The sequence below is a fragment of the Pelmatolapia mariae genome, linkage group LG7, assembly GCF_036321145.2.
Source record: "Pelmatolapia mariae isolate MD_Pm_ZW linkage group LG7, Pm_UMD_F_2, whole genome shotgun sequence".
Classification (NCBI taxonomy): domain Eukaryota; kingdom Metazoa; phylum Chordata; class Actinopteri; order Cichliformes; family Cichlidae; genus Pelmatolapia; species Pelmatolapia mariae.
In genome coordinates this window covers 46,955,492-47,198,773 of record NC_086233.1, presented here as the reverse complement: position 1 = coordinate 47,198,773, position 243,282 = coordinate 46,955,492, and the positions used below count along the sequence as shown (strand labels likewise).

At 40.5% G+C, this 243,282-nt stretch overlaps 9 protein-coding genes across 12 annotated transcripts; 4 read left to right on the top strand and 5 right to left on the bottom strand.

The window, feature by feature from the left end:
* Positions 1 to 32,638: 32,638 nt before the first annotated feature.
* On the top strand, positions 32,639 to 38,475 carry irak4 (interleukin-1 receptor-associated kinase 4). 2 transcript variants are annotated; one of them, XM_063479323.1, is made up of 11 exons: positions 32,639 to 32,971; positions 33,074 to 33,219; positions 33,560 to 33,712; positions 34,151 to 34,311; positions 34,391 to 34,455; positions 34,550 to 34,664; positions 34,762 to 34,871; positions 35,477 to 35,663; positions 36,122 to 36,184; positions 36,576 to 36,740; positions 38,142 to 38,475. In XM_063479323.1, exons 1-11 carry the CDS (start codon positions 32,811 to 32,813, stop codon positions 38,202 to 38,204), a joined length of 1,389 nt encoding a protein of 462 aa, XP_063335393.1. In that variant the 5' UTR covers positions 32,639 to 32,810; the 3' UTR covers positions 38,205 to 38,475. The 2 variants fall into 2 exon arrangements, with proteins under 2 accessions (XP_063335393.1, XP_063335394.1); XM_063479324.1 differs by lacking the exon at positions 38,142 to 38,475 and having other exon boundaries at positions 36,576 to 36,767.
* A 3-nt stretch (positions 38,476 to 38,478) lies between these two features.
* On the bottom strand, positions 38,479 to 46,659 carry twf1a (twinfilin actin-binding protein 1a). The gene is made up of 9 exons (XM_063479325.1): positions 46,550 to 46,659; positions 45,121 to 45,201; positions 44,797 to 44,975; positions 43,664 to 43,759; positions 43,394 to 43,498; positions 41,590 to 41,715; positions 40,767 to 40,917; positions 40,503 to 40,624; positions 38,479 to 39,747 (listed from the first exon to the last, which is right to left on the bottom strand). Exons 1-9 carry the CDS (start codon positions 46,572 to 46,574, stop codon positions 39,580 to 39,582), a joined length of 1,053 nt encoding a protein of 350 aa, XP_063335395.1. The 5' UTR covers positions 46,575 to 46,659; the 3' UTR covers positions 38,479 to 39,579.
* Positions 46,660 to 50,835: 4,176 nt separating this feature from the next.
* Positions 50,836 to 98,712, top strand: tmem117 (transmembrane protein 117). 3 transcript variants are annotated; one of them, XM_063479319.1, is made up of 8 exons: positions 50,836 to 51,240; positions 52,629 to 52,936; positions 71,244 to 71,376; positions 81,749 to 81,848; positions 87,198 to 87,295; positions 89,625 to 89,784; positions 94,756 to 94,885; positions 95,902 to 98,712. In XM_063479319.1, the coding sequence occupies exons 2-8, from the start codon at positions 52,657 to 52,659 to the stop codon at positions 96,561 to 96,563; spliced, it is 1,563 nt and encodes a 520-aa protein (XP_063335389.1). In that variant the 5' UTR covers positions 50,836 to 51,240; positions 52,629 to 52,656; the 3' UTR covers positions 96,564 to 98,712. The 3 variants fall into 3 exon arrangements, with proteins under 3 accessions (XP_063335389.1, XP_063335390.1, XP_063335391.1); XM_063479320.1 differs by lacking the exon at positions 50,836 to 51,240 and adding an exon at positions 51,981 to 52,262; XM_063479321.1 differs by lacking the exons at positions 50,836 to 51,240; positions 71,244 to 71,376 and having other exon boundaries at positions 52,844 to 52,936.
* On the bottom strand, positions 64,442 to 67,095 carry LOC134630264 (P2Y purinoceptor 1-like). Its single transcript, XM_063477420.1, has 2 exons — positions 67,050 to 67,095; positions 64,442 to 65,430 (listed from the first exon to the last, which is right to left on the bottom strand). Exons 1-2 carry the CDS (start codon positions 67,093 to 67,095, stop codon positions 64,442 to 64,444), a joined length of 1,035 nt encoding a protein of 344 aa, XP_063333490.1.
* Positions 98,713 to 107,227: 8,515 nt separating the features above from the next.
* nell2a (neural EGFL like 2a) lies at positions 107,228 to 188,872 on the bottom strand. The gene is made up of 20 exons (XM_063479318.1): positions 188,432 to 188,872; positions 188,033 to 188,161; positions 177,254 to 177,404; positions 175,859 to 176,032; positions 174,797 to 174,893; positions 172,605 to 172,677; positions 171,527 to 171,609; positions 171,014 to 171,142; positions 168,645 to 168,747; positions 163,359 to 163,450; positions 161,723 to 161,828; positions 161,039 to 161,167; positions 143,367 to 143,492; positions 134,358 to 134,480; positions 131,828 to 131,923; positions 119,562 to 119,702; positions 117,199 to 117,392; positions 113,173 to 113,349; positions 109,935 to 110,159; positions 107,228 to 108,014 (listed from the first exon to the last, which is right to left on the bottom strand). Exons 1-20 carry the CDS (start codon positions 188,481 to 188,483, stop codon positions 107,973 to 107,975), a joined length of 2,442 nt encoding a protein of 813 aa, XP_063335388.1. The 5' UTR covers positions 188,484 to 188,872; the 3' UTR covers positions 107,228 to 107,972.
* Positions 188,873 to 196,135: 7,263 nt separating this feature from the next.
* On the top strand, positions 196,136 to 199,867 carry dbx2 (developing brain homeobox 2). The gene is made up of 4 exons (XM_063480352.1): positions 196,136 to 196,412; positions 197,289 to 197,372; positions 199,269 to 199,453; positions 199,682 to 199,867. Exons 1-4 carry the CDS (start codon positions 196,136 to 196,138, stop codon positions 199,865 to 199,867), a joined length of 732 nt encoding a protein of 243 aa, XP_063336422.1.
* Positions 199,868 to 202,836: 2,969 nt separating this feature from the next.
* On the bottom strand, positions 202,837 to 204,060 carry szl (sizzled). The gene is made up of 4 exons (XM_063481007.1): positions 203,780 to 204,060; positions 203,496 to 203,662; positions 203,257 to 203,349; positions 202,837 to 203,147 (listed from the first exon to the last, which is right to left on the bottom strand). The coding sequence occupies exons 1-4, from the start codon at positions 204,058 to 204,060 to the stop codon at positions 202,837 to 202,839; spliced, it is 852 nt and encodes a 283-aa protein (XP_063337077.1).
* A 4,339-nt stretch (positions 204,061 to 208,399) lies between these two features.
* Positions 208,400 to 218,770, bottom strand: mov10l1 (Mov10 like RNA helicase 1). Its single transcript, XM_063480351.1, has 27 exons — positions 218,692 to 218,770; positions 218,212 to 218,334; positions 217,894 to 218,081; positions 217,594 to 217,753; positions 217,250 to 217,362; positions 216,917 to 217,104; positions 216,626 to 216,766; positions 214,832 to 215,131; positions 214,412 to 214,609; positions 214,149 to 214,263; positions 213,676 to 213,853; positions 213,516 to 213,586; positions 213,344 to 213,435; positions 213,140 to 213,195; positions 212,653 to 212,732; positions 212,489 to 212,561; positions 212,214 to 212,395; positions 211,486 to 211,632; positions 211,269 to 211,390; positions 211,084 to 211,183; positions 210,581 to 210,727; positions 210,206 to 210,379; positions 209,919 to 210,068; positions 209,640 to 209,747; positions 208,855 to 208,995; positions 208,667 to 208,758; positions 208,400 to 208,522 (listed from the first exon to the last, which is right to left on the bottom strand). The coding sequence occupies exons 2-27, from the start codon at positions 218,303 to 218,305 to the stop codon at positions 208,495 to 208,497; spliced, it is 3,438 nt and encodes a 1,145-aa protein (XP_063336421.1). The 5' UTR covers positions 218,306 to 218,334; positions 218,692 to 218,770; the 3' UTR covers positions 208,400 to 208,494.
* A 3,502-nt stretch (positions 218,771 to 222,272) lies between these two features.
* Positions 222,273 to 240,800, top strand: nuak1b (NUAK family, SNF1-like kinase, 1b). Its single transcript, XM_063479317.1, has 7 exons — positions 222,273 to 223,571; positions 228,458 to 228,578; positions 232,315 to 232,466; positions 233,782 to 233,847; positions 233,971 to 234,090; positions 235,590 to 235,722; positions 236,332 to 240,800. Exons 1-7 carry the CDS (start codon positions 223,272 to 223,274, stop codon positions 237,423 to 237,425), a joined length of 1,986 nt encoding a protein of 661 aa, XP_063335387.1. The 5' UTR covers positions 222,273 to 223,271; the 3' UTR covers positions 237,426 to 240,800.
* Positions 240,801 to 243,282: the final 2,482 nt, after the last annotated feature.

Sequence of the window (243,282 nt, the reverse complement as noted above, 5' to 3'; positions counted from 1 at the left end):
CAGTCCTCTTGTCCAGTGTCCCAGCTCTTTCACTGGGTATGTGCAAAAAAGAACAGAGTTTGAGACAAACCGGTTATGGCAAGAAAAGCAGATTTACATAGTGACAGAAGAAACAAATTCTCTTATGAAATATTTGAAATGTTCAGCTTTAAAGCCACATAAAAAAAGACTCATTTGGTGCTTAAATCTTCTATTTTTCCTAATTATATGTTTCAATTTTAGGGGGAAAGAAAAGACTGAGCTTAATTCTATGACGAGAACGATAAGTCCCAGATGTGCAGCTTTCTTATACTGCAACAACCGCTGTATGGCACACAGGTGCCAGTGCCTCTAGCTATCACTTTAACACCTCTTCATCCGCCCATCCACTAACCAGCTTTTATAATCTATGGTGCATTTTAGAGTTAGCCACATGCCTGCACTAAATAGCTTATTTAGGTTTAGTCTAGCTACTCATGTGCTTGTTATTCCAGACAGATGTTTTGGCTAAACATCTGCAATATCTGCGTAGTTTCCCAGATATTGCAGGGTCTGCTCAAAATCTGCACATGTCAGTTTTCTGTTGTAATCATCTATACATTTGTACATCTATACCATCTTTCTTATGTGAATTATTTATTGTGAAGAGTAATTTTCATAAAAATGCATCACACGAGGTTGGCTCTTGATACCCTGACTGTTGCTTGCAGTGTGAAAAAGTTCTGGTTAGGAGTTTGCTGGTTATTATTTATTGTTTATTATCAGGGTTTTTTAAACGTGAATCATTATTATTATTATTATATGTTTTTTATGGGTTGTATTGCTTGTTTGGTCTGTGGCCTCAGTCGACCTTTTGGAGGTTTATGCATACAGTTAAGTGAGTGATAATGACCAAGAATGACCTTGATTTAGGTTATAAAAAAATAAGATAAAAATTGTGTAAGATTCACTGCCATCTAAATATTTCACCCCCTTTGCAAGTGTCTACCCAGTAAAACAAATAGTCATTGAATGATTTGCCTCTTTATACATGTCAATCCTTCTTGTTTCTTCCCTTGGTCATTCATTTTCTGTACCAAGTATTTTGTTCTGACACTGATTTATGTCTTTAATTCTTTTGCCCTCAGAGGCCTAAACCTCGTTTCTCTTTTCTCATCTGATCAATTTCTGTAATTTCAGACCTGCCTTTAGAATAAAATGACTTGGTCTACATAATAATTCAGTGATCAGCTTAACAGTATAGGTTCAGGTTCTTGGAAAAACACTGGATCTATGCTAATGGTCATCAAACCAGGTCTTGATTGATATATTCTGAGGTGGCAAAATTCACCATTTGTTACAGGGGAAATTGTCAAATACTGTTTTTATGGGGAAATGAATGCAGCAGCTCTATCCTGTCTTTTTTTCTTCAAAGTAATCTAATTTTTATTCAAAGGTACATGTGGGTCAATATACATTGACAAAATAAATGAGTGACACATACAGATGAATACACAGCTAAAACAAAAACATAAAATCTTTCGGTAAACTGAATTAATAATGAAAAAATGACACTGGTGTATCCTCAGCACATTTGGAGCTCTGCAAGAATCCTTACACCGTACAAAGTACTTCTTAGTTAAAGTGTACACTAATCAAAGACAGCAGTGGAAGCTCACCAACATGTCAGGTGATTTATCAACCAGTCTGAACTTCCCTCCCCTCTCTGCTGTACCCCAAACTTAAGCAAAGCCTAAGCTCGAAAGCTCAAGCTGTTCCAGAGCCGCTCTGCCTCTCATGGGTCGCTGGTTTTGAACTCTGCAGTCATAACAGTGATCTATACCTCCTGATACACGTCGGGGCCTTGCCTTAACCAGCTTCTTCTCGTGGTGTTGCAAAATCTTCTTTATTTGACACATATTTGCACATGTACGCGGTGTCAAGTGCAAAGATTGTAACATGACAATAGAGAATCATTCCTCCCAGGAGGGTAATGGATTGTTGACCATAAGTTTCTCCATGACCGTCCACAGAATCCTTTATTGTTGTGCAGTGTTGCAATGTCTGCTGTTGCACTGCATGCGTATAATGCTCTCTTATCACTGTACTATAATTAACATGGCGATACTCAATCAGCTCAGAGGAAAATTCAATAAAAAAGTCACTGGGAGGTGGATAGGGGAGTTACTGTGTCCCTCAAAGAGTTAGCATAACACACTGACTACGCAATCCCCGGTCTGCGACCATTCAGGTGGTTCTCATGGTGCACTGATCAAGAAGCTCATCCACCTGAGCCCCCCCTCCCCCCCCAAACGCAGCTTCATAATATGCTGAATTCTTAGTTCCGTTTAAACACAGCAGTCTGTCAACCTTTTCCATATTCCCACTGAGTGAGGCATTGTCTGCCTCAGCTCTGTAGACAGCTGTAAAACAATGTTAAAGCACACTCTGTCACCCATCTCCTGAGGGCTGATGAATTATCTTATTATGCCCCCAAAAAGAATGCTTCGTTGCTGAAATAAATCAGACAGCAAAGGCTTTAATTTCACATTATAACAATGGTTGCAAAGCCAAATGAGTGAAAACATGGGGAATTCTTGCTGTTTTACAAGTACAAATTTTGTATTTTGATGTCCTCTTTTCATGGTTGGGACACTGTGTTTATAACTGTGCTGCTGAGCTCCTTACATGACAAGCAAAGGCCTAACAAGGAAGGCTTGGACTGCACTGTATAAGGAAACAATCAGCCTAATTCCAGTTCCAGTCTCTGACTTCTTAACACTCTTTTTCCATTAATAGAAAGTGTCTGCTTCCGCACTCTAGTTCCACTGACTAGTAAAGAGGTTAAGCAAACAGGAGTGAGACAAAGCATGTGTCTTTAAATTAGGAGAAGGGTGTTGTCAAGGTTAAGGTCTGCTGCCATAAAGGCCAAATTTAATTCCTCACATGATTGTATCAATTACGCTAAAATGAGAAGGCAAATCATACAGCTGAGTGAAGCGAGATCATGTTTAATGGCGAAATTGACTTTAAAAAGATCAGACACCAGGGACGTGTCACTAAACTGCAAAAAGACATCACACTAATAAATGTTATGGAGAGCAGATGATGATCTAAACAGAAGGCATTCGACCGTTTCACACCCGTGGTGTATCCGGTGTGGCCACGCTCACAACATGACACTTGCGACACGGGTCATGTGACTGTCTTTCTGATTAAATTTCACTGAGAAATGTGTTCCCTTTTTTGCACTTGTCAACAGGCAATCGTGCATCCACACCCCTCAATAAAAATAGTGGGTGTTGATTTCTTTTGACAGCTGGCCACACTAGTGTTGATTTATTTTATTTCTGAAAAATGTCTTTGTCCGCTGTGGCAAATGGAAATAGCATGAATGTGTTGATATGATACAGTCAATGAAATCAAACTCAGCTTTTTAACCCTTGTTGTTTGATTAGTGGGAAAGAACTAGCATTTTAGCATCAACCGCTAACGTTTACCGCAGCCATCAATCTGCCATCTGATACCATACCATGACCGAATGCCACACTGTTCACCAGTAACCATCGTGTTTTTCTTAAAATATGACTGGGATGCTAAATCCTGACCATTCCAATTGCAGAGGGTAATTTACAGAGTACAATCCCCATGAGCCACAGACAGGACAACTGCCCTACTATTTGTGACCAGCAACCAAAATAACAGTGAGGTTGGGGTGAAAATAGATAACATGCCGGGCCTGGAGGTTCTCCACTTCCATTATAAACAGCCAAAACTTGAACCTGCCTTTGGAGAAAAACTGTCATGTTAGACAAGAAAAAAAATTGGAGGATGAGAGAAGACTGACTGGCAAAATAAATACATTAACATACACTACATTAAGAAGATTGCAAGCTTGCTTCAGTGCTCTATTGTCTTAATGACAGGAAACTGGATACTTGCCAAGTCCAGTTTGGATTTGGGAGACAGACACCTTTTCAGCAAAGCTTATAGTCAAGGCCAGATCAAGGAAGCCTTAAACATCCCTTATTTATGCTGCTATAGGCTCAGGCTGCTGGGGGATTTCCCATGTAGTGAGCACATCTCCTCCTCTTTCCTGTGTGTACTTTTCTGTGTTTTTTTATGCCACTCTTGCATGACGTGAATTTATGTTTTCTGTCTCCTATATTTTATATTTGGCGTGATATAAATGAAATTTAAATGAATTTAATAACATTGAATTAACAGCACCAATGTTGCAAATAAACTGTTCAGACAGAGCAAAAACTGCTCAGCAACACCAAAAGGCCAAAAAAGATCAAAGAAGACACGAAAGGGTATGATGACAGAATTATTTCCGTGGTTAACATCCAAGTCAGGAACAAGCTTGAGAAGGTAGGCGTCATTTTCACAGTCTAGAATCAAGAAACACCTTCATGAAAATACATAGGATTACCACAAAGTGCAAGCATAGCACATCATCTGTCAAAGGGGGTGAAAGAAATGTCATGAAATGGGCATGTATGGCTGCCCGTGGACCTGGGCAACTAGTGTTTATTGATGATGTGACTGCTGACAGAATCAGCAGGTTGAGTTGTGAAGTGTATAGCGACTATGCTCTCTGTTCAGATTCACCAAAATGCTGCAAAACTGATCAGGCAGTCCTGCACGGTGCAAATGGATAATGACCCAAAGCACTGCAAAAACAACCCAAGAGTTTCTCAAGACAAAGAAATGGGATATTCTTCAATGACGACCAAACAGAGCATGCTTTCAGTTATTAAATACAAAAAATAATGTAAAAAGACCAAAAAATAAGCAGCAATGAAGTCTGATGTAGTAAAGAGAGAAAGCGGATATTCACAGTTGTGGCATTGATTGTCCATAAGTGGCGTTTTAGGGTTTGTCAATGTTAATGCAAAGAAAGCTTTGTTTTTGTCAGATTTGCCTCTGGTCTGCCTCACAATCCCAGTCGTCTTCATTTATGAACAGTAAATGTAATTAATGGGATTTATCATTTATTTATTCAGTGCAAACAAACAGATCTAATATTGTTGTGGTGGTGCTGGAGCTTATCCCAGATGACATGAAGCAAAATTCAGGTACTCCCTGAGAAGACCTACCTATAATACTTTATCATAAATCAAAGTTTTCATTAAATGTGTAATATAATTAAATATCTTCCAACCAGACAATTTTAGTATTAGGGGATTTGTTGTTAAGCTTTATAAAATGAGAAAATGGAAAAGAAGAATACTCGCGATTAAAATTTGATTTGTACTGTTGGTAAGTCCAATCATTGATTTCAAATCATTTTTTTTCAGAAATAATACCAGTATTACTGAAGGCCACGAGTTGTACGTGAGACATGGCAATCATTTGTAAGCTTTGACAGTATCAGTCTGTCTAAAGCAGGGCTCATCCTTTTACACACCCGCTGAGCTCACTGTTATTCGGCACTCACACAAAGAATCACTTTGCTTTTCGCCTCATTTCATTCCCTCACAGAAGGATTAGGGCCTGAAGCATAAAAGTGTTGCACAGACATAAACACACATGCACACATCTTTTTTTTTTCTTAAACCTTCTTTCTCAGAGACCAAAAACTTATTTTAGTTTAGAGTAAGATACTGTTTCATTTAGCTAAATTCTTAAAACAATAGTTGGATGAAAAGAAAGACTAAATAAAAAGCAACAGCCACCAATCCATTGGTTTAGTCCATCATGCAGACTGGAAACATAAGTAAACAACTCGCCAGGCTGTGTGCAAAAGACCCAAAATCCTACCGGCACCTCATTTATTTTGAAATTTAATCCCAATTTCTATAATCCCAGCTGAATTTCTGGCTCTGACTAAATCTCTAAGCTTAAAATGATATGGCATTAGCAAAGTTCAGAGCCAAACTGTTTATTATAAACATATCTTAACATCTTCTGTACTTCTCCTTATTTAGTTGTGAGGATCCTGTCCTTGAAACACACACATACACTGTCTGCCTGAGTCAAATCTGTCAAACCAGGCTTTCACTGAGCCAATGTGTCCGCTGATGAAGACCTGGTTCGTTCACAGTGAAAGATGGCAGCTTTTCGTGAGCCCAGGAACCTTACAGGCACAGATAGCCTGGTCTCTGAGATATTAGGAGGTCTAAAATTAGTGTTATCAAAATGCTTCATGATAAGAAAGCCTGAGAATTCACACTGCACACTGGTAGTCACTTTGCTCACAACCCTCTGCTGCTCTTTGAGTATCTTACACTGTGAGCGAGCAAGAGACAATGCGTTATTACAGACAGACTGTTTAAATCTCGCTGAGAGTTCTCCATCAAGGAAGGCACCATACAGCACACAGGTCAACCTTACAGTTATGCACAATATAAGGATGCTATCAAACTCAATAAAACTTTACCAGCACTAATAGCATTACAACCATGCACTAATATAACCTTGTGACTGCCAAGTGGTCAAGTGTTTTCAAGCATTCAACACTCCACAGAAGTGAGCTTGAAGTTAAAACCCTCTGCTACCAATGGAGCGCACATTCATCATGTGTATCCAGTGTCTGAGACATTTGGCTATGTACCGACTTTACTATCTTAAATATTAATAACATTAGATTCCCATTTTTCATTCATTTTATTGATATAAAGGAGAGGCCATGATAAGCATTAGGCTACAGGACTATAGCATATTACAGAACTTGCATTTATATTTATGTGTAGTACTTAAATGCCAGTACTGAATCCATATTGAACATTTTTAATCACTGACTAAACTAAAACAAGTAAATCCAGTGAGAAAACCTAATGAACTCAAGCCAAAATTCAGCAACAAAAAAGAAAGAACCCCAAAACATAATAACTCTGTCAATCACTTCCTCTCTTTTACACTGAGACTACCTATAGCCAAAAAAGAAAAAAAGGAAATGCGTTCAACACCTGGAAACTGTCCCCTTTTTGTACGTTATCTCGAAACACAAGTAGACAGCCAGTCTCCTTAGCTCATGGAATCATGTAATCTTAATGTGCATGTGCTTGCTTGTCTGTGTGCATGTTCGTGTGTGCGCTTTGTATGTGCCTCACTTCTCGCTACAACAAGGTTAAAATCTGATGTCAGATATTGTTTGCGACCTTCATCATATACACAACTTCAAAGCCCTTGAATCTGCAGATCGAATCTTGATTGTGCACAGTGCAGCGAAGCGCTCAATTCTCCATGCGTTCATTTTAACTTGCAATTGTGTCAAGTATTCCCACGATTTGATAACAGATACATTTGGGCAAAAAACAAAACAAAACCCAGATACAAACATGAAACTTTTGTAAATGCACAAAAGGACGTGGAACAATTGTTTCATAATGAGAAACTTTATTTTTCCTTTATTGAGCAAACTTAAGAGATCCAACATAATCCAAAACAGATAGCGGTGATTGAGCACATGAACACAAAACAATTTTTAATTACACATCAGTTACCTCCAACAGAACACAATATTCTGTCAGATGTGTGAGCGGTGACCTTTAGCTTGGTCGTGACATCAGAGACACAAAAGAAAAACGCTCTGCGCCCCCTTCTTTCCTTCTTTCCACCCTTATCCATACTTCAAGTGGAAGAGAAAAGGTGAAGGGGGGGCAAAAGGGACTGGTTCAAATTCAAAAACAGTGTAAATCCTATGGCATGAGTCCATGAAGCAGTCCTCTAGAGGAGGAGGATGGTGTTTGGGGGATTAGCCCCAGTACAGGTGGTCTTCATTTAGCCTTCTACCCCCATCAGGGGGCCTGTGAGCTGCTGTAAGAGCTCAGCACATGGTCATCACAGCTTCCATCCGTTTCTGATCTCCTCTCTACCCACTTCGACTATGTGCTTTATGGTGGTATCTACCTGAGCATTGCAGCTCATAAAACATGGCCGAATCTGTATTAAGCATGATAGGAACCATGATGGACTGCGTTTTTTGTCATGTAGTCTGTGGTTTTGCAGCTGTGGGGTTAGATTATTACTGCAGAAAAGCAAAAAAGGAAATATGAGTCGTACTTTTCATGTGTAGTGATATGTTTTAGTAGAAACCTACTGCGTTTTTTTTTTAATGAAACTATAGACAGTTTCACATAGATTAATAACAAATGAAGTGAAGGAGAAGATGAACATGACAGCAATCAGAATAACAGCAATGTTAACAATGAACTGAAAAAGAGGCCAAACCCAGGTCAGACTTCATTATGAGTTGCCCACTATACCAGGTCTTGAAACCAGCCTTCCAGGTATTATCCCTGTGTTTGTTAGAGCCTGGAGTTGTGTAAACAGGTCTAAATGGCAGGGAAGTTGCTGAAGATCTGAGAGTACCTCTGATCAAAGGAACCTTTACATGCAGCCTGTGTCAGTGTTGTGCATTTCCCAGAGTGAGATGACAGACATAGATGTGTCTGGTGTGGTTCTTTCAGAACCTTTCTGCATTTCAACAGCCTCTGTTTGCTCAACAAAAACCATGGAAAACCCACTCACCTGCACCTATAGCTCATACAATACCTCACGTGAACTCGAGGCCACTACTGTATATGTCCTTAAAGACGCACAAATGCTGATATTTCAAAGAAACACTGTACACAGTTCTATACAATCTGTGAATTTTGAAAATACTTCATGTCAGCTAACTGCACACATGATGTGTTGATGGACAAATTCTTTGTTATAAATTTTTATGAGTTAAGATGCCTTTTTCCTAGATGCCTCTTAAGCGAACAAAGAAATGGGTATAAAAAAAGAGGAAGGGTGAAAGAGACAGAGCTGATGGGGTTGGGAAGCTCAAGACAGCTTCCATGGTCAGCAAGAGCCGTCTTTTAAAATCCCCTTAACAAAAAAATGTCCTTCCAGGAAGTCCAAACTCTGGACTGATTTTGCAGATTATTGTTCGAGGTGACACTGCATGAGAGCTCTTTTGGATGGGCTGCTTGCACGCAGTCCAATCCTGAGGTAAAGGGACCACCCATTAGCTGTGTCTGAAGAAATGCCCATTCAATTTCTGCTCCTATTCACAGACCTGCCTGTCTCTCTGGGCTTGCTCCTACACAGGGATTGTGTGACTGTGGAGTTGGGGGAGTGACAGAGTTTCTAAAAGCAGTGGTCTAGGGAATGAAGTCTGGTTGCTGTGAGCTGCCGAATAGGCCAGAACAAGTCGGAGTTGAGGGGTTTCCTGCTGCGGGAGAGCACAGCTTTGATTCACCATTCAGCGCCGCAGTCGTGCCCCGAAACAACCGACAGCCGAAACCCCAGGGGCCGGGCTCGGTGAGAGGAAAGGTTAGCGCATGTTGCGCATGGTGATGACAGTGACATTGACAATGATGCGAGGACAATGTGGCAGCAAGCAGCTGTGTGGGAGGTGACAGAGGGGTGAGGAGAGAGGTTGAGTTTTGTTCTACTAACAAACTTGTTGGAGTGTTTGAGTGAAAAGAACAGACTTTCTTTAAGAAGTGTGCAAGCACAGAAGCTGTGTTTTTAAATTCTCTGTCTGTGTGTGCACACTGTGACTTTTTTGTAGGCAAAACATTATATCTGTAAGTTTATACCTGCCACTTGGTAATTAAAAAGTTCATTCAGTTCATTTGAAAAAGGTGTTTACGTCTGGCTTTGTCATTGTCCTAATAAGTGCTGTTGAGGTTAAAAGGCAGATCTGACACAGGCCTCATGGCTCCAGCAGATACAATCAAGCCCACCTGAGTTCAGCTTCACACGTCTGCTTCATATTACCGTTGACTGCATCTGACAATGTGGCTCACATTATGGGATGCTCCACGGCGCTGCGGTGAGATCGGAAATTGATTCAGATAATGCGTATTAAAGGGAATGACCTAATTACTTGGTAATTCATGAGCCACGCCAGCCTCTCAGAGATCACCTTTCGAATAGACCCCACTGGTTGTTAGTACATTTTACTGGGTGTCCCCTAAGAAAAATTAAATTTCCTTTGAGAGATTAACAAGCTTTTGTAAGGTTTCCTTCCCCTTCAACACTTGGCGTGAAGCCTAAATTACCCTGTAGGTTTGTGTTACAGCTCAAGCAGCTGAGCGCACAGCAGGCCAATCCGAACCCACTTTCACAATCGATAAGACATCAAGAACTGGTCTCAGGGAAAGAGAGAGGCTGAGTGGTTGTTTATTATGTTTTCCACCTACAGCACCAAGTATCCCGTTATAGGAAATCCTCAAATCCTGAGATCAGATCATAAAAGTATCATTGGATATTAAGCTTTCCATTGCTATCGGCTTTTTCTTACTTTGACTAAAGAAATTTAATTGATCCAGTTCTTTTCATATTCTGCCACACTGTAACTACATGTTTCCTGGACTGCCATTGTAGTTTAAAGTGATGCTTAAATGCCCTGTTGTTTAAACAAAAAAGTTCTCCCACAGGACATGGACACAGTGTTGACAGGGAGGGTGACTGAGATTTTATCAGCACTGGCAAACAAGTAGAAACAAGCCTCTACACACTGAGCTGACTTTTGCCATTAGAATAAAAAGATACAATACCTATAGTAGATGCACAAAAATGCGCAACTGCATGAGCAGTTTCTACATATACAGTGAATGCAGACAGACTGTTCTAGCACCGCAGTAACACACTACATGTAAACTGCATCAGAAAAGATGATCCGCAGCACCTCCACTTTAAGGATGACTTCAGTGAACTGGAGTACCGAAGGTCTGCGTCCAATTAAGTTGGAGGTTTTTTGTTGTTTTTTTAATGATACGTGCAAACTCAGCAGAAAAGCCTTGCCTTAATATTGCCAATCCCATCAGAGAAGAGGCTAAAAAACACAGAACGCCGCCCTTCTCCTTGAGGTTGATGGGGCCCAGAGAAGGAGCCCCCAGAATGCTGATAACTCCCCCCACTATTCACCAGGACTCTCGGTTCATATTTTTGTGGAGGTCCATTGACTTTCTCCTTTTCAGTCTCCCTTTAATCCCTGGGTCTGTATCCTCAGTGGCTTTCTACAGAGGGGCTATTATTCGGGGCCTTATTACTACGCCCCTCGCGGCTTATCTCCTTCCTGGTGACAGTCTTTTCAAGCCTCTCCCTAATGACCTGGGGAAGCTCACATGCTCAACTTCCCAGGGCTGCGGGGCCTCGCTGATGTCAGAGGGGGTGGCCCCCATGCAGGGGCTCCTGGTGCTGCTAAAGAAGAAAAGAGAGAGAGAGAGAGAGAGAGAGGCAGGAAACAGTACTGCCAAAGCCTCCATCACACATCTTTGCACCCACCTTATGTATAACCTTATGTCTCGTCACGCAGGTGGCCAAGGCAAACTTAATGTACAGGAGGATTCTCTGAAGTGACCCTCAGCTTCCCAATCATGGTGTCAGAGTCCATTCAGACTGTGAAGATGTGGTATCTGTGTTCATGATCCTTATCTACAGTGTCAGAATCGCTTCATCATGACATCAGAAAAAGTGCTCTGAGGTTAAAGGATCCAGTTTAAAGGATCCAATCCTCCTGTTAATATTCAAAAGTGGTCTGCTGGCACAGACTATGTTACGTTCTGTATTCTCGAGCCTTGATTAAAAGTCTGCTAAAGCCAACCATTCATCTTTGTCACAACAAGTGAGGGGGGTTGAACTGCATGTATATGAGTGAACGTTTTCCATTTTCCCAACATTTTCTTTTCCCAAGTAAATCGAGACTGGAACTCCAGCTGGGACCTCATGCTAAATTGGCTCGAACTCCATTCAGCATGTTCAAAACATTGCAGTAATATCACGCACGGAGGCTATTGAAGCACAGAAAGCTCCAGCCGTTTGTGGATCAGCTCGTTCATTCACATGTGATTTCAATTCACGCAAGTGCCACAGGAATCAGTGAGGAGGAATGATCCCTCTTTTAGGTGATTGTGAGCGAACATGGTATCCTACTGGTGTACCTTTTAATAATTATCCCCCCCCTGCCTTTTTCCTTGTTAAACCTCATGGTGTCTTTGGAAAGGTTCGAAAAGGACACGGCAGGCGATTAGGCCTTCCGCTGAGATTGGCCTTCCCATTAAACAATAAGCTGATTACAATTCGGTCATTGGGGCAGACACACTGTATGGTATAGAAAGAGATGATGGGGAATGTGGCACAGGTGTCTTCCTGCTTGCTCACATGGCAGGCAGGCCTGTCACCCTGAGGCAAAGAGGAAACAACAGTCTTTAGTGTTTGGTTTGCATCTCCGAATCATAAACTGTTTAAGAGTTTGGGAAACATGTTGAGCTGGTCCAATTAAGAAAGTAATGACTTTAGTGAAGCCATTTACAGTGCAAAGGGCTGGAGACATGCAGGGAGCCCTGGAGGAATTAACCGAGTCATCTGCTAAGCTTTGCCTGTGTTGCCCTTCTTTTTTTTCTTCTTTTTCTAATTCCCATCTGGCCCATATGAAAGGCTGTAAATAAACGTATCTTAGTACTTCTGCTATTCACTGAGTGTGCTAGCCGACATCTAAATACTAGTATGTAAACCTGGGTCCCATTTTGTTGTTGCTGTGTTTCTGTATGTCGACAGAAGCTAGTATATTATTCAGAATTTTGTCACACAGATAAAACATTACAAGCATGTAATGTACTTTAACCAAAATACACATTACCCACATGAAACTTTTCATCCACTAAAATGGTCCTCTCAAGGGAAGACTGTGGAAACCATTTGAAGCAGCCCATTGCTGCCCTTTAACCCTTTGCTTTGAGTTTTCTTTTAGCCACACCTAACTTACTTTTAATTACACCAAAACACTTACCCTCCCCCGTCTCCATCAGCAAGGTAACTGAGGAAACAGGAGAATGTCCAGACACTGAGGGAAAGAAAGAAAGCAAATGCATCAAGGTCTGTCTGAGTGAAAGTAGAGACCAGAATCCTACAACACACCCAGAATTTCAGTAAAGCATCTCTGTACTGGTGCCTGACTGGGATTAAGCTAAAAGATTAAAATCCATCAACGTGAAGCCTTTAAGAACAAAGTCCTCCATTTGTAAATTATGGTGAATGGATTGGTTCATATACAAGGTTTTTCTACTCTACTTGAGTACTCTAAGCATTTTATACAGACAGCATGTTTCATTTACCCATTCACACAAGCACTTTTTTTCTATGTCTAGCTGCTTTCTATCTAATATTTACCCATCAGGAGCAACTCAATGTTTAGGATTTTGTCCAAGGATATGGTGGCATTAAAACTGGAACAGACAAAAAATTGAACCCACCCTCCAGCTACTAGATGACCTGCACTACTTCCACAGTCACCCCATCAGTGTTGCTTAAATCCTGGCCATAGACAGGATATATGGAACAGAAGCACCAAGTCAGTCACTGTTTAAATTTCATTTTAGGTTTAATAAAAAAAAAAGTTCAGTGCTGTTATTTTCTTTAACAAAAACTAATGACGTGGGCATCTAAAGTGGCTATTAGCTGCCTTCAAATTTAGATTTACGTTAACAGCATCAAACATTTTGAAATGTGGTTTAATTACGTGAAAAGCAAAAACAGCACAAAAACACGATCTGTTTTCAGTAAACAGACACGATATCTTTAGACTAGTCCTAAATGAAAGTTACATACAGCATAGTGTTGTCTTAATCCCGACAAGTCATCAGCATATCCTGAGATCACACAGAGTGTTCCTGTCCCCTGGGACAGACTTCACTCTCTTGTTTATGCATCCTGACAACTCAGTTAAGCCAAAAAAGACCCAAGTACTCTGCTCCTGCATGGTAACAACTGGCATCAAAGGGAAAAGGGGGGTAAAAGGGGCTGTGATGATAATGGAAAGTGTTTTGACATCCAGGTTTAAGTAATTATTGGATTTAGATAAGAGGGGAATTCCATCTGATGTGAGGTAAAACAAACAAAACAGGAGATTGCAAATTATTCCACCAACAGCAGAAGTCCCATTGTAGCCTCAGGGTAGTGTTAAGCACTCACATTACATCATGGATGTAAACACAGGTGAAACAATGGAAAAATGCATGTAGCTACAGTGCTATAAAGCCCAGCGGCCTTCCTGCAGGGTCAGAATTGGGGCAGAAGGGTTTTACCGCAGCACAGAAGTATAATACTGCAGCGGATTGTCAGCGAATGAATATGTGGCTATGAAATGTTCCTGAAACCAAACCGACTGTGACTCAACTTGTTCCACATCCTCCACTTCTGTGTGTTCTCTAATTAGAAATGTAACAGCAAAATATAACATGTAATCATGGCCTGGGAGGCCCTGGTCTTTTTTTTTTTTTCCAGACGCAAGTGGAGACAAATGTAAATTCTCTTAAAGCAGTTTCTGAGTCTTAACATGTGGATGCACATTTTCTAAGTGCAACTAAGCAAAAAAACAAACACACAAAAATAAAATATATAAATATATTAAAATAAAATTACTCACAGTATTTGACTGCTTATGTCCAGGACTATTATGTATTATGTAAATGTGAAGCTAGATAGGAGATTTTCAAACAAGTCACTATTTCCTGCCGGTACTATCTAAACTGTTTCCATCTTTTCCCAGCTGATATTTGTTTGCTTTATCTTTTTGGCCTCTAGCAATGGATCAGTCTGGACCTCTAGTCTGCTGCAGAAGGAAACAAAGAGTTGTCCCAGGTCTCTGACCCAGAGTTTACAGCCTGAGAAAATATCAGAAAGTCTTTAGAAATCACAAGGAATGACTCCTGTTACCCACGGACATTACCAAGCAGCCCCCAAACTGATTCCGAGCATACATACTAACCCTCTTCTTCCATCACAGTTAAAATAAATGACCCATAAAAGCCCCAGTGAGTATCTTTTTGCATCAGTTAACTTTGGCATGTGTCCGAAACACCTCACTTTGTCTTCTTTATCCTCAAGGATCTCTGTTGTGGTTTAGCCTTTACAGACAGAATAGCTTTGCAACTGCTATTAAGCATTTCCAGGTTTTCGTGATGCACATTAATCACTTTTGCAAAATGTGTGGTACTGTGTGCTGCTGTAGCTCCACATTCTGGATGAGACGTACTTTTACAAACAGCATTAAAACGTCTTTCTCACTGACTGAAGTTTTCCCTTTAACAGTTCTTGGCAAAGGAATTCTAAAGGAGTTAAAGAACGTTTTTATTGCCTCTCCAAAACAGACAATATAGTCTCATATAGAAGTAACAAACTGTTTACTTAAAAAAGAAGTAAGATGCAAATGTTGATTTTGTTAACCTTAGCATCTTTGCCCTTTTTTTGCAGACAAACTCACAGGCCTATAGCAGTATTATAATGTGACAGTTTTTTATGGGAGTTTTTGAGACTTCTACGTCATCAGTGTGAATTTTTCCCCCTGAAAAACCCCAAAAAGTTGAAAATGCACTTTTAAGCAATAAATTGCAAAAAAAATAAATAAATTCTGAAGTAGTAAGTATTATACAAATTTAAACTCATATGCAAATTAAGATTTTTTTTAATTTCACCAGAAGTTTAACGAAACATCATTTTTTTTGGCAATTATTTAATGACTTTAAAGGGCTACATTTTTTCCACATTAGTCTGGTCTCACTGGTTTTTAAAATTGTTTTTTGCTACACAGCTGTTGTCAGTGAAATGAGTCCTGAAAAAGTATCAGTAGTGATGATTGCAGCAACTGGCTATAATGAAAAACGAGTTCCAAACTGGAAAATTCACATGGACACGTGAGAACAACTTGGAAAGTTGCTGAAAGATTTCTTGCTGATTAGTTGATGTCAAATATGTAGATGGTACAAAACTTTTATTTACAGTGCCAAATGTTTGTTTGTTTTACATTAAATTTATATAGTGTGTTATATGGTACAATCGCATAGTGGGCTATATTACTTAATAGTTTCCTGATGTGTGCTCAGTCACCCAGGTAAAGAAATCCCAGAAAGTTGATTGTAGGTCAAGTGTTCATCTGTAGGTCAGATGAACACTTGTGACCAAGTGACTTCTTCAGAGACTGAAGCAATGTAAACAGAGAGGAAAGGGTCAGTTACGTGAAATTACACAAGAAATAGACTGAAAATCAGTGGCAACACATCTGATGGAGTGATGAATCCAAATTTGAAATTTTTGGTTCAAATTGTCATCAGGGAGGTCGGGAGATGAAACAACAGTGGTCTCTAAAACACGGTGGAGTCCCTGTCATTGTTTGGGCTCCACTCCAGCCAGTGGTGTTGGAGATCTTGTCAAAAACACAGAAAAGTATCATCAGATTTTGATGCAAAACCATTTGGAAAGCCACTGATTGGCAACAGCTTCATGTTTCAGCATGACAATGGTGCATCCTTTACACACTGTCAATGCAGTAAAAGTCAGTCGCCTTGAGGCCACTGATGTTGTGATTTGGCGGTGTATAAGTAAAATTGAATTGAATTGAATAAAAGCCTACCTGGATAGAAAAAGACACTATGGAACACTGTCAGTCATTGACTGGCTTCCCCAGAGCTTCAAAATAATTGAACCAGCGTGAGATCACAGAGCGGCCAAACTCTAAAGAAAAGCTTTGGATGTCCTTTAAGAAACCTGGTTCAGACTGTGTTAAAGAATACAGATATTCATACCAAATATTGACATTTACTCCTAGAACTAGAGTTAGAATTGTAAAAAATTCTTTTGTTGCCTTATGTGCTGTATTTTTACGTATGTGCTGTATTTTCACGTGTTTGCACATGTTTTAATAATGTTTCAGTCAGCCAACATTTCTTACGATCTCAGTGAGTTAATACTAAAAAGCTGATTAAATTTGATCAAATAGTTGATAAAAAAAAAAGATATTTGGAAAATTTGTATGTCGATCTGCTTATCACTTTAGTTTACAAGTATTAGCACTTCAATGAAAACAAATCTGCAGAAGTATTAGCAGCAGTGCATATTGTGGCAATAATAAATGATGACAATTTGTTACCCTGGTGGTCCACGACATTTAATTAAAATATAGTTATCTAGAGCGTGACCTGTCTCTACTTCCCTGTTTTGCTCCTGCTCTGGTTGTATAACAGATGTGGAGAAAAGTAGGTGGCCAGTGTTTTAAAGAGAGCAAACACTGTTATCCAGCCTCCCCTAGGCCTAGCGGCATGCTGATAACATCTGTATTCCATCAATGACAGAGCGGGTGTGGCTGGTGGTTTCAAGGGTTTGAGATGTATGTAAGTGTTTGTACATATATGTATGCACGATGGGTGTGGGGTACTCACTGGTGGGCTTAAGGTAGACCTGCTGGACAAATACTGAGAGTGATCTGTCAAGAATGGAAAGGAAACAAGTTGGCACAACCTTAATTCACCTACACAGTGAACTTTTGTCCGTGGGATCACGTGACTCCTTTTAGTTTGCGAGCACATGTTGAAACAACGTATGCAAACAACCACAACATCCTGCACTATAACACGACTTTAAAGATTATTCAGTCACACATTTGGACTCTCACAAATCTTGTTGTAATGCAGTAATACGAGGGTCTATTGGTAAAAAAAATAAATGAAAGTTGCTCCAACGTTATAGCTAGCTATTTCAGTTGCCCCAGAATTCCAGATCATATCATAGAATAAAACGGATCTTGAGCTTCAATTTGTGCATTCTTTAAGTAATTTGGAAATCAGTCAACTATGGGCAGGGCTTGCTCCTTACCCAGCAACTATTGTAATGATAAGCTGAAGCCTGTAATCTGTGGGTCTGAGTTTCCACAGAGCGCTGCAGTCGGTATGGATGCACCCTTACACTTGTCTTCAGCGACCACTTCTGCCTTGGCTTTTGATCTACTCTTCAATTATACCATGTAGCAATCATCTCCCCATGGCAAAGATGGTGGGTGAAGTTAAAAGGATTCACACTGATAATTTGCAAACACACTTGGTTATGTTAGGTAACCACAATTTGCAAATGTGTATTTTAAGAGATTTTGCAACTTTTTTTTTTTTGTAATTTGTAGATATTCTTTTCCTGGTTAACACCCACCCTCTACAGTAGTAACCATGCCTGTAAAATCTAAAAAAAAAGATGATGTTGCTATGACTTGACAGTGGGTTACATGTTGAATACTGCACTCCAAAACATGCAGGTTTTTTACCCTTACTGGGTAGTAATGTTCAAGTATTACAGAAAGCTAAACTAATGCTTCAGAACATAGAAGAAGGATTTCTTAAATTATATTTGTTTAAACTTGTTTAAAGCTGTAACCAACATATTAAAGAAAACTGGTTTGAAATGACTAGAAAGAGAAAACACATTTCTCCCATATTGGCTTCTCCTCATTGGCTTCCTGTTAATCTTATGGCAATAGTACCATATGACCGGAATAGAGCTCTTCGATCTCAGGCTTACTTGTGATTCCTAGCCTCGTCTTCTCTGGAACCAGCTCCCAGTTTGGATTCAGGAGACAGACACCGTCTCTACTTTTAAGATTCGGCTAAAAACTTTCCTTTTGATAAACATATAATTATGGCTGGATCAGACGACCTTGAATCCTCCCGTAGTTATGCTGCAATAGGTCTAGGCTGCTTTTGAGTTCCCATGACGAGTGTTTATTCACCTATTTTCACTGTGTGTTTATACATGTGTTTATACACCAATTTGTATTTAATAATTTGTTATTATTAATTTATGACTCTCCTCCACACTGTGCCTCTTATCTTGTTTACCCCCCTGCCAAAGGTTTCTTCCTGTCAAAAGGGAGTTTTTCCTTCCCACTGTCACCAAGTGCTTGTTCATAGAGGATCATCTGATTGTTGGGGTTTTCTCTGTATTATTCGAGGGGCTTTACCTTACAATATAAGGCACCTTGAGGTGACTGTTCTTGTGATTTGGTCCTACATAAATAAGATTTAATTGAATTGGTTTGATTTTTGAAAGATCTAGTCTCTGAACTGAGTCACAGCTAAATGAAATTTTGAAAAGTACAAACCTGACTTAGCTTTAGCACACCAGACTTTAATGGATAGCCAGATTCATCAAAAGTTTTAGACAGATATTTAAGTTTGAAGGCTTTTTCTTAAACTAATTTAGAATAAGAGTTATACTACTGGTGCTTCATTAAATGTCAGGGGGAAAAGACTTACACAGCCCACGTGATCATGACAGGAGACTGCTTAATCCATAGACTGAGTCTGTGGTGGGTGTGCGCAGTCCACCATATCATCCACAGTTACCATTATTCTGAGCTGTTCTTATTTACAGTCCACTAAACATTGCCACCAACTGTTTTCACTGTGGATAAAAGATAAATCCATGGGATTAGCATGACTCAGCATTTTAGGTGTAGGTATAAGAGCTTGTGAGGCGTTAACCCCAAGTGTAGTCAATGCACAAGACAAAAAGCCTTTGGTTTTTCAGATCGAGAGGGATCAGTCGCATGAGGAACATGCACATCTCTCACTATAATGAATAGAAGCTCAACGTTTGAGCTTGTAAAGGTGATTATGAGATTTACGACTTCACCACAAGGAAAACACAATTGTGGGCTGCTGAGGAGTTGTGACCTGGATACTAATAGTTTTTTGTTGTATTTTTTTTAATATGATTATTTTTATACACCTATGGCTGATATTTATGGCCTATTTAGTAAATCATTGAGTCAATGTTCAGCATTGTAGCTGTATTATATATTATGTTATATATCATTATCATGCAACAAAGAGCACACGGGCAAACCAAACAGGAAAAAGTTACAGTGTGTGTCAGTGTATCCACCCTTTTATTGCTCTTCTTTGCTCTCCCCACAGCGCAGACCTTAACCTCATCCATCAGCAACAACAGGTTCCAACAGGTTTTTAAATAAGGAACAAATAAGGTGCAGCATTGTTTTATAGTTTAAAGAATAAACCACCTGTGGCAGTGTTCTGTCATTTTTTGAGCCGAGACTATTGTCAAGGCCTCAGAGCTGAGGTCTAGACCTGCTTTGAAATTTCAGAGAAGTTTATTGTGGGAGATCAGAGCAAACCGCCCTAGTTTGCCTTGGGTTATTTATTCAGCTACAGAATGGTATTTTCAAGCACATAGCTACGTGACAATACAAGGGAACAGTGTAGAAAAGAGGTCAGAAAACCTTGAACAAAGTAGGAGTTTGTAAACCTTTAAAAATTGGCTTTTTGTGCATGGAGACTAGAGTAGATTAGCATCTCAGGGCACCTGGGATTGAAAGCCTCCTCAAATCTCAAAGAAAGTTCTTCTCAAGTGTTTTTTCAGACTTTCTCATGCAAACTTGGATGGCACAAGTAAGAATGAAAGCAGACCAATTCAGTGAGTTGACCCTTGACTCCTTCGCAGCAGTCAATCAACCTGCCATTGTCAAAGAGGAAACTCATCATTTTTCTGTCAGAATCCAAAGACAATTAACCAATTTCCACCTCTGGTTATCTGCGCATTATGGTTGTTAGTAGAAACATTTGCAAGTCAAACGCATAAGATGCTGTTCGCTTTGTAGCTGCAAAGCTACAGAGATTAGCACTGACGAGCGTTGGATTACAGGGTCCCTGCTGGAATGTCAAAGGGCTTCGCGGACTCCTTTCACCTCCACCCTCACTGGAGCAAAGCATCAGTGGCTGGGGTTACCTACCATCAATGATTTGCTTCAAGAGGATCAGAATGCCTTTTCAGTATTCAGGGTTACTACTGACCTGCAGCAGCTCTCCCCCTCACCTTCCATTCCCATGAATTACGCCCCACTTATATCTTGGCAAACCAATACAAAAACATCCCTCACAGAAATCAGGATTCAAACAATGGAGGTTATAGGCTCAACAAGAGCCACTCCAGAGCTCAGACCACAGGGAAGTGAAGTGTACATACAAAACTATGTGGAAGCTATTATTATAAAACAGTTACTGTTAAGAATGAAGAATAGTAAATATCAGGAAAAAACTGTTGCATAGCAATATTAAAATGGTTTGAAATTGTAATAATTGTAATAATAAGTGGTTACTGAAGCCAGATACAGATACAATTTTTTTTTTTGCTTTAATTGGATCCAGATTTTCAATATACTCTTCAGATGGGCTGATGACTGAGTGGAAACAAACCATAGTACCTTTAGTCTATAGTCTTTAGTGACATTTTCAATTTTCAGACTTTGAGAGCAAATGTTAGCTGTGACGCAGTGGGTCAGCTTGATCAGACACTCTGACAGGTACAAATGTCACTTAGGACTAATAAGTGTTAGTCTGATGTTTCCTGTAAAGGAAAAATGGTTAGAAAATTGAAATATCGATGTCGCTTCAATTCAATGTTGTACAAAAAAATAAATAAAGCAACACTTTAAAAACACATCAGATGTCAGTAGGGAAAAATAATGTTGGATATGCACACTAATGTGGTTTGGGTAATGTGTTAGGAATGAAAAGATGCTGCATCATCTGATGGAAATGATGTTATTAACCTACAGAGGGCTGAATTCAAAGATATCCCAAAAATCAAAGTGAAAAAATGATGCAGCAGAAATGAATTCCTTATCCAGGAACTGTCTACATAGTCTCATTACAAGCGGCCAGGCATTGTGGAGGAATCCAGAACCCACTGGACAAGTATAGGGTCTGATAATACCTTCAAGGATGGGTCTTAACTGCTGTTGCCTAGCCTGTAGAAGTCTGTGTGTCCCTCCCCAGACCCTCACTGACGCGCCACCAAACCAGTCATGCAGAAGGATGTTATAGGCAGCATAACCTTCTCCACAGCTTCTCCAGACCATTTCATATCTCTCATGTGCTCAGAGTGAACCTGATCATCTGTGAAAAGCACAGAGCACCAGTAGTAGACCTGCTAAATCTACTCTTCTATTTTAAATGCCAATCGGGCTCCATAGTCCAGGGCAGAGTGCACAAGGCCCGCTAGAGGACATCGGGTGCTGAGGCTACCCTCACAAAGTCTGTTTTCTGATTGTTTGGTCAGAGACATTCACACCAATAGGCTGCTGGGGCTCATTTTGTAGCTCTGGCAGTCCTCATTCTGATCCTCCTTAAACAAAGGAGCAGATACCGCTCCAGCTGATGGGTTAAGAATCTCAACAGCCCTCTCCAGCTCTCCTAGACTAAATGCCTGGCTCCTGGAATCTTCTCCATGCTCTTTGCTGGGAGACACAGCAAACCTTCTAGCAATGATACAAATTCATGTGCCATCCTGGTGGAGCTGGACTACCTGTGCAACTTCTGCTGGCTCCAAGTATCTCCCCATCCTACCAGTAGTGACACTGACTAGGGATGCACCGATACCGATACCGGTATCTGGTATCGGCCTCGATACCACATTTTCTAAAGTACTCGTACTCGTTAAAAGTCCCCCGATACCGGGGACCGATACCACGGTCTGAGAAAGGTCTATGTTTGAGTTAATTTGAGGGGTTAATCACAGGCGCCGAGTGCCCGCGCCGAGTGCCCGCCCCCAGGCCCCGGCTGCAGCTCAGAGCGGGGAGAAGGCGAGGCGAGACATGTCAGCCGTGTGGAACTATTTCAAAGTGAATGAAGATGACAAAACAAAGGCGGACTGCAAATTGTGCTCAGCGAAATTGTCCAGAGGAGGCTCAAAAGGTAGCGCATTTAACACAAGCAATTTAATCAAGCACCTAAAATCCCAACACGACAAGGAGTACAAAGAGTTTACCCACGCTTCTAAACCAACACAACCCACGCTGCAGCAAACTCTTGCAGGACGAGAGAAAATGTCCAGAGACAATCCACGTGCTGTGAAAATAACACAGGCAATTATTGAGTACATTGCATTGAGTGACCCGCCACTCTCAGAGGTAGAAAATGTCCCAATATGATGTCCCAAGCCGCCACTACATGACTGACACGGAGCTGCCTAAACTACACGAGTCCGTGAAAAAACATATCCACAGCCTACTGCAAGCCTCCTCTGCGTTTAGTTTCACCACGGATATTTGGACAAGCAGTGTTAGCCCCATGTCGCTAATTAGCCTAACCTCCCAGTGGATAGACGAGTTTCACGCCGCAACGAGCCATATTACATGCCAAACAATTCCGCGGCTCGCACACCAGCCAGGCTATAGCGCATGTGTTTGAGGAAATGCTCCAGACATGGGGTATAGACATCAGTACATGTTGTGCTTCGTGACAATGCCAAAAACATGATTAAAGCCATGAATGACACAGGGCTCCCAAGTCTGCCGTGTGTCGCGCACACGCTCCAACTGGCTGTTCACGAGGGCTTATTAGCACAGAGGAGCATAGCTGATGCTATAGCAGTGGGGCGGAAAATAGTTGGGCATTTTAAACATTCCGCCTTAGCCTACTCCCGCCTTGAGGACATTCAGGGACAGCTCAACCAGCCAATAAAGAGACTGCAGCAGGATGTACAGACGCGCTGGAACAGCACGTATTACATGCTCCAGTCCCTCATAGAGCAAAAGCGAGTGCTGGGGGTGTATGTGTCCGAGCATGAACTCCCTGACTATCTCACCGCTCACCAATGGGCTCTTATGGAGAAGACTGTTGCCATCCTCGCCCCTTTTGAGGAACTAACTAAAAAAGTGAGCAGCTACTACGCACTAGCCTCTGATGTCATCCCAGCTATGACTGTGCTAGTGAGACTTCTAAACAGAGAAACAGACGAACAAATTTAAAATTAAATTTTGTTTTTTTATAATTATTTATTCTGTAATATGTTGCATACAACATGCTTTTCATTTTAAATAAATGTTCTTAATTCCAAACTAGTCCCTTGTTTGTTTGTTTTTTGTTAAATTATATGACTAAAGCTGTTACCTGTAAATTTAAATCATGTTGTTATTAAGTACTCGGTATCGGTATCGGCGAGTACTGAAATGCAAGTACTCGTACTCGTTTTCCAAAAAAGTGGTATCGGTGCATCCCTAACACTGACCATAGCAAAATACAAAACTAATGAAAAAACAGCCCAAAAAGATGAGGAGGGAAAAAATGTCAGTAGACCTATAAAACTATTCCTGTTTTAGGGGTTTTTGGAGTGCAACATATAGCATGTAACTAACTGTCAGAGTTTCCTCATACACAATTCACAACAATTTTCTAGCTTATTGCTACATTTTTACATCTTCAAGGCCAAAGTAGCTGCTGAGAGTACTGAATGAGTTAATCTGAGTGAAACTAGTGCACTGATACAGTGGGCAAAGCAAAAGTGTAAAAGTTTAAACCTACAGTATGTTAACTGCCACACAGTCTGTTATCTAGCAAAATGCTGTGGTGGTTAACACTATCGCTAATGTTGACTAAACAACGTCACAGCCAAAGATAAAAAAGTATTTACATCCAGAGACTTTTTTTAGATTTGCTTCCTTTGTCTTTATCGAGATAAAATAAAATTTGTGAACAAATTTCTATAAAAAAATCGTAGTATTTTTGATTTACACTCTTCAATTTAAAAAACAAAATAAAACAGGTATGCTTATATTAATAAATACACCTAATGGTCTGTTTCTATGTGTCATGCTGTATTAAATTCAGACATGGCATTGCATGACTCCTGGCATTTTGCCAGATACCCCAGAATACACCGTGCTAACAAGTAGCTTTGGAGTGGTGGTGGAGATGCCAGGGGAGGCTGCTCTTTTTGTTCTCATGCTGGTGTGCTTGGTTGGACAGAACATTTTGGGATCGCAGCCAGAGATTTTTAAGGAAATATGAGAAGGCAACCTCCTGCAATCACCCAATGTCGATGACCACTCGAGTGCAACGCAGTGGTGAGCTGCCACTCAAGATGCCGCCAGATCATTCCTTAGAAGTAAACTCCTGATGAGCTGTGGATGTGTGAGCGTATGCTTGTGTGTGTGTGTAGGCCAAGAGGAAATTGGACAGGCAAACAGCTGCTCTTTCCCTGCAAATTCTTCAGCCCACAAGGCAGAAATGAAAGGATACTTTGAAACACAAAAATTACTTTAATTTCTGGTTGACTTCAAGCCGTATTGCCTTAAATTATGTGAACTATTATACGCTGCAGAGGAAAAAAGACAGGGTTTCTTTGTGTATGTGCATGTGTGTGTGTGTGTGCTAGAGAGAGAGAGAGATTTCAACATTGCCCCATATTCTAGGTTTATGCATATTTAAGGACGTGCTAATATTTACCTTGCTAGTCATTAATTAGCAGTTGCAGGCTGCCCTCTATGTGTCTAATGGGCCATTACAGTATTGTTGTGTGCACACATCTGACCAAGATTAAACATGCAACACAGAGATGGGTCTCATCAACATTAAAGCTAGAAACATTTCAAATTCATAGCCATAAAACACCTTCTTACTCAAAAGGCTATTAAAATGTTGTTCAGTCCCTGGGGTTTTTCTCAGTGCGCACTAAATCGGATCAGTGGTGTTCCAGTTTGAGAGAAGACCTCCTGCAGTGAATTCTCAATGTCTATCAGTGGCACACTGCTAAACTCCTTGTATGCACAGGCAGTATACATTCATAGATACATTGAGGCTCTTCCATTTGACCCCGATGCTGTGCCCATACCCCCCGTTGCTCTTCTCTGGACTTCCCCATGCATTTGGCTCATTTGAATTCCACTATGGGAGACCTCCAACGAGTTGGGTGAACTGTTAAACTCCCCGACAAGACTGCTAATTAATTTCAACAGACTGTACACACTGCATCTTTGGTGCTGATTTATGAGCATAAATCAGTCTCTCTCTCTCTTTTATTTTAACTAAGAAGTGGGATGTATCAGTCTGAAGCCCATAATTTCTTAAAGCACTGCATGCACACATGCATCAGGGAGGGTTTTGTGTTGCTGTCTCTTTTTAGGTATAAACAGTTCAGCAAATGAAAAAGTGTTCAACCTGAAATGTGACATGCACAGGGCAGAGAGAATGACCAAGGTGTTGGATTCAGATTTTTGTCGTTCTTCTGTTCGATCATCTATTCTTGCTGCACTTGTTGTTTAATCTTTGCCTTTACTGGTACTAGTGTCTTTGTTTGCTAAACCTGCCATTTGGAGCAAGCATTCTGAATAAGCCGAGACATTTGCTCAAGAGACCAGTAATATTCCCCCTTCACATCTATGCATGGAAACATTTCTCATTTGGATTCAATATACTTCCTGACTGTGAACAGCAAACCATGGTGGAAGCTTCTAATTATTCAGCTATCTGATTTGAAGATGTGATCTCTTAAGAAGGTGTCAAAAAATGCCTTCACTGCTGTAATGTCAATTTCTCACATGTCATCATAGCATCATAGCATCTCCATTTTCTTCCAAAGTTGCCCTCTGGTTCTGTCAGTGTACATTCAATCATTGCCACAATCATGTTGCAGCTTTCCTTTGAGGTGCAAAAACTCCTCTTCTGCCACCAACATCAGCTAAACTATACCGCCAAAAGGATTCGTTCACTCTTCCAAATTATTCAGTTCAGGTGTTTCAATCACTTCCATGGCCACAGGTGTATATAGTCAAGCAGTCAGGCATGCAGACTGCTTCTACAAACATTTGTGAAAGAATGGGTCACTCTCAGGAGCTCTGGGAATTCCAGTATGGTACCATGATAGAATGCCAGTTGTGAAATTTCCTCACTATTAAACATTCCACAGTTATATGTTAGTGGTATTACAGTAAAGTGGAACTTAATGGTAACAGCAGCAACTCAGTCGTGAAGTGACAGGCCACATAAAATCCCAGAGCAGGATCAGCAGATGCTGAGGTACATAGTGTGCAGAGGTCACCAAATTTCTGCACAGTCAGTCGTTACAGACCTCCAAACTTCATGTGGCCTTCAGATTAGCTCAAGAACAGTGCATAGAGAGCTTAATGGAATGGGTTTCCATGGCCAATCAGCTGTTTCCAAGCTTTACATCACCAAGGACAGTGCAAAGCATCAGATGCTGTCGTGTAAAGCACCCTGAGACACTGGACTCTAGAGGAGTAGAAACATGTTCTCTGGAGTGACAAATCCCACTTTTCCATCTGGCAATCCGATGAATCAGTCTGAGTTCATAGGTTGCCAGGAGAACCATGCTTATCTGGCTACACTGTCCAAGTGTGAAGTGTGGTGAAGGGGACATTATGATGTGGGGGTGTTTTTCAGGAAATGGGTCGGCACCTTAGTTCCAGTTAAAGGAACTCTTAATGCTTCAGCATACCGAGGTATTTTGAACTATTTCATGCTCCCAACTTTGTGGGAACAGTTTGGGGACAGCCCCTTTCTGTTCCAACGTGTTCCATCATGTGTTCCAGACATGCATTAAAATTTAACTATACAACTGATTTTAATTTTTGTAAATTTGCAGATTTTATTCACGTTACTTGCAAAATTTTAAAAACACATTCCCTCTTAATAAAACACACATTTTCACTGTGATACAGTTGTGATGCATAATGCTGAACACATGTTTTAAAATGGTATATTTGTATATTGGATCATTTGCAACAGGCACCAAATGGTTTTAATGGTTTAAAAAAAAAATACTCATTATTATTTGAGAATTGTGCCTTTTATGTCCCCTGTTATTGTGTTTTATTGTTATTCCGTATCTGCTTTAGTTTTGAACTATATCGCAGTCTCCTTTGAAAATAATATTCTAATGGGATTTTTTTTTTATTATATAAAGGCTACATCTGCTATTCTGAGGGTGAAATTTCTCAAAATTTTTTCCAAAACATTTCAACAATTTTAACCACAGTTATTAAGTTGAACAGTTAATAAGAGTTTTCCAGACTCCTAAAAGCTATGAAACAATAACGTCTGCTGCAAAAAATATCCCACATGTAACCCCAACACCATGAAGGTAATTTGGGAAATAGACGTAATTCTCCCTGTTATGTAATCATAATGGACCATATAGCATCCGTGGCTAGCACAACTTCTCATTTCATGTGTCCTTGTTTACCACTAAAGTTTCCTAGATATCACATGACTTCCTCAGATCACTTCCTGCACCTGCAGCGTTTCCACCCGCTGATTTAAGCCACTTTGGCACGTCTCCCACCTCTGCCCTTGTTCCCAAACTACAGGGGACCTCGCTTTCTGCTCTCCCTCACATCTCCACCTCTCCTTCGCCTCTATCAGACCCTCTTCTCCACCTCTTTCCCTCTGCACTCTAATTATCGAGAGCCTTCTCCCCTGTGCTGGCTGTTAGTTTTCCTTTTTTTGTTGTTGTTGTTGTTTTTTGAACTTTTATACTTCTCCTCATCTTTAGCGTCAGACTCTCCCTTTCCAGCTCTCTTTATTTTCTTCTCCCTTCATCCCTCCACTCTCCACAGGAGAGCAGAGGCTCTGGCTTCACTCCCTGCCTCTGCGTGTGAAGTGTGCATGCAGTGTTTGGATCCTGTCAGTCGGGTTAGAGGAGGCACGAGATGATTAGGCACTTCAAAGATTCTCCTGCGCACAGGTGTGAGAGCTATCCTTCACCAGGAGCACACACACACACACACACACAGGTAATTTACCTCTGCTCTCGGCAGCTCGGGTCCTCGTCAAACAAGCGTCTTCTTTGATGGTCTCTTGGGCACCGCTGGCTTGTGTTCGCACCCCAGGTTAGCACACATACACAGAAAGAAGACAGGTACAGATACACTCCATCTCCTACTAACAACATACAATTGCTCTAATGAAGTCCCATGTCATTATGCAGAGGTACTCAAATGTCCTCACCTGTCATTTAATAATAAACAACTTCTAACAAGCTCCAGTTGGTCTCATGTATTATGTATTTGCAAAAGATGGCATCAAACCTCAAGCATAAAGAGAATACACACTTTCGGGCACCACAATTGCAGTAATGGCTCTCATTATGCTTTTCCCTCACAAAATAACTTAATTGCGTTTTGGTTATTTATGTGGTGAAGTCTCCTTTTCATGTAATGCAGACCATCTGCATGCATTGTCATAGAAGTTGTTTTTAAGTTTATGAGTCACTAACTTTTATTAAGAGTATCACTCATGGTGTCATCAGCCAAGCCTATAAAAATATAATCATAACAGGCCTGTGGGTTACAGTTGCCTCTCTCTGCTTAGATCATCTCTTGTATGCTCCTTTCACGGAGACAAAGTGAAATGACTCGCAACTGTGTAAAATCATGCAAATGTTGCTTGTCATCATCAGGCCTCATCAAGATCACATGCAGCATTAAAGAATTGTATTAGCATGTGTTGTGAGTTCAGTCTGTTGGTGCAGTGATGGCCATGTGCTCGGGGTCACTGGTTTCACAAGCTCCATGCTAAAAGTAATAGCCTTACATACAAACATTATATCTGGTGTGTGGGGCCTCCCTGCTGCTGCGGAGTCGGGGCAGTCTGCTTCTCCCCACTGCAGGGAAAAGGGTAACACCACCTGGGTCTGGGTGCAGTTTCCCCCTCCAGGGGCAAAGGTACCTAGACCCGGTTCTTAGAGTACGCTTGGGGAGTGTGATTGTGTGTACAGCGTCTCTTTATGTCTGTCTCCACGTTGGTTGAGTGTGGAGTAATTGCCCATGAGAGCATGAGGGTGGGAATGGATGTTTGTATTTGAGTGTGCCTGTATGTCTGTGTCTATATGTCAGGTTGGGTATCAGACGCCACCTCTCTGGGGACATCTCAGGCCCTCCAAGGTTTGGAGGCCTATCTCCCCCCACCACTTCCCCTGCCGGTGGCAGACGCCCTCAGACATCGGTGCGTTGGTGGTTCTTTGTGTCCGGGGGTGGGCGTCCGGGTACACACCGGCTCACTCCTTGGTGGCTGCTTATCCGGGCCTGGAACCTGGGGCTCGCTCGGGCCACTTCGGGGGTGGGGTGCCCTCGGCCTCTCGGCCTGGGGCTCGGTCACTCAGGCACAGCTGGCTGCCGGCGGCAACCCCCCCTGGCTTCTGCTCTGCGGCTGCTGAGTGATCTCTCATCTGGGACTCTCCTCAGCTCTTTCTGGGATAGTGGCGCGGCTGCCCCTCTGTTGGTCTTCCTTGGTCTCTTGTGTTCTGGGGGCCTCTGGATGTCTGGAGTTTTGATCTCCTCCATACCTACTTCATGCCCTGGAGGATGGGACTGTGGCCCCCCACACCCTCTAGCAGATCATTACATTAAGGAACCTTTTAAATACAAGCGCGCTCATGCTCACAGGTGTACACACAGGTGATCACACACACAAACTACACCCTTTTTGGCTCCTACCTCAAAGCACACTGTGCGCTGTCGATCTTACGTGCTGCACAATAATGTTTAATATTAAGTATTTAGTGTTATATTCCCATATATCATTGTGATGTTGTTTATTCTATTACTCTCGTTTTCTTCTGCTTGTTTTCTTTTTTCTTTCTCAACAGGTGATCCAGGTGATCGATATATGTATTTTTTGTCTGCTTATTTTGTTGGTTTTTGTTTTTTGCCCTTTATCCCCGTCCCTCTTCTCCGCTGTTTTTTTTTTGTTTTGTTTTGTTTTGTTTTTTCCCCCCTCTTTCTTTCTCCCTTTTCTTTTCCCCTGTCCCGTATTTAGCAAGTAAAAAAAATAAAATAAAATAAAATAAACAATAAAAGGTAAATCAAATGGACCATTACGGCAAGGCTGGGATGGTCCATTTGGTAAAGTAAATCCGTTGGGCATCTTTCTTCGCCTTTAGACAATAATTCTGATGGCAAAAGAACCAAACGGGACAGGTTTAAAAAAACAAAAAAAAAACAAAAAAAACAAAACAAAACAAACATTATTTATGTCTTACTTCAAAAAGGTTTTGGATGACTTTGGGCAGATTGAGATCACATTTTAAAGTTTAGTTTGTAATGTAATTTTCAATCTTATTTTTTTATGTGTTTGCCTGGAAACAAAAGTTGAACACAGTGTATATATATATATATACATATATATATATATATATATATATATATATATATATATATATATACATATATATTTATTTATTTTTTTTAATTAAGAACAAACATTCAAAAAAGGAGTGAGAATTGTGTCCCATTCATGACTGAAAGTTTAATATCAAATAAGTTCAAAACTCAAGCAAACCTGAATTTAACTTTTGCTTTGATGCAGTTTGGTGTGTGCACAGTGCTAGCAGCAGGTCTCTGTGGATGGTTTGTTTGATGGTTTGAGCTGATGTTAATAGCTCAATAAATATAAAATGGATTTTAATTTCACTTGTTTGTATTAGCATTCAAAACATGTTATTGTAAGACTTTTGTGATGCAAAAAAAGTTTTAATCTTGTGTGTGGGTTTTTTGTCTGAAATTTATGTCTCACACACACGCATCTTGCACTTCATCACTCCACCCAGTAATCCATCCCATCCAGTAATACAGCTAGGCCTTCCATTTGCACATGGAACTGATCACAGTTCATCAAATACAGTGCAAATAGCAACTAACACACTATAAACAGATCCAGCTTTTTTGTAACACAGAAACAAAAAAAGGTACTCCAAGCAGTTTAGACCAAATGCCTCCAGCTGTTTGCCAAATTTGTTTGACATGAGATGGCTCGATTGAGGTCACCTCCTTGATGTAGTTTTAAAGTTTCCAAGAAAAAAAATCAGTTAAAGAAGTTTTTGTCCTGCAACACATTTGGGGAGTTTATTTGGGTGGGTTCTGTGCTGGACTGTGACTGTGATTTAAACACCAGTGAAAAAAAAGTGCCTTATGCGTGATGGATAGGCTGATCGATACCTAACATCCTGCAAAAATGGCACCCTTTGGTTTACGTTGTTTACGTTGTGTATATAACGTAAACTCCTATGTTGATGTAGCAACATAGGAGTTCATAAATGTCCAGTTGAGTGTTTAAATCATGTATTCAGCATACACAAATAGGTACAAAAAAGATGTTTGTTTGTTTTTTCATAACACTTACTTATATAGCTATTTGATCACATTTCCAAACGAATGCATGTGTGAAACCTAGAGTTCAATAACAGAAGATGAAGATCGAGATTGAGAAGATGTTAAGGGAACTATTTTGGTTGTTGCACTCTACTTATTGCATTATTTATCGTATTTATTTTATTACTTGTTATTCTGTTTGTTTAAAAAACAACAACAACTATTGTTTATTACTTTTAAAAAAATTCTGTATCTTTATTATCTGTATTATTTTGTTTCTTTTCGCTCCGGGACCGTGTGTACATAATTTCGTTCCACGTCATGTTAACATGTGATGCGAATGACAATAAAGCTCCTTGAATCCTTGACTCCTTGAATTTAATTTTCTATTTTCTTCTGTTTTTGTGCATTTAAATGATATGCATACAAGTATTATAATATTTGACATACGCAGCAATTATTATGAATTCAATCACAGTTCTAAGGTCTCTCTGTTATTCATTCCATCCATCCTTTTCCGCCTATCCCAGATATCATTTGGGACTAACACAGCAAAACAGGCAACCATTCACACCAAGGGGCACCACTAACTGCATGTCTTTGGAAGGCAGAGCACCCACGCAGACACCATGCAAACTCAACACAGGAAAGGCCCAGCAGAGTGGTGGACTCAAAACCAGGATCTTGATGCTGGAAGGCAACAGCACTAGCCACTACACAAACAGCCCCCAATGGAAGATTTGCTTTATTTCCATTATCCACTAGAGGGCACTGTGACACTGTAAACCACCATCACACGACAGCTGTCTCCCTTTCTGCTCTTGTGTTACCAAAAAGATAATTATATAAATAAACACACGCAGGTTTATTGTTAGTTTGTTGTGCCCGTTTACAGGTAAGAACAGCCAGCACAGACTGTATTATACCATAGCACTCAATCTTTGCGTTTCCGCTTTGTAGGTGGAGACATTTGTAGGACAGCCCTGCTGTTTACGTTTGGGGAAGTTGCTCAATATCGGAAAACACTTTTTTAGGTATGTGAGCAAAACATAACTGTTTGCGATTTTTCTGGGTTAAAGAATCCACTCGATGGAGTATAATTAACGTCTTCAGGTCTAAGATCATGACAACATGACTGTTAGATAAAACCCAATCTCGGGTTTGGTCACAAATTCCCCGCAGAATGGATAATCCAGTAACTTCCGCTACTTATATTCGCAACATCGGTTTTCGTTTACGTCGCAAATTGTCTGATTTTTTGGATCCTCAGGACAGGTGGAAAGAAGTTCTTGTAGATATACAGAAACCGAGCGGGGAGCCGAGGTATTCCCAGCTTCATGTGAGGTAAGATGGGGGCAAACTTTCTGACGTGCTTGCTTTTCATTGAATGAAATCACACTGATTGTTTATTTATTGTTTACTGAATTTGTGCCGCTGTCTTTTAAGGAGATTTGAGGGTCTTGTTGCACAGGGTCGCAGTCCCACAGTGGAGCTGCTCAATGACTGGGGGACCACCAACAGCACAGTGGGTGAACTTGTGGACATTTTGAAGAGTCACGAGTTACTGGCTGCTGCCAGTGTTCTGCTACCTGGTATGACTTTTAAAAGCCATTAAATAATAACCACACGCAACAGGTAGAATAAACCTTTGAATCTTAACTTAGCCCCAATCTTTTTCCCAGTATCCCCCTTTTAAAAAAAAATTCATGTAAGAAAATAAGATGTTAGCCACGAGTTATGAAATTGCAATAAGAGATATAGCAAAAAAACTTCTGAACTTTTTGGGTAGAGGATGAGTAAACATCTGTTATGTTATATTAAAGGTGTGATGCCTGGAGCATGAGGGGAAACAGTCAAACCGCACTGATACAGGATGTAAAACCCAGTCATTTATTCTGATCATTTTTTGTTTTTGTCCTCATTCATTTGAAGAGTCCAGTCCATTGGAGACACAGCTGACTCCTTTAAAAACCCGAAGCACTGCTTCAACCAGACTGCTGGAAGAGAGAGATGCGCTGCAGCAGCCTGTCACCACTGTGCTGCAGCTTCGAATGCCACAGGAGAACACCGAACCAATACACACAGGTCTTTCACTTTTTGATTATGTATTAATTTTATGTTCATATCTTGATTGAACACATGACATTGAACGTATGACATTTATTAACACAGTCATTTATGAGTCATATTCATGTGATGTTTTAAGTATATAATGTTCATCTTTCATTATCTGCTGAAAAGCCTGGTTTCAGTGAATTAAAATGTCATATCTTTCTCAGCACCATGTAAATCTGCCACTGCAGTACTAAAGTAGTGCAATAAATCTACTTGATTACATTAGAGCACTGTAAACAAAGCTGCTCTATAGTGGTGTAGTGTAGTCAACAAAGATGATATTTTGATTTCAATAAGTGATGCTGCTTCTTTGTAAAGATGTGATTTTACTTCATCGACAGCAGGTGGCAGCGTCGGGCTCTTGATCAGAGAAGTTAATGAGGCAGTTTACTGTGTCTCCCTCTTTAGGCTTCTCCAGTTTCTATTATAGTGACCTGATGAGGATCACAGGCAACTTTGATGACCGGTCCACGTCAGCTGGTGGCAGTCGAATTGGAGAGGGAGGCTTTGGGACGGTATACAAAGGTCTCCTGAATGACAAACCAGTTGCAGTGAAAAAACTCAATCCAGTAAGTGAAAATAGTTTTAACAGAACCACATGCCTCTGTGTACTGTTGTTAATTGCATCTGAGATATTGTATTATTTAGGTGGACGACATGCCACTGGACAAGTTGCAAGATCAGTTCAACCAAGAGATCCAGACTCTGAAAGTGTAAGTTTCCCTCAGGAAGAAGGTGAAGAAGCATATTTAACATGCATGTATTTACAAATGCAGGTGTGGTTTAATAACAGCATTTGTTCCACAGGTTGAAACACGAGAACTTGGTTGACATGGTTGGATTTTCCTGTGACGAACAGCACCTATGTTTAGTGTACGCTTTCATGGCCAATGGATCTTTATTAGACCGACTGGCTTGCTTTGTAAGCATTATTTACTCTTCTACACAAACAGTCTGCTTTTCAGTCCCAGTGCTTTCAGAAAGGGATTTAATTACATACTTTTTTTTTGTTCATTTAGGAAGGAAGTCCTCCACTTTCCTGGCACCACAGGTGCTTGATAGCAGAAGGAACAGCCAAAGGTTTGGAGTATCTGCACTCCAACCATCACGTCCACAGAGATGTTAAAAGGTTCATAGTGCGAAAGCTTTCATTGTTATTGGTTTAGAGATATCCCACAAAGAAGAGAGAAAATGTCCCGTTTTTGATGTCCCGTACCTTTATAGAACACTATGCAAATTACATCACATTACTGTTTTAGACAAAGAACCAAAAAAAGACTTTGGGGATGTAGAAAAAGCTTTCCCATATGGTTCTCTGCAGATCATTTGACAAGGTTCTCTTTAGAGCTAAATAAAAAGTCGAAAAAGGTTTCATTTACACTTTTATTCACTTCCCTGTTCAGAGGCACATGAAAAAACTGATGCCACACCTAGATTTATTTATTTTTTTAAATCTGATGACACAACTAGTAGCTAGTGGTTTAACTTAACATGAAGATCATGAACAGGTTTATTAGTAATGCAACAGTACAGTTTAGGCACGAAAGGTACAGTTTGGTAATTTAGTGAGTTTTATAGAGGCTCATAAGCAAAATCATGCAAGCGGTATTAATGTTTTAATTTAACTCTTGGCAAGGAAACCAGTAAAATCACATTTCCCTAAATGTAGAAATATACATGACACATGACTGGATGTTTTGTTGCTCACTCTGGCTCGTATTTCTTCCCTGTTAGTGCGAACATCCTGTTAGATGAACACTTTGTGGCCAAAATCTCAGACTTTGGTCTGACGAGAGCATCGGCCAAGCGAACATCGACGACCATGATGACTGAGAGGATCGTGGGTACCCGTGCATACATGGCACCGGAGGCGCTAAGAGGAGAGATCACACCAAAATCCGATGTCTTCAGTTTTGGAGTGGTAGACTTTCTTCAGGCACACACACACACACTGATACACACAGATAGCGCTGGAGAAACTGCAGCTGTAATGTAAAATGTAGAGCAGTACTCAGCACTTTCCTTGACTCCAAGGTTCTCCCAAACTACTGACACATATATAACTGCAGGACACAAACGTTGCAGTATACTTTTTTCCCTATTTGTGAAAAAAGAGCTCTATATTGTTTATCATCTGTCATTATCCCAAATCTGCTGTGGGACACAGCTATACGTATTAGTAGCTATAATTGTCAAACATATTAACCATTAGGTGATTTCTGGGATCAGTACTTTAGTAGAATCTCTGACCTTGCCACGAAGCATATGCATTCCTACATGCTGTGGGAATACTGCAGTGTTGGCGATGTTACCCGCCACATGTAAGTTTTCCTGTTGCCCAGAGCCGTGCGATTAACCCCGTCTCTCTGCCATTTACAGGTGTTGTTAGAAATATTGTCTGGACTCCCGCCAGTTGATGAAAACCGGGAGCCACAGTTCTTGGTAAGTTACACAAAAGAGGACTTTCATTGTGTTATCTGCCAAGCTACAATTTGTGCTTACAGCTTATTAAAAGCTTTGCATTTAATAAGTCAGGGAACATTATCGGTTAACAGTCAATATGTTAAGAATTTAAACAAAAAAGTTCAAACCGTCCACCTTTAAAAGTTTCATCTGTGCTCATCATGTGCTGATACTGCATTTGATGTTTAATATACAAGTCAGCATCTATGGAACATGCTTAGAGAAGATGATTGTTACATTACTCTGTGTCTGTGTGTGTGTGTGTGTGTGTGTGTGTGTGTGTGTGTGTGTGTGTGTGTGTGTGTGTGTGTGTGTGTGTGTGTGTGTGTGTGTGTGTGTGTGTGTACGTGTTCCCTACTTCACTTCCTAGATGGAGATGAGGTATGACATAGATGATGAAGATGAGGAGCTGACTCTGGAGGATTTTGTGGACAAAAAAATGAAAGACTGGGAGCTGAGCCAGGTGGAGAGTATTTACTCCTTGGCATGCAACTGCCTCCATGAGAGGAAAAACAGACGGCCTGTCATCAGACAGGTACAGGAAAGATCCCAGCAGATTTAATGTATAGGTCAAGCTACTGTGTTGGCATCTGCACAGCTTTTCACCTTGAGCTATTTGCCCGTGTTATGTGCCTCAGCTGGACCAGGCTGAATGAAGAAATCCCATAAAGGGATTTTTATTTTTTTGTTTTAGTTTTTGAAAAGAAAAGAGGATCATTAACAACTGAGTCGGGTCATTGTTTGGTTTTTTTTTATGGCATTTATTAGCAAAAATACATTCACCAGACACTTCATTAAATACACCTGTTTAACTGCTTATTAACACTAATATCTAAACAGCCAATCACATGGCAGCAACTGACTGCCATGTAGGCATGGTTGTGGTCATTTAAGCACCTCGAGGTGACTTTTGTTGCAATTTGGTGCTGTGTAAATAGCACATAACCATATCCAGTGAGCGGCAGTTTTGAGGGTGAAAATGCCAGAGATCAAAGGAAAATGGGCAGATGTTTCAAGCTGGTAGGAAGGCAACAGTACTCGTTATCTTAACAAGGTATGCAGCAGAGCATCTCTGAATGCACAGCATGTTGAACCTTAAAGCAGATGGGATGAGCAGCAGAAATCCGAGGCCACAGTTCACTCAGACAACCGAACATTGGAAAAACATTGCCCAGGCCAATAAGTCTTGATTTCTGCTATGACATTTAGATGATAGGATCAGAATTTGGCAAAAACAGCATGAAAGTCCAGCAATGTACCAAAACCTCAGGCTGCTGGTGGTGTCATGGTGTGGGGGACATTGTCTTATCACACTTTGGACCCCTTAATACAAACTGAGCATTGCTTAACCACCACAGCCCACCTGAGTGTTGTTGTTGACCATGACCACAGTAAACCGACGTTTTTATGACTGCTTCCAGCAAGGTAACACACCATGTCACAAAGCTCAGATCGTCTCAAACTGGTTTCCTGAACATGACGAGTTCACTGTAATTGAATGGCCTCCACAGTCACCAGATCTTAGCCTTAATAGAGCATCTTTGGGACGTGATCGAAAGGGAGATTTGCATCATGAATGCATGATGCAAATGTCCCTTTCCACCACATCCTGACAAATCTGTGTGACGCTATATTAACCAAAATCTCTGAGGAATGTTTCCAACACTGTGTTCAATCTGTGCTACAATGAATCAAAGCAGTTCTAAAGGCAAAAGGGGGCCCAACTTAATACCAGCAAGGTGTACCTAATAAAGTGTATGGGGAGTTTATGTAATAACAAACATATTATTTAGGGGATTTAGGGAGCAAATGCAAGCAGTAAGAGAATAGAGACTGCACTCTTGTCTTGCTGAACTAAAGGAAAATGTCATATTGTTGCTACGATATATATTTGCTAACTTCATGATGTAGTCATGATTGTTGTGTGTCTGAACAGGTTTACGCAGAGATTCACGGAGTCGTCAAAAACATTGCACTGGATCTTGATAGAAAGGCGTGAAGCAAAGCATCGTGGGAATTGTGAGCCTGCTTCAAATCACACTGCAGACTGACAGGAGAATTACTGCACTGCAAAGCTTACCTTTTTTTTTTTTTTTTAAAAAGGCATGTAGCTTACATGTGTAATTGCTGTAAAAATACTGCTGAATACATTTCTGTGAGGCCTTTAAACAAATCTAATGGCCGAACTCTTTCAGAATGCTGACTGCGGTTGTTCTTGCCAGTGTTAAATGTATTTATTACGAACAATTAAAGAAATAAAGTGAAAGAAAACGTGATTTAAATATTTTATTTTTCTTCTTTAAAAGAATTATAAGAAAACATAAGACCAAACATGATTTTTCTATAATGACACTGTATGAACATAAAGGGATATTCCCTTCAAACATGAGGTGAGCGAAGTAGTTTGCCTAATATTAATCAGTACATCAGTGGATGTGGCAACATTTTGATCAAGGTAATTATATTATTCCCTTTCCCATCCAGTAGCGTGGCATTCCCTGTCATTATGGGAACCAGAAAAGCTGGAAAAGCTTCCTTCCTTGTGAAATCTGAAATGTGTGGATGTAATATTTCTGGAAGCCCCAGTTCTTTCACTGTGATCCTTACCGACGTGGACATCTACCTCAACAGACCAGACTGTTTCTTAATCAAAGAGCATCACACAGCTACAATATGTACATTTACAGCACTTGCATAGAAAAATAAGTATCTCAGCAGATGATTTTTTTTTTTCATGTAAACCACAGTTATATCAAAAAAGAAGTCAATTTTTTTCCCCCAATATAAAATGGACCATTAAAATGAATCGTCAGACAAGTTTGAGAATTATTTTTTTTCTGCTTTGGAGCACCTCATTGTGCAAACAGTAGGAGACAAATAATCAACACATTAGACACAGAAACATTAATTGACACGAGGAATGGAAGTTAGGAATTTGAGCACGTGAACACAAAATGGGGTCTTTTCATCATATTGGCGCAAGTTCACATTAATTACACTAACATTTTTGAAGTCTCAGAGCTGGCAACGATGTGAAAATTAAAAAAAACAACCTCATCTTTGACTTGGTTTGGGCCTCTCTGAATTATAGTAAAAGGATTTTTATGAATGTACTAACCTACATGAATGTACTTCCATTTGGCAAGCTACAAATGGAAATTCTGAAGTGTGTCATTGCTCAGTTGTCCTTGGCGTGCATAGCTGGGTCTGTGGGTGAACTCTGTGGGAATTTGAGGTTTTTGTCTTATTATTTTAAACAAGCGTGTCAAAAATGATTAACCCCCCCTCCCTCCTGCCTTCCCCTCCCCAAAGCAGGAATGTTCCTCTGTGGACCGTGCTCGGGGTAGAGGTGGTGGTCGGGCGGTGAGGTCTGTTTAATCTTCCTCCTCTCTCTCCCCCGGTGGTCGGGTGATGCGGCGGCCGCCCTTCTTACCAGCGGGGCCTTTGGGCTTGGCAAAGCGCTGCTTGTGTGCGTGCTGCTTGGGATGCACCTCCTCGTACAAGAAATCACTTGTCAGTTCTTCTCCGTTTTCTATTTCCAACTGGGAAACAGAAATATTTAAAAAGTGCATTAAAAAGATGAGCTGGACCACTGGTGCATTGTGTGACAGATTAAAGGAAAAACATTAACCCCTCTTGCCCAACATTGAGCATGCTGTTTGAGGCCCATTAGAAAGGGTCACTACAAATGAGTTCTAAGATGACAACATGGCTTTTATTTGCATGACAGATGTTTAATCTGAACAGACAGTAAATTCTGGAAGTGTTCCTGAGCCTGTGCAGTGTTTTCCATGACATGTGTGCTGTTTTAAATACAGCACATGTGCTCGAATCGATCCAAATATCGATAGTATCAATGCCAACGCTGGTATTGGTGTCAGATCAATATTAGTGCCATATTATTAATGCTTTGTCTCCATCCTTTCCTCTCAGTTCAGTATGTAGCCCACTAAATTGTGTTAAAAATTTTTTTGAGAAAAAGTCAATTTAAATGGAAAAAAAAAAACTATGAAAAATGTCTGAACTTTTTTGTTGACTGTCACGTTCAGAATTTGAAAATTGATGCCGATTCATCTCATAAATCATGACACACTTCTCAGTCTTGTTTAAGGAATACATGTAGAATAAGGTTTACATTTGTAATCAGTCATATCAGCCACCAAAACCATTTCAAACTCTGTATGGAAGACAGTACACAAATACTTTCATCATCAGGAAATCTCTTATGTAAAATAAATTAGATTTATTTTACATAAGAGATTTGATTATTATAGTATATCACATCACAGTGTCTTACTTTTTTCTCAATCTCAATCTGGAGATTGTTTTCCACCATGTCGACCAAGGGATTTTTGCAGCTGGAATACAGCATCCTCTCTTTGATGCTACACTTGTACCCTGGCATAGAATAAATGAAGACTACAAAGAAAGAAGGAAAGGACAGTGAGATGGGAATCACATGAAGCACCATTCCGAGCAGAACAACACAGAAACCTGTACAAAATACAGTGTTTGTTTGTTTTTTCCTGCTGTTCATAATAACCCGTGGGAAATCATTTACCTGTGGACTCTAAGTAGTCGCCCTCATGGGAATGTTTGTAGAGGAAGAAGTGGTAACGTGGAGTATCTTTAGGGATTCTCATTGGGAGATCTTTCAGCTCCGTTGGCTCAGTGCCGCACAACCGAATGAGCTCCTGTTCAGCATCTAATTTCTTTTTTGACAAAAGAAGCAAAAAGTTACCCTTTAAGTAAGCAGAGTGCTCCTGTAACCACAAGCTCCCTGCTTTGGTTACCAGACAATGTGAAAAATCTAGGTGGTGCCAGTAAATACCAAACACCTCCCTTTACTCTACATGCTAATGTGATCCTCAGCAGCCAGGAGTAAAACTAGTAAGGATGAATTGAACAATAAAGGGGGGAAAGAAATGCAATTCAACTAAGCTTTCAGACTCACGAAAAGGAAATCTGATGCACAACCACAACAGTGCCACAATTATTCCTTTGTACTGGACTCATCTGATCTTGTGACACAAACCGTCAGAATTTCAATGAGCAGAATTTAAACAAAGGCTTTTTGGACAAACTGAGTAACTCATTGTCCCAAACTAGAAAGTTCTCCTCACCAAAACAATCTGCTTACCAAATATAAGGTAAAAACTCCAACTACACATTCAAATTATTGACCTTGAATACGTCACTGCTGAGCTAATTACTGTCATTTAGACCAGGATACAGCCTTGCAGACACCTATGTAGAAAGCTGCAGACACCAGGAGTATGTGGCTGGTCTTACAATACTCTGTAATCCCAGTTCATGTAAAACTGCCCAGATGTAGTGCCGATACTTGGCCATGTAGAGGCTAATAACCGCAGCTAATAACTCGCCAGTTGTACGTAGTTGAGTTTCTTGTCCCTGAAACGTTCAAGTGCTGCGACGGCATCTTTATGAATAGGGAAAGCCACTCCCTGCAGAGTCTGCTGCTTGGTGTCCACACTGATGTCAGTCTGCACCTAAACACACCACAAACAAAGACACAGAAACAAGACACACTTTGAGTTCTACAGTCCCATTATCGTCATTAAAACACTATAATTGACAAAAACACTGAAACATGATATCAAAGCCTTTAAAGTAGGCTGATCAGAGCATTACTTAGCAAGCATCAAATGTCTTCAAAATCAAAACATAAGCCACAATAATTCAATAAGTGTTATCATGTGAGGGCACACCGTTAAAAAAGAACAGGAAAAAACAATCTTTTTAGGCTTACAAGTGCTTTGCACATCTTCAGAGCTAGACCTGATGATTACAGATGAGGTGCTTGTATCGAAGTGACAAGGCGCCTCCGAGAAATTGCACTGAAAACTGGAAATTCTGGAAGGATTACACTGATGGATTGCATCTATTTTTAGAGGCTTGTTCCCACAAAATGAAATGCCATGCAAACATGATTGAGCCTCCCATGTAGCTATCGCGCATACCAAACAGGATTGCAGGTCTTTTATCCATCTGCTTGGAAAAAAGCGCGCAGTCTCCGAGGCAAAGCAACGATAAATATTTCAAAGGCTTTTTGAGCTAGGCAGTACAGATTAACAGTATATCATCTTCCTTCAACAGCTGGGCAAGTGGGAAGACCAAAAAAACCTCACTTCCCATTTGCTCTGCTGCTTTTAATTGACCGTACTTTTGGAGACAGCCTGCACTCTACTCAGAGCACTTCCATATATGGTAAGAAAGACAGTTCTTGTTCATGTGGCGGAGCTGGGAGAGCAGCAATTAGAAACAGGTTGTTTCTTAATACTGAAGAAATTCTTGGCAAAATTCTAGGAATACTCTCCAGAAGTTTAAAGAGTGAAACTTCAAATGTTCCCATTTTCATTTATCTGTTGGAGTCTATGTGGCACATCCCCGGAGACCTTGATATCAGCACTGTAAACACTGCTGACGACACTAGCAGCCTGCAACAAGTATCACATTACAGCACTTCTTTATCTGATCACAACAAAGGCACAAGCCACTGATGCAGCTCACCTGTACTCTTGTGACCAATCACTGCCAAATACTAAGAGCTACAGAACCCTCTCATTTGCATTTAGCTCCCAACATGTAAATGTTAGATTAGAACAATCAAAGAGCTCTTCTTTTAGTCCCTTTGCTGATTAGGCTAACCAATGTTTACAACTCTAAACAGCACGTTTTGTGGAGCTATGGATATACACACGGCTAATAGCTTTATCTCTTCCCGATGCATTAGAACATCCTGCTGTTCTAATGCATCAGCATCTCTGCACTGCACTGATACTGCCAGGCAAGCATATGCACACTTGCGTTGCTGCTGACCTTGTGCTGTTTGGAAGGCTTCAGCGCCAGCTTTCATTGATACCCTACACTGTACTGGTTTGGATTTACCTACCACACCCAGGATATGCAATGAGCAGGGATACCGCTGAGCTAAAGCAAGCCAGTGCTTTCTCCCTCCAATGTGATAATGACGTAATGCCAAAAGAGAAAAGAGAAGCCTAATCCACACCCACTTTAGAACACTTCAAGCCAGAGAACTTGTCAACAACTGGCCGCATGTGTGCAGCAAGCACTGCACAGAACATCCTTTCCTCCAAGATGATGACAACTCTAAGTGGTGACCAAATGATAAAATCCAAATCACTTGTCTGAGTGTGTGTGTGTTACCTCATTCAGTTTGATCTGCCTCAGTTCCTCTTCTGCAGCAGTAAGAGGCAAGGGAGCAGCTTGAGAGGTCAGATGTTTCTTGTAACCACTGAGGCTCAAATCATCCTGCAGGTAAAGAACAGCCCAATCACACGGCATGCAGAAACACACACTGACTCACTGTTACTGATATAGTAATCACAGTTCCTATCAGGTGCTAAAATTGTCTAACACTGACACTTAACTTGGCACTGTTAAGCTACGGAGTAACAAGCCTTTCACTTGACCAACCTTGCTGGTACCAAAAATCTCATCCTTGATGTGCCCGCCTCCAAACTCCTTCTTCAGTGTTGCTCTGGTAGCAGCATATAACATTTTGTGTCGCACCTGTTATGAATATCAAAACAAAAAAAAAAGTTTTTTTTACTTTTTTAACTTTACACAGGACATAAGGCAATGAGAGCTTTATCTTAAAAAAAAAAAAACATTTTATTGTTGCTTGCCTTAAAAAAAGTGAGAAATATTATAATACATATTACAGCTGGTGCTTCTGTCAAGACATTCTTTCATGTGTTTGCTGGTTTATTGCTGCATTTCCTGTCATTAAAAATAGGGAACTGCTCAAATGCGTAGTTACACTAGTGGTAACCAAAACTTTACAAGATACCTTTAAATATCAAACGTGTGATTTTAGGCTACGTAAATCCAGCTTCAGTTCTAACGAAGTGAAAAAAATGCACATGATAAAAACGAGTGCATGCATGCATCGGAAAACTGTTTTGCAACTTCCAGGCAAGCCTAAACCTGAAGGCTTGTGCTTTAAGCTAGAGGTCAGGAATGCTGAGCTCAGCTACCTCCTTCAGAAAGTGACTCTAAAGTCCACCGTGCTAAAAGTGCAACAAATAAACCTCCACTGCACTTTATCTGGGCACCGGTCGCTTCTCCTCGTAACATTTCCCATTTCACTGCTACAGAAACACACTTGTGTGTTATTTGTTATGGCTATTCTTACTCACAGCAACTCCAGGCTGCAAGTGGTTCATCAAGTTTCAGTGAGACCAAACAACAATGACTTAAATGACACTGTGCGAGACAAGAACGCATAAATTGCAAGCACACACATTTGCATTACAACAAAACACCAATGCATGAAAGGAATATGCCACCTAAAAGCAATGAGGGTAAATTTTAAGTCAAGAAGGAGAGGCTGAGGCTATACACCGTGTTATTTGGAAAAACATAATTTACCCATTTTTAGCTTTCAAGAGGTCTGTTAGGAAATAATGAATGCATATAAAAGAACGGCTGCCTTGATGTGGTAAACCCCACCCGTCTGATACCCATAGCAGAGAAGGACAAATGCCATGCAGAATGGAAAGCTATTCATTAAAGCCGGGATAGTTTGGGGTTTTTTTTTTTCTTACAGCAGAGTGGTCTGGTGACCAGGCCAGGAAGATCCACTCGTAGCCCTGGTTGTTACTGGAGTCTAGCCGGTATAGAACGTAGCAGGGCACGTCATCGTCGAGGAGGGGCAGCACTAAAGAATCGTATTCCTGGTCCCATTTTTTTGATGCTTTCCTGCTGGCACCTAGAGTCAGCTGCTCTGGAGAGCAGATGTGGACAAAAAGAGAGAGAGAAAAAAATCAGCAGTGCAGAGTTTTGTTTTTTTATAAAGAAATGCTAATGTCAGCCTTGGCAGACATTTAGGTAGAAGTAAACAAACTCCAGGACGCTAGAGCGCTGCTTACCATCCTTGATGACGATCTTTAGGGCACGATACTGATCCCCGCTCTTCGCACTGGCAAAGATATCCTTCACATCATTCCCCGCTGAGAAAAAAAAGACATAAGAGGTCAGGGTTTTTTCCCCCTCCTTTAAACAATGCAGGCTCAACAACACCACGCTCATCTTAACATGGCCATCATGAGTCATATGATTATGAGTCTACACCTAAAGGTTTAATGACTCATAATAGCCTGTGAACCATCTGATGTCAGCCATTAGACAAAGGCCACAAAAATGATCTTCTCATTAAGCATTCAGCACCTGCAGACCTTTGTAAAGTTAGCATTTTATCCCGTATTGCACAGGCTTTGAGTCAGCAGGCCATCAAGAAAACTTGTCAGTCCTATTATTTTAGTTTAACCTTTGATCTCAAACCCAGTCACAATAAATACATTTTCTTTTAATAAATTAAAAAAGGGTGATAATTCAGATTCAAACCAACCTCTTAATAGCTGTAACACAAACCCCAAGGGCACCTTAATGGCACAAGTCCAACAAACTATTTAGACATTTTTAAAATCACTTTTGCAGGAAGGCACTAAAGCAAAAATCTTCCATGTAACACAACAACACACAGGAATGCATGCTAGTAAATGAACTGGGTCATATTCCCTGAATTACTAGGATTCACTTTTGTTTTTCACCACCACCAAATTCTGGTGAGCTACAAACAACCACAAAAAGGGTTTAGCTTAGAGGAGCCCCTGTATTAAGCTTTACGTTTAACATATATATATTTAAAAGATAAAACAGGAAAAAAAAACACTATTCGGACACAGCAGTAACAAGTACGTTTGTACTTCTATTTTAAGGTTGCCTGATTTGTAAGTTTAACCTCGGGGGTTGTTTTTATTTTTGCTGCGATGCCATCGTGTATAACAAGTGGTCACGCCCTGCCTAAATCCCTTTTTCTTTTTTTAAATAACAACACGGCTTAGGCAATGCCAGTACCATCCACGGATTATTGCAAACACCGACAGGTACCAGGCCAGCAGTTTGTCAAAATGAAGGCGTCGTCTGTCCATTCAAAATCTACTCAAAATCTAAACACAACCGGATTTATGCTTGATGCTAAAAGGCTGGGGCATTATAGGCTTTTCGAGCACTGCGAGGGGGAAAAAAGTATGAGTAGTCGTGTTTTAGGTCGCTCGTAAACTGATTAGAGACTCAGGATTAGATTTCCTGGTCATAAGTGTCCAAACAGGGCGCGCACACACACATATGCACACATCAGGATAGCTCAAAGCTAGCTAGGAGTGGCTAGCTAACTTGACGCTAGCTTCCCCTTGCAATGAATTGTTGCAGGCGCTTAAAGCTCGCCGGGCAATCAGACACGCAGCAAAACAAAACACGTAAAGGCCGAAAGCTGTAAATCAGAAAGAAAGCATCTACCTTGAATGCCCGTTTGATGTGACATTGTGGCTTTCGTCGGATAAAAGGCTGATGCGGCTGATCAGGCGAAACCAGGGCAGAGAAGCAGGAAGTGGACTACATCGGCGAGACCCGCCCCGAGTCTGTCGTCACTAAAATCACAACAGGAAGGTAATCGTGTTTTATTTTAATATGTGTGCTTTTTCAGTCTTTTCTTTAAACGGAGACGATACTTCAGGTGGGTCACGCTTTATTAGATTGTCGCTGCTTTCTTTTTGTCAAATATGAAAACTGTGTTCTAGCTTTTTTTAAATTTTTACTTTCCTGTGGAAAAATGAACCATACAGTTTGAGGGGCGTGTCCAAGGGTTGCTCGTGCATACCTGTACTGTGAATTAAATGAAATTCACAATGGAAATAATAATGGACTCAACAGACCAAGAAATTCTATAACTTTCTTTCTTTTTTGCTTCTTTTGGTTATGTAGTGCATGCTCGGTATATTCTAGTATATTTAGCAGTACTTTCTGCACAAACTACGTACTTGTTTTTATTGCTGTTCTGTGTGAAGTCTCTTTTTTTTTTCATTCACCTTTCATGTGCAGGTGCATGTGCACTGTATGGTAGCAGTGAGGTGAAGAGGTGGAAGACAGCGTTCTTAGTCTGAACTCTGGTGTTGATTGCCTACCAGCCAGGAAACCAGTGGCTCTTTGCGTGGCTTCCTGCTTTCAGAGGTCACAGTCACACCTTAAAACTTGCAGTGATGATTATTTTCATGATAGAATAAAATACAATACAATAGCCTTTTATCCGTTTTTCTGAAAACAGGCTTTGTTTTGCTTTCTTTTTCATTTTGACAACTTCTGCTTCTTCTTCCTGATAAAGAACTCAATTAATAGAATAGAACGGAACAGAATAGCCTTTTATTGTCATTGTACATGCAAACAAACTTATGGAATTAAGTAATGATTTCAGCTCTATAAATTTCGAAGTAGTATTTTTCAGCTTTGATTTTTTTGTTACTACAAATACAACAGTACAAATCCTTCTACTACATCTCTTCCAGAAGATGAATTTAGAGATTCTTTAAAAACAAAGGAGAAAGTGCAAGTGTTTGAATGTAAAAGTAAAAGCACTAGCAGCAAACCTCTGTAAAATGTGTGTAGCTCTTATTAGTATCATTGCTTTAAATCATTTTTTTGCAATTACTTTGATATATACACTATTGTTGAATCCCAGCACACTATTGGTGAGATGTTTTCATATTCATAATGGAAATAATAATGAAAAATAATAGTGACATTAAGTTAATGTGCTACCTTGCTGCACTTGTCCCTCTTATCTAGTAAAAACAGAGCTTCCTCCCTGACTCTTTTTTTTATGAGAAATATCTTTGGTGGTATAAAAAAGTCAAAATATATCTTGTATTTCACATTTTCACATGTGTTCATATGAGCATGGATGAAACAAGACATTTGCTTACACAGGGAACTAAAAGGCTTTGGGCAAGCACAGTAGCAGTACTCATATGCACACACCATATTAAAATAAGACAGTTACTTAGTCTCTTAGAAAAGTCAAAGTACAAAAGTTTAGAATTGCCAATTAACCTAAAACCAAGCCTTTGGACTGTCAAAGGAAGCCAGAGTATTGTGTAAGAATTCAAACAAGCACAGGGACAACATGCAAGCTTTACACAGACAAGCCAACACAAAGAAACAGACATTCATGGCACCAGGCACCAGCCACTGAAAAGAGTCAAGAGAGTCCTGGGTTTGAATCAACCAGCTGGCTGGCACCCTTCTGTGTGGAAAATTCATGGTCTCCCCGTGCTGCTTGTGTTTTCTCGAGGTACTCCAGCTTTGTCTCTCATACAAAACACATTCATGTTCGGTTGACTGGCGATTTAAATTGACTGTAGGTGTGAATATAAGTGTGAATGGTTGTCTGTGTAAATGTCGTAGCCCTGGTGACCTGACTGGGGGAAAACTCACCTCTCACTCTGACTCTACAATAGACTGGTGGGTTTTCAGCCTATCCCCACCCCCACCCCTGTGGCTTTCTTCATTTCTTGTTTATATGTGTTCTTTGGTGATTACATTTAAGTCTGTTTTTTCAGTGTTTGAAAACAGACTAAAAAATTCTGTACAAGGTAATAGATCTTAAAAGAACCTCACATTGGGACTCTGGACAAGGAAAACTGAAAACACTGTGGGTTTATTCCCATGGCTTGTGTGATGCTAAAAGTCTATCCAGTTTACCACTTTCTGCCCAGCAGCATGATTATTGTGTGAGACCTGTCCCAAATTTGATGACATCAGATTCACAACACAGAAGGCAATCATATCTACAGCTTACAATGCTATTTTTACAGTTTAAGGGTTAGTCCTTAAGTTTCTTATTGCTTGTGTTTCTTAAAGGTGATATTTGGCTATTGAAGAAGCAGCTGTGCTTTCAGTTTCAATTTCTAGAAAGACTGCATGAGATTTGTTGGAATCAGTTTTTCCTCTCTGAAAGCATAGTATTTTCACCAACATGCTGTTTTCTGTGCTAAATATACCTTTGGCTGTAGTGGCAAAGGAGCTCAAATTCCACTGCATTGGAGTCCAAAACAACTTTGGCTTATCCAGATGTGGCTTTGCATACTATTTTTATTTTCATCAAAACTGCACACTGGTAGAGTACATCGCTAATCCTGCGTAACATTTGAAGATTTGCTGCTTCTTTTCACTTATTAAAAACAAAGGATTCTGTAATACATAGAGTGCCTAAAGTTTTATATGTGAATTCATAGACTATACTATGCTCACAAGGGACACATTTCTACACAAGTTTATGTTAAATGAAAAAGCATGAGTACTGGTTCCTGGTCTTGGTATGTAGAGATGCTAGAAACCCACGAAGAAAAGCATCATATATATGCATATTCATGCTAACAGTTCTGGTTTATTTATGGGATATTTTAATGATATTTTATTATTGGGTATTTAAATTAAAGGGATAATAAAATAATAATGAATGCTTTACTCCACTATATGTGTATGGTATCTGCTTTTATAATATAATGAGTTCAAAGAAATAAAGTCAACTTGTTATCTGGTTTAAAGTCAGCTATATTCTTCAAGAAAAGAAAAAAATAAAGCACTGATTGTATTTAATTATGGCTTAAGATCAATATTAATATAAAGATCAATATTCATTCATCTTTCATTTTTTACATTTTATTCAGTTTTTCCACATCTCTGATCTGTCGTACCAGATTTCCGCCTCTCAAAGCAGCAGATCCTATTTGGCATGAAATCCAGCAACATCTGGAAGCCACGGGCTTCCTGCCTCTGGTCTCTTCTTTAAATAAATAAATAAATGAGCCCCATGGCAGCAAAATCATTCCCTTCTCAGCTTTGCGTCAAGTATGACACACAGTCGCACAGGAAGTGATTTGAAACTTTTCCCCCCCTTTTTTTCTTTTTACAAAATAAACTGATTCTAGTGTGGCTGATGAAACCTGTGCTCTGTTACTAGTACATTTACGTGAAACAAAATAATTTACCAATGGTATCAAGTAAATTGTTTACTGAGCTCTGGTCCACTGATTGAGGTGGGCTCATCTTCAACGATTCTTCGATGTGATGTAGATTTCAGAACATATAAACGAGTGTAAGTGTCTGATTTGCCATTATTGTGACTAAACAAATGAATGATCACTGGCAAATTGTACCTCGTTCCAGTGTCCTGGTAGGATAGACTTTTTCCCTGATATGATGAGCTTAGATAATGTGGATAATTTTATCGGATATTCTGGTTGAAGACGAAAGACCGATGACACCCACAACTTCAACATAAACCAGGACGATTACAGTCACTGTGGAAGTTTGTTTCTGGCACTGAAAAAAAAAAAGCTGGGATCTCAAAGTTTTGAATTAATAATTCCAAATTTAGAGGAAATAACTCCAAATCTCGAGTTAGGTATCCCAAAGTTTTGAGTTAATAAGTTAAAGATTTGCGTTATTATCGAGTTATGGGTGGCAGGTTTTTTTTCAGAAGCAGAAAAAATCTTCCTCAGAAAAATCCTCATAGAAATCTGTTAGTTTCTAATGATGTTTAATGGGTTAAGTTCAAATAACTTGAAAAATAAAGGAAAACAACATCTAATCCGTTAATATTAGAGGTTCGTCCTTGACCTGTTGTGATACATATATTTGTATACTTATAGATTCCTCAAGTCTTACTTATGTTATGGATGTCGATCTTATTTTATTTTGAAACACGTGAGCGGAAGTCGTGTATTTGTACTGGCTCAGACTTTGGCGCTAGTGAATCAACGTGTTGGCTACATTGCGTTGCACTGATGCTGCGCTTGCTGTGTGGATCCAGTCTCCTCCATCCTTGCTACAGCGGCGGTAGAAGCGTCCTACTTACTACCCAGAAACCGCACCTCACGGCGGGGACCCAGTGACGAAGCACCGCCCGCTTAATAGCCGCCCCGCCCGCCGTATGGACGGACAGTCCGGCACAATGACAGAGGATTTGTGGGTGCCTCTGTCGTATACCAACAACAACAGGTCGCATGGATAATCCCACTTCAGCCCTGTCGTATCATCTCCTGTTTAGGATGATTAGAGCGCCGCTGCCGGCTTGATGTGGCCGGAGAGCAGAGCGGGAGCGGGGCTTCTCGTCCTGGACATCGACTGAGAGATAAAACGGCGTGGAGCAGGTGCGTAAAATCGTGTTGACTTTACCCACTGCACATGCACAAATGAGAAAAAGCGACGTGCATGCAGGTAACTTGCACGGATTTTGGCTGTCCCACATCTCACTCGGTGTACCCTACATTCAGTTAAGGAGCCAAAATGGTCAAGCTTGTTGTGATATCTCATAATTATATAAGGTCAGTGATGTGACATTTGGCGTCATTAGAAGGGAGATTGGTGTGATCACGCACTAATGCCCTGAACACGATAGTCCATTCAGAAATTGCCAGAAGTGCCCCAAATAGAGAGGCCATTTGGAGTATTTCCTGCAGCACTTAGACTGCTCTGATCAGTGCAAATCTAATCTTTATGGTTTAGAGGGAGTTCAGGTCCCGAAACATCAGTTGAGCTCTTCATTACTCATCGTGATTATCTAGGGTATAGCCCACCCACCCACCTTCAGATAAACTTATCCCGGCCCAATTTGTTCTTTTTTGGGTGCTAAGTCCCACTTAACTCATGTTTTGGGACTCTCTGGTCGCAAGTTGCTAGCCACAGAATGGGAGCAGGTCCCCGGTCACACTAAAAGTCTGAAAACTAAATCTGCATTTTACCTCATCAGCCTACTATCACCCAAGGTGGCAGCATCATGACAAGACAAACATGATGCTGGTGAAATTTAATAGCCAGCTCTATTTTTGAAGCCATTACATAATTCCTTCTTCCCCCTCCATGCCCTGTTTTAGGGAAGGTATGAAAGCAGGCAGAAGTTCAGCCCAGCAAAGTCAGACTGTTCAAAGAGGTAGAGAGCGATGGAGTAAAGAAAGAGTGGAGTTCATGGGTGAATAATGATTAAAAATACAGGAGGGACGGGGTGTCTGCAGGTTACTCATGCACTGCTTGGCTGGTGTTGCCGGGGAAAGCCTCACTGTAATGCTGGAACAGTTTCTTTTAAGAAGAGCGCAGAGCAGACAGGCTGAAAGGAGACGAGCCAGCGATTTATAGCTGAGAGATATATAGTACTTCAAGAGTCCACCACTTCCAGGTATGACACGTGATTCACCGACACAAGATGACACTTGAGTGGATTGATCGTCCACATTATGTTATTTTTCTCTCCTTTAAATTGATTACAGGATATAGGCTGTTTGCTAATTTACAGCTGTGTGATAATCTTAGGACTGATTGGAAACTCTGGTTTTGTGTTAAGAAATCTGTGTGCGTTATTGGAGGTGCTGCTCTGCTATCTGAGCCGGGTCTGAATTGAGCGTGATCCTAATCCATTATCTTTAGTGATATTCCAACCACTAATCTGTGTCTGAGGGGTGCGTTTGCTCTAATCTGCCTGGCTGGTAATGTAATCTGACTAAAAGAAGCACTTTCTCTCTCTCTCTCTCTCTCTGACTCCCAGGTGTAGTGTGGCTGGAGGGCTTAGCAAGATGGAAATAGATGCCCTTTTTCGCTACTATTTCCAGCACCCGTGGTCCCGTCTCATTGTGGCGTACCTCGTCACCTTTTTTAACTTCCTAATTTTCGCCGAGGACCCCGTCTCTCACAGTCAGACAGAGGCCCATATGATTGTGGTGGGGAACTGTTTCTCTTTCCTCTTCAACAAGTACCCAGGCCTCGGGTGGAACATCCTGAAAGTAATTTGCTGGATACTGGCCATTATCACTGGCCTGTTAGCCGGGAAGTTTATATTTCACCGCCAGCTCTTTGGTAAGTCATGCACACAATAATGCAGTGGAATGTGCAGAGTAATGGCTTTTCTGTCTGAGGGAACTCCCCCCACCACCCCCCACTGATGTTCTTGTTGTTGCTATTCATCGGGGAGAAGCACGTTTATACTCCTGCTCTGCTTTTTTTTTGTCAATGGGAACGTAATTAAATAGATTGTTTAATTATTTTCTTTGTTGAAATTGCTGCTGATTCATCTTTTCATTGCGGTAACTAGATGTACACTGAAATTCTATATGAGGACTTGCATTCCTTCAACAAATTTGTGACTAGAGGTGTTTAGAAATGTCTCAGTAGAAAAAGTGCAGATGAAAATAATATTAGAAGATTACCTCAGAGACTTAACGTTGGACTCACAAGCACACTCCTGTATTCATGGCAGACACCCAAGCAATAAACAAAATTTCCCTTATTTCTTCCTCTAATTATTCCCAAATATAAAAATATAAAATGTAGAGTCTCTGCTAAAGGTTGTGTATGCAGTGCACTTTTTGTAAGTTTTATGTATGTGTTTCTTTATGCATTGATGTGCAATAGTCTTGAGCTTTCTCTCATTTTTATGTATTTTTGCTGTTGAGGAGCCAGATGTTTTTGTAATGTTTTTTTTTTTTTAATCTGCTCTTGAGAAATATTTCTCCAGGCTTTCTGAAGGTCTGTAAAAGTTTTTCTTTGGACATTCGTTTGCTTTTTTATTTTAATTTTCAGTCCTCATAACAGACAATGTAGCAACTTCTACATTTTAAACTGTATTTATTATGTGTTTTTACTTTTATATTTATTTACACAGCTTGATAGGCATACAATTTATGTCCCAATAAGGTGATTCACAAAGAGATACTAGTCAAAAACCTGGTATAAGCCAGCATGGTGTGCAATGTGCCCTTAAACGTCTACAGTAGATCAACAGTATCTGAAGGTAATGTCCTTAAGAAATATAATAAAATACCAGCAAAGACCTGACACAGAACCCGAGTGAAGCATCTCACTGTTCAGTTGATCCGTCTGCTGTTCACTGAAGCCTCATCAGAAATGGTCTCAATGGTTGTGAAGAAGTCTTTCTTAAGGAAGGGAAACGGGGAGAAAAAGTCTGAGGTGTGCCAGGTTACACAAGAACTGAACTGTGAAAAAAGTGGCAATAGGTCTTAAAAAGTGATGAACTTAAAACTTTGAGATTTTAAAGCCTCAAGTATTTGGTTAAAATTGGCATCAATATGCATGGAAAAGATCAAGAGGGAGGTACAACAGTGAGTGTTCAGAGCCATCTGTAAAGCACGGTGGAGGCTCTGTCATGGTCTGGGACTGCATTTAAGGCGGTGGTGTTGGGGACATTGTGAATACAGAAGAGTATGATCTTGCTGATACATCTGAAAAGCATCTGATTGGTATCAGTTTTGTTTTTCAGGACACCAATGATCTCAAACACACTACCAAAGCAGTAATGTCATACGTGGACAGAAAAAAACACAGTGCAACACCATCAGTCATCGACTGGCCTTCCCACAGCCTGGGCCTCAGCATTATTGACGCAGTATGAGAACAGAACAGAAAGCAGCCAACACCCAAAGAACAGCTTTGACTGATCTTCAAAAATCCTGGAGAACTTTTCCTAAAGACTACTTAAAGAAATGGCAAGAAAACTTGCCTAAGAGAGTTTACACTGTGTTGAAGAATAAAGGTGGTCATATACTAAAGACTTTCAATCATTTTACAATTTTACAAACAGCTTTTTCCTTTTATATATCATAGTTGTATGTATGTTTATATGTTTCAATAAATCACTTCTCTGGGATAATACAATGAATTGAGGGGTGGATAGAGACTTTTGCACAGTGCTTTAGCACTTCGCTTTTAACATTCTTGCTAACAAGAGATGGTTGTAGTGAAATAATATTAATTGCAGCATGTCATATTAACAAAAGTGCAATGAAAGCTTCCCAAAAAATGTTACACCAAACAGAACAATGGTGAGAGTGCGAGAGACAGCAGAAAGAGTAAGAACCTGACAGGAAAGCATCATCATCAGAGCTTTTTAGCTAAGTTTACAGTCAACTAAAAATGTATTGTAAGCAACCAAAGAGAAGCTGTTGGAGTAATCAGTGTGAAATGCCTCCAAACTGCTGGCGTTCAGCTGTTAGCCTCCTCCATGCTGTATTAGCTTTCCCAGTAGCAGCTGGTGCGCTGCTGTGTGGTATAGTAAACAGAGAGCAACATAGAAGTGAATTCAGTAGATTGGCTTTATATATATCAGCAAATTGTCACAATATCCGATCCAGCCTTTTGAGTCAGGATATGACCGATAACTGACCCAAATCGATCCCCCACACACACACACACACACACACACACACACACACACAGATGCAGTGGTTGTTCTCAAAATGTGTATTCAGATTTTGATGTGTGATATCAGTAAAGTTCCCTGTTTAATAGAGCTGTTTTACTAGAACAGGGCTGTAGTTTTTCATGCCAGTCAAACTGTGTCAAGTGAAAGACTAAGGGTTTGTCACTGCAAGAAAGTTCAGGTGGTGTTGGCATACTAATGCATTAACACTAATGAAGGCTTTGTTCAAATATGATAGACTATAATAGCAGAACTCTTTATGTTGTTAATTCGAGCTGTGTTTTTCCTGCTGTGACAGGTTGAGAAGCTCTGCAGCGGAACATGTTAGTCAGCTCTCACACCTCTTTGATACATTTCCTCTTCTTTTTCACCAACCTGGCTTTTTTTTTCATCTGTTCTTATGACCCTTATATCACTCTGTTGCTCGCTCGGCTTCCTCCTAGTCACTCTCCTTTATAAAGGCTGTGACTCCATTGTCATCCTCCCTTCACTTTTATGAACTGCACATTGCTTCCAGTTGAACTCGCGCGTTTCATTTCCTGCTCACTTCACAAGTCACTTAGTGCCGGATATTATTGGGCACCCTGGTTTATCTTCTTGGATGAACCGTTACCGACTATAATTAGACGACACAGAGTGGTGGCGGGTGCTCGAAGTGATCATCTTCTCTGAACATAAATAGAAAACTGAGAGTCCATGATGACATGACAGTTTCAGCAAATGCAGAGTCCTTCCTATAAGACGGGAAGTGGAGCAAGTGGAGAGTTATTAGATCTAGTAATAGCAAAATTGTCTCTTCACTTGTAATCACTGAATAAATTGGAGGGTTTTTATACTTAGAGTCTAATGTTTTTTTTCTTTCTTTTGAGTCAGGACTCCATTACTGGACTGAGAAAATAAAAAGGTAATTTGATATGATTTAAATAAATGTTTGTCTGAAATAGAACATGTAATATTTATTCATTGCAAAATATTGAATATCATATATAGTATATAATACATATAATAATTGCATTTTTAAAGCCTTAACAAAAGGCCTTAACATGATGCGTAAATTTACATATTTTGGATTTTCTGGGCTCATCTATCATTGGTGGGAATAAATCCCCATATCTAAATAAATGTAAGTTTTTGTTATAGGAAGTTTGGTTGCTGCAACTACTTCTTGATCAGCCACAGTGATGTGTTCATGGTGAAAAGGTAACAGAATGGATTATTGATAGGTTTGTAGCTTAAACCTATTCGCTGGAACATTGAAGACAATTTAATTACACAGCAAAGCAAGACACGAGTAGGCAAAGTTCTTTATGTTTTTCGTGCACGGGAGAGAACTGGACAAACACCGTTCCTTCGCTTGACCCCAGTTGCTCTCGTCTGCTCCCCCATAACACTGCTCTTTTATTGAGGTTACATGAATATACATAGGTTCATTAACATATGACGTCTACATATACACAAAGAGTACCTTGCCTGTGCGTTGTGTAAGTGTGTGTGTGTGTGTGTGTGTGTGTGTGTGTGTGTGTGTGTGTGTGTGTGTGTGTGTGTGTGTGTGTGTGTGTGTGTGTGTGTGTGTTTGTTTGTGTGACCCCATAAATGACTTCCCTAAACCTGCTGGTCTGGAAGTCCAGCAGTACATCTAAACAAAAGGCACTTAGAGTAAAACAGATATAGATGTGTTTGCTATACCATATATCAGCAAGAAAAGATACAACCTCTTCCCATGACCCTGAGATTGTGAGTGTGCATGCCAGAACACTCTGGAATGCACACAAAGTCTTTGCAGACTCCTAAGGATCACACATCCTATCACTACACAATCAATTATACACCTCTAAGCATATATGGTTAAATATTACTAAGCATAAATGACAATCAACAATATAAACCTGACAATTATCATTTGGTTTAAGATGATAAAACTAGCTAGCTTATTGCTCAGAGGTTCTAAAGTATAGCTTAGTGTCACTGTGCGCTTGCGTGTATAGACCATCAACAATGTGGCAAATTAAACCCCTTTCAGACATGTGTACTCACTAGGCTGTGAAATGAACACTGATCACTACAACCTCATACACACTTTCATTACAACAAGTCTGAACTGCATGGAGTTGCATTAATGAATAGACACCCATCAAGAGTATTGACTAATTGACTCACATAGGCAATGCTTACATGTGTGAGACATGAGAATGTAGAGCACCTACCCAATAAGTGGCACTTTAGTCCCTACTCTGATCATCACATTAAGGTTAAGATGAAATATTTCTTTCTTTGTTTTGTTTTTTTCACGATTTCATTTTCATCTTCTGGGGTATTGCTTGTTGTTGTCTATCTCTCTCTCTATCTATATCTATTGTACCAGTATCCAGTATCGGTTGCCTCAAGGTGTTTTATGTTGTAAGGTAAAGACCCTGCAGTATTACATATCACAAACCCTATGAGCAAGCACTTGGTGACAGTGGGAAGGAAAAACTCCCTTTTAACAGGAAGAACACTCAGGCAGAACCAGGGGCTGCCATCTGCTGCGATCTGTGACAAAAGACATGCTGTGAGAGAGAGCCAGAGTTTAAAAATAACTAATGATTAAATGCAGAGTGGTGTATAAACACACAGACAGTACAAAGAGATGAGTGAAGAAGAAACCCCCCAACAGCCTAATCCTATTGCAGCATAACTAAGAAAAGGGTCCAGTGTCACCTGATGCAACCCTAACTATAAGCTTTATCAAAAAGGGAAAATTTAAGCCTAATCTTAAAAGTAGAGAGGGCGTCTGTCTCTGGAATCCAAACTGGGAGCTGGTCCCATAGTAGAGAGGCCTGATAGCTGAAGAGTCTTCCAGCCATTCACTTCTGTATGCAAAATCTCATTGCTTTATTTTCTTCCTTGTTTAATTTTTATTAATCTAAATATCAGTACAACAATTTCAATTTCAAAACATTGTAAAAAGGAGGTTTTAAAATTAATTGTAAATGTGTTCTTTAGGTCCACCTGCAGTACTTATATTGTCCACCAGATTAATAAAGGAAAAAATATAAAGGGTCTATTCATCCTTCTATCTAACCACATGACCAGTTTGGTCGGGATTAGGAATGGAGGATAAAGTAAATTGTCCTGATTTTTGTTCATCTGCTTGGATGTAATAAGACAATCCTTGTGAGTTAGGGAAATACCCACTGGCTCTCATCACCAGAGAGTGCCTTCATTTTAACAGACTGGCAAAGCCAGCGTGTTACATATACTGGATGTAACGGAGGTTAAGTGTATTATCCAAAATGTCAGACTGCTCCCCAAAACAGCAGATTTTAAAATGCCCGCTGCCATTTCATTACAGTCGGGTTAATCAAATTTCATTCATTGTGCATTTGGCACTCCGAAAGCATTTTCAAAGTTATTACAAGACTTCAGTCAGAAAATGTTTAGCAGGTCTAACTTCTTCATCGGAACGAAGTTGCTTTTTAAAAAGTAAGTTTTGTGATATTTTGTTCCCAAACTATTACATGTCCATGCTACAGTATTTTCTTGGTCTGTGATTTTAGTTTGTTATTGGACGATTGCTAAGCAGCATGATGGCGTCACAATATGTCATGCACAATCAGGTGGCTACAGGCAACATAATGATGGAAAAGAACCTACAGGGGACTCAGGTGTATCTGTTTGCATACAAATAAATCCACTATATAACTATTTTCATAATTCACATAGTGCTCAAACTGAGATTTGTACATCATTTTAAAATCACATTGACACAAAATATTTTTCCAGTTCTGGAGTGTTGTGGAAGCTCCAGAACCTTGGTGTGTTACACCACCAGCATTTTGTCAGTTGCATGATTCATAATGGTAATGTACAGTAGGTGTGCATGTAGTTCAGTCAGTTTTATGTCAGGTTTTACACTAGGGTCCGGTGGATCTGTATCAGGGTCAATGCAATTGGATTAGCTCTAAGGTATGTAGGAGAGGAGTGCAGCTCATTCATAGCCAGGTGCAACTAATGCACTTCAACAAGCTTCTGAACAGATGGTTTGGACTTCTGTGTGCGGGCGTGTGTGTCTGTAAGTGTGAGAGAGCGGCGATATTTTGCAAGCACATGCACGGATGTGTGTTTGTGCGTGTGTCTGAGTGAGGCTGAGAGTTGGAGAGGCGAGATATGCCATGCACAACATTTCAGTGGAGCGGTTATGCAATCACAAACACAGGTAGAGCATAAGAGAAGCACTACAGAAGCAGGCCCACAATAAAATCTATCATCCATTATAAGTCTGCTACACAGGCCCACATGGCCCACTTACTGCTCATCGTGACATCCCCCACTAACATTGTGCAGATATCAATCTACTATCTCTTCTATCCTCTGATATGTAGGGAGCCAGTGGGAATGCTACTGGGTAGGAACACAATCCATGCAAAGGTTTGAGCATCTTAAAAAAAAAAAAAAAGCACTTTGGAGTGGCAGATTGAAAGTTTTTTTGGTTTTGGTTTTTTTGGTTTTTCCTGTATCCACATTTAGAAGAGGGTGTCTTCTTGTTCCCTTGAACCAGAGCTAAAGTTCTGACACTGTTTGCAGTTTCAGGCCTGGAAGCTGACATCGGTTTTGAAAGGTGACACATCCCCTGCATCATTTATAATTTATCATGGCCTAGAAAATGTTTTGCTGTAAATTGCACCCACAGCCTTCCTCTTTTTGTGCGGTATTTGTCACAATAGATATATATTATGTCCCCTCTCAGAAACCCACACAGTTTTTAATCCAGTTGCTGCATAACACTTTATTTGAACTAGTTTTCATTCGTGTTGCTATATGGGTTAGGCATGGGTGCACCGCATTGTTTCCACAGTGAATAAACTCTCTTTGATGAGTGACTTGTGTGATTTTTAAGTTGACATTTGAGGCTCAAGGAACAACCTATCCTGCTCCATTCAGCCTCTCAAGGCTATGTTTGCTCTCTAATCGAGTGGGTGCTAGCCAATGACTTCTGGTCATTCAAGGCAAGACTGGCTGTCATTACACATTTGTATGAAATCTTGGGTCATACTGGGTTCTCTGGGTTTCATGTCAATGAGTTCCTAATGAAATAATTGTTAGAGCCAGACCCAGTGTTCCAAGTCTCAGTCACGCAAAGCCACGTAACTATATGGGTATAATTATTATAAATGCCGATACCGATATATGGCTAAATTGCTAATATTAGCCTGTCAGTCGGGCTCTAATAAGTGTGTTACAGGTGAAATAATGTGAAGAAGGAAGATTGTTTTAAAAAGTACAGCAAAAATTTAACATTAGAACACAATTAGTTTAGGTTAGTATAAATGCAGCCGTCTATTTTGTCAATTTTGACTTTGCAGAAAATGACACTGCCCATCTCTTTAATGCTGCCTCAGTGACCATATTAGCATAAAATATTCACCTATTTCTCTCTGAGGCTTTGTGAATTCCAAAACGCAAAGTGAAGGGTAATGTTAATTCATGTGGAGCACTGTCCTAACTGGATTAGATCCTACTTTGCATGTTATTACAGACACTTACATTCAATCAAGCTATGACTTCTCTTATCCACCTGAAGGAGTCATTTAAGGCTCCAGATATTGTGAACAGCTCTTAAAAAATAGTAAGTAATGTGAGAGTTGGCCTCCAATGGTCACAGACCTCTGTGTGTGTTTGTGTGTGTGTGTGTGTGTGTGTGTGTGTGTGTGTGTGTGTGTGTGTGTGTGTGTGTGTGTGAGAGAGAGAGAGATGTGATGTTGGCTGCTCTGTTGCTGGAGTGCCTCTCATCCCCTTTTCCCTAGTCTTGATGATTGTAGCCTGCAGGATGCCATCTGGGTTCTGTCATGAGTTATTACTGTGGCAAGCAAAGGCTGACATGGCTTATGTACAGCAGTATGTGGCCGCAGGTCAAAGTGAACTGAGTCTGTGTAGGAGTCAATGTGTGGGTGGCAGGATAGGAGGCTCTGTGTGTTATATTTATATGTATGTAGCTATGTGATATTTTATTGCCTGTGCATTTGTCTCTGAGATGATGTGCTACAGTCGTGAGCAGGAAGTCTTTCCGAAATAATGAATTGTTGAAGTGAATTTTTGTTGAAGTCAGTTTCCCTGACTTCCCTGTCATTGTAAATTTAGGTGTGAACAAAACTTAATGTGCTACCTTAGGCTCCAGGAAAGGTTAAATGAACACAGGTTATAAAGCTTGATCACCATCAGCACTTCTCTACGGAATGTTTTTTAGAATCATTACTTTGGTTCAGTCTCACCATTTTCATTAGAAATTCAGTTAGTGTTTTCCTAGCTCTTGGACATAGCTAAGCGTGTGTCAGCTAAAAACGTAACACAAGTTATTTCCCCAGGATTCTGGCTCTTGCACCTCCTACTACATGATAAGCAGCAGGCGTAGTGGAGAAAAGGAAATCGGATTTGGAAGCGTACCTTTCCTTTATGAGATAATAACATAACCTTTTTGTTGGTTGTGAAGGGAAATTTGCCTTTTATCTTGTGTTGATATACAAACCTCAAAAATTCTCTGGAATATCACACGAAACTACAGATCAAGAATTAAAAAACCAAAACCAAAAACTGACAAGTAATTGAACAGCAGAGGGAGACAAACACACAAAGCAATAATAACGAGAGCAAGCAAACAAAGGAAACCAGCCAAGAGGAAAGTGCTTATTTACCTGAAATGTATGACTTCAGAGCCAAGCCATAAATAACAAAACTAGACTTCCACACTGCTTACTGGAACAGGTACAGTGGTACAGTGGCCTAGTTGCCAGCTCTCTATGTCTCGGCTCTATTTGCTGCAGTCTCCCAGTGGAGGGAGTTCTTTTGTCACTTTCCCACCTCTGATTTATTATCCATATGCTTAGTTACAGAGGTGCTCAGCTCTGGGGACATTAGTAGCTGTAGCTGCTTCAACAAACACCCCCACCCCCCACCCTGCCTCACAGTGATGCCACAGCTTGGCAAATAAGCAATGTGATGAATGGGTTTGGTCCTGTTCACATGCTCAACTGCAGATAGAGAGGAAACTCAGGGTTTCTGTTCTGTTTTTTTTACTTTTAGGGAAAATGCTCATTAAGATCCCTAAGGGGGCAGGATTGTTCTGAGGTTTGGAATCAAAACACGATGTAATACTGCTCCATACTGAAACCTAAAATAGATGAAAGTGCATACGCATTATATGCAAACCCTCACAGTATGCAGTATAATGTGTACGAATAGATGACTGAACTACAGAGCACTGTTTGAAATACAAAGACTGTGCAATGTGTAGTTCAGGTCTCAGTATGGATGGTACATTGTTAATGATGATCACATTTTCCATGGTAGCATCCACTTCTCTGCACTACAGTCAAAATATTTGAACAGGTACAGGCACCATAACTAACAAATAACAAGTGTCTAACAGGATTATATTTAATTCACCTGAGCCTTTCTGTTTTGATGCAGGCATGAAGGCAAGCTGAAGTCAGAACCTGAACTTCATATAGGGATTGTTAAAATCTTAAGGGTTTGACAACCACAAGCTGTCAGATCAGCTTTGATGCTCCCCTTTAATAGACTCTGATAGTCAGTGTGGGGTGAACATTTGATAAAGAACACAATTCACATGATTGTCATGCTATGAAAAGCATAGCAGGCTAAACATCCATTCAAAAATGAGTAAAGTTCTGATAAGCAGACATTTAAGGTCTTTGAACTTGACTGGTCTGATGTTTTAAATTAGTAGTGTACTATGCAGTGTTGACTCACAGACACTAATTTGTGCTTTGAGGTGTGAACGTACAGAGAAAAGCTTAATGGAGACTGGATTTTTAAGATTGATACCAAGATTTAGCTGATATACAAGTGCTTGCTCATAGGGGGTCATATGACTGTATTATTGTAGGGTCTACCTTACAATATAAAGCGCCTGTTGTTGTGATTTGGCGCTATATATATTAAATTGAATTAATTGAATTGAAAAACAGATTTCGGCATCTCTCGTTATGCACAGTTATTTATGAGTCCTTACTAACATAATGTAATATGACAATGCAGTTTAAAAATAATCTTGTTTTATTGTCACAGCAAGTCGTGGATTACTTGTTTACACTCTGCCCACCTCTGCTCGGATCAGCTGGTCATTGTTTTTGTGGTAATGTGGAAAACTTCCACATTGGTGAATTTGTTATATGAGTAAAAGACTCACTGCCACCAAAACAAGGAAACTGAAATACTTTGGTCATATGATGTGAAGCAACAAATAAAATCTGCTTAAAGTAATGGAAAATCGAAAGACTTGGTCATGGTATAATATCCTTAAGCCAGTGATTTGGACTTAGCACACTAGTAATATTAAGAAATTCTGTGGACACAAAATAGATCATGCTATTGATTGCCAACGGTCTTGGAGGATGAGGTACTTAAAGAACCTTTTATTCAGGTCTTTGGAAAATAATTTGTCACCTGTATGACTCTCATACATTATATAAGCAAAACTCAAGCTTGTGTTATGCCTTTTGACATCAGTGAGTGTGAAGTTAGCTGTGCACAGATTTTAATAGGCACAGCTTCAATGCACAAACAAGGATAAGACCACAGAAGATTTATTGATTAATCTGATTTATTTTCATCATAACCAAATGTTTATGTAATACAGAATAGACAATAACGCAGTCCTGCTGTGTCGTTGCATTGATCCCAGATGGTCAGTCACAGCACTATATTTTTTCATTCCTCTTACACAGTAGTACTATTCAGTAGCAGACAGGCCAGGATAATTATACTATTGTATCATATCTGCCACTGGCACTGTAGCAGCAGTGAAGCTGGATTCTTGCTCTAGCACTTTTGTCCATTTGTGGAGGCGCTTATGATGCGATGTAAAATGCTGATTGTTTAAACTGGGAATAGTGTGTTGACTATACATTGTTTTTAACACTTAGTGCTACTACAGACCTGTGTGTTATGCCTTATATCCTCTTCATGGCGAGCATTAGGCCATACTTGCCACTAAGGTTGTTCTATATATATAATAGTTTTTGCCACTGGCTCTAAATGACAGGGTCTGCAAAGGTCTGCATAGCGCCAACATTATCTTAGTACCATGCCAGGACCTTATTTGAACCAAGGCAAGTTAAGGTAACTAGCCATAAATTGTCTCCAGCAAATCACTCAATTACCCCAATCCTCCTGCTGGCTCTGCAGCAGAACCTCCTGTATTGGCCTCTTCTCCATGCCAGGAACTTCCTCTGGAATTGTTCACCTGCCAGAATATACAGCACTGGGTCCAGGCAGCTGCTTACACTGCACATGGCTTCAGAAAACTCATAGCAAGCATAGAGTACATTGGTGTTGGAGGGGGTCACCAGGTTAGAAATCCTCATGAATACCATGGTGGTGGCCATAATGTGGTAGGGCAGAAAGGAGACAACAAAGACGAGTATGGCGGCAGTAAGGAGATGTAGGGGCTTTCCTCTCGCTCGGTTGCTTTGACCTCTTGGGAGACGCCTCAAAACGCGAACCGTCATAGTGTAAAAAGCAAGCATGACAGTGAACGGCAGCAGGAAGCCTATTGTTGTTCTGATAATGATGGTTGTTCTGACATAGTAAAAAGGATCCTGGATCTGGTCCACACACACAGTGACATTTTCTGTGGGCTGAATAGCAAAAGTTAGAAATAAGTCAGGAATGGAGCTAAGGACGACCAGCACCCACACGCAGAAGGAGCACAGTTTGGCTTTGCCCGCATTCCACCAACGAAGAGAACTGATCGGGTGCACTGTGCCAACGAAGCGGTCGAAACTGATTAGAGTCAGGAAGAGGATGCTGCCATATATGTTGATGTTGAAGGAGGACTTCTTGAACTGACAGAAGATCTGTATGTTTGTGATGTGGGGCCTCCTCAAGGTAACGTAGAGGGAGAAGGGCAGTGTGAGGATCCACGCTGAGTCGCACAGAGTCAGGTTAAGCAGGAAAATGTTGCTGGAGCTTGAGGTTTTCCTAAAGCAGGTGTGGTTGATGAGCACTGCTAGGTTTCCCAGGAGTCCCACTGGAACAGTGAAAGCAAAGAGCACCAGCACGATGTAGCAATACCAATAGCTGTCCTCAAAATGGTTGCAGAATTCTGTTGACTGGTTCAGGAACACGAGAAGCTCGTCTGGGATTTAAGGACAGGAAGTTGTTAGTTTTTACTACAGTAGTTTTGAATATGTGATTATGTGTTTAAAGGTTGGCTTAAACTAATGTGAGTGGTCAACATTACCATGAGGATAGTTGGATATCTAATTTACTGAGTGTAGCCTTGCAGCTGTTTTGTCTGTCATATGAACGTTTGGACATTTGAAGAGTAATTTGCTCTATTGCTGAGAAGTTGGTGACAAACTGGAGACAGCTCACACATCTGTTTGATGTGAAACTAGATCCAACCAAAGTCTGATAAGCCTACATTTGCAATAGGCTGTTTGGGTCTTACCATGATGCACTGTTCTTTACTTCTTTTCACTGTATTTATAGACAACTTTGCATTTAAAAATGAGTTATTATTAATATCCGGCTCTATTTTACAGTGTGCTTTTTTAAACCCCCCCCCCCCCCCCCAAACCAGTGGTTTGTCAGAGGTTTCTTCCTATTAAAATTGAGTTTTACCTTCCCACTGTCGCCAAGTGCTTGCTCATAAGGGGTCGTCTCATTGTTGCAGCTTTCTCTGTATTATTCCAGGGTCTTTACCTTACAATATAAAGCGCCTTGAGTTGACTGCTGTTGTGATTTGGTGATATATAATTAAAACTGAATCAAACTGAATCTCATCTCATGAAATCGCATTTTGTGTGTTCACAAATGTAAAATTGTGGTTTTCCAAGTACAGCAGTGGGGTTCTTGAAATCTTCTTGTAGCCTTTGAAATCAATGTTAATGGTCAAGAAATGGTGTTACCCCTCTTGGCTCATTCTGGCACTATATTTACACGGACACACGTAAACGTTAAACCATCCTCCCCACAGATCTTAAAAAAGCTCTAACTCAAAATTCGAATTTCCCAAATGATTATGTCATTCTTATTCTGTATTTTAAGACTGCATTCAAAATACTGCATTTTTGTATTCAATAGTTTTTTTTTTCCCAAGTCAGATGTTTTAATTTGTTTCACTGCTCTGCTGAGTACTTAAAGTAAGATGTTTCCCCACTCTCTCTCAGGGCTCTCTGTATTTACACTACTGTCTCTATAATCTCTGAGCATCACCAGTGTGTCCAGGAAGTGAGTGCTTGATTGTCTGCTGTGAGCAATGAAACCTGAGGGGACTGTTGATCTGTTCCCTCCACCATGTCAGCCGATGTTTGCACTTAATCAGAGATCAAACATTCATTTTGCTCAGGTGAGCAGACCTTTAATAATTCACATCTTAGCACCCTCTGAAAGGGAGAACAGAAAAATGTCTGTTTTGGTTATTTAAAATGTGTAAATGACAGTGAAACATTCGTCACACTGGTATACTGTACATGTAAGTAATAAATTGTTTTCACAGCAGGAAGCTTTGCATGTTTAATTTGAAAAACCAAAAAAAGGATTTGTTTCCCCTTCCACAATCAAACTGGGAATCTTCTTTTGCTCCTGAGTGCTTGAATTAAATTGCAGGGCACTATATAAGTACTGCTCCATTTACCATTTACTAATTATGTCAACAACTACTTTTGACTCAGAAGCTTAATGTTAAGTTTTATAGGTTCATTTACAATAAACTAACTAATTAAAGTATTTAAAATTGAGATTTGATCTTACCTTCTTTACTTGGTGCTGTACTGTCACTTTTTAAGAGCTGTATCATGATGGAGGGATCACATCTCAAGCTGGCTTCAATGCTTCACCACCAATTGTTTGTTTCCCATGTGACTGGAGCTATCAGCGCGCTGCTTTATCTGTGCTGTGTGTGTGTGTCTGTGTATCTGTACATCTGCACAATACAACAAAAAGAGGATTAAACAGAAGTACTGTTTAAATATCAGGCGTAATTGCTTGTCCACGTGCGCCAGTGGATGATTGATTGCTGACTTCTGTTAGTTTTTACTGTCTGTGTGACCCGTGAGTGGATTATGATTTTGTTACCCGAGCACTTCCCCGAAATATCAAATAGAGGTGGAGACTGGTGACCATAAAGACAGAGAGGACCCTGCAGACACAGATTTAGCATTTAATAGAAATGACTTAGGAAGGAAACTGTCAAATGATGGCTAATAGTAGATGATACAGCCTATTTGTAATGAAAAATAAAGCACAAAATACTGGTGTAATGTTTTATGTCCCAAAGATTCTGCCATATTTTACGCTTTATTAAATATACCTTGGTAAACGTGCTATGAAGACGGTTATGTGCAGTGTCAAATTGTCGCCAGTAGATGGAGACAGAGCTGCATCATTGATTTAGATAGAAACGACTTGAGGGAATTTGGGCATGATGTCATCCCAAACAGAACTTTAGTAACAGTTTCAGAAGAACGACACTATAAACGTAAATCGGGGATCAGAATGTAAAGTCTGTGTGTTTGCACTGTGATTTAAAGACATGCAAAGTGTCCCCCTTTATCTCTGTCTATCTTTTTTTTTTCTTTAGTTAATCTTGTGTTTATGTGTGTGGCTTTCTTGTCCATGTGTGGTGTTGTCGTTGTTGTTGTTGTCCCCAGCCGGGCCGAGCCTTGCAGTAGACATTGCTCATGAATCACGCCTTATCGGGATCCTCCACGGTGGGGAGTTGCAGTGACTCAAAAGGCTTGGCTGAATAGCCTTGAATCACCCCCGAGTTAAATCCTGCCCATACAGGCAATGAGAGGACCCCGTGTTCGATGGCACAGCGTGCTGCTTTAAAAGTCAGATGTGCCGATGCGCACTGTGCATCTACATCTAAGCGAGGACTCAGTGGCACCGGAGGCAATTAAGTTCACCCATGCAAGTCAATTCAATTATGCAACTGTGATGAGCCCTGAAATACCACAGACAAAAAGACGTATGGTGTGGCCTCACACCAGGCCACTTTGCTTTTGCTTCAACCGCTCCCTCCCACCCCTCAAAAATTGAGGAGGAATAATGTTATCAGGAGAACTTTCAGCTTTCTATTCTCTACAGTACTTGCAATCAATAATCAAAGCTTTCACTAATCCAGCAAGATAATTATAAATATGTATATATATTTTTTTACATATCAAGTTCATTTTCTGCAGGATTTTCATTAACCTCACTTTTTTTTTCTTTTTTTTCTTTTTTTCTTTTTTATCTCAGCGCCCCTTCCACTCCTTAGGAATGTCAACCTCTTGGTTTTTTTATGCGCACAGTGGAAAAAACTGACAGTGAGCAAGCAGAGATCGAACAGCATGTAAAACTATTCAAGAGTAAACCAGCCAGGCTGTAATGGGAAAATAAATGGAGCATTCTGCTTTGCTGTCTCTCTCTGGCTGTGTTTGTGTGTGCGCGCTTGTGAACACAAACACAATGAGCTCTTCGGGGAGCTGTAACTCAAAGGGACGCTGACTGAGCTCGAGGAGAGGAAAACAAAGAGTTGTTCCTGGGAAGATGGCCGATTCTGGCACTGGATCACAGCTCACAGAGATGAAGCAGAGACTGCGTGTGTGTGTGTGTGTGTGTGTGTGTGTGTGTGTGCACATGCTGTTATAAACAGTGGAAATGGACTATTATAGCCAAGTTTACTCATCCAGGATTCCTTAATTAACACTCAGCAGAGTTACCTTGAAGCAGCTGATGGTTGGGGACACTGACTATCAGATGCTTTGAAGTTTTCTTGGAATTGCTGTTTAATTTAAAGGGGCACTTCACAGTTTTTTAAATATTTAATTCAGCTTCCTCGTGATGGCAGCTGCTACTTAGTTTGGTTGTATAAGAGCTCCTGCAGCTTTGGGTGGAGCTCAGAAAGTTAATTAGATGACGGTCTAGTGATGTCATCAGTATGTCACAACTTGGCTCGGTGTAAAAGATGGACACAGCTGCTGTGACGTCACCCATTGGTTTCTGAAGTCCCATTTTTCAATCTGGAAGCATGTCTACTGTCGCCATCTTGGTCGCAAAAAAGATCTATGTGATGGGATGTGAGCAGGTCTGACTTTGAAACCACAATCGTTGGCTTGTGGCTTGCTAATGACAATCACAAGTTGTTAGCCTTTAGAGGATGATTTCACACCAGTGATAATCCTCCACTTTGAAACATAGCAGGGACAGATTTATAAAATAGACTTAATTTTTTTTTCAGCGTGACCCAAAACTAGTGACTGAGCACTGAACTCATTAGAAAAGTGTTTACAGTGTTCAAATCAGAAAGCTGTTTCCTCAGAGGCTTGTATAGGACTGCAAGTCTTTTTGCAACCACAGGTATCGCCATCTAGTGGCCTGCAGATGAAGTGCAGATGTAAGGCACTTTTGCATTGACCTGAAAGCTCGATCTATGTTTTATATGCCTGTGGTCTAACTGTTTGTAACAGAAAATCAATGTTCAGTCAGTGTGCTAAACTGTGTTTTGTTTTGGTTTTTTTTTTTTTAATAAAGACATTCTTCACGGATCTCTCACATCACCTGCATTGTAACACAGTTATTTGTTAACGGGATTTATTTAACTTGCATTGTAAATGAAATGGACAGAAGTAACAGGATATGTCTACTTTTCTGTCAAATAAGGCAACACACACTGATGTATTTGACTTTGTAGGGATTAATAGTGTTTTTGTGCTCAGTCACCCATGCCCCCCCCCCCCCCCCCAAACTTGGAAATGCCCATTCTGAGCCAGGAAAAAGCCCTTAATGAGCACATTTCAGTTGGAATTGATTATTGAAAATGAGATTTTCAATACTGCTAATTGCAATGGCACGGAGGTATGTCCTCTCTATTAGCTAATATTTCTATGGATGTTCCAAGCAGAGCTGCCAAAAACAAAATTGCTTGCATTTTCCTAGCACTTTTATCCAAAGTGCTTTGTAATTGGCCTCTCACTCATCCATTCCATTCTCAGTCAGACGCTAAAGGCAGCAAGCCACCTTGTAAGGTGTCGTTCTCCAAGGACACTTCAAGCCATCAGCGCTGCGATTAGAAGATGACACACTCTCCCGAGCTAGCCTACTAATACCTTTGTTGAGATCGTCAAGAGTCAAACAAAATGATACTTTTGGTGAAAAAGAATGAATTTTCTGATCCTTTTCATGAATTTCTTCTGTGCTTATTCTGATTTTATAAATCTGCAATGTAAAATCTTTTGGGAATCTCTTTGTATATTTAAGTGTCATCAATTTAGTTTAACAGTCGTTTTGACCCAATTGGTAGGAAGAAGCACACTAAATGTCCAAAACAGATTGCTTCTGTTGTGTGGACACTTTTGGGTTGTAGTTCGAGGACTTTGACAGGTGTTGTGCAGTTAAGTTATGCGTGTCTTTGCTTCACACTTGCTATTTTCCCATCCTCTTACTTACAAAATAAATGCCTTTTCATCCCACTCTAACCACCAAGTTGAGTCCTGCCACCAGCTTTCTTTGATTATGTGTTCTGTGCAGAAGGCTGTGTATCTGAATCAATCTTATACTCTGCCAGAAAGGTATTTCACCATAATTTGATTCAAAGCCAGGACTGTATTTAAAACAAAACACCACGGGTCACAAATGTCTGAATAATTTCTCTAAACTGTAAGCGTCATGAAACACAAGCAGACATCCATCGTTGGCATCCGTCAGCAGATATAACGACATCCTGCTGACGAAACCGGGCAGGAAAAGGCCCTTACTTCAGGGCGCTAGAAGTGACGCCTCTAACTGGTCTTTAATCTTAATTTCACCGTGTAAAGGGCACGTGTCTGGCAGCGGAGGACATTATTGATCTCCGACTAATTAATTTACTTTCATCCCCATTTTCGCGGCCATACGTGTTAGCAGGTTGACATGCTGTTTGAAGCGCCACTGACGGCAGTGTCCTTGTCGTGCTCCCTTTAGGTCGATACCTGCGCCTGAAAATGTTCCGCGAGGATCATGGCTCCTGGATGACCATGTTCTTCAGCACCATCCTCTTCCTCTTCATCTTCTCACACATCTACAACCTTTTCCTGCTGATGGCTGGGAGCATGGAGTAAGACGTTCAATCTCTCTCTTTCTCTCTCTCTGCTCCTTCCTACCCCCACCCTCCTTACCTCCTCATTCTGTGCTTCCCATTTGTTAGGGCCATTGTATGCTCCCCTTTGGCTGGTGTGATTGATCTAAACGTCTTGCCTGAATAGAGACTCGATACCGGTCTGATTAATCAGCCCTGACTTTAAATCTCAGGTGAGGGCAGGCAAAGTGGAGGGTGGTTAATCCTGAAAGATCACCTTTAGCACCTGCACTTATTCTTCCATGATCTTGACTTTTATTTTTTTTATTTTTTTAATGTGTTCTTGACATCTCTCTGGCTTAAAACCAAAATATTTTCTTGTTTTTTTTTTTCCTGTGTCACTCAGTCTGGGGTCTCGTGGTTTTTTTTAGCCACCGCTGCGCCAGCTTTCCTGCTGAGAAACCACAGCAGAGCTCCCACACCCACACATCAAGCCAGTGACAGAAATCAGTTTATTGCATTTGCAATGTGGCCGTCTAGATGAAGGAAAACACGCCCTTGAAGCGGGCCAGCCAGCCAGACACGAGGTCGCAGCAAGGTGATTTACCATTTTATCTGTTTGGCCAGTTAAAAAAAAAGAAAGAAAGTGTGGCAGCTGTCTTTTCAGGTACAGGCTGTCACGAAGGGAAGGCCAGGGCTGTCGTGTGTCCATACAGCACTGCTTTTCCATATTAACAAGGAGCTTGAGCTATCCATGAGGTGCAGGCAGATGAAGGCTATTAGCTATAGGCAAGGTGTGGTGTTTTTCTATGGCCAGAGGGATGAGTTTGTATAATCGGCCCATCTGTCACACCGGCCGGCACGGTGGCACCGGCATCCATCTTGTCCTGTGTCTCGCTGTCCGAGAGACGGGAAGTGGACGGCCTAGCAAAGGGGCCAGAGGAGGTCTGGGAGGGGGAGGTCTGCTGAGACGTCGAATGCTGCTTGCTCAGGGAAAAGTTCCCCTCGCAGTTCTGCCGAGTCCATCTGTTACAGAGATGACCCTTGTTTTCACATCTCAGTCTTGAATCATGAGCTTGGAATCATAGAGGAGGGGGGGGGCTTTATTTTTTCACTCTGTCACTGCATTTTTGAACAGTCTTAAAATGACATCTGGATAATAGTGATGGGGGAGAAATAATGACATGTTCTTTGAGAGGCGTAACTTATCATTTACATTTAACATATGCAAGTTACACATTCTGTTCATGCATCAAATCCATCAGTTGTCTACGTATGAAAAATAAATAGATAAATAAAAATGGCAGCTGTAACGGCCAATTAAGCAATTACACTAAAACCCATCCCTGTTTGTTTTGGATGTGTGGAGAGTTACAGCAGTTAGTGGGGGGCTGTAAAGCTCTACTCGTGAAGACAGATGGTGCTGTTGTAAAGCGAGTTAGGCCGCTGCTGCCAAGACACCTGCTCAGTTTTTTTTCCTTTCATTTTTTATTATTAATTTATTTATTTTCTGCACTTGCTCCAACCCACCCCCCTCCTGTCCCTCTATCCCTTGCTTGTTTTCTTTCGGCTCCAACAGTGTGTCCACCAAGGACCTGGGCCCTGCCAAAAACCATTAGTGTTCACATCTCTGTTCAAGACCGACATGTAAGAGCAATGTTCACACTCCGCCAGGACGCTCCCTCAGAAAACCGGGCTCTGGGCTGTGATAGCAATGTATGCAGCAACGTGAGCGAAAAAAGGTGACGGAGGGAGGGAGGGAAGAAGCGTGGCGGACAGTGGGAGAAGTGCTTCAGCCCTGATGATGCAGTGAAACTTAAGTCTTTTGATCTGTGTCCAAAACCCTATTTGCATCGCCTCCTTTCACTCCTCAAAGCGCTCCCTCCTCCTGCAGCGAGACCGTTGTAGTTTTTTCTCTCTTGCCACAGCCCAGAGGAAAAGTACAATATCCCTTTGTGGCTGCAGCTGCCCCTCCTGTGAGGACGAACGCTGCTTTACCTTATTTATTTATACTGAAAGAAGAAGCTCCTGTGAGGGATTATTACCTCTATGAGTCTTTAAAGAGAAGGTGGTGCAGGCACGGGGTTTTCCAGCTTTGACATCTTGCCATGTTGCTGCACTGCAGGGGATGCTTTTCTGGTGGCCAGACAGGGGTTTGGCCCACACTCACACACGCACACACACCCCATATTGTTCACGTCTTGCACCTCGCTCAAGTTAGCAGGGGTATGTGTGTGTTTGTGTGTGTTGATTTGGGTGTCTGAGTATGTGCGTGTATGTGTGGAGGGGTGTTGGCTCGCTGACCTGATGCTGTATGCTGGCCATGCCCTGCGCTCATTAATATGCTTTAATTTTCTTTGACCTTTCAGTTGGTCTTGAGCTTGATTTAATTAAATCCAGTTATACATCTGCAAGGAAAAAAATAAATAAATAAAAAGATAAACTGTGCCATCAGGACGCCAAACAATCGCTGATAAGAGATGGCATATCATATTTTCTTTTTCTTTTTTTTGGCTGACAAGTATTTAGTCATGATTAGTCATGTACAATGGATTCATCAGTGCTGTTATCACTCAGCTGAAAGAGGTTTCCAGACTGTGTAATCTTGCACGTCCAATTGCATGTTAGCCAATATTTAAACAGCCACTTGTAGGTCAACAGTGATCAACCTGTTACCTGGCTTATGTCACATCAGGAAAAGGCTTCATCCACCGTGGCTCCCTGGGAGCTGTAATCTACACTTGTTACCGAACCCCTCACATCTGGGCTATTTGCATTTTAATGTAACTGTCAGATTAGGGGAGGGTGGAGGCGGGGGGGCTGTTTGTGCGAAACCAGGGGAGTGTGACCGCCCAGGGAGTTTGACGGGCTTCATGAATGTTCTGTCACGCCGCGCAATCCCATTCGCCATCTTACGGCACCATTACCAGCCGAAATCAGTCCCTAATTAGATGGTGTTATTTAATTAAGACGGCCCAATGCGTGGCGCACACATTAATCATGACTAATTTAGAGGAAGGGGGGAGGTAAAGTATGCAGAGGTGGAAGAAAAGCGGGGAAGCCTGGAAGTTTGATCTGAAACAGAGTTAGAGTGGGACGGGGGGTGGGGGAGGCTATAGCTGAAAAATGACATCTATATTTCTTTTCTTCCTTATCCAAGACAGAGGTAGATGGATGAATGTCGGGCTGTCAGGGCAGGAGGGGGTGTAAGCTAAGCAACTGAATTGTGGAGCAATGGATAGAGGGAGGTTTGCAGTGGACGGATATCTTCAGCGAGGAGCGGAGAGGGTTGGATGTGACATTTGACTACAGTGAGATTAGACGCCACTATAAGTTTATTTGTTTGGTTTACCATGATCCTTTGTGTCGCATGCATGCAAGTCCCCCTCGACCGTCTGTTTGCTTGTCTGGCACTAAGCTGGGGTAATACCATAGACAAAAGGCTAAATAAACAGCATGTTCTGGTACGCGGATACCTCCTGTTGCTTGCAGTGCGGGACTTTGTGCTGCCTATGATACAGCGGGTTCAATGAACTGCCCTATACTTAATCATGCGCTAGAAAGAGGTTTATATTTTCTCACTTTGTAGTATTTTTTTTTTTAATAATTCCTGAACTCGTGTTATGAAAGGGGTTAAGATGCTTCATTTCTTTCTCTTTTCTGAATTTATTTCCCTGCAAATATTAACACTATATTGTTACTTCATGCTGTTGTTATAGAGCTGGTTGATTTGGAACCATTGATTTGAATTGTTTCCTTGTGATTTGGGGATTTAGGGCATATATGGAGCATAAAATCAAAGCAGAAAGACTTTACAAAGGCACAAAAACATTGAAAATGTGATCATCACTTTTTTTTGGTGCCTTTTGCAGATCCTTTCGTTCAGTGGGAAAATAATTGGCAGATTAAAGTGTGATGAAAATAACAATTTGTTAGTCTTAGATCGGCATGCTGATTAATATTCGGTATGGCTCCGTGTTTTAGACGTTGTCCAAAATACTTTACTCTTACGTCTTAATATTGAAACTCATTTACAGTTTGCAAATCACAGTGAATATCTTTGGATTGATTGCCTTTACCTACACCTACATGCACATTCTAAGAGCTCCTCCTGTTTTCTTTCACACTCCTACACACGCGTTTCACGTTGCTCTCTGAAAATGTGAGTCATTACTGTGTATTTATGAAGTGTTTAGTTATTGTAAAGCTTTTCCCTTCAGAGTTATTTTATCTTTGCTCAGAATATCTCTAAACACAGCCTGGGTGCTATATGAAACTGTAAGGGTCAGTCGTTTTCTCTCTGACTATATTAACGTGCGGTTTTCCTGGAGCGTCAGCGGTGGCTGAGGTTGTCGTCATACTTTGTCATAAAGACAGTTGTAAAGAAGTGTGTGCCAGCTGGGAACTATAGTTGTATTCTTTATATTATAGTACAGACATGTACTGTAATATGTAGATGATTTAGATATGTAGATATCTAGAAATGTAATATGTAGATATGCATAAATGAAAGGTGGGTAAGAAAATTGTACTAAGACATGAGGTCCACTGATTATGAATGAAACAGCCACTGCACACCTCAACAGTACAAGACTCAGCTGCACCCTTGCATTTAAAGGAGAAAGGACTCTTTTTAGAGGATGCCAATGTTCTCATTTTGGACCTAGAAGACAGATCAAGACTTAGAGGTCATCTGCATCCACTGCGAACGACCATTGTTGAACAGAGGTGGTGCTTTACAACATCAGCTGTCAGCCACCTACAATGCAGTCTTGAGATCCCTTCCCAGGTGTCTTAACCCCCCACTCTCACCTTGCCTCAGGCGATCTCAATAGCTCACGTGATGGGGTGTCAGGGGGGATGTCTTGCAGAGGTTCCACACCTTGGGCCTGGTGACAGTAATGATCACGACTTTATTCATACCTTGGGTCATGTAGCGATTCACACGATCAATAGTGGGTTGACAACCGTCAGGACCGCCACCACCAAGGGGGCAGTCCCCACTAGGGCTCAAATATCTGAGGCTCTGTCAGTTGTTTTAGAACTAAAGAAGCCTTTTTGATGACAACATCTTTACTAACTTAAAGAAGTCCAGTTGCTTTCTTTTATGTACTCAAGGCTGATATGGATATGTGGTCATTTTTTCGAGACCCACAAAACAGGGTGACACTGAATAGATTTCCCAAACATTTGTTATGTTTAGGTATTTATGAGTCCTTACTGAGATAATATAACAACGCTGCTTAAAAATAATCTTGTTTTATTGTCACAAAAACAATACGCTCTGGCAGACTCTGCTATGATCAGATGGTTGCTTTGTTTGTGGTGATCCAAACACGTGTCGTTTTCTGGTAAACAAACTGTGCCACATCATTACTCATAACGCAATAAAAGGGTGTTTCTCTTGTCTGTTCTTTACTTTTAAAATTTATTTATTTCAGTACCAATATATTGGCAAATAGCTAAAACCAGCCATTGTATCAGCCCCACTGAATTATCAGGCTCTGTTGTGCATTCATGAAATGAACTGGGGCATAATCGGACATATGTGAGAGTGACTGGCCGGTCACCATTATGGGCTGGGAATACTGGAAATCGGCAGATTCCTTTGCCTGGCCGGTCGATTGGTGCAAAAAAAAACCCAAAAAACCCAACAACAACAACAAGAACATAAAACTTTACGTGCTGTGTTGCTATTACATTTTTGGTCAATTTTTCAATAAAAGCAATTCATAAAACATTCCCTGGCATTTCCAAATGCCACACATAGCACAGAATAAAACAATACTAAGCAAAATCTTTAGGTTTACATCTACACAGGATTTTCTGAATGTTTTTCACTACCTTTGTTGATTTCAGATGTGCCCTTAAGTTGAACTAAGATGGATCTACTTTTGATCTATGAACATTTATGAACTTAAAAATCTAAATATTGTCACTGATGAAGGACAAAAAAAAGGTTGTCCAAACACAGAATATCAACTTTATGACTGCACAGTGCAATCAGCCTGAAAATCTTAAGTTTAAAAATAAACTGGGATTCCTGCTCTTGTATTTGTTATGGTACTGTGAATAAGGCCACTTTGTTTGTATCGACGTTAGTGGCAAAGGCTTGGGATTAGTGACAAATCCACAAAGAGCTGTCGGTGTCACCGGGAAATCATCACACGAGAAATAAAGAAGTTAAAGAAAGAACCCTGCGTAAAGTCTGTAGCACCTTTTGTCATTTGCTTTTAACCAAATGTCCCCTCATTAACATTAAATGTTTAAATGTGTCGTTTAAAAATTTTATGTTTTATTGTTAAGACTTTGAAGTGCCTGTAAATGCATTTGGTGGTAAAGTACAAATGCACCTAGTTGTGGACCCTTCTGTCCTAATAGAAAACTGATGAGTAGAAGAGCCAGATACTGTCTATCATATTGCTCAATGATATTTACTCCCAATCTTGAGCCAAGGGAATGGCAAAGACTATAGGACTCAATCCTCAGCCAGTTTAATACAATGGGTGAGTGACAAATTGAGATTGAGATTTTAAGTTGCCTTGGGAGACGGTGTAGTGATAGTGAAGAGAGTCAATATTGACAGCTTTATGCTTCCTGGTAACCACTGCTGCTCACTGTTGTATACTGTAAATACAGCCTTGTGTACTGTAGTGCAGAAGGAGGAGACAGGCAATGCATTTTAATGTGAAGCCAGCCAAGGTCGCAATTTAATGTTCTGAGGGAGTCCAGTCTTTACGGGGCAGAAGAGGTCACTCGGTTGTTACAGTCACTAAATCACTGCCTGTCCAAAAGAGAAAACAAGTTTATAAAAGCCAGTGTGAGGGCTTATGTATACGTCCAAGTGGACATTGAAAAAATTAATAGAAATTGAGGGCATGTGATGACTCAGAGTAGTGAAAGCTCTCTCAGCATGCTGTTTTATACCCTTAACCATCATAGCTGCTCTCACTTGGCATATTTGATTAAAATAAAATTAAATCATAAACCTTTTTTTTTTAATTGAATATATAAAGGAAGACGGTGCACAGTGTAAGGTTTCGGCACAATGCTGCATTGCAGATTGCTGATGAAATGGAAAAGCCATAACAGTAGAGGAAAGACTTTTATTGGTATACATTTTTAAAACCCCTGCACAGAGCCACACTATTCCTGAGAGTCTCGTTACGTGGCACATTCGTGTGGTTTTATGTGGCCACAGTTCTAAAAGGAGGTTCCGATGCATTATCTTGGGAAAACACGTACCTCTGGCTTGGGCGATACATAAAGATTTTAATAATATTCGTGTGCTAATATAATGAAATGGCAAATAACCGAAGGCCCTGGAAAATCCTAACTGGACATTATAATTCAAAAAACTGCACTATGACTTGCTATAGATGTTATCACTCCCTGGATGAGGCCACAGCATCTAAACTGAAAGTAAAAATTTAAATATTTGCTTAGCAGTCTTTAATTGAAATGTAAATAAACAAATTAGCACAGGCTAATGGCAAAGAAAAATCTGGCTGCCAGCATTACTTTGACAAAAGTCAATATTATTTAACCCAAAAGATGATAAATTGATGCTCTTACCCCAAACCCATAAAGCCTTGATCTCCTGGAGCAGCGGTCCCCAACCCCAACCTTATGCCCGACAATATTTTCACGGACCAGCCTTTAAGGTGTCGCGGATAAATACAACAAAATAAAACCAGAACCGGTACCAAAAAAAGAAGAAGATTTATTCATCACACACGGGAAAAGACCCAGGGAAACCCAGTTAACGATAAAAACGATAAAAAAATAAAGCTAAAACCCCTGAAAACCATGAATTTCACACCCGAGCCTCAACTCTCGCAGCCCGGTACCAAATTACAACGACCGGTCCGGGGGTTGGGGACCGCTGTCCTGGAGGATTCTTCCTGTTAAAAGGTAGTTTTTCCTTCCCACAGTTGCCAAGTCTTTGATCATAGGGGGTCATGTGATTGTTGTGGTTTCTAATATTCTTATCTACTATTGTGGGGTCTTTAACTTGCAATAGAAAGCACTTTGATGTGTCTGTTGATACGAAATGGTGCTATATAAATCAAATTGATTTGAATTATCAGTGTAAAAAAAAATAAAATAAAAAGGAAAGTAAGTAAAAATCTAAGCACGTAATAGAACATAAATAATGTGATGTGAACTTGAGTGACAGTGACAGCTAAACCCAGAAAGGTATCTCTAGAGACTTGAAGAAGTAAAAAAAGAGAGATTTCTTGGCATAAAGGGGGGAAACAAAATATTTTGCAGATGGCAGCACTAGTGCAACAGTTGAAATGGTCTGGTTAAAGTCAAACAGGGGTAACACCCAAACTCCTCAAACTTTGTAAGTCTTTACCCTCTGTAGCGCAAAATTGTAATTTCTTGCATGCGATGGGACAAGACAAGATAGAAAGGCATTGAAATGTCCTTGAATATTATGTCTGAACAAGTGTGGGAAACCTGATAACATTCCTCAGAGGGTCAAAGCTGGCTGAGCCGGCCGTGCTGGCACTGACATTGCAACTGGCTCTGCGATTAAGCCACGGGAGCCATTTTAGGGCTGATTATTCATGGTGCTACTGTACTGATGTTCCACTACACTGAATTCTCTCATTAGGTCATCCGGCTCTAAAGGCCATTAAATTTTCAGTCAGCATGAATAAGTCAGAGAGTTCTGCCTCTGATCATGCAGTGCGAAGAGTCCCCAAACTCATCATAGGTGCTCTGCAAGAAAAGGAAAAAAAACCTACTTCAGTGCAGGGGTAACATTTGCTCAATTAAATATGTGAGAAGGGCAGGGGTTGGCAGCAGGGTAGTTTTTTAGATTTAAAACCTAGCATGTGGTGCCAGACAGCATTTCCAGAAGTATCGATTAGAATTTCGCTGCGGGTAAATGACTCCCAATGGGATCTCCTTGGCAACTGGAGCCGCGCCAAGCCACTGAATGTCTAACCGACTTAATGCAGATATAAATCGCCATTCCAATCAAGGCCGTTTTATTTGCGGCCTTAAGTGAAGCAATACGTCACCTGCAATGCTGCACATTTTCGTCAATAAAATCCTGTCAAATCCGTTAAATGCATGCTGCATTGATGACATATGATTTATGCTGCTTCGTTCCAGGGAAGGATATGTCATGCATAGTTGGAGTAAGCAGGTAGTTAAGAATGGTTGGCATTTGGGTCCCTAGTGCACTACAATTAATCATAATTGCTTTGTATTGCCTATGAGCCTGTATTGTGCTTTAGATCTGCATTCCCATAGCATGAAAAGCATGAGCAATTAGCTTTAATTAAAACTAATTCCTACCCGTAATATCTTGAATAGCTTGCCTTCCGCGGCTTTTCGTCAGATTGTTTCGACTTGTGTGACAACAGCTCATTTACAAAGTGAACATGAAAATGAAGCATTATGGCGAAACATGCACTGAAATAAACTACTAGATTTTTTTCTTTTTCCGAAGCTTCAGCGCTATAGAAAATATTTTCATTGGTGTTTTCATGTGGCCAGAAAATAACTGGAGAAAACAAAGACAAATTGAACCATTGACTTCAAATACGACCCCTTGAAAGCACAGCCAGAGCCCTATCCACTGCCATCTATTATATTCATGAGTGTGACCTGTCGGGGGTGAGAGGAGGCTGGAGGGGGAGGTGATGGGCGCCCACCTGCTCCACTCAGCTTCTAAGACAACTGCCTGCCAGGAGATCAAACAGGCCTCCTCGCTCCCCTCTGTTCTCCTCCTCCTCTCCCTTGCAAGTCCCATATACGAGGCGACTGACCCACTTTTCCTACCTCCCTGAGCCATTACCTGGAGAAAATGTAGTGATGTGATGTGCGAGCGTGTTGGGTTGGTGGGTGGGTTTGCAGCACTGAACAAAAGCTTCTCATCTTCTCCTACTGTACAGAAATGAAGGTGTAACAAGGACTCCAAAGAAAGCATGTCATTTCTTATCAGATGCTATTGCATGTGAGATTGCTTCTCTAATGGCGTGTCTCGGCCTAGTATGTGTTTTGCTTCTGTGCTGCCACACATGTTAACTGAGCTCACTCAGGTAGACATGAGGCAAATTTGCCAGACAAATGGATAATTTGCCAAACACTGCGGGACCAAATGAAAGCAGTGATACTGCATAAATTCCATTGCGCTGGTGTAAATTGTTTACAATCCTAAGGGCTTTATGGAAGGTAGAGCCATCACTCATTGTTTTCACAGCATTAGATTGATATTGATTGACTCTGACAGCTAGCATCATGATACTTAGGCCCAGTGACCATTTTCTCTCTTTCCCCCTCTTGGCTCATTTTTGTCAGTCCTCTTGCCACCTTCCTTTGTGCTTGCCTTTATTACCCTTATGCTACTTTTTTAATGTTCTTTTCACTCTGGCGCTCTCTTTCCTTACAGGCCTCACATGGTGACAGAATACATGGGCATCAGGAATGAGAGTTTTATGAAGATTGCTGCTGTGGGGACATGGATGGGAGATTTTGTCACTGCCTGGATGGTGAGATTCGAACTCATCCGTGTCCACATTAAATAAGTCAGCTTTTATGAAAAGAAAGACAGACCTTCAAATTTTAACCCTGCATTATGAAAAGCACAATGACTGAAATGATTGAAAATAAACCTCTTATTCATGCTAACACCATAATTTGTTAAATGAAATTGTGTTAAGCTTTATTTTTTTCAACACATAGTAGATCAGTTTAATAAAGAATAGCAGCTTTATTTGAGAAAAATGTGCAAATATAATTGGAAATGCTGAATAACTTGCATGCTAAAATGCTAATACTTTTTGATAATTTTATGACTCTTTTTTTCTCTCATACCTGATACAAAAAAAGATTTAACCATTTTCATATAAGAAGAGAAAACCAATTTGTTCAGCCTGCTTCATTAAAGTGCAATATACAGTTAGCAAAATAATAGTAAAAATCTAATAGACGAATGCGTAAGCAAGTCAGTATTAAAAAAAAGTGAAATAAAAACTCAGTCTTGCTAAACTTGGGATTCTTATGAAAACATCTGTATTATATTGTGAAATGTTTTCCTGGTAACATTTTAGAACTTTTTCATTAGAGTAGCTGCACTTTATAGCTAGCTTGCTAACTCTGCGCATGCTATGATGGCAGTTTTAGCACTTAATTTCACATTAGCATGTACTTAAGCTAATGACCTTTAGCCTGTATCGTGGGCATCATAAACTGAAGAAATAATAATTGTTTGGGGGTTGGGTTTTTTTCTCCATTTTTTTAATTTTATCCACTCCACACAGTGTATCTCAGACAACTGCCTGACGGTACAGAGCTAAGAATAAAAAGAGCCCTAACTTCATAAATTAGCTGAGCAGCAACAATGAGCATCAAGTATTCAGTATAATATAGACTGTCATGCACAGCTCAAATACACTATGCTGAATCACTAACCCACTAAACATGCTTATAGGTTTTGATAATTTTATAAAAGTGGAATTTTTTTCTCTCATGTCTGATATGAAACATTTAATCATTTTCACATCATAGAAGAAGGCAAACAAAATTCTGGTAACATATATCTGATAGACCTTCCCAGACTATAAGTTTGGTCAATATAAAAAAACAAAATTGTGAGCCTAAATACCCAGCCTTCCTAAAACTTTGTACAAATCTGTCACAAATGACAGACGGTGCAGAGCTAAGAACAAAAGGTTAACGGCAGCAACCTCTAAGCAGCAACGAAGACCAAGTATTTTACCCAATGAGTGTTTAAAAAAAAATTATTTATTTGATAAGCCTTGCATGGCTGCAAGCATGGTTACTTTTAGCTGTGTTCATATCATAATAATTTAATAAATCATGTTTACAACCAGGTCAAGATACAAATGAAGCCATTCTTCACGTACCAAAATCTAATTTCTAGGTCAGGTGTATCCTCTCAGCCATATCAAGGCACACACTTACAATGCAGCTTTCCACACTAATCCAGTTCAGTCTGCTATCAAACCCTCAGAGGAACAAGCGACTGATGTAAGGAGGGTCAGAGGAAACAATAGGTGCACAGGGAGGGACAGAGTGTGTTGTAGAAGAAACCTACCTCTGTTCATTTATCAAAATAAAAAGAGGAGGAGAGCTCCAGCGGGACAGGACTACCTGTGGTGGGAGGAGTGCGGGCTTTGACACCGGCATGCACACAGCTGAGACAACTTGACAAGCTCTCTCACCGGTCACATTAGTATTCTACAGTACATACTGCAGAGAAAGAGAGCGGGTGGAAGGAGAGACAGAGGAGGAGGGAGGTAGTCGGTAAGAAACAGAGGTGAAGGGGAAAGGGAAATGTAAAAGTGTGGTCGGAAGGGAGCCGGGGGAGGAAGCGAGTGAGAAGGTGAATCAGGGAGGCAGAGGTAGGCCAAGACAAAGTGCTGATTCCAAAATCCCTCCCAAGTTTTTCGTTTTTTTTTTTTCTTTTTTACATTTGATTAATTCAATGAGGCACTTTGAAGATGACCTCTGTGTCTCCTCTGCATAGCAGATTTACAGTATAGCTTTACTGGTTGAGTGAACAGGAAGTGTCTGTTTTTGAAATGCTGCAAAGCCAGAAACATCTCATCGATTCCCTGATTCACATTCTTTCTCCAACACACTATCTGCAGTGAGGTGCTTTATTGACGAATTGACCTTGCCTCTGCAGCAGCTCCACATAAAGAATATAGAGGAATTTTTTTAGATGCTATGCTTTCTGACACAAGTCTGCAGCCGTGCAAAGAAGATCTCCCGTAATTGACTTTTAATGACATTAAGGATGACAGCGTAAAAACATTTCCCTAGCTGTTGGAAGCACAACATTAATACTGAAAGAAGCGAGTATGTTTCAAGGTAATCACATAGTCATTAGTGGTAAATCAACAATGGAGTGCTATTGAGTATGAATCATTCAGTATTCACAACTTTATACCTGTTCAGTATTCAAAACTGTATACCTGTAGAGTAGACTGTCATACAGTTTGGGGAAATAAGCATTTGATCAGCTGCCAAATTTGTAAGTTTGCACAGTTAGAGACTTATTATTTCTTTTTAATTTTTATGATACTTTCATTTTAATTGAGAGAGAATATTAACCAAAAGTCCAGGAAAAAAAATCCATTACAGAAAAGTTACAGACTGATTTGCTCGTCACTGAGTGAAATAAGTGTGTGATCCCTTCCATGACTTAGTTGAGAAACCCTTGTTGGCAAGCAGAGGAGTAAGATACTTTCTGTAGTTGGTCACAAGGTTGACACTCATCTTAGGAGGAATTTGGACCCACTCCTTTTTGCAGAAACTCTCTAAATCCTTTCGGTTTCTTGGCTGCTGCTTGGCAACTCAAATCTCCCTCCATAGATTTTCTATTGAGGTCCTGAGAATGGCTAGGCCACTCAATGACTTTAATGTGGTTCTTCTTTAGTCTCATTTGTTGCCCTGGTGGTATGTTTTAGGTCATTGTCATGCTGGAAGAGACATTGACATCCTCAGTGTTCTGGCTGAGGGAAGGAGGTTCTTATCCAAGTTTTTATGGTACATGGCTGCATCCGTTGGCCCCTGAATGCTGTGAAGTCAGCCCAAAGCAAAGTGGTCCTCCCCTGTGTTTGATGTCATACTTGGCATTTCTCTTTCTCCAAATACAGTAGGTCGAGTTGATAGAGCAAATTAGGTTTCATCTGACCATAGGACTTTCTCCCAAACCTTCTCTGCATTGTTTAGATGTTCTGCAAACTTAAGACAGGCCTGCACATGTGCCTTCTTGAACAGGGGGACCCTTCAGGCACTGCAAGATGTCAATCCATCACACTGTTGTGTTAGCAACAGTGTTCTTGGTGACTGTGTAACCGCTAACTGCCTTCAAATCATTAACAAGCTCCTCCTGTGTGGTTTTGAGATGATCCACCACCTTTTTTTAGGATCATTCTCACCCCATGATGCAAGATCTTGCATGGAACTCCAGACTGAGGGCGATTGATGGTGTTCCATCAATCACTATCTTTCATTTCTAAGTAATCACACCAACCGTTGTCACCTTCTCACAAAACTTCATGCTGATGGTCTTGTAGCTCATTCCAGCCTTGTGCAGGTCTACAGTCTTGTCCCTGATGTCCTTTGACAGCTCTTTGTTCTTGCCCGTGGTGGTGGAAAGGTTGGAAAGGAACAAATTGATCCTCTGGACAGGTATCCTTTATACACATGACGAGTTGAGTTAAGGAGTGTCTGCAAATAAATGATAGATTTATTGTACTATGTGTGCCACATGGGCACAGAGTCACGTACACACATACATGTATATTTAGGAGGCAGAATTATGTCTTTCACTATATGTTTGTAACTCTGGAGCAGCATGCAGCATTGTTATTTGTTTAGCATATACAGTAGTTAACATATGTATAATTGAAATGTCCTGATAAACCAGATGGTTTGATTATGATTTCCACTAGATGAAAACTGTTAAGTAAGAAATGCTAATACATTGTTTCTTATTGTTTGTTGAAAATGTTTGCACACGTAATATGGCAGCACTTGAACATTATCTAAATGGACTGGCATTTATATAGCACACTTTTCGAGTCATATTGACCCCGACGTGTACACATCTATGATTGCTAAAGAAATATTTATCAAAAACACTAATAAGATATAAGAGATTTATGTACCACCCAAAAATTTAGATGACATAGTCAAAGTTTCCCTTTGACTTTGAAATGATTCATATTACTTTTATGGCTATCTAGTACATTACATATGTAGCTACATCTAGAAGGTGGTTAGCCCAAATCATTAGGGAAACAGGTAGCTTGACTTCATCAGCAAAAAAATATAAAAATCTTTACGATCCTCCTCTGAAATTTTCAATTAACACTTTGGTTTCATTTGCTGTATCTATTCATACTCCTCTGAAGAGAACTTATGGGAAATGACTACCCTGCCTGGGGCAGGGTTACCAGGGCCCAACCATGGAGCCAGGCCTAGGGAGGGGGCACAATTAGAGCACCTGGTGGTTGGGTCTTAGTCGACAGGGCTCAGCCAGATCTAGTCTGAAGAAGCAACATGGGCCTGCCCTACTGTAGACCTGGCTTTGGGAATGCCCCAGTGTCCCTCTGGATGAGCTGGAATAGGTGGCTGTGGAGAGGGAGGTGTGGGCTTCTTTGCTTAGACGGAGGCCCCCATGATGCAGTCCCAGATAAGCGGAAGAAGATGGATGGATGCAGTAACTTTTTTGACAGTTTGCTCACTAATTCCATTCAGACATTTTCTTTTGCTTATCAGAATTTGGGATGCAGTGGCAGAAGCCTAAGTATAGTAATCCTGACATCATTGTGTTTGCCATTTTAATCCTAGCGGACCCAGAGGCACTCAAAGGCTAGATGAGACACACGGTTCTGTCCTGGCATCTCCTCCAAAGGGAGGCATTCAGGAGTGATCCTGATGAGATGCCCACACTTCAGCTGCTTCCTTTTGATGCAAAGGAGCAGTGATTCTGCTCTGATATTCTCACTGTAAACCTGAGCTGAGGCATTTTACAGCGGAAATTTATGTCACTTTTATCCGTGACCTTGTTCCTCCGGTCACCATCCAGAGTTGGTGTGAGGGTAGGAATGTAGATGGACTGGTGAATCAAAAGCTTCTGGCTCAGCCCTGTTTTCACTACAGTGGTGAAAAGAGGGCCGAGTGCCTGCCTTACTGCGGGCAATGCGCCAATCCACTGGTCAATCTCATGCATCACCTGCCCGTAACTTGTGAACTAGATTTGAAGACACTTGAACTTCCTCAGTTAGGGTAACAACTCTCCCCCAGCCCACACAGAGAAGTCCAAGTTACAAGTATTTTATACATTATTTTACTTTCTACAGGTGACAGACATGATGCTCCAGGATCAGCACTACCCAGACTGGGGCAAAGCTGCCAGAAGGTTCTGGAAACAAGGCAACAACAGGATCGTCCTGTTCTGGTATGTCATTTTCTTACACTGAAATAGAATGTCTGTTAGACTGTGCTTTTCTTTACCTGCATGCACATAAGATATCAGTATTTCCTCAAGCTTTGAATTATACTACGTCTTCCTGCAATAGAATATAGAATAGAATAGAATAGAATAGCCTTTATTGTCATTGTACAGGGTACAACGAAATTGGAGTGCCACTCCCTTGGTGCAAAAATACAATAATAAATATAAATGTAAAATATAAAAGGTGCAATAAAACAAACAATAGTAGGTACAATATATACAGGATAGCAGCATTAATATAATGACAGTAAGAATAGCAGCATAATAATTGACGGTGACAGTATGGAGTAGCTAAGCAGTTTCAATTGTTTTTGTGATTATTTACTATGGTGATAGCTCTGGGAAAGAAGCTATCCCTGAATCTGTTTGTCCTGGTTTTATGTGACCTGTACCGTCGGCCTGATGGTAATAGTTCAAACACTTGGTTGCTGGGGTGAGAATGGTCCTTGATGATATTGCCAGCTCTGCTGAGGTACCGAGAGTTTGCAATGACCTCCAGGCTGGGCAGAGAGCAGCCGGTGATCTTCTGGGCTGTGTTGATGACCCTCTGCAGTGCTTTCCTGCATACCATGTTGTTATGCTGTACGTTAGGATGCTCTCTATGGTGGCTCTGTAGAATGTCACCAGCAGCCTCTCCTCCAGGTTGTTCCTCCTGAGCACTCTCAGAAAGTGGAGACGCTGCTGGGCCTTTTTTACCACCGCCGTGGTATTTGCAGACCAGGAGAGATCATCAGAGATCTGCACGCCCAGAAACCTCATGGAGTGCAATGCTCTGTAGGAGTGTGTACATGCATGTGTGCATGTTATGTGATCTGTTCAGCGCGTTGCAGGGTTACACACAGTCAATAGCCATGTTAATCATTCCTCACTCAGTGTCAGCACCTTTAATTAGAAGAACAGGCTGAAAATCAATGGACACAGCGAGGTCTCCAGGCAAACCATAGCCCTGGCTTTTACTTACTCATACCACAAGCTGTGACCCTGAAATAAGTGCTAAACAAATGCTGCAAACCATGTCTGATGCGCACATTACTCAACAGACAAGTAGAACCACTCCCTGTTTAGATGCACTACACCACCGCTGCATGGTCCCAGCGGCGTTCATTCACAAAAGTCCTTTGGTGCTGTCAGATAGTTTGACATGGCGTGTCATTCAGATATGGCACGTAAAAGCTTCTGCAGTGGTTCATCTCGGGGTCATTGTAAAAAAGTGAAAAAAACTGAAACAGGTCTGACATCTAGTTAATAGGAACACAGAGAGCTCGAGACATCTCAAACTTCAAAGCGAATTTGGCCGCAGCGTTTTAACAATTCCTTTTCGCCGAATTGATTCACCTGCGATTAGAATGCAGGCGGACGAACTGTTCGGCGACTTTTCTGCAGCCCTTCATTATATTGATGGATGCCTCAGCTCTCTGTGTCACAATCAATGCCAGATTTGATGAGCTATCGTTTGAAATTCAGCGCTTGAAATGTGATTGATAAATGCGTCGTTGGATATGTCTTGTCAATATGTGCTGAAGGGCCGTTGCAAATTGTAAAGGACAGTGCCAAAAGTCGTCCGTGCTGAGGGAAGGGAATGCCGCTTGTGGAATAATAAAACCCCTCAAAATTTATCTCTCAAACAGCTGAAATGGGATATGAGCTGGCAGTCACTATCTGCAATGCAGCCAACTGATGTGTGGTGTGAGAATGCACACAACTGCACAATAATCGCTGGGTGACATTGAGACAAAATACACAGTGGAGAATAATACTAAGTCACATTGCCTCTCTTCACATGGCTGAGAAATTTTTCAGTAAACACTGAATGCAGAGTAATCCCAGTGTGACATGAACGAAATGCGGGAAGTGTTAAAGAATGCAAAAAAACCCAAAAAGCCCTCTCTAGGTAAGTGATATTTTGGCTCATGTTAAATATGTAAATGCATGGAAATATGTATGCAGTAGAGTTTTGAATTACTTTGTCTCTGCATCCACAAACAGACACAGTTATTGTCTATGCACATTCATCTTCCTGGAAACTCACGCTATTTGTCAAATCTTGGTAAAAGAGTGTGGTTCAATGCATTATTGAGTCCATGAAGAGAGACCGAACAGTGCGAGATTTATCTTCTCTTGTAGCTGTCGTACCTGTTGTTTGTCTTCTGAGATATGTGATGCTAACTGTGCACCTTATCTAGGCTGGAATTTAGAAATAATATTTAAATGTTCTTTTTTTTTCTCAAGTTTAATGCTTGTTATCCTGCTCCTCTCCTCTCCTGTGCTGCAGGACAGTACTCATCTCTCTGACATCAGTAGTGGTTCTGGTCATCAGTACCGACTGGATCAGCTGGGACAACTTGAACCGAGGCTTCCTGCCCAGTGATGAGGTCTCCAGAGCCTTCCTAGCTTCCTTCATCTTGGTCTTTGACCTTCTCATTGTCATGCAGGTAGATCACCCCCATGGGGCCAATTTAAGGGGGGGAAAAAGAAAGAAAGAAAGAAAAAGAAGCAAGCTGGGATGTCTCTTGGCTTACTCTATTACCTACCTTGCCAGATCCTCTGCCTCCCCCTTTTTCCTTCCTATTCATCAATGGGGCACTGCGGCACAAAGCAGTGCGAGGGCGCTTGATCCCTCAGCTGGCACGGACACAAACTTACACACACACACAAACACACGTATATCTGTTTATATACAAAGATACAAATGAGTTAACTATATAGATGTATGTGTATATTCATGTTTTATGCAGAGAGATGTGGTGTTAAATATAAATTATTGACTTTTTAAAAAAATCTCTTTTACCGTCTTCATCATGTTTCCCAGACCTCCCTATGAGCCTAGAGACCAGTTTATTTTGTTTAATGATGACTCACAAGATTGGAGTCCCCACCGCCCCCACCTCCCCCACCGCCCCCCAACCCAATGTCTTCTCTCTCTCACAGGAGAGTGAACATCAATAAAGCCTGTGTCAGTCACTCATGAATATGCAAATGTGTTTGTCTGGGGAAAAAAAACCCCAAAAACACATACTGTGTGCTTAGGAGAAAGACTGTGAGATTTTTGTTTTCCCCCACACTGCTAACCATGCGCCTGAACCACAGGCCAATCATCTATTTGCTCAGAGCTTCTTGAGCCTAATTCAGCAAAGTGCCTCCCAATGTTTAATGAACATATTTCACTGTAGCTCGTTAGCAGGTATTAGAGAACTTGCTACAATACCAATATCTGGTATCCCCTAAACATATATTTCTACTCTGTTTATTATGGTAATTATAAGGAGCCAGCAAATGTATGGGAGGACATCTTTCAGTGTTATAAATACCTCACTCCACAGAATCCTGGCACCGACGCCATTATTATTCCCTTGGTATTGTGTATTAGAACAACTGTAACACTAAAAGTGATTTCTAGAGTTATTTATTGAAACAGTTCATTATTTTAAGAAGGGCTTTTTGCTGCTCAAGCCAGTAATTACTTCACGCTGTGGTCTTTTCCTCACAATTATTGTGATTATGCAGATTTAAAGCAGTAGCTGATTTTACACTGTGCAAGCGTTTCCTCCCAAACATCTTCGCGTCTCGCTGAGGCCAGCTTTTTCGCCTTCCTTGACCGACTCCTGGACGATGTGTTTGACATCTCCGTTTCTGGGCCCTCGACTCTCTCGCTCACGCTCACTCACTGTAACTTGGCTGTTTATCATTCCCGGCTCGCAGTGATTTGTTTACGACAGGCCTCCGCTCATTTTCTGCGTGGTGTACAGCAAGCACATTTACTGCAATTATTTATGAGTCAAGTTAGGTTGTGCCGTTACAGGGCTCTCGCACCAGCGGCCGTCACTACATTCCTTCGGTCAATAAAAATTCATCCGCCGCAGCCCTCCCAACAGCTTCATTCGCCTCTATCCTGGATCTGTGCCATAGTTAATCTCACGCCTCCATGAGAAAAGATGGGTGATTTTGTTCTCAAACTAATTAATGCTCCAATTAATGACCTGTCTGGATTTGCCTCCGAGCAGGGTTTTATCTTCTTTTTTATTATTATTATTTTTTATATAATTGTGGCTTTTTGCTGTTTTGGGTTTTCTTTGGCAGCCAAATGTCAGATTTCTGTATATACATATTTACATATGTGAAAGATGTTGATACACCCTGCCAGTTTACTCTCCCTGTATTTGTTGTAGAGACTCATTATTTTGTGGTAGGAATGTTTAAATGCCATGCCTGCAAGTGCTACGGCAACAGATACAGCAGCTACGGAAGCAAAGTGGAGGACTTAATTAATATCCAAGGGGCTCTCGTCAAATTGTTTTGCTGTTCTGTTCATAGATATTGGCACAGGAGACCTTGGATCACATGAGGATGTAGTGAATTCAGATGTGTTAATTTCGCGCAGAGCAAGAAGCTCTGTGCAAATAACAGAATCAAATGGAAATGGAGCTAATCTGAAATTATGTGTGCCTTGTTTTTTTCCCCTCTAATAGTGATGACAAAAGCTAATTTGCAAAATGATTAAGTCAGCTCAGCAGAAAGAAACTGTTTCATAACATTTTCATCTCTCTGTCTCTCTGTGTGACTTTCATTAGTTTCATCTGTGTTTATAATCATTTTAATTCCATGCTTTTCATAATCGTAAGTAACTCATTACAGAAATATTTAAATACATTTTAAAATGGTGTCGCAACACGGACATACAGTATGCTGTAGGAATCGTCTCCAGCACCAGAGAAGCAGACAGTAACAATTTAAGGCTCTGTATTCGCTGTTAAGTTAGATTTTACTTTAAAAAAATCACTTGATCTTGAATTTTTTGATAACAAAAGCAAATTTTTGCTCACTGCCCACTTTATTAGGGACACTTGTTCAATGGTTGGCAGAAGCCTACTGCGTTCATGTATGTAGACATGGTCAAGATGAAGTTTAAATCGAGAATCAAAATGGGGAAGAAAGGGGATTTTAAAAGACTTTGAATGTTGTGTGGCTGTTTGTGCCAGATGGTGGTGGCCTGCAAATTGGTGATCTACTAGGATTTTCCCACAATCATCTCTAGGGTTTACATGGAATGATCCAAAATACAGAAACTATCCACTGAGCGACAAATGCTTTGTTGATGCCAGAGGAGAATGGCCAGACTGCTCTGAGCTGTCAGGAAGGCAACAGTAATTCAAATAACCACTAGTTATGACCAAGATGAGCAGAAGAGCCTCTTTGAATGCACAATATGTTCTTCAAGCAGACGGTCTCTAGCAGCAGAAGACCAGATCAGGAGCCAATCCTGTCAGCTAAGAACAGGAAACTGAGGCTGCAGTTCACACAGGCTCACTAAAATTGGAAAAATATTGCCTGGTCCTGATTCTTCAGCATTAGGATAGATTGATCAGAAGGCGATCCTAAATGTCTTCTTGCCTTGTATCTAGGAGACCTTAGCAGGGAAAAATTTCCTCTGACAAAAAAGCTCCTGGGATCACTGAAACATACAAACCCCCTCCTTGAATTATCAAGGAGTTTTAGAACTCCTTGATAATTCAAGGAGGGAAAGGAGCCAGCTGAGGGGGTTTGGGCATCTGATGCCTCCTGGACACCTCAAAGGCAAGGTGTTTCAGGCTCCGACTGGGAGGAGGCCTCTGGATTTGCTGGAGAGATTATGTCTTGGCTGGTTTGGGAACAACCTGGTGTCCACCCAGGTGAGCTGGAAGAGGTAGGAAGTCTGGGCTTGCCCCCTTGACCTTAACCTAGATGAGTGGCAGAAGATGGATGGATGGATGGATGGACTGAGCCCCTTAGTTCCAGTTGAGCATCATTTATATGCCAAAGCCTAGCTGTATTATTGCTGACCATGTCCACCCCTTCATGATCACAGTGTACCCATCTGATGGCTGCTTCCACCAGGGTAACACATGAATCATTTCAAACTGGTTTCTTAGGCTACGTTCACACTGCAGGCGAAAGCGCATCAAATCCGACTTTTTTGATCCTATGCGACCCATATCCGATCATGGTATGACAGTGTGAACAGCACAAATCCGACATCGGGAACGCTTCCTGGCCATCCCGTGTAGATGTTAGTGAAACTGGTGGGAAGACAACGTTGGAGAAACGTGAACATTTTATTTGTACTGTATAATCTGCAGATTCTGACAGAAATCTGTAACTTTCCTTTGAAGCACTGCTCCTCTCTAAAACAGCAATAAGGATAATTATTAGGCCATATGTAAATAACAAAATAGCTTTACAACTTAAAGCAAAATTGGAAAACGTAAAGTCCAAAAAGAGTCTTTATATTAAGGGCCATCAGTGAAACAATACTGTTTGGTCTGGGTCTAAACAGAGCACGTTGTGTGAGACTTCTCCTTTTGCTCATGCGGGCCGCTTTGAGGGTTCACAATAGAGCGCGTTTGCTGACACATTTTATCTGTAGTGTGAACAACTAGACAAAAAAATCGGATTTGATCCAAAAATCGGAATTGAGCATTAAGACCTGCAGTGTGAACGTAGCCTTAAACATGACGGTGAGTTCAGTGCACTTAAATGGCCTCCACAATCGCCAGATCTCAATCCAACTGAATACCTTTGGGATAGGAATGGGAGATTTGCATCACCGATGTGCGGTTGTCAAATCCGCAGGTGTAACAGATTTGACAGCTGCTCAAGTTGTCATGTTAATACGGACCAAAATCTCTGAGGAGTCTTTCCAGCACCTTGTTAAATCTATGCCATGAAGAACTAATGAAGTTCTAAAGGCAAAAGAGGTCTAACCCAGCTCTAGCATGTGCACCTAATAAAGTGGCTGATGAGTGTGTATTGTTTATTAATTAGAATTCAGTTAAATTTTGAATAATTTAAAAAAAAATCTAATCTAAAAAAATTCTTCAGTACTTCACTGGTTTAAAAATGCAAAGCTGTAGGACTCTGTAGAACTGACAATTTTCCATTTTCAAAAAAAATAAGAAATAATTTTTTTTCACTTAATAAATGAATTATGTTTTGTATATGAATAGTGAATAGTTTCACTAAAAACCTACTAGCCACCCAATAAAACTACATATTTGCAAAAAAGAAAAGTGACACCACGGGGGCAGAGGAAGATGCTGATGTTGAGCTGCCTGCTGATATTTTTATTTTTTTTTAATCTGTTGAAATCCCACGTGCACAGGCACATGAGTACACACCACATGCGTGTAAACACACAGGCTCGTCTGCCGTCTCCAGAGGCTGGCACCACGTTTAACCTCCAGTCAGTTTATGAAGAGACTCCACTGAGTCTTAATATTAGCTAATATTGAAGCCTTCGGTGAAGTGTTCAGCATCCAATAAACTACGATGCAGAGTTGACATTAGTCACGTCAGTGTATTCAGATGGGTGGCAGCATCACAATTGCGAGCTAAATTTTCAAAACCTGTTGTATTTGTGCGTGTTTTAGGACTGGGAGTTCCCTCACTTCATGGGTGACCTGGATATGAATCTACCAGGAATGTCTACAACACATGTGAAGGTTAAGCTTCCTGTCTGCAAGCGCATCTTTAAAGAGGAGTACCACATTCATATCACAGGTACACTCAGACACAGGTCCTCCGGACAAAGAACGGGGTTATTTCATTGTTTTTTTATGAGAACCTCAGTTTTTTTTTCTTTTTTCTATTTTTTTTTTTACAGCTGTTGGAAATGGATTAGGCAGCAGAAAGAAATAAAAATGTCCATGAGGGAGACATAACTTTGCCCTATTTTTGAATTGTGAATACTTGAAAAAAAAAAAGTGCTGTGGCTGCTCTACTTTTCCACTCCTTTCTTTCTTTGGGGAAGTGTTTGTTGGTTAAACCACAAGCAACCATTTATAATACATGTGTAGTTTCTGTGGAAAGCAGGTGCCAGCGCCGCTTCGATTGTGTTTCCTGTTCCTCGCTTTCCTCCCTGATGTGCGAGATGCTTCCCTCATCATCTCTCGCATCTCGGCCTCTGTAATGTTCTCTGCAAATGAGTGTATTTCCCATTTAAAACCGTCCTACTGGTTTCTCCATTTGGTTCTGCCACATGAACACGGCCTGTCATGACTATCAAGGGGAGGCGAACCAGTGTTCCTGAGCTAAATGTTAAACTGTTCAAAGGCTCAGTGGTTCGCAGAAGGTTGTTAACCTTAATGCATTGCATATCCATTAAGCATTATGGAAATGGCTCCGGTGCGACGTGATTGGTTTAACTGAAAGCTTATTAGCATCATATCTCGGGGAAAGGTAGGGAGTAGTGTCACATATACCAGGGGCGACATCTGCCTGCTATCAGACAACCTGGGCAATGGTAGTGTGGGCTGTCTCATGGTAATATAGTGATCTTGTTAGGAGATACCGTGGAGGAGCTACCACTTCTATCTGCATGCAAAATGAGAGGAATTTCTGATAAATGAATGTGACAGCATATCCATCTATGGGACTCTGCCCTCTTAACCATGTTTGGAGGAGGCTTGTGTGGTACATCGTTGAGGATATGCTTTAAATCATCTTTACAGTGCGTGCATGCTACTTAGCTTTCAAAGACAAGCCTGGTCTAATCCAAGTTGCAATTCTCATTGCAGGTAAGTGGTTCAACTATGGTATCATCTTCCTCGTGCTGATTTTGGACCTTAACATGTGGAAGAACCAGATCTTCTATAAGCCCTATGAATATGGGCAGTATGTTGGGCCTGGTGAGAAGATCTTCACAGTGGAGGAGCCAGAAACCCTCAAGGACTTCAATCACAGCACACTCACCTATGAGTGGCGCTCCACCAACGTTGACCCTAGGACCAACTTAACCTACGTGGAGCGGGACATGTTCCTCCACAGCCGCTACATTGGAGCCAGCTTGGATGTGAAATGCCTGGCCTTTATTCCGAGCCTAGTGGCGTTCGTACTCTTTGGGTTTTTCATCTGGCTGTTTGGTCGATTTCAGGACAGCGAGACCTTCACAGAAAATCCAGACAAGACTTACGAGAGGATAAAGAGGAAGTCGCCATCCGAGTACAGCAAGGAGATGGGCGCGACGCCAGAGGAGACACATGTCACTATGAGCGATAGCCTCAAACGATCAGGAATGCCGATGCTTCTGTCGGTGGATGGGCCTCACTTTGGAGCGACACCCTCTACGAACTCTACGATTTCCATGGAAACCCAAGAGACACATCCGAGCATTGTGATCGACAGCACGGAGCAGGATGAACCAGCAGTCTCTTTCGATGTTCACAAATTCTCCCCATGACTTGACGAACCTCTGAAACTTTGTACCTGCAGACAAGTTGGAACCAACATGATCAATGGTAAACAACTCGAGCATGTTTATTCAGGACAGCACGAGGTGTCAGAGGAGGATCTTTAACACAATTCTCCAAGTGAAGGACAGAGTGTTATTTACCTAGCCTAACCTTGATGGCTGTTCCAGTCATATTAATATATTTTTGTACCAAAAGCATTTTAAAAGTCTTTAAATGGCACCAATTCTGATACATAGCAGATCCATTGCAAAACCTCAACTGACCAGGTGCTACCTTGGATTATACATTTTCCTAATTCAATTTTGTCAAGGTACACTAACAGGTGCCTGTAACAGAGAACTATTTCTACAGATGTGACCTTGGGTTAGTGGAGTTTTATTGTTTCAAAACAGTGTTATAACTACAGCAGTGCCTTGATATTTCATATATTCAGATACGCAAAGCATATTCTAAACAGCCTGTGTGACTATAAGGATCTGCTTTACTAATGTCTGACATACTGTATGCTCTTATCATATCGACATCATGTTACCTCATGTGATCCTAAAACTTTATCATTTTAATTTATTCTCATGCGATGTCACTCTTACTACGTTTTAATTGTGTTTATGACCATCGGTGTACGGTGACGACCTCCTCATTTACCCTCACTTGATTTTAGTTGCAAAGATAATAAATGCAATCAGCAGAGATCAAATAGCTAAGCAGCAAGCCACCTCATGAGTGCTTATGCGGCTGCTGCACCTTTACTGAATACCAACAGAGGGAGAAAAGGTGGTTTTTGCCCTTGGCATAAACATAAACGTAAACCATTGAAGTGCAGCGGTGACTTCTCCAAAGCTCAGGGCTTCTTTATGTATAGCTAAAAGTTGTAAAAACAGATTTTTTTTTCTGTTTTATTACATGAAAGAAAAGGTGCATTATCCTACTGTAAAAGAAACCCTCATTCCAAACATAACTAAAAGCTGCAGCAGTTAAGCTTAAACTGGCTTTAATGTGTAAAAGTGTTTGTACACCTAAGTTTAGGGGGTGTTTGGTCCAAAAAAATGTTGTTATTTTGTTTTTTGTTTTTTTATACAATAAAAAAACGTCTAAATTAAGTTTGTTGTTAATTATATAATGAACTTGCTCATGCTTTTGACCAAAGATGCTCAATCATGCAGTATTTTGAACATATTTGCAAGAAAATGTGATGATTTGGGACAAAGATATGTACACACTGAGACAACGCGAGATAGCATGTGCTCTTGTTGTACTCCACATTGATGTATAATGCACAATATTACACTGTGGCTGCAGAAATAAGAAACTATGACATGTATCTATATGATATTTCTCAAATAGTCTGCTTTGTTTGGCAATGAAAGGTACAGCAGTCATCATGTAACAGAATATGACCAGATTTCTTACAGTTTGTAAACTGTTATCTACAGTACAAATTAATATAATTACATTCGCATTAATGGATTATCGTTTTTTTTATCTTTAATTTTTGAAATCACAAAAACAATTAAAATGTCTTTTACTTAAGGTTGAAGTCCTATTCTGGTAGAACATTATACAGTGGAGTTTCCTGCGTTTGTGTTTTTGTGTGTGTGAACTGGAAGCAGAGCGAGAGAGAGATGTCCACTTGTGTCTGTACATGATGTTTTATACTTAACAGTCCGTGTGTGTGTGTGTGTGTGTGTGTGTGTGTGTGTGTGTGTGTGTGTGTGTGTGTGTGTGTGTGTGTGCGTGCAGACGCTTGTGAAGTGTGTAGGTGTTTGCTGCTACACTTCTTTTCAACAAAGGCCATTCTGTGAAGAGGTCAATTTATTCAGCATAATTGGTTTGCAGCTCTTGGTTTAGTAATTATCCTTTTATACATTAAAGCTCTGTGAAGACATTAGATATTAGTGTTTTACCAAAGGGCAGAACCTCTTTGGACATGAAGGGGCTCTAATATGTTTGGAATGCAGCTGTAATTGTTTGGGTTAAAAGTGAGGCCTTTGTCTTGTTCGGACTGTTTTCATTGTGTCGTGCTGCATAACTGACAATTCCTACAAGTTCCTCTCTGTTTTTTGAAGCAGAGGAGATTGTTCAGTGTTTGCGCAGTGTACTGTACTACTGTTGAACCTCGTGCTACCAATAAATTAATAAATTTTTTACATTCTGTATCGCTTGACCACTTTTCAACTCCTTAATTCTTTTTGAACAAGGTTGCTGATCTCGATAAGTAACTCGCAAGGGTGAAATAAGTTCTGCTTTTCGGTTTTTCTATATGCTTGGGAAGTATAGTTGCCAAGCAACAGCGCAGGTCAAGCTTCTTGCATCTGCTGACCCAATTAATGTGGGCAACAGGAGAAATAATGATACTATCTCTTCACAAGGACACTCGAATACGTAGCCTGCATACACATAGCACCCAGCTCAGATTAGCATGAGTTCTCCTCTGAGCCTGTCCGTTGTTTGATTTATGCCAGTGGGAAACAATTTGAATTTGTTACTTGTTTTGTTCCCCGGCGGGATTTGTTTATAGAACATGTCTACGTGTAAATGAGTTATAGATTGGATCGAAAATGTCTAAGGGATGAAAACTGAACTCACTGCCGACAGAATTGGTTCCCAGTGTGGTGTTGGGACTCCTCCAATGAGGTTGAGAGAAAAATCTGAAGGGCCTTGAGATGATTGATAATATATTAAAGAAGAAAAAAAAACGTGCTTTGTTACAGAGAATTATGGCACAGTACGGCTTTTCATCTTTGCTGTTTTGCCATGCACGCCGCTTGGCTCTGGATGGCAGTGCCGGATGATCAGAGCCACACTGGATTCAAGTGAAATTTTGAAAGGAATGTTGTGAAATTTTCTAAAGACACTGAAAGAATCCTACAAATGTTAGGGATCACATTTATAGAGTGAACGAGAGCCAGTCGCTCACTGTGCGTTTAGTGTTAATCGGCAAATGTTACTGTGCGAATTTGCTAAATTTGTATGACATGCATGGTAGACATAAACACCAGGATATAGTTATTGTGAATGCTCTTCAACTTTTACCTTTTATCTCAAAGTGCAGCTGTGTCTAAATAAGAGATGCCGATTATGAGAAAGGGCTGAAATCCAGCAAGTGGTTAAAGAGAAAATACCACACAGAGGAGTGCGTTATGAAAGATCTGTGATGTAACAGTTATTCACTTTCACTAGGAAATATTCAACCATTCTTCTAAGACTCTTGGATGTGCTGATCGCAAATTTAACTACAAAACAATCTAATTTAAATTGTTTGTTCTATTAAAAATGCTCCAAAAGCACCAACACCACAAACACGGTCATGTGGTCCAGTTTGGCGACTCAAATGAGCTGGGAGCTATTCTGTGTCGACATCCATGTATTATATGTACATATTCTTGCTTATAATATAGGATTTCACTCTCTTTTAGGGACTACCAGATGTTACCCTTCAGATCAAGTCCCATACACGCATCTTGGCCTTGCAGTTTTTTTTGTCTTGTAAGCTCTTCTGTTTTGACATATATGCAAAAGTTCTATTAAAAAGGGTTGCATGTAAGCCTAGATCTAACCCATTCTTAAAGCATGTGGTTGTTAATAGATAAAAGAGACTGCAGGGGTTGCTGGTGATATAAAGTGGTTGATTGTTTTAGGTCAAATCATGTTAAACGGTGACTGTTTTATCCATCAGTTGGAGAAAGCTGCTTCACGGGCCTGGAATCCAACCACCCGTTTAACACAACAGAGGAGTGAGTTATGAAAGATCTGTATGTTGGGTCTGTGTTTCCACATGCCCCGCTAGTTTAGAGACTTATTCCTCATGAAGAACACAAGACATAACAGAACATCTTTAACCGGTCTTTAACTCGCTAACGAGGGAAGCCTTGGTCAGAACCAGGCGGTGGAGCATAATGCTCATCACCTGTCTCTAGCCCAAATCCTTCAAAGAGTAGCTTCCCTCGCAGCTATTTATTCCCATGATAGTTACAGTTTACACAATACAACACAACACAAGCACCTCCCAACGTAAAACCCTCCAATGGTTCTAAGACAAGGCACTATGTGTGTGTATGTGTGTGCACGTGTAAGCACGTGTGCAAGAATGTGTGTGTGGGTGTGGGTGTGTGTGTGTGTTTGAGTGAGTGTGTGAGAATGTGTGTGTGTGTGTCATGGGGGTGCGTTTGTGTGACCTCCTGCTCACCAAAAGGATCATAAAAGCAGGAAGCAACATCAAACAGAATCTTCACAAGGGATGTGCTTGTGATAAAACACTACAGCCTCCTCCCAGACCCTCGAGAGGCTGGGGAGGGGGACAAAGGAATGTCTTGATCTTATAGTTTGAACTAAGACTTTAAGAAACACAATGACAATATTCAACAATTTGACTTAACACTGTAATGTGACAGAAGCAGTTAAACAAACTGATGTGAGACTATGCTATCACAGGTGTCATCCAATCCAGCACTCCATTGTCAGTAACCATGTATCCCGGGATGTGTAATTGCACCCACAACACTTGAATCCTGCTGTGCCATTCACTGTAAATTAGCTTTAATAAGAGCCTCAGCTAGATTGCTTCAGTAGTAAATATTAAAACACCTGCGGTGTGAAAACCAAGCAGATTTGTGAATACCTGAGGTCTCACTGATGCTTGTTGTTTGTCTGTGAAATAAATCTCATTGCCAGAGTGTATTAGCTGTTTTTACTGAGGCCTCTTCCAAGTCTGCCATTGGGCTGAGAAATTAGATATTGATTTTTTTTTTTTTTTTTTTTTCTTATTGAGGACCATGCAGAAAGTGAGAGAGCACATCAAAACGGGCATTTCAAAAAATGTTTATGGGGTGTTGGAGCCTGATACCCACGTTGTCTTAAAAGTGTATCGACTTCTCCCTCAGTGCCGTGGATGCATTCGTGTTGGAAACGTTCATGATCAATTGCTTTCTGTCTGGTAATCAAATTTTTAGCTTGCTTCTTTTTTTCATGACAGAGAAGCTTTCTTTCAAACTGACTTCAGGCACCTTTGAAATGTTCCCCATTATTTACTATTTGTTCCAATAGCATGTCTACAAATCCAAAAAGACATAAGAACTGCTTTTTGAGGGAGGATATGAAGCACTATTGTTGGACCTAAAGCTAAATATAAGCCAGAAAAATTCTCTAGAGGGAATGAGCCATAGCTACAGATCAACTGGAATCTTCTCTACTGTCTTTGAGCTATCCTCCAATTAGATCAGTGTATCATGTCCTGGCATGGCCCATCACTCTGTGCTGGCAGCTCCGTGACTCTTAGAGACCTTGTGAAATTTATCAGTACTGTCAGTCCCAGCCAGCTACAAGGTTTCCCTTCAGTCTTTTCACCAAGTCTGAGATGGTTTCTGTCCCCAGTGGCCACAAGGGAAAGAGAATTCATCAGCAATTCCTTCTGCGGGTTTCTGATACCTAACAGAGGAACATGTGGCTCGGATAAATCTCTCAGAACCTCCAACAAATCACTCAGAGGACTGAAACCCCAGGGGTGGGTTTGTGATAATGATGTCTGCCATACTCTTCCTGTGTCGAGGAAGAGGATCAAATTTTATTCAAATTGTTCGTAAGTTATATAAAATGAAGAGCTGCTTGGTGAATATTAAGAAAAAAAATTCAGTTGCAATGTCCTTCAGTGGTGCAGCAGGTAAATGACGATAAAATCCAGTGTTGGGGAAAAATGTCTCCTGTTTTTTTTTTTTACCAACATTGGACCCACAAAACTGAAAATATCAAACAGAAAAATATATAATAGAAAGATATCTGTCACTGTGCAGCATATTTCTTTGTGAACAGTGAAAAAGTTGATCTTGACATTGTAAGCCTTGCTGCAAAACTCACACACTGCACTGTTTTAAATAGTTTTATATAATATGTTAAAGTTGACATGCATCGTTGAGCTCCATCTCCTGACCTAAGCACACTGAGATTTAAATCAGCTGATATTTTCAGGTGACTGAAATGCCAGAAAATGCTAGTAAGTCATAGCAACTGACCAACAGACAGGGGTGTAATTTCCAGGAGGGTTAGGGGGGTTGTTGGCTGATATGTTGAGACTTGATTTCTGCTGTGACATTAAGGTGGTAGGGTCAGAATTTGGTGTAACCATCATGAACGCGTGTATCCACCAAATTTGCTATCGGTGGTGTGTGGGATATTTTCTTGGCTCACTTTGTGCCCCAATTCAGAATTGTGTAAACACCACAGCTTACCTGAGCATTGTTGCCGACCATGTCCATCCCTTTGTGACCACAGCGTTCCCTGCTTTCCGACTGCTGCTTCCAGCAGGATAGCACACCTCCTGGTTTCCAGCAACTTGTTGAGTCAATGCCACAAAGAATTAAGACAGTTCTGAAACCAGAATGGGGGTCTGTATACTAAACTGTATAATACAGTTTTGTTTACCTCCTGAGGAGGTTCTTCGTCGATAAAAACAAGTTCATATGAAATAATCAGTACTAAATATCCTGATTGTAGCACCTTTGGCTGTACCCACAGTTGAAGCTGGAACCAAAAGCTATAGGCGCTGTGGGCACAGTGAGCACTTGTGTGGATGTTTGCTGTAACACAGACAATTCAAAGTGGCTTCCATTCTTGCTTTGGCTCATGCTCTACATGCTTATGCATTAAGTCAATCCCGCACAAGCTGTGACAAATAAGCAGAATGAACAGAGTTTACCCTGCAGCGATAAGAGGTACGAATACACACAAATGCTTTAAACTGCACATGTCCATGTAATTCCCTACACATAGTACATGGATGAGACTGCCAAGTCCAAAAAAGATGATTTTCAGGTGATTGTATTATTGCATGCTCCTGGTATCTTTTTGTCAGATAAAGACCCTTCTCATTTTTCAGAGCGCAGTGGATTTTGCAGACCAATTAGAGCAATTTGAAGGCTAGAAGATCACTGAAAACGACCTGTCAGCCCAAATGTATTACTAATGCGTTTTTTTTTCTCTCGATTTAAACTCCGCACTTAAAGTAAAACTGACTTTTCACTGTTGCCTTGCTTCACCAGCTACAATCACAATGATATGTGTGGTCATTAACAGTGAATATAGGACAGGCAGTGAAGTGGACTCCCTGTGGGTACAGGCATCTGTTGCAGAGGGTTCAGCGCTGCCATGGAAAATTGGACATTTAGGAGCCAGCTGGAGGACCAGTCTGCCCTGCTGTGCCACCACTACTCAGGTGCCCACTGGCTTCATGCCACCACCAGCTAGAAGCCACTGGACCAAAGCAGGCCAGATGGTGCCCTTGCCAACCAACGAGCAGCCGCTGTGAACTGTCCACTGCACACTGTCCACTGCCCTATCATTCAACTCAGGGATGAGTTTGGAATCATGATAACCTGAGTTAAAAAAGTTTTTGGAGCGAGAGCGATGCAGAAACAAAAAAAAAAGGCTCAAGTGAGCAGAGTGTGTGTTGGAATATAAATGGGCCCCCATTACGTTGCGTGTTTGTTAATGTAAGCAGCTGCGAGGTAGAATCAGTTCGTGGAGAGAGACTGTTCCACAGGGAAATAAAGCCATCTCCGGGCTGAACTCATTTGTCTGTGGCTGTGAAGGGATAGATAATTATATTAGGAGCTTTAAGTGCTCTTCTGCGATACAAGTATTACTACCATCTCCAAAGGCACAGGACAAAGTCGGGAGGAGAGAGGAATCCATGTGCTACAATTGCGGCAGTCGTCGCTCTGCATCCAAATATGCAGACCTGAAAGTGTATCCACCGCACGGGGCTTTGTATAAAATCCAATCACTGATAGAACACTGTTAGATCTATAAATCACACAAATTTACTTATCTAGTGTACAATATCTGCGGGGGACAAAATCTCTGACTTTCCTCAGAACAAATTAGTTTTGATCAGTGTTTGTGCTCTTAATTGTTTGAGCTTCACTGTGCAGAATAATGTACGTTCACAGCGTGACACTAATTCCTTTTTTTTTTTTTTTTTTTTTTTTTTCTTTTTAACCTGTCCCGTTTGGTTCTTTTGCCATCAGAATTATTGTCTAAAGGCGAAGAAAGATGCCCAACGGATTTACTTTACCAAATGGACCATCCCAGCCTTGCCGTAATGGTCCATTTGATTCAAGTTTTTATTGTTTATTTTATTTTCACTTGCTGAATACGGGACAGACTTGACTGGAGGAGAGAATGTGGAGAAAGAAAGAGGGAAAGAAAAAAACCTGAGAAGAGGGACGGGGAAAAAGGGCAAAAAACAAAAACCAACAGAATAAGCAGACAAAAAAATACATATATCGATCACCTGGATCACCTGTTGAGAAAGAAAAAAGAAAGCAAGCAGAAGAAAACGAGAGTAATAAACAAGATCACAATGATATATGAGAATATGACAGTAAATACTAAATATTAAACATTATTGTGCAGCACGTGAGATCGACAGCGCACAGTGTGCTTTGAGGTAGGAGCCAAAAAGGGTGTAATTTGTGTGTGTGATCACCCGTGTGTACACCTGTGAGCATGAACGCGCTTGTTTTTAAAAGGTTCCTTCATGTAATGATCTGCTAGAGGGTGTGGGGGGCCACTGCCCCGACCTCCAGGGCATGAAGCAGGTATGGAGGAGATCAAGACTCCAGACATCCAGAGGCCCCCAGAACACAAGAGACCAAGGAAGACCAACAGAGGGGCAGCCGCGTGACACTAATTCCAATTCATCAGCCAAAAGCGTAAAGTTCCTCCAACCTGAGTGTAAGGTGTGTACCATCACAGCTAGTTTAGAAGTGAATCACAAGCAGCTTAAACTTAAGCCAAGCTTGCGTGGCACAAACACTGAGAACAAGGCCTTTCAGTGTGGTAAGACGCATTTTGTGTCCGGTTAATCATTTTTTCACAGAACTAGGAGTAGATGTTACATTAATAATTTATATAAAGTTAATAGATTTTTTTTTAAATGGAAACACATATTATTCAAAGCAGATCATTTTTATATATAATCTTAAAACAAGCCTGGCGGTGGTTCTAAAAGGGCATGTTTACAAACCATCTTTTATATGCAAGGCATCAAATATACACCAGCATTCATAATTAGTCAATCTATCAGTGTTTATTTCATTTTTAACGTGTGACTGCAATAATATGACAGATGCATTCACATTAAAATGTTTTACTGCTGCAACCAGTGGAAGGGAAATTCGTATTATTTATGTATTTTTTTTATGTACACATGGCTAGCTGAATCGACTAATATTTTATAAACTGGATAATCTTTCTGTAAAATGTAACTACATAAGTAGTGTGTTTGTTTCATGGTCAGGTCACTTCCTGTCTGTTTAGTTTCCATAGCCATTTCTTGCCTCACCTGTAGCCAATCTGCCAGTTAACATAGTCTATATAGTCCTCCACTGCCCTTTTGCTCTTTGTCCGATCGACTTCACGATCTCAAGCTGTCCGGACATTTTTGTGTTTTCTCTCTGCTTGTGGGTTTTTTTCCTTTGTTTCCTCTGTTTTTCTTATGTGTAGGGTTCCTCACCTCCTCTTTTCCACATCCTCCTGCCTGGGACCCGGAAATCAATCTCAGTATCCCATGTTGAAGGATTTCTGAATTGCTAAAATGGATCAGAAAGGAGAAGGCGGGCTTGCAGAGGAGCTATGATCGAGGATGCGCAGGTGTATCCTGTGCATCAGCATATAAAAGAGGCGTGGCACACAGCCAGAATACACAAACCGTGGTGGGTGATTCTTCAAACAAGCAGTGATTTGTATTGTTTCGGTTTTTAAGATGATTGTGAGGCGTGTGATTCAGGGTTTGGTTTTTTTTTTCAGTATTTGTATGTGTGTGAGACAGAGGGTGTGATATCTTGCCACATTGCATGTTGTAACTTTAATTAAAACAGCCATGAATATTTAAAAAAATGCAAACAGTGTTACCTCTGACTTCACAAAACACAGGTGTAGTTGGGCTTTCAATTGAGATTGCTTTAAAATAAGGCTCTGGAGCAATGCTACAGCATGTTAAATGCTCAATGGCTCAGCTCACATCTCTGATTGGAGTGACTAGGATTGAAGGAGAGGAAAGGAGGGGATGTGCAATGAGAAAGGGGTGAGGTTTTTAACTTTTTGTCCACACCTTTGTTTGCATATTTTCAATCTCCTAGAAATTATTAGAAAATGGATTTAAGACTTTAATCTGCCTGATTTCCTTTTTGGGGGTCTTCTCCTCTGAACAGTCACAGTGTCTTACACTCTGAGACTTCAGCAAAGTTTACTGCATGTCATGCTGTGCCACACGGATCTAATAAATCCAGTTTTATGTATGCAGACTGTAAGATGATATAGTCTAATCTGCTCAGGCGCTGCAACACATGGTTACAATCCCTTCTCCATTTGTTTCCACGGTATACATTCATCAGTGCAGTCATGCTGGAGGATGAGTACAGACAAACGCGTCTGCTACCTAAAGTTAATCAGATTTTCTTCTTTGTTGGAATGATCGCAAACATTTTGTAATGCATGTTTGTGTTTTACAAACTAACAGTGAACCCAGAAACCTAAAAATCTAACTGAAGCCACTGTATGGCCAATAAAATCTCATATCTGTTAAATCGTGATAAATCCAAACTGTTTACATAAGAAAAAGACAAGCAATTAATGTAAATGGAAATACTTTATTTCACTATTACACAATAACAAGCTGGAAAAAAAATTACAAAAAAGAGAAATGGAACAAAATGCTGCAAAGCACCACATAATTTAGACGACTCAAATGTGGCAACGGAACCTTATGCTAACTGCCTTTGCTCTAGCTAATGTATCATCATCATCATCATCATCATCGAGAATTTAGAAATCAGCAAAAATATTTGGACATCAAGCAGAGTCATGCCAGTAATAGTAATATTTTACAGTTTCATGTAGCAATGATTCGGAGTGGGGAATGGTGATCCTTAAAGGTTCACTCTAAGTGGTGAGACATAACAAAGTGGTGGGTTTCAGGAAACCGTAGTCCATCATCTGTTTGGTATGATATACATTTGCATTTGGTATAAAGGAGTTGAGGAAGCAGGCGCTGGTCATAGAGTATTTGCTCTACGAGTTAAAGCTTAGCACCAGATGGGTGGAGTTTACTGTACAGAACATACAATCAACTGTGGCTAATCAGAAGGGAAAGAAAAATACCTGAAAGGTTACATTTTTTACAATTGTCTGTATTTGACAATGTGACACTGGGTGTGTTATTCTGAACTTCCACCCATCTGATTCAGCAGGCCAAAACAAATCCTTACAATGCAAACACTATGTGACCCACGTCTGTGAGGAGGACAGTGAAGAGACACAGGAATGGTGTTATTTTTTTATGTATTTTTTTTGTATTTTTTTACATGGAGAACACTGTACAGGTGCCTTCAGATCTGCCAGGACTAAAGGCACATGGGATCCACTGAGCAACAGATGTGTCCATTCTGGAAACACAAAGAAAGAGAAAGAAGAGAGGCACAAGTTTGTTACAATTTGACCTCAGGGCAGCTCTTTTTTTCACCCAGATAATATTTTTGGGTAACAGCAGTGCTGCAGCACACAGACTCGGTTTGGCATTTAGAGTTTGTCTGGGCGCTAACTGATACAAGGTGGCGATGCTGTAACTAAAAGGATGAAAAATTGCTGTGCTTCATTTCTGTTGAATCAAAAAACTGACTCTTTATAATTACTTTCAAATGTACACTTTTGATATTTCCACAAAGCAATGTCAAAAATCTCTAGCTGGCCTGGTGATGAGGGTGAGGATGCTGCATTTCAAGTATCCAAGAGGCCAAGGTTTTTAATTTTAGGCTTGCATTTTAAAGCTGCTACTCCAAGGACTGTTTTTAGGTGAATTTAAAAACTGCGTGCTTAAATAAAATTTGACCCCCCCAAAAAAGATGCATAACCTAAAGATGCCTCCCCTCCCCCGTGACCCTGACTCGGACAGAAGAAGAAAATGGCTGAATAGATGAACGGATGATAGAGATTCCAAAAATTATGATGTTTATTGAAAGTCCTCTGAGAATAGCTGTTATTTTCTGTCTGAGATGCGGACATCATTGCAGGCACGCGCGACGAGAATATTTAATAGTAGAAATTCAAGTGAGGGAGTCAGCCTTGGTGGATTAAGTCCAAAAGCTCAGGCAAACAATTTACGCTCACATTTGGTAATGAAGAGGATATTGCCTGCATAGTTTACTCTCTCCGTGACTGCTCAGCGCTGCAAAATAAAAACTCACGAAGAGCAGCTTTCTCCATCTGATTTACTTGAGCTGCTGATGTGAGTGTGTCTCCAGACATTTTCAGCACTTCATCCTCAAATCTGTGTGCTCCTTTAGCAGAGGAAAGAATACATCCATGATTTCCTGCTGCAGCCGAGCCAGAGGCCAGGAAAAATGACGCTGCCAGAATTTCAGTTCATTTTCATTTAAAAGAACAGTCCGACATTAAAAAAAAGAAAAAATTGCTCATTATAACTCAGGTTACAGACCTGAAACAGGAGTCTTGTCATCACTCTGAGAGGTTGCGAGGCAACCAGTGGATTTACAGCAAGTTACCGTTTCGAACCAAGAAGCAGGCCAGCACGTTACACTGTAAACCTATAACTTATTTTTACACCCTAATTAACAACTAATTAAAAATGTTAATTAGTGACCTTTAAAGGAGCTGGTAGGTTTATTACCACTCGACAGAGCCTGTTTCTAGCTTTAATCTAACCGACTGCAGCTTCATATTTAGCAGAAATACAGTGCAGTGCATCCAAGGAAGACATTCTCATCTAATCCTAAACAAGAAAAAAAAGCACATTTCCCGAAAGTATCAAACTTCTGCTTCACAGAAAACTGCATTCTTGTTAATAAATATAAATAAAACATGTAATCTATGATCTAATAAACTCAAAATTAGAAAGGGAATAATTGCGGAACAGAACATCATATCTTATTTATTTGAAGAGATACAGCAGCCGTCTTGTTCTTAGAATGAATATTAGATTCATTTTTTTTCCAAAGCAATTACTGTGTGCATCTTGGTTTAACTAATAAGCTCCCAATAACTGCCCTTTTACAACAACTGGTAAATTCAACTTCTGCAGCTTTATGCACGAATCCGAGCTGATGCAAAAACAGCTGTATCAACACCTGCAGTATATTTACCACCACATGTAATAAAAACTGCTGTGAGGTGTTAAAGATGCACAAATTGCCTTTCTGTTGCAAATACTAGTACTCTGTTTTTCCCCCCCTGAAAAAGCACAAAGGGTTCTCACTTTTCAAGCCATTTTTCTTTTGTGTCTTGCCTGCCACGAACTAGAGAAACTGTAATTTGCTGTTTCCATGCTGCCGGCAGGACTAGCAGCTTACCTTGCACTGGCACAGAGTGCACTCTGTGCCATGTTTAATCCAGGAGGAGCCGCTGAAGCGTGAGATGTTGTGCTCGTCCGTACATGTCTTGGTGATGTCGTTGCGGATGGTGTCGGCCTGGCAGGGGTCGGTGACACAGCGGGGACAGCACTCGCCCTCGGGCACCACAGTAAACTCGCAGTCCACAGGCGGGCACGGCAGAGGCCAGCAATCCACCTGCCCCTGCTGCGAAGGTGGAGATGGAATTTGAAAAGGATAACCGAGCAGAGAGAGAGAAAAAGAAAAATAATCACTGCAAATGCACTTTGCATTTCCCGTGTCTAAACAAGTTATTCTCTCAAATGCACATTTCTCCTGACGTAGTGTATTTGTATGCTAGAGGGACCGTCTCGACTTGTAAGGAAGCTAGAAAAATAAAGATGAGCGGCACAGTCTTCCGACAGCGTCAGCAGTTTTTCCAGACTGTGGAGGTAAATGTTCCACCTTTCTAATTGACTTGTTCTAGTCTCGTTGTTCTCCTATTAATCTTACAGCAAACTTTCGGCGCAGAAAGCCTTCTTGGATTTTTCCCGCTGCCGTTTTCACTGGCCTGAGAAAACGGGTCATATATTTTGTCCATCCTTGCAACTCTTAACCGAACTGTACTCTACATCATTCTGTCCTGACCCACTTCTGCTCGTGCTGTCATACATGCGCATATCTGCCGCGCGCCTTATTGAAATGAAATATGAGTTCAGACTGTTTATGTTTAAGCACAACAGCAGATATAAAAGGGGTGCGCACGCATACATAAAGTTACAAGAGGTTTGATGCAAGTGTCCCACCGGGGATATTTAATATCTCTCAAAATCATCTGGCTCAGCGTTTCAAAAATGTTGTAGTAAATTAGGCTGGCTATAAAGCGCGCTCTCACACAGAGCTAATGCCCACTCCCTGCTTCTGTGCTGTGTGTAAACATTCGAAGTGGGAAATCCCCCCGAGTGGCACTTTCTACTCGCTGCCAGAGGGAGGGATTGAGTGTAGCCTCAGGTATCTGTTCCACACTGTGATAGGGGACGATGTCATCTTTGTCTGTTTATGCAGATGTGGTCTGTTATCCCGCAGGAGAGGCCGATGTCGGGCACAGCTTTTCGCAAACAACAGCGTGGCACGAAAATGTAATCAAACTAAAACTGACGCTGGACTTTGATATCTTTGTGATACTTCAGATGAAATCATTTTTTAATATGTCTCCATTCACGATATCTCACTGCTATTTAATCTCTAGATGTAAAGATTTGCTGTTTTTAAGACTGAATGTTACAAAATGCCTCTGGGAAATTAGAACTGGTGACATTTATCTTTGCTTGGGAATTAGCCTGCAATAATTATGCCATTTTTTTCCTCAAAAATTAAACTACTATCTACATGTATGGTTGTGAAAATCAATGCTTTCTTTGATATTTTGGTGATTTAACAAGATGGCAAAGTGCCCCATGTGTGCGCGGTCTGCAAAGGCCACACTCTTGATTTCAAATGATTGCACGGTTCATACAAAAGGATTCACATCTTGGACTTGAGAGAATGTTTTGCCCATCTCCCTGCTGTCACTGTGTATTTTAAGGCCCCCGCTGAGTCTGGACAGCCATGCCTCTGCTAAGTGTAGCAGCATTCAAGGTTCATTTCACGTCCCTGTCACGCTACTGGAGCCCCAGTACGGTATCACGGGAGCAGCCTTCTCCCTTTCAAGTGCTGCTCTTTGTACTGCGTGTGCTGGTGGCCCTTTGCTTTGCGTGCGCCTCTGTGCATCTTAAACTGAGCATGTTTTATGTGTATCTGTGTGTACATGTGGACATATGTAGGATGTGTGCAGATTTTCTAGCACACGTATACTATGTATACTATGTATACTATGTTTACATTGTGTGTGTGTGTGTGTGTTGTTACAGGCGTGCCTGCAATCTCAAATGTGCTCGTGTCAACACGAGTGCCTACACTGAGTACTGTTTCAGCGAGAGCGACGCTGAAGCAAACCCATTTTCAGCCAACTGCGCTTCCCCGCTGCCCCTCTGCTGAGCGGTGATTTTCAAGCTCTTCTATAATGGCTCGCTGTAAGAAATCCAAAAAGCAGCTCTCAGGTCCAGGCATCAGGACGGCATTACAATAGAGGGAGGGAGGGGTGCGAGAGGAAATGACATTGCTATTGCTACTCAGACCATAAATCTGTCAGAGTGGAGCCAACTTATGGTATCTTAGCTGCAAGTACGGCTGATCTTTAAAGGCAACAAAGACAGGATGAAATAAATAGAAAAATAAGAGTTGTAAAGTGCTGCTCTGAGATCCAAAGCGAAGACGGTTTGTGAGTCATTCAACAGAGGAACTGACACTGGTGTGGGTGAGTGTTACCGCATGTTAGAGGAGGGGGTGGGGTTAGGAGAAGACAGTGGGGTAGAATCGTAAGCGTTCCATTTGCATGTGATATGCATATGGAAATATGGTAAGAGGGGCAACACAGGTGGGAAGATTTATTGTTTTTGTCAGGTTTGTTGGGAAACACAAAACGCCTCCCTGTTGCTTCAACATAAACACTGTTAAAACCTTGAAAAGGTCAACGCAGCAGAAGATATGAACACAAAGAAACCGGTGCATACGTCTAACTGAGAAAGACCTGTGTAGTGAATGAAATGCTGTTTTGTTTCAAATGGGAAATGGGATTAGATGTAGAGGACACCAGAGACTAGCACCTCAGACATACACGCTGCAGAACTTCAACAAAGCACAGGAATAACACTCCCTGTTTCACCCTCCCACCTTATGGGCGACACTGTTCCCCTAACCTTGAATGTCTTCTCCAGTAAAACGTGTAATTCCAGCACAGCAGACAGCAGCGTGTACAGTTCTTTGAATTCTTTAAAATTTCAGTAATCACTCGCTTTTCTTTCTTCTGCACAAGTGGAAAACCAATCTTCATTTTCTCCTCTCTGCAACCTCCCTATTCACCTCTTAATCACTCCCCCTCTCTTGCCACAAAACATCTTTCCTTGACTTTTTTCACAGAGCACATCTCTCATTCATGAGCATTTCCATGGAGACTGGAGTATTTGTTACGTCTCTCGTGTGGGCACTGCGGCACGGCAACGAATGCCTATGTTGTCTTCGCTATCACCTTAAACGACACCGCACGAAAGCGTTAAATACCTGCGCTCTTTGAAATATTATCAACGTGCAGGAGGGTGTGGTACAAGCGCCCTTTACTCACCAGGCACTGACACTGCTGGCAGTTCTCCACCCACGTGTCCCCGCTGCCGTAGGTGAGCAGGCCGTTTTGATGCAGACACTGGCTGCTCAGTCGAGGGTCGCACTCGGGGCAGCAGAACAGGTCGGCGCTGGGATTGTCGCAGTCGCACACCATCCTGCGGCACATCACTTGGCCGGCCTGCGTGGGGAGCACAACTGAGCACTGAGCACAGGATGACACACAGGCCAAAACAGCTGCACGCACAGACAAAGGCCTCTGCTTTGATGTGATCATTAAACATACATGTTGATGATTAATAATGTAATGAAGGCAGCCTAGCTCATGCCAAGAAAACTGTTCTGAAGCAGCAATTTACGACACGCTAGATTAAAATGTGTACTTTATGCGTACTGATGCATAGTTTCTATTCATCAGCGTGGCGCTTTGGGCATATCAGTGTTTTCAGACTCCTTCCAAACTCATCAGAGTACAGGAAATAATCGGCGGCTTTGAGAAAGCGTGGTAGGAGTTTTAAGCTTTTTAGGATTTTCTAAGATTTTAAGAATTAACTATGAATTGGTTGAGAGAGAAAAAAAAGAATTGCATGATAATTGATAATGAAAATAATCAGAACGGCCCTGCAGTAGCCAGAAGGTGGTGAAAGGAACAGGTACTTCTTTTGATTGTTTCTCATCAATATAAGGCAGGGCCGACATTCCACAGAATCTTTATATGTGCATTAATCACAGTGTGTCAAACGCGTGTCTAGTATCCCGAGCCCAACTACACCCATTCATAATAGCGTGCAAATTTTCCATCCAATCCCATTTGAATCGCCGTTTTGCCTTCTCGTTACTGTTTAATTCTAATATTTGGATATTCTTCTGTGGATATTCATACGGTTAGATATTGCCGGCTCAGGTTGGATACAGACGATTGTAAAAATAGGAAGTCTGAATTAACTATAGAGCACAAAATTAAATTTGAGTATTTTAAAGGTCCCCTACATTTTGCACGACGACAGCTCGGATAGGCTTGAGCGCCCAGCCCTTAGCTGAAGAAGCAGTTAATAGAATGGATTGAAAATTGATTTCAAAGAGCATGAGTATGATTTTTTTTTTTGTAACAAAACTGACAATAAAGTCTACCTTTCATTCCTTTACATTTTTTGTAAAGAATTGTCAGGAATGCATTGAATGTTGCCAGTTAACGTGGTATTTTGATATTTTTTTCTGAACATGTTTTTGAAATTGGTACAGATGCATCGATGGGTTACACTCCACCCATCAGCACTGCAATCAGAGCAAAACAATGAACTATTTGTGTACTGCTTGACCTCGGGCTGGACGCTCTTTGTCTTTTCTCTGGGGTTTGACTTTGGTTTCCCCTCTTCAGTTAATCGCAGCTCTCCATGTAATATCCAGCTGTGTCCACCCACTTCCAAAACAATAACATGTTTACTCCTCTGCTCACTGAACTGCTCAATACGACTAATTTTGACAGGCAGCTCTTCAATTTCTCAAATCAATTAATATGACTCATTTAATTAGGGAGCCATTTCTGCCCTGGACCTTTGTAATCAAATGAATAATTTGCTGCTTGATCATTCACTACCGACACTAATCCACTATAATCACCTTCCACTACCGCCAGACACTTGGCATTAGGTTGAGTGAAATGCTGAAATGCAAAGTATGACTGCTCTGTGACCTGATAATCATGGAGGAAAAAATTGTGTTTAAGATGATGGAATGAGTTTTCTGGACCAACTGTTCCCAGATGCCTTGTCACTTTGATGTCAGGAATCAATCAAAACAAGTACATCAAGAGCCCCGATCACTCTGATAGACCTTTAAAAAGGACTATATATAGAGAGTAGCTCATGCGCTTTAATTAAGTTGCTCACCACTACTGCATCATCTCCATCCATCCACCCATCCATACATCCTGATTTTAGGACTTTAGTCATGCAAAAAGCACCAGATCAAAATTCATTCACATTTTCATGCATTTTCAGTTACCGTTATTGCTACATTACTAGCTAGAGAATTAGCCTAGCAGACTGCATATCTAAAACGAAAAGCACTCAGAGAGCACAAACCTACGCCAAGACAACTCCCTATCTGAGCTGTATTTACTTTTAAGGGAAGACTATTGTATTTTGTATATAAACGTTATGTAGGAGGCGACCTGTTTAGAGTATACCCTACCCCTCACCCTATGGAAGCTGGAATAGGCTCCAGCCTCCTCACGATCCTAAATTGGACAAGCGGAAAAGAATTGATGAATGGATGATTCATTTGTAAATAACTGAGCATGAATAAACTTATTATATAATATAATAAGATACGGGACATTTTATGAAGGTTGGCTTTATTTGACCTTAAAGAAGTGGCCAGAGGTTCAAACTAACATGATATTTACAATCCCCATATATCATTCCCTATATGCCTATATGTTCTCAATACAAACAACGGCAGGAACAAACATAGTTGTAATAAATAGCACTAAAAAGTATTATTATTGTTTTGACCTTTAGGAGAGGAAGGAGAGGTTGGGGGTCAAATGTAAAATTGTAAGTATAATTTCTAAAATAGCTTTCTGAAATCATTACATTAACCTTGGAGACCTTGGTGGATGTAAGTTTGATCAGAATTCATTCAAATCTTTTCAAGCTATCGTGTTAATGGACAGAACGCCATGCATGCACCAAAAACATAACCTCCCAGACAGAGGTAATAAAGACTGAAAGTTACATGTGTGGTAAATTGTCTGATCTTCTGCCGGTAATAAATGTTTAGCTGAACACACATTATTAAATTAATATTGAGGGAGGAGTCATTTAGGAAGCTGGCAGGCCAAAAGACTAAAAAAAGAAAAAGGAGATGTGAGACTGGAACCAGGAGCCTTCTGGTTATTACTGAAATACATTTGCTTTACTGCCCTTAGCCACTGGTTACAGTCAGTGTTGGTGACTTTGAATGATCTCTTTACAAAGACAGCCAAACTGAAATATCCTCACCTGTGGCTTGTTATATGTAAAAGTCAATCATTAATAAAGAATCAAGCTATTTCTGTACAATACTGCAAAGATTTAAAACTGTTCTGTCATTAAGAAAATAGCAAAAACTGGGAAAAATAATAAATACAATGCATATTACGGTCAATTTTGAGCCTTTCTATCTCTGTTTTAATCTCCAACAGCTTTTTGAGAGTTGTACCTCTTTCTTTAGCTGCTAAGAAATCAACAGCAATCACTGTAGCATGACGAAAATCTGTAGTTGCACTTCTTGCCATCTGTTTACCATGACTGGGTGAATGCTACAATTTCCAATTTCCACAAAGGCAGTAATTGAAATGCAATTTGCTAAGACGATTTTACATTTTTAGACTTTTTGAATTTCGAAAGGTCACTCAGGAGCTAATTCGCACTTCAAAGTTGCCAAAGCTGGGTGCAAATGTTTGCTGTTGATGGGGTGTGACAGTGCCCAAAGGTGGTCCCCCATTTGTCCTACATCAATTATCACATGTCATGTCTAATTAAAAATTAAAAAGGGAAAGAATCATTTGTTGCACTGCTGTGCTTTAGTTTTTGTTTTAATAAAATGTCACTGCTTGTTTAAAGAGAAGCACTCTGACTACAGGATAAAACAAAGTGACACTTGCTGCTGATTGGTCCTGTGGGGAACAACATCATTCCGAAAGAAAACCAGGTTTACATTTGCTTTGTTATATTATTGTATTTCTGGTTTAAACACTTGGAAAGCAGAGTGAAAAATAACAGCGCTGAAAACGTTTCACGCCTAGATCAGCTGAACGCACATACTGTAAAAGCGTGCACGCGTAAGAGACAGGGGAAATCATTACTCAGCTATATACAGCCGTGGACACGTTTCCTCGTCTTTTCACTTGTCTGCCTCTTTCTGTTTCAGCGGATCCATTTACCTCTGCTTTGTTACTCTGTTCTTGGTGTGTTTGTTTTTTTGCTTTTCCTCTCAGCTTTCCTTGTCTCTGTATTCTCTGCGTATGTCTCAGCCTGTTCATTACCTGGCAGGAGCACACCGAGCACCTATCGCTGTCCAGCACCCAGATTTGCCCGCTGTGCTTGACCTTGTTGTCATGGATACAGTCGCCGGTGCAGTTGTGCCCGTGGGGGCACCGACAGTCATAGCCTCCTTCCAGGTTGAAGCACACTGTGTCGTTGGCACAGGTGTTCCTTCCTGTCTTGCATTCATTAATATCTGCAGGGAATACAAAAAGCATGACATCATACATATGCTCTGTGCAGATAACAGTTTCTTCTTTTTTTTTTTATTACAAGACCAGTAATGTTGCGTTAATAGCAGGACGATAAGGTAAAAGCAGTTTTCCCTGTAAACGTTGATGCTCTTATATGTCGGCGAGCAGCCATGCTTTTATCTCTTTCAGGACAACAGTGCCCTGCCTCTCTGTATGTGAAAATCGCTGAATAGAGGATTTGAAATGCAATTGTAACGTGCAGCAATAGAACATTTTTCAAATCTTGCTGGGAACACGCAGTATACAGCTGTAATGTAACCCAGAAACCCACTTTTGGCAAAATTATAACTTTGCTTTGTGACGAACACACAAGCTATTTTTTTTTAGAGTGGTATTAGTGCACTTTTTTCTCCCCTCCTTTTCCTCTCACAACTCAAACTGACAGCTAAGATTGGGTCAACGAGTGGAGCAGCGCTAGCACTATTGTTACAGGCAATGCTTCAGTGTTACTGTAGATTGAGGGTTTCCGTTTTGACAGCTGACACTTTTTTCTGACAGGCTGGATCAGAGAGAATGTTTCCGAAAATGAACAGGCTGCAAAAGGAAATGTGATATTTTTAGGAAGGAAAACGCAACTCCTAACAACATATATATGCAATCATAAAGGCACACAAACGTTTCAAAAATAAAACAACACCGAAAAAAAAAACATCTCAAAAGTTAAGTGAGTTTTTCAAAGTGGATCACTTTTTTTTCTTAAAGTTCAGATTTCAGAAGCACTATTTTCATTGTCTGCCTTTGTAATTTGAAGCCCTTAATCCTGATACTGGGACTCAAAGAGAGGGACTTAATGATGTGATAAAACTGAGGCATAAAAAGCCTGTCAATGGAAAATGGGGGTCTGTGGCACTTAATGATGCAAACAGTCATATTCTTGCATTGCTGAAATGTATGAACTGGAATTTAATCCTCAATTAATGCAAGGACTTGAAAAAATTAAGGTCAAATATTGATAAAGTAAGTGCCGTATCCTCTTGAGCAGGCTTTACTCTAATTAAGTCAAATAACTTGAAAACTGAGTTGCTACAGTAAAGTTTGGCATTTGTGCTCTGAGATCACTCTGCAACTATGCTTCATAAAAAAAACAGGGGAGTGATATCTCCCCAGAGCCTACAGGTTGGATGCTGGGTTGATGGAGGGGTTGAAATAGCAGACAGATGAGAAATGCAACTATACAGTCCCGATCAAAATTTTAAGACCATGGCAAAAAATCATATTTTGCATGGTTGGATCTTAACAAGGTTCCAAGTAAGCTTCAAAATGCACCAAGAAGAAATGGGAGAGAGACAAAATATTTTTTGAGCATGCAATTCATTGAAAACAATGCTTTAACTGAAACAGGCAGTTTTACAGCTGATGAAAAGTTTAGGACCACATGCCTTTAAAAGGCCAAATCTGTGCAAAATTTCACCAGCATTGAGCCAGAGAATCCAATTGGCTGTCCATCAAGACACTGGACGATCCTCGACCCAGATTAAGGCCGTTACTAGCACCGACTGCAGCCTCATAACCATCAGACGGCATCTGAGACTGAAGGGCTTCAAAAACAAAAAAGGTCTTCAAAGGCCTCGTCTGCTTGAATGCCACAGCACTGAGCGTTTGGACTTTGCAAGAGACCACCAAACATGGGACACTGAAAGGTGGAAGAAAGTTTTATTCTCTGATGAGAAAAATGTAACCTTGCTGGTCCTGTTGATTTCCAATGTTACTGGCATGATGAGCAGATCCCACCTTAGATGTTTTTTACACGCCACGGTGGAGGGGGCGCCATAATGGTCTTTTCCCTTCGGTGGAACAATGGAGCATCAGGAGGCGTCAAACAGCCGCTGGCTATGTCCAGATGTTGCAGAGAGCATCCCTCATGATTGAGGGCCCTCGTCTGTGTGGTAACCAGTGGGTTTATCAGCAGGACAACGCTACAGTACACAATGTTCGCAGGACAAGGGACTTCTTCCAGGTCCAAAAGAGTGATTTCCCAATCACTCTTTTGGACCATCCTGTGTGTTCCCCTGATCTAAATCCAGTTGAGAAGCTTTGGGGATGGACGTAATTAACCTGAATAAACTTTATCGCCAATATTTGTGTTGTGTACGTGAAGGCGGGCTACTCACCTACACATGATTCCCCATTGGCGGAAAACAGGCCGTTGTCATGGTACCCATCCCGGCACTCACAGTGATACCAGCCGGGCAAGTTGACACAAGTGGATTTACTGTCGCACTCGACAAAGCCGTCCGCACACTCATCAATATCTGGAGACGGAGAGAAGATAAGAAAAGAAATGAAGAAAAAAAAAAGTCACCTCGGATTTAGTCAACATATCATGTTGGGTTCAAAATAGTTTTTTACAGTGAATGAGGGTACTGAGCTGCATTCTTGCCTGGCAGGCATTTTCAACACCGACTGATTCATAATTGATAAAACAACATGTCTAGCATATCAGTAAATCTGGTCCGAAGGCTTTATTGATCAAGCATAGTTTCACAGCCAGAGAAGGACATCTGTATCAATAAAAGATAGCAGGGAATGAATGAATCTAACATAACAAGCTTATTCTAGGAAGACAGCAGCGGGGAGCGGCTCCGCAGTATGGTGGCTTATGCGAGCGAAGGATCCCCGGTTCGATCCTGAGTGGAGACACAAATCCCTTTGGGTTGTGTCAGAAAGGGCATCTGGCATAAAGAAAATCTGCCAAATCAAACATGTGGAGCTACCTTCCATGGCAACCCCCTTGTGAGTAAAGAAGCAGCTAAAAATAGTTTATTGTAGGAAGACAGAGATGTTACTGGCTTGTATCTGAAGAGGCCGTAAAGCTCCTTTGCAGTCTCATCTTCTCATCAAAATATGCAGTAAAACAAATAAATTCCACAGTGCGTGCACAGTTTTCTACAACTCTGCTCGGACAAAAGGAGTTTCTATAATGCCTTTGGCACAGCTTCTAACAACCTGTGGGTGGCTGTCAATAGATGGAGCTGATGTTTGTTTTCACAGAGGTCCACTTAGAAATATCCTTGACGCTGCCTCCTTCAGCTCTTCTGTTTAATACAAGACTTTAGATTACACGCTCTGACTTTCTTCTCGGGTGCATTTTTCTTTTGCTTTTATCTCTTTTATTCTGTTTAATTCTCATTTCTCTCTTTCAGTCTTTCTGCCTACAGCTGGCCAACCTTCAACCCTTTCATTACAACGAGTGGCCTTGCAAGCAGCAACCAAGAACAAATCCAATACAGGTTTCAACAATGAGCCTAATACACACAGAGAGAAAGATTACTCTGATATTTTAGCTCGCATTTAATTAAACTAAGGACCGGGCCCACACGAGAGAGGAAATAAAGCCTGTTATTACGCAGTGGGGCTAAATATGTTAGGTCCAGACATGCACCGTGATTAAATGTGTCTGCATAGCCAGTGATGGCTTTTTTATGATTGTGCATGATGCATGATGCTCTGCTCTCATTATGAAAATGGCAGTGTGCCGTGTATGACCTTCTCTGCGACTGCCTGCAACAGTATCCCCCACAGAGCTACAGGCAGACGGGCTCATGGTTGAGCCCCCCCCTTCCACCGCCCAGGCAGTAATGGGATTAAGATCTATTGGCTAATGAGCCCTCAGCCTTTTAATAGAATTCTGCAGCAGATTAATCGTTGATCAAATGTCCCACAGATTAGGGTTTTATCTATTTAAAAATCACCCGCATTTGTCTGCATGAACTGCAGGTTTTCTAAAATAAAATAAAAAAGTTTCCACATCTCGCTCTTACAAGCTGGCAGACTTTAAAAGTGAAACACACTTCACCAATTATATCAGTTTGGTGAGAAAGGAGCACCTTATTTCCCCCCCCTAAGGACAGCAATGTTGGCTTTAAAGGACGCTGTTTAAATCGCGAGTCTGCAGCAAATAGCATAACCAGCCGATCTTTGAAAATGAATATGAATTCACCCCACTCCTGAAGAGAAATATCCAATGCTCTTTGTTGCCTGTGAATTCCAGGGGCGATAAAAGCGCTGGGAGGTTTTAAAGGGAGGAGCTGCGTGAGGTGGTGTTGCCAGTATATGAAAAAGAAATCATGCTGAATTTGTTGGAATGATTCTCTTCTCTCCAATACGGCTGTGTGAAGTAGTTCAAAGTACAACTGAGTAGTCAGATTCTATTTATAACAAACACCGAGGGCGAAGTCAGTCTAAAAATATGCTAATGGGTTATTTTCAGCCAGTTTCATTCAGGTGTGTTTAAAACGCTCGACTGTCTGGTTGTAACAACAGCGGGTTACACCTTCAGCAAAAGGTTTGTCTTTCTTCCCCTTTTTATCTTCGCAAACCTTGTCAGCTACAATTATGGCGCAGCGCTTTTCAGCCTTCTGTCAAATCAACCTTTAAAGTGCTGCAATGTTTTAGGACAATGCAACTCATTGTTGTCGCACCTTGGATCCGACAAGGCTCGGTGTGCGAGGTGCGGCGGAGATGCGGCACGCTTGCACAAAAAAAAAAAGTCTTGCCTTCTCTTTTATCATCTGGAGGATCGTTGTAATTAAACCATCAACAGCGACAGTCAGACAAGGGCGCTGCCGAGGAGCGCCGTCTCTACTGAATCATGACGCTTTCGCTTTTGTTGAATCACAGAAATGGATGGCTGTATTTTTACTTGTTAAATCATGTCGTGTTTTTTTTTTTTTTTTTTACCTCTCTGCACTGGAAAAATAAAACCCAGTCCAAAAAAACCCCATCACCATCACAAATAAATAAAAAAATGCTTCTCTCTCCTGGAGAGGTCAAGGCAGCGGTACAGTAGTTATTTTGGACTTACCTCACTGCATAAAAGACTAGAAAAACAACACAGAAATACCTACGGAGGGGAAGAGGATGGGCCGGATGAGGAGGAGAACAAAGATAAACGAAAGAAGGTGGAGGACAGAAAGAGGAGTAGGAAGAAGAATTAGAAAGACGAGGAGATGGAGGAGGAATCGTTGAAGAGACACTGCAGTTATTCTACTCGTTATCCTGAGTGGCAGCCTGGAAACAAGGGCTCTATTAAGGCAGCTCTCAGAGGACAAAGTGAGAAACAAGAGGACCATCTTTTCTCTGCCCTCCTCCTGGGCTTGTTATGCCACTCTGCCACGAACCACCCTTCCTCCCTTTATATTCATTCTCTGCCTTCACCTGTCCGTGTGTTACCTTTTTCCTCCAGCCGCCTGTCTCAAATCTAACGCAAAAATAGAGGTGCTCTAATTGTCACCGCTGCTAATCCCTGTGGTTTTCTCCCCCTCTGAGCAGAAAAAGCCAGAGTTTAGAGATGAGTTTAGCCTACCTCTTCTCTTCATGTCTACCTTTCATTGTTTCTGCTCCTGAACACCACTTCACATCATTCTCACTGGCTATTCTGATGCATAAAAGGTGCAATTCTTTGACTTCCCCTTCCAGGTTTCCTTGCCTTCACTATTCTTCCTCCCCTGTTTTTTTTCTTCCCTTCTTTGACTGACAGATAGCCCTAGGGGTTAGGATGCAATTCTGCTGCCTTGCATCACTCATTGCAAAGCCTGTCACTGCTGCCACGTGTACATCTCGCGTACAGTAACCTAATTCAAAAGGATTTCCATTTCCCTGCAAGTCCACCTGATAATCCTGATTGGCACAGGGAAGAATTATTCACACCAACATCTCACCCTGCCATTTGTCAAGTCAAATGCCAGTGGAATATAAGTGGATTTTAAAATAGGCTGAATTTGTCATGTCAGATCAGGTTTAAAATAAAGGCTGAGAAAAGACCGGAGAGTCGATAATAATATTTGCGGAGGCGATAACGTAAGAAATGGATCGCTGATCGTTGTTCTTTTATGTATAGTGAAGTGTAATTGAGTGATTGTCACTGATCCTCAGTCTTCATTAAGAGAAAGAGTGAACTCACATAAATCAATCGCTGTGAAACCTAAGGCAAACTGAGTTACACACTGACTTCCTGAAGATGAAACAGACACTGAAAAGCAAATCCATATCTGCAAGCACTTGAGTAGGAGAGTGGATGAGTAATCACGGCAAATTGGAAACAAGTCTTGTGAACAATCGGTAGCTGCAAGAGCATACAGAATGCAATCAGTCTGCATGCAAGTCTCCCCCACCCTTTAAAGCAGGCCTACAGCTGAGACTACAAACTGCTTTGGGATGGTTGTTTTAGTTATAAAAATAGCAGGAAAAAAACCCAGAGAGGTCCTTTAATCTCCAAACGTCTGCCTGAGAGTATGGATGTGTTTGATAGATGAGCTAACAAGAGCAATGAGACACAAAATAAACATGTGCTGGAAACTTCTAATTTGAAGTTTATAATACCAGAAGTCATGCTAGAAGTGACTTTTAAATCTGCAATAACAGTATTTATTTGTATTAACAATTAAAAGTCAACCCATGTACATGACTGGTTCACTGTATCGCAGACAGGACTTTAAAAAAAGAATGAACATAACCTTCACAAGTTGTAATTGTCCACATTTTCTGCTATAAAGGTTAAGGCACTCAAGAACTGAAAACTGTCAATATGAAAAGGCTGTCTACTTTCAAACGTCAACTTTCAACATAAATAAAATTAAAAATGTCCATCAAGATAAGTGCAGCAATTTATAATTACCTCAAACTAAGCATTAAGGCCAGCACAGTAATTTCAGTACTTTAAAAATTGCACAATGTACTGCTGCTCTCTCATTTTATAACAAACAGGACACAGTCATTTTTATTTTATTTTTTTTTTAAAGTTCAGTGGTCAAAGCGGCCAGAGGCTCGGTGTGCCCCAGCTTGTGATTGACATTTGCAGGTCGTAGATCCAGGTCAAAAGAGAAGGCCGATTAAAGAGTTTACATTTACATGTAGTGTAAGTTATCACATGGTATTGTACATGTACATGTACTGTATTTAATAAAACTGCCATGTGTCTGCACGCATTTCAGCACTTCAAGATTAGCATGCTGTGGTGGATAGACAGCAAATGGTGCACAGTAAAATGTTCTTCTTCACAGAAATGCATGCATGTCTGCATAAAAATGCTTCTTACAATACTATGACTCAAAGTTTGAACCGAACAAAGGAAATTTGAATGAATTGAACAGGTTATACCGAAGGTCAAATATTTGAGCTTTAATACTAATAACATAAAAAATGCAATGTGTAGAGTGGAATGTGCAATTTCCCATGATGATGACGAACCCACAGATTGATTGACGATTGCAAATAGATTACTGGAATATTTAAGAAGCTTTAATCCTGTTGTTCTGGCTTTAAGGTTTGTTTCATTCTCACTGTTAAAGTGAGGGTTTTCATCCATGCAGTGTAGCTGTGTTCAGTGAATAAAAATCAGTGTAAATCATAGTGATTTCATGCCAGACTGATATAAACACCAAAAGGATGCTTACATTGCTCCACATATGCGTTTTTCAAAATAATGACTATTTCTTCCTCTCTCAAAGAAGAGCACAAGACGTATCATTTACAGATCTAGTGTATACTAGCCTGCAGAGGAAAAGCAAGCCTTTTAATTTGTTTTGGACTTAAATGTACTCTAGCTGTTCTGTGGCCAGTGCAGATCGCTGCATTGCAGCAGGTACAGTGGTCGCCTATCCCTGTGAGATGTGTAATTTAGGTAGAAGCAGCAGGTTGCGCGCAGCTAAACGACAACTCCGGCCATTAGCGAGGCCTAATTAAGACACACTAATTACAGGTGATGGAGAGAGTGCTTTGAAAGGCCGACGCTAAATAAATAATGAATACATAATCATTGTGCTTAAACAAGCCGCTTGAGCGGGCCCCGAGGCCTTGTGGGTAAATTGTGGAGGGAAGGAGGGAGCGTTGCAGTGATGCATCATGGGAGCTGTCAGAGATGCATCACGGGAGCTGTCAAGAGGGTGGAAAAAAATGAATGTGGATTTAAATATTCATTAGTGGTGGGTGGGAGGTGCCTAGGGAAGATTTCAAAGATGCAGACTGTTGTAGGGACACACACCGTTGCCCTCGCTGTTTCAAATTATAACAATCAGCAGCTCTGATAACTGTTGGCAGTGTTATAAAATTTACCCTGGAGTGGTCCGCTTTCATACACATGCAACCCATCTCTCTGTATATAATAATAAAACACTTAGTGCTGGCCCTATCATCTGAATGTGTTTTTATTTGATATTTATCTTCCGGCCTGCGTGACTGGGGTTGTCGGATATCTGGTTTATCTGCTGTTTAGTCCGTCTTTCAAGCCGCTCTTCTTTTTTCTCTGTCTAATCTGTCATGTTGTCTAAAACTCTGACAACCCTCCTCGAGTTCAACATCAATGTAAATGAGGTCTGAGGGAACAAATTGTTTGTCTGGCCCCGTTCTACTCTCTGTCCCAGTCAATATGCCAGCATGACTTCAGCACTCAGCACTCTCTCACTGCCTTCAAGGTTTCCTCATGAACTCACTGGCCATCCCCACGTTTCCTCCTATCCTCCTCCTCTTCTTCACTGCTTCCCCCCCCCCCCCCCCCGCCCCTTCCATTTCTTATATCCTGTTATAATTCCCTTTCTTTATTCTCCAAATTTTTGTCTCTTCTATTCTACTCTTATGCCCTCTTATCTGCTATCACCCAGTAATTAAATATCTTTTCTTCCCCGCTCAACTATCCACCCATTGCCTCCTCAAACAAATGATTTCTTCACTTCCCATCCTTCTTCTTTTCCCTTTTCTCACAACAGGAAGAAATATTTGAGCAAAGGTTGCTAAAACTCATAGAATATTTCTTTGGTAAAGCAAACAATTTAGCAACACTGATGAAAAGACACAGTCTCTTTAGATTAAGTCTCTTCATGAGAACAAGACTTTGAAGGAAGACGTGTGCTGCCAAATGATTGTGACTTTAGTAACCAAGTGTGTTTTTTTTTCCTTCAATAAAACATCATTTTACAGTGTAGGTGTGCTGCACCAGCGCTCCTTGATCGTGCTCTTGAACATTAGCCTCCAGGAGTGTGTAGGAGTGACAAATCTAAATTGTATCATTAACGCCAAACATAAAAATCTTTTATCTCTTTCTCCTTGTCCTCAAAGAACTTTGTCAATGCTAAAATAGCCTTGGCGTAATTTGAACCTGCTGATTAAAACTGCTCACAAGGATTCGAGACTGCGGATGAATTGGGAGATGAAAGGCAGAGGTGTCCATCCCGAGCATCTGATCAAATGCTGCTCTCCCTTCAGCATCCCACAGTGTCCTTTTGAGAAACTAGCAAGAGGCCAGCCGAGGACAGCAGAGATGGCCATTAGTTACAGATCTGACAGCACAGTGACAGAAAATTTTAACTGGTGGCCAAGCATCCTAATAAGCTTAGAGAGGCTTGAAAGGAAAAGCTAATGAGCTGAAAATAAAGGAAATGCAGACACTACCTCCCCATTCATCTTATAGGAACAGATCAGCAACTGAGTCAGCAAACACAAATCTAAAACCTAAACAAGGAGTGGATTTCCATTATTATTTCATAGAGGTATTGCAAGTCCTTGGTTAGCTAAAAGATCATCAGAGCTAAGATATTTATAAAAGCCTTACAAAATCTTCTTACATGTACGAGGTGCTTTCCTAAAGGTTTCATATCTAGAGATGCTTTAGGACGCATAGATTAATAGTTCCTCCTGCCCACTTATCTTAATAAGGCTAAGTACCTTTAGATGGGACTGGATAGAGAAAAAAATGTAATTATACAAATGAAAAGAATTTCTTTCACTTTGTTTTTACAGGGAATTACTGGATTTGCATCACATGGCCATGAGCAGGCATCATCATATCTACCAATTTACTAGTTATGCAAAGGCATCCAATTTAATTTACTTTACTCATACACAACAGTGGTTATGTGATTTTATATTGCAAGGTAAATATGAAGCCATATTTTACTGAAACATATCAAATATTTAGAAAATGTGCAATTTTAAGAAATTATACATTTTTATTGTAGCAACAATCTCATAAAAGTTGAGATGGCAGCACCACAAGACTGGAAGAGTAAATAATACTAAAAAGAAAGAGCTAGAAGAACATTATCCAACTATCGAGGCTAATTGGCAACACATCAGTAACAATATTTGGTATAAAAACAGAGGAGGCAGAATTTCTCAGAAGTAAATATGAAACAACTGGAAGGCTTTATTTAAGGTAATAATATCCTTTAGCGGTCTAAAATGATGCGTCACAATGATTTCTTTACTTTTGACATCTATCTATCTATCTATCTATCTATCTATCTATCTATCTATCTATCTATCTATCTATCTATCTATCTATCTATCTATCTATCTATCTATCTATCTATCTATCTATCTATCTATCTATCTATCTATCTATCTATCTATCTATCTATCTATCTATGTGTGTGTGTACATAACTTATATTTCATCTTCAACCTTGAAAGGCAAGTTGTTGTCAATGCCCAAATAGACCTATGTTTTCAATATTACATTAATCTCATCAGAAATGCCACTTTCTTTCCTTTTTTATATTGCTCTTTTTTTTTTCATTTTACTGCACTATTCTACCTATGTTGTGTTTTTTTTTAATAATTCACATAAATTGAAGCTCCAATCTGGCTTAAGTGCAACATTAAGCAGCCAATTTACTAAAGTAGACTGGGTTTACTTTCTTACACTTTCACCTAGCAACATGGATCATATAAGATGCTGAAAGCTTGAAGCTCTGATAACTTCAAGTTAAGCTACATTTTATGATGCTTTCAGTGCCACTGGGTTCTTTCTTTTTTTCTTTATTCATTTACTTTTTTTGATGTATGCTTTGCATTTATGCTTGTTTACAGCAGGATGCATTATGGTTTTCATAAAAGTATTAAACTGTACCACATAGCACAGCCAGCCAGAGTTAAGAAGCTGTGTATACTTGTTTGGTTTTGAGTGGGGTATTAAGAAAAGTGTGTTAAGAATTAACCACCGTTCATAAAATAAAAACACTTTTAGACGATTATATCGACGATGTTTTCGTTTGGTGAGCAAACGACTAGTGTGCTATACTACATCACACACATAAGTAATAAGAATACAAAGCACTGAAAAAGATAACCTCGACATTCTTTAATACGATTTGTTTCACTTCTGTAGGTAAAAAACATCTTAGCATAGTACTGAAAAAACAAGCAGAGGCATTACTGAAAAATAAACATAATATTTCTGCATGTGCGCATCTCTCCCAAGCCATACAACATACACAGCTCCAGCCTGGGGCTACCATGTTGACTATGCGGCATGTTCAGGGCACATATTACATGGCTGGCCCCGCGTACATTTATATCCATGACTGAAGTGAATGTGCCCAGCCGCAGCTGTACCCTGCATAATTCATGATGTGTCAGAGTTCTCCACTAGCTGGTGTCTGTCTGTCAGCACTGCGTGTCCCCTGTCCCTCCCCATCTATTCCCCCTGAATGGCAATGACAAAGCAGCGAGTGCACCGCACACAGTTACAAGAACGCACGAGCAAAAATAGACAACAACACATTCACATGCATACACAGACGTGGAATATTCGACTTATGCATACCACAAAACACTGAAACCTGAAATAAGGGGGCCAGCTGACAATTTGCAAACTGTTGGCATCCTCTCATACGTTAATGCATGCTTATAGGTGTGCATGTGAATCTTGAAGAGCTCCTGTTCGGTGTCTTATGACAGGCCGTCAGTCTGCCGCTGCAGCAGCAGAAGCGGTGGAGTCCCTGGGGAGACCTCTAAAAGCTCACAGGGTTCTTGTGGGGGGGGGGGGGGGGGGGGGTGAGGAGCCCAGACTTAGTGAAAGCTTTTCCATGTTCATTCACCAGCTCTGCCTCTCCTCCTCTGGCAGCCCTAACTCTAGCAGCCTCATTCCGCATCCAAATGCAGAGAAAACTTGCTAACCCCTACCCTCTAACCACCCATCTATCCCCTCGCTTCATCCATTCCATCTCTGCATCAGTCAGTTTTCCCCAACATGTCTGTATCTTCCTTTCCACTTCACCTCCTCTCATCCCCCTCCTGCCCACAACCTCTCTTCTCTTTCCCTCCTTGAATGTTGCATCTGTCACTCTCCCCGTACATCTCCATCTCTTCTTCCCAAACCCAGTTTCCCCTCTCCCTCCTCCTACCCATCCCTTCTCCACCTCCTTACCACCAGTAGAGCAGAATATCCAACAGTACATTAACCCCCATACATCTTTGTGAGCTTCTGCAGCAGACGCGTCCGTCACTGGGAGTTCCTGTCACGCTGAGGAGACAGTAAGAAAGACCTTCGTCTTTTCACTCTGAATGACTGGTGGAGTCACTAAACAATGCCAGAGGCTTTCGCCCTATAGAATAGGGCCCTGATGGTGGTCCCAGATGGAAAAAAACAAAACATCAATATGGTAGCTGTCACAAGGCTGACTTGGATAAGACTGAGAGGGAGTCAGATTGTGGGAGGGAGGCGTGCAAACGACAGCAGCGGCATCTGTGGTGACAAAAAAAAAATCCCACTGCCTGAGGCTTGAGGAGCATGATTGGGTGTACATGTGAGATCCCGTTTGTTTGAACCTCAGATTCTAATCAGACGCAATAAGGAGGCGATTGATCCCTTAGCTACCAGTCATTCAGCCCCAGTGGCCTCATTATTAAGAAGAACTGTTTTCTCTTTTCAGAGAAAAAATTGCAGAGAAAACAAAAAATGGAAGGTTTAAACATTTTGGGAATGACACATGCTGTATTTGCTCATTCCCAGGGTTACAATAAGAAGATTAAGATCATTCCTTTATGTTCTTTAAATATAAATCATAAGTGAACGACCACTTTAGCTTAGCACAAAGGAAGCAAACAAAGGGAAACAGGTAGACCAGCTTTAAAACAAAAGCACATAAAAAGGAAGAAAAAAAATCCTTGTCATATCTTTTTCATTTGGTATTAAAAATCTTTTGGGATATCTATTTTCTATCATGACATTGTGTTTCTTCCTTGTATACTGAGCCGATGTAATGCAGGATCAAGTCGCTAGGATGAAAAGTCTCAAGTGTGATTGAGTAACCCAGAAAATAATAGCACAGTATGGGAAGAAGAAAGTTGTGCTACAACAAAGGAGTGTCCTCTATTTATGTCTTGGTCTCTGTTTTTACAATATTCAGTAAAATGTGCAATATGCTCCATATTTTTTTACATTTTGGCTAGTTTTCTGGGTTTTTTTTGTAAGATATGGGAGAATGAATAAAGGCAAATAGAAGAGGAGACAAGGAGCAAGGAGAGAAAGTGGGGATCTAAAACACTTAAGAAAGTAATGAAATGTGTGATTGCTTGGAACGTGCAATTACTAAGGGACGAGGTTCTCAGCACCTTCTCTGCTGCAAAATGAGGAGAAGCATAAGGCATTATGGCTGGCTAGGTGTGTTAACACAAGCTCTCTCTCTCTCTTTCTCACTCTCAAACACACACACACACACATGCACACGCACACACAAACACACACACACACACACTCCTTCCTCAGCATCTCGGGAAATTCATTTACTTTAAGACGGGCAGTAAAAAGGGCGCCTCGTAAAAAAAGGTCCTTTATGTGCAATCAATACCTGAACCAATGAGAAAGCAAAGGGGCTCAGCTTGCCTCATTCAAACACGAGCACGCACAGTGAGAGAGCTGTCATGGCTTTCTATTGCTTTGGCTACATGTCTCCTGAAGGACACTCCATGAAAGGTTGAAATGGGTTATGAGAAAGGTGCTGCTGCTGTAGATTAGACATATAATGCATCAAATACAAGTACAAGAATTACAGTGTTTCTTGGTTACCTTAAATCAGCAACACTGTAGGGAAAAAACACACATAGAACGCCCTGAGTCTTATCACAATGTTTCACACATCTCAATGGCTGCTAGCTGACTTAACACTCAGTTCATCTATTATGTCCTATTTGATATGGTGCATCAGGAGTTTGCACAGCTGTAATGTGCATGTAGCATGAAGCCTATGAGGAGAATGCCATGCTGATTAATATGGGCTGTGATATGTATGGGCTAATGCCCATTATTGTTGCAGCTGCAGTTCAAATCCTCCACTGGGCCACTTGGAAGAGGCACAAGCTCATCGCTCACCACGGAGGCCCGACCCACACAGTCAGACACGTTCACGGACATGCACACCACCACAAACACAATCAAATGCACACAGGGGCAGTTAATATAGCTTAGTGAGAACACTGCAAAAAAAAAAGCATTTACAGTACAGTCTCCCATTTTCCTTCCTTCGTTTAGTCTCAAGAGTGTAAAACACCTCCTCGTCCTGCAACGTGTTCTTTCTTACACATTCAATCAAAAGTTCCTTTTTTGTTTGTTTGTTTGTTTTATGGGAAAAAAATGTAAGAGCGTAACGAAAACAAATGTTTACCTGTTTCACATCTCTTCCCAGTAAATCCTTGCTGGCAAACACAGTTGTTAGGTGAAACGCAGGTTCCCCCATTCTGGCACAATCCGTCACACATTGCTGGAGATACACCAGAGGAGAGGAGCCATTACTCACTAAGATTAACGAGCATTAACTATGTAATTAGACCAGCAGCAGCATATGTATTTGCATACAGAATAAGAGCTAATTTGGTGATGTGATTCATTATAGGCTTGCACAATATTATTTTGCGTGATTAATGCATCTCACCAAGGTTAATTCAAAAATGTTCATTATCCGTGGGTAGGCTGTTAGTTAATGTGTCCCCAAAACACAGAGAAGTCACTGAAGTTGACACAAATGGAAATGGAAATAAATGTAATATATGCACAAATCATACCATGCTTCCTCAGAATAAAGAGTGAAAAGTACTGAAAGCAAAAGAAAGCCTGTTTAGTAAGACGTGTAAAAACAGTGCTTACAAAGAGCACTCCAAAAATGAAGAATTGCACTTTCATTAAGTTGAGGGATCCAAAAAAAAAAACAAAAGACAGATGCAAGAGTCTGTCTAAACTATAATATATTATTATAGCACAGTTTTGGGTGAAGGGTTCCAGCTTCTATCATGTATTTGTATGTGCATGTTTGTGTAGTGTACCTAGTGCTCATCATGACCAAGCAAAGTTATCTTAATGTGCAGCTCCACCATAAATAGATTTCTACTCAAGGAATAGATTAACCAGCTGAGGTCAGGTCAATTTTCTAGAAAGCACAGAGATCACATATAGAACTGCAAACATGACAGAGGCACTCATTAAATCTGGGTCACAGAGGGCTTTTCAGTGGGTGGTGGAGAGAGTAGAATCACCATCATATACTTTATGATATGATATGCTTAACAGAACAATGGCTAAAACTAATGATCTTTGACAGAAATTTGATGATGAAGTTGATGTTGATAAAGATGGTAGCAATGTTTATTTTACATCATTAATTTACCTGTTGATAATTTTTCTTTGACCTGGTTTTGTACAAAAGACTGTATTATTGTAGGGTCTTTAAATTGCAATAGAATGTGCCTTGAGGTTACTGTTGCTGGATTCGCAAAGGAGACAAACTGTGTAATCACATGCACTGCACAGATGTAATATAGCCTTCTCTATGGGGAGGCAAAAACTCAGAAGCTCAAAATCCATAGAGCTATATGCCTGAGGAATATTCTCACATAAATACCCTGCATTCGGCCCTAATATAACCTTGAGGCCATCAGAAGAGAACAGTGTGCAAGAAGGATGCACAGTCAAAGCATGAAAGTAAACCAAAGACTTTGCAGATGCCAGAGTGAGAAGCAATGCAGTCTTACATGAAAGAAACGTCATATCTACAGACTGGATGAGTTCAAAAGTTGGGGGGCGACAAAAGGTCTCTGGCACCAAAGTCAAATCCCATGAGGGGATGTCAGACTCAGGACAGCCTTTCAAAAAAAAAAAAACCCACCCAAAAAACCCAAAAAACCACACATGGCAAGATGCTGTGCACCTGGCATCACCACATCAAAGCCAATATAACAAGCAGGTATACCTGCCAAATAAATCTTAATTGTAGAAAAGGGAAGACTCTCTAGTGATTCCAGCCCTTTGGATCGTCGACGCTTGGGGGCAGACCTTTAGCTATCAAATCTGACCTCTCAACAGGTAAGCATGCATATGTCACAGTTCTGGGTGTGAGTGAATCATCAGGGGGTATATGTTTGCAGGTGGGACTCTGCATATGTCATCACAGGTCATCTGCCTTAAAGGCATGAATAGAGGTGACCTCAGCGAGGACTGAAAGGGAATAATTTTCTATCTTTCCACAGTCATATATGTGGACATCACATTTTGGGTTATTTAGACTAAAATACTCAATTTTGCTCTACAAGGGCCTGATATCCACTTACGAGGACATTATACTGTTACTGTTCTATCAAAATTTTAAACGAATATCCTCATTTGTGGCTCTCATTTTTCTTAGAAACAAAAATCAGGTAAAAAAAAAAATCTGGTAATTCTTTGTTTTTACATGCATCGGGCCCCAATCAGCCCAAATATCAAAGAGAAATTAAAAATGCATGCTGTGGAAGAGTTCGGGTCTTAGGAGGTTAAATTAAATTTGGCCCACAGAAAAAGGATGGAACGTTTAGTATTTGTTTCCAGGGTGTCATTAAAACCAGCATAAAAAATAAAATAAATTAATAAAACTAGAAATTATTCTGTTTTTGTTTACATTTCTTGGCTGTGCATTGTGTGACACAATACACTGACATTCTTCAAGACTTCATTACACTCCGACTTATTTTTTCATATTACACGGTCACTGGAAACAATGCAGTTTCCCCTGAAAGTGAAGACTATTTGAATGTTTTATCATATATATATAGTATGTGATACAACATCTAAATTAGAAAAATACTGTTTGTTGAAACAAGGGGAAAAAACAACAGTGGTCAAGTGAAGCAGAACTTAACAAAACAAAATGAACCTGGTGAGATTACCTTTGCAGACTGTCCCATTGCCCGTGTAGCCTGGCTTACAGGAGCAGCTGTGGCCTCCGACCATGTTGAAGCACAAGGCATTCTCATCGCAGTTGTGGAGTCCGCTGAGGCACTCGTCATGTTCTGAAAACAACACAATAATAAAACGTATCAATCCGAGCAGGTTCCTCACTAGTACACAGTATACTTTTCGTATTATGCAGCATCTTCCCAAACAAGCAGAGGAAAACACTCTAGCAACAGTTCAGAAATCGTCTTCACATCTGCAAAGAACTACAGCCATCAAGAAAATAACACTTGATTAAAGAAAAGTGAGTGTTTATCCTCCTTGTAAATATCAGAAATGATCGCAGCCAGCTGGTAATTTGTTTTACTTTCCATTAACAAAAAAAAAACAAGGACAAGATTTCAAACTGTGCCTTGTTTTAAACGACTTGATAGTTAGACAGCTGCAAGTCTAGTAATAAGACATCAGTGACAAACAGCCAACTGGAGGATGAGTCACTTTTCTCTCTTCCATCAAGACTTGTCGTGAAAAAAATTGTCTCAGATGTTTTGCTGCAATTTGCCGTTTTTGTTTTTGCACATCACGAGGGACGGAAACGTCTCAGTGTCTGCTTCGTAATAGCAGAAAATACACACTTTAATTTCCGCGCACACACCAATACGGTTCATCCTTGTGTAGCAGTTTACATACAGTACATAAGCCATTAGCCTTTAGTTTGAGCGTTGCAATTGGCACAATTGGCGTGTTAAGTACCCACAGGAAATGTTTTATACAAGCATTAACAAAATGTCCCCGTAGAACTGGAACTCCCAGGCTCCCATCACTGTGGAGTTAGTGATATGCTGTGTTATGAATCACTGACAAGCTTGACTAATGGCTACAGCCCGTGACAACATACTGTATCCAACTGGCAAACAAATCTCTTTCCCTGTGAGGAGAACTTCGGGAAGACTGAAGTGGCAAAACAGAAACAAATGAAAACCTGGAGTGAAGGCTAATAAAAAAACAGTCCAGTTGCAACTATGTAATGATACCACATAAAGAAGAAAACAATTAAGCCATTAGGGCTAGTGGTTACAAATTTAAAATTAAAAAAAATTAATTTTAAAGTAGCTGTTTACAAAAGACAATGTCTTATGACAGCTGACAAGAAATCTCAATTAATTGTCATATTTTTACTTGAGGGATCCGAACTTATAAATAGGCCTCTTTAAAAAAAAGAGTGCTGTGAATGAAACCATTTGAAGCAGCAGGGGAGACATTATCCTGATGATATCACTCTCTGTGTGTCTGCTTTTTTGTTTGTCACAAGAAGATGTGTTCTCAAACAAATGTGATTTCATTTGCTTGTGGCTGGTGGATCTTAACACTTCCCTGAAACAATATCATGCTCAAGTGTCACAAAAGTACCCAGTTTTACACCAAACACCAGTTCGGTCTCTTCCTCACAAGCACTTCATTCTATCGATTACTCGTATTAATAAAGTGAGAAACTACCATTGCTGAGTTATCGGTATTTTAAATTTGTTTACACCGGTAGAAATGTGAAGCTTTGTTATACTATTTGATTCAAACGGGTCATTAAAAATACAGTGGCAGAAGTTTTTAGCCTGTGCTCACTTATTGACTTCTTTTGTTTTATCCTCGGAGGCCTCTGTGATTGTTTACACAGTAAATAAACATAGAAGCAATAATGCAATGACGAGTTATTGGAAAAAATCTTATTTGAAGCTGACCTACACTAAACAGTTAAAGAACTATAAAGCATTTAAGTCAGTTCCCTTGCGACGGGAAGATGGATCTTGATGCAAGTCCTTCATCTGCCCCTGAACATAAAAGCAGATCTTTATCCCTCTGAGAATCATACAAAAGAAGAATGCTCATCCATAGTATTTGGGAGATTCACATAAATATTGCATTCTGATATGTACTTGCTTACCAAGCACAGAATAAGTCTCAAAAACCTTCTAGACTTTATCCTTTTGAAATCTTCTTTTCCATACTTAACATCTCTGTATCCCATCATAGCCCGAGAGGCTGCAGAGCACAAGCCGTTCATTAAAGGTCCATACAGTACAGTATTCACTCTCTCAGCTGGAGAATCTTGTTTTTCAATTCATATCATCATGTTGTTTGTGGTGAAAACTTTTACAGGCTGCTAAATGGATAAGCAGTCAACTAAATCTCTCCAAAAGGGTTAAGACTCTTGAAAAACACAAATACAAAGCATTTAGTGCTAATCTGGAGTAAACCGTTTGGACCGTTTCTTGTTATTTTAAGGATTTGGGGGTAGCTTCAAGCTTGCCAGGGGACAGAAATAAACAAACTTCTCTGAGCTGGTTTCTCAAATATATTTTCTTCAGACATGAAGTAAACTTTTGGAGCGTTCTTTTTTATTTATTTATTTTGCTCAACTTTTGTGCTTTTTTTATGCATGCACTTCGTAAAGACAGTCAAGACTTAAAGACGGCAACTGAAAGGTGAAAGGATCAGAAACCCGAATGCTTGTCGCGGTAGACCTGAGCCGCATCATCCATTTCCCTGCCATCATCCAATCCATTATATCTCCTGAGCAGACCGTGGGCTCTTCCAAATTGAAAGTGACATTGTGATGAGCTCCTCCATCGAGAGTATGATGTATGCGTGCAAGTGTGTGTGAGATGGATTGAAGGGCACTTAGTAGGGCCCACTGCACTGCTCCTGTAACACACACACAAACTTTCCTGCTGTTGGGCAGAATTAAAGTCTGCTCATGGGCATATAAAAACAGTAATAGGAGCACAGGAGAGAGGAAAGAGAATTAGGTGCTTTTCTTTTTCTTTTTTTTCTTGCCAAGGTCACATCTGCCAGAGCAGCAAACACCAAGCTGTCTCTTTGAACACACACACAGGCCAGCAGAGCCACCGGGTGCTCCGTGTGTGTGTGTGCGTGTTTGAGGGAATCCAGAGTGTGCATCATCACTATGACCCTTGAGTTTTAGTATTGGTTCCTGGTAATTTGGGTTATTTAGGAATTTAGGCTTATTACACTCCTGCACTCAGTGTAAGCGACTCCTAATTTAATCACCAACTAAATCCCTAAAATGCGTACGTGTGTGGTAGCGTGAGAGAAGCATTTCCTCGCTGGCTGCTGCTGCTCAGGCTGTAGACAGATAAACAATCAATTATGTACAGCCTGTCACCAGGGATCTCTCTCTAGCTGTCTGTTTCTCCTCCCGCTTGACTCCATCCACCTTCTGCCAAAACAACACCAGTTTCATTGATGTCTGACCTTCCAGCTGCTTTCCCCAAAACAATGTAACCTCCAATTTAATTTTACAATCCCAAGCTTGAAAAGACTACGATCTTATAATGTTTTACAACAAGAAAAACTTCTGTTCCTTTCTCAGTTTGCCTATTTTGGTGACCAAGACGATAAAAAAAAGAAAACTAAATGATGAAAAGCCAATATTTATTTGTTCCTCTAATAACTTAAAGCCAGGATTAGAGCACAGTTTTGGGGACTTTTGTACAATATGTTTCCCATTTTGTTTTAACATCTGCACCTGGATGATGTGATGCACAGTCCAGTCAATGATTTTGTACTATTTCTTTACCAGGAAATTTAACAAGATGCAAAAAAAAAGAAAAAAAGACTGCAAGCAAAAACAAAATTAAATTGTAATGTAAATCCTTTACTGTGTTTTGAAACTGATTAGGAGAATATTTAAAGACGAGAGGAATTTAACTAGAAGTGTTTTTATGTTTTTTGTACTTCTTTGCAACAAAAACTCTCTAGGGCACCTTTAAAATGCCAAAGACATAACACTGTTCAGACCAGCAGAAATTGAAAACTTTTAAGTCTAAGTGCCCATGGGATCCTGTTGTTCATCCAGAATACAGATGTCCTTTAAAAAGAGGGGAAAAAAACCCTCCATGTCAGCTGCAAGACCTTTTGAGTCATCAGATTAAAAGTCATCTTTTCTGATCTCTGCTGTTGACAAACCTCCTGCTCCACCTGTGGCCTTCTTCTATGCCTTACTCCTTGTCTCCCACCATCCCAGCCCTCAGCCAGTTCCTCAGCCTCAGGGGCCCAGGTCTGGTTATCAGGGGATTAGAACCGGGACACACACTAACTACATAGGCACCTTAGGAACAAGGGGAGGCATCCACATATACACCTAGCAAAAACACACACCTCAGGACAGCCTTCTTTAATAACGTTTAAACGGAGAGCACAACCAATCCCCTACCTTTCATGGATTAGCTGCTAATCTCACAGAGCCGGGAGCACCTCAGGCACTTTGGGGAAAAGATGAAGAATGGGTGGAGGGGGAGAAAGGAGGCGGTATCTTGACCTTCAAGATGAAGGATACAGTAGCAAAAGAAAGTTGCACATGCTTCTCTCACTGTACCCTCAACCATATAGAGCCTCAGCTTTTGGTTGGACATGTTTCATTTAAACAAGTACATGAAGTCCACATGTTCCAGTCTACCCCCAGCTGGGGGCTGAGCCCATCCACCTCCCTCACCGCAGGTGGTTTTCATGTAAAATATGGTCTTCTGTCTGAGCTTGCTGACCCCCTGATAAGCTGAGGATAAATAAAACCACAGTTCCATGCTGGTTCTCTCAGGCCTAAATCTGCAGATCAGCCCTTTAATACACTATCGCGCATATAAACACTGAGCCATGAAATGAGCTAGGGTCAATTTAATCCTCTTTACTAAGGCAGACTGGTTAACATGCAACACTGTAATGCGTGCAGAAATTCGTCCATCAATGCTGGAACCATTGTTTCTGCTGAGGTTGCAATTTGTTAATTGGTGAAAGGCGCCATAGATGATGTAGTCACACATACATCATGCGACAGGTAGTGCGGGGGGGGGGGCTTTAATCTTTCCTTCCGCAGCTATAATATTTTATGTGTGAGCAACTTAGAGGAATCAGCATTCCCTTTGGACTATTTTCAAACACAAGCAGATGTTCAATTACTAAGAAGCGGTAGATTCCTGCAGCTAGTAACTTAGCATCTTCCTGTTGTTACTGTCAGTTACTGCCACTGCGACTACCAAGGTGGTACTGATCTCAGCACACAGGTATGCATTAGGAGAAGTGTGTTTTCTGGCACATATATACTTTCCATTAAGGAATAAAGGCACCTAATTTGACTATAATTTGGCTTACTAATTAGTCTAAGAGGTAAGATGATACCATACCACTGACTGCACACTGTATCAGACAGTGATAGTAGCTGTGTGGAAGAACACAGTCCAATAAAACTGCAGGGAGATCATGACGGTAATTTGACTGAAGCAAGGGGGAAAAGTCATTACATCAAGCCTTTGCATAAGCCTAGGTTTAATCACACAAATTGACTTTTATAAGGAGGCGCATAGCTGTGTGTTCCACTACAGTGGCTTGAAGGCATTTTAATAGGAGACTACATAAAATATAGTGACACAATTTAATCCATTGGGTTTGTGGAATTAATCTTCATTGTGAATCTGGGGCCTGAGCACACAGTGGAAGAAAGACAAATGGGTAAAACAATATAACTTGCCCACAGCTCAGAAGACTAGAGAAAACACAGTGATTGAAATCACACGAGGTACAGTGGCTGTCTAAAGGTAATGTGGAAAAACGACTGAGTAAGCGAGGATGTTTCTTTCTCTAAATAAATCACAAGCGCACAAGACAAAAAAGATGAATGTGCTTTTGTTGCGGCCGTAAAAATGCTATTCTTCATTCTCAACTTTAACTTGTTTATGCCTGTTTTTAAAAACACTTGGGAAAAAAAACCTTAACTTTGCTCTGTCATTCCCTGATTTCCATTAATAAAGTAAGAGAGAAACTACAGCTAGGAATGGAACAGGAAATGGGAGGTTTCAAAGTCATCATGTTGCTGATTCTCACAGCTTTAATTCAAACTCCAATGGCACAGCAGGAAGTCTGCGAGCCTAAATCTGCCAGCTCCTTTGCTGTGCTGCCACTGAGTTCGTTTGCATTGGTGCAAATTGCTTTTTTAATTACAGGCACAGAGGAAATGCAGCATGTTGCCTCCTCTTCGGAAATGATGCGCAGAGGGAGCTACTTAGCATCGTGTATCACAAGCTGCAAACAACTGCTGAGGAATGAGGCAGATCTGCTGCTCATCCCTGATGAATGACATTGTGTCAGTCACGTAGAAAGACAGGGACATTACATCATAAAAGGATTACTGATTTTTTTCCCCTTTATATTCTATTCTTAAGTGTGGATTTGCACACGGTATTTTAAAAGTGACACATAGAGGTGAACTTTTACATAATCCATTTAAAATATGACTTCCGATATTCCTGCAGCATTCTTCACATTAAAGTAAATCTCTGACACTGGAGAATCTTTTCACCTCTTTGTCCACTGATTTTTGTTGTTTAATTTTCTTTCAAAGGCTACTGGATACTACATAATATTAATAATAATATATCAGTTGTGCCAAGTGAAATTCATATATATCCAGACATAGTCTGGATATAAATATTTCATTTGGCTTTCATTATTATGTTATTTTTTGACTGAGTGCAAAAAAAATAATGTACAAATTTGCAAATCTTGATCACATTTGGGAAATTTGCCCCCTTCAGGGTTAAAATACAGAACATTCATTAGATTTAGAAACTGAAAAATTACCAATAATTTCATGATCTTCAACTGAGTGTACACAGTGCATATCTAGGGAACATCCATGGCTTCGGGGCTAAGACAGTGAGAGCATAAATATCAATAATAATAATATTGCAAACACTACAAGGCAAATGGCGGGGTTAGCAAACCGAACGGTCTCCTAGTCAGAGCTCCTTCTCTAAAGCACTGCCTTAAGATTCCATTGTCTGGACCATGAATCCATAAATGTTGTGTTTTCTCTTGGCTAAGTACATGTGCAAGTGTGGCTTTTTAAAAAATATATATAAATTACTCCTTTGTTGTGCTTTTGCACGATGGAATGTCAAAATAAAATGATGTGACATGGCTCTATTTCTCTTACATACAACAGTGCATCCATCTAGTAGAAAATGACCAGCTGGTATGACCAGCAGTGCTACACAAAGACATTCTTTCTACATATAATACGGACATATAAGAAAGAATGCAAATCATCCACGCAATGTTTTGAAAATGACTTTGGTTCCAACTTCATGAACAAACGGATCTGCCGCCTCCACGTACAGGTTTGCTGTTTCTCAGGTTCTCTTTGGCGTTTTTCTCCTCACACATATACACATACACAGAGTACATTCACACACCATATGAAGACTGCACACACACATACACACAAAGAAGACAGTCTTCTTCTTTTTTTTGCTTAGTGTGAGGATAAAGTCTGAGCCAACTATTGGAATCCTTTAGAAAAAGTTTGGAGTTGTAAATATGTTATATAACAAACAACTGACAGTATAATAGGGTTGAAAGATGGAAAGTTTTTCTATATAATAAATATATGTAATTACTTTTGCAGTTTGACAAAGCTGAAGTTTTAACAAAGACAGAATTTGTAATCTCTATTAATTCAAGGCAACTGAAAATTGATTTAACACTTCATCTCAGCTGTCAGTGTTTTCTTTGCTATCAGCTTGTGCTGAGTTATAGTATCAAGCAGTCAGACTAATACTAAGTGGTTCATGGTTGTGTTCTCTATCACTGTGGGATATAGCTCAGCTAAACTAAAGCAATAACAGGATGCTAACCTCCTTGCGACTAAGTTGGAATTTTCTTCACATCTAGTGACTGTTGTGGCAACGAGCTGGTCTCCCAGAGGATGAGGGTGTTGCATGCCCGACCTCTGAGAGACTACTTTCAATTACAAGGCAATTGCTCAGGTTGCTTTGTGGGAGGCAACCGGTCTCCAAACCAGTTTGACTTGGATTGACTCAGTCATTCTCAGACAGATTAGCCAGCGTTTGTTAATTGCAAATAATTTCTACTTCATTTGTAAATGTAGACAGATTGCCAACATGTTGCAATCAATCAAAGTCAGTCTGCACTGATAAGTGCAACTCATCTACAATGCATCTGTGGTTGCATGTGGTTGTGGTTGCAACTGGTTGCCAGCTGGTTAAATTCTTATACAGTGCATAGGTCATTTTGCTGCAACTATGTCACTATCTTTAGAGGAATTTCAGAATTTTTCAGAACTGACTCTGAATGCAAGTAATCTAAATTTCTGTATATTTAGGTAGACACAACATGTCTGTGATTTTTGTTGATTTATCACAGTAAAATGCTTCATCATCACAAACACATTGCATGTAATAGGTAACTTCAGTTCACTCATAGCAAACTCGTAGCACCAAACTTGATTCAAAGATGGCAGTTGACTGCATGCTGTCTCAACCCTGGTCATGCCGCGGTCTCCAGCCACTGTTTACCATAGTTTGACTGTAAATGTTAAGTGACCAAGGAGTACAAATGAAATTCTGACATTTATCCTTCCACATGCACATCAAGTGGCAGATTTGCAGACACGTGTCTAACCAGCCACCGTCTGGGATGTGACAGAAAAAGTTAGAGGTGGTGTAGCGCATGGCAAAGGTTTACAACATGTTTTGCAGGTATTGCTTGATACCTATGTCTTCCTGTCATCACATGATTTTTTTATATTACACAGCTTCCTCATTCTGTCTCACCTTGCTGATAACTCACAATGTTTATGTCTGAACTGACTCTTGCTGACACTGGCTGACTCTTGCTCTTCTATATCTCCAGACTTCTGTGCAGCTTTCGGCTGAAGTACTTGTTACGACATAAAATACCATAATACCATCCTCCAGTGCATGACTAAAGATGTTAATGAAATCATTTCTAGCTGGCAGTAACTTGCTGTAAGTATGCAGACAGATTGTTCACGCCCATGCAAAGGCATTATCCTTGTGCATATGATTTGAAGGTCTCATAAATGTCTTCACAAAATGAAACAGAAACAGAGAAGTAGAATAAAACCAGAACTTTGTGTACTTGACTGTCAAAAGGCTAGCATACGAACTCACCTGTGCAGGAATAGTCATCGATCCTGATGTAGCCCGTATGGCAGATACACATAAAGGAACCGGGGGTGTTAACGCACATGGTGTTCTCCCTGCAGTAGTGCTTCCCTTCAGCACACTCATCAATATCTGAAGAGAGGGGGAGAGAGAAAAGCAGAGAAGGGGTGAGAACAAAGCTAAATGAGATGTGGGTTGCTCACTGAGAATTCTGTCAATTGAAAACACAACTAATGAAATTACTGGCCAGATAAAAAACAAGCAGTTATGTCCCATGCTGAAGGCTGATGGTCTATTGATTACTATTATCTGGGGTGTTTTATATTACTATTACTTGTCACTTGAACATAATCATATGTTTTTTCTGGACACTTGCTGAAAGAAATCAATTGTTGTTTTTCTTAGGTTTTTCTTAGGTTTGATTTTCAGCATAAAGAAAATTCATCTACATCACTGTTAAACTTAGCCTCCTTGCTGTATTTAGGCCTTTAGTAGGTCTAAATACTTTGCACATGTAGAGCCACTGGGAAACGAATTTGAATTCATTAATGGGAGACAGAGGTCAAGATGCAGAGGGTCTATAAGAGGTGGGGATTGAAACACTTAAGGCTGCAATGCTCGATTTTCAATCAGTCAAAGTGAATCATTGCACATAGTGGCTTGTCTGCATTTTTCCCGCTCACTCAGATGATCTCAGTGCTTTGACCACTTTTTACACAGAACCACTCCGCTGGAGAAGTTCATTTAAAAGGTGTGCACACAAACAAAGACATTTTTACTCATCCTGCGTGATTAAGCCTCTGCTAAGCTGAGCAAAGATCGTCAAATAACACTGTGTACAAAAAAACAATGATAATAACAGTGGGATAACAGCTGCAACGGGAGTGATGTCAATAAAGGGCTGTGTATGCAGAGGCTCCACAGAGGTCTAATTGAGCAAAATGAGCAGCACCTGTTAGGGCATAACTTGGCTGTCTAAGCGTTTTAGTTATTTTCTTACAATACGACCGTATTGCACTGGATTTACATTTCTTATTTGCAATATCGAACCTCTTCACACCAACGGTGAATAAGAATCTTTCTCATAAATTTGAATGAAACATGTTTCCGTGCTTTGAGGACAGGGACATGATCGCACAGACGAGCATCGTGTCCGTGCTTGACTCATTCTCATGCTACTCACTCTACCTCGAACACCTTGATACAGTTTATCATTGTGCTGTGCATTTCATTACAGGGGATAAATTTCACACTCATCACTGTGCAGCCTATGAAAAAAGCAGGCTGGCAACAAGAACAGAACCCACACTCTGTCATTTTTATTTATAAAGATCTCCTCCACAAGCTACCTCGGTATATCAGCACTCCTCAAATTTTAAACAAACTGCCATCTAGAAAATAATTTAAGACTGTTTAAAAATATATTACAGAGAATTGTACAACTTGAATGATCCATCTCAATGGCTGACATTTAACTTCAAATATCTGCTCTGCCATCAACTCTTGGGCTCTGTGTGGCTTTGTTATGTCTGACTATACATATTATTTGCATTTATGTTTGTCTTGTTTATTTAGTGAATATATATTTGCCATTTTGCTATGTCTCTCTATTTTCTAGTCTCAAAAAAAGGTTAGAGTTACGCTTTTTCACTGCAACTCATGACTGCATGATTTTTATTACCTATGCAATTATAAAATTAAATGAACTCTTTAAAATACAGCATGTCTCAATGGGGGGTGGGTCATGCTGGATATGTACTGATCCACTGATATGGAGGGGTAATGTGTTAGTGTTAAATATCAACTTTGTACTTGTATGAATGCTCTTAATGAGACAGCGGATTGTGTTCTGGGGGATCTCCTCCAAAATGTAGACCAGGGCATCATTGAGCTCCTGGACAGCCTGAGGTGCAACTTCATAATGTCCCAGATGTGAACAATTGGATTTAGGTCAGGCAAGCATGGGAACCAGTAATTCAGGGATGGGGAACTCCAGGCCTCGAGGGCCAGTGTCCTACAGATTTTAGATGTGTCCTTGATCCAACACAGCTGATTCAAATGGCTAAATGACCTCCTTAATATGTCTTGAAGTTCTCCAGAGGCCTGGTAAACAACTAATCATTTGATTCAGGTGTGCTGTACCAGGGTGAGATCTAAAACCTGCAGGACACCTGCCCTCAAGGCCTGGAGTTGCCCACCGCTGCAGTAATGGGTATCAGTTCCTGCCTTCTGTATATACTCCCGTGAGCAGCGTTGGGTCCAAGGATTACATCCCAATACCTAATGGCAGTCAGGTGCTTTTGCCTAGACTTTTAAGGTCTTGGCTATGCCTCCCCAGATCATCTTAGACCCACAACCCAACTGGTCATGCTAAATGATGTTACAGGCAGCATAACATGGCTCCATGGTATGTCACACGTGCTCAGGGTGAACCTGCTTTCACCTGTGATAAGCACAGGGCACCAGTGGTGGACCTGCCAATTGTGGTATTCTATGGACCCTCTACAGCCCTGTCCAGCTCTCCTAGAGTAATAGCTTGTCTCCTGAAATCTCCTGTATCCTCCTGAGACTGTGCTGGATGACACAGCAAACCTTCTGACAATGGCATGTACTGATATGCCATCCTGGAGGATACTCTGGACTACCTGTGCAAATCTGTAGGCTCCAGGCATCACTTCATGCAGCCAGAAGTGACACTGACCCTAGCCAACTCCAAAAACGAGTTAAAAAAAAAAAAAACAGTCAGAAAAGATGAGGAGGGGAAAAATGTCAGTGGTCTCCACCTGTAAACCATTCCCGTTTTGGGGGGTATCTCATTATTGCACCTCTGGTGCACCTTTTGTTCATCTCATTAATACAAAAGCAGCTGAAACTGATTAACACCCCCTGGCCAGATCAGTATTATGTAATTCATCATAACCAGTGCAACAGGATTATTAGGTGGTTTTTTTTTTTCAAAACTGAAATGCAACAGTAGACATAGACGTTTAATAGTGCATGTGTCTAAGACTACCCCTGGGTGGAGGAGATTCCTTTAAAAAGCTGCTCAGAAGTATCACTGTGGGATTAGGACATCCAAGTCTTACTCTATCATATGGTCAGTAACACAAAGACCACTTTAGCCTTGGGGATCTGTTATTCCAAGAAGAAAAAGCTTTTTAGCGTTTGGAAGATATTTTCTCATGAGAGCAATAGCATATACTGACATAATTTAAGAAGATAAATTTTTCCATAAGGAATTAAAAACAATCATTCCACTGATCATCATTTACACACAAATGTTTGTGTGTATGGGGTAGAGTATGACAACTTGAGAGCTAGTTTTGATTTAGGTTGACTTAAAGCTGTTGTTATTTTTTATGACCGCAGTCAGCTGGCTATCTTGGAAGATGACGTCCAAGCTTTTATTTGTCAGCCATTTATCTAAATAGAAAGCACTGATTCATCCATTCAGCTCTCTGGAACTCTAGCTACTCTGTCTTAGTTGGATGTGTAAACAATTATTCCCTAACATGTTACCATGACAACTTCATTAACCAATGCCGTGGCTTTGTTTTTGGCGGCTTTATGCTTCATGATAATTAATAGAAGAAACTTTGCTAGTGCAGCTTCAAGATCATAATTTATTAGATTGTCCTTTGTTTTTCCTTCTCACTCTCATGATTCCAATTTTGGATCCATATTAGCTGTTGCTAAGGCAACAGCTATTCCTGGGTTCTAAACTGCATGCCAAACCTTCAGACAGAAGATGCAAAATACTGCCAGGGTAAACAAAATAATCTAGATAATGTGATGCAATCAAATGCAATTCAGTCAAACTGAACAAACTCAGCCATGTTACATCCATCAGGGCTTTATTTCTACTGACAATACAGGTCAATTGAAAACAATTTATGAGAGACAAGTTCTATAGTTCTTGACATTACCAATTTATTACTAATTCTGTGTATTCAGTGTCTATAAGTGAGCAAAAGGATACAAAACCGCTGAATATGTTCTGTGCCAGATGCTGTAGCGAAGAGCACTTCAAATTGAATTTCAATAGATTTGCATTGGCATTCACTCAGCTTGCGTGTCCTTGGGTAGCGCACCGCCCACCACCCACCACCCAGCAAAATAAGAGCTCAACACCTGCCTACAACTGTCGCATTCACATTTACTTGGTGTTCTTCCTTTCACAGTTCCATCAATACTTGCTGCCTTAAGCTATTCAGAGGCTTCACGGATAAATAAAGCAAGAAGACAATCACAAACCACCTATGAAGGTGCATGCGTCCTTCACTATATGGATGGAGGCCAAACCTTTACTAGCTCTGAAAGAAAAAGGAAAACAAAGGGAAGTGATGAAGGCAGGAAGAAAATGGAAAGCAAAAGAGAAGGTGCAGATAAAAGGGCAGGTTAGTAGAAGAACTGGATTAGAAACAAAGGTACAAGAAGCTATAATGCAGAGCCGATGAGATGAGACAGATAGGGACAAAGAGCGAACAACTGAGATTGAGAAGTGAGAGAGATAAAGAAGATGGTTGGAAAAAAAGGGCAGGTAAACCTGTAGAATAAGCATACAGAGTGAGAAGGTTTTAAAAAAAAAGTTGTGAAATGGTGTAGTGTGTCTTAGAGAGTGAACAATTGAGACTTTAGATGGCAGAGAAACAGAACTGGAGAGAAGGCACCAAAAGGTATTAACTGAAGAGGCAGTGGGAGAAAAATTCAGTGTGTTCACTATTGCAGCAGTAACCTTGAGCACGGATCTGGTGACAGCTTCCCACTTTCTGATTGGCCATCCATAGTGCAGCTTTGATTTAGAGCCTATTAAGTATAACCATCCATCCTGCCCCTGGTGACAGCAGTTACGTATGTTAAAACAATATGTTAGGGGGTGAGATGATGAGGGGCACAGTGTGACTGCGTGGGGGAGAGAAACCATCTCCATCTCCATTAATGCACTCCATTTTCTTGATTGGCTTGTCACATGGACATACGTGATGCACTAGGCAAAGAAGGTTGGCCAGGAGTCAGCTGCAGCCTTTATCACTGAACGGAGTGCTCGGGGTCAATCTGTTGCCACACAGCGACTGATGGCTCGAAAGTGGCTGTGCTTTCTTTCTTTTTTTTTCATCTTTGTATATTCATGCATAACAACTGAATCAATCATAGTCATATCTGAGGAGAAGGAATAGCTTTGCATTATCTAGACAAGAAACATATCTCCCATGCTTAGAGAAGGATGTGTCTTTTACTTCCTGCTGCCACACAATGAGATAATGTACAAGTCACTTCATTTATTTAGGAAAATATGAACATTAAAAAGATACAAAATGTTTTTTGAGTAATATTTGTGCCAGCAAAAAGCAGCAAAATCACCCTGATTGAAGGGTATGTATATATACTGTTACAATATTTATTATATATATTATGCATCACCAAAATTCAAAATAATGACTTAAGGATGTAAGTAACGGCTGTAAGCTGAAGCTGCAGACATGTGTAAGCATTTGGTTTCAGAGAGCTTCTTCTTTACTGTTCGATCGACAATATATGATGGCTTAAAGAGAAGATGTGTTTTATACAGTCACCACAGACACAGCACTCTGGGTCTGCTGCTCAAACTTTTTGTTTGTGAGAGGCAGCCAATTAGGAAAAAAAGATGGCTTAAAAGGAGCTAAAAAAAAAAGCTTGTTTCAGATGATCAATAAACTAAGGGGCTGCACCAAAGCTCACTATAAGATAAATGTAGATTATTTTTGAACTGTGAATCATGCAAAGCTACTCTAGTAGAGTCTAATGTCATGATGTGAAGGTGTGTGTGAAGGGGGTGTGACTAAAGTGCACGTGGTTGATGAGAAATGCTGGGATGAGTGATTGACTTTTCAAAATGCAACTACTATCTCATAAAAGATGATGCCTGTGTACCCAAACTTTATATATGTTTATATAAATATAAATGCATTCCAATGCAACTTTCATTTGCATAATGATACCACAAACCTGCTTACTAAGTGCTGTTGTGTTGACATTTAAATATTCCCTCTACTGCTAAGTGATAGCACAACCACAGTTTGTAAATAGGAAATAGCAACTTATCCCTGCTCACTTGCATAGCATGTAGTTTTTAATAGGGATTACCGTCACTATCTGTGCTTCAAACTGCAGTATAATCAAGATGTAGGAATAGGGAGATAACAATGCTATTTCCTTTGGACATCCAACAAAGGAACCCCATTTCTGTCCCACTCCACTAGGAACTCTTTTCCTCTCCCACTCTTTCTCTTTCTTTTTTGTGTTTTTCATCTGTTCATTCCTTCCTCTAACCAGCTCACTTACTCACGCAGATGGTTTCCAATAAGAGGAGCCAGGCTTGCCAAGATGTTGTCTGATATTTCTCAGTAGCCAGTTCCTTTCAAATGTACTACAGTGAAAAGAAAGACCGCTATAGACAACAAGCTGTCCCTGCTGGCCAATCTGTGTTCCACTCAGCAGATTACCTCCACTGTTGGCCTCGGTTCCTCGTGGACGGATGAATGCGTTGGAGAATGTTATAAAAGGCCCGTTTTAGTGTGGGGGGAGTCTCTGTGCATTGTGATGCTGCAAGTTGTATTGGAAGGTGAGCCTGGGAAAAACTACTCAAGAAACTAATTTACTCGAAATAAAGTACTTTTTTGAAACACTGAAGTGAGGTGCTTATAAATCTGTCTGGTTTTTAACTTTTCCAATCTTTAGGGACAATTACTTGCTTTCATTTCCACCCGTAGGGAAATCAGAGTGAGAAAGAACAACAGTCAAATGCATTTCTTGGAAATGGAACAAAGATGATTCGTTTCTGAGCCGGTACCTAAAGATGAACTACAGATCAGCAGAAAACTGTTTTCAGCACATTTTCAACTTGCCAATTTGGACAATCACTCCTAAACAAGCAGGCCTGAAAACACCCAAAACAAATATGCAAAACGTCACTGTCAATTTGGGTAGGAGCGGGAGCCAATTAAGAAGACTGAGTGGAGAGAATACCATTAGGAGGCAACAAGAGTATAAATCATTCTGAGAGTGCAGTCGTCTAAATATCAGACACACTGTAATCAATCACTGTAAACACTTAGAAGCCTACCTGTTTGGGAAGAGCCTCGTAGAGCTGCCAGAAGGTGTGTGTGTTAGACCATGTGTTTTTGTTCTCTTGTCAGTTTATGGACACAGTCTACATCATTCAACAGCAACTTAGAATTTCCACCTGGGAATAAAGATTCATCCAATTTTGCAACAGTCCTCGAACCTGCAAGCATCTAACAGGCTTGAAGTGCACGTAGGTGTGTGTCTATAAAGTTGTTTTAAACACGCACGTTACTCACTTCAATTTGGAATGACTCAAGTGAATGTCATGGACAAAACTGCCCTGTTTATGTGCGGCAAGCCTGAATGGGGCTTTGGTCTCCATCAGGGCTGTCATTAATCTGGGAAGTGTTTTCAACCATGCGTAAATCGATCGAGCATCATCATCCATCACGCGTCAGTCTGTGACTATTTGTAGCCTGCAGGCTAGAGGTCTAAACAATCACTAACAAAGGAGCATTAACAGCTATCAGAGCTCTCTGGAAGGCTGATCGGAAGATCATGCTTAGTCTTGAAACATGTGTTGCTGCATACTGAGTTTTGCTTTTTTCCTGGGTTTTGCATTTCAATGCAGAGCTTAGGTTGCCTTTTGGTTGTATCGAGAGCTACATGAGGATCTTTGTAGAATAGTTTTGATTTTATCTGGAATAGGGAACTCTAAAGTTATTCTAAGATGTGGCAGTTTATTGACTTACTTTTAAAATATGCATACAGTACCTAGTAATTACTTAGTGGGATGCATGAAAATAGCTTGGAGTGGTTACTCAGCTTTAAAAGTGTTCCCTCTACTCTAACAGCCCCAATTTTAAATATTTTGACTCTTCACTGAAATCAAAGTAACCGTAACGCACTGATAAAAAGTAGAGCTGAGTGTGATCCCATCTGGAAAAGAACCACAGAGGAGTGATCTCCCATGTGACATTTAAAGGGTAGTGGGTGAGTTTGTTGAGATACTGTTATTTACACAGGAGGGAACTATCTCAGTGATGGTGGTACCGTCTGTTGTGGGTGACATTTCGGCAGGGTCACAGAGGTAAACACACATGACCAGTCAGGGTGTGTATATGTTTCCCTGCGTGTGCATGTGTGCCATTCATCAAAGTGTGTGGGGGTCAGGGCCCTAGCAGGTGGGGAGCCCAAAGGCTCAGGGCTCATCCCAGCAGTGATTGGGTTTTGGAGCGGGCTGTGCTCTTCAGTCAGTGCCAATTAGCCTGCTGCCACCTTGTGACATTTAAAAGACAGCTGCAGCAATGGGATTGGTCTGCGCACAAACACAAGGTGTACTTCGACTTTGCGCACACATACACACACACAATCATGGCTTATGGGTGATAACACATTCTGTGTGCAAGTGGTCCAGTCCTTTTTAATCATTTATTAAAATTCTTGCTTTTGTTCTCTGCCCAACAGTCTCATTATCCTGTCGTTGCTTCATCATTTTTAAAAAATATGCATTAGGACATGTTATGTGCAATTTTGTTTTCCTTGCTGATTTTAATATTCTTAACAAAAAAATATAAAATTATCACGAGCTAAATGGTAACATCAACGCTTTGCTTGTCGACAGCAAACCGACTGCTGCCATCTTTGAAATGGTGAATCTGACTGAGAAACGGAGGACAATCAATCACAGGCTAGCCATGCACTAAATCATACCCTGCTTTATCATCTTTATTGTTTTGAAACAATGGAGAGCATCATTTACAAAACAAACATCATATTGTACTACATCAGATTTCAAATTATTGATGGAGACCATAAACTCATCGGGGAAATGTTTACTGCGCTCATAAATCAGTTTAGAAGTAGGTTCCTTCTCTCATAGACTTCGATACAGTTGGACTTCTTTTTGCAACCATTGTTGTGGGGTGGCAATTAGAGAGAGTGCGCGATTAAGGTGCTTCCACAGTAACTTCACTTTGTCATTTACAGTGGGGGGAAATAGTTATACGATTCTCTGCTGAATTTGTAAGACTGCTCGCTCGCAAATAAACGAGATGTGTTGAATTTTCATTTGTGGTTTCATTATGGAGAGAGACAGAATATCAACCAGAAATCCAGAAAAAAAGCACATCACATAAAAGTTATCAATTGATTTGCATGTCATTGAGTGGAATAATTAGGTGATTAATAAACAAAACGTGACTTAGTAATTAAACCTTTGTTGTCAAGTACAGCGGTTTCTTGTAGTTGATCACCAGGTTTGTACACAGTGGTTCTCGTCTAAAATTTTATGGTACGTGGCCCAAACCGTTATCACCTCAATGTGGTGAAGTCATCCTGTACCATTAGCAGAAAAACAGCCCGAAAGCATAATGTTTCCACCTCTGTGCTTGACTGTGGGGTTGATGTTTCTTGGCTCCAAATGAGCATTTCTCTTCCTCCAAACACGGCGGGTCGAGTTGACGCCAAAGGGCTTGATTGCGGTCTCATCTGCCCACAGGACTTTCTCCAAAGTCTTCTCTGTACTTGTGGAGTATAAGGAGTATGAGGACCGTGTGGGTGCTGAAAGATTTCATTCCATTACAATATAGTGTTGTTATTAACGGTGTTCTTGGTGACTGATGTCTCAACTGGCTTCAGATCATTACCCAGCTCCTCCCGAGTAGTTTTGGGCACATCCCCCACCTTTCTCATGATCATCCTCACTCCATGAGGCAAGTTCTTACACGGCACTCCAGACTGAGTGCGATTGTTGTTCACTTTATATTTCTTTCATTTCCAAGTAATTGCAAATGAATGGGAGAAATTGGTTCTGTGGATGGGTGTTCTCTATACGTATGAGTTGAGATCCGGATTATCTGTAATTGATTGAGTACTTGTAGACAGTCTGTGGGAGTCCGAATTCTGTGGTTGTAGGGGATAAAATACTTTTTGACAGTCAATGAAATTTAGAACCTTTATGTAATGTGTTTTTTCTGGATTTTTGTTTGTCTCTTTGCATTAAAATTAAATTACCATGAAATTTAGAAACTGTTAATTTTCCTCTCGGTATGTCCATCTTTTATATACAGTTGTTATATTTCCCCGTTTATGTGTTTATGTTTATGTGTTGACATGCTTGTTTTCATATATGCTGTATCCTGTGTGCATTTAAGGACCAATTCACCCAAATATCACATATAATGTATTCAAATGTTATCTTCCAGGCTATTGTTTCTCTTGTTTTTTTTTCCTCTAGCTGTAAAGTTGTATTGTACTTAGTGTCCAAAATATCACAAGAACAAACAAACAGATAGCTAGGGGAACAACTCCACACCTATTGCCTGTGAACCTAAATCCTGGCTTATATATCTATATTATTACTATTATTACTGCTCTAATTCCACATCAGTAGTCAACATGTCCCACTCTTACAATGCATCATCCTTTTGCTCTACATCATCCTTCTAAGATAAACAATCATTATCACAGCAAATATGTAATAATGCACAGATTATAGGAGTCCCAAGCAAGTGCACTCCAGATTGAGTTTACTTCAATGCACAGCTGTTTTAGGAATTTGCCTCTATTTTAAATATCCGTTACATTTATCTAAAGAACAAATTCAGGCTCAAAAAACAGACAAGCCAGACACTCAGAAGCATTGAGGCAAACACGTCACTAGTTTTGTTGATTTGTTTATAATGAAACACAGACTACTGCTATTCCGATACTTCTGTAGGTTTTCCGTGTCGTAAGCATTCCCAGTTAAATTCCATTCTCCAGCACCGTGCTGCAGTAGAGACAGAAATCTTAGAGGCTGATATCTTCATGGTTAGATACCTTTCATGTTGGGTGTTTTACTTTTAATTTGGATCAAATGACCCCATAACGCTTATATAGTTACCTCACTTCTTGTTGTACTATTTAACACTGGAGGTGCTTTTGTCTTAATGCGGTTCATTAAATCATGATTAATTCAATAATGAGGCTGTGTCTGCACGTAAAGCGAGTAAAGTGAGTTAATAAAACGCCACAATCTGTGATATTGTATGCATCAAAGGCCCGTTGCATACTCCACTTCTTCATTTCACACAATATCATTCCGTGTTTCACATTTCCCATATGATTGCAACAAAAAAAATCAAACAGCTCTTATTTTTGCACAATTCTGACAGTGAATTTCTAAAGTAGGGCATTTCAAAAAGCAGACAACAATAGGAGATGTCTCTCTGCCTGCAGTCCTCTACAATGCTGAGATGAATAATGGTATTATCTCAACACGTTGAACTATACTGATTGTTCAATTTAGAGACAATCACACAGTCTGTCACTTCTCCACTGCTCGCCCCTCTGTCTAATTCTGTCCTAAACACATGCACGCATGTAGCAAAATAGGCCTTCAGCCTGACTGCTCTGTGAGAATAGGATGGAGAGAAAACTGGGCTCTTTTTCTGTTGGGGAACTCAGCACTCAAACACACAGAGAAACACACACACATACATGCAACTTCACACACACCCACACAGACTTACACAAAGGCAGGGCTAGTATCCCCCTGAGTTTTCCCTACTGCTGTTTCTATGAAAAATTTACACAGAAGTGATCTCATCGGCTATTTTGAGCGCATCTCTGACCTAGGAATGTTTTAAAGAGCTAGTATCTGCCTCTGCTTTTAGTGATCTTTGGCGTTATGTTTGACATAACCAAAAAATATGCGTATGTGTACATATACATAAAGTCTTGTATGCTGTGTACCCATGCTTTTCCTTCTTTTATGTTTTTTAATCTCCCAACTTTGTTCAATACAATAATTGCCTTAAAGTTTGAATTATAATCCCCCCTACAAGTGTTGCTGCATTGAAGCTCATTAAGAATTGAAAGCAGGTGGTTTCATTCATCTTTCTTTACATCTCATTGCAGCCACAAAATGGTGCATGAACACTAACATTCTTTTGTTGAACTGAGCATCACACACACACACACACACACACACACACACACACACACACACACACACACACACACACACACACACACACAATCATATACTGTGTACAGAGACAGATGAAGAAAAAATCAATTGCTTTTGAGAGAACTCCATCATCAAATGCTGCATGATGCATGATGCAAAAACTAACCACAATCACGGCCATCCAATTTCATAGCAAGAGTCAGCCTGCTCTCGAGATGAATGGAGATGAATACTTGGGGCCTGAAGTGTTGATGTTGGAGGCACAGGTCTGTCTGCTTGCACTCACTTTTACACTGGTAATGACATGGGTGGCTACATCCTTATTTCTACAAGAATGAACTGCTGAAAACGTTCAAGGAGCTTGTGTGATAAACTTGCGATCACTAAAGAGCAAAAGGAATCAAGCTGCAAACTTTTAACATGTTTTTTGAGTCTTTCAATTCACACTACTACAATACTGCAGCTGTTTCAGCTTAAGTGACACTGTTACGCTGGTTATCTTGTTGGATATATTTTTAGGAAAATGGGATATTTCTTGTATTTCCTTCCTAAAAACAATCACTAATTATAAATATCTGTAACTACATCTGTTGTGTAGCGAGCTAGCAGCTGTACTCTTGAATTAAGGTAAAACACCTTAAGGTAACTGTTGTTGTGATTTAGCACTACATAAATAAAATTCAATTGAATTGAAATGAATTAAAGACCTGCTGGGATATTTACACTGCATGTGTATACTTCCCAGATTTATTTATGTATAGTAATGTATTGTGCATCGTATAAGAACTTAATGTTGTGCTTTTATAGGTGATACTTTGTTGTTACATTGAATACTCTGTATAAAAGATGCACTGATCAGTTATTCGGATGGGACATCGATCTGATCCGAACTTGAAATGCTAGGCCGAGTATCAGTGACAGCAGACATGATCGATCCAATTCAATTTTATTTTGGTCTGTGTTTACAACTCACTACATTACCTGTGGTGGACTGTTTGCTAGCAGGAGACCTAACATACCATGAAGAAAGCTAACAGCAAATGGTCAGTAAATATCACAGTCAGTCAGCCACGTTATGGTAGTCTTAAATGCTTGAACTGAAGCCAACTGAGCTTCGTTTTAGGATCATAAACTCTTATCCGTAGAGTTTTTTCCGTATATTCTCTCTTATCCGTGAGGGTTCTTCAGTTCTAAAAGCTGATTCTAAAAGCTGATGGGGAATAGCAGGTATTTAACCTCCAGTGGAGGGTTGTCACTTGAGGTGGCCCTGAGAGCGGTTGACCCACCCTGTTATCATGTGAGTCGTAAGGGTCGCATGATCTGAGGGGCTTCTTAGAACTGAAGAAGTCCCTCAGATGAGAGGTGAAACCCGTTCATGGACCTAAAAGGAAGCCCAGTTTCCTTCAATTCAAAGTCTTAAGATGGTCAGCGCAGATATTCTATGCCTATAACACTAACACCTCTGTATGCTTACAAGAATTTTCCTGCTTTTATAATATTGTTTCTTCACATATTTCTTGTGTGCACAATAGTCAGTTTTATAAATTATGGTCCCATTTGGAGTAAATTAGCCAATAAAGAAGGCTATGCTTTACAGCACAGCTACCTGGTAAATGGCATTTCACTACCATGCTGCTGTGCAGTGTCTATCAACCAGATCCACTCCTCACTTGGAACGTCTACTTAAAAAATACAAATATGAAGGCAACCAAAAAGCTCAACATGAGCCTTCAAAACGGGGGTTTAGATAAGTTTAATGTAACTAATTCAACAGAAAGTTTAAATTCAGTCTACTTGTTATTATACAAAATCCTTTGCTTCAGTCTGACTCATACTCACAATCTTGCTGGTGTACTGCGTACAATATAAGCAATATTTTCAAGGTAATGGTTTAGGTATAGCATTTTAAAATTTTCTCCTGTTGAGAAGTTGTACAATGTTTCATATTCTATAACTAATGTTTAGTAAGTAACAAGTACCTCCACCACTGTGGGATTTATTACTGGGTAAGTGTAAACAAACACACAACAGCAATAATGTTTAAGAAAACAAATTATTTAGCACTGTGCTAAATTATTCCTGTTGCACATTTGTTTACACTTACCTTTTGTGACACCGGTTCCAGCTCAGCAACAGCGCTGCCGTTAATGTTCGTTATTGTCCACCATTGCCTGAATGTTGTTTTCAAGGACATCATGGAGATACACTGCTATGGTGGATGAGGGTTGCATTTACTATTTGATTACAACCTGCAACCCACAGCATTACTCCTCATTAACTTAAGTCAGATAGTATCTGTAATTATGCAGATTCCCTCTGACTAATTACCTGGACAACTGCTCATACCACTAAATTAATGTGCGATCCACTGAAGCTGTGAAGTACTACTACTCAATCATTTAACACCCTGGTTACAATTAAAAAAAATAAAATAATATAAGAAGCCTGTCTTCTTATGTGACACTTGAGCCACATCTTGATTACATTAGAGAGAGAGCGATGACTGTAGGCATGAACTCACGGACTGAGGGTCTAAAACTGCACAGACACAATAAAAAAAAGAAAGATCAAGAAGGCTGAATATTGACAGGGCAGCTGTCGGGGTCAAAAGCAGATGAATCTAAATAACTTTGATACCCTGTTTGCTCATTAATGCCAGAGATACACAGGGGTAGCAGTTATTACATGATGTTTGCTACATTTTTTAGTACAGGATAGCATTGGAGATGATAAAGTTATCATTTTTTAATGACGCATCTGGTAAGATTCCACCAAGATGGCAGATGAGAAATTCATCTGAAGCGCCATCAATTTCTAGGGTGAACGTTTGAACTCTGTGAGCAGGTTTTTCATAGCTTCCCCATCAACATAAAATGACCTGCTCAATGAGGTGGAGACAATGTTTTTCAATCGGGCAATTTAAAAGTGTGGGGCGTTCAAAAGGCAATAAAGGAAAACAGTGTCTCTTTGTGTAAAGGAAGAGCGCTGATATAATTAATCCCATTGTGTCTGACTTAAAAGCGCAGAAAGGCAGCAGACTTGTGAACCATTGCAGGCATTTAGTAATACATGACCTCAGTGATGAGCGATCTGATGGCCAACAGAGAGACCAATAACATATGCACACATACAAACTCTGAGCTTGTTTTTATATCAGAAATTAATCTACTGACTAAGACGACAAACACAAGGGTCTCAAATTGTATTATGAAAAGCAGTTATTGTTGATGTGGACACAGATAATGAGAGGATTACATTTCCCATCACAACAGGATTATGTGAAAAAAAAGACCATGAATTCAACTAAGGGGTTTATGGGAAAATATTTTGAAAATGCTCCCATGTGTTTCCATTTTTTAGGTAAAAATTATAAAAAGCTGACTCTGATGAAAGCCAGGCTGTATGAGAGAAAAGAACAGAATAGAATAGAAGAGCCCTTTATTGTCATTGTACATGAAATTGTGGAAATCTACCTTCTGTTAACAATGACAACAAACACTACGAATCAGGCACTGCTGGGATTTGAACCCAGGATCTCCTGTTTACAAGACAGACACTTTAACCAACTAAGCATAAAACCAGCAAAGTATAACATTTAAATAGAATGCAGTCATTTGCAAATTATTTAACTCTCCTAGGTTTCGTTACAAAAACTAATTTGTAGTTTTTGTTGTTGTTTCTTCATAATGTGCTTTTGTCTGCTGAGGCACCTTTATCTGATTTACAATATGCATGACCTGTAGATTATTTATCAACTGTTTGTCCTATACAAGGCACGGTTCGGTTCTGATGAGATGTTATTGCTATCAATCATGGTCAATCATGTGACCTGTCACAGGTGATAAGATGCCGCTGCCCTGTGTTTCACAGTCTGATGAAGAGCAGGTGTGCTTGAAACATCACACATTAAATAAAAAAATTGGAGTTTTAGAATGAGAACCATTAATTCTTTTCTATTTTTCATAACAAGCTGAATATTTTCAAAGAGTCTTTGATTACAAGGCCAAAAAGTTTAAAGAAATGCAGGATGTGGTTTAGCAAAGCTGTCCTTGAATAAGACATCATCTTGATGGCAACATACAGTATGTTGCTCCAAAACCTGCCTCATCATTTGCATCAATGGGAAGTTACTCATATTTATGGACCTCACACTATCATCAATACTGTACAGAGTGCTTTCTCTGCCATTTATGCATCAAAACGCAGGCAGAGTCCATGATTTTGATTTTGCAAGCAACTATTAGCTGTAGCTGTTTGATGGCAATGTTTTTTTGCTCCTGAAGGCAGTGCAGTGACTTCAGCTAGAGAATCAGTCTGTTTTTAATGCGGTGCTACCTGAGGGCACAAAGATTATGGCCATTTAGAACTGGTTTCTACTTGTCCCTTGTACAGCACTTTCTCCAGATTCCCTGAATTCTTTAATAACATCATGCAACCTGAGGATGAAAAACCCAAATTCTCTTATTTTAAGACTGAGAAACATTATTTTTAAGTTATTCTATGTTCACCTATTTTCCCAATTAGTCGTTCACAGTGCTGAAGCCTTCTTCATCTTTTTAGTCTTTTGTTCTCTCAGTCTGACATATGTTGTCAGCATCAAAACAATTTTACATGCGACAAGTATTTGTGGTTTTAATGATTTGCATAAATAGTTGCATTCTCTTTTTATTTACAGCTTCCAAACATTTTTGGGTACAGAGTGGGGGGTAACCTTTTGAATGAGATTCAGTCAAACTAGGAAACTAATAACCTGCTGCTTAGTAAAATAAAAACTATAAACATTTAGAAATGGTGACCTAATGTTTTGGATTCTTTGTGCTGGATTATCTACCAAAGGCCTGAGGCAAATTTCTTACAGTTAGTTTTATAATTCTCCAGACTCAAAAGCATAAACATTCTTTTGGAAGCTGGAAAATAATCTGTCACACTGACTGTAAGATGACCTCTGCAGAAGTAAAAGAAAAATCTTGGCTATTATTATGTTGGCATGTCTAAAGGAAGGAAAATGATTCATATAAAACATTATAAAAATGCTGTATTACTTTTGGAACACTGAACAAGTGAATGAATACATCAAAAATAAGAAAAGTAAGAGAGAATAAAGAGACTTATATCCAGTATATCCTTTGATCAACACGTCCTCATTTTCCACCTCGCTGCAAATGTCATCTCTAAAGCGCTTTGTCCCAAGACTTTTCCGTCTCTTGTTAGTCTGTTGGTCCTGTTGTGTACACATATCTGTGTGCACAGCTATTCCTCTCCAGCCTTAAACCCCTGTGGTTGGCACAACAACATAATATTGTCTCACCACGTATATCAAACTGTCTCTCCTCTCAGTCCCTGCCAGATCCCACCATCACCTCCAGAGTTAGCTGCTCCATTACTTCCAGGTCCAGTTTCTCATGTTCTTTCTGTTGCCAATGTTAACTTTCCATTCTGCAGATCATTCTTAATTTGACAGTCTACAGTGTACTTACCTCCTCATCATGCTTTTCACCTGACATACACTGCTAACCCCGACCACCCTTTCTTCACTCCTCTGTCTCTAAACCCTCTCCCACTCAAGTTTTCTGCTTTTCAGTAAATCTATAAAACCTTCGCCTTTGTCTGGGCACTGCTTTTGGGAGCAGCTAGTTGCTAAATTTTAACACAGAGATTGTTATTCAGAACCATACTATACCTTCACAGTAGGCATTATCATCTCGCAGTGGGCGGAAGCCATCCTTACAAACACAGCAGTCTCCTGCCTCCAGGTTCACACAGTCAGAGTTCTCCATGCAGCCGTTGCCCTCTGAGCAGAAGTCATGACCTGCGGGAGGCAGGGAGAGGAAAAGGGTGAGACTCAGAGGATAGAAAAGGAGAGGAGTGACAGAGGCATACAGAGGCAGTCGAAAGGTTATATCATAGCTCCACACCTTTTTTTTCCCTCCGCAGTATCTTAACTGTGGTGTTTTTACTAGTATATCAGGGCAATACACTCAAATATGCTCTCTACATCTAGTTTTCACAGAAAACTATGCTGCACTATGAATGAGTAGGTAAAAATTTAAAGACCATACTTGTTATTTTACAACTTTGAATTCAATTTTCTAGAAGTCACATGCACTTTTTAACTGCTGCAATTTATTTTAAAATAAAGGAGATCTTTCTTACAGAAAAGAACAGAAAAACTACCCAATCACCTTGTAGAGAGAATTCATTTGAAAAAAAAAATGTGTAAATGTCATGCTGAATGACCTGAAATCAAATGTCAAAATCAAACAGTTAGCATATAAACATGCTCCAAAGGTGTGGAGGTTTCGTGCATTAACAGGTCTGAATTCTTGCATGTTTTCTGAAGTATAAGATCATGCTTCTTCAATACCTCTGCAGACTTTACAGCATCTGCCACTCAAAGCAATCTGCTCCGACTCCGGACAGTTGAGTTCGGGACAAGGCTCACTGGGGACCACTCGATGCATGGTCCTGTCCTGTGAAGAGAGGAGGCAAAATCCTTGTCAGCAACTTCTTAGGTGAACTCTGCCCCCTTCATTTCCTAAGGGCCCAGAGGTAATTATGGAGGTAATTATTCATCCATTGTGTTTCCTCTTTCATGGCCCCACTCTCCCTGCTCCCTCTGTGTTCATTATAAGCCAATTACTCATTGGTCAATCACAGTTTTTCCCCCCAAAAAAAACTACCTGTGGAAAGGGAAAGAAGAAGGGGAAAGCACGCTCTTCTTCTCTTGTTATCCTCAGCAATTTACATCAGGATTTATGATGCATGTTTATTACACTAACAGTGAATCAATCTTCTAGATTATCCCTGCATGTGCGTTTAGTCAGAGTGTAAAACCTGATTATGAGGTTCTGTTTCCCTGCATGCCTTTGGCAGGCCAATGTGATGAGCTCATCCTTGTACCTCCAACTGATGCCCTTTTAGATTCCAGATTGCCACAGATAGTTTGACAAAAACAACAGACCTCTTCTGTTGATTCCTAGTGGACAAATGTTTTCCTAAGGATAACCTTAAATCAGGAGGTTAAAAAGTCGTCCTTATAATATGCCATGATCTCGGCTCACGCACAGGTAAAGTTCTGAAACGAACTTCCCCCAAAAGTCCCCAAACAACTTTCCAAACAAGCCTTGCCATCTACTTCTGGCCACCCACCACCCAAAACTTGCACCCCCAACCCAACCCACCTCCCTCGCAGCCAGCAGGCAGACAGAAGATCAGAGACGTGACAAGCAGCTGTCAGGGGATGCCTGCAGAAGTCTGCAGCAGTGGGCTGACTGACAGCACTTCTTTGATCTGCCTGTGACTGCCAGTCAGTTAACTGGGACTACAGATGGGCCAGGTGTGGGCAAGCAAGCCAGGCAGCTGTCTGAAACCGCAGATTCTAATGGAGCTTTGCAGAATTCATGGAGGAGCTGGATGATATGATAGAGCTGGGTGATTAAAAACTTCAAATCATTTTTCTGTGATTGATTGGGCCTGCCTGGAATAATGTCATCAAGCGAATTACTCCCAAAAGTGAGCAACCCACCCATCTGGTGCACCAGGCAGACAAAAGCAAATACTTTGAATAATTGGGGAATGAATCTAATTTGGGACCACTGTGGTATCTGATGATTGGTACTGAAGAATAGATGTGGCATTCTCTGACTGACAGGTACACCTCCTTTTGGCCTTCAAATGTAAAATTGAGCAGTGGGATTCGGTCTTCTTTTTTTTTCCTTCTTCTTTTTTTTTTTTGTAGGACAGCGACAAGACAGATGAATGAAATTGAGCTAAAGTGGACAAACTCACAAGATGGGGCATTGTATCCTGCCACAGTGGGTCACACAGCGTAAGTATTTAGTAAGCTGTCATGCAGAGCAACATGGAAATTAGGAGACTTGAAGTGTTTAGCTCCATAAGTTAATGTGGGGTCTCTTTCTAAAAGACGTTCTAAAGAGCCTTCTAAATGAAAATGGTTGCGTGTGTGTGTGTGTGTGTGTGTGTGTGCTGATATGACTTACCCTGCATTCAAACAGCAGGCACCTGCCAGCAGAGTCACGTACAGCTTTCTGATCTCCTTCCACCAGTTCTCTTCCACCAAATAAGCAGACAGCTGTTAGCAGACACATAAATGCACACAAATAAATAATTAAATAAATAAATGGCACAATGAACAAATATTAAACAAATATGCACATAAAAACACATTGCTTTTTAAAATCTGCATTGGTTTATCATCTGCACAAGATAATAACTCTACATCTCCCTTTTTTAGATGGCTGTGACCTATTTTTAATTAATTAATGCAGGTCCAAAAAAATGTGCTGGCGTAAGACATTTAGACAATATTTAATGATCACCAAAGAGTAGCAGAAATGTTAGCTGAACTGTGTGAAAACCATAGAATTACATGTGAGTAAAAAAATACAAATGAAGGACGCAACAAAGCACTTGCATTTGCCGGGTTTGGAGATGGGAGGATGCGAACAATGATACCTTTCATTTCCAAACAGATAACAGCTCAGTACTTATGATGCTTGAGTTTGAACAGCTGTTGAATACATTTTCATTATTTATTTTTTTATTTTTTTGCATATAAGTATTCATATTCTATTGATAAGGTAGAGCGGCTAGGCTCATGCTACATGCAGATAAATAATCTCCATAGAGAGCAAAGCAGGGAGGGCACTTTCTTAAATATGGTGTTATTGTAATCTATTGTAGTTAAAACAAAAATATTTTTTATTAGCTTTTTAAAAATGTATCTGCTTTTGTAAACAAGGACCACAGAATAGAATAGTAAGTCTTTGCCTGGATATCTACTGGACATGGTCCCTTTAAAAAATATTATCCATAGGTTAAGCCAGCACACATGCCTTTGGTTTCCCAGATTGGCCCTTAATAAGTTAATAATGTCTTCAGCTACCAATCAGATGCAAAGAAAAACAAGATGCCCATAATTCATTTTGAATTCATAACCTCATTAATTGGAAAATAATGACTTTCTATTTGAATTTTCTTTATTGTTCTTTATTTGTAAATTAATTCATCGGTAAAACCTTAGATCGAACCTAATGATCAAAACTCTCTCTTCAGATATATACTGATAAAAAAAATAAAAATAAAGGGACAAACTGAAAGTAACACTCAATATGAAAAAGAAAATCATGCTGTATACATGTATCTATAGTCATATGGACTGGGTAATGTGTTTGGAAGGAGGGGATGCCACATCACTTGATGGAAATGAAAATCATCAACCTACAGAGGGCTGAATTCAAAGATACTCTGAAAATCAAATTGAAAAAATGATGCAGCAGGCTAGTCCATTTTGCTGAAATTTCAACCCAGAATAACTCAGAATAGTACTGAGTGATTCGTGTGGCCCCTAAGTGCATGTGTGTCTTCTATGTCTGACAATGTTCATCCTCCAGGAACTCCCTGCATATTCTCAGCACATGAGGCCGGGTATTGTTGTGCACCAGGAACGTCTGACATCGGTCCAAGGATTTCGTGCTGATATTAATGGTGGTCAGCCTGCCTAGCAAAGGTCTGTGCATACCTCCATGGATATGCCTCCCCAGATCATTACGGGCCCACCAGGAAACCAGTCATGCTGAACTGTATTACAGGCAGCATAATGTTCTCCATGGCTTCTCCAGACCCTTTTATTTCCGGCACATGTGTTCATCTGTGAAAAGCACAGAGCGCCAGTAGTGGACCTGCAAATTCTGATATTCTATGTCAAATGCCAATTGGACTCCATCATGCCAGGCAGCGAGCACAGGGCCCACTAGTGGACGTTGGGCACTCAGGCCACACTCATGAAGTCAGTTTCTGATTGTTTGGTCAGAGACATTCACACCGGTGTTCTGCTGGAGCTCATTTTGTAGCTCTGGCAGTGCTCATCCTGTTCCTACAGGAGCAGATACCAGTCCGGCTAATGGTTTAAGGATCTTTTACGGCCCTGTCCAGCTCTCCTCGAGTAACTACACATCTCCTGAAATCTACTCCATGCTCTTGTAACTCTGCCGGGAGACACAGCAAACCTTCTGGCAATGGCACGTATTAATGTGTAATTAGAATTTGTAGGATCCAGAACTGCAAAAACTAGCAAAAACAACAGAGTGGCATCTAACAGTAAACCCATTCCTGTTTTGTGGGTTGTCTAATTGTTGTACCTCTGGTGCACCTGTTGTTAATTTCATTAACACCAAAGCAGCTGAAACTAATTAATAACCCCCCCCACACCCTGCTGCTACTTAACTAGCCAGTTTAATATCCCAGAGGTTTAACTGACCTGATGCTATACTCTGATGATAAAGTGTTCTTTTAATGTTTTGAGCAGTGTATATATTCTCTGACATCATACAAATGATTTAGTATGATGTGGGAAAATAATTAAAAGAGCCAAACAATCTGTCACAATATCATCCAAATTAGGGGTAACCACTTTTTCACCCCAGGAAGAACAGATGCTTCATTCTGGTTTGGAGCTTCTTAAACGGCTTGAAAAGATTTGGGATCTGCATGTTCTCTGAAGAATTCCGATACAAATTTAATCTGAATTGTAAAATCGCATCATCATAACTAATTTACTAGACCCCACAACCAGCAGCTGAAATAATGAGGACAAAAGGCTCTTTAAAAAAAGGCCCATCAGAATTTTATAATCTGCTTACATCCTATCATGAGAGAGCTCACAGTTTAAGCTACACGCAAGGAACAACAATTTGGTTGCTGAAAACTAAGCAGAGGAAATCGGCATGTGTTGCAGGTGGTGAATACACTAAGAACTAGTCAGTGCAAACATGCGTAACTCCCACCAAGTTAAATCAATATAATTTAAAAAAAAAATGCACCACACCCGTAAGCTAAATACACAGTTGATAAAGAAACACTATATTTCTCCAGGCTGGCAGAGCAGAAAGATTCAAATATTTTGGAAAGAGGTCAGAGTGACATGTGAGAAAATTATCTCAAACAGAAACTGCACAAGCCCCGAGCTCATTTCTACTTGGTTTATATCCAGACAAACAAAATTACTTCAAAAAAAGGAAGCAAACATTATGACCCTTGTTTTTTAAATGCCACAAAGCTAACAGCATTGTTTTAGAAAATGACCAAATGTTACACACTAAAAAAGACAAATGATGTCAGAGCTTCCATTTGAAATAATCATTTAAAGGGCAAGTAAGGAGTGTTAGAAATTGTTTAGGGGACCTTTCTTGAAATTCGTAGATGATGTGGATCTAACAGGAAGTTGATCTGAATTGCTGTTGTTTGTAAAGAATAGAGGCTCTTGTTCAGATTGTGAGGTTTTTTCTTGTTTCATCTGAAAAAGATTTCATTATGTACATTTGAGTCATACTGTTCTCTTTTTGTAACTGCTGAACCCAAATCTGTGCGTCTCCGCTCAGCTGTGACCGCAAACACTAGTTAGATGTCAAGAGTTATTTAACAGTGCTGTTTAACGTGCATCACGTACTCTGTCCTTATTATTTACACTTTTTTTGTGAGACCTTTTTTTAAAGCCCTCAGGTGAATAGAGCTGAACCAAATCAAGCGTGTCAAACTCAATTAAGTAACAACAGAAGAAGTGATGGCATAATTAATATTCAGAGGGAGAAAGCACTCCTGAGTGCGGCACTGAGGAGAAGCCATTTCATGTAACTGGGGGTTCTTGGGTTGGTGGAGGTTAAAATAATCACATGGGCAGAAAGCGTGTGTTTGATGAGCAGTTGGGGTCAGACAGATTTAGTCTGATACGAGGGGGAGAAATGATTGACACTGGAGGTCAGGCCCTATCACAAAGCAGCGTATCATAAAAGCGAAGGACTTCTGAAACAGCCATTTGGCGCTCTACTTGACAGACAATCACACACAAAAAAATAGAGACTCAGAACTCCTCCCTGGAAGGCCCGGCGCTGTGAGATAAGCCTTTAATTTGGAGAGCAAATCATGTCTTTGTACCAAGGAAACTTGCGGTACACTTCTCTCCAAAGCGAGAGTACGTGTAATTAGCTGTGTGTTTGTCTACCTCATTGACACAAGGGAGAATAGGGATATTGAGTTTAAGGGCATTACTTGCTACGTGTTTGTATTTGGGTAACACGGCAGCAGATTTACAGCCCCTGCGTATCGGCCCAGGCCTATGGTTCCGTGGAAAAAGATGCTGACACGAGATGATTGGCATCCCAGACTAATTGTTTCTTCCTGATAGAGAGTAAATCTTGTCTATTATTTGCTTTTGCAGCATTTTCACTGTGTCATTCGCTTACAAGCAAAGCAGAAGAGGGATGGCAGAAGTGCGTGGGTGTTTGTGATGAAGAAGCTCTCAAATGAAGTCAGCCTGCACAAGACGTGGAGTCAAATCTGCTAAGAAATACTATACACACACACGCACAAAGTCTGGTACATTTTTCTATCGCTCATATGGTGTGTAACCTTCAACACATCTCAGGTGAGAACACCAGTTATTGAAAACACTCAGACGTACGGTAATAAATTCCTCTGCTTAATGCATGTGCTAGATTGTGTTCTATAAGTTGGCAGGCAGTTCTTTTTGCCTCTCAAAAGAAAATATATCACATCTGTTAAAGTTTCATTTGGGATACTATCAGCTGAATGTAAAAAAAAAAAAGATAATACGATAATACCCACTGAAATCCATTTTTATTGAGAGGGGAATTGAGAGAATATGAGATGTAGAGTGCTGCGGTGAAGAGGCTAATAAGAGTTCATTGCTTAGCTCAAAGTCTTTCGGAAAAAGAAAAAAAAAACAGACCCTCTATGTAGCAATGTGATGAAATGGAATTATTTATCCAGCTAGAACATATCAGTGTTCAAAAGTTAATAAATGGACATTTATGGAGAGACTATTGCCAGTGTGATTATGAGCATCATTTTAGACCCTTAACATTCCCTTCCTCTTCACTTTTCTCACAGCCTCAACATGCCATGCCATAAATAGGAACTAGTTTACATCACATGCAGCGATCCCAGATTTACTGGCTCACGTCTGTGTGACTGGTGGCCATCTGTGTTTTGAAAGCCAGCTAGTGAATAATTGATTGGTCCATGTATATGCAAAAAGGATGGACTCATCTCAAGAGACATGTTAGGAGGTAGCTTAGCAACACAGCAGAGCCCTGGTCAATTGTCAGGCAGCCCTTGTGGAGGCGTTATATGTGCTCTAAATCTGGTGATGGAGGTTGTTTTGCTGTTATGTGTGCGCGTTTGTGCGCAATTGTGTCCATGATTGTATGAGTGTAGGAGGGTGCTGAGGTTAAGGGTACTTCACTCACGCTGGCACTCCTTGCAGCAGGCACCCTTTACGTAGGCAGGCGCTGTGCCCGCCGGGCACTGAGGGGGAGGGCAGGAGATGGCCTCACATTGCACCGTGCCATTCTGGTAGAGAGAAACACAACACTTTGTTTAAAGAGTGGCTAGTAGAACTCAAGTGACACTGGGCGTTTGGTGCTTGAACTGATACATATTAGTTCAGTATCAACAATTCTAAAAATCTGACTATATTTATATTGATTTTCTTTTTTGAAAATAATCACCTAAATTGGGCAAATACTGCATTTTGAACAAGATATATAATAATTAGGATTTAACATTAAAAATAAGACTGGAAAACCTGGAAAACAACTAATATCAGATTTTACCGATACCCACACTGATAATTGGTGATTTAAAAATCTGATATGTTGGCCAATATTTTTTTTCTTTCAAACGCAAATAGATTTCCCCAATAATTGTCCTTATTAACATAATATAACAATGCTAATTAAATATAATCTTGTCTTGGAATACTGGAGTACTCCTCAGATCATCTGATCCTCAGATTGGCTGGTGGTAATTGGTGGGGTACTGCAGGAAAGTTACAGAGCGCCCTCTGGTGGGCAATCTATGCAGTGTCGACACTCATAAGATAGTTGAAGGGTGTTTCTTACATGTTTTCCTTTTTAATTTATGTATTGGCTTTTATAAATGATGAAGAAACAGCTAATATCAACGGCTGATATTGGCTAATAACATTGTTTCTGAACCTCAAACATACATTGGAATTTCTATCAGGCATTTTTTAAATCCTTACTGTCCAACATACCATTGAAGCTAAACACAGTGGTCCATCAATAAATTATACTTTTATGAAGCTAGTATTTGTTGATTTTTTTTCGTAATTATGAACTACTACATTATGTTGATGTTTCTATTATATTGTTCACCCCATTTGTATAATTGGGATAGACTAAATGCATGCAAGGCTGCTATTGAAATTAATGCATTTTAGACTGTAATTATGCCATTATAAATACATTATAAATCACAGGATGCACAGATGTTTGCAGCTTACTCAACCCCCTGAATCCTATGTTGCATCTTCTAAATATTCAGAGGGTTCTGGCCAAGCCGAGGACTATGAATACTGTGCTGCGAATCCACTAAACTGAAGATTCCTACAGTAATCTGTATATTGAACATATTTAAATACTATCTCCTTTTCTCCGGCTGTTACTGTAATTAACATAGTTTCCACGGATGAAAGCTCTGTGACAGCAACATCTATGAACCTGATCCACATAATTGATAACATCTTAATGCATGACCTTTGAATTTTAAAGGTCACAGCTAATTACCACACATAAGGTAAGAACATATCCCATTTAATGCCTTAATTGCAGCCCAGGAGTGGCAAAACATCGTTCCCGACGAATGAAGCGATTTCATTGGATGAGTGGGTAGAACAAATCCCTGATGATAATTATCATCTGTCAAGTGCAATTAGGTGCGGTGCACTGACAGATATGTGATTTCCTATCTTTTGCATGTTGGGCAGTGGTGCGCAAAGTCATCTCATTGGCTGGTTGGAGCAGTTCAGTAGCAGTGAATGAGTTTCATGTTCCGAAGCTGAGTAGACTGAAAGGGAGTGAAATCTGTTTGCCGATGTAGTACAAGAACAAGATCTCCAGCCGCTTATAATTCTTCTTTTGGCAATTATTCACACTTTGTGCAGCACAAAGTAGACCCTTGAGAGAATAGCGTATTATTAAGCACTGCTGTTGATGCGTCTAATCCTGAGTACTGTGGAGGTTTTTAATACAGTATCTTTTCTTGGGTAACTAGGGCAACCCTCAAGCTAGTGCATGAAAATAATGATACTACAAGCTGTCAACAAAGGTGCCCCTGCACTTTGCACCTCTACCCCACCCAAACCCACACCCCCATCTTCACACACTTGATCAACAGGGGTTCAAGACAAAAAGGCAGCTTACGATAAGAGCAGAGAATGTATGTGTACACACAGACGCTCGCATACACAGTCGCACACCAACTGAGGAAAGCACACGATACAATAAATACAACAATGCATGATTAAAAATGCATGTTGTCAGACACAAATGCATATACCATTCATACAAATGCCCGCACACACTCATATTGGCCTGCACACTCACACGTATATTTGTTTATGACCCGCTCACATGCCTGCAAACATATAATCACACACAGTGAGACAAGTACATAATTTCAGACCCAGTATGTTCAAATGCACACAATCACAAAACCGAATGTCCCCTCCCCTTTCCTTTTAATGGTCAGACACACACACACACACACTAGCATGCACGCACACGCAGTCGAGCACCCTTGTGAGAAGCCACACCGTGCATGTGCAATTCCTGCAGCCATCTGTCCAGCTTTCATCCTCCCTGTAGACGACCCCCTTGACGCTGCAGGTTCTCTCACAATAGCAGCCATCCAGCCCATTCATCTTCTCCTCCGCCCTGGACAGCTGCACCACCAACACCCCCCCAACACACCGGAAAGACAAAAAACATGTAGAAAAGAAGACATGAGTCAGCCTCATTCGATGTCTATATTCACATGAAAAAAGCAGCTTCAAAAGCAAACCAGCAGCATCACAAAACTCATTCATGAGATACTATTAACACCTCATACACTCTCAGTCTCTCCATCAGAAGAGAAAAGAGTTCATTAATAGGCAGAGCCAAATGTTAATACGGCTCTGAATGCCTGTTGCAATGAATGTTAATAACAGAACCGTACTGACAAGGGGATATATTTTACTCATTTAATTCAAAGGAGCAATTACCGTTCCTCTCTCTGTTTTGGATTAAATGTCAAATCAGCACAAATAACACACACATTACATTACCTTGCTGGATGTTTTTGCAAGTATATCCTGTAGCTCCATGATTTTCTGCACTAGTCCATGGAAATCATTGCAGGTTGGACATGCTGACAAACAAGGAACAATACAAAGTAACTTAGGTACGTGCAATAACGTGGTCATCCATTCAAATAATCTATGTTAACTGCATCATAACTATAGCAGATAAAAACCTGTCTAACCATATAACAGTTTTTAAACACTTTTAATAGTAGAAACAGTTCAGTAGTTTAACAGTAATAGTTAATAATTAATAATAACATTAATAATACTTGCTAATATGTTTTCCATTGAAGGAGGAAATTTCACTTGTTATTTTATATTACTAAAAAATGTCCCCTCTGTAAAAGGGCCTAATTTACTGGAAAACGCATTAAGCAAACTTTTTGAGGGACAGGAACATATAATCCATGTGAAAAATCATTTTAAAGCATGAGGTGTGGGTGTGTGGTTTTCACTCTCTGCAAAAATAGTGTTTGTCTGTCTCTAACAATGAGATGGAATATAAAAAAGGTTCCTAGTGAAAACACATCATCATAAGCGCACAATAAAAACATTTCACTATACAACCAGTGATTGAATGGGGAAAAAAACATTGCATCAAAACATTTCTAAATCAAATAGTCTCACAGATTGCCACTTAAAAGTAATGCTAAACCGATTTCTGAAATATGCCTGATACAGTTTATTTCATCTAGCATATTTGCTCAGATAAAATTTCACAGCTTTTTGCACTGATGTAAACAGCTGGTTTCTTTGTCCTCGCAAAACTGAATAAAACAGAACCATCAAAATCGTGGCAATAATGAGGATAACGATCACACAAGAAAACCCACTTTTTGCTGATTGACTAACTGCAAAACACCCCACAACTGTTAAACTCCTTAGCACTACTCAGGATTTGAAAATAATAATAATAAATAATAATATCAAATAAATACAAAATGTACGTTTTATCTATACTGTAATCTAAAAGTGGGGTTGCAGATAAATAAGTTAAAATCAGTGTAAACTAAGTTTGAGGGTTATTCAGAATCAACAGTAATGGGATTACTGCACTCACTTCTGTTAAGGTCTGGACACTGTGAGATGTAACCCTGTGGCATCACCAGGATCTCCACGTCCTGCATCACTCCCTACATACACAGACATAACAACCTTTTGATCATAGGGAGTAACACCTCATGCTAAAAAAGAAGAAAAATATAGAAGAAACATCAAGCAGGTGTAGTAAATAGATGAGGATTTTGAGAGTTGGGAGTGTGGGTTAGGGTGGTAATATTTCTCTAAGTTGTCTAAGTAATTAATATTTGAGATAACGTGGGACCCAAGCATATGTTTCCTCACAAAAATAAACAGGTAGAATTGTGTTTTTCACTGTGAAGTATGACAGACAGGTTGTTGGGCGATTGTTGGATAATATGCGTCCCAGACTGTCGCTCTGATCAATCATCTCATATCTGCAAACCTACAGGAGGTTAATTATGTGGCCAATTTAGCTCGAACATGGATTTTTTTTTTCAATCTCCTCTGATAAGCATAAACAGGAGATAGAGATTCAATCATTTCATAAGTCCAAATTGTCCTACGTCCGAATCCCAAACACATACCTGTGTTCAGACACTCTGTTGCCATGGTAACCAGGTCCATTTCACTCCATGAGTGCATTTATTACCTTTACAGAAGTGGAACAGTGCAACTTAGGAGAAATTGTTTTTTTAAATTGTCTCGCCACTTCAATTTACCAACCATAAATTTAAAATCCTGGGGAAATTATTTGCTGATTTTTCACGGTAACGTCTAGAAATGGCAGAAGATAGGAGCTGTGTCGATCAAATTTGAAATAACACTATTTACTTACCGGCACAGTACAAATTCTGCAAAATACAACTGCTACAAACTATAAATAGAAACTGTGTTATAATGTGTATTGCATATTACTTGCACATTATTATTTTGTTTAAACTAAGATGCCAAATTGCAGTTATTTACTTGCATCCCTGAATAGGAAATTTTTAGTGGTTGAATATTGTTGTGTTTGTGTGAAAGAAGGGAGCTATTATTTAATAAATGTGCCCAACAATATTTTAGAAAGTAAAGAAGGATTTTTTTAATGGGCAGTGAGAAAATACTTAATATTAACACATAGAAAAAATTAATCCAGTTTTTCATCTGCAAAAATTAGATACCCTACCAGGCCAAGAAAAAAGTGAACTACTGAAAAATTCTGACTTGATAGAATTCACAACTTCAGTTACTAGATAAGACATGTATAGTGTCTGAATGTAAAAAAAAAAAAAAAAAAACTAAGTAAAGAAGCAACATTGCATGTGCTCTGTCTAAAGTCTTAACTATTACCGCTAAGGCTGTGATTTTCTCATTTTTAGCTAACACATACAGACATTGACCATTTCTCTATGTGTGTGGGCGTGCATGTGTCCTAATGAAGTAGTGTTTAAAAAAGACGAAAGAAAAAGAAAAAAAGGAGATGTCTTCCCAGCAACTAATCAAGGATTCACAGAGTGGCGAGGAAAGATGCTGCTGTGTGACAAGATTAGTGGGTGACCTCCAGAGCTTCTTTCATCAACCAATTAACACAGAGGAAATTCAAATGCCAGGACACAGTGTATAAAGTATTAACAGGTACACATACACACAGCCATCACCGCACCATCAAACACAGACCTAGTCACCAGCAGATTGATTAAAATAGTTAGAATTGCTAGTAAGCTGACATTTTGCCCCAGCAAGTCTCCCCAGGTGGGAAATTCGGGAGTGCGGTCCAGTCTGAAAGAGGCGATATAAGTCTCTCTGTCTGAAAAACAATACTATAGACTAAGCTTAATGAGCATAGTCCAGAGGCTATTTAATGATTTCTCCCAAATAAGCACTGTGGGGGTTGCTGAGATAATTGCACTGGGCTTAGCTGCAGACTAAGGCACAGGGAACAAACAATGACAAAAAAACGTCAATTCCTAGGGTAGGCAGAGCAGCCCTCAAATTAAAATGGTAAGCCTTGAGAAATGCATGCAATTAAATCCAACAGCTATAATAAATAAAAACAAACAAGCCAAACAAAGAGGGAGAGGATACAATATAAACCAAGACTGAGTACGGGGTGAAAAGATGGTGCCGCAGCTGAGATGAATTACTTGTTTGTGCTATTCTGAATCATTTATGGCTTAGTAATGACAGATCAGGAGAGGCATCAGCATGCATATATTCTGGAAAAGAGGTTTTTATTGCAGCATTAACCTTGAAGAAGCCATGAGCAGCGTTTCTTTGTCCGAGCCAAAAGGAAGTATCCTCGGGTATATCCATGTAGGGAGGTTCCACCACCCGCTCATAGATCCTGAAAAAACACGATCACAAATTGGTCAATGGCTAAAATCACAAAAAAGTCAGTTATGCTACCTGTTTGGCTCATGTGATGAAAAGATGCCCCCCCACCCCCACCCACACTGCAGGTCCTGCCCTTTTAAATCCTTCTGTTAACTCTTTCCCTATGCAGGGTATAGATAGCCACATGCTTTCTTGGATGCACATGGCGTTGCCGTCTGTTCTCTTATCGTGCCAAGAAGGATCATCACACACAAACAGTGACTCCCATGTCATAGTGAGCAGCAGAGGCATGTAAAAACGCCGGTTTCCTCAAGGTGAGTTCAACCTGCGCCGGACCCATGAGACATATGGCCGATGTCGATACATGCATGCCAGAGTCAGCAAGTGAACACAATCCATACACAACGCAGCACGTCATGGCCTAAAAACACAAACCGTAGTTTAAAGCGTCATATTGTTACCTAACAGGTTTTAGTTTCACTATTGTCTTTCAGTGAGTTTCTGCTTTTGAAGAGATATTACACATTGTATTTTTCTATGCAAAGACACAGACAAAAAAAACCCTGAAAGATGATACAGAATAAATTTGATCACTTAGTTTAAAGTAATTTAAAGTCCTATTTAAATTAAATCACCACATGCCAATTCAGTATGAGAAATCTCTTTTTTCCCCAAATTTAAAATCGGTATCTCTCTAAGCCTGGAGTCATTGCAATAATTTTTACATGATTTAACATAGCAGTATCTATTGCTGTATGAGTTGGAGGCTTACAAATGCAACTCATTGCAGAAAATCAGAAAACAGATTTTATGTGAATTAATTATATTATGGCAGATCAGATCATTCAGATAATAGGTCCTTGCACGGTACGTTACATGAGATTAGTACATGCAAAGTTTGAAGCTGATACACAAGCGACATTTAAATCTGTATTTTTCCTTTTGAAAGTGAAGACCCTCAATCCAGGATCTTACCTGTTACAGTCCACATGTAGTATGACGTGAGATGCGCTGACGGCGACAGAGACCTTGTGCCACTGGTCGTCAGCCAGGCTGTAAGGGAACACCTCTGTGTGATCCTGCTGCCCTTTGGTGCGATAATGAAGGCGTACTTCACTCCGTTGGCCGCTGCTCTCAAGCTCCAGGAACCTGCAACACAAAAGATCCAGCAACTTAAGTAAAAACCATGGTAAGTTCTGTGACACCTTCCTGCGTCTTACAGTGTTACAAAGTCGTGTTGCTTAAAAAAAACGTATTTGTCACACAAAGAAATGCAAAACTGTCAGAACTCCTCTATTAAGAATTTGATCACATTAAAAGTTAAACATAGGGGCGCTGTATTGCTGTCTAATACAACATCAGCAGCACACAGCAATGGCCCGCATGTAGCGATTCAACTCTTTATGTTAGAGCATTAGTATTCCAGGAGAATCCTCTTCTCCACACCACCGAGATTCACCCAGCACAGTGACACTAATGGAAAGAGCTGCCGATACACACTCATCACCTCAGCGTTTTAAAGACAGACTTATTTGAACAAGAGTCATTTTCAAGAAACATTATTCAAAAGAAAAATAGACAGTGTAGCAATGGAATTGATTTATCTGCAAACCACATCTAATAGATTTACTCTCCCCTAGCCATGCATGCACATTCATCTTGACTCCATAAACGCACTAGCTAACACTTTGGATGCTGAATTATTTCTGCCATGTTTTAAATGAAACCATGCAGTGCTGCTTTGTTGCATATGAATGGCTGGGAAGGCTAATCATCAGTGGGAGAAAGTCATTAACATCCCTGTGAGCTCTCTTCTCAGGACCGACTTTAATGTACAAACTGTTCAATCAACGCATTATGTGGAATTTAGATTGCTGTTCTGATCATCCAACGGCTCAGCTACCACAAAGTAATGGAAAACATTAGCATGCTAACTGCAGATAGTGTCTCATCAGTTTTCGATTCACAATTACAGACTCGACGCTTGCATCGTTGATGGACTGTGAATAATACTCTGGCATACAGGGTGATTTTCTTTGTTTATTTGACTAGTGTGTAAAACATCTAAATGCTTATCAAATACAAATATCCAGTCTGCTCATATGACAGAACAGAGAGTTACTAAATTTAGAGCACAACTGGAATCATAGGGCAGGGAGATTTCTTCTGACAGGCTTCACTGTACTAAATGAGCTATACTTTAGTTTCCCAGTGATACACATGCATCACTGAACTTTCTTAAAATGTATTTTTATGTAGTGTATTCCATTCATGTATCTGCAAATATATCCAAAATGAGCTAATGCTCCACTTTACCTGTGTACGACAAAAGCCGTTTTACACACGTGATGAAACGAGAAGTGATCTTACCTGTGTTCAGAATGATGGATGGAGAGGATCACCCCAGAGTTCAGGTGATCCTGTTTGAGGGTCACCAACACAGTAAACTCATTCTTGCCTCTTAGCTTCTGGACCATTTGCTCTGAGACCTCCACGGGAGCTTTTACTTCCCTGGAGGACCCTGGATTAAAGACAGGGATTAGAAGAAATTATTAACACCATCAATAAGTACGTCCTCAGAAAGACTGTCTATTTATCTGACCAAAACATCAACACTGGAAAAAATAAACTCCAGAACTAACAATGTGTCTTTAGCTAGAGCTGGATCAGGAGACCCTGAGTCTTTCCTGGGGTTTCCCATAAGTTTTTCTTTTTCATTCACTGCATTTCACTCTTTGTGCTTACATACCACTTTGCATTTAATCATTAATTATTATTAATTACTGGCTTTCTTCCATACTTTGTTTCCTGTTGTGTCTCCCTCTTCCCTTCTCTCCCAAACCAGTCACCACAGATGGAAGAAACATGAGGAATCTTCTCATTAAAAAGGGAGCTGCTTGCTTGTAATGGCGTAATCTGATCTTCGTCTTTAAATTACAATACCTTGAGGTGACTGCTGTTGTGCTTTGGTGCTATATAAATAAAAATGAAATGAGTTATCTGTTCTTTTTCAGCTCCTTTATGGATGTATGAAAAACAGAAGCAGTGAATCGACACAACATTTCCTTTTCCTTTTGTTGTTAATTCTATTGCCACTATTGATATATAATATTAACAATTTAGTAAGAATAACAAATTAGTTATTGTGAAAGTTATGAGTAAAATGTGCTCTAGTGAATCTGCTGTATTGTGGAAAACTAGACAACATTCTGCTGGGATTTTATAAATATTTCATGTAGTGACATAAGACAAGCCTGATAAATTTAAATTCATGAAATAAAAATCAACACTAAACATTCAGAGCATACTTACTGGCACAAATTTCAGTTTATTTCTTAAAGTGAGAGCAAAATGCTAAAGAACAACAAAAAAGTGCCAAGCTTAAAAGCTTTACTAAGCTGTAAGTCAAATACTTTTTTTCCCAATAAAACTTTGACATTTACTGCATTCATTTGGAAAATGGCTTGAGCACTGTTTTTGGTCTAAGAATTTTTCATATATATAGTTTATTGTAAACTCATGACTTCCTAATAAAGGCCAGCTACTGTAAATCTCACCTCAAGCAAAACTTCTGAAGTTGTCCGCCTGCAAAAAATAATAGGCAACAACCCTTTGCTGCCAAATACTGTACCAGCTGGACAGTGATGACGACCTCTGTCTAATATGCTGTTTGTCCTTTGTATTGTAGGATAACTGACCCACATAAACACAAAGAGACCTGAGAATGCTCTGTGGTATCTGATACAAACATTTTTTTAGCTCCAGCATCTTCAAAGAGCTGTGAATTACATCAAAGTTGATCCCGCACATCCTGTGTTTTGTCAGAAACACTCATCTCATCAAGTCTTCAAAATGGGACTTCAGAAAACAGCGGGTAATGTCACGGTAGCTACATCCATTTTTTTAAACTGTCTTCGACAGCTATTCACCACTTCTAGTCAAAGGCGCCCCACAAGCCCTGTCATTTTGGAGTTGCTCTAACCTAGTCATCTACCATAATGATTTGGACCTTGTTGTTCTGGCCTTTACACCCACCTACAACACTAGGCTGCATCAGTGGATGATGATAAACAACGGTCAGAGTGCGTGACAACAGCTTGCCAATCAAGGTGTTCTTTTTTTTTCCTTTTGACTTGTTTTCCTGTGTGAACACACAAGTTCACGCTCCCACATTTGCTCTCTTTCAAATTACCATTGTGAACCACTCTCATCTCAAAATAAGAGAAAACAGAACAGGAACATTTCTGTCTATTTTTAAAATTAGAGCTTAATGTAGCCGTGTGTTTGCAGAGATGCTAGTTTATCTCACTTCTTTAACCTTATTTATGTCACCAGGTGTTGTGCGAGTTTCTGGTAAAAGACCCTGCTGTGTGTGAGGTGAGCACAGCCAGAGCAGGAAGAGATAGGTGAGCCACCTTTATGCATCAAACAGACTGATCAAGTTAGCAGAGCTATGATAAAAAGAACTATAATCCTAAAGCAAACTTTTAAGTGTAAATCATTTATGGCTGTGTGTGAACGTCTCTCTCCAGCTGGTTCTTTCTCTTTATGCTGGAAATGGGGCATAACCTCTTCTCTGTCTTTGTCTCTCTGACCAGCAGCTACAGTGCAGTTGTGCTCTTTATGTCTGGACCACATACTATGCACAATGTACAGAGGATACCTCAATCTTAATGGCTGCATGGCAGCTATGGTATTGGTTATTGGCATAAGATAATTAGACTATGGAGAAAACTGCTCAACCCTAATGTTTACTATAACTTAACTGCTGCTAATATGTCTTAGAAAATAACAAGTGCTCTTGCTAAAAAATATCAACATTATTCATCATCTGTCATCATTTGCCAAAGGGGATAATGATTTCTCTCACCGGTGCAGGCTAACTTAAAAATCAGGTCAAGTTACTTACTCCTAGGTGTAGTATTGGAATAGCCATATTAAGCTGAGGACTAGAGGAAAAATAAGTTAAAGTGTAATGCTGGTGCTGGTGGTGATGGGAGGGTATTTTCTGTGTGTAGTTAGCTGGTAAACTCCTGTTCCACCAGCGTGCCCCCTTTCCCTCCCCTCCAAGTCTACATAGACGTCTATGTTACTTTAATGGAAGCATCAATAAAAGATGACGTTTCTCAGAAGCAATCACATCAAAGAGCTCACTTCCAGCTACGGGATGCATGCACGATGCCCTGGCACACTTAAGCGCTCCAGGAAGCTAGCATGGTGGCTTTTCCTCAGTGTATTAGCATTACTTCCAGCTGGTGGGAGTAGCCAATTAACACAATGCAATGTGAAACTTCAAGCCACGCTGTGATGATGACTGAATACGGATACTCATCACTTACATAAGACACAATGACAGCATGCTTTAAAAAAAAGGCCTGTTTCAATTCAGTTGTGGTACTTGCAGTGTACACTTTTAGCACAAGCATTAGCTTTTTTTTCTTCTTCTGATGCAGGCTTTTAAGCCCATTAGGTGCATATTTTGAGTCATTTCTCTTTAAACAAAAGCGTACACTAGATTTGTCTCTCACCAAAGGAAATGCACAGTGCAGGGATTCATGCATTTTGCATCACCAGTGGAGTATCATCCCAGTGACATTGGCTGGGGTGGGACAGATGGTCCAATGACTGCAACAGGGGTTCTGCTGTGCAATAATCTGCTGCTATCAACAGATCCTACTTAGTAACCAATTCCAAATGGCACTGCTGACAATAATCTCAGAATGATTTTTTTTGGTTTGTTTTCATCCAAATTATTAAATGGTAATTTAATCTGTAGTCAGATTTAATTGCTTTTATTAAGAAAATCTCCTTTACACTGTTACAGTCATGTATTAATAGTCTTTGATATTATGCACCGGTCAATCTACTGCCATGCCATGAGTTGAACAGAAAGTAAAAATGACATCTCAATCACGAGGAAAATAAGCACAGCAGGAGCAGGTGTCAGGGCGGGGCCCAGGGTTGATGAGGCAGGGGGGATGGTAAGGATCGAGGAACCTCTACTACTGGTCTGCTCTACAACTTGGCAGCTATGAGCCATTGGCTATATGTGGACAACTCTCATCACCCATCTTATTACTTTAAGAGAAGGGGCATCTTTATATGGGTCTTTAAGGGCTTGTCGAGTGGAGGCTTCATTGGCATGGAGCGGTAAAATCTGTCTACACCGAATGAATTCAGTCAGAGAAACATTAAGTTAGCATATGTATTAGGAGAATCTCTGCATTCCTTTAAACATATACGTGAAAGACGAGTAGATGAGTTTGTGCTGTGATGAGTAGGACAACTTTCCCGTGTGCCAAATCAATAAGACCCTGCTGAGGGGAGCCTTTGGTCGATTATATATTGGCAAGTGCCTGGATGGGGCAGCCACCTGCTCCTAATGACCACTCTGATGTGAGTTACTGACACAAAATAGCTAGAAAATGATGACACGGTGCATAAAATTCTAATCAGCGTATTTTCGGTGCAATAACACATCTCACGTCATCTGTTGTCGATGTTTACAGGCTATAAGGAGCAGCTGATAGTGAAGAAGCGGCTTTTGAGACACACAGAGTTTTATCAGCTGACTAAAGATCTCCAAAAGCCTCAGGCTCAATAGCATCCCTCGGAAGCGCAGCTTAGGGCTACAGCCTAATCTTATCTCCTGGGTACATTCTGCTTTATTAGTTATACTCAGGCCACGATTTCCATCCCTCAGCTTCACGTCTAATCTTTAACTGTCTAACGGTCTTATTTTGTCTGACCCATGGTACACAAGCCGAGCACACCCATTCACCCATCCACCCCCACCCCCACCCACGCACTCTATTCTCATAGAAAAATATTGGCAGAACCGCACCAATCATCAGCTGACACATTTAGCATTTCGAACAGGTGCCCCCACAGCACAGCGTGAGAGGCCAGATACGCCCAGCTTTGCCACAATCCTTTTCTCACACACTGCTTTCATGTCGACTTGCGCTCACAGAATGGGAGTTTTTCTAGTGAACAGACGCCGAGTTTCTGTCTTCCCACCACGCAAAAGGCATTGGTTAGCGATTTATAAATTTCTCGGAGTGAAATTGCTACTAAAAGCAGCATCACTGATATTAAGTATGAAGATTACAGCCTCGTTTTTATGCGAATAATGAAGAGTTTCGTTCTCCGGTCTCTAGTGGATTGCCAGAACAAGATAACACCTCCTACATCTTTTGCAACAACTCTTCAACAACATTTTCCAAATAAGCGATGTTCCTATCAGTTAAGAGGGACTGAGCCATGAGCTGCAGAGAATGCATAAAGCCAAGAAGGGTCCAAATAACACACTGATGCAATCAGAGGAGGGAAGGCCCAACACTGCCATAAACCATGTAAACTTGTCATATTGTCATATTACACAATGTTTTGTGTTTGAAAAAAAAAATGACACCACACTTTTACACAAGACATTTTATCTGCTGGCCTGAGTGTAGAGGGATGTGCGTGGGAGGGACAGGCAAGAGAATATCTCTCTTGGAGGATTAGAATAATGATAAACTCTCCGCCAGAAGCAAACTCAAAACCCTTCATTACTATCAATGCACACGCACAATCGCCTGTGAACGCATGCACGTAGATGAACAGGTGTAGACAGCAACACATACGCAGACACTGTAATGCCAACATTTTGCCTAGCCTGCACAACTCTAAACAAACATTGCGTCAGCACAGAGAGAGAAACGGATGCAGAGGTGTGCGGTAAGGTACCCCTTACATACACTAGACACATATACAAAGACCAGCCCCCTAAAAGTTGGTCGTTACAGCTCCTAAATATTCCGCCACACTCAGGCAATCTGCATTCGGCGGACCATCTCCCCCCCTGCTGTGTCTCCACTCTCCTGGAACAAATACTAAACTGAGCCAAGGGCACCTCCAGGAGTGCCTTGGCCAGCAATTTTTTCCCAATTCTCAGATCGCCTCCTCGGTGACCGCCTGTCTGACATTCACACATACACAGAGCTAATGACAGCCTTCCAGCCACCCAACTGTATAACAACCCTGGGGGGATAGAAATATCTCCCCCTCCATGGTCACTGGAGCTCCTGTGTGGAACAGAGGATCAGGTTTGCCTCAGAAGGCAGCAAGCAAAAATGACTGACCACAGGGAGTTGTGGATAATGTCAGTCATCAGGAAAGATTGGACAACTTTTCTTTGAAATACAGCACAATATACAACGACTGCTGTATATCGAAGGAAATGGGATTATTTTATATGGATATAAAATGCAGGTGGAATGGATAAAGCAAGCTGGTCTGACCTCAGGTAAATTTTGCTTTTGGCTTCAGCTTCACCGACAATTCTGTTTGGTTCATTTTTAAGCAGAACAAAATGTTATGGTGTTAAAGATTGCAAAGAATAAAGTTCATGTCTAACATTTATGTTAACATCTAATGTCTAACATTAGCCCCTGAGTCTTAAAAATGTTTTTATTCTGAAACCTGCTTAAAAAAATTGTCCACACTGCACAATTTTTCAAAATGTTTTTTGGAAAATTGGCTTCAGGCAGAATAAAGCAGACCTTTGTTACCTTACACTTTCAAGAAAAATTACTCTTGGCCCTGGAAAATTCTTGAAAGAATGAGTTTCTGTACATATTATAGTCTCCTTGTTAGGTTTGTATTCATCCTAACTGAATGCAATCATGCCTGTATGCATATTTTAAGGCTGGGATTACACTATATTACCTTAGAGTCCATTTGGCAGTTGCATGCACAGTTTGCACCCTTAAAGTGTAGTATCTGCACTGACAATCGTACCAGATCACAACAAATTAGAGGCTACATCTACTCAGAGCTTCAAGCACGCCCGCTGAAGATAAAATACACACCACTTGGTCACTTACAGCACATATGCAATATGCAATAAACCTGTATTACTAGTCGCTGTAATCCAGCCCATATTGCCACAAAGCGATGCCTTCTGCATGCTGTTAGAATATGAGTGATGAGGATAAAATCGCTAATCTTTGTTCCACACAGAAATTCAGAACTTCAGCTTAATGTGAGGCTACGGCAGTGTGAGACAGTCAGCTAGGGATTTTCCAGACTCAATCTCTTTTAGTACCAAATTATCACTTTCTTTTCCCATCCCTCTACGTTGGCTCAGCAAGGAAACACTCTGTGAATCCACAAAGAAGGAATTTCATAATAAGGACTCTTTGACTTCAGGAAAACCCAACTGATTTGTCTGAGGCTGTAAAAGCTTCATGTTAGCTTCAGATTCACTTCGGAGAGCATTTTCACACGGAGCACGTAGGAATGTGGATTCTGTTCCTCTATTGCTTTGGAAATAGATTTTTTTTGTAGTCCATACGATCAACAAATTAACATGTAACTGATTTTAATTTACACATGTGTCAGTGATGCTTTTAGCAAAAAAGAAAGTGAACCTTTTTAACTATTCAGCATCAGAGTGTGAAAAAAGGCTGAGGAACTTTACCCAAGGTTTCTCAGAGCTTAGTGATTATGGTTTTGTTTGGATTCATATTTTCTGTTATTAACTAGATGGTTTTATTGAAGGTAAAATGGTTTTAAGCCTCTAGCTGAACTCTGCATATTTGTATTGATATGAAAGTAAAAAGCTTCAATCTCAGTGAAAGTGAATGCAGCTGTCATGGACAGTGTGACAAAGGAAATCTGAGTGATGTCAGCCTTTTTATTATCTTAGAAAAGATTTGTAGAATATTCATTTTAACTGAAAGCTTCTGCAAGCACAGAGAGTTTAACAATACGCCAATAATAGTGTTTTTTTTTTAATGGATCTTTCTCCATATTAAGGTCTAAACCTCAAATTTCATTCTGTTTTGCAGAATACCAAATTAGTTGTGTTGATTCTTAGTTATTTTAAGGACTCCTGCAGAGCTAGATTGGTATGCTAGTTTTACCCCATTAGCACATTTTTCTATTTAAATATTTATGGATTCTTTTGGCACATTTTCCTACATTAAATAACATTTTTCTTCTCTATTTCAGGAGGTTTTTTTCCTTTTAATTGAATCTATTTGCATCGTGAAACTTCAATAAAAGAAGAGAAGCAGCAAATGTAGCACTTGCAGTGAGAAAAAAAGAAGCGCGCAGAAGTTCAGCATGATGTGTTACGCTAACCACTTTTTGCCAGTGTTAATTGCATTATTATTTCCTGAAGCCACTTTCCCATTTCGCTTTATTGTCCTTCCTTTAAGTGTGAGGTTTGCAGAACAGCACCCGGTGAACCTGCTGAATACGATTCAGCAGAGTGCAGCTTTCCTGTACGCAAGCTTTCTCCAGAGCTCTGCCGCTGAAGGACTGAATTGCCCTCTGAACCTCTACATCTTTCTATAGCACAGTACTCCACTGCATCATAGTTACTAACAGCTGGTAAGTGTAGCCTCTGCACTGGAAGCACATCTGTGACGTACATAGAAATGCCGGACAACAAACCGACATTTCCTCCCTGTTTCATACAGATGTACAAAAAAGCACACGCACTAACAAGGCATTACAAACGAGCCTCTTCCATCCTGTTACACTTTAGTGTCACAGGAGCCAGGGGCGTCGTCACCACAACATACAAAGAAACACCTCTCTGGCAGTGTTTAAACAGCCTCAGCAGAAACATGCTTCTGAGACAGGCAGGATTCAAATAAACACACACCAACACAATTACAAGAGAGCCTTGTGCTGCAGCTGAAACAATGCTTCTAGCAACTGTGTTGTTTGCACTTTGAATGAGTTCGGTCCATACACTTGTAGGCATAGAGGGAGAGAGCGTGGGTGTATGTGTGTTGGGGGAAGGGAGTGCTTCTGGGTGTGGTCACCCCCTCCCTGCTTGTATATACAGATAGATATACGGATGTCTAGATATTAAAAACTGTGGGGGAAGTGCTAATGATGTGATGGTTTTGTGGCGAGCCTGAGTATCACCTTGGCACGAGAGGAGCGTAGCCTGGGGCAGGGAGGGGGCCTTTTTTTCTGCCTTTATTATGCCCGTCCCTGAGGTCCACCTCTCCTAATATCATGCAATGTAGCTCTGACAGCTACCTTCAAAAGCATCAGCAGGGGTTCGCTGAACAAAAATTCCCCCACTGCTCATTCCTTTCCTATTTCCTTTTTTTCAAAACAAACACATTCAGCAGACAGAGATGCATAGAAACAGCATACAGCAAACTAACAGCACACAACACAACAGCCGCTTATCTGCACGTGGACATACACATATTTCTATACTGTGAATTACACTCTTCCACTTCTCTCTTAGCTCTCAGCAGCTACACCCCCTCCCTCCCACTTCCATCCAGCACCCAGAGATAACAGCCTTCCCTTTGGGCAGGCAGGCAAGCAGCGGAGGGGACAGCCATGGATATGTTCTGCCTGCTATCTAATGAGCGTCGGAATGTCACTGTGGGCCTGTCTGCTGGTCCCAGCTAGCCAAGCCTCCATACATGTGGAATCAGCACAGTCTATCAAACAGCTGGCAGACAGCTCTACTCTGCATTTCTATCTCTCTCTCTCTCTCTCTCTTTCTCCTTCCCATCCCAGCTTCTTTCTCTCGAGCTCCCGCACTCATTTTCTCTTTTACAGAACGTGCCTCCTCCTTTCTGTTCCTGATTGCAAACAAGCAGATGCCCAGGTCCGTTCTGCCGTTGCAGCTCTGCCCGCCTCCCCCTCACCCAGCATCATCGACTTAACATAGACATCCCAAATGAAGGATGGAGGCAAGCTACCATAAATAACACACTGCTGTCTCCGCCTGGATAACTGTATGTACTTAGCAAAAGGTATCGCAGGAAAATAAGATAGCGCAATGACAAAGGGGTACCAGTCACAGAATAGTTGTTCTTTTTCTCCTTTTATTTTGTGGAAAGAAAGAAACCTGCAGGTAGCTTCTTTCACTAACTGTCTTTGTTTGTCTCTCTCTAACTCTCCCTTTGCTACCTGCCTGTGTAGAGCACTTCTGAGTGTTGTCTACACAGAGGACATCAAATGGCCTGCCTTCACAAAGATACTGGAGTTGCTGCTCCATGCAGAAGTGCCGCTGTCTCAGCGGTTGTGCAGGGAGATTAGAAGATATCAGCAAGGAGGGGGGCGAGTCGACAAATGATTGTGGTGTTTCTCTGTTCCAAAACAATGCCGTCACTTTGGTACATTACGTGATCCGTGATGAGAACCTTCTCGTGGAGATGTGTTACATCGCCATATCTTTTGTTTTGCCACTGATCTGGGAGCAAAAAGCAATTTCCTCTTTTGCTACTTTTGCCTGGGTTATGATAGACATCTCCATCCCTGTGATGGAGCTGTTAACAGTTTCATTTGGATTGTAATGAGCGTCTGACATCAAGTAACAAAGACGTAACACTGGCAGAAATTTAAAAAAAAATGTGAAAAAGCATTAAAAAAGTCAAGCACGACCTCATCTTTGACAACACTGTTTTGCACGCTACCGTTTACTAAATGGCATGAAAGTCTACACACACTGCCTTGCAGCTGACAACATGATCACCCTGCGGCCCATTCATATTTTTAGCGACGCAAACTGTTCAAACTCACACACTCCAGAAGATCACCAAATGGGTGAATTCTTGCAGGGGGCCCATTCACTCTCCAGACTCACTTCATATATCAACTGTGACTGTGGGATTTTTGTCTCGGCCTAATCTGATTAAGCTCAGTCATTCTATGATTCTTTGTATGATCCTCCCATCTCTCCCCCTCCGCCTGCCCTCAACACAACACTTTTTCATGAAAACCGAACATGCCTATTGTTCAGGCAGGTGGTAGTCTGAGGCCACCCCCCAGCTAAATCCAAATAGAGAGGAAAAACTGTAAATAATGCACCGTATGTTGCAGTTTACAGTCTGTTACACAGGTGCCATTACAAACACAAGAATCACATAAAGGAATCTGGTGCACAGCATTATTCGATTATCTAACATTAGACATATACGGGCATCTCAGCTAGGGATCTGTGGATTACTGGGCTGCATCATGTTGGCCTTTCTAGTTGTGTAAACAAAACATGCAAAGGAAATAAACACAATGAAATGAGTAGTTATCATAGGAAAATGTGTTCTTTGCGTGGACATCATCTCATCCGGTTTACATTTTAACTTCAGATAGAGACAGAGTGAATGTGTGTTATGGTACCTTGGAAGTGGAAAGCTCTAGACTCGCTGTGGAAGCCCTGGACCTGAGTAACTCCATCAAAGCCTTCTCCAAGCGTTAGTTCATCAAATACGCTGATGCGCAGGGCAGGGTCAACCCCAAAACCTATAACTAATTTACAAACAGAAAACATTTTATTCATTTATTTATTTATTTATTTTAAACCACTGTTATTAAAAAAAAGAGTCTTGTGATGCTAGGAAAAAAGATCATGTTTGTTTCAGGCGGAGACGTGTCAGGTCAGGTTAACATTAAGTGCTGATAATTTCTGAGAAGTTAAGCAAAACAGCACATCATTTAATGAAGCTGATCTCATCTTAAAAAGCAAGATGTTGCGACATAACGGTTCATTTAAAAATCAGTGACAGCCTTTTGTCCTACCTGAGGAGACGAAAAATACACCGGAAATCAGAAACAGCTGTAATAATCTCATGGTGAATGTATAAAAAAAAAAACAAAAGCAAAATTAGTCCATGTTTTGTCCACTTCCGAGAGATAGCGTTCTTCAATCACATGCGAATGATGTATCACCCTCGCACGGGAGGCTGTTACCAATCCCAAATGCTGAGCGGAGGCATCATCACAACTTTAGATGCCCAGCGATGCGAAATTTTAAAAAAAGGGGGGAGAGAGAAGCAAATCCGGAAGAGGGGGAGGAAAAAACACAGCAATGATGCTGAAATTATTCCATGTAACACAGGGTCTGCTCCATCCGCATCATCCGCGGCACAGGTGGCTGACAGAGGACGGACAAAGCGAGCTGCTCTACCTCGGCAGCTCAACAGACGCTCCTACAGCAGTGCGAACGAGCTGTGTGCGCTGAAGGAGTGCAGACGGAGAGAGGAAGGGAGAGGAGAAACCTGTCAAGGAGCGAGAGACAGGGGGGAAAAGAGGGGCAATAAAGCCCCCTGGTGGCCTAAGATGGGAAAAGCTTTTATATCCATTACATGCATCTCGATTGCAACCACGCCTCATCCTGGCCCATGTCTACTGTAATCTCTCTTAAAAAAAAAAAAAAAAAAGGAATTTTTGTCAGTGCCTTAGCTTACATAAAAATCCAGGGTTTGGGTTAGGGTCAATGTTTAAATGTTTAAGAAAGCAAGAAGTAACGACGATAAAGACAAAAATCTAATTATTCAGTTTTATTCTATATAAAGCAAAATAAATAAATAAAAACAGGCTTTGTGTGTGCGTGTGTTATTATATTGTTATTACTACGGGATAATCTTGGGTTTTTAGCTCATCTTATTAAAACACTGGGTAATAACCTTGATCTTTGACTCAAATTTCAAATTTGACAGACAAATGAATTCTGTGGTCTGGAAGCAGTTTCTTCCATCTCCGGACTAAAAACTCCTTGACTTTGTTAAGTTAAAACTGGACTACTTAGAGCACTGCATGCTGTAGTTAGTCCATCATCTCTCGTCCACTTACAATTAGTCCAAAAAGCTGCAGCCAGATTATAGAGTGGGACAACGAAAAAGAGAGAGAGTGATCACATTACTCCAGTTTTGGCAGCCTTACGATGGCTCCCTGTATATTACAGAATCCACCATGCAGTGGCACTGTTTGTGTTTAAAGCCTTAAGGTGTCTTGCACCTGTGCAAGTGGCAGATAAGCTCCATATGCTACTGACATACAATTTATTTACTTAATTATTATTTAGATTTGTCCATTTGGAAGTCTACTTGGTGTGACGTGCTTGGATACTCATGTTAAACGTAATCAAAGTTTCAAATGAAGAGGTCAGCATATCAACAAATAACTCAGGTGAGTCAAAAGCTTAGACTTTAGGCTGCTCTAAACATTTTTTATTTACTTTACTTCTTCATTTGTGTTTCCATAGAGAGGTTGACACAGCTTGTTTCAAACAGCTGATGAAGTGAGGGGTTGCATCAAGTCTCAACATGAGATAAATAAAGATTATTTTGAACCATGAGTCAAACAAAACAACTTTAGAGTCCAAGAATGAAAATATAGAGTTGAAAAGACCGTAATAGGTCTAGTATAAATAGATACACATGTTTGAAACTAAATTTTAATGAGTTACTGCTGCAAAGTCAGCCCAACCAAATGAGAAAATGCACTTGCTCTCTATCATTCAGAATTAGATAATTACTAGCTAACCGAGCAATATATTTCAGTTTTTATATATAAACTAAGTCATGGGATATCTAAAAAGTATAAAAGGGAAAAAGGAAACAATAAATGAGATAAGCATTGCTAGTATAAGTGTATTGCTTTTCAATTTGCTGAGACAAAGGTACATAATTGTTTTTATTTTCCATCTTAAGTATATTGCACCACTTATCCAAAAGGCCTAACTACTTCTATTGAAAGATGGAAGGCCAGCAAGCACTAAAAGCTATTTCATGAGTTATACCTGTTCATTGAAGTTGTCAAGGTTGTGTACCAACTTTGGAGGTTAAAAGTCCCAGTGATTATAGTGGTAAATGGTAGGAACCTACCATGATAAACAATCCTTCAGGCATTGTCAAGGCTCGCCCTCTTTTCCTTTTCTTTTTAGCAGTGTTTGGGTTTTCTTTTCAGTTGATGTTGATAACCTCCTTTACGTCTCTTCCAAACCATCTGCCTTCCCTGTCCTTGTGAAGAAGTCAATGGAGAAAAAGCCACCTGTCACAAAAGCACAACAGTTTACTGGATTATCATATATGCTAAAACTGCTTTTTGATTAGAGTTGTGACCTGCTGCAAGCACACGTTCTCAATCCTTCTGTAAAGGTGACGTCTGTTTTTTTCAGCAGGTGCCAAAAAAGCAAATTAAAATTGAGTCCTTGGCTGACTGTGTGCCACTTTAAAGCAAAGACGCTCTGTGGGTTGAAAATTTATTTATTTATCTCGCATCTTCTTTATCATGGCACATACTACCATTCTGAAACCTCACTGTTTAATCAGCATCCATGTTATTCCAGTGATGTTGATTTTGAAATTATTACATTTTCATTGAATCCTGATCAATTTTCTGCCAGAGGGACATAAATTGAAGACTTTTCCAATAGGCCTTCTCAGAGGCAATCGATCATAAGTCCTTAACAAACTCAGGCCAATCCCTGGATGACAAGAAAAATCTTTTGCTGGTTATGCTGGTTTCTGAAGTTGAGCTGACAAGTGGGCATCAGCAGATATGATTCTGGGGCCGCTGTGGTGCTCAGATCCATCCCAAGGACCTCAGATTAACACCAGCAGATTTGCCATTTAAATGTGCCTCTCCTTCAATATAGCCTTCGTCAATGCCAATAACATGTTTTGTTTTAATTATAATTCATGCAAAACAGATGTTTTTTGACAAACAGGCTATTATCTGTACCAACTGAGATTGTTCGCGCATCTACAGCGTGCAGCTAATGGGTGGCTATTGTGACCAAAACAAAGACAAGCAATGGCTCTTCATGCAGTGTCACATCTGTTGTCTGAGAGGGCGACCAACCCACTATTCATTATTAATAATTCCATTTCTTCTGGGTCCAGACACAGGAAATGTAATTACTTTGTATTGCCCACAACTTGTCATTTCCTAAAGTGCCATCAGGAAAATAAGAGTCATTAAAGCATGCGCCCAGCAAAGAATCAAAAGTAATAAGCACGCGCACTGCCAACACACACCTGCGCTTGCACGTCAAATCTCTCAAGGCAAAGACAGAAGAACAGCGGTACTTTCATTTATCTAAAAAAAAAAAAAAAAAAAAAAAAAAATGAAAACTGTATGGATGATGCTTTGCAAAGCTCTCAGGGGCTTGTTCACTTAGGAAATAAATACACCATATAGACATACTAATGCAAGATCTACAAAATTAAAATCACTTAAAGTAGCAGTGACAGAATACGAATGAACTGCTGGGAAAAAAGAAAGAAAAAAACTTTGCATATTGTTCCCACAGGGGTCTCCTGGGATTCATTTGGTGCATATTTCTATGTTATAATGTCCTTTTCTGAGTTTCTAATTTGAATTATATTCTATTAAACCTGTAACGTTTTATTGCATCATCCTACCCAGTAATGTATTCTAATACCTTTGCTTTGACATGTTCTTGTTTTTAATTATTACGAATATTATTTTTAATATAAATGGAAAAATATTTAAATTAAGCTGCAGTGGACTGATGGAAGTCATCTGCTATTTGTTGCAAAGCTGCATTTTTAAATATTTGATGCTGATGCAAAAACCAGACAGAGTTTTAGGAATCACACTGTTAAAATATTGATGGTCCCCATTCTCTCAGCGCCATCGTGTGTACATGACAGAGCATTGCAGGCACTCCATCACAGTGGAGCAGTACTGAGGCCAAACAGACAGTGTCACTCTTGGACCATGCCAAAGGGTAAATGCTCAACTACCTGAAAAATGGGCAACATACACTCGCGGGACACTTACTTGGTACAACTGTTGCTCGTTAATACCTAATTAACCAATCACATGGCGACTTGTATCCTGACTTGTGATGTCATGGTGTGGAGGATATTTTCTTAGCACACAACTACTTAGACTACTTACAACAGAGCATTATTTAAAAAACAGCCTACTTGAGTATGGTTGACGATCTAGCCATCACGATCTAACCACTGTGTTTCTGTCCTCAGAGGGAAGTCACAAAGCTCAAATGAGCTCAGACTGATTTCTTGAACATGACAGTGAGTTCACTTTGCTCACCTCCACAGTCACCAGATCTCAATCTAATAGAGCACCTTTGGGATGTGGTAAAAACAGGATCTGCATCATTTATGTGCAGCTGATGAAACAATTGTGTGATGCTAGCATGTGAATATAGACTAAAAGCTCTAAGGAATGTTTGCAGCACCTGTTTGAATCCATGCCACAAATAATTAAGGCAGTTAGCCAAACCTGGTACTTGCAGGATTCAAGTGGCTTATGAGTGCAGTGAGTTCAGGGGTGAGGCATAAATGAAGATAAATGACATAAATGAACGAAACAAACTATGTACTACAAGATCTCTGTGAGCAGAGTCACCCTGTATTAAGGGCCCTATTTTTTCTGTAGAAATTGACTGCTTAATAAAACACTTTTGCACACTATATTTGAATATTACAGATTCTATGAGTCAAAATCACTTACATTAAATTATATATAGATATTTCATATCCAACCTCAGATGGTAAAGTGAAAAAATAATTTTAAATCTATATCAATGGGGCTGCATTGTTGCCCTTTTATTAGCAATATGTACACGTTGAAAACTCAGAAAAGTTCGATCACAGCTTTGACAGCCTTTTGAAAATTATGTGTTTTTCTCATGCCTAAGTGCCGCACAGCTCTACAAATATGATCCGACAGGCATGAAGTTGTTTTGTGAAAGGTACACAATAAGACACCATAGTGGCACTTTATTTCATTTAATACATTTATTCACTCTCATTACTTTTTTTTCAACACTCTCTTTTGATAATAGAGACTCATGTATCGTACATGCAAAGCTTTAAAGTGGAGATAAAAACAAAAGCTTTTCATTGCAATCAGCTTAATGTGGCGTACTCTTAATGAAAATGTGGTCTTAGGTATGTTGAAGCCTTTATAGACTGTCCATGCAGAGCAGTTGCTCCACACAGCCACTCCCATTCCCCCAGGATCCTATTGTGAACATGTGCAGTGAGCTGCCTCATTGGGCCCTCATGGTGAATGGCCCGCAGCCATTCACTCAGCATACAGAAGCTCATTAGAACTCTATAGGCACACAATTGAGAGGCTCACATTAGAAACTTCCTGTTCTGGGGCATAGACACTGCACACAAAGTGCCAGTTTGCTGCTAAACTAAGCGCATTGTCCTCCTGATTCATAGAACCTGGCCCTCCATTCACGATATTAAGTTCGAGTGGTGGAATATCAATTGCGTGTGCAATGGGCCAGTATCTTTTTAAGAGCTTTAGTGGGGTTAAAAAAGAGAGAAAAGGGATCTCAGTCGGTCTGCAGAGTGCTAGTTTTCAACAGACCCATTGTGAGGATTCTGAATGAAGGGACCCCTGTTTTTTCCCTCCACTTCTAAAAAGAGATGGGCATCAAATAAATTCACATGAACTTGCTTCAGGGTGTTTCTAAGACCTACCCGTCAAGAAAAGCCTAATTATACCTCCCTCTCCTGGAGAGCTCTATTGGAATCTGGCTAATTACACAGTGGTGAATTTTAATAATGATACGTGCTTACTGATGCCTTTTAAAATGTGCACAAAGTTGAATGAGATTTGTTCTACCTAAAAAAAAAAGTCACTGAACACAGTGAAATATATGATGTCAATAGACACGCATAATGTTTTGATGAGTGTCATCATGTTTCTAGCCTCTTTTAAACTTACTACACTGACATTTTTTGCTCAAATGCTAATTTAAGAACAGAGAACGTGACTCAGTGAAAGTCCTCAGTGTTATCACATAAAACATGCCTTGATACACAATAAGCTATTTAAGAAACAAAAATAGTTAAAAATAGCACTAAACAAGAGTCTAGGCTTCCCTCCTGCTTTCTCTCTGTCATGTAAACAAATGACTCTCCGGCAAACAAAAAGCTTCAGGGGGCTATCACAGCCACTGGTCTATGTGAAGCATGTTAACATGAACTCGCTTAACAACAGTGGAAAGTGCACGCAGACGCGCTAACACTCATCATGTGACAGAGCACTATGCGTTCTCCACCAGCCTGAGGAATAAAACCTCAAATTTGATTACAAGCAACCTTTGGCTCCCTGGCCATCACACAATAGCCTGAGCTGTCTGGGCCAATTTCCATGCTCAGCATGAGGCATCTACACGCGCAGCCTGGCGCTCCCAGTCGGCCCCACAAACACACAAACACACTCCCAGATGAGTGTGGATATGCCTGTTTACTGTGCCTAAACTACGGGTCTGTCGCCCCTCTTGTTGGACTTTCTATGACAATGTTGAGGATCATTAGCTGCAGTGTGAAAGGTTACACAAGCCTCTTATTGGATGTGTTTATGCCAAAACACTAACACACGTGTGTATTTGGGTGGCCACCTATGTCTCAAAGCTGCAACACACTAATATGCAACACATACAATCCATATAGTGAAAACTGAATATTTAAGTGCTTGATTTTTCTGCCTGAGGAGCTTTATGGATCTCTGTAAAATCATTTGTACATGTAAAATTTTTAAAGCTGACAAATACAGTTCTGCAACAATTACCAAAACTGAACAAGTCATAGTTCTGAGGGTTTGTCTTCTAACATAAACAAATGTTGCTCATTGCACTGTTTATTGCATATAATATGCTACAGAAAAAAATACCCTGAATTGCAACTAATATCAGTTGCAACCAGAGGGAAAAAAATATGATGAAAAAATGTAAATGTCATTCGAAAGGTTTATTTTAACTAAAAAAAATGAAGGGTTTTTCCATTATTTATTAAGAAATTAAACTGCATGCTTAAATAAGCCCAGTTTTCTTGTAAACAGTGCAAGGTGTCTTGTGCAAGTGATTTAGAAAAACAACTGGATACTTTCTTTTTATGACCCTACTGAAATTTGCTTATAAGTGAGGCAAAAACATTGCAAACAGATTAATTTGCCAACTGATATTCCAGAAAAACGCAAAATGTTCTTTTTAAACATTCAGCAATGAACAAAACTCTTACAGAGCACAAATGAACGACGGAGGTGCTTGCATGGTGCACAATAGAGCTCTGAAGGAGGCTGGAGAAAAGAGAGAACTATTTACTACTGGAGAAGAGTGTTTGGTGCATGCTAAACTTTGGCCAGCACTTCATTGTCTCTGGTGTCTATCATTTAATAGGCTAGTTGACATAATGAATGAGCCAGACCCACCTTCTGCCACTCCAGAAAGGCCCCAGCCTTATCTGAATTGAGAAGCACATTAGAGCCCCTCGGCCAATCGTGACACAGTCCTGTAGCATAGTGCAGGCCCAAAGGAGGAAGAGCAGACAACTTTTGTTTTTTGTTTTTTTTTTTGTGGTTGTTTTTTCAGAGTTTAATGAAGTTGGCCTAGTCACTCAAAAAGGGATTAAAGGAGAATTTAGTGTCACTGGGCTGTGACTGCTGAAGAGGAAACTCTAGTGTTCAGGTCACCGTGTGATCAGGATGGTCTCAGTTCAGAGCTGTACCAGGAAGAATATGGCTGGCTGTCCTCCTGCTGTACCGGGATATGGGAGCTCAGGAAAGAGTTTTCTTATCGACAATCTGCTGCAGTCTCAGACACCTTCAGCCGCTTCAAAATGGACAACCAGTGGACACCTGAGACAAGCAGCGTGTGAATGCCCAAGGAGAACCTGGGGCCCTGAGGATGGAGCCTTCGAAAGTCGGACCCAAAGTCTTCGTCCAGTGAAAGACTTAGGAGGGCCACATCTGCCACGTTCTGGTAAAGAGATTATTTTTATGCAAGCGAACATTTAAACAAAATGTAAACTGTTTTCCTTGTAATGTAATTTTAATTTGATTGTAATGTAATGTAGTTGTTTTTTTATGAATGTAAAGCAACAACTTTACATTCAAATCACATTAAATTTTTTTCCCTAGTCTTGCACCATCTGTCAAACCCAGATATGTAGAGGAAAAACATTGTTCAATTAATAATGTAATACTGCTACTTTTGACGCTGGAAATTGCTTAGAGATTTTATAAAACATGAAAGTAGGTAAGTATATCCATCTATGCTAATAGTGTCATGTTTAACCACGATGGTGTGAGTCCAAGACATGAAAAAATGAACAGATAATTAACAGATTTACAACCTTGCATGAAAGAAATAATAATCACTTATTACTGAGTAATAACAACATTTTGTAAAAAAAAAAAAAAAAAAAAGTAATAGTTTTTTAACATCAATTTGTAAATGCTAAAAAATGTCATTACATGTAGTCTAAATATTTAACAGAACAGTCTCTAAATTCTATGCAGATTTACAAATAAATGTCAGTTAAAAGACAGAACACTAGTGACTGATAACAGCTTAGTCAACATACAACTGGTAAGCAAAGATGTAAGTAAATGCATCAATTTTACTATTTACTTAGTTTCTACAAAATCTGACTTCTAAAAAAATGTAAAATGTCTAATCAATACTTGCCCAAATACCAGTTTATTTTAAAACCGTTAATGCTTAAATACAATCTGAGTCTCAGTTTTGTAGACCTTCAGAAATATGAGCTTAGTGATTCAGGTATGTTCTTTTGGGGATCACAAATATAACACCTGGCAATCGCATTACCCTATCTGACTGTCCCTGTGTTTGCAGATGTGCTGAGCAGTGTTTTCCTGCCGAGCCCGCAGTATCTGTTTGCATGCTGCGGTGGGTCCAGCCCCCCTCCTGTCTTCTCCAGTGAGTGTTTTATGCCTCATCAGCAATGCCTCAGCTACTCTCTAAGCATTAGCAGCAGGGTCTCCCATGCTCTCCACAGCTAATTACCGATGCAATGCCAAAGAGCTAATTCTCCGTTCAGTTCTGCACAGCTCTATTCATAAGCATTCACGGCTGTTTAGGAAAGGGAAAGAGGGGTGGGCTGCAAGGCTTTTAAGAGTCCCAGAGGCCCCCCCGCACACACACAGACACACACCTTTTTTTTGTAGATGCAAATACACATTTAATAGTGCAAATATGCAGCACTAATAAACATCTTGTCTTCTGCTATATTAAGATAATAATTACCAGGTGTGGGTGATTCTTACTGCTGAGTAAGGCCAAATGTTTCAAAGCTTTACTCCCTCAGCACATTAACAAGTTTGGGTGGCAACACAAAGAGCTTGAAATAAAACTTTCAAGGTGAATAAAATGAGGCAACAGTTACAAAAGCTATTACTGCTTCCACTGAAGGAAAATTTACATTTTTTTAAAGCATGGTTCAAAGTATCTAATTTAGGATTTGTGAAGAGTACTAATTCTACATCATCATTTAAAAGACTGAAATAAGTCAGGCAGTTCTGATATTTGGTCATTTTCCCTCATTAATTGGAAGTTATTAGTTTCTGCACCCTGTGATGCCTGTCAAGAGTCGTGCAAAATAGCACAAATCAGCCGTCATCCCACAAGTCCCTGGGGTCCCCTTAGTAGGTTGACACTTTCCCACAGTGCCCGGCAACGAAACAATGCCAACTCTAGCCGTGACCAATTGGCACTTTCACTCCACCATCCACACGCGACCTCACTGCAATTTTTCACTCCAGCAATGAACTCCACTAAGCACAAAAAAATCTCCCATTTTTCAGTAGAAGAGGGCTGGACAAGTAACATCCCCCACCCATTGTGTGGCTACAGAGCTTGGTTTGCCGACCCCCCGTCTTTCTCCTGTCCTTCAACTCTCATTCCTGCCCATTGAAGACCTCTTGACTAGGACATAAAGCATTCAATGAAAGTGACTTTTATAGACTTATTTGAGCTCATCTTCACATACAAACTGGCTTCAAACTTGCAAGAGAAAAGATTTAGTGTTGGGCCACTGAACCATCGAGTAATGGCATTTCCATTGAACAGCTCTATTGTTGGTGTCCCATATGGCTCTATAGTTGGCCCACTAGGGTAGACACACGTTGCCCAGGAATGACCTGGTAATCAGCTATTTAAGTAAAAGCTATTGAATGCCAATAGAGAAGTGAAAAGCATGTCCAAACCAGTTTTGTGCTCTCTAGAGGTGGTCTATGTGCAGATTTGTCGTACAGATTAAAAAGGCAATGTTGAATAGATCAGATAAATTGTTTCACTTGACTTTTGTTGTGCGTGCACCTGTGAGTGAAGCAGCGTGGTATTGGCCCTCACAGGTCACCAAATCCCCTTTTTCCAGGTTGAAATGGTTTTCTATTCTCATTTAGTCACCCCCAGTTTGTTAAATTGGACAAATAGAAAGAGGATTCAAGAATGTGTGATAAAGTAAGTGTGACAAAGACAACTGGGTTTGAAAAAGTAGGAAATGTGAAACAGTAAGTGGATATATTATAAGTGTGGAGAAGATCCGATTTTATCCAAAGCTTGAATAACCTGTTTCAGTTTATAAGACACTACCTTGGTGTTCCACTGTCTGCTACTTACCTTCTCCAAGATGTTTTTTCATGAATCTACACTTTTTGTTTAAACTGATACAGTATGTGTTACAACCTACCTTGCAGAGATGAACCACCCACCATTGATTTTTATTGTTCTAATAAATAGCCCATTGAATATGTCTAGTACTTGAAACTGATGTCAATAAACTGACATGTTATTGTTCCTCTAATTCACTTTCAGAGGGAGCAAACATTCAAATGTGGTCTGCTAATGCAAGTCCAAACTCACGTAGAGGGATCCTTAGGAGAGCTGTGTTCTCTGAAGAACAAAGGAAGGAGCTGGAGAGGACCTTTCGAAGACAGAAGTACATTAGCAAGACAGACAGGAACAAACTGGCAGCTAATCTCAGCCTTAAGGAGTCACAGGTAATCGAATTCAAATGAGCTCATGTTTTGAATATGTGATCCTGCCTTACAAAAGGGTGCAGGGGAAAGTGACAGCTGTAACAGCTCACCTTAAAGATCAAACCTAAATTCCACACAGTGACCAAGATCTCTAATCTGCATTTACAACTTAAAATGAGAAGCTAACATAATTATAATGAAGGACTTCACAAACTGAACTAAAACTTTTACACTGTCGCATTGCTTTAGGTAAAGATTTGGTTCCAGAACCGGCGCATGAAGTGGCGAAACTGTAAAGAGAAGGAGGTTCATAACATTCGTTCCCCAATGGATGAGCTCATGGCCCGAGGTCTTGGTCAGGAAGAAGAACCACAGAATTACACTAATGCAAAAACAGAGAGATCATCAAAGCAAAGGAATGCCAAGGACACATGAGAGGTCATAATGTATGGAGGGCAAACTTTACATCTACAAAATAAAAAGACTACAATACTCTGAGGGTTCTAAAACTATATCGATGAAAAACATTGTCTGTGAACACAACAATGTTAACATTTCTGTGTATGTGTATGGCACGTTTCTTGGCATGATAAATGCAATTTGGTTCAGCTGCTTGGTCAATCACATTGCAGTGCACTGGCTTCAGTAAGCAGTTTCATGGCTATTACACTGACAAGTATTTCCAGGAGAGACTGTAATTGGAGTTCATTAAAGGCCCAAATGATTCACTTCATTTACTGCACTTCCATATTAGGCTGTTTTATATTTCACATTTTCATAAGCTCTACACTTATGCTTTGTTTGTAATCCAAGTCCATTGGAACTCATGTTTCACTTTCTATATTTTGTAAATATTTTTTTCCAACTGTAAATAAAGCATTTCAATAACTCCTGTTTTAGACATTGTTTGTGCTTAGTGATCACCCTACTATATACTATTCATTGCTCTTTAATATAATCTTGTTAATGGAAGAGCATAATTACGATGAAGGTATCAAAAACCATAATGAATTGCTGTTTAAAACAGAATTGTATATAAATCACGCGCTATCATGATCACAGTCCAGTTGAGTGCATTTCTGGCTGCAGAGATGATTTTTGACTTTATTGGAGTCTCTGCAGAAGCAGTATAACGGGTTATGATGGTCAAATCCTCCTGTTTATAGCCAGAAAAAGTCTGAAGAACAACTAAACTCTATGCAGAAATGTAACCCCGCCTCTGGCTTTATCTGTGCTGAAAAGAACAACAGGGAAAAAACGAATTCTTTCAAAGAATGCATGGTGATGATGGATTTATATATGGACTAAAAGTGAACTTTTGAGTATTAAGAAGACGCAAAATATATATTCCATAATTTGCCATAATTAATTTTATACTTCATTCCTGCAAACATAAAAAATCATCTGAGATTTGCAGTGAACACAAAGTGAAATTTTCAACTGCAGTGTGAATCATTAAAATGCACTGTATCAGTGAGCCCTAGACCCTTGTTGAAGCTGTACTAGTTGATCCTGATTGTGATCCCGTTACATGCTCCAGTAGTTGTGACAGGAGCTCATTCCAGGCCCACAGATAGCGTCAGAATTAACCCTGTCAGTTGTTGTTGTTGCATGTGAAAGAAAAGCTTAAATAACTTGTTGCTATATAACTTCACTCCAGTCACCATACCAAAAAAATATCTTGCTACTATGATTGAGTGACATTACTTATTTTTATGCAAAATCTTAACCATATATCTTTATCATTAACAACATCATGAACTCACTTTCAGTCTTTGAGTATTCTCTTGGTCATGTGGTGTTTGGTTACCATGTGTGGAACTTTGTTTGTTAAGAAAGAAATATTTTTGTTTTGTGAACACGGGGAAACAAAATACACAATTATAGGTTTTTTGTGTTTTTTTTATGGCAACTCAAATGAGGGTGGTTGATGATGATAAATGAATGACAGATAAAGGCTAATGGGTAGTGATTGATGATCATTGTTAAGCATGAAAAAACCCCACAAATTTAGCATGCAGGTCTGTGAGATGCCATGCATTCTTGAAGACTGTTGTGTGACTCTATGAAATAGAGAGATCTGAAAGGAAAGGAACATGGAATCCCGCCTGTCCATCGGGACCAGCGCGTTGGCACGCATTGAAAATTCAGGCATATCAGTATAAGTATGAACAATTAGAAAGGAAAAAAAAGTCATCATTCTTAAATTCCACAAGCACAAATTTGTTTGTAGTGGATAAAAATGATATTTTCATGTCATACAATTTGCTTATTTAGCAACTTAGCCAATGTACCCACACGGGAAAAGGTATTACAGACACTAGACTTACTCAGACATTTCAAATAAAGAAATGAACATTAGTATTGGGGATAAATAAAAGATTTTAATTTGTTGCGCTTGTCTCCTATTCTATTCATTTTCTAAAGTTCACATAAATGATTTTAAATAAATGACCATTATCAAAGTAACCTTCTCATCACATCACATTACACATGTGACACATTGTGTATTATATGGAATGCTGATGATTTTACTTCACAGCTATTCCCGAGGCTGAATTGGCTTTCACCAAAACAGTCAAATATTTAGCATTTATTTTAAACTCCAAGACAACATAAAACCCAAAAGTAGATTTTTCAAAAGTACCAAACACATCCATTGTTCATGAACTATGTCTGTTTGGCCAAGCTGTGAAAACAAGACTATTCAAATGTAAAGTGATTGATCTTCTCATTAGCATTACACAGAATGGGCCTCACACTGTGAACATAGTGATCAAGACATTTAAAACAGTTTGGTATCTTATGCAGAACTATTTATAGGCAATCCAATTTGTAACCATTACTGCATGCTAGGTGTTAGTTTTACATTGTATTATGCAATGTTTCAGAACAAGTGGCATTTGTGTGCCACCTTGTGGTGACATAAGTGATAACTGATGAGGGCTTTTTATTAGTTCTCTCCTGTAAGAGCAATAACTAAATAACGTTTGTATTAAAGAGATAAACAAACTAGGCTAAAGCAAGGCTTTTGAGCATAAGCATGATGGAAAGCAACCTCACAAATACGTGGTTTCATAGGACGACTATTTTATTGTCATTTATTCCAAACAACACATGGAACATCATAAATAGAGCTTTTAACAGAAAATATAATCTACTATAAATTTATATGTATAATACTATGTACAGGTTTCAGTGCGTCTTAATGCAGTGTGCTAACAAAAACACTAACAAAGATGAAATGAGACGGCGACCTGCTCAGATGAGCAAATTGCTTGAGTCAGAGTCTGTTCTCATAACAATTACCCTCTTTTACAAATGCTTCTTAAAACCCAGCGCCACTGAGCTCCATCTGTGCCTCAAAACACAGATTTCAAGCTCCTGTTTTGGTCCATGTCCCTTCAACATCTGTGGTGCTTCCATTTTCGAAATGCCACCGCAATGTTTGCATCTTTTCTGTGCCAAGGGAAGACACGAGTCAGAGAAAGGGTCCCATCATGCTGCACAGAACCAGTCAGCACATAAAGCTGTGACCTCCCAGGACGCACAAGGGCACGGGCACATCTAACGTTGATAAGGAGCCACTGCTGGAGCAGATGCTGGGTGTCGTAGGGCAACAGAGGACCCTGACGGATAAACTCGACCCGCCCCTCAATTTCAAATTCTGGCTCTCCTGTGGGTAGGCGAAGACGGTGAAGTTTGGCAGTAACAGCTGTAGGGGAAAAAATTTATAATAATAAACACCAGGAAAATCGGAAGTTGTGACACAAACAAACAGATGTGACTATACCGCAGCTTTTTGAGAGATTTTTTGAACGTACCAAAATCATGGCTGCAGAAAGAATCCAAGATTGTTTTTGATTCAGGAGCCTCTTCCACATAAGGACAGTTTTGACAGGCAGATTTAGGCAACCCTGTGATAAAAATCAAACATTATTTAAAATAACTGTTGAACATATGTGGTAATCATAAAACAACCTGAAAGAGTAAGGAACTGGTTTTCTATTATTCCAGTGGAATTAAACATTATAATCCTTAATAATGAACCTGTAGTCTTTACCTTTAGAAAAGATGCCAGGTTTTCCATGGTGAGAAAGACACATGTCTTCCTCAGCAGGGAAACGGTCACAATCAAGAACATCAGGCCATGAGTGTCCTTGGCAGGCAAGCACTGGGGCACAGCTTTCCCTTACTGCCACACACAGACTACGACAGGGCTGGATGAAACTGAACAAATAGCAACAAGATGTTACACAGTGAACAAACAAGATTACAACGGCCATGATTATTAAAGGAAAGAATAAAAAGAAAGAAAGCAGAGCTCAACACAGAAAATCTACTTACGTGTCAAGACAAACAGGGGCAATGAGGGAGCAGAGGAAGGCTTGTGCTTGAGGGTGGCAGCCTGTCTGCAACAGTGGCCTCCAATCCTCTGAATGTGGCACCACCTCGCCTTCCAGGCTACTATGGCCCAAAAAGTTTGGCAAACGCATCTCTGAGTATCCAACATCTTTGCAGACATGCATCTTGTGGGGAATGGCAACACAACGAGTAGACTGACCCATGTCAAATGCCAGTAAAGGACAAGCCATAGTCATAAGAGCCACAGTGAAGAAAACAGCCATAATGTCAGGATCAGAAAGCCAAACCAGGAGAGCACACAAGGTTAAACAGGGAGAGCTTTAAACCAGCTTTCTTGTTGCCAGTCTCTGCTGAAATGGCATGATATATATACAGCAAGGTCAGCCAGCCCCATGAGTCTGTAGGTCTGTTATCAACCACCAATCGAAGATGCAGAGACGTGTCTTTGGAGATAACGACTTGTTTTGTGATGACCGCAGACGACAGGGGGGTGGCAGTAAGCAGATGGTGTGTGGACTAGGGGGCAGGGAGGGGGAAACACTGGGGAATCCCAGCCTCAACTTTCACCACTCAGTTAAGTCACACAGTCTCCTGCATTTGCTTTTATAGGCCTACAGGGCACAAAAATGTTCATGAGAAAGAAAAAGGGAAAGTTTCAGTTTTCAGGGGGAAAAAAGGTAATTTTGAATTTGATGGCAGCAATGTTTCACAAAAGAAAAAAAAAAAAATTGTGACAGGGTCATGTTTACGATTGTGTAGCATTACCGCTTTTTTAAACAATAGTCTGTAAATGTCTGAGATCTGAGGAGAGCAGCTGCTGGATTTTTGGGAGTGTTGTCCCATTCTTGCTTGTTATAAAATCTTAGCTGCTCAACAGTCCCGGGTCTTCTTTGTCCTATTTTTCATTTTATGATGCTCCGAATGTTTTTAGTTGGTGTAAGGTCTCGACTGCATTTATGCCATTTCAGTGCACAGACTCTTCTACTATATAAAAGCCACGTTGTTGTAATAGCTGCAGTTACAGGTTTAGGATCGTCTTGCTAAACCGTGAAAATTGTGTTGTCAGGATGTTGTTTTAAAGGTTGTATGTGCATGTAAGTATTAATGATGGGCTTTCACTTGTGCAGGCTTTTGAACTGAGTGGTGATAAGTTGGATGGTCTGTCTCCTCTTTAGTGTAGAGAATGTGGAGTCTATGTTTTGCAAAAATAATTTCAAATTTCTATTCATCTAACCGCGGAACACTTTTCCAGTTCGCTTCGGTCCATTTTAAATGACCTTTGGCCTGGCATTTTTGGATTATGTCCACACAGGGCCGCTTTTTTGCAAGACTAAACTTTAACCAGTATTTGTGGATGACACAGCAAACAGTGTATACGGACAATGATTTCTGGAAGTGTTCTTGAGCCCATTCAGTGATTTCCATCACAGAATGCCTGTTTTTAAGGACCTGAAGATCATGGGGGTCCAATGATTTTCACCCTTGCGCACAGAGATTTCTCCAGATTTGCATAATTTTAAAACAATTTTATTTAGACGATTCATTAGATATTCACCAGTCCTTAACAATTTTATGTTAAGGAATTGTTCCACAATTTTTCTATGTTCTAATGTGAATAAAATATGGGTTTCTAATATTTAACAATCATTGCATTCTGTTTCTGTTTACACAGCGTCCCAGCGTTTTTGGAATGCAGTTTGTGTATGAAGTTGTTTTGCATAAATAAATAAATGAGGTTTTGTAGACAGTCAGGCTGTCTCCCTTATACGGCAAGCCTCTTTCATGTGTCCCTGGTTCCTAATTGGAGACTCATCTGAAGAGCCTCCAGTTCTCATTAGCAAACCAGTGTCTCCTCTTGCACACCTGGCTTTGATCTACCAATAACCCAACCTCAGATCCAGATGTAAAATATTGGCCCATCTTTAATTTATCCATTTTATGCAATAGAAGCTGAGAAAATTCCTGTTTTATTAACCAATACAGTGACATAATGACATATTCCAGATCAGTTTAGAGAATTTAGGCCATTTGAATTCTTCTAGTAGCATGTCCATAAATTTCCTATGCACATTTGAGGTGGGAAAAATATCCTGAGAAAATATGTTAAAGAATACATACATATATATATATATACACACATATATATTTTATTATTTTGTTTATTATTTTTAAACAAAATAATAATAATAAATACATTAATAACAGAGCAACATGTAACATCCACCGTCAGTGAGAAACGTGCCTAAAGCGCATCTCAAAAACCCATTCAACAGACCAAAGGTCTCATCTCTGTCGACCATAGATAAAGACACTCATTTGTCAAATTCTGTTAATACAACAGAACTCCATTACAGCATCATGTTTGTTTTGATGTCGTCTGTCTCCAGGTTTAGATCTGTATCTGAGGCTGATGCCACTAAGACTTTCTCTTATAAACAAGAAGTCTCCATCCTAACCAGCCTCCTGTGGCTGGTGATCAGAGATGACAAAGTAAAGTGCTTTCTGACTGACCACATTTGTGTGTGTCAACCCTGTCTGCTGTGAGGACAATGCACTTGCAACTATTGAGCCCTCCATGGTTGCAAGCCCTCCACTGAGCAACAGCTTAGTCAACTTTTACAATTTGATGAGCGGAGACTGGTTCCAGCTTGGGTAGACGAGTACAGTCAGTAAGAGGGGGACTAACTGAGCAATAATAGTTCAAGACTAATTTGGGAGAATAGGTCAACACATTTAACAAGCTCCCCCTGCTGAGTGCCCAGCAGGGATCTATTGTTGAGCCTAATGGCTGCCTTGTAGACACAGTGTCTGTCTTGGTAATGCATTGCCTGCCCCTACCTCAGTTTGTGAAAAGGTGACAGTGTAGTGATCTTAATACCTGAGCAGCTCTGTCTTAATACAGTAGACAGTCTAGCTTGGACAATTATCCCCTAAAGCCAACAATTAAGAGTAGCTTAATTGTTGGCTAGTACATGTAATATATACATATCTATATAAATACAATCAAAACAAAGAATACTTTATGTTAAAGTTAACTATTTATTATTACCTATTTATTCACAACTTTTAGCTAATAGTTCTAACTGCCCATTCACTAATGATTTACAAGAAAGAAAAAAAATCAACCCATGCTAGCCTGTTTTAACAGCTTATTGCTTAATGGCTTAATGAGTTCATTCATTTTTTTCGCCCAACATTATTAACCAATCTTAACTTTTGCGTTTTTGCTGTATATTTAGCTGGCCAAGCCATGTCACTTTGTGGCAAGTAGGGTTTTTTGTTTTTTTTTGTTTGTTTGAAAGGCTCGGGCTGATGCAATCTTTCCATGTGTGATATAACCCCCGTCCTCCTTTGGTAGCCAACTTGTCTGCTCTGAGGAATTCACAGCGATGTCTTACCTCCTTACAAGCACCACCTGCTATAATAAAATAAGCACAAACTAGTGAGAATGCAGCTGGCACGGACTGTCCCCATTATGTGCTACATGTGAGCACATAATGCTGGTATACACACTGTTCTGGGACCAAAATAAATAAACCCACAAACACCCCGTGTGGGTTTATACTGTCTGCTTATTTCAGACACTGGCTTTAGCATCTTGTGGGGAAAATAGTAACCTTTTTTCTGTGTGATAATAAAAATTTGTTTTCCAGACCTTGGGTTTTAATCTGTGCATTTGAAAGTATTAAATAATTCATTAACAGTAACTGTGCCAGCAAAACAACTTCACAACACATCATGCTTCAAAATCTAAGTGAGAAACGTGGCAGACTATAACTTAAGAACCTACAAAGCAATATTATTTTAAACAATATAAATGTGTATGGGTATTCTTCACTCTATGGTACAGCTATTATTGGAGAAGTGGGACACCAGAGGAAAAAACAAACAAACACCTGAGGCATACATCAAAGACGGGGGTGTCTTTTGGAAGAAAAGAAAAGGGACTTTGTGTCTGAGCTGGGCTCTCTCACAGTTCAGATAAGCGTTATCCCCTCCCTGCTCCTAATAGACCCATTAACTTAAAGACACTGAACCCCCATTTTCCTCTTTTCTCTTCCCATTACTCCACCCACTGGGCTCCAGTAGGGCTGACGGTGAATGTGCAGACTTTCAATAGCACTCAATTGTCACATCCAGTCTCCAGGTCTTATGGGCAGACACTGTTATATCAACTTATGCAGACAACTTGCCCATAAAATCCGCAGACATCTGCTTAGGTTAATGCCCTCAATATACCAAAACTTTGTTTTGTTGTATCCATTTTCTCTTGTTTATCAAAGAGCTGGCACCACATTACTTAGAAATTTCTGCTTTAAAAGCAAGGTCGATTCCATTCAAATAACTCTGGAACCATTACTGTGCAGACTGGGTAGATAAACAAACTGGGACCATTAAGGTGCAATTCTCAGTAATTCACCCAAAAATCTGAACCATCTTATGCACTGTCAAGCACATCAACTTAATGGTAGGACACAAGAATGCTTGGGCCGTGATCATGTGTGTCACCTTTATTTCTCATCCCAGTGGGACTGCATTTGGCTCTTAGGTAAACAAGATATTTTTCTTTTTAAAGCAATTACGTTAAGAGGTACACAGAGACAAGCCGAGAAAATGTGAAGGAGGAAAAACAAATTTGAACACAGTTGGATTGCCAGGTTGACTGTGCTGCAGTACACCCCCTGTTATTGTCCCTTTTATGTGCTCCTTTGCTCCTCTGCAACACTGTGGGAAAATGAGATGGGGTTCACATTTTTGCACAATAGTAATAAAAAAAAAATCAGAATTCAATCTGCACTAAAAATAAATAATATTTGATTAGTAGCCTTGCAATAGTCATGAATATCCATTATGAATCTGTTTACTTACGTGTGAACATCTTGAAGAGAGGAAGGAGGGTCGCAGCCCAGATAAGCCTCATTAATATAGCAGTACTCAAGCAGAGCCCTGAAGCATAGGTCCTGGAAAGGAATTATTGTTTTAGAACATATAGGGTGAATGCATTTTATTACAACCAGTATGATGAGAGAAAAAAAAAAAGTTAAGAGGTCACTCACCCTAATGAGAATGTGGGGGTTTCCAACAATTAAAAGCAGAGCTTTGGGTCGAGTGATGGCCACATTGAAGCGTTTTGGGTTGGCCAGAAAGCCAAGGGTACTCTTTAGATCATCACTCTGTAGTGACTCACTAGAGCGCACCTATATTATATAAGAATTATGTGGATTAAATGCCATGACAATTAACATAAAATATGTAAATGTTATGGTTTACATTTGTGCACAAGGTTGAACTAAATCAGTATGTCTGCTTATTCAGTTTAAAAAAAAAATCAATAAATCAACAAGGGCTTCAGTATAGTGGAAGTTTTATATGGTACAGGTTTAATTTGTGTATTCACTATTTAAATCCTGTGTAATTTGAGGTTAAAGGATATAAAAATTCAGTGGCCACTTCATTAGTTGCACCATGCTAGTACCCTGTTGCATCACCACCAGTCTGAACAATTAATACAAGGTAGGATGATCCATGCTTTTGTTGTTTACACCAAAATCTAAACCCAACCATCCAAATGACAATAAAAACGCCCATGTCTGCCACTTGGATTAGCCCAAAGAAATATAATTATATCAAAGTCAAACGCAACTTTGATATAGTTATATATCAAATTATATCAAAGTTTATATAATTTTATATCAAAATACTGCACATATTTTGATATTTGATAACACAGATGCATATTAAAAAAATAAAATAAAAATAATCAAATAGCTAGCCTTTTACTTAGAGGAAAATACAGTCCAATATTTCTACCTGTAATTATCCAAAGCATGTTTTTGCCTACCGTAGACAAAATGATGACCAGAAACTCTTGTCCTTGGAACTCCTCCACAGAGCCCACTTTGATGTCCGACAGGCCCACCTTCCCCAGCAGGACACGAATCTTCTCACACTGGTGAGGAAAGCCAGAAGAGTTTAAGGTCTACAGGAGTGCAGTTGGCCAGTTTTAAGTTGAAAAGACATTAGGACTAACAGTTTGAATTACGCAAATTGTTGGGTTTTTTTCTGTCTAATAAAATAGTAAAAGGAAAAAAAATTACAGTGATGAATCGTAAACTCATACTTGTTTTTTGTAGGGGGCAATGACACCAATGTCAGAGGCATGGACAGGATTGTAGAGCTTCTTTGCCAGTTGACAGCAGTATAGCATGACCTGTACAGCTTCTACTGGGTTAAACCATGATGGGTTGTTACCTTCTCTCATTTCTGTGCCCTAGAGAAAGAAGGGGAAAAAAACCATGCAACAAAATAAAAATGCAAGCTAGCAATCCCAACAAAGTGTCATATAACATTCCTCAGTAAAGGAACCTATCACTTAATAAAGGAAATCATATTCTATATTTTCATTACCCTGACTCCATGAAAAAGAAGTGGGAAGCCTTTTTTGGGCAGATTTTTCCACAGGCAGAGGGAGTCCACAATAGGCCTGGGTCCTTTACAGCACAGTTCTCCCTGATAGAAGAGCTTTGAAGGCAGTGTGAGCAAGGCCTCATGAGAACGATAGTTGTAGACCAGCTTAGTTACCTGTTGTTGTAATGAAACAGCACTCCCGTGATTATCATGTAGACTGAAAATATACTGACACATTCCAGTCAAGTTCATTTATCATTAGATCTGCACTGTATCTTAAAATTTTTATCTTTACACATTTTAATATGATGCATTTCTGCAAAAAACAACTTAAAAATGCTCAACAGCATAAACACCTTTATGTAGAACACTAACCAGCTTAGGATTGTAGCCCCAGTCCTGTCTGGAGTACAGAGGGTTGGCCATCAGCCTCTCCAACAAAGACACCCCAAAGCCAAAGGCACTGGCTATCTTGGACTTCACAAGCGGACCCAACTGGCAGGGGTCTCCAGCTAAAACTATCTAAATAGGGAAAGGTATTTTTTTTAAAAACAACAACAAAAAGAGTCATTGTTAATAAAGCTTAGTTCAGTCATGACCAAAAAGTAAAGTAAGTATACAAAAATATGTGGAAAATTAGTTTAACCAGTCATCAAATTCACCCCAACCCTGAAATTTTCTAATGTCTGACAAATACCATTCTCAACACTCAAGTCAGGCAGGTCCATTGTTTAATCCACACTTTTTCCAGTAGTAAGAAGACACTCGGGGGGCTACATATGTGAAACAGACAACATCTGAACCTGATTCTCCCAGAGCTCATATGTAAAAACCCACTAAGGTCTTAATGAAATCAGTGCATGTGTATTTGTGCTAACCTGTCCATCTCTCTCAGACACAATGCTCATCGGGATCAGGGACTCTGGCTCAGTGGCTTGACCGGCTTCATCCAGAAACAGATGAGTAAAGTGTCCCACTCTGAAAATTATTAAAGGGTTAGTAAACAAGGACTAAAGTGGGAGAAAAACTGATTAACCTCTCTCTACAATAACCCATGTCTTACGGTAGGCCTATATTATGGAACATGCCAGCACTGGAGCAGGTGCTGACCACAATCCTGTGGAAAGCAGCTTGACGAATGTCCTCTCCTGCCCTGGAGTACACTCTCAGCACTTCTGGGATAAACTACGGGGAGGGGTGGAGAGAAAAGAAAAAAAAAATCTAAATCTGAAATAGTCAAACACATTAGCCTAAATACTATATAAAATAATATTAAATACCTCATTCTGCCTACAGGACGCATTGACACGGGCCAAACTCGCAGCATGCAGGAAGCCACTGTTATGCAGGCGGATGCAGATGAGGTCAGCAGCACTGTTGGAGGGGGTACATACAAGTACCCGACTACTGGGCATAAAGTAGTAAACCTGGATGTGGAAAAGATTAAACCTCATACAAGCAATGGGACTCAAACAGCCATCATTTGCAAATGAGAGTCTAAAAAAAGATTCAATGCTAAGGATTTTTATTCACTTTGTCATAAAAAATAAAATTAATTAATGAAAAAAATACTGGCGGCAGCAGCGGCCAGTGGTACCCCTCAGCCTCCTAGTAGATGCATCTAGGGTACAAATTTAAAAAACCTACGTCGCCTTGTTCTCACATGTTAATGCATTCACAAGATTTTCAGAAAACCTTGAGGCCAAGGTCACTGACATTCAAATTCATCAAGATTTTTAGTAGATACACCTATGGTATCAATTTGAAACTGCTATGTCAATTTATTGAGTTATCGAACTCACAAACTTGGGTGTCCACGCTGCCTGCTCACCCACCAGGCAGGGTAACAACAATTCTATCTATTGACAATCCAGACTTAAACCTAAATACCAAAGGACAAAATGGAAAAATATAAAATGAGCACAGCCACAGTGTGAATAAGAGTGGCACTTACAAAATTACATTTTTCTTTGTATTCATGTGACTATATTGCATTGAGTATGTGCACCTGGAGTATGGCCTCTATAATAGTGATCGTCTTTCCAGTGCCTGGAGGTCCAAAGAGCACGTACGGAAGGGGCCGACACTCCCCTGCTAGGATCCTCTTCACTGCCTCCTTCTGAGGGGGGTTCAGGTCTGGGTTAAAGAAGTGCCCTTTGGTGGGGATGGGTTTAGATGTCGGTGCACAATCTAGATACAATTACACATTTGTTAATGATGATGCAGGTGACGTTATCAGTCAAAACACAGGCAAAATCAATATGATACTGAAAATATCTGTACCTTTAGTCTGTGTGCCTTTTGACTTCATGTCAATGGTAATGCCCGACACTTTTCCATTTTCAGTGGCTGGTGCCTGGTTTTTAAACATTTGATTAAAAGGTTTAAATTTAATCAAGTAATGTCTTACTTTCACCCCCTCATATTTTTCCCTTATTGTGCCCTACCGTTTTGTCTTCATCTAGTTTATCCATCCATTTTCCAGTCCACCGAGGGGTCCGAGGTGTCACTCTGGAGGGGAACAGAACTGCCCAACAATTTTAAAAACTGCTTTTAAAGTTAGTCATAAATGCTTGTGTATTCTGTATTCAATATGTAGCTATGAAGAAATAAAACAAGCTTTGTGTTTCTTTTTACAAAATGTTTGAAGGCATCTGAGCAAGCTGTCGCTGCAGTACATCCTGTGTCAAGACAATAAGTCAAATACAAACAGCACCCTCTAGTGCCACTTTTGTGGCCCTGACAATGTGTGTCATACTAAAGATGAGTTTTCAAGCAGTTACTCTTGTTTTTCCTCCATTTAACCTTTTTCTGATTTTCTATACATATTACACAAAATATAATTTTAGTACATCAAAATATATTTTTATATAAAATTCTTTAAAAGAAAACGAGTCTGGAATGTAGACTCACAGTAATTTAGATTGAACTTACTTTCCCCGAAGTGTTTTGTCTGTTCAAGTGCACTGTGACACCGCCTCATAGTCAATCTGAATACACAAACATCAAAAACATTAAAAAGTAAACAAAAAGCCCTGAGGCACAGCAACTATGAAACACTGTTTTCAGGTGAAAGACAAATTTGAAATGTGAAGTAATAAATTCATTATGATATTAGGATTCTACTCATTTTCTCACCTGTTGTAAGAGAACTCAACATCTAGTGGCTCTCCGAGGTAGCTGCGCTGAAAGTCTGAGTTCACCCGCAAACTCACATCCTCATCATTGATCTGTGTAACAACTGAGCATCAGACTAACAAAATTAACTATTTTTTGAAAATATGCTTTACAATAAGAAATATCTCCATACCTCTGTGACATAGCTAATGTACTCCATTACCACGCCATCACTTTGTGGCTTCTTCAGTATTATTCTGTCCCCTGAAAAGGAAGCTTGTCAACCTCCTTCTTTTGTTGAACAGTAACAATAAAACAACAATAATGATGAAAGGTGCTTAAGGCCAACTCACCTATATAGAGATTAGGTCTGCCTTCGGCTAAACCGGGGACCTCGAGGTGCAGGTAGACAGCCCCTTTCCTGAGAAGCGCTCCACTGATAGAGAATTCTCTCAGTTCCCTTTCTGCGTGCAACTCTTCCAGCCAGAGAAGGACTGAGAAACGTGACTGCATGTTTGACGGGGACAGCACCTGAGCAAAATGCAATAACTAACTGTTTCACTTCATGCAAATTCTGATTTTCTATTTTCAATAGGGCACAAGACACCAGCCACCTGAGGCAGTTCCTAACATTTTACATCACATTGCTTATAGAAAGGCTTAAAAGTTAATTCCTTACTCAAGATCTACAGTTTGTTATTTTACTGATTCAGAAAGTGAAATTATTGTCAGCCAAGCATAAACAACACCTCCCAATCATGTAAAAATCAAATGTTTTTGTCATTATTTTTCAGGACCAGATTAACTTGACCACAGGCAAGCTCACCTCTCCAAGGCAGGGCTCAACTACCAGGACATCACTCTGGGCTTCCACACAGTATCTTAGAGCTTGAGGCACAGGGTAGTTGGGTAGAAATTGTGGCAACCGTCGATTAGGAAGCCTAGAAGAGTGACAGTCAGCCTTACACAGCAAGTAGCAAGGGTTGGTTGTGCAACTTAATTTGGGGGGGGGGGGGGGGGGGGGGAATAATTATGACCACCAATAAAACCCCACATGATCAGAATCATTGGAATCAGCTCTTTCGATACCTTGGTGTCATTTTCGGAGCAGCTACTGTGATCACGTGAGAAGATTTCGCTGCCACTGGGCGATTATCAGTAGAAGCGTAGGGCACAGAGGGATGGAGCACATCTTCACATTCACTGCGCACAGTGACCTCCAGGCGCCTCCCGATGGTGAAAGAAGAGAAGTGCAGCAGTAGCAGCTCAGCACAAGTTCCCAGGCTCCTTGAGACATTGCCCAAACAAAATTCAGCTGTACATAAAAATCATACCAACAAAAGCCCAACAGAGACACACGACACCTCCAACAGTGAAACTCTAATAAATTGTTAACCAGTAAATCCAAAGTGAGATTAAGCAAAGTTCTTCTTTTTCATACATTACCCATATTAGTGATTGTACTATTTTTACCATTGTTTTGATATGAGGAATAAAAACAAAACTTACTTTGCCTTGCAGGCTACAACAACTGGCAGTCTCTCTCCAGGTAAAATATCCAACTCGCTTTCCTGTCTTCTTAGACTGGGGGAATGGACCGCCTCCTTCTGCGCATCGCCATTTTCTTTGTCTCCATCTTTTCCATCTTTCACGAGGATTTCTGAAGACTTGACAGGGTTTTCTTGCAGCTGCTGCCCTTTTTGCCTCAGTGATGTCAATCCTTTAACACTAACCAGAGTGAACTGTTCTTCTGAGTCCCAGCCAGCAAAGTCGCAGTGTGTCAACTTGTGGGTCTCTGAACCTTTATTTCTGTTAAGAGAAAGATGAAGACACTAAAGCGCAATCCTACTGAATACTAATTAAAATCGCATTTTCTCGATAATATATAGTCCACAGTAGGGCTGGGCTATATCATACCGTTCACGGTAATACCGGTGTAATTTTGGGCAATGATAGGAAAATGAAATATCGCGATAGAATATGGGTAAAACGCGCATGCGCAGTGCTTTTGTTTACATACACACATGGCAGCGACGCAGAATGAGAAGAGCGAAAGTGGATCGTTAAATGAAACGGATGAACCAGAATTGGTTTGTAAAAATGCTGCAACTTCAGTGGTGTGGAACTGGTTTAGCTTTTGTCCGTCAGATTCACAACAAAGCACTATTTTTGGTAGAGCATGCTAGCGGGCCGTCGTTATTACCGTGTTGTTTGGAAAATACGGCACACTTAAAATCAATTCTTTGATTTTTCTGAAAATCGACAGTGCCCCTTATAATCCTGTGTGCCTTATGTATGAATTCTGGTTGTATTTACTGACCTCGAAACGATTTTATGTGCTACACGGCGCTCGAAAATCTGTCAAATGTTTCAGTACGACTTTGCTAAACTACGAAGCCGCACCGCTTGATGGATTGTCGGAGCATTACGGCTATCGTAGGCAGGAGCCTCGCGGAGGGATACGTACTGTGCTTCAACATAATATTACCGTATTGTGTGTGTATAACCTCTTTTTAAGTTTTGTGGATATTCTACATGGTTATGCTGAGGATATGTCGGCCAGTTTCCACTGGAAATGCCTTTTGGTTAAACTGTCAGCAAGGAATTTGCATTTGCACTGTTAAATTTTTATATAACTTTAATGCACATAAAAAACAGCTGCTTGTTTAAGTGAAAATACATTGATGGGTTTTTTTTGCACTAATAAAGTTGTGGAGTTGTAAAGTATTTTGTCTAGTGTCAATTATATATTCAGTTATATCGTTATCGCAAATTTTCAAATGTATATCGTGATAAATATTTTTGGTCATATCGCCCTGCTCTAGTCCACAGTTCTCCGAAGGTTCATGATGCAGTAGCACAATTTGTTGTGATTAAGCACTCCTTTCCCCTTCTAAAAGGATGTCCACAGGGAGCATTTTGTGCTGATCCATGCTGACCTCTATCTCTGAGAGACTACATCATTTGTTTTGTTTTCAAGTTATGTGCCCTTATAAATAGTGCCAACATGCTCGCTCTGTCTGCTGTGGTTCCAATTTAGGTTGCCTCTGGAAAATGAGCGTTTTATTTCATTTATGCTTATATGAACATGTGGAAAAAGTATTACAATGTTTTTACTCTCAATGGCATTTATCAAACAAAAGTAAGAGCAAAGTAGCTGCACTTTCACTTTTGACAGGTACAAAAGCAGAATTAAATCAGTGCTGTTAATAAGATGTACATAAATTTTAAAGAGATTTCAGTTTGAGTGCTTTTATTTACATTCACAATGTTAATATTTTATTTCTTCCCTGATTAACTTACTGTATCCAGAGCACCAGCTCTCGTGTGTCCCCAGTCATCAGTTCCCCAAACTGTCCGTAGTCTGTTACATTCAGCCCTCCTTTATCTTCTAAGATGTTCTTCAGCTCAGCCTCTCTGAGAGGTGTAGCAGAAAGATTTGCACTGCAATAAGAATAAAAAAAATACACTCATTATGATTAACATAAAGCTGATATGATTGCTCAATGAAGTTATTTTTCAAGCAGAAATTGTAAAAAGCAAACCCACAAAATATACAGTCATCACTTCAAGCTTAAAAACTGTAGCTGATACCTCTGAGAGAAGGGTGCCATGCAAAGAGCCCTCCAGTTATAGAGTGACTGACTGCTCTCCACCATTACCAGGTTAACCAAATGTCCTACTAAAGGCTGGTAATGGGCAGGGAGCAGGAGAGAGTCCAAGCAGAAGAAAACACTGTCATCCACCACTCCGCTACGACCATAGATACTGGTCACACGCACCTACAGAAAGGAGGTGAAAATGACAAATGGGGGGTTTTACAAAGTTTTACCATTGCAAATAATTGAGCAGAAAAGTAAAGTACAACTAAATGGACTCCAATAAAATAAGCATGTATTGCATTTTAAAAAACAATGATACAATTACTTGGTCTAGGCGGCAATAGCGTAAAGGGACCACAGAATGAGCTTGGGTGGTCCACTGGTTAGGATTGATAAAATATTTTGCTTGGACCCAGTCTCCTTTCATTGGCTCGTAACCTGTGAGAAGACAGAAAACACTCAAAAGATGCCTAAAAAACAGGAAACGTAAACCTTCAGCAGATTGAAAGCATGATCTTTAAAGATCAAGCTTACCCAGCATGATCTTTAAAGATCATGCTTGGTTAAATCAGTCCAAAATACTGGCTGGGGCTGAATGACCAAGAATGGGTGTAGCAAAGCATCACGGGCGGAAGAAGCTTTTAGCATCTAACGTGAAGTGGGAGGTACCTTCCCAAAGACTGTGGCTTGGGAAGTATGTGGTTTGATTTATGTAGCCACCATCTCCATCAAATGATGTGACCATGCCAACGAGAGGCCGCAGCTGCATAATGTCAGCTTCTAAGGAGGTTTTTCCTCCATCCTCCCAAGCGTCTGCACTCTTCTCCACCTAAAGGACATGGTTCAACAGAGTTCACTGTTAATGTCTTATTGGAGGGAACAACAAACAAGTTCTCAATAGAAACAACTTCACACTTAGAAATAAACAGAAATGTAAGCTGTTGATCACATGAAGCACAGGCTCCTCACCCTTAAAGCTTTCCATCCCCCTTCGGAACCATCTCTTACTGCTATACAGTTGACCAGGTCTCCTTCTTTCAGTGGCACGCCACCCAAGACCTCACCACTAGTGAAGTAGATGGCATCGTCGATCATGCCATAGTCAAGACAAAGCTGGGTTATCACCCGGCCCCTCAGGTGGCGAATGTCTTCCCTACCTGGTCAAGAAAAAAAAAAGCAAACCAAACTTGACTAATCTAATGTGTTAGTATTCTGCTACCAGCAATACACAGGATTAAGCTGACCAAATTTTTACCTTGACGTGGTTTGAAGTAATATTGCATTTACCTGATTCATGGGAGAAAATGTCTCCTTCCACTTCAACTGTCCTCCACAGTGGAGAAACCAGCTTGGACAGCACACACCGCACCGCAGTAAGCATATCTGCAAAATGCTAGCTCACACAGCTAGCTACCCGCACGAAGAAAACAGGACAGAGGAGAGCTGCTCTTAATCAGTCACTTAAGAGCAGGCTGTACATTTGCCGTTGTTATACTTAACTCGCTAACAGACTATTAACCGAAAACATAACTGGGTGAAGTCATAAAGTCGTTCTCCGCATGAATAAATTATCAATTTCTGCTAATTAGCTGGGGGAGGAAAGTTAACAAGTTCACAAGTCGCAGGAAAAGTTAGCTAAGCTACCTCACTATAAAAGCCCGCAAATAGAAAATAATTGAAAACGTTACAAACAACAGGTAGTGAGAATATGTTAATAATAAATTAGTTAATGACATTAATCTAATTTTCAAATGTCTGATTCGAGACCTGTTGGCTGTTCCACCCTGAAGATCCGTGGCACTTCGGAGGTACACGGGGACGCTCGGTCACGGCTAATTTTAAGAAGGGCGGTGCTAGGAGAGAGAGGGTAGATTTAACCAAACGGGGGCGCTGTAAAGTACACAGTAAGCAGGTCATAGGAGGAGTGAGAAGAGAAGAAAAGACTGCCATTACATATCGATATTTACTGATTTCAAAATCCAATACTTGTTTCTTTCAGACTCATGAACCATGAACAGATGCCTCTAACATTTGTAATGAGTAGTTATTTAGTTACTGCTTACTCTGCCTAACTCCTTGGTTCAGAAACACCTGCTGTCAAAAGGGAAATCTCATAGTGCCCTCTGGCGGTCAAACTATAAAAAATCTGTTGAAATTCAGTTGCAGTCACGATGACGCATAAAATAATCATTTGTGAAATGGGAATTCCACAAAAAACTATAGCTTATGGGTAAGGGCCTAGCATCATAGGTTACTTGAAGAGCAAATATAATCTCCGGCGTGTATCCCCATTTTAGTGACACTGATACAGCACATCTAGATAGTGGCACATGGAGAACACTCTAAATGAAGTGGAACATGTTTTAAATTGGAATTGAGAATTCTGAAAACCTTCAGTCATAAAGGGTTTTAGGATTGAACATATTTTAGTAGCAGTTGTTGTCCTGAGCTCTTTACGGACACAGAGAGGGATACTGACTTTTTTTCAGTGCTTTTCATTCCAAATCTGTGGATGCCTGTATCACACTAAAGCTCAAATATATGTTTGCAATTCTTTCCTATTAAGAGTTGTTTTTCCTTTGTGTTATGCAGATTTACAAGGGCAAGTACTCTGGGATAGGATCACAAAATCTGTCAAGGAGTCTAAATACTACATTACACAAGAATGTGAGATGTGTTGCATTGAGTTAGCTTCAGAAGCTTGTAGCCATGAAGAAGTGGGTCAGGGGGAGCATTTACCTTTGGCCCTGACATGACTTGCATAACTTTGTTTTGTAGGTTTGTAATTTCTCAAAATATTTAAAAAAGAAAAAAGTCACCAGTAATATTCTGGATATTTATAATTGAACCATTTGTATATATTAGAGCTATTTCTTATATTTTTTAAACTTTTTGATGTATTGTATTATTTAATTAGTTCAGGCTGTTACTGTTACTGTCTTGGAACAACTGTAACCCACATAATTTCCTTAGGGATTATTAAAGATTATTCTGATTCTGATTTTAGCCTTAGATTGTGACACAAGTTAAAAATGCTGGAAAAATAACATGAATTAAATGAAACCATTCAATAATTAACATGAACTAAAACTACTTTCTCATGTAGTTGTACTTTAAGCATGTAGCTCTGCTTTTTAGTAATAAGAAGGTAAAGATTTTCACACATTAATTTAAAACACTAAAGTTATTGTACAAAACAATATTAATAATAATAATAAATCAAGGATTCTGAGGGGTTCAGCTGGGAACTTTGTTTTTTCAGGTTTATTTTTTATTTCATATGCATTCAAAATAGTGATTCTTCGCACTCAATAAACATGAATAGTTTTGAGTAAAATGTAACTGAAATATAGAAAATCAAGGAATCAAGGTTTTTTGTTTTGTTTTGTTTTTTTAAATTCAAATAAATGTGTGCAGTATAAACTGATTGTATATAGGTCAAGTGCATTTCTTTTGACCAAATTACATTAAATGTAACATTTGACATTGTATTTGTTGCACAAGTACATATGTAATAAAATTAGTTAAAGACGGCTTCTTCTTTTTTTAGTGTAGAATAATCCTCCTTGTTTTAAATTCTTGGTCCCAGCTTTTACCACAAGAGGGCAGCGGTGGTGTTTTTTGTACACAAGACGTCTTACAGGCTGCACAACAGAGTGCAAATGAGGCCAAGGGAAGTATCACATCAGATAATCTCAGAGTATGTGTTGTTATAAGTGGACACTACTAAACTTTGTTTAGTGACAACAAAATGCCATGCGAAATTATGCCAACTAAGTGAGAACCAAAGGGAAAAAACAGATTACATGAGCCCAAACCATTTTTTCCTTTTCTTTCTTGTCATGAGAAGCTAAAATACATACACATCTTAGGAAATACCAGCATAGTCAAGCCTGGTGTGGTTGTTGGATAGAAATACATTGTGTTCGTGACTCCAAAAACAAACATCAACAATGATTAATAATAATATTTGTATGAGATTGTTTTCTTCATTCTAGCAAGTGAAGTTGTTCATAAAGATAGAAAAAATTAAATACCATTAATTGCAGTTTTAGTCCCTACCTGTCCATCAGTCTTTATTTAGTGTTACCAAGAGTAAAATTCACTCAACTTGTAGCACCCTCAAGGATGGACGTACACACGATGTAGTTATAGAACAGGGTTTATTCTGGTCTTGTCAACCCGTGAGAACTGCTCACGGACAAAACAATAATACAAAAACATCACATCAAAATGCGCTCTTGTACTTAGTGTCAATCAATCAAAAAATCCTTAATTACAGAAAATAAAACATTTAAAATACACAAACATCGTGCGTACATCCATCCTTGAGGGTGCTACACAACTTCTTGCATATTTAAAACAGACTGAAATGGCTTTTTAAAACATTTAAGAGTAATCACACAATTCCCGTGGAAAAGTGGGTAAATGTGTAAAACACCATGTCCCATGCATTATATGTTGTTGTGACGATTATTACGACTCCAGAAACAATGCACACTTTAAAATGTAAGTTCCTCCTTTTTTTGTGACCAAAACTGAGCAAAACCACACCTATCTAAACTGACAATAATGTCATACTTAACAAATCTGACAGATTGTTTATGTTGAAACTTGATTTTTTCAGCAGACGAGGCTCCCTCCAGCGAGCATATGCATTCAATTTATAAAACTAAGGAATGCACCATTTTTCTTCTTTCTTTCTTTTTTCTTTCTTTCTTTCTTTTTTTTTGGCTCATCACAGCTCATGACAACCTGTTAGCCAAGAAATAATTCTGTAAATAGCTACCATTAAAGCACATCATTTGTTTTTTGTTTTTTGTCGTACATATACATTTGCTGCCTTCTGGCTTTGTGTTTTAGCAAACTGGCCGAAGGCCACAGCTTCCAGTACTAACATCAATCTCATTTTCTTGGCAGGTAAATAAAAACAGAGTGCACAGTGTTTTCCAAATTGACAAACTACTCTTTCAAGTGACAAACTACTCTTTCAAGAAAAGAAAAGAAATAAAATCTATCTATCTATCTATCTATCTATCTATCTATCTATATATATATATATATATATATATATATATATATATATATATATATATATATATATATAGATAGATAGATAGATAGATAGATAGATATATAGATATATATATATATTAGTGCTATTAGTGGTACTACATAAAATATGTGGAGGTGAACCACAGATCTGTCTGGTAGAAGGGGTGTCAGTGGCAATAAGACACAAAGGGCTTTGAGGGTGGGGGGAGGGGGTGTCACCTCCCGTGCACATGATCGCTGGCTACGCCCGTGAGACTCGGCATATCATAAAAGATGTGAGAGGGAATGATGAGGAGAGCACAAAGACAGAAGGGAAGAGAAAGGACAGGGAAGGAGGAGATCTGCCTAAACTCCGCCTCCGGTCTCGGATCCTCTCGCATTCCTTCTTCACAGCCCCTCACGCTGGAGATAGAGAAAGAAAGGGAAGGAGAAACAAGAAGGCCACGAAGAAAAAGAGGGGGAGCAGTGAAACGACCATGGCAATATCCAAAACGTCTCAGCGTGAGATAGAGTCCGATCCCAGCGCACTTCCACCACCGTCGACCCCGGCTCGGAGCATGCAGTCGCACAATAGACAGAGTCCTGATGAATGAGGAGCTTTACCTGGGCCGTGGACAAAATGAGGGTCATCTTCATCCAAAACGCCGGTTTCGTCGCAGCTTTCTCGCCTTTCTCGTGATGTTGGCAGTGTTTGGGACGACAGATGATGTGAACGAGCCAGAGCTAACCACAGCCAGATCATGCGAGTAAATTGAGGAGTAAGGGGATCGTAGCAATTTATTTAGGCTGTTTTATTTTATTTTATTTTATTTTAATGGGATAGAGAGCTTGCACATATTTATAGCCAGTATAGCATCTCTGAATCGAAAGTGTGCTCAGCTTCCGGCATGCTGCCTGCTGTCGAAATCTGAATAATACACTATATTTTTTAACTATATTGGCACTAGAATGAATTTTTAACCAATGATAGAGTATGTACCAGGTTATTAAGGTCCGATCCTTTTAGACTTCCGCGCTCATGTAGTAATCCTTTAGTATATAGCAATTATTAATATGAATAGGTAGAAGGAGAGATCTCTGGCCACTATGATCAAAGCCTATTGATCAACTGAGACAATCTGGAAATGTCAGTTTCCACGTGTGATAACATGACTGGCGTCGTTCCTTGTAATTTATTTATTTATTATTACTATTATTAGGCCTATAAGTATTATATTATCGATTTATTTTTTAGGTAGGTAGTGATATATTTAACAGTGGGAAGGCTGTTTTAAACCCTTCCCTATAGTGAGATGGAAACCGCTTATTTATCGTCGCACCGGGGGGGCACCCGTCCCGAGGCCCAGAAGGGCCAAGGCTCGGCGGGCAAACCGGCGGGGGGTGAGCCCTCCGCTGCACCTCCACCTTCAACTCCACCTGCCGGCAGCTCACCTGAGGAGACCCCGACGAGTGGTGATGGACGGAGAAACTCGGGCGTGAAGAAACACCATCACAAGCACAACCTGAAGCATCGCTACGAGCTGCTGGAGACGCTGGGAAGAGGCACCTATGGCAAAGTCAAGAAGGCCATTGAGCGGCACTCTGGCAGAGAGGTGAGCCACTTACACAAGCAGCTGCAAACATCTGTCACGATGCTTTTAGTAAACCCAGACGCTTGTAATTCACAATACTTCTGTAACGCCCTTTAGCAGCCACTACAAACAGCACTGGTCCCAAATTAAGTGGTTTGTTGCTCCCAGAGGCGTGTGCACGTCCTACCCCCGCTGGGAATTCCCGCGCCATGCTCCAAAAAGGCCAGTGGGGCCAGGGAGTTACGCTGCACACATGCAGGGCCTCACGACCGGATGCCGGAGTGCAATTCCGGCTACCGACAGACTTATGGGGACTTGTGTAACCCCCACAAGCTTTACAAAAGTTCCCCAGAAGTGTCCCGCTTCCACGCTCATTCATAAAGTCATAAAGTTTTTAATACATGCATTGCAAAGTTCAGATCAACCCCAACTCTTTTGCGAATGACCAGCATTTGACATAGTCTCAGTCTTTAAAGTAGTAGGCTACTTGTACTGTTTCATCACTCTGCACAGTGCTGTACAGTTTTTCCCTTCCCGTTTTGTTTCTATTTTTAAGGTGCCAAGTTTTTTTTTCCCTACATGGCTCAGTCTGCCACTTTGCGTTTCTTTTTTTAAAGTGATGAACTGTATATTTGTCGCAGTAAACCCACCATCTGCTGTGATGTCCTTGCAGACCGGCAGATCTCTACCAACTATTTCCACATGTGGCAAAATATGACCCCAGTGCCCATTCTGGCAGGGCATGAGGAAATTTCCACTGAAACTTAGTACAGGCCAACAATGTCCCCCAGCGGTTTCATAGCTCCTGGCAAATGCATGTTTAATAGGGGAAGGGGGGCAGCAAACCCTCTGGTACGACATTCCTGTTTGACCTGTCCCACTTGCCAGCTTCTCCTTTCTTCCGTTTGTTTTTCGGCATTATTGCCATGGTAGCAAGTGTAATATGAATTAATGTAATTTCACTAGCATCATAAAACTGTGCAACTGTACTAACTGGACAGGTCAAAGTGTATTGCATGATTGTTGGCTTTGGATATCTTGGAAGTCTTTTGTTAAATAATTGACAATGTTTGTCACATAGTTGGCAAGTTTATTATATTTTTGTTACTAAGCCATAAAGCACTACTTGCCAGTCACTAAATATATAAATAAACCCAATATACTTATGTGTAAGTCAAAAAACTATAGCCCAGTGGCTCCAGTTCTCCTACTATCCACAGTACTGAGCTGAGCTTAGCATTAAAACTTAAAATAGAGAAGTATTAATATGGGACTCAAGTTTGTGCACATAGAGTACTCGCCATCTCGCAGCTTATGCATATGGCACTACGCTGCTAGAGTTTACTTGACCTCTGATCCAGAGGGAGTCTCTTGTGTCCATTTGGCATGTAAACCAGTGTGGTGAAACTGTTATTTAACTCCCCTGAACCTTTTCCTGGCTTGTTCCACAGACCCAGTGAGAAGAACAAAGTGGAGAGATAAACTGATGAAGCCCTGTGTGTGTGCATGCACACACATGGGAATAACGAACGACAGATTAGATGCAAGCATATTCAGCATTTCAGTGAAAGTAGAGCTGGTTTCACCTGGAAGCCCATTTGTTGTACAATTTGCACGCTCAGTAAAAAACACAAACACCTAACATTAAGTGAAGTGCAGCAGATCACAGAGAACATGGTGTGGCTTTGTGGGATGTGCACAACCCATGTTTCTGTGCATGTGTGTGAAAGGTAAAAGGAGACCTGTGGCTATGTTTCAAATAGCTGCATTAAGTATTACCTGCCATCTAGAGAGGACTATAGTGAAAAGGTTATGGTGACAGTCAGGCCTATAATGGACACTGACACATGAAAGGCCATCCACAGCAGGAAATTAGATTTAGAAGGTAATGTTAATATCCTGTATGGAGGATCCATCACAGACAGGGGTTGGGGAGTTAGCACAGAGATACAGGGAAGCTCACCACCATAACAAGAGAGAAACCGCCTCAGTTAAAAGGGGTAAAGAGTCATATTAATATGTGCTTAAAGCACCAGATTACATCATTCCCCAACAATGGACTCAATGGGGAGGTACACAAGAGGGAAAAACATTGGCATTCCTCTGTTATACTCTATGTGGTACAGCTGATGAGACATTATGATTCCTGGCTGTGTTTGAGAATACACTTCTCTAGAAAAGTGTCGGGCCTCTTTCTCCCACTCACTCTCCCTCTCTCTGCCTCCCCCTAAGTCTGACTCAGATGCACAGTCAATACGACAGATGATCATGATCTTTAGACAATGCAGGGACGAGTGAGTTTGTGATGAATACTTCATCTATTTTAATGGCCTGAGAAAGCCCAGAACGATGTCAGGCTCCGCTGAAGCGAAACATGGACTTTCACTTCAAACGAGCTCTTTTGAGAACAAAGTCTGGACGACGGGAGGGGCAGACGAGGCCGCCCCATACCTGGCAGGGACCGACGTGGGCAGCAGTGCAGCGCCCGTTTACTGTGAGTGACAGTAATAGGGGGGTCCACTTGAGAACAAGCGTAGCTGCGTCAGCCAGCTCCGCCAGCTGGCAAGTAGCTGATCTGCGGTCCTGTTTAATGATCCGCATCAAGGTCAGGGCAAGGCAACATGAGGAGATACACAAGAGATATCTAGCTTTCTAGCCCAATATTGGGGAACTGTCTCGTTCTTTGATTTATCATGCAGTGTAGAATTAACTTCTCTACACATTTTACTTGTCTTTGTGTGTAACTTTTGTAGGTAATTTCTTAGTTCATTCCCTAATTTTAAAAAAGATCAGGTATTTCTTGCATCCATCCATCCATCCCACAACAACTGAAAAAGGCAAGCTGCATTCAGCTTTGTAAAGTCAAGTGTCAGCCACGTTTTGGGGATCAGTGATAAAATCCTGATGATTTTGATGAGGTAAAGGAAAACATCAGTGTTAAGACACAAACAACTTTTCCCAATTATGAACACAGCATGTGAACCCCCTGGACCCTGGCTTGTTTATTATGGTATCATTTCTTTAAATTCTATGTAATCAAGGCATGCTCTGGAAGGCAGCTATTCCGGTTTGGGGTTATTTTTATTGATGTACACGGTAATTAGCTTGGCACTCGCTACTGCCTGTGGTTTTTCGCTGAATGGAATAAAGCTGGGCTCCACAGAATACTGCAGTTTAGTCAGGAGGACAAAAGTTTAAACTAACATAATTCAGAGTGAAAAGATTCTTTACAGGCCTGATCAAAGAACAACTCAGGGCTCAATCCAGATTGTTTAGGCTACAAGAATGATGTGCTAGACCGTGGGCTCTCCGCTGGTTTATTTGGAGAAGGATGCTAACCTCTCATTTATGGAGTACATAGGTTAGTGGTTTGAATGCATCCTGTTGCGGCTGACTCTTAACTGAATTGGCTTTGCCATGACAGTGAAGAATCATCAAATCAAGTGTCATTGTTGACTGTTGAGCTCCTTTTAACGGGCCCATTTGGCACGGCAAGGAGTGAATCACTTCCTCAACCCCTGCTCGTTCTCCTGATACCTCCATAAAACTCTCAGCAGGCCATCTTTTCAGCCTTTTTTTAAATACGGGCCAGTAGCTGTGTTTAATCAGAATAACTAAACATACAAGGCGGGGGTACTGGTTAGGGTCTTCTCGGGGACTTTTGACAAGGGAGGAAATTTGCTTTGTAAGTTAATACTGACCGATTGATGGAGGATCACTCTAACCTTCAGCTCTCTCTTTCCTCCTCTTAAAATCGGTGAACACTTAACACCTTTCTCACTGCTTTTTAGCGATACATGGTGCAGACTCTATAGGCTTTTCTACCCCACGCCTGCTGTATGTGGTTGGGATTTCGAAAGAAATTTCTCCAGAGTTGTTGGAGTGGCAGTTAGTGCAGACATCCATGCACCAATTTGGATGAACTGCAGTACTTTAGAGGCTATTTGCCTAACCATTACCTTATTGCCAAATTCCTGCAAATCTAATGGCATTTCCATCAGCCTAAGCTGCACTGTGTGTTGTGCTAATGCACAGATGTTAGCTTGCTAACACAGCAAAGCAGAATAGCGACCATGACTGCTTAAATTAAACCTTATAATTATATCAGCATAGTTTTATTAGCATGAAGACTTTAGCATTTCACACAAAGCGCTACTATGTGCTAGTATGGCTGCAGAGTCCCAGACTGGCTCCGAAAACGCTCCCTGTTTCCAAGATAGCGCCGTATTGAGTGAACTATTGAGTGACCATTATATACTGATGAGGGAATGACTGAGTCAGGGGAGTGATTTTGGACACAGGCGATTAGTTAACAACAGCTGCTCCCAGAGAAGTCTTTACTATGGAAACTGCCATGTTGCACTGTGTGAGTCTGTCCTCTGATGCTTCTGTAATCATGATGATTGAATATCAAAACAGGCCACAATGTTGGTACTTGTGTTTCAATTTGCAATATTTTGACCTCAGCAAGGCTTCGTAAGGTCAAAGGTTATTCAAAGTCTCTGTAGGTGGACAGGGGAGGTTTGTTTTTCTTTGATAATGAAATCAAGCATTGTATGCAGACTGACATCTCATGATGCGCACCATGTACTGTGGATGAGCTGTACAATTTAAAGTTCACTGATAACAAACCGCATGTGACAGATAAAACTGTTGCACCTTAATCTCATTTCAGTGACTTTCTGCAGTCACGTCTCTTTCCAGATTAAATCAGCCTATTTTTCAAATCAATTTTCCTGGAAAAAAAGACAAATCTGCTTTTACTTTAAACTGTTAAATGTGACACATTCAAGATACTGTATATCTAGGTGGGGTTTTTTTTTGTTTGCTTGTTTGTTGGTTTTTTGCTTTTTTTTCCTTTGCTGCTGAAGTCACATGATTGAAATGTGTTTGTCCTCTCTTTCCAGGTGGCTATCAAGTCCATTCGGAAGGAGAAGATTAAGGACGAGCAGGACATGGTACACATTCGCCGAGAGATTGAGATCATGTCGTCCCTCCGCCACCCCCACATCATCTCTATATATGAAGGTGAGGGTCTTTGAATGTCTACCTGTGACAAATCATGGACTCTTATTTAATTTGAACATGCAAACAAAATCACACATGTCCAGAATTCTTCCCTCCATCAGCTCATTTAGCACTCGTGGCCGAGCTGTAGGACTGTCATGTTATGACATGCAGATGTCATAATAAGTCCTGGACTACAGCTCTGGGATGTTATTAATCTTCTCCCCGTCTGGCTGCCTGGTCTAGTAAAAGTTTGGATGACTTTGACAATTTGCATCTGGATTCCTCTCTTTGTGTGTGTGTGTGTGTGTGTGTGTGTGTGTGTGTGTGTGTGTGTGTGTGTGTGTGTGTGTGTGTGTGTGTGTGTGTGTGTGTGTGTGTGTGTGTGCGCACATGTGTGTGTGTGTGTGTGTTGCATTCACATTTGTGAAAGTTTGTGTTTATAAGAGGGGTGATATTCTAAGGGATTGCCTCTCCCACATCTAAGAGGTCACATCCCCTTGTCTTCTCTGGTCTTGATCTCAGGGCCAGACATCTGCTGATACTTAGAGACAACAGCAGCTGGGAACCAGACTATACTCGTGCATGTGTGTGTGTCTGCACATATGTGTCTGTATAAATCCCAGTATATTTATCTCAGTGTATGAACCTTTGTGTGTGTAGCTCAGGAGACTCTGGATTGGCCTCAGTCACCCGGGCTTGCTCCCCGTCTGACTCCAATCCAGTGCTATGCAGCAGGAGGAAAGACCATAAGCCTTCCCTTGGAGCAATATGAACATATGTCTACCCCAGGAAGCAGCTCTCTAAATATCAAAGACTTCAAGTCAGACATTGACAACATATTTATTGTTTTGGGCCTCCTTTTTTTGATGAGTCCTCATGAATGACCTTTACATCACCGGAAGAAAACATTAGATTAGAATTAATGGCGACTCTAAAGGTTGAACAGTTCCTACTGATTTTTTCAACATAGTGCTTGCAATTAATCATCTGATAATATGTAGTATGGACCTGTTTTCTGTCTCCTACATTCACAACGCACTGCGGTGTGTTTTTTTGTTTGTTTGTTTTTTTGTCATGTGATTTGTGACTCGTGACTCTTGTGTCAACATAGCAACAGTTTCAATGCCATTTTCAGGTTAGCTGCCCTGGCATAACGGCTGCAGGTTGTGTGGTACTTCCTTAACTGGCTTAGCCACTGTCCTTTGTTCAGTTCCAAAGTCCTTAGGTCATTATCAGCAATGTGTATATGCAACAAACATAACTATTTGTCATGGGAACGTGCCAGTAGTGGGTCAGAGGGCTGAATTACAGCTGAATTTTATGTGTTTTGCAAGAGAATGATTAAAGAACAGCCAGCTTTATAAACTCAGGCGAGCCTGCATGGTGTTTCTATGTGTGCTGCCTTCCTTTAAAAGCAGTCAGTTCTACCAACAAACCTAACCAGACTCATTGCTCTCGCTCTTTGGTGTTTCTCCTCAAACCCAGCGTTTACTGTTGTGGCCTGGCCTCCGCCCAGCCTTGCTTTAGAGATGTATAGGAGGCCTAAAGATTTGTGTATCCGGCAACACCCTCTTCAACAGCCCCTGCTAACTGCCTTGTGTGAAGCAAAGCTGAACCAGATGTGTGCGTGAAGATTGATTTTTACCACTCCCTCACATTCTGCATCCATCAGCATGCTGCGTGGGGACATTTAAAGTAGTTTTTTTTTTTTTTTGCTCTTTGCTCCTCAGGCGAAGCTATGCAGTGCCCTCCTTTTAAGAGAAATAGTCAACCCTACAAAATGCTCAAGCGGCATGAACTGATTCAGCCGGGGAAAAAAACCCCCAAAACCTTCAGCGTGAAAAGAATCTTAAGAAATGTACCTTCTTACAATAAAATAAAAAATGATCACTCTTCTTGTGTCCTCACAGAAAATACAAAGCTAAAGCCAACATCTTGCCAATTTTGTTACCTTGGCAGGAGTTCACTTTCTCAGCGCTGCTTCCAGATTTTGTGCTAAGCTACGCTAACGAGCTGCTGACTATATTTGCAATGGTGTTAAATTTGTTAGCTAAATCTAGGCAAAAATCAGGTTATATCTCCAAATATCCTAAGTAAACATGATAAACAAAGGGAAAAATACCCTACAGATTAATTAAAATTTGCTTGTTTATGGCCTACTTTAGAATTATCCCTCCACTCCTCTGTGTGACTGTTTGGCCCTTGTGCAAGTTTTCAACAACAGTCTATCATCAGTGCAGACACTAGGACAATAGGCGCTAATTAGTCAGATGTGAGGGCTTGACCTGTGAACAAAGCCCAGTGAGTGACAGCGAGGCTTTAGTGGTGGCTGGCGTGCCCAGCGGGCTGTAACAAACCCGAGTTATGTAAGCCAGGTAATTACCTCACCGCAAGTGCTCAAAGGTAAATGGGAGTGCAAGCTGAGAATTGGCTCCCCCAGCCTAACCCCATCAAGGTTCGCCGTGAATGTCACCCCAGGTCACCCCTCTGTCCACCAATCAGAGAGCTGAGTCTGCTTTTGCCCTCCCAAGTGCTTGGCTTACATCCCGTCTGTTATTTCCCGAGCTGCCAGACAGTCACAATCAGGGAGCATTACCATCACTCAGCAACTGTGTGTTTTTGTAGAGGATTATATCTTTAAAAGGACCCCAGGAGAGGAGGGGTGGGGTGCTGAGGAAAGTAGTGTGACAGACTGTGAAGGTGCTCACTCAAGAGTACAGAAAGCGGAGGCCCCCACCTCAGTGACCCTGCTGTGTGGGAAAATCAACACGGACAATATGTAGCAACATGGCTGACTGTGTTTTCCTAGCCTTTTTTCCCCTCTCTCTTCTTCTCCTCTCTCTCCCTAACCGCTGTCATACTCCTCATGCCAAGAAGCATGTTGCCAAACTGAAATTATATAGCGAATGGCTAAAAACTGACACGGAATGATATGTCTGGTGAGCTGTATTTCAATGGCGATAAAAATGAAACAGCATTCCTCTAAAAATCAGCACACGTGTCACCGGGTTTATTCATTTTGCTTCGGTTGTAATAAAGTTCAAGGTCCAAAAGAGAAAAAGCCTGCTTTGTAAGAGTAGGTACAGAAGATAGAAGAATATAGGAGTATAGCTTTGATTTCAGTTATGAGTTAAATATGAAGCAGTTTAATTACATTGCTCTTGTCAAAATAAAAGAGGATGCTTGTTGCTATGTTGAGTCATAAATCACTAATGAATAAAGCAGTACTTAGAATAGGTACTCATGAGGCCCGCACGTGGTTGTTAGAAATATCGGACTGTGTTGTGAAAAGTGGCAACATGATGCGAAGCTGAAAGCTGTAGCAGACCCTCCACCTGAGCCTGTGAAGGTAACTCTTTCTCCTCACTTTGGTTCGTGCCCCTTTCTTTTTTTTGTGGTCTGTTTTCACTGCTCTCCACTTGCTCTGCTCTCCGAGCAAGGCCTGATTGAGTTAACAGCCCCTCCCTGCTGTAGTGTTGTGAAGGAGCCAGGCACATGAGGTGGGGTCTGGGTGATGTAACCCTGGGAGAAATGTAGAGATGTAATGTGCTGCTTTGGAATTTGGATTCCCAATTCCCCCCCCCAAAAAACAAAGTAAACGTTTTTTCCCTGCTTTTTTACTTAATAATGCTCATTAATATTTTTATTAAGAAGGCAAAATGAACTTGGGCAGACTTAAGAAGTTGTCCTCCCATACCTCTATGTTTTCGGAAAGTCAGTAATAATGTGTTGCTATTTTCTTATCATTTCTCAGTGTTTGAAAACAAGGACAAGATCGTGATTGTGATGGAGTATGCCAGCAAGGGCGAGCTGTATGACTACATTAGCGAGCGTCGGCGCCTGAGCGAGCGGGAGACACGACGCTTCTTCAGACAGATAGTCTCCGCTGTGCACCACTGTCACAAGGTGAGAAAACTCATCCGTGCCTTCAGTTTGTGCACGCTGTGCTCTGTGTCTCTTACACACATAAAGACTTTGTTTTCAGTCCTTAATTTATCCTTCACCATTCCCCTCACACATTCAGACGTATGGCTAGTCAATCTGCCAGCCCTGTACGGTGTGCTGTTCTTGGCGCACTGGTGTTAGAGAGTCATCTGTTTCTGAGTGAAGATAGAATGCAGGCCAGTTTAATTCAGGCTTACGCTCCCATTACAGAGCAGGGCAACAAACAGGCCCTGTCTTTAAATCTGTGCTCGAATCTTGCCGCACACACAAGGACTGATGTCCTGAGCTACCCCCAGAGTCATTCTCCAGAGATTGAGTTTGGTTCACACCCACATCCACACCTCACTTACTCTGCTTAAAACCCCAAGATCCCATTGGCTCGCTACTTGTCACACTTTTCCCAGCTGTAGATAGGGATGATGTCATAGTTTTCAGCTAGGGGACTCCCAGACTAATCTCTATAAATACTCCCCTTTTCTTTTTAAAAAAAAAAAAAAATTTGCTTTCATTATCAGACTGTAAGTTATGGCCGCGGCGCTAAACAGGACGTCCTGGCCTGAATGTCAATTGTCCATTACCTGTATATCTTCCCCAAAACGCCAGCCTTTGCCCCCAGAGGCTAAGTTATCAGATGATAGACGATTGGTTAACAGATTGGTCCCAGACAGCCATGAATGATGAGTCATTACCACCAAGCGCAACCCCTTGCTGGGTGGGGTGGTGTGAGTCACAGGCACAACAAGCAACCAACCACTTCTTCCTTGTGTTCACCAATCAGAGTCATGTGAAAATGAGCACCGTGTTAGACAGTCACCAACAGGAGATGCAACGCTGAGCTGCGCAAACAGGCGGGGGGTGACGGATGAAGTCACTCCTCTGCATCTGAGCTGGGTTCTGTCTGTCTGCGTACCACATGTTAATTCCTGGATTTTTTTTCCCAACCCGTGCATTAACAGCATAGTCGCTGTTTTATCCCATGATGCTCTGAGAACATAATTCATACTGGGAGATAATTACAGGCTCATGTTTATGTCACACATTTGAGCTGATTTAAAAGAAAGTCCCAGCAGATGTCAGCTTGAAGATCTTCGAGGGGACAGGACCAATTAAAGAGTACTAAGCCAACAGGCTGTCTTGATTTCCTCAAGCTATCTTTGTCAGAGTAAATCACACATACATACAAATACAACGGACTGTTTATTGCTTGGACCCCTCTTTAATGAAAAATGAGCTGATGCATGCATCAATCTTTTTCTTTTTTCTCACTGACTTTCAGAATGGAGTAGTGCACAGGGATCTGAAACTGGAAAATGTGCTACTGGATGAAAACTGTAATATTAAGGTAACCTTGCCTCTTGTGATGGTCTGGGATGTGTTGGCAGCCCAAGCCTTGTCTCAAATGATCTTTGCGTGAGGGAAAAGAAATAATATGACCTGAAATTCTAACTTGGCCTTGTGTTCACAGATTGCTGATTTTGGGCTGTCCAACCTCTACCATAAAGACAAGCTGCTGCAAACCTTCTGCGGTAGCCCCCTATATGCTTCACCGGAGATCGTCAATGGGAGACCATACCGTGGCCCGGAGGTGAGTCTCAACGGAAATAGAAATTTAATAATTTATTGCCCTCCCTGAAAATTCATTTTGTGATGAACCGCTAGTGATTACAATCATCATGTAGTCCATATACAAACTGGTGGGTAGACTTTCTTCTCAGGCCCTTTGATGGGATTAGTCCATAGTCCAAGGGAGGTCTCTCTCTTGTGGGTCAGCATCCCTCCCCTGTCCTCCCTTTCCTACAATATTCAGGGGTCTTTGAAGTGAGGAACCAGGGGATCGTTTTTCTCACTCTGTCTTCAGATTAACTGGATTGGAATGAGCTCCGCAGCCTCAAAGCGCAAGCGCTGTCTAAACAAATACTTTTGGTGAAAGAAACAGTGAAAATGTCTCCCCAAAGCCACTCATTCTGCAAGTGCAGAGTCACTCCGAAGGGCGTTGTCACTACAATTACATCAGATGGATAAAACAAAGCAACAAGGAGGAGGGGGGATGTTGCATTTTTAGATTTCGTAGTCAAACCGTTCAATTTAGTGCGATTCACTGTAATTTACTCGAGAGTGCTAAAAACGAAATTATAGAACCACAGCTGGGATGAGGCCACAAATTACAGCGAGCAAAGACAACAAAAATAGAGCACAACAATAGTGAGTGGCCTGTCGCATACTCGGGAATGGACCAACGATGACACAAAGAGTGAAACATTTGCGATGCTGGTCATTGATTACATCTCAAAACTTTAGCTGCCCTCATTAAAAACACAGCCCACTGTATCCGCCCCCCAACTACAGTCCGTACACTTATTCTGTGCCATGCTCTTTGTTTCTCTGTCTCTCAGCTACACAAACACACACACACACACAACCCCGTTCAGCTATCTTAGTGAGGACCTTCATTGACATAATGCTTTCCCTAGCCCCTTATCCTAACCCTAACCATTAAAAATGAATGCCTAACCCTAACTCTTACCCTAAACCTAACCATAACCTAATTGTAACCCTGACACTAAAACCACATTTTGAGCCTCAAAAAGGCCTTCAAACTTGTGAGGACCGGTGAGTGAGGACCGGTGAGTGTGTCCTCACACGTGACTGTTGGTTCTCACAAGTATAGTAGAATGCAGATTTCGGTCCTCACAAATATAGCTAGACAGGAACACACACACACGTCAACTGCATGTCTTTAGCGACTGTCAGGAGCTCAGCATATCACAGTTGCTATCTCTGCTGGTCTCATTACACTCTTCCGCTCCCACCACTCTGCACCTCCTCAAAACACAAAGTCTTATGTAACATTTTTGAAAGCCACATTACGTTGTGAGAGAGTGTAATGTATTTGTGCACAAACAAGTCATGGCTCACCAAAATACCTGCCGTTGTCATTATGCCTTTGAGAGGCCTGCTGGAGAACCAACATCATATCATATTGCTTATTGGTGTGTAGAGTAACTCAAAGCTCAGTCTACTCAGCTCATTTCACAGCATCCATTTTTTGTAATGCCATGAATCACTAATCACTGTTTCCTCCAGGTGGACAGCTGGGCCCTCGGGGTGCTGCTGTATACCCTGGTCTATGGAACCATGCCGTTTGATGGGGGAGACCACAAGAACCTCATTCGCCAGATTAGCAACGGCGAGTACAAAGAGCCCACTCAGTCCTCAGGTACTGCTGGAACTTTTGGCTCAGCTTGCATTCCTTTTGGTTTGGGTCATGTTAGGAAACACACCTGATTTCAGTGCGTTGTGTAAAACAATAGCATAAACTGTAATTGGCAAATCTAATTCAGCTGTGCTGCAGATAGAAACCATGAGGACTCTTTTTCTCATAAATTCCAGAAGAATATGAAAGTCTTTAAGATGTTTGTTCATACGCTGTTCAGGGAAGCATGGATCAGAGCGCTCTGGATGTTCACATGTAGTGGATGCAAATTGCATTACACATGATAAACAGTGATGCTTTTATCCAGACAGCATAAGGAAACACATCTCAGCTGAGCAACAAGACATTATACTTTTTATTCATTTGCTGGTAACATGATTTTTGAATCAGTCTGTGCTGCATAAACTACAATGGAAACAAAATATAACTTTTTGTGCTAAAAAGAGCAACTTTTTGTGGAAAAAAATACTGTTGAAACATACTTAGTGATTCATGTTTTTGGTATAGGTATAACAGTCTTTGAAATGAAAAACCAATAGCATATAATTTTAGTATTTGTATGTCAAATAATGTGCAGCATGAAGCACTCAACAGATCTCTGTTTACTCCCAGATGCCCGTGGACTGATCCGCTGGATGCTGATGGTGAATCCTGAGCGTCGAGCTACAGTGGAGGATATTGCCAATCACTGGTGGGTGAACTGGGGCTGGAAGAACAGCGTGTGTGACTGCGAGACCCAACGCGACCACGGAGGCTCGCCCATGCTGGCCCGTTTCATTGACTGGCAGAACCGCACTGAGCCACGTGGTTCTGGAGCCAAAGCTGCGGCCATGCCCCAGCTGCTGCGCCAGAGGCCCAAGAAGTCCAAGAAGGAGAATGTTGAGGCAGGACAGATGCACAGTGGAGGCGAGGACAAGCCAGGTCTAAAGAGACCCAAAGGCATCCTGAAGACCAGGGTTACCGAAGAGCATCAATCTGTAAGTCCTGAAGAGGTGGAGCTGGGTCAGGTAGCACTGCCTCAGCAAACTGAAGGTGGAGAGGAGGCATCCAGCCCAGACCGAGAGGAAGAGGAGCCGACGCTGGGAGGAGTCTCCCCAGCCAAGATGGTGCCATCTCTGCCCAAAAAAGGCATCTTGAAAAACAACCAACAACGGGAATCAGGGTACTACTCTTCCCCAGAGCGCAGTGAGTCCTCCGAGCTTTTAGGGGGCGCCAGCATGTCTCTGCTAGCCACCTCCCCACCCAAGAGAGCCATGGGGAGAAAGGGTATCTTGAAGCGAAATGGCAAGTACTCCACCTACAGCGGGCCTCCCTCATCAGCGACGGTGGCCGGAGTCCTCGGTGAGCCTCCTCCATCGACCGACTCTGGTTTGTCCCGCAGTCAGAGTCGTCCCTCCAGCATAGTGGGGGAGGACAGCTCCGTCCTGTCCCTGTCACCTAGCTCCCTCAGCGGGGCCGAGTGGCATCCTTCCACACCCCACCTCCGCCCAAACATCAGGGCTTGTGTCTCGGCTGAAAACCTGCTGCAGCTCGCCAACTTTAAAGGCTTCCAGGCAGCCCCGCCAATCCAGGGACACAAATTCAGCCGCGGCCCCAAAACGAAAGGCTCCCCAGGGGACAATGGCAGCTTCTCCTTGTTGGGGGACCTGGAGGACATGACTCAGGTGTACCAGCAAGCCCTGGACATCAGCAGCAACCTCAACTAATAGATGGGTGGAAGACAGAGAAGAAGAGGGATTGTAACACGAGTGTGTGTTTGTGTGTGCGTGTGTGTACAGATGTGTCTGCGTGACACTAACGACCAGTGCGTTACTGGGATCGGCCTTTCGTAGCTTGTGGCTTTTTTAAATGGGGTTGAAATCTCGATGGAAAAGATGCGTCGCTGCACACACGCACTCACACACACGCAGGCACACTTCTCTGGCTAGAAAACATTTAGTTAAGGTTTTCTGTGCAGGAGAGAGACAGAGCTGGCATGAGAGAATGCCACCCAGTCTGCTCTCTTGGCCCGCCCATAGACTTTGCTGTGTTCAACATGTTTACATATTCAGCAAGAAGGCAAGTTAGAATCACAAATGCAGCGATCAGAAACTGGTTGGCTCTGCTTAGACATCACCCATTTCCATGTATGAGTTTACAACAGCACCTTAGAACTCAAAACGGAGCATATGCTTTTGTGATCTTTACTTCCTTTAAAAAAAGAAAAGAAAGAAATGAAACAAACCAGGGTCTTGTTCCAAAAAAAAAAAATAGCATTGCTGATTATTTATTAATATTTTGTAGCTTTAGTTTTAAGTGCAAAACTGGTGGGCGCTGGCTATTACTGGAAGAGTCCAAAGCTCCTTGTCTCCAACTGTGTTTGCGGAACTGACATATATAATTATGTTACTCGGTGACGAGAAACATCTATATACCCCAATATATAACTGTGTCTGTGTATGTACAACACGCGGGCAAGTATACCTTCATAAAAGCATATGTCCTATATATGTTTATGATACTAGGGAATATGTAGGAAGTGCCTTTTTTTGATTCATAATACCAGTTATGTATGTCATTTCCTTAATGTGGAGGGAAAAGCCAGGCCAACCTGTCACCAGTTGTGCTTTTTTGTATCATGTTGTTTGTGAATGTGGAGAGACCCAGGGCCTTCATAGCACAGCTGACTAACTACTTACTCTGGGGTTCAAAGGTCACCCCCCACCAAAGCCCATTCCTTCTACACAGGTAAAATTACACACAGATATACCAGCATCTACAGGCCAAGAAAAACAAAAAAACCTTCCTCCGTGGTCTTTGTCAGTGTTAAAGTTTGTAGTTTGGTTTGTCGGCAGTTTAGGCCTGGTTGAACATACTTTTGTTGGCAGGACAAGAGGTCTGTAGGGGCTCACCTAGTGGGACATCTAGTGAAGGGAGATAGCACAGACAACATCTCACAGTCCTGGAATGTGTCTGGCTATAGCCCTGGTTCTTTCACATTTTTTGGGCCTACCTGAAAAAAGTAAGAGGTGCTTTTTCTTTCTTTCTTTTATTTATTTATGCTTTGGGTTTTTTTTACTAAAGAAGATTAGGTGCTTTCCATTGCTGGGCTGGTTAATATTTTACCCCAAGCTCTTCAAAAGAGCTAAGTAAGGTGGTTTGTTTTAGCTCGCTGATGACGCAGCAAATTCCTCAGAGGAAGGCAGGAGACGTGCTGGTGCTAGAGATCTGTACTGGCCCCAGCCCGAGTCAGCACAGGTGGGATCTGCGGTCAGTGCTCAGCCCCTCCAGCTGTGTATACTAGTTCATTATGTCAACCAAGCACAATTAGCCAGCTATTGTTTTCATTTGAGCGTGAGAGAGAGGCGGTGCGTAGAGACTTATAGCTAGAGGGAGAAGAAAGGTGTGAGAAAGAGTGATGCATGGAGCAGTGGTGAGATTAGAGCAGTCTTTCCTGTAAAACGCAGAAAAGGTCGAGGTGTTAGAATTGTTTTAGTTTTTGAAGGATTTGTAACGTAGACTAGTGAAAGTAAAGAAAGTGAGTAGAAGGAGCAGGGAAAAGTTTTTGTTTTATGCCAAAGAAGTAATGAAACTGACAATGATTCAGGGGAATGGGTGAGTCAGGGGCTTGTCAGAGTCCTTGCATTCTTCTTAGGAATCTCCCCAACCCCCCCACGGTGTATGAAATCATCCCCACATTGGCTTGACCTTGATTTATTTTTCTTCTATTATTCCCTAACAGAGATGCTGGAGGCTGTTGATATAGCTTGTCTTGAGGGTCATTGTGTGATCCCAGTCTTCTGTATGGCCTTAGAAATTGCGATACACTTTTCAACAGCAGCAAAAGAAATGTAAAAAATTGGAGAACGATGACTGACATCATCCATTACGTTAAATGATGTGAGTGGAAAAGCATGTCGTAGAGGACCCCAAGGGAAAAAGATCAAGTGTTGAATGTTTTCAGTGGTCGCATGTGCGAAGAAAAGGTCCTGGGTTCTGACTCAAATGAAAGACCCACTGCGTATTATATTGCATTTTATTGCCTTTTGTATTGCATTATATTGTCAACTGGATTTACAGTGAGAAAATTATACTATGTTAGTATTTTGTTTTATTATGCTTCTGTTTTTGATTTTCCAAAATATAAGAAATGTTTTATTGCTTTATGTTATGGCAGAAAAAAAATACTTCCTTCCTTGAAGTGTCACAATTTCTCTCCAAAGGAAAAAAAAACACAACAAAAAACAAACAAAAACAGCCAAATCTGGTGTGAAATTGGTGAACTTGCACACATTTCCCCCTGTTTTGGAATACCCACAGGTGAAAGTGTTAGCTGGAAAAAAGAGCAAAAGACTGACATTTTTACTAATAGCTGACTGCAAGAAATTTTTATTTTCACATCTACTAAAGCAGGGGAGGCTAAATATGCTGGAACAACACCAGGAGGGAAAAAAAAGGAAATAAATCAATGGAAAGAATCTGATGATAAAACATTAACTCTGCCAAACTGGAAATAACTGGTGCATATCTGTTAGTTAGCAGAAATTCTAATCATAGGAAAACTTGACTGGATATTGTTATGACAATAATAATAAATTAGTATTTTTATGTTATTTAAGCATTATTTTGGTTACAGCTTTTTACTATTGCGGGATATTGCCAAAATTTCTTTTATTGGTTTTATTTGTTTTTATCTGTGGGTGATCCTGGACTGCCAAGGTATTGTAAGTTGCGTGCCTTTGGTGTCTTTCATGATTTTTTTTTCTTCTTTTTTAAAATTTGATAATGAAAATTATTATCAATGTGTTTTTTTATACTTGTATTTATTGATCAAGCCATTTAAAGTTGATGTCAAAGTACTTCATGTTCATGCTTTGGCCTGCTTAGGACTTTAGTGTTTTGTGTTCATGACGCACTGCACACAGAAATATTGTTGCTTCTTTAAAATAGAGTGATGTCATCTCATTGTGAAGGAGGTGGTCAAGTATCTGAGGAGTGACAAATCAATAAAAGTTCCTGAAATCCTGTAGAATGTCTTAATCTGTCAACTCGGGTCAACACGATGCCCCTGTAGTACTGTATCAACTCAAATAAATGGATCTTGAAGGTAATATGTGTTTTGTGTACTTTTTGCTATGCATAGTCTTTTTATTCTAGAGCTTTATAGGTTATTTAGTCAAGTCAAGTGGCTTCAGTCATTTAACATCAAGATTATACAGGATTCATGCAAGGAGAACCTTAAATACATCTAGGTATAGAAAAGATGGCTTTGCATTTAAAGTTAATCAGTAATTTATATAGTCGCCATCTATAGAGTTCCAAAAGCTCCCTTTAAAACATGAATGTCTTCAAATATACCTTTCTTGGCAAATTATTTCTGGTTTATCCAGTGGTTGAACTGGATATCCAGAGTCTTTTTTCTTTCTTTCAGTAGGACACATGTTAATTAAACTAGTGAGATGGCCTCATTTCTTTTTCCTTATTAAGAATGTGTGACCCAAAAACTTTCACCAGTGGATTTAAGATGTCAGCGGCGGTGTCCTGTTTTCATCATTAGCTTCAAGTTAATCAGTTTGAATTTGTGGGGTCAAATCATTGGGGTCAGAATGGCTAAAGTATACTTTTTTTGGACACAGTTTGAAAGTTTTTGCCAAAGCTTCAAGAGCTTTTCAGAGTAGGTTGCCAGCCTGTCAAAAGTCGAGCTACTGATGAAAATGGGCCATTCAGGGCACTGAAATCAGCCAGTGTTTCCACACAGCCTTGGCTGCTGTAGTGAAATTAACTTGATGGTTGTTAAAGTGATACCCCACCCAAAATCTGTTTTTCAGGCATTTAAAAGACACTCCCAGTGGGCTTCAGCTGTGCTTGTAAAATAGAACTGTGGTTCTAGTCAGCCTGAATTTACAATGAATTCCAATACTAACCTTTTTTTTTTTTTTACAGTGGAAACAGAAATCACATGACCAATAGGAAGATCACACACTAAATAAGGCTGTCTGGCCCATTAGTGGTTGTAGACATTGATTTATCCGCAGTACAGCGCCACATCCTGCTTTTACATTGTTCAGAAGAGCTCACTGTCTAGATGCTGTTTAGTTTCTCAAGAAATCAAGTTCTACAGTATCTCTAAAATGAGAGAGATTCAAGTACTGGGATGCCGTTTTACTTTCTGGTCAGTACTGGTGAAGTAATCTTGAAGTAACTATTAAGTATTCTGCTTCAGTGAACAGTGTTTACTGTTTTGTGCTGCAGACTGAGTAGTGAAGACTTAATTAGACTGACAGTTATAAACCAATTCATTACATATTTGTTCACTAATATAGGATCTCCTAGTTAGTCCTGTAGTAAATATTCTTTATCTACCATCCATACCACCTGGATCAGAAATTATTGGTTAGATACTGATGATCGTCTCATAACTAATAAGTGATCCCTGATATATTTCTCACTTGTACTATCTTTCTTCTTTAACCAAGGCACTTTTTTGTGTCTTTCACTCTATTAGAAGTGGTTCTCCTTTATTGTCATCAAGTCTCTCAGGTCTCTGGTTTCCATTATGATTTCCTGTTGTAAAAGAGATAATACATCTAGTCTTGTATGACTGATTGATTTATGAAAGAACAAGGCAAGTGATAACTGCGGAAACTCAAGTGTGAGCTCAAGCTATCCGGCCTCTTGTTTTGCCAACTACACACTGATAGCTTTTGGTTCCAGCTGATTTGGGTTGACGCGCAGACAGAAACAGACATACTTGTGGTATGAAGGTTATCATTCACTGTCCATCATGGTCACAACCAAAATGAGTTTCTTGCATGCCTTTCTTTCTTGACTTTCTCTGCTCTTTTGTCTCTTTATGCCACAAAAACCTGTATTAGATGAGACCATCTGCTTCACCTTTGACAAGCAAGCAGTAGAACAAATATAAAACCATGCGCTTGTGATCTGTCATCTGATGTCCCAGATCTGTGAATCTTTAACAGTGAACGAGGACTTGCCACATGTTGACGATCTTTGTACACTAATAAGGCAAATCATGCCAAATGCAGGGCTGGCTTACCTGAAAATGTGGAGGAAATGCATATAAAACAAATCCTCTGGGTAACTGTGTGACAAAAGTGTTGACATTACATGGTTAGCAAATAGTATTGTTCTTTTTTAATCCAGCAGACTTGGAAAAAAAAATCCAAAAAGTCTGTATATATATATAAAGATACAAGACAGACATACTTGTCACAACTATAATACATACATCAAAGTCCAGTCCAAGTACTTGGGAAACTGATTCACAGGATTTGAAACTGCTTTAACATGGCACAACTGAGGATTCTGCTGAAATCAGAGTGAGAATCTCCAGTGAGATAATGGGGCTAAACATGCACTATGCTCACCTTAAAATATTTAAGCTCACGCATAAACACTGAATTGAGCATATTCACACCATAATACAGTTTCTGCTTGATAGTTTGTCACAGAAACAATTTTCCTGTTTCAGTAAAGAGCTGAGGCAATGCAAGAGAAAAGACAGACAGTTTTTAGGTGAATATCAAGCTCACTTTGGGTTTCTGATGCTTGCTCAATAACCGA

Bases quoted from the DNA above. Each gene is read 5' to 3' on its own strand.
- nuak1b (XM_063479317.1), top strand. From the start codon at position 223,272: ATGGAAACCGCTTATTTATCGTCGCACCGGGGGGGCACCCGTCCCGAG. The intron at 232,467-233,781 runs GTGAGAAAACTC...ACTGACTTTCAG, and splicing joins CTGTGCACCACTGTCACAAG to AATGGAGTAGTGCACAGGGA. The intron at 234,091-235,589 runs GTGAGTCTCAAC...TGTTTCCTCCAG, and splicing joins GACCATACCGTGGCCCGGAG to GTGGACAGCTGGGCCCTCGG.
- nell2a (XM_063479318.1), bottom strand. From the start codon at position 188,483: ATGAGATTATTACAGCTGTTTCTGATTTCCGGTGTATTTTTCGTCTCC. The intron at 188,162-188,431 runs GTAGGACAAAAG...TTTGTAAATTAG, and splicing joins TGTATTTTTCGTCTCCTCAG to TTATAGGTTTTGGGGTTGAC. The intron at 143,493-161,038 runs GTATAGTATGGT...CCCTCTCTTCAG, and splicing joins TGATAATGCCTACTGTGAAG to ATATTGATGAGTGTGCTGAA.
- LOC134630264 (XM_063477420.1), bottom strand. From the start codon at position 67,095: ATGATACAGCTCTTAAAAAGTGACAGTACAGCACCAAGTAAAGAAG. The intron at 65,431-67,049 runs GTAAGATCAAAT...CTTAAATCCCAG, and splicing joins TACAGCACCAAGTAAAGAAG to ACGAGCTTCTCGTGTTCCTG.
- tmem117 (XM_063479319.1), top strand. From the start codon at position 52,657: ATGGAAATAGATGCCCTTTTTCGCTACTATTTCCAGCACCCGTGGTCC. The intron at 52,937-71,243 runs GTAAGTCATGCA...TGCTCCCTTTAG, and splicing joins ATTTCACCGCCAGCTCTTTG to GTCGATACCTGCGCCTGAAA. The intron at 87,296-89,624 runs GTATGTCATTTT...CCTGTGCTGCAG, and splicing joins AACAGGATCGTCCTGTTCTG to GACAGTACTCATCTCTCTGA.
- mov10l1 (XM_063480351.1), bottom strand. From the start codon at position 218,305: ATGCTTACTGCGGTGCGGTGTGTGCTGTCCAAGCTGGTTTCTCCACTG. The intron at 211,391-211,485 runs GTATTTAATATT...CCCTCCCCGTAG, and splicing joins CGTCCTGTAGGCAGAATGAG to TTTATCCCAGAAGTGCTGAG. The intron at 211,184-211,268 runs GTAAGACATGGG...AATAATTTTCAG, and splicing joins TTCCATAATATAGGCCTACC to AGTGGGACACTTTACTCATC.
- twf1a (XM_063479325.1), bottom strand. From the start codon at position 46,574: ATGTCACATCAAACGGGCATTCAAG. The intron at 40,918-41,589 runs GCGAGTTATTAG...TTGTCAAAAAAG, and splicing joins AACTCAACTACGTACAACTG to AAATTAGATGCTGAACAGGA. The intron at 39,748-40,502 runs GTAAGACACTGT...TCTGTTTCCCAG, and splicing joins AGATTGAGATTGAGAAAAAA to TTGGAAATAGAAAACGGAGA.
- irak4 (XM_063479323.1), top strand. From the start codon at position 32,811: ATGGATAATCCAGTAACTTCCGCTACTTATATTCGCAACATCGGTTTT. The intron at 33,220-33,559 runs GTATGACTTTTA...ATTCATTTGAAG, and splicing joins TGCCAGTGTTCTGCTACCTG to AGTCCAGTCCATTGGAGACA. The intron at 34,665-34,761 runs GTAAGCATTATT...TTGTTCATTTAG, and splicing joins TAGACCGACTGGCTTGCTTT to GAAGGAAGTCCTCCACTTTC.
- szl (XM_063481007.1), bottom strand. From the start codon at position 204,060: ATGGCTGTTTTCTTCACTGTGGCTCTTATGACTATGGCTTGTCCTTTA. The intron at 203,350-203,495 runs GTAAAGACTACA...TTTTTATCACAG, and splicing joins ACCTGGCATCTTTTCTAAAG to GGTTGCCTAAATCTGCCTGT. The intron at 203,148-203,256 runs GTACGTTCAAAA...TTTCCCCTACAG, and splicing joins TTTCTGCAGCCATGATTTTG to CTGTTACTGCCAAACTTCAC.
- dbx2 (XM_063480352.1), top strand. From the start codon at position 196,136: ATGGTCTCAGTTCAGAGCTGTACCAGGAAGAATATGGCTGGCTGTCCT. The intron at 196,413-197,288 runs GTAAAGAGATTA...CTGTGTTTGCAG, and splicing joins GCCACATCTGCCACGTTCTG to ATGTGCTGAGCAGTGTTTTC. The intron at 199,454-199,681 runs GTAATCGAATTC...GCATTGCTTTAG, and splicing joins TCAGCCTTAAGGAGTCACAG to GTAAAGATTTGGTTCCAGAA.